This window comes from Chaetodon auriga, chromosome 16, assembly GCF_051107435.1.
Source record: "Chaetodon auriga isolate fChaAug3 chromosome 16, fChaAug3.hap1, whole genome shotgun sequence".
Lineage (NCBI taxonomy): Eukaryota > Metazoa > Chordata > Actinopteri > Chaetodontiformes > Chaetodontidae > Chaetodon > Chaetodon auriga.
In genome coordinates, this window is record NC_135089.1 from 6,015,581 (window position 1) to 6,259,373 (window position 243,793).

General features: G+C 43.5%; 13 protein-coding genes across 36 annotated transcripts; 7 read left to right on the plus strand and 6 right to left on the minus strand.

Annotated features, from left to right (window-relative positions):
- Positions 1–7,493: 7,493 nt before the first annotated feature.
- On the plus strand, positions 7,494–9,703 carry LOC143334588 (uncharacterized). Its single transcript, XM_076753441.1, has 3 exons — positions 7,494–7,558; positions 7,875–7,983; positions 9,002–9,703. The coding sequence occupies exons 2-3, from the start codon at positions 7,880–7,882 to the stop codon at positions 9,429–9,431; spliced, it is 534 nt and encodes a 177-aa protein (XP_076609556.1). The 5' UTR covers positions 7,494–7,558; positions 7,875–7,879; the 3' UTR covers positions 9,432–9,703.
- Positions 9,704–10,332: 629 nt separating this feature from the next.
- On the plus strand, positions 10,333–11,918 carry apnl (actinoporin-like protein). 2 transcript variants are annotated; one of them, XM_076753320.1, is made up of 3 exons: positions 10,333–10,412; positions 10,937–11,062; positions 11,157–11,918. In XM_076753320.1, exons 2-3 carry the CDS (start codon positions 10,959–10,961, stop codon positions 11,611–11,613), a joined length of 561 nt encoding a protein of 186 aa, XP_076609435.1. In that variant the 5' UTR covers positions 10,333–10,412; positions 10,937–10,958; the 3' UTR covers positions 11,614–11,918. The 2 variants fall into 2 exon arrangements, with proteins under 2 accessions (XP_076609435.1, XP_076609436.1); XM_076753321.1 differs by having other exon boundaries at positions 10,334–10,412; positions 10,940–11,062.
- Positions 11,919–19,048: 7,130 nt separating this feature from the next.
- Positions 19,049–23,949, minus strand: ramp2 (receptor (G protein-coupled) activity modifying protein 2). Its single transcript, XM_076753602.1, has 6 exons — positions 23,704–23,949; positions 23,044–23,106; positions 22,919–22,948; positions 21,024–21,056; positions 20,696–20,864; positions 19,049–20,578 (listed from the first exon to the last, which is right to left on the minus strand). The coding sequence occupies exons 1-6, from the start codon at positions 23,861–23,863 to the stop codon at positions 20,329–20,331; spliced, it is 705 nt and encodes a 234-aa protein (XP_076609717.1). The 5' UTR covers positions 23,864–23,949; the 3' UTR covers positions 19,049–20,328.
- Positions 23,950–27,281: 3,332 nt separating this feature from the next.
- ezh1 (enhancer of zeste 1 polycomb repressive complex 2 subunit) lies at positions 27,282–40,088 on the plus strand. 15 transcript variants are annotated; one of them, XM_076752483.1, is made up of 20 exons: positions 27,282–27,423; positions 29,076–29,254; positions 29,367–29,492; positions 29,985–30,107; positions 30,452–30,569; positions 30,709–30,942; positions 31,574–31,676; positions 31,957–32,120; positions 32,331–32,422; positions 32,530–32,746; positions 33,896–34,080; positions 35,866–35,957; positions 36,226–36,254; positions 36,349–36,474; positions 37,585–37,763; positions 37,880–37,975; positions 38,086–38,167; positions 38,250–38,333; positions 38,439–38,564; positions 38,660–40,088. In XM_076752483.1, exons 2-19 carry the CDS (start codon positions 29,078–29,080, stop codon positions 38,525–38,527), a joined length of 2,316 nt encoding a protein of 771 aa, XP_076608598.1. In that variant the 5' UTR covers positions 27,282–27,423; positions 29,076–29,077; the 3' UTR covers positions 38,528–38,564; positions 38,660–40,088. The 15 variants fall into 15 exon arrangements, with proteins under 15 accessions (XP_076608598.1, XP_076608594.1, XP_076608599.1 ...); XM_076752479.1 differs by having other exon boundaries at positions 38,439–38,523; XM_076752484.1 differs by having other exon boundaries at positions 38,253–38,333.
- Positions 40,089–40,148: 60 nt separating this feature from the next.
- On the minus strand, positions 40,149–59,533 carry cntnap1 (contactin associated protein 1). Its single transcript, XM_076752477.1, has 24 exons — positions 58,883–59,533; positions 54,537–54,638; positions 54,245–54,438; positions 53,803–53,956; positions 53,206–53,409; positions 52,831–53,015; positions 52,438–52,587; positions 52,030–52,291; positions 51,329–51,478; positions 51,060–51,234; positions 50,492–50,598; positions 50,250–50,372; positions 49,728–49,931; positions 49,484–49,640; positions 49,271–49,398; positions 49,004–49,177; positions 48,682–48,900; positions 48,318–48,557; positions 47,972–48,211; positions 47,671–47,798; positions 47,294–47,387; positions 46,952–47,182; positions 46,819–46,863; positions 40,149–43,617 (listed from the first exon to the last, which is right to left on the minus strand). The coding sequence occupies exons 1-24, from the start codon at positions 58,941–58,943 to the stop codon at positions 43,418–43,420; spliced, it is 3,927 nt and encodes a 1,308-aa protein (XP_076608592.1). The 5' UTR covers positions 58,944–59,533; the 3' UTR covers positions 40,149–43,417.
- A 12,307-nt stretch (positions 59,534–71,840) lies between these two features.
- On the plus strand, positions 71,841–103,709 carry plekhh3 (pleckstrin homology, MyTH4 and FERM domain containing H3). Of its 2 annotated transcripts, none has more exons than XM_076753574.1 (13): positions 71,841–72,492; positions 78,089–78,144; positions 86,802–86,896; positions 90,550–90,732; positions 92,051–92,208; positions 94,636–94,759; positions 95,346–95,643; positions 97,606–97,813; positions 98,004–98,131; positions 98,762–98,882; positions 99,321–99,809; positions 99,942–100,133; positions 101,352–103,709. In XM_076753574.1, the coding sequence occupies exons 1-13, from the start codon at positions 72,358–72,360 to the stop codon at positions 101,520–101,522; spliced, it is 2,358 nt and encodes a 785-aa protein (XP_076609689.1). In that variant the 5' UTR covers positions 71,841–72,357; the 3' UTR covers positions 101,523–103,709. The 2 variants fall into 2 exon arrangements, with proteins under 2 accessions (XP_076609689.1, XP_076609688.1); XM_076753573.1 differs by having other exon boundaries at positions 72,243–72,492; positions 98,004–98,140.
- A 423-nt stretch (positions 103,710–104,132) lies between these two features.
- Positions 104,133–111,468, minus strand: tubg1 (tubulin, gamma 1). The gene is made up of 11 exons (XM_076753449.1): positions 111,286–111,468; positions 110,761–110,873; positions 110,355–110,522; positions 110,180–110,248; positions 108,918–108,997; positions 108,705–108,831; positions 107,438–107,524; positions 106,431–106,580; positions 106,100–106,252; positions 105,851–106,012; positions 104,133–105,323 (listed from the first exon to the last, which is right to left on the minus strand). The coding sequence occupies exons 1-11, from the start codon at positions 111,332–111,334 to the stop codon at positions 105,126–105,128; spliced, it is 1,356 nt and encodes a 451-aa protein (XP_076609564.1). The 5' UTR covers positions 111,335–111,468; the 3' UTR covers positions 104,133–105,125.
- A 1,507-nt stretch (positions 111,469–112,975) lies between these two features.
- retreg3 (reticulophagy regulator family member 3) lies at positions 112,976–120,436 on the plus strand. Its single transcript, XM_076752804.1, has 10 exons — positions 112,976–113,103; positions 113,355–113,630; positions 115,382–115,488; positions 115,872–115,902; positions 115,995–116,121; positions 116,324–116,408; positions 116,907–117,044; positions 117,121–117,200; positions 117,977–118,109; positions 118,193–120,436. The coding sequence occupies exons 2-10, from the start codon at positions 113,383–113,385 to the stop codon at positions 118,738–118,740; spliced, it is 1,497 nt and encodes a 498-aa protein (XP_076608919.1). The 5' UTR covers positions 112,976–113,103; positions 113,355–113,382; the 3' UTR covers positions 118,741–120,436.
- A 655-nt stretch (positions 120,437–121,091) lies between these two features.
- Positions 121,092–123,777, plus strand: psmc3ip (PSMC3 interacting protein). The gene is made up of 8 exons (XM_076753452.1): positions 121,092–121,161; positions 121,702–121,802; positions 121,882–121,971; positions 122,064–122,175; positions 122,364–122,509; positions 122,632–122,685; positions 122,836–122,895; positions 122,994–123,777. Exons 1-8 carry the CDS (start codon positions 121,143–121,145, stop codon positions 123,048–123,050), a joined length of 639 nt encoding a protein of 212 aa, XP_076609567.1. The 5' UTR covers positions 121,092–121,142; the 3' UTR covers positions 123,051–123,777.
- mlx (MAX dimerization protein MLX) lies at positions 123,743–130,239 on the minus strand. The gene is made up of 8 exons (XM_076753451.1): positions 130,141–130,239; positions 128,884–128,920; positions 128,636–128,725; positions 127,674–127,783; positions 127,478–127,580; positions 127,280–127,379; positions 126,793–126,994; positions 123,743–126,683 (listed from the first exon to the last, which is right to left on the minus strand). Exons 1-8 carry the CDS (start codon positions 130,177–130,179, stop codon positions 126,627–126,629), a joined length of 738 nt encoding a protein of 245 aa, XP_076609566.1. The 5' UTR covers positions 130,180–130,239; the 3' UTR covers positions 123,743–126,626.
- Positions 130,240–131,108: 869 nt separating this feature from the next.
- fmnl1a (formin-like 1a) lies at positions 131,109–143,365 on the plus strand. Its single transcript, XM_076752333.1, has 25 exons — positions 131,109–131,707; positions 134,822–134,905; positions 135,278–135,364; positions 135,462–135,535; positions 136,214–136,297; positions 136,391–136,534; positions 137,305–137,413; positions 137,636–137,712; positions 137,791–137,884; positions 138,206–138,280; positions 138,375–138,485; positions 138,999–139,148; positions 139,257–139,358; positions 139,897–140,533; positions 140,638–140,762; positions 140,855–141,057; positions 141,164–141,398; positions 141,478–141,546; positions 141,630–141,710; positions 141,817–141,946; positions 142,039–142,202; positions 142,299–142,400; positions 142,486–142,581; positions 142,713–142,827; positions 142,938–143,365. Exons 1-25 carry the CDS (start codon positions 131,522–131,524, stop codon positions 143,000–143,002), a joined length of 3,399 nt encoding a protein of 1,132 aa, XP_076608448.1. The 5' UTR covers positions 131,109–131,521; the 3' UTR covers positions 143,003–143,365.
- A 4,385-nt stretch (positions 143,366–147,750) lies between these two features.
- On the minus strand, positions 147,751–243,576 carry LOC143333933 (SRC kinase signaling inhibitor 1-like). 8 transcript variants are annotated; one of them, XM_076752331.1, is made up of 22 exons: positions 208,340–208,501; positions 188,572–188,601; positions 187,341–187,687; positions 181,650–181,676; positions 173,230–173,425; positions 171,632–171,927; positions 169,259–170,076; positions 168,798–168,899; positions 168,248–168,375; positions 166,789–166,809; positions 165,940–166,100; positions 162,704–162,879; positions 161,703–161,833; positions 161,234–161,381; positions 160,052–160,358; positions 159,644–159,905; positions 159,068–159,207; positions 158,656–158,808; positions 158,094–158,228; positions 156,247–157,179; positions 154,305–154,442; positions 149,079–149,212 (listed from the first exon to the last, which is right to left on the minus strand). In XM_076752331.1, the coding sequence occupies exons 1-22, from the start codon at positions 208,362–208,364 to the stop codon at positions 149,207–149,209; spliced, it is 4,680 nt and encodes a 1,559-aa protein (XP_076608446.1). In that variant the 5' UTR covers positions 208,365–208,501; the 3' UTR covers positions 149,079–149,206. The 8 variants fall into 8 exon arrangements, with proteins under 8 accessions (XP_076608440.1, XP_076608443.1, XP_076608439.1 ...); XM_076752325.1 differs by lacking the exons at positions 156,247–157,179; positions 158,094–158,228; positions 208,340–208,501 and adding an exon at positions 243,066–243,228 and having other exon boundaries at positions 147,751–149,212; XM_076752328.1 differs by lacking the exons at positions 156,247–157,179; positions 158,094–158,228 and having other exon boundaries at positions 147,751–149,212; positions 168,248–168,288; positions 208,340–208,500.
- LOC143333935 (uncharacterized) lies at positions 148,330–149,090 on the minus strand. The gene is made up of 2 exons (XM_076752334.1): positions 148,987–149,090; positions 148,330–148,857 (listed from the first exon to the last, which is right to left on the minus strand). The coding sequence occupies exons 1-2, from the start codon at positions 149,026–149,028 to the stop codon at positions 148,330–148,332; spliced, it is 570 nt and encodes a 189-aa protein (XP_076608449.1). The 5' UTR covers positions 149,029–149,090.
- Positions 243,577–243,793: the final 217 nt, after the last annotated feature.

Consider the following 243,793-nt stretch of genomic DNA (forward strand, 5'->3'; position numbering starts at 1 on the left):
GATTGCTCTCCAACAGCGGCTTGTGTTTACATGCATCAGTTTGTGAGTTCACGTACATAAAGTATGCTCTCCAATAATTATAAATCAAGCTAAATAGTCCTTCTCCCATTTAAGTAGACTGCTGATACAAGGGTCGAATGTAAGGCATCGCGTGACAAAAAAATGAGATGGAAAGTGTTTTCTTGAACAATGAACGATGAATACGGTGAATATATTTGCATATTTTCACTGATCAAATGCTGCGGCTTCAAAAGTTAAAGATTATACAAGTGCTATTTTGGAAAAATGCATTTAATTCACACTGAGCTGTGAGATGGAGACAGATACAGAGAGACAAAGCAACAGAGTCCTTAATTACTGGCAGCTCTCCAGAATGAGCCTTCTAACCAGTTTAGTTATTGGCTGAGTTTTAGTCATTTTGATGTGTATTGTCTAAACCTGCTTCAGAGCTCTGTTTTCACTTCCTTGTCCCCATGAGGTGACACAAATGTATTCCTATCGCACGCGGCGCTATTGATTTTTCTTAGGTGGGAGAATTAATCCGCACTGAGCACAAATCATCTTTGAAGCAGGCGTTTATTCCCACTCTCACCTCCAGAGCAACACCCCGGATGCGTTTTATCGTGTGGTAATTTAAGCGGGTGGATGCACTGGCATGCTCTGTCAACTTAAAGCCCCCATCTTCAGTCCCTGCCCTCTTGAAAACACACAGCAACCTACATAAACATACACACTTGAGCGCATGCATGCAGGCAGCCGCGGACACTCAGGCGCACACAGATTAATGTCAAGGACTTTCCTATTTAGAATTCTAAAACATTATACATGCAGATTAAAACCACATTTCTTCATGCACCTACTCTGCTGTGGGATATTCTGCGGGCTTGTCCCTTTTATTTCCTCCCCTCTTCAAAGTGGCACCAAATGTAATCCTCCTTAATGGATGTGTAATATTTACACTTATACCATAATCGCTTAAACATTCATTTACGGAGCCATATTTGGTTGTTCGTGGCCCTGACAGCCTATTCATCAAAAAGTAAATGTGCAGAACCTCGCGCCCCCTGCTGCAATCAATCAATATGCTCCTCTCCCGGCTACCATCACTGGAGATACGTCTCAGGCCAAAATTAATCACTGTGAAGTTTGCATAATCCCCCACCGCTCCCCCCCACCCATTACCCCACGTTTGAGAACCTTTACCTTTGAAGACCATTTTGATGACTGAAGGGATTAATCAGAATCTCCCATTCTCAACACTGATGAAATTGTAAGACTTTATGCAGTGGTAATATGATGTATTAAAGGGAGGGGGTATTTATATTCAGTGATTGGATCTCTAGCTTAACTGATTGTCTGCAATTTTACATTTCTACTTCTGAGAAACTGTGCGTGGCTCTACATTATAAGATCCTGAGCAATGCTGCCTTGAACCATGACACCGAGAGAGTCTGTCTAAGCACACAGGGTTTCATTAGACAATCTGAAGTGGTTATCGTGTTTTTATAGGAAATAAATGAAGAATCCAACTCTGGTGACCGTGAATTTCTCTTCTTCTGATTATAACCTGCTCAAACTCAAAAGAACCTGCAGAAATGAAAGGGTGACATGGGAAAATGTGCAGCTGTTGTGCACAAATTATTTGGTCTTTTCATCTGCTTGTTTGCTTTACACACAGTTGATAGCATGAATATTACAAATGAGATAATTGCTGCCTGTGCATTGGTTAAAGTTTTTTAATTTCCAGTTGAAAACTATTCCACTGCCCTCCACCAAAAATATTTGGTTCCCTGATGAAACTTCATGTTTACATTAAAACCTTTACAATGATTTTCTCATGAATCTTCTGTAAATCAATGCAAGGCTCCAGTAAACTACATAAATATGATCTTATAACGTCTGATGGACAGAGACAGACAGAGGCGTATTTGCCTCGTTCACACCAGGCTGCTGAAACAAAGTATTCTTTCCAGATAAATAACACAAATAAAAGACTGGCTAATAAAATATAATGGTCTTATTGAAATGAAACACAGATCCTGTGAATTCTAACACATTTTAATTCCACAGCTTTAGTTTGTTTGACCAGAACAGATTTGTCCTCCCCAAACACAAATCCAGCCGATAGCAGCAAACAGAAATGATGTGATGACAACAACATCAACATTACTTCCAATGAATCAGATGTGAAGCTCTGTTTATTGTGCATAGATAAAACTATAAATGACATTTCTAGTCTTGAAGTGAACACACATTCACACATGAGGCATTGAGTATCAAAATAAGATTAAAAAAAAAATACTCTGTTGTAACTAAGTCCCACGTAATGGGCAAAATTACATCTGGCCTCTGGTTAAATTACATGAAATAAACAAATAAAACATATTGGAAACATCCAACCCTATTCAATATGGCCCCCAGTGATTAATGCTGAACAAATGACCCATTATCAGTTTTTACAGGCAACACTTTACTTCTCCCTATTTCACAATGGTTTACCTGGGTTTAACACACTGTAATGTCATTGGAAACATATACAAGGATTTATTAAAGGATTTGTCAACAACTGTAACTCCACCTATAGGCCCCCAGACGTGAAGGTTGATGTATTAACAGTGAATATGAATGAATATTCATATTCACTGTTATGTAATGAATTCACAGTAAAGTAAAACTCAGTTCTAATAATATGAAGTATGTCTTCAAATCCTTTATCCTTATGCCTACATACAAGATTATGTACATTATGTGTTCTATAAACCGTTAATTAAATGTTTCGATATGTTCTGATGTTAAACAGATGGACTAAACGTGAAGTCTTGCCATGTTATCTTCTTGCTATTACAGTTGTCAGCCAAGACAAGCTAATGGGTTAACCTCAATTTCATACTAATTAACCTTTACAAGGTAGTGCTATTATTAAAATAACATCACACAATATGACATATTCTAATAATGACTGAGTACATTATGTCAGACAGACCTTCGAAACACAGATGTAAAATAATAATAATACTAATAGGGCATTCTTGAAACAAAACAGTGATTTGCCCTTTTCATTTGCTTCCATCAGGTACATGGATTTGCATTTCCGTGCACTTGTAGCATTAGAATTTAGAGCAAGCCAAAAAGAAAGCACGCGTCCTGTCTCCAAAAATTACTCTTTATGCAAATTGTATGAAAATAATTCCAAATCAGTAAACATTATTCTGAACAAGAGCAGAATGGAAGTTTTGTGGGTCTTGTACGTACGTCAGGATGTGTTTTCCATGATTCTATATTGGGCACAACTTAAAATGTTACATAAACATTAAAAAATGTTACATCATGAATAAAAGATATAAGATGGCAGCTTGGGATGGGCAGTGTTTTATAAAATGATAAAAAGTGACAATTAAGAAGCACTGCATCAGCAAAGCTATTATCCTCAGGTATTATAACAGCAGAAATAAGGAGATTACAACAGTGTGCCCTCGAGAGAGAGAGAGAGAGAGAGAGAGAGAGAGAGAGAGAGAGAGAGAGAGAGATGTCACTAACGTTACACATCATTAGAGCTGCACAGTGTTTGACTTCATGTGTAGTGCTGAAAAAGGTTTGAATAGGATCAAATCATAAGACGTCAGTGTTTAACTACAGAAAAACTGGCTTTGTTTTCACTCTTTAATTGCAAGATATTAAAAATATTGACTCTAATGAACGGTCACTGTGTCTCCACACAATCAAAGAGCATCAGAAATGCAAGGACCGGTGCCTGCTGTATTTTTTTTTTTTTTGGCCGATGCATATTTAGGAGTACAAAGTCATATCTATCCAAAATTGGTTTGGCACATCTGCTTCAGTTCACACAGGAGCAGCAATTTACGATCATGGAGGTTTTCACACGTCCTAAGTGGCCAATTCGGCACCCCAGAGCTCCATAATGTCGATATCATATTTGGGAGTGAAAGAGTGATTCTGGGAAAAGGTCAAAACAAAATCAGACATCAAGCATTTGATGACAGGGCTTGACTGTGTGTCTGATAATGGCCACAAGAGCCGGGCGGCATCGGCATGAAAAACAAACATACATATCGGAGGTTACATACGTGGAAACCTGTCAGTTTTAATATGCTGTCATTATAATCCTTTCTGAATGCTCTGTTAGCAGCCACAGCATCACATTGTAAGCATGTAAAGTAAAAATTGAGGATGATAAAATAATAAAAATAATGATCTCCTACTATGAATCAGTGTGAGTGCAAATTATTGCCTTCGGCTACTAAAATACTGATGCTGCTTCTTCAGTGGCGTCGGTGCATCACAGTATCGACGTCTCTGATGTAAGCGAGCGCAGGAGTCTGCCGCCATGTTTTTCTTGAGGCTTCTTCTTTGTGCTGGAAATCAATCATCAAAATTTCTGACAGTTGCACCTGATCTTAGGACAAATATCTTTAACCGGATTAGAAAGCCTGTGACAGGCGCATGTTTCGACACGTATTATTACATCCTATCAGAATTATTCGTGAATGATTTACCGGTGTTGTCATGGCAACAGCTGCTCCATCTTCCCCATCCCTGCTTCACTTTATCACAATCTACAGAGTGATTCATTTTGGTATTTGCTATCCTCTCCTGGTGTTTAAGATATGATATTCCACACCTGCCCACCAGGTGTCCCCAGTCTGTCACCTGACACATGACCTGCCTGCACACCTGCTTCTCACTGCCTGTTTAATATGCATCAGTTTCCTCTTAAGAGCCGTCACACCAGGAATCACTGAAACTTTATTTTCAATTAAAGTTCAACTTTATTTGCACATGGTGCAGAAAATGCACATAAATTAAATGTTTTGTGAATCCCTGCCTCCTAAACTCTGTGGCAGGACCACAGAAGGTGTTTTAACTTAGCTAAGAAATGTCGTCATCCTTCAAATCAAAGTCTGCACAGTTCAACTTTGAGGAAACTTGAAACACAAATTCGCAAGCAAGCTGTCATGCCAGCGCTGACCTTTGGGGGCGACAGAGAGCAGGAGAGTCCAAAGTGGTGGAAGTTAACTCAGCTTATGAGTTCCTCCGTTAGCTCCTCTGTCAGAATGAAGCAGAGAAATGGTTTTCAGATAATTACACAACAAAAGTCCAAGGCACTGTACAAATAAACCTCCTGAATATAATGACAAATGCATTGTCCCAATAGCTTGAGATAAGCTAACGAGTTTGCTAACTAAATAATCTATTATGCTTTCTCTGTATTGTATTTTTGTTCTTATTTTTATTCTTTTATTTTACTGTTTTATTCTTCATCTTATTTTACACTGATTATGGCATTCTAGCCCTGGTTTTATGCACATTTATCTTAATTATCTCATTTTTCTATCCTGTTTTTATGTTCGCTGTATGTCTTTTTTATGTGAAGCACTTCTGCATGTGATGTCTCTGCTGTAAAACACTGAGATGTGTCTCTTGTATGAAAGGTTCTGTGCAAATAAAGTCTATCACTATTATTATTATGTTATTATAAACTCACTCCTTCTAGTTTTTCTCTTAAATGACTTTTTATTGGAGGAAAAGGTGTGCGGTCGTCAACAAAATTCCAGGGGGAAGTCGCCTAAACATAACAGTAGAATGAAAATAGAAGCTCCAGAAACAATTGTGACCGACTCCGGCGGTCGCTCAGCCTGGCCAGCTAGCGGGTTAACTGTTAGCTTGCCAGCTGCTTTTTGCAGAGGTGTACTGTTTTTATCACACATTGAGGCTATAAAGCAAACAAAAACAACCTGCAGTCCACGGCTCAGCTATTTTAAGTGCAGTAAGGCTTTCACTAGTGACAACGCGCTGACATGACATTTCACTTTACCATTTAATCAGGGCTGAATAGACAAGCAAACAAGCGATCTGGAAACCAAGTGTTTATTCATTGAAGATCATGTTTGCTCAGCTGTAACTCAGATTTGGAGTTAATGATGGCAGCTAAAATCTAAGATCTGATTCTGACAAAGAGTAATTTATCATTTTAGATTCAGCAGACCATTAGCCTGACACTCATTCTTCTAAAACAGGGATGTAGGCCTGAGGTAAAGTAAAGGTGTCTAACAGGCTGGAAAGGCAAAGCGAGTGACATGAGGTTGAGATACTGATACCGCAGCCACTATAATTAAATATGGCTTCATCTTTAGTGTACATTTATCTTTGTCATCATACCACTTTAAAAGCCTTAGCTACCTATGAATAGAGATTAGTGACATTCTGTCCTTTTGTCACCTTCTTAATTGCCTCTTACTGTTCTCAGAAACTGCGACGCTAACTCCACAGCGTGATTAAATTTAACAGACCTGCTGCTTAATAAAATAAGGAGGAAATTTGAATCTACCTCTGGCATTCGTAAATCAAGTGATGATGCTACTAAATGGCTGATTACGTGTTGCAGGACAGAGGTTGCCCGTTTCTTGTAGAATAGGAAAGTTATGGGCTGCAGCGTGCCCTTTTCACAGGACATAATGAAGGGAATGCTGAGTAGTCAGAGATATTCTGCCATGGTCACTGGCGAACCATCAGAAAGCAAACATTAACTCACAAAGTCTGTGTAGTGCAAATGTATTTTTACAAATGCATGTTTGGTGCCATCTGGTGACTTCAAGCACTGGAGTTAAAGGATTTAAATCAAGTTCCAGGCGCCTGATGTATGGACTAGAACAGCTGCCATAATATAACTTGAGTTGGTTGGTGGAATAATGAACACATCTCAAAATGCACCAAGTTTGCAAAATATACTTAATTGGGAAGGCCCTGTATGAATATAAAACAGTGTACCATGCTGTGTTACATAATGTACTGTTTCTGTGAGTCGTTCTTATGTGAAAAAGGGAGTGTCTCCTCTTCAGCTCCACACTCCAGAGGGAGCAGAGTCGGCAGGAGGAGAATTTGTGAAATAAGAGTGAGACGGTGTGTTGAAATTTGTGACTGATGTAGGGAGGTTCCCATAGGAATCTGTCACCAGCCATCACCTGTAACAACATACAATCAGTTAAGCAATGCCTGCGAGAGTATTCTCAGCGAGTCGGTACATGAAATGAAAGGTGTGATGAAATTAAATCAATTGAACTAATAATTGACTGCAGGAAAACAGAACAGGTTAAATAAAGTTTCAGCTACAGCACAGGCAGTGTGATTAGATGTCACAACAATGTGCTGCATGAACTTCATGAAGTCAATTAATTGTCTGAAAAGTCCTTAAAACTTCATGATGCAGAAGTGAGATCAATACCACCCACGTCTGATGTGAAGGCAAAAATGCTGACACAGACCTGTTGTCTAATTAATACATGAATTAGTTTAATGTTTTACCTAATTCAGAATGTTCACTATATATTGTGATCCTGGGATATTAGGTGGCCCGAGCGCTTGTTGTCCAGGTGTTGTAGGTTGTTCCACTAGGAATGGTGAACTCTCAGTAGACACGCCCGTGCTTGTGCTGGAACATGGACTGTGTAATCACACAAGAGAGACTGTCTCCACCTCAGAATCCGAGAAAAGGGAACTTGAGGCTGCTGTCTAGCACAACTCGGGTGTCTAACTCCAAAAGGTGAATATAAATACTCCTACTTATGGCAAGATTAGAACTTAGCTGTGATCTATGTGTTTTTTTTTTCCCTCAGCACTCTCAGATAAGAGCAGTTCTCATGTATTTAAGCTGTATTCACGTTTTATATGCACATACTGTAGAGCATGCACTCTCTTCAGGAGTTTTTAAGTCAGCTTGGTTTGACTAAAAGGGTAATTTCGTTAAGCAACAGTTAAAGTACTCACATCTTTTCTTTATGTCTATTATATGAAGGAAAATTATCTATTTACTGCACAACATGCACTGTTCTAAGCCTTCGGTCCTGTTCCTCTTGCAGCCAAGATGCCAGAAACAGCAGAAGCTGTGTCAGCCACTCTCACCACCAACAGAAACTGCACCATAGAAATAACCAACGTCAGCGGGAGCTTCTGCCTCATCAACCCCAAGTAAGTCTGTAAATGTGTTTACCAATTTAATACATATTAAAGTGATTGAATGAACATAAAACAATTGATCTCACACAGGAATGGAGAAAAAAACAAAAATGTTAACTGAAAGAAATACAAATTAATTAATGGCCTCATAGAGATAATGTGATGGAAATGGTTATTTATGGAAAAAATGTCATGAAAATGTAAACATATCTCTAAATTGGAGATCAGTGGAAGTCAGATAAGTCTACCTGTATCAACATCATTTGTGGCATGTGTGTGTGCTCAGGTTTGACGAAGGCTTAATGCACTGCTTTGAAGTGCTTTGAGACTGCTTTGCCTTTCTGCAGCATCTTGATACCATTAGCATGCAATCCCGTCAGAAAAATTAATTTTCCACAACTTGTTCATCGAGTTTTCCAGCATGAAAAGTCCGCGTTAATTCAATGTGATTACACCGTATTTAATTCTAAGTAATGCTCAATTATATTGCAAATGAAATGTGAGTGTACCACCTATTTAACGTGAATAAATGATTAGAGTTGGTTGTTCCTACTTCTCATCGAGAAATCTGTTTCTTCCGCTTTTGCTTAAAAAGGGAAAATGAATAAAGCAAAATGCTATAAATGAATAAAAATAACCCATGTCTATTGGAATTTCTTCCATGCTTCAACATTTATCTAGCTGTGGCAGGACAGACCGTATCTTGGATGGGTGGTTTTCATGTGTGACATCACTTTGCTGAGAACATCCACCTATCCATCATGCAGTGACACACACTGCCTCATTGCACATCGTATGCAGGTACACTCACTGTTGCTTAGAAGTCCACAGCAGTACTTGTACAGTCACACTCCATCCATCAGCATAAGGTATTTCAGGTACCTTGGAAAGCCCAACACTCAAAAAGTCCACTGACAATCTCGACCAAACTTACAAAACTATTTTTTCATCACAAGTCTGGGATGTCACGTAGAAGTTACCGACTGATTGGTAGTGATGGTAAGGATTTGTCTCCTTCTCTCCTGTGTAGGGTTTACATGAAAAGTGGCTTCTGTCTACACCCTCCCCAGCCTACGATTCGCACCACCAAGACCGAAGTGTGCTCCTTCATCAAGGACGACCACACTGCCACGGGCAGCGTCGGCCTGCTGACCTACGACCTGTTCCATATGCAGAGCAGGGTCTGCTCCGAGCGCATGGCTGTCATGTTTTCTGTGCCCTTTGATCACAACCTCTACAAGAACCGGCTGACCGTGGGTGTGGTTGAACATTCCCGGGCCTGCGACAAACATCTGTACAGCCAGATGTACGACGGGGAAGACCTCAGTAACTTCGTCCGCTCTGAGGAAAGCGGCTCTGGGCTGCTATATAAAGCTACATATATTGATTTGAGGGCTACAATGTCTAGTACAGGCAAAGCCATTGTTAAAGTGGAGCTTTATGATAAAATGGGTCGCTAGTGTTGAAAAGTGTTGCTCTGCCTCTTTGTACTTTGTTGCTTTGGTACTGAACTGAATAAATAAACCATTCAAAATCATTTGATTTGACTACTGATGCATGTTGTCATCCAGAAACATCCAGAGGAGAGGAAGACTGATTCTGCTGTCATCTGTATTTTGTGTCCGCTGAAAGATATCAATATCTGACAGCCAGCTCATTGATTCTCCATTAGCTTATTTCTTGGTCTTGTGTATATTCTACACTCCTTTTTTCTTTGATTAAGGCAATAAAATATTCAGACCCAATGCTTGTGGCTTTGTGTGGGATATGTTTTCACTCAGTATGCTTTCATTATTACTGATGAACAGTAATCATTTTTTAATCTCTTAGCTGGATCCATCCAATTCTAATGAGTAGCAACAGATGGAATATCTGCATAGATGTTTTTTTAATCTGCATGAAAACAATTGGTCTTCGCTGGCTGTGAGACACTCCATCTTGGTCTGAAGTGTTTGTTTTTCGGCTAGTTTTGTGAATGCAAGAGGTCAAGGTTCCCGCAGACATGTCTGTCTCAACTTGTTCAGGTTGCTTTTTTTCTCTGTGGCGCAAGACCACAGCAACAAGATTCCTAAACCGCATCAGTCAGACGTCTCACAGTCCTGTAGGAATGTGCAGAGTGAACCGAACAGGTTGCGATCCAACAGGAAAATGCTGGAAACCGTTCAAGTCTGCACTAGACAAGGGTGTGGCAGTTTCATACCACAGGGAAAAACACATAGTCGTAGTCAAAAGTCTGTTTCTTCCCATTGTTTTTTGTGGGGGGGGTAAGTGTGTGTTGAAAGAGGGTGTGTGTGTGGAACTGTCCAACTGGGGTTGTGTTGTAAGTGGGAGGGTTTCCTGGGTGATGGCACACGTCCTTGCTTTAAAAAAAAAACACTACCAGCACCTCCCTTTCAGGTAACTTTTTGGGACTTCGGAGCACCAACATAGTTTCTCAGCAGGTAAGTCGCTTGGAACATTTGGTGAAAAAGACTTTTAATAATGAAATAATTTAGTAAGAGGCAGTACATAGAATGGCTCATTACCTCATGGCTCCAAAAGAAAAAAGCAATTTGTAGAGGCATACAGAAGCCTGATGGGGCATTTGTTTGATTTGTATCTTGTATCTGTTGATAAGAGGGGTGATCATTTTCTCTAGTGCTACTTAGTGCTGTAATTGAAGAGGTACACTCTCTAATGAGGCAAAGAGAGTCTGCAGCTATTCTCTGATTGTTCGCAACTGGTTTGAAATCTCATTAGCCTCTGAAATGCATCATTCGAGCCAAGTTCCAGTCTTTGTGCAATTTTGAAGGTCAGTGTAGTGTCAATACGGCATGTCAGCAGAGCAGCAGTCAGGAGGATGTTTAGTGTTGTAATATATTTCATGATTCCCAGTGTGTTTTGCAGTGGAGGGAAGTGCTAGTCACAGCTGTTATGTTGTTCAGTTCAGCTGGTTAACATCTAAATTGCATTTGTCTTACAAAAGCAGATCTCACAGCCATTCCAACATGACAGAATCAGCTGAAGCTGTCGCAGCCGATGTGACCAGCCGGAGGAGTGCTACCATTGAAATCTCAAATATCACTAACAACTACTGCCTCATCAACCCCAAGTAAGCTCTGACTGTGTTGGGTATTTTCAGGCTTGTCTGAAACTTATTATAAAGATCCATGTGTAATATATGTTTCTATTTGTGTGCTGGTCAGGGTGTATCTTGACAATGGGGAGACGTACAATCCACCTCAACCCACAGTGCGCCCTCTAAAGACGGAGGTCTGCACTTTCACCAAGTCAAGCGGCAAAGCAACCGGCTGCATCGGCGTCCTGACATACGACCTTTTCGAGAGGGCACATAATGACTACGCTGAGACGCTGGCCATCATGTTTTCAGTTCCCTGGGACTACAACCTGTACAAGAACTGGTTTGCAGTGGGCATCTATAAAAAGGGCCGTAACTGCGATAAGGATCTGTTCAAAGAAATGTACTATGAGAAGAAACAGCAAGAGCATGGGTTTGTAAGGGAGGAAGCCACTGGGTCAGGAATCAATTACGTGGGCAACGCTCTAGATATCAGGGCCACCATGTGTCCAATGGGCAAATCCATCATGAAGGTGGAGGTGTGGGATAAGCTTTTCACACCCATAGACCAGCAGGCGTACTAAAAACTACACAGCAGAATTCATCCCTCAATCTCAAGCTTCTACCTGGCGCACTGTTTCTACAGTCAACACGCATGATTTAACAGATGTATTGTTGCTGACATGTGTCTGTATACCTAGGTATTACCCTTCAGTAAATCTTCTTAAGATCAGAGTTTAGTTTGTTTATAAATCCAGGCAGCAATAACCCCTCTTTATAGCCGAAGCCTCTGTCTGTTTGAAAAGCATCCGGTTTTAAAATGGCATCTTTAGAAATGAAAATCAAAGGATGACTCACCGGAGGACGAGGGCACATAGCTTAATAAAACACACCAAGAGCTTGTCTGTGTTTACCTTGACACTGTAGTCTGAGGAATAAAATAAACCTTTTGCTGAAGCTATTTGCGTATGTCTGTTGATTGAGTTCAGAAAGGCGCAAAAGTGCTCAAGAAGAAATGAGATTGAAATTTTTGAATAAAAAATTGGGTTTCTTATGCATGCATGCTATCCAAGGCATGTCTGCAGTGGATTCAGGAGGATCAATTTGAAGTGAAATTTAGGTTTGTACAGAATCAAAGGGTGTAGTTTTTTTTTTCCATAGGGGCTGTACATAGGGACACACCCTGTCTCAGGTAGCATCAAGGCATGAATCACTGAGAGTAGTTAAAGCACACCACACATCATGTGAACGTGTAAGACTCTAACCACCTTTTACATACGTTTGGTTAACATGCATCATATTTAAATTGTTTAAAGTTAATAAAATGCCTCTTTTCTGTGGTCTGTAAATGTGATGGATTTCTAAGATATTCCATTATTGTCTGCTAAATTACACAATATTGTGAAATATCAGAGCAACTAATTAGCATGGGAGAAACCGCCCAGAAACTGACCACAAATCAATTTTATGCTACAAAAATATTCAAAATAATGTCTCCATGAACACCCAACTGAAAATTAATAGTCAATTCTTGGCTAAATAAAAATCTGTTTTTAAGAGACTCAGTAGAACAGTATTTGTGGCATGATTTTTGCAATAAAGAAGGTTTTAAACGCCTGCTTTGCGAAGAGAACCAGAGGGAACACTAAAACATTTTCAGCTGTGCGGATATTGTTCAAAACACATTCACCGGTTCATTTTTATGGACCAGTAAACTCAAGGAAAAATGAACAGGTACATTTGCATTTTGCAATAATGATCTTGGCAGGGACTATGAGGTACAGTAGTGGTGAAAGAAACAGGAATAGATTAACATGAAAACCTTATTATTATGACTGCTGAGCGGCTCGTTACACTGACTAAAAGCTTCATAATTCTTTAATTGGGGAAATGACAATCTTGACGCGCTATCTCATCCTCAAACAACTTGTCTTGCAGTAACGCCACAGCCAATTTTGTGTAGCCACAGTCATTAACCTCAGGAGAATAGGAGGTTCTAAGGCACGAAACAGTGTATCAGCTCTTAATTTACATGGCAGGCGAAGTTATCAGGTTCCCCCAGTTCAATCTCAACACAGCGTTTCCCCACTAGATTCATGATGCTTTCGCTGCACTAACTGTTCCAGCCACAAAGAAGCCCAGATCAAAGGTTTTTGCTCACTGTCACCATTGCATTTGCATAAATGCAATTCATAATATAGAGGCATAAACTAGGCCTGTTTATGCTCAATCCCTGAAGCATTGTAAAGTACTGTATTAGAGAAATGACACAGTCCCTATAAACAGACGGGAACACTAAGCACAAACTTTTGTTTGTGATGGCTTTAAAATGGGGATAAGTTCCCACACATTCCTTTCATATTTTCCCCTTCAATCGCTGCTCTGTGTTTACTACACCTGCATATAAGGCTTCTTTTATGTTTTGTATTACATTGTCCACTGTGTCTGCTTTTGAGTGACTGCTTTTGTGTTTGTGTCTGCGTTTTTACGTACAGTAAATGTGCTGGCACGCTTTTGTGACGAGCATCTCACATGCACCTGCACATGCAGAGATGGATATTTCTTATCAAATGCATTCATTTGTGCATTATGTGATTTGTATTAAGCAAGTCTGAAAAAAAATCTCTCAAGAATTGAGCGGGATTAGACGACTTAAACAGGAAACAAAAAGATATGTGAAACATTTATTTTCCTGTGCAGATAAACTTAAGAAGCTCAACCGTTGTGGATTGAAACTGATGCTATTCACCACTAAACAGGAGTGAATCTGGCTGTTTGTCATGGTAAAAGCTTCTGTCAAAATAATTCCAGGATGCTAAGAGGAAAGGGAGGTGCATGATTGCAGGTGTGCCACCAAAGTTAACACATCGCTGTGGCTTTTCACATAATAAAAAGATGACTGGGAAAAAAAACTGAAAACCTGGAGCAATGATTTTACCATGCAAAGAAATTCTTACTGCCTGTTACAGACTTTTTAAATATGCAAGAACTTCCACTCAGTATTTCTGCATTTTGACAACACAAAGGAATATTTAATTCTTAGTTAATTTACTTAGTTGAACTAGTACTGTAGTTTTCATGCTATGAATTTTAAAAAAAGGCTGATAGTGAAGTAAACACAGCAGTGTGCATATGTTATCACCACCAGCTGTTATCAGACCGTACAGTGGCTGAGTCTCCTCAAGGCAAGAAAATTATTGACACATTTTAATTTTTCACACTCTCAATGAAGCCGAACAATCAACACAAGGCTCACAGAGCATTAGCTGGGAGAGTCAGATCATTAAATGTATTTTCATTAAAGCTTCAGCTTCCAACTTTGTTTGAGTATCAGTCATTCTATTTGCTTTGAAACTGAGCCCACAGGACGCGAGAAATGAACTGTATATTGACTCAAACAGAAGCATAAAATATTTTGATTTCAACGACCTGAGGTTTGAGTGTGAACCCATGACCGAAGATACACCCAGTAATATAATACATATTCATCTCTCTCAATGTGGACAGAAGTATACCTAAAAGCTGCAATTTTTCAACTACTAAATATGCTCTCAAAGACTGCCATCTAGAGGTCACTTCTGGTATCAAGCGTAGTCACAATTTACAGCTCAAATGCTCAAAGCAGTCCAGGCAAGACTTTAAAGAAGGAAATTTTCCCGTTCAAATATCTTCTAGGCTCTACGTGGATACTACATGAGCAGTAATGTATACATAATTACATAATTTCAAGCTGTCTTGGTGCCATAGAGACCTCATCACGATTAGCAGACTGTGGTATTAATGTGGCTCTCCCTGTCTTCTCCAACTATTTCTGGCTCCAAACAGGTCCTGACATCCAGCAGGGCCTGGCACTCTTGAACAGTTCAGCTGTGTGTCAGAGTGGCAGCAGGCGCCTGCAGCCCCGTCACCAGAGCTCAATTATTGGCCTCAGTCTCAGTCAGGTTCCCCTCCAGAGAGTCAGCAAGGGTAAAACAATAAAGTCAGATGCTTTTAAGCTAACTGGAGCTGCATTGTTCTGCAGTTTTGTTTTGTTTTGTTTCACATTTCTCTGGGTCATTTTTCGCAGACTGTTCATAATTCCTTTGGATGAGACATGAGGGTCAAAGGTCACGTTACCCCTTGCAGGCTTTGGAAATTGTCTCATCGTGTTATCTTGTTATTTTGTAACTTCTTATCATTTGAAATGACACAGATGTGTATCGTCTTATAATACAGATAACTTGAGGGAAGACTCTGAAAATGTTCTCTACAGTACTCACATTATTACAGGAAACTGATCTGCCATGTTGCTTCTTTCTTGAGATGGTGAATCTTGTGATAAATGAAGAATTTAGGCTCACACTATCTCACAGCATGTAAACTGTAGTGCATGAGTGGTGATCATCATTTGTTTTGCTTTGTTTTGTTTTTGTCTTGAAGACACACGATAATAATGCAACAGACCATGCAAACACCCACACAATCTCAATATCAATATTTTTATTCTAATAATGGATCACAATGTGCAGTGATGAACCCACAGAGATATATCACCTGACTCTGCTGTACCCCCAGCACCAAACAGCAGGCAAACAAAGTTAGCAACTAGAATTTAGAGGCCAAGGAGTCTGCAGATGACAAAAACAGAGCTAAAAGATAGTCAATATTGGATTTACATTCATTCACAGTTTGTTTTCACTGCTCCCAAGTGGCAACAAAGTTTGTTATTGCACATTTAAATTATCTACAATTGAAAACTTTCTAAAGGTTTACCATAGTGCATCGAGAGAGTCTGCACTGGTGATGTGTTGTGAACCTCTTTGAGCCCATACATCAGGACTGTACATCCTTATTTACTCATCATCTGTTGCATCCTCTTTGCCTAAGATGAACCTACAAACCCACATCTGCTCCTGTTTTGTCATTTGCAAACTATTTCAGAAATGCAGGTAAACTTCTAAAGTGTAATTTAATGTCTCACTTGCATTGCCAATTCTGCATATTCACAGTACATGTTTATTTTGCTGCTTATCTTGTCGATCTTGCCAATGGCAGCCAATGGTATCCACTTACATGTGACAATTCAGTTGGCAATGCATGTCAGTGCACTTAGACCAACTCTACCTTCAAGTTGTGCAGCTGCAGCTCCAAATCTTGTTTTTTTCCAAGCACAAATCTCTAAGGATCTTCATCAGATCAGTAATATTAACCTTCATGGGTTGGTGCAGGCCCTGCTCCTTCATTTCTGCCTCTTGTCTCTCAGATTTTCAGCTGGCAGTGGAACATGATTCTTCATTCTATGTATTTGTTGAGTTCATTCTGACTGATTGAGCAGCAGTTTTGATGTCAAACCTACTTGAATGTACAGTCAGTCTGCTGCCAGCTCGGTGTCATCCAGCTGAAGGGTCAGCTCTGACATAGCACAGTGCCAGCTGCCTGGATCTCGCACAACAAAGTAATTACTCATGTCACACTCAATGACTCGCATCAATGGGTGCAATATTTTAATTTTCATCAAGTCTGGCAAAACTCCAGTCTGCAGCAACCAATAAACTAGTCGGTGAGAAAAACATGTGATGCAAACTGATTTTTATGAATAAAGACATCTGTAAATGCAATGAGATATCAATAAGTCATCGATAACTTAGCATAGATTCCAAGAAGCTGACCTTATCTGGCCAGCTGTGGAGGTTGACCAGATGTCATTGATGCTGCTGAATGCTCCTTCATATGAAGCAGTGAAGCTGACACTGTCAGCTACCTCAATTATTTCCACAGCCAAAGTCCCCAAACACACTACTAAGTCTGCCAAAGGAACCAGCAGTCGATGTACAGATGCCCTTACCCACCGTCCTTCCAACAACTCTGCCAGATCTCTGGGACATAACAGTCATTGGCTCCCAAGGTGGAAGACCCAGAGGCCCGACAGAGGATCCAGAGCCAAAACCCACCACCCTGCAACTGGAGACGCAGCTGCGGCTCACAAGTGTGATCACTGCTGCAGAGAGGAAGGCCTGCAAATCTTCTGAAAATGCAGTCTCAGTTCTAGAAATATACAGTATACTCATGTGTCGCAAGGTGTTATATGTATCGTATTTTCTTGTGTCTGAGCTTAATTAAAGTAACTATGTTTAGGATTAGAAAATGTCTCATTTCCATGCTTCCAGTGGAGAAAAGACAATGAAGCAGTAAAACTATTTACAATGATTAGGATTTTTCAAGTTATCATAAAATAGTTGTAGGACTGGTGCTTTTGCAATGTACAAGAAACTTTTTACAACAGGACAAAACACATTTTCATTTTAATTAGCATCGCTTGTGTTGTTTTGTCAGTGTTTTAACACATACTTTATTTAGTTCAGTTTAAAATTTGTTTTATAATCATTACCTTCACCAATCACAGGTTCAGTATCTAATACTTCAATGAGTTTGATGTCAACAAAGTCAAAAGTTCAAAAGCATCCCTGATTCCTTTTTCCCTAATTTTCCTAATTTGTCTGTCAAAACTATCTCTGACAGATTTAGCATAACAGAATGTATCTGGAGGACTGGTCCATCACAGAGAGTGATTCCAGCCCCACAGCATCATGTCAACCCACGTCTGTGTCAGCACAGATCTTTTGAACTGAGGCACATATAAGTTGAGGCGTCTCAAAATGTTGTGTTATGTAATTGTGCTGTGGCATTGCTGAGGGCTTGAAAAACAACCTGTTGACTTGATAAATGCTTTGAAGGATTTCTGATGATACCATACTTTACAGCACTGTTGCAAATGCTCAAATCCCTTCAAGCACAACAGTTTTGCACTGTAAGCTTTTACAGTAACTGATATTATTGTGTTGTCACTTACATCAAAACTATATGGATTTTTTAACATTTTATAAATATTCTACTGCAAATAAACATCCACATATCTTCTTACAGATCGGGAAAAAAAAAATGCTCTGCAGCTGCAGAACTTGCCTGAGATTTATCACATTTTTAGGTTTCCTTCAGTATCAAAGTATTCCAGTAAAAGCTCTCTGTACATCCACAGATACACTGCAAACAGGAACTGCTAGTAGCAAATTCGGCATACTTTTAATGGTGCCTATAAACAATTATAGGCTAAAAAGAGGGGGGAGAAGTTGTAGCCCACAGCTAACTGGCTCTCTCCATGACAACATTACACTTCCTGAACCTAATGTTAAAAATAACTTCATGCACAACATACAGTTGCTAGGAAAATTAATTCTTAAGTCTCTTCACTTGTTTTCCATTCTGCCTTATCTGAAAACTTGCCACTGAATCATGAAGCAGGTTTTATCATATGAAACCACTAGAGGGCAAGGTTTCCTGACTGAAAACGAACTGTATATTGACCTTGACTATTTGACTTGTGCACTGAATGCATGCACATATTGTTTTGTGAAATAATTGATGTAATGTGAGGTATAAAAGATGATTAACACTGTTTTCACAATCACATCTTGCATAATGGCATCAGAAATGGTTTCTGGCTCACTCTTAGAATAAGAAGTAACACAGAGTTGGATGAGATCAGTAGGGAGTGGGGTGGAGGATGACCCGACATCTAGAGAGGAAGAAGGTCACCAAACACACTTTCCCACCCAGCCCTGCCAGACACACACACACACACATACACACACACACACACAAACACAGGCCCACCCTGCAGTGTTGTGTTTGCCAGATGAGGGTGTGATACATGACTGCTGTCACTGCTTCCTTCACTACATCAGCACTTGCACAGCATAGCAACTGCACCACAATATACTGTGCTGCTCACTGAAGATACAGTGAAATACTACCTGAGGCACAAAGCAGTGCCATCTGCGCTGCACTCGAGGGAAAGGGGTGTTTAATCAAATACTGACAAAGGTTAAAGGGTACTTCTGCCAGAATGATGCCGCAACTCTGTTAATGTATCCCTGTGAACATGAGCCGAACTGAACACAGTCTCATTATGGTCAGCTAAAAAAAACTGATGGTTTTCATTTACCTGACAGCCCAGATGAGTTAAAATGAACAACAGCCAGTAATACAACTGTAGATTTAATTGTATAAAATATAAAAAAGTATATAAAAATACATACAGTACATGGTGTGAGAGCAGGCAGTGTTCTCTCAGACTGTACAGTAAGTCCAGTAATTCCTGACAATGGCAGAAATATTACACAGTATATAAATACACATTTTGATCCAAATCTTAAAGCACTTGCAACGGCTTTGTCGTCAAGACTGAACAAGACATAATGACATTATTACGATTCAGGCAAAAGATAACTTTAATCTTCCTGTCGTCGCTCAGTGTTTATCGCTAAACTGCACAGACACTTCAAATGTCTTCTTGTCTGGACTGGGTGGAGATGAGATTCAATTAGCTCATCATATGATCATGAGGATTGTCGTTGTTGGACGGAGGAAAGTGCTGAAGGATTTGCGGTTCAAAAATAGACAATACCAGGAAAGAGAGCTCCTTTGCTGGGCGTACCCACTCATTGTGTCCCATCTGTAACCTCTGACCCCAAACCTTACAAACATCATGACTCACATAACCAGATCCATACATCAGATTATAGTCTTTTTCCTGTCCTCCCTTTACACATATAGAGGACCCTTTTCATAGATCATACATGGACACGTACCTGTATCCAATTCAGACTTAAAAGCAGTTTGGGTCACATATGTCCTCAGCATGCATACTGCGTATTGTCTAATTAGTGGATCAAAGCAGAGTTTAGTGTGAACGGCAGCAAAAGAACATTGCATAAGAATAATTCAGCAATAAAAATTACTTTGTCTGATCAACATAATGAGCATCAACACAAATATGTTTTGCGTTTATGTTTGCAAGCTCCAGAGCTTTTGTTATCCTAACCCTGAATTTTACTTGGCTTTCCAGTAAAAATCAAGCTCTGTTTCCTGAATAGAGTGCGCAAATTGGACGTGACCGATATATTCATATCTGGTTGAAAATAAAACTTTCGGCACAGCACATTGCAGGAATTTATAATAACATCGATTTTGTTGCAGTGAGTCTCCGTCGGGAAGGTTGTTATTGAGCAGCCGCAATAATTGTAATGCCACAGATCATGACATTCACTCTAAATCAGTGTCATTTTCTCAATAGATTTCCTCTGTGGCTGATATCCCAAAGATGAGTTGTGAAGCACAGGTACAGAAGTCCTGCGCAAAGTCACTGGCGAGAGGAAAGCACAGCAGCGGTGTATGTATAAACAAGCTATAGTCCTCAGGTTGGGGGAGCGTAGGTCAAAAATATGATACTCTTGATGACGGTGAGCAGACATTCAGGATTTTCAAGAGCTGCCATCCCCGTTTTTGGTCTTGAGAACCACTAGGCTAACCATGACAGGGATCAGGCAGATGGGAGTGATCACCAGGGCAAAGACAATGACTGGCGGTGGGTCGCTGAGCTCCTCTGTGGGGCAGTCTTTGAAAAACCTGGAGTGAATGTCCACAAAGGTCTGTTCCACCAGAGGGTTGGGCCATGGGATCAGAAGGCAGTCAGATATCATCTCTGTGCAAAGGCTTAGGTTGCTATAAAAACTGCAGTGTGGAAACAGGAAGTGTGTGGAGGATTATTCAGACACTGGCAAATATTTGACACTATTTTTAATGTTGAAAATAATGGACTGCAAATACATACAAACACGCACAACTTACCCGCTCACGTTGCCCCAAACGCACCAGTCAGAGCTGTTTACTGATGCCATTTCAATCTCATAATTGGAGAGACATAGATGGTCAAGCAGCTGGGAAAGGCAATCCATTATTGGTACACCAAAACATACAGAGCAGAGTTCCATACAATTGTGAGAATTATTCCCACAAGCTGCGTGAAATAAGGAAAGAGTCAAAAAGAAAGAGGGAGACATTGAGGCAGATTAGAAAATGTTGAAAAGATATATAGGACATCTTCAAATGGTCTCATATAAATTATATGCTCACAGAATGATACAAGTTTCTATGACTATAAAGTTGTGTCACCTACCAATTGGCATGATAGAGTCTCCATAAGTGGCATCTAAAACAAAGAAAAGCAAGATTTTTAGATTTAAAGCCTTCAAACAGTAAAGCAGACTATTGGCATTTAACACTAACCCTCTTCAAATCTGCCATGTCAAGCTCTTCTAAATCAGATCATGAAATAAGTTCAAATACATGCATCCTCGCAAAAATCAATGAAAAGAGCGTCTTCGTCTGCTGTAGCTCATGAGCTCCTTCACATGTCTAACACTGAGGCAGGCATTTGCAGCTGTAGAAGGGAGACCACACACTCACCGGAGAGAAAGGAGAGGAATACCCCAATGAAACCAAGCGCTCCCTTCATGTCAGAAAAAATGAATAAAGGTGCGTTTTCCCCAACTGATGACCATGTGTAATAAACCTAAACTTCTCAGACTGTGTACAGCGAGGCATAACAGGAAACCCGACAGGATGGAAGAGACGCAGTGTAACCTTCGGTTACCAGATGTCCAAACAGTGTTACCCGCGGTTAGCAGATGTTCTTCGAAGATCTGTCTGACGGCCCAGCGCCTTGGCAGCAGCTCTTCCCCTCTCCAACACACGTTTCTTTTAGATTTTCTTCCCTTTTCAAAGGGGTGGAGGCAACAAAGATTGTCCTCTCCATTCTCCCAAATAAAAGGGAGCACACCCAAGCTGGGCTGGACTCACATCTGAAAACCCTTTACTCTTTAACTCTTGTTCTGCTTTTTAGTCTCAGTTTCTCACAGTCGAAGGCCTGGCCAGCTCACAGCATGTGATTTATTTGCCTTTTGGGCTGCCTCTGCCAAATAGGAAACATAAGTAAACATTTAGGGCTTAGCGTTTTGGGGTAGATGTAATCGTGACTCTGCAGGGTGTGCTGTGCAGACAGTCATGATTTCATATTTAGGTTAATGTGGCCAAACCTGGAAGAAGTTATTAGTCAGAGCTGACCAGCTGTTTAAAAGGCAAAGTATCTCTACACACATGCACTTGTAAAGAACAATTTTCCACCACAAGCGTGGGAAACTTATGTTTTTCATGTCATGAGGAGCTCATATGTGTGCTATGTCTGTAAGGTAGTTTCTCACTGTCACCACTCACCACTTTAAAGAGCAGAGTGAGAGAGGTGGTTTCATTGATTGAGTGAAAAATGAAATGTATGGTTCATGTTTTCTCACGACCAACTTGTTAATTTATGTCACCGAATCCACATGTTGGGCCTCTCACAACATCTGTTTGCCGAGCAGCATTTTGATTTAGTAATGACATCAGGAAATGTGTCTTTTCAGCAAAGGAGGAGCTCAGAGTTGGGGGGAGTTGGCAGGGGAAGGAGGGGGACAGTCAGGGGAAAGAAAAAAAAAGGAAGGCACAGGATGAGGAACAGTGAAAGGGGCGCTGCTCCAAAGTTCCAGTTGTTTCACAACTCGGAGTTCATGCGTTGATCACAGACGTTGCATGGGGTGAATGACGAACAAATTCAGGAAGTTGAGCCAGGTGGGGGCTGCTCGTAATGAGGTTCAAGTTAACCTTTAACCCTAAACCATTATGGGCCGTGTGTCTACTGCTGTTGACCCCTCACTAGTAGAGACCTCCCCAGGAGTTTGTCTTGGATTCTCATGATAATACACACAAGGAGATCTTGGCAGAAACCAGGATCTCTGAGCTCTGCTTTCTGTGTTTGTCAGCTCCAGCCCGCCAAATGAGTTCAAGGAACTGATCCAGGACAATCCTCCAGTGGACACAAATGCATAATCACTATTTGTAACTGTAAAACGTATTCATGTATTTCTGCTAGATTATCAAAGTGAGACTGAATCAGAACATGAACATTCGTCTCTTAGGGAGACACAGACATGTAGGTGACAGTCTATGATAATGTGTCATAGAAAAATAACTTACTCGCAATCGTCATCTCTGTTGAGTGATACCCTGCAGACAGAGGAGGGCTGATTAGTCAAAGTATTTGTGATCATGCATGAAATGTACTCTTTTTTTTTTTTTTTTTTGCCTTATAACACACATACCGATTGTTGTGGCGGGTTGCACCGCTAACTTTTCATCAACCAGACAAACCACTGTTGTGAATCCTGTTATAAGAAAAAATAGAATAATGGGAGCGCTGAGTATTGGAATAAAAAGTAAAAACCCTCAAATTTTAAGCTAAATTATGATAGATAATCCTGTATGTACAGAGTTCAGATCTTGTGAAAGCAGAGGAGGCAAAGGAAAAAACAAGGAGCAAGCTGTGGGGAGTGGACAGGTCAATGCATCCTCCCTTTGTCTGCCACTGACTCAAGGAAATCTTATTCAACTGAAGGGCATTTAAACTTAAACACATTCCTCTCCCACAAGACTAAAAGATCTTATTTAATAAATCGAAGCAAATAATAACTACAGCATCAATCAAAATCAACTGTCAAACCTTGTAGTAATATTCTCAACAACACCTGTACCACAAAATTCTTCCTTAAAAACAAATTTGTTGTCTCACTTTGATCAAAATCACTCTCTGACCCTTAAACCAAACAGTTTGAGTATAAAACTCAATCATGAGACTTGCTAAGCTCCTTTCCAAAAGCCACTCAGTCACAGAAAGCCCCCAAGCATTCCTCTTGAGAGGTGAGACAGAGGGCAAGTAAAGAAGTTATATCATAAGAAATGGACAGTGTAAATCCTCTACTTACCCCAGATGAGAAGAGTCACAAAACACCCAGAAAACATAAATGAGCAACTAGCGGCTGTCATTTTGCCTGACAATGCTGTGTCCGTCTTCCCTGGTGGGTAGAGATTACATATCTCAACCTTTTCGCAGGAAGGCTCTATAAAACAACAGGAAGCACTCATTTCCTAGGATGGGCGTATTCACAAAGTGGGACAGAGAGCCTCTGATAAGGTTAGAACTACTGTGGTCCACCGGTGCACCACCATCACTCTCTCTCTTTATTGTCTCTCATCCCACCCTGTTTTGAGACAGACAGAGAGAAGCTGGGGAGAGCCCCACCCTCTCCTTTTCTCTCTCCCTCTCTCTGTCTCTACCTTTGCATGCGATTAATACTTTTATCACTACAAGCAATATTTAGATGTTAATAATGGCCGCACACAGCAAGTGGAGGACTAATTGCCTGTGGTCGCTCTTGGGCTTAAAAAATAATTCATGCTGCTATCAGAATATCTGACGACTGCTTTTTTTTATGTTTTGCATGATTCGCTTGAGTGGAAACTTGGAACAGTAACATTGTGCGAATACATTTTATCACCAGCAGCCATAAAGCCAACTCACAGCAGGTTGTTAATCACAATCCAAAGGCTTCTTACTATTAATTTGAGATATTTGTTTTTCATCCAAAAGTAACAGTTAATTAAAGCACAAAAAAATGTTGTACAACATCTTAAAATAGTGCTAGACTGAGTTAGCGTTGCACTCCTATGTTGTTGTTCCTTGTTATCTTCCTTGTTAAAACCTGGCGCCTACATTACCCACAATTCAACTCGCCTGCACTCAGTATGAGATTCCGGTGAGTTAAGCTAAACGTGGCCAACGTAGCTTTGAGCAGGAATGAGGAGCTACAGAAGTCTGGTTAGCGAACTTCTTTGTACCTCATCACCTCCAGATTTTTCAGCTTGTAGTCTTCAGCCCCAACCAGAGCTGACTCAAGTGACATCACTCGAGGCAGTTTATTAGATTACATGCAGCTCCCCTTGAAACCACAAAGGGCTTTACACAACTTTATTCGCATATGCAGTATTACTTAACAGACTTTAATGAGTAAAACTGGTGCAGTTCCACTTTAATTTGCGGTCACTGGAGACTACTTTTTCCAGATTTTGGGTGTCAAGAGCATGAGATTTACTTAACTCTACATCACTGATGCATGTTTTTGTATCTGCGCTGTGTTGATGACAAGCACTCCATTCCCATCAACTCTGGATCTGACGTCACTCTGAGCTTCTGTGGTAAGAGGAGGCGGCGGCAGGGATCTCCAGTCACTCAAGGATGAGTGCTCTTTCTCAGCTGCTGGACGTCAGAGACAGCCAGGTAGCTCAGGGCCAAAATTGCTTCCACATTTCAAATAAAGGGGCCACTCTTTTTTCTTTCTTTTTTTTTTTTTAACTTGGCACAGCTCTCTTCCATGAATAAATGCTTCCTTCATCAGTTACAGTTAATATTTTGAACGACTTTAAAAGTAACTACAAAAGCTGCTCATCTCCAAGCCTTTGTCACAGATCATTAAAGGTACAGTACACCATATTTGAAGATATGAGCCCTGCTATCACAGGCGCCAAGACCAACACACAGTTTACACTATAAAGAATCAAAAACTTCCTGCTGATAACAGCCCCGTCCCCCCAAGCTTTTCTTCCTCCGTGTGTTTGCTTTTGTTCGAGAGTTCAGTACCAATATGGCACGGGCTGCTTCAAATACCACTGTAGACACGCCAAACATGCTGTATCGTCTGAGATACTTTTGCTTACTGAATGCATAATTAAGCAGGAATGCACAGCATAAACAGCAGAACAAGAGAGCAGAAAGGATCAACAGCTGCACGGTGTTCTGAGAGAAACATGTTGGTACAGCTTATCAGACCAAACCATGCCAGGCCAGGTTTCTCTACCCAAACTGGATATACTCACATGTACTGCATGAGCACATGTTGTGTCATGAGGTGAAAATTGGCTGAACAGTGCCATCTTGTGTGCCAGAGAAGTAACTTTCCTGCAGCTTCCTCTCATGGATTCAAGGTTTATTTTGAAGAAATGTAAATAAACTGTTGTAAATATTAATAGAATAATAAGAATCCATAACTGTACAGCTTGTGAGATATGGGCCAGGGTTACATTTTACAGTATAGCTTTCATTTGTCATTTAACTGATATTTGACTCGTGTGTCCACAACATCGAAATAATCCTTAATAAAAGAAAGACATGGTTCCTCACTGAATATCTGAAAGGATATCTCTGTGTCCCCAGGGGCGTCATTTTGAATCAAGTTCCCTGTTTCTGAGCCTAAACCCATTAAAGACGAGGAGTTTGTGCGTACCTTTTGAAGCAGATATATGCATTCAGATAATTTTATTTTAGTCTAATAAGGTGAAAAATATTGTGGAGTGATATCTCAAACACCCTTAAAATATGTCGTTTTTCTGTTTGAGGTACAAATCTAAGTATCAGATGTTTTCCCTAATATCCTGAGTTTCAGTATCTGTGAACTTTGGGTTCGAATATCTGCTTTGAAGAGTGAAAACAGGCATGTCTGTCAGCCACACCACTTTAAAGTACTCATGGACATTTATTTTATGGACGTCGCTTTGGTTGAGTGCTTGTTGCACCTTACGTTTAAAACACTGGCACTTCCTGTTGTTTTTCACACTGTCACTTTAAATATGAAGCTGATCCAAAGACTGCAAATGAAACTGCTGATCTGTTCATTTCTTAAAGCCAAGGTGAGGTTTACAATAGCTTGGCTGAACTAACGAGTCAGGGTAAGAAAATGGACCTCATCTGAATGGGAGGCAGCATGCAGCAGGTGCCGTGTTTCCTCTCACCGCAGACATAATTACATCTGCTGTTAATTACACAGAGTAAAGGATTTTCTGCACAAACATCTTTGCATCACAGTCAGTTTAAGTAGCTGTGACACAAGCTGAGCCACGCAAAAAGTGGATAAATGAAATAACTCCTGCTTTAACTCATTAATAAGCACAAAATGCAAAAGTGGTGATTATGTGTAGGTATATTTAGACTTAATTAATAAGGAATGCACATAGCAGTTACCATTGTTTCTTGTTAATGATGTCCAATCAGGCTAGAAGATCAGATAAGTAAGTAGAAAAGAAGCAGCTGATCTGATAACTGTACCACCAGTTTACATGAGGTCTGTTAAAGGATGTGATGTTAACTTTGCTCATATTTTTCTCCAGCATCTATGAAAACATTTCAAGAAACCCTGTTTTATATACTTTGAGGGTTGCTCCATAAATTATGGTTTTAAACAAGGCAGCCCCTTCAACTCTACTTTTCTACTAATTTTATCAAGATCAGCCCTGAGAAATGCCCTGAGATAACCTTTGCCATGATTTGGCGCTGTGTGAATAAAACTGACTGCTAGTCAGTTTTCCATAAACCAAAGAGGTGACTCTGCTGCTTTTGTGGCGTTTTCAGCTTCAAGTGGTCCAAGTGAGGGCTGAACGTGGAGCACTTGACGGCATCAGTGACCCGAGGACCTTCATCCAACCCTGCTTCTCCCCCTTTAAACGGAGGATGAAATGCGTTGAGCTCTCCCTGGAGGAGGAGTGCAGAACAACAGCTGAACTGTTTTCCATCCGACAGAACTCCACTGCAGGAGTTTCCAACTATCGCTCATTTCCAGTTCTTAAACATTTCAGTTTATCTACACAATCTGCGCGTAAGTAGCCTGATTATGTGAATGTGTTTTTCCGGTTTTACGTGCCGTCCATTTGTTTTTGCTATTTCAAAAAATCACCATAACATTCTTGTGAGATTGCTTCATTTATTCACTGCACACACCAACACGCCGATTAAAACCCATATGAGTGTTGTGCCCTCACGCATTAAGACGGCGATCGAGCCCTCCGGACAGTTGCATCAGTTCCTGTGCGTGCGTGTAAATGGCTGAGCTGTGGCTGCTCCACGCTACTTTTTATTCCCAGGACGCAGAATAGTCATAAATCCTCCTCTGCTAGGAAAGGCTGTGATCATAATAAAGACGTCACCCTCCTGCTCGGGTTGGCTCAACCAAGCCAAGTGCGCAGCTATTTGTAAGCTACAACAACAACAACCTCCAGCACCATGCTCGTGGATAACGTAGGGATTTCTCCGAGATCCCCTCGCCGTGCGGAGACGATATCTGCGTCAGATCCATAGCAGAGACAGCCTTTAATTGCTCCGGATCTCTCTACTAGGCTATAAAAAACAGTCAGGGACTCGATCGCGTTGCGGGCTCCTGTCGCAACAAATAGGACGCAAGCCGTGGATTTGAAGGTATTTAATAACTGCGACACTGGCTGTAGAGGTAGACGTGCACACGCGTGCGCTTGCATAGCGTGCTGTCATTGTGGTGCTGGCTGCGCACGTCTTTAAAGTATTCCACATTTAAATGGATACTGTGTAGCGCCGTCTGAACTGGGGCTGCAGCTACAGGACGTAGCGCACTTCATAGCTGTGGCTGAAACGTGTGCACGACTCGTAGTCCAGAAAAAAAAAAAAATGCACTGTTGCAGTTTCCCGAGCTCAGATTTGGCTTTGTACCGATTTTTGATTCTGTTTGAGCGCAGACATGGAAGTTGATGTTCACTAATGTGATTATGAAACACGGAAAAACTGAACTACGCACTTTTCTGCTCCGCTTCATATTGCTTTTCTGAAGAGGCACGCCCACTCCTGAGCACCGTGGATGCCCCGTGTTTTTCACATGAACGGAGACTTTAAGGCACTTGTTTGTGTGCGCATCGTGGGTCTGTTTGTTCATTGTTTGCCCAGTCGCCGCCATCCACGACTGAACAAGAGCCAAGGGCAGTCTTACCCTAAGCAGTTTAAAGCACCCGTGTGGAAGGCATTTTTGACATTTAATGGCAGTTTTGTTTTGCCACCAGCAGGGGGCTCTCTTTCAAATAGACGTCCTGTGGTGGTGAATGGGGAAGTTTCATGTCTGTGAGAGGCAGAGGGAGAGTTTGAAGTACTTAGTGTTGATAGTAAGACTTATATAGTAATTTGGCAACACATTATAGATAAAGACTGTAAGCGATTCACAAAATACCTGTGAGTTATATTATTCAGAATTATTGTGCTTGAGTGGGTGGTGCAAATGGCAATAAATTCACTATACACTGACTAGTGAGTTGCACACTTGTAGTCTTGTAGGAATATTAGAGGAAATTACTAAGTTTTTGCCCCAAATTCAATCATTCTTCTCATGCACTGTTCACCTTTCTGGGATTTAAAGGCTTAAATTGACAGACTCTAGCCCATTTAGTGGCCACAATGCATCCCAGTGCTGTGGACTTTTTGGCCACATGCTGTCTCTGTCTTTTTAAATAGTCATGGAGGAAACAGCTGCTCCAGCTCCGGCCCCTGGCACAGGTGCTGCCCCACCAACCCCAAGACCTCAGCCTTCCTTTGCACCCTCCCGCAGCCTGCTGGAGTGGAGACGGAGGGTCAAGTCTGAGTATATGCGGCTTCGCCAATTAAAACGCCTTAAAAAAGCAGAGGAGGTCAAGGTGGGTCAATTAGTGACAGCTCTGCTTCTGAAAAAGGGTTTTTTGTGCTGCATGCATTGTCGTGCAGGACTTATAGTATGCGTGACCTGCTCTCTGTTCTGTTTGTTTCTAGACCCTGTTCATGTCCAACAGGCAAAAGATTGAGCAGCAGACAAACCTCCTGAATGCAGAGTGGTCCAGGCTCAGGATTCAGTCCATCCCTCTGTCAACGTCTAGTGGAGCTCTGGCCAGCAAGAAGGTGTGTGTGTGTGTGTGTGTGTGTGTGTGTGTGTGTGTGTGTACACACCATCCTGCCTATAATGTCCAGCTCTGTCATCATATTTCTGCTTAACTAGTAAAGTTAAACTAGTGAAGTATTATATTTGTGTGAGTGTGTTCTGAGAAAACTCATGTCCATCATGTTGAGTCCTCTTCACCAGCATCAGTGTTCTGCTCTGATTCCCACCTGGCTGTCAGGTATTATTAAAATATCTCAGGACAACTATGTGTGCTAGATATGGATCATATGGCAGCTTAAAGGTGGTCTCTGGCCCTGTGGGAGCTAGCATAACAGCAGCTTTCTCTTCCCACATGCTGTCAGGGTCCTCTTTATTGTGTTTCCTGGGTTTGTTTTCCCTGTTGGGGGTCGAGCAGCATGTGTATCCGATTATACGGATATAAAATTGTCCAATAATGCTGAGGACTGTTCTATTGTTTCGTCAAGCCTAATCCACCCCTGGTTCTCTTACAGATGTGTACAGTGGAGTTTGGCTTCCCAGCATTCAAAGCTCAAGCCATTGCCATGAGACCGCTGTCGACAGTGGCAGGAATCCCCTTCATGTACTCCTGGTCGCCGCTGCAGCACAACTTCATGGTATGAAATAAAGCACATTGTGTTGTGGGTGGTGCAGCTACAGTGTTATTACAGGTGCACAGAACTCTTTTTGAAAAAGATTTTCAGATGTTCAGTGGAAATGGAGCAGTCCAGCTGTGGAATTATGGAACATCAAGCTAAAAACTGTTCTTTTGGTTTACATTTCTTATATTGGTACATTTGTTGGACTGTGAAATGTCCAGAGGAAGGACCATGGGAACATTTGGTGAGCTGTTTGCTATTAAGTCAGCATAGTTTGTTCCTCAGAAGCATCACAGGTGGTGTTGTGACATGCAGTACGAGCTGGTTCCATACTGGTCTTAATGGGAGTTTTTGTTTGTTAGGTGGAAGATGAGACGTTCCTTCACAACATCCCATACATGGGTGATGAGGTCCTGGAGCAGGACGAGGCCTTCCTGGAGGAACTTATCGACAACTACGATGGTGTCCATGGTGACAGAGGTGTGTGTTGAGATGCAGAAATTCCATAATTATTATACGCCGATGATGCAGCTCTTTAGCATTTCTGGAAGCTTGCGGAAAACGGAATTATTTAAGGGACTGGCACTTGTTTGGCTCTGACATGTTAATTGTGTCCCAGACGGGGGGTTTATCAGCGACGAGATCTTTAAAGAGCTGGTGGAGGCTTTGAGCCAGTACTCTGACCACGAGGAGGAGGAAGAGGAGGAAGCCCCGGCGGCAGCGGCGGCGGCAGAGGTGTCGGGGAAGAAGGAGGACGAGAGAGTGATGAGGAGGAGCTCAGTGGAGGGTTCAGAAGAGACCAAATCTGGTACTGTTGCATTCATCAGGAGGAAGAGGAGGAGCACTACTGAGGGTGAGCAAGTCTTCAGCTGTGCGTTTGTGCGTTCAGACTTTGTTGTGTGAGAGAACAAGAGGGCTTCAGCACGAACAAGGCTGGTAGTGTTCCTCTGATTACACTGTACAGCTGCCACAAGGTCGCCCTGCCACAGCAGCTCTTGCACAGACATTGTTTACTTTGAAGCTGTCTCTGTGTCCCTGCATGGGCTCTGTGTGTGAGGGAACCTGTTTGTCCATGACACTGATATGGCCTGGCTCTAATTACAGAACTTAATGACCCCTTGTACTCGGCTTTATGGGAAACTAGGCTGTATGCACACTTTGTGATAGCGCAATGGAAACACACCTGGCTACGCAGTCATTCAGCTACTGGTACGCAAACACATCCACGGATGAGGGTTGCATGAAAAGAAAGATACTGAAAAAAGAAAACTTCACTGTGACTGCAATTATTTTCCCTGAGAATTGTTTTCAGAACATGTTATTGCTAACTGGCCTTGAGCGCTGGGAAAACTTCTGTATCATTGCAAAATGTTTAACAGAACATATTACATAAGCTTTATTTGTGAATCTCTATCAAAGCCCGATGTGTGGACTAAACTGGGTTATTTGTATAACCACCTCTGTTTCTCTGTTTTCTCCCAAAGCGAGGGACTTGTCCAGCAGCAAGAAGGTCCCCAACGATAAGATATTTACAGCCATCGCCTCAATGTTCCCTTACAAGGGCACCATGGAGGAGCTGAAGGAAAAGTAAGAAAAGTGCAGTGAAACGGGGGATCTACGTGCACAATGCCGAACAGGCCGTTGCTTAGTGTTCACCATGGAGACGCAAGCTGTCAGGGAGGGAAGTAATAATGGTGGCTCCCTCTCAGGCTCTCTGACTCAAAGGAGCAGTCGCATCAGCATCTGAAAGAGTTTTACTGAGACAGATACATCCACAATCACCCACTTCAAGGCAAAATAAAAACTACTGTGGCAAAAGAGACCGGGAGATATATTGGTACTAAAACTCGCCCCGTCGCCTCCACAGGTACAAGGACCTCCTGGAGCCTCCCAGCCCGGTGAAGCTGCCCCCCCTCTGCACCCCCAACCTGGACGGACCTTTTGCTAAGTCTGTGCAGCGGGAGCAGTCGTTACACTCCTTCCACACGCTCTTCTGCAGACGTTGCTTCAAATACGACTGCTTCCTCCACCGTAATGCCTCGTTTTATGTTTATTATTAGTCCTCCTGTGTCCATTTTTAGGTTTTTTTTGATTTCTAGTGCAGTTGTGATGAGTGCATTGTGATTATGACTCCCCAGTTTTCTTTGTGTGTCTTTGTGTTTTATTATTCGCATACATTTGCTAATTACTAATAACCTGATGTACAATAGAGTCGCAATATGTTTGTTTGTGTTCTTAAAGCTTTCCATGCTACACCCAATGTTTACAAGAGGAAGAGTAAGGAGATCCACATGGAGACTGAGCCATGTGGCGTAGACTGCTTCCTGTTACAGGTATGCCAGGCTCATTATCATCATTATTTTAACATATTCATGCATTTTGTAGTATGTGCTCTTGTTGTTTACTCTCTGTTTTGTTGTGTTGTTGTGCTCTTCTGAAGAAAGGGGCTAAAGAGTTTGTGGATCAGTATATGTTACGCTCACAGAGGTCTCGGAGGCGCCGAAGGCAGCAGCGTCCCACCACCTCCAGCTGCCCTGGGCCGTCTGGGTCTGCTGAGGAAGATAAACAGGGCGACAGCGACCATGAAACCACCTCCTCCTCAGGTGGGAGTCTGATTTCACAGGAACTGGATTTGGAGCTGCTTTTGAAACCACCAGGTGCTTTCTTCTACTCAAGACAGGATGACTAGGCGATATCTTGAAGTTTCCAATGTTGTAGTTTTTATTTTTTGTTGATATATACACCCCTCTTCTTTTGAGATTTCCATTTTCTCAGCTACTCTAACATAACCTGGTAATGACTGGCTGCTTTGAGGCTTCATAGTGTATACACATAGTTGTTTTAATGTGTTTCTGAGTCACTGTATGACTGAGTGGATGCATCATTTACCATAACCTCCCCCAAATCCCTCCCTTTCTGGAAGGCCCCTTAGAAAAGTGAAATTTGGCTGAAGATGATAGCTTTCAAGTCATATCCTGCTCTATTCTCTGTTTCCCTTCTTCCATCTCCTCTCAATATCAGCTCTCTCTTGCCAAGCAAAATAAACCAGCCATTAGTTTTGCATGCTTCAGCCCCAACATAAACACTTTGTTCCCTCTCCCCCTCCTCCTACTATGTTTTTTTTTCTTCTTGTTTTTTTCTTCCCTTTCTGTTGACATCTTCATGTGGAGAGCAGCGGAAGGGAAATAAGACCTATCTCCACCGGCTCTTTGTTGTCCTCTCCTCCCCTGGAGCTCTCAGGTTGTTGTTCGTCTCCATCAGTGCCTCGCTGGAAGTCTCTGTTAGTTTTGGAAACCGCCCATGCTCAGCCAGTGACTCAGCAGACTCTCTCGCACGTGTTGGGATAATGTGGAAAAAACAGATTGTTAAGCACATTAATAAAGATACTCAGTGCTGGAGCATGTGGCTACAGCAATGCTGCATTCAGCCTGTTGCCAAGCAACATTCGGCTCTCTGCCTCGAGCTGTGGGTGTACGAGCCTCGGTCTTGAATATCCAAAAAGCGAAATCAAAGCCCGTGGTCCCCTGTGTATGTGTGTGTTTGAGCGTGTGTGTACATGCAGATGCACAAAAATGGCACCCAGAAATAGCAAGACGTGTGTCGACGCAGGGTCGAATCAGAACGGCTTATCTGTGTGTGTGCAGCTAAAAGCTGTCAAAAACCTTTTTGCCAAGACCGAGTAATTAAAAAAATGTTTGTGTGTGCAGCTGCGTGTGTGCAGATTCAAAAAATATGAACAGAACTTTCTGCCAAGAGTAGTTAGTGCTTTTCATCCTAAAGTGTTCATCTGTGTGTGTGTGCAACAGAGGGGAATTCACGGTGCCAGACTCCCACCAAGCTACGTCCAGGGGATGATGACGGGGCGCAGCAGGCGTGCTGTGTGGTCCAGTGGAGCGGGGCAGAGGAGTCGCTGTTCAGGGTGCTGCACGGCACATACTTCAACAACTTCTGCTCCATCGCTCGCCTCATCGGTACAAAGAACTGCAAGGAGGTGAAGTGTTTGCACACGTTAACAGTTTTCCTATCTCAGCATGTTTCCTTTGGCACCATACGCAGAAATGCTGTGCAAACTTGGCTGTATTCATTTGCCATTCAAACTTTAATGTTCACTTAGTCGCTAATTCATCACAAACTATGGATTTGATCTAAACACGCTGCTACAAAACAGATGAAGAGTACTCCACTGAATTAGCATTGCACTCCTATAACATTGTCACAATCATAGATATTTTTTTTCCCACACATTCTCCCTCTTTGTCATGCCTACATTACCCACAATGCAAATGGGCCACCATCAGTTCAGTCTGAGTGGGTATGCTAGTAATTCTAGTGTAGGTACGAGCTGCTAGTTACTAGCTTAAGCAGGCTGCAGAGGTCTGATAACACTTCTTTCTGAATCATCACTCCCAGGTTTTATTTTTTTAATTTTCAAACTTGTAGTCTTCAGCTTCAAACGATGTTGCCTCTGGAGCCGTAAGAGGCTTCACAGAACCTTTTTCACGTATGCAGCAATAATCCCCAAGACCTGTAAACAGATTTTGATGTGTAAAATCAGTTGAGTTCCCCGTTAAAAGGCCAGATGGTGAGATGAGGAAAGAGATGGAAATGAAAAGATGTCATAATTCTGAATGCTTCAGCAGGCCAGAGAAGAGAAGGAACACACATAAAACAAGGGAATGGTGACAAATAGGAAATGGAAGCAAGACAGTTTATGAGAAATGAGGTCTTAATTTTAGAGAAACAGCACTCATAGTAAAACTACAGCGATGGTGAGTTGCCCCCTGTCTCATGTGTTGCTATATTAGCTATGAAATGTACTAAACAATTAACTCTGACTAATGCTTTCTTAAGCTGATTTATAGTTGTTTTGAAATAATGTAGGCGACATACTTGCGTTGCTGATTTCTGTTGCATTTGCATCAGTACAAGGGTAATAACACATGCATCCTGTGCCTGTGGTTTTATGGTGTGGGTAATTGGGCTGACTACAGAGAGAATGGCATGTGGCACCATAAACGGGGATGCTTACCAGATGTGACGTCGCTCACGCCCTCTCATGATGCAGTCGTTCAGCCTTCAGACATTCCCAGACTTATGTCAACCGAGTGTCATGTGGGCTTTACATAAGGAGGCTTGTTGGGAAAAAAATGACTTCGTCTAAATTAGATTTCACTGTTTTTTAATTTTGAATTCAAGAAAGAACAAGTCAAACAAATCTTGATACAATATTTAAGACACGTTGAAGCAGCCTTGCGTGGTCACATCCAGCCCGAATCCAGCCCTCGTATCGCCTCTTGTCTCACAGCCAGACTGGTCCAGTCTGCATTGGACTGTCTGTCACGGCTCTGCTGGCGTTCAGAGGGCCACGCCCACTGCTTAACTGAGTGGAAACGCTGAAACCAGCTGCATCATTATGTATGTCTGTGTCCTAGGGAAGAAGCCAAATCTGGGTTTTGGCAGCCAGAAGTGGTTGTGTGTGTGTGTGTGTCTGTGTGTGTCTGTGTGTGTGTGTGTGTGTGTGTGTGTGTGTGTGTGTGTGCGTGCGTGCATCCACACATGCATGTGTATGTTTGGCCTCAGCAGTGGAGTTTTGATAGGATGGAGGGGGCAGGATGTTCTGTTTCGTAATTGCGGCGATGTGCTTTTCAGCTTGAGTGGCACTACATTACACAACATAATTACGATGAAGAGAACAAAATTTCTTCACAGTAGTGTACATTTGTTCTAAATTAGCAGCTTGTGTTGCTGTTGCTCATGTCATTTTCATTTCCCGCAGGTGTACGAGTTTGCAGTGAAGGAGGTCCTGATCCATCGTGTCCCTTTGGTGGATGGAGGCATCTCGCCTCAAAAGAAGAAAAGGAAACACAGGCATGATACCGCCAGTTATTTTCCTTTGCTGAGTGGTGGAAACATGATCATAATATGAGCTCTTACAAACGGGATCTTGACACTCAGTGAAACCTGAGTACATAAAGGAGTCCTGCAGAAGATAACTGTGCTCTGCAGAGTTGCATTTATATTAAAGCTGCACATGTGCTTATACTTACAGGACATGAAAAGTGTATTAACTGAATTGGTGTGGAACAAGTGAGAGGCGTTAGAGAGTAAAACTTGTTGTGTTTGTTCAATGTGGCAGGTTATGGGCAAAGATTCAGCTAAAGAAAGGTACGTTCGTCTCAAAATTAAAAGGTCACAGCATGACTGAAATACAACGCAGCTCACTGTGCCAGTCTGAGTGCTTTGTCCTCTGTTGCTCCAGATAACTCGTCCAATCAGGTGTACAACTACCAGCCATGTGATCACCCCGACCATCCATGCGACAGCTCCTGCCCGTGTGTGATGACCCAGAATTTCTGTGAGAAGTTCTGCCAGTGCGAGCACGAGTGTGAGTGTCACCTTATTCACCTGTGCTCTTGCGTGCTGTACGCCTCGTTCTTACACAAACGCACGAGAAGGAGCAGGCTTTGCCTTGCGATGCTAAAATAAAACTGTTTTTCATTCCACTGAAAGCTCTCAGTAGCTTCAAAGCCGTTTTGCCAGGCCACAATAGAGCAGGGCAGCAGAATGTAAAATGATTCTGCAGTATTCTGGCAGCGGTCAGAGGAGAGACTGTCCTCTGGCGAGAATAGGTGGGTGTCTGTTTAATACAGAGCTGCGTTCACAGTGAAGCATTTGCTGCAGCAGCAATGACCCAGAACTGTGTTTTCTGAAATGGCCACATGGTGGAGGAATGCCTTTTGTATTTTTCCCTCTGGAGAGTTTACAACCGAAAAAGAGAATAAGACGAAGTAAACATTTTGTTATGGTTTGGACAAGATGGTTTTGCCTCATTTGTTCATCTGTTGTGGTTCAGTCACCTTCTCTCCCCTCCTCCTCCTCACCCGACTGTTACCTCGCCTTTTCCCGTAGCAGAGGAGAGCCAGGGCCAAACAGGAAGCAGCCCCCGGTTACACATGTGTGTGCTCTAAAGACTTGGAGAGGAATCAAAGGGATGTGACAGGCTCTGTGCCTGATATACAACATCATCTCCAACATCAGTATGACTCAGGCAGCTCCAGCTAAACAATGCTTGATGATACAGACGCATAAAACCCACACAGGCTGGGAATGGGAGGTTAAAATGGCACGACAGAGGAGACAAATGCTGCCTGGAGCTCTTGTTATGGACAGTTTTCCCCAAGCAGCGGCTGCTGGAAAGACATTTCGGTTATTCTTGCCTGATCCTTTCGTTCATCTGCCCGGAGGGTGTTATGTTACACCCTGCAAAATTGTATTTCAACATATCTGCCAGCAGAGGTCCCTGACAGATGAGCTCCACAGCGTTCACTGAGCCTCTGTGCCACAACTGCATTTTCAAATGGAATTATTTATCATAATCATATTGTGTTCTGCCAAGTCATATAATGTATTATCTTTCTTGGCTGCATGCAGTTAGCTCATAAGTGTTCTCAGCACGTCCCCTTTCAGAGCAGCTTTGTGTCTAAATGTTTTGCAGGCCAGAACCGCTTCCCAGGCTGCAGGTGTAAGACACAGTGCAACACTAAACAGTGTCCCTGCTACCTGGCCGTGAGGGAGTGCGACCCAGATCTGTGCATGACCTGCGGCGCTGCAGATCACTGGGACAGCAAAGGGGTCTCCTGCAAGAACTGCAGCATCCAGAGGGGCCTAAAGAAGGTACACAGGGACAGATGTTAAAATCTGATATCCTGTTATTCTGGAGACATTTTTCTGTGGCTTTAGATCACTCAGATGTCTTGTGGTGTCCTAACTTAGCATCTGATTTCTCTTAGCACCTACTTTTGGCTCCATCAGATGTTGCTGGATGGGGCACCTTCATCAAAGAACCAGTTCAGAAGAATGAGTTCATCTCTGAATACTGCGGAGAGGCAAGTCCTTGCAGTTTAGTCAGATTTTGAACATTTTTATTTATAAGCTCTCAGCTTGATTGAAGTTGTTGTACCAAGAGTGTTTATTATTCCTGTGTGTGCGTGAGCAGTTGATCTCCCAGGACGAGGCAGACCGACGTGGAAGGATCTATGACAAATACATGTCTAGCTTCCTTTTCAACTTGAACAATGGCAAGTATTCCCCACTCCTGGTCACAGCCATGCCACTGTTACAGCATGTTAAGTAATCTTTAATACACTCTATGTCTCTCAGTAGACTTTGTTGTGGATGCCACACGAAAGGGGAACAAAATCCGCTTCGCAAATCATTCAGTTAATCCCAACTGTTACGCAAAAGGTAAGACTGAGTCAGTTTGTTTTGCTGTGAAGTGGAATGTGAATTCAGGGCATTGTTGTGGGATGAAAGCGGTCTTTTGTTAGCTGATGTTGTGTGCCTTTTCAGTGGTAATGGTGAACGGAGACCACCGCATTGGAATCTTTGCCAAAAGAGCTATTCTGCAAGGAGAGGAGCTATTCTTTGACTACAGGTAGAGTCACAGGCCTTTTTGTGACTCTCCATCGCTTCAAAGTAAAATAAAAAACAATGCCACTGTACATTGTGATGGATTTACTGGTTTCTACAGATACTGTATACCAACTAAAACTCTTTGCTTCCTTCCACAGATACAGCCAAGCCGATGCCCTCAAATATGTGGGGATTGAGAGGGAGGTAGACATGAGTTAGCTCCACCTGCAGCCTACCTCCATAACCTGCCCCGAACTCCTCAGCCACCCACTAATGCTTCTGTCCCTCTCTGCAACGTCATATCTAGCTGGCGAATTTCTACGAACAGTTGCTGTCTCTATCCTCTCTGCTGCACTTCCAAAAATAGAAAGCCCCCCCCCCGCTGTTTGCAGGTGCTCCCGCTCTGCAGACAGCATACCACCTCCTTCAGTGACAGCCGTCAGCTCCCTCTCTCATCTGCCCAAACCCAACCACCTACCTGCAAGACTGTATCCGCCAAGCTTATGAAACTAAACTATTTAAAGTGGAAATACTATTAATCCCTATCGCTTACTGCACCAAGAGGATCACATGTTTTTTTTTTTCTTTTTGTTCCATCTTGTCAAAGCGAGGAGGCCAGGATTACCCATCATGCAGTGTGTTACTCTCTCAGCAGTTTTGTTACTGTACTTATAGACCGGCTTTTGTTTGACCCCTCAGTACATAATGCAATCTTTTTCCTCGTACCTAATGATGATCAGTGAAATGCATGTGCTGTCTCTTGGATAAACAAACCATTAAACATGTTAGCCACAGCATTAGCTTCAGTCAGACGCTGCTCTGTGCAGTCACTCAGTGTTGTAGTGTGATGTTACCCAATGTCTGTTCTTCAGAGGAGCTTTTGAAGAGCAGGCAGGTTTGACAGCTTGGTATGTTCTTTGATGAACCTTGACAGCCGCTAGCATCACCGCCACATCTTTATGGTGAAACAAGTTATTGTGCATTGATATCATTGTTCTGCAAAAATAGGCAACCAGACAAGAAACCGACTGACTGAATGTAACCTGTAGACGATGGTGAAGAGATCTCATCCCTCTTTTCATTTTACACATTCACCCATTCTTTTGGTACTCTGAGCAACGTACATGCACATCAAACGTTTCATCATGTTTACATGATCGTGAGGCCTTCACGCTTTGTGAGGGAAATGATAAATAATTCAACTAGTCACACAGTAAATGTCTTCCTTTCAAATACAAGTGCCAAAAGACTCCACACAGAAAAAGGCTGAAACAGTGTGGATGTGTTGCATAATTAACAGAGGTATGTTAAAGATAACCTTTGCAAGGTTGTGACCATGGGAAAAGCAAAATTATCAGTGTTTGACCAAATATTCAAGTCCCCCATATGTGAATGTAAAATATCATTTATCATCTTTTCTTAATTTTTTTATATGTCCAGATTTGTTATTCACTCTGTTTTTCATTTAGAAAACATTGAAGCCCACTTTGAAATGAGATCTTTCTCAATAGAGATGAACAAAATGGAGTTTACTGCTATGTACAGTGTATGCCTATAAAAATAAAAGTTTAACTTTATACATTAGAACACGCAGTTCTGGTCCTTGAGTGTGTTAACCGTCACCGTACAATGACACCAATACACAGCTTATGTTTTCTTCAAGCGTCTTTTATTGTGACAGTTTGGCTTTGATTTACACAGTCATGGTCATTTACAGTGAACGTATTACAAAAGAAAATCGCATGTACTGAAGAACAGAAAAATTTCAGTGTGATCACAAACACAACTGTGATGATCATTTCTGGTTCCTGTTGCAGAAGGATTCAGTTTGACGGTGCAGAGAAGTCTAACCTGTCTGCTTCTCACTGGTGCTTTATGATCTGGTTTCATGAATGATATCATCGTTGACAGGGTATCTCCAGTTTCATAGAAAGTATGAAAAAGTCTTTATAAGTATTAAAATCTCTTTAATAGCTGCTCATAGAACTCAGAGCAGCATCGCATGCACATGACTTAATAAACCTCAATTCAACTTTGTGCTCCTTTGAATATTTTTTTATTTGGATCTTCGGTTTAACTCCAGGAAGCATTACGCAGCACTTTCTCACATTTTGTGAAATCAGCAGATACCCTGTCTGAGCCAACAACATCCTGCTGACCTACTCCCTCTACTGGCCATTTTGTCTTAGTCCCTTTTATTCACACCCTTGCTTTCATCATTAGGATGCAGGATGGAGACTTGAGGAATAGTTCAGCACAGATTCACTGTGCTGGTATCGTACCTCACAGACACCTGATACTTGAACATGGAGGAGCCACCCTGAGCTACATCCAGGCCTTGTTTCTATCTCACTGTACTACTGTTGGTGCACTACACTAAGGGAGTTGGATAGTTGGCATCAGTGCACATGTTTGGTTTTTTAATAAGAGTCATTATTGAACATCTGTAGGTTGTATCTTGGTGGGCGAACTATGAACACACAAACATCTGAACAACAAGTCAGTCACACATACACACGCTCCAGGGACCACGCATGATTAACTAATGAGTGGCAATGAAGTGACACTGCTAGGCTGAATATTTATAGTCCATTTACCAATGAGTACAGTGAGGTGTATACATTTATATAATACATAAGTCGACTCTTTCCTAATAGGCATCAAAGCATATTCGACCCAAGTTTGTTGGCTTGCGCCTAATATGAACTTTGAGTGGTGATTGTCCATGTCACAAAAACACAAACTATTCTCTGCGTCGATCACAAACTAACAGCTTCACTCAGTTTGCTTGCTTTCATTATCACTCATGTCATGACAGTATTCTTAAAAATATAGCCTTTAAATGCCAGTTCTTCTTAGTATTTGCAGTTTTTACATCTACTGTACACCCTTTCACTGTACAATTTCGCACAGTTTTGCCCATCTGTAATGGAAGAAATCAACTATGTTGAGTTTTGGAGGCGTATTAGTGCTACAGAGAACAAGGACTGTACTTTCTTTATCCTGAGCAGTCTTAAAAGCTACCATGAGTAATTTTACTTTCAATGCTAAGCAGCCTACAATGAAAATATCAGTCTTCACTGCAGGGTCTGCTCATACATTACAGAGTCAGAGGATTTACATTCAAAGTACTCCATTGAACTGTTTTTAAGTTGCTTCATACAAACCATAGGAATAAAAAAGTCGCTTAACACATTATTCATATATTCACGTATACACTCATTACATCCTACTTGCTATTGTGCATCTGCAAATTAAACTGAGACATTAACATCATTGGTGGCTGATAGAAGCTCATATTATTGCATCTTACTGCAAAGTGCCATCATGCTCTACAAATGCATAGCTAATATGTTACAAATGTTTTCATTTTTCCCATTTTTTTCCACATACACGATAGTGCTTTAGTATCAAGGAGAGCTGCAGTGAGTGATGGTAGCCCTAAGCTTTGGTTGCACCACACATCAAACAAAATTTCATCTTACCAGAGGAGGAAATTTCATTGGACTATGAGTTTTCATATTTTCCACTGAAAGCGGCTAAACAAGCAGCAGCAGTGATGACAGCGTGTTTGGCTACTGTCCTACAGCATTATGCAAAAATATTCAAGCAGTATGAGTTAGAAGTAAAAGATTAGCATTTACACCCTTGTGGTCCTCTGTACATATGTTATTATGTGTGTGCATGTGTGTTTACACGTGCTCTTCTCCACATGGCCATTGGAAGCAGCTGTTTCCTGAAAGATGCTTATTATTGGGGGTGAAAGGATTGTGAGAAGACCGGTTCTTTTGTAATAACGTCGTTAGAGATGTCTGCCAGGTCAAACACCCTGTAGCACCGCGCTATTGGCAGCTTGACCATAATATAAGCAACCAGAAGTAAGACAGAAGGAATGAGAACTTGGATATTTAGGTCACTCTGTCCCTGGCGGGTTTCATCACCTCAACTTTTGTTTGGATTCTGCAGCACACCGACAGCCTGTTCGCTCTCACACTTAGAGGTACATACGTATCGTCACACTGTCATTTCCTCCATGGCTGAGGATGTGTTAGGAATCTGAGCATACTGTGATCGGCAAAGCTGCTATCTACTGACACTATGGCAAATCTCAACCACTTACATGTGCCATTCTGTATAGGTAATGCACTGTTATAGGCTGCAATACAACAAATATAAGCGTATATACCTTGAACAATCTTTATATGTATCATCTCAAAGCTTAAGATCTCACAGCTCCATGCTTGTCAGTACGTTCTCTCTTCGGTTGGTTGTTTCTATCAGTGAACACCAGTTCTGTTTCAGTGATGTGGATTTTGGTTATACTGGTTTAGTTCACCGGCTCTTGGATGCACTCACTGCTCAAACCCAAGACGGATTATAAGCCACGATGTCATGAGAGATTGTCACCAAAAGGTATATTTTAGATGTTGATAAATCTATACAGTAAGATATTAGTAGCTTTAATTGGTCTCAAAGATGGCTGGAAAGAAAAGCCTGAATACTCTAAACTGATGTTCCGACTATAATTAAACATCCCTTTAAAATCCTCTTCCCACAGTGTCTAATCTAAACCCTATCTGAATAAGCTGTTATGGTTAATTCAGATCAAGCTTGCTCAGATGAGGCACTTCAGTAATTCACCCTGCAATACAGTGTGAGACTTGTTGGCTACTCACGCAACATGGGGCTCGATGTGAACTTTATCCCTTACTAAAATACGAACTATGTAGAGCACCAGGCATCAGATCCCACTCGACTGGAGAAAGAAACGCGAACAAAAATATGAAAAAAAAGAGAACAAAAGAATTAGAAAACTTAATTCAGGTATCTGTGGTTGTTGTAAGTGCTATTTCCCGCTGCCCAACCCTCAGTCAAACCCTGACCCACTCCCACACTGTCCCAAAGGTCCTGTGATGCTAGTCGCTCCTGAACTCCTCTTCAATTTCTGGGAGGTTCTTTTTTTCCCTCCTCAGGGTCTCGGTCAGCGGCCTGGAGCTGCTGGGGGACTCCAGGTTTTTGGGTTCATTGGTGCGGTAGCTGCCCTTCTGCTGATACGCATAGACATAGATGCTGTACAGGCCTCCGAAGAGCAGCAGCAGTGCCAGGATGACAATGACTGAAGGATAAAAATAGCACAGCTAGAGTTAATCTGCACCAAAATGAGGAAAGAGGTGCTCTTACAGATACTGACAAGGAACAGACACTGCTTAAATTGAATTTTTATTCCATTATATCAGCCAAACCGGTGAATTTAGGTCTGATGTTATCTTTGACAATTAGATAAGTCAAATGTCAGACCAATGTTCCTCTAACACCCAAGTCTGTTCTCTTAAAGTCAGACAAAACTACACACAGGATAGCCACATTAGCAATGTCTATCATGACTGAATACTGCAATTTATATTTCTGTGACATCTTTGGTGCTACGTGCTTTATGTCATTGACACATGCTGGCCAGCACTATGCTCTATTTTTCTTTTGTTTTTCTGTTTATGAAGGCCAAATTCTGGTATTTTCATTTGTCTGATCCATCAAAGTACCACTGCTCCTTGGCTGAACACTTCCGTTTCTTTCTTATTATTTTTGGTCAAGTTTTTTTGCACAGCACATTTAATGCAAGTTTCAAAATGCTTTTTGGGTCAAACAAAGTGAGGTATACATCAATGGGACGGAAATAAAATTAGACAGATGAGCATATACGCAACAAAACACAGTTAGGTGTTCTTACAGAGACTGATGAGGAACAGGCCTTGTTTAAATTGAACTTTTGTTCCTTTATATCAGCCAAACTGGTAAATCTAATCTATATTATCTATGACAATTAGATAAGACAAATGCCAGACCCATGTTCCTCCAACATCCACGTCAGTCAAAGCTCCTTCTCTGTTCGTTCTTTTTGTTGGAGTTGATTTGTACAGCACCTTTTTATACAAATGCTGTTCAAAGTGCTTTTGGGGGGCAAATATCAGTGGAACAGAAAGAAAAGAAGAAGAAGAGCACAAGAAAATATGCACACAACATCATCATGAGTATGCTAAAATGCAGGAAAAGAATCCATGAGCGTGCTAAACTGAATAGAAATGTTCCGAGGTTGATTATAAATGAACTCAGCGTGAGTGCAAGTGCCAGAATGCCAGATTAGCTATTCCATAATTTTGGTTTATAAATACTGAATGCAGCCTGGCCAGACTTACAGTAGGTTCCCAGGACATGATGGAAATTGGTGCCTGGCAGCCTGAGAGGTCTGCTGGGTTTGTAAATTGAAAGCATAATCTGATATATACTGTGGGGCCAGGCTTTATACAACAGGAGCGAGATCTCAGGAAGGCAATGGATGTTCCTGAAGATGAGGGCGATGTGTTGTGATGTTTTTGTCCTGGTTAGTACGCATGTCGCTGCATTTTGAATTAGCTTCACTCTGCAAGAGGTTTCAGATAGGAGTTCTATGAAGAGGGAATTACAGTAATCCGGACTCATGAAGGGCATGAGCTTTTAGCATGAGGCTGGAAAATTTCTCGGCTGGTAAAAGGTAATGTGATTTTTAAAGGTTAAGTCAGATTTGTCACGTGGTCACAGGTTTTATAAGACTGTGACTGTAAGTATTCACAGACCAGCTGCCTGTAATCCTTGGCTGCTACAACCAGAATTACTGCTCAGTTGTTCAAGCTGTTGCTCCACAACTAAAAGTTCAGTGTAGCTTTAATGTTCCCCCTGCCTTTGCTTAGATTTCCTGTCACAGTCCAACGAATGCAGGTCAGGTAAACTGGAGACATTAAATTGCCTGTGGGTGTTTGTTTGTCAGTCATTGTGTGTAACAGACTGGTGAAATGTTGGTGTTTCCTTCTGCCAGTGCATGCTGGGAAGGGCCTCAGCCCCCTCAGGTTCACACTTTCAATAAATAGGCATAGAGAATGGGTCAGTGCCATTGATGCTGTTGCAAAGATATACTGCACCTAAGACAGAGCTTATAGCAGCAAGGAGGCAAAAAATGTTATTTAAAGTGAAGAAAACATATGTCTTCAATAACATTGGCCAGAATTTGCTCACCAGTAGAATTGACCATTATGTTTTATCAGCTACATTTGAAGTAAGTGCTGTAATTTCTCAGTCATAACCATTTTATCCTGAGCAGTACATCAGACAAGGATGATGTCTGATAACCTGGGGGCACGATTGTTGGAATGCCTGAATGGTGAACCAATCTTAAATGACACACTGATATCCTGCATTAGCATAATACATCTGAATCTGAATGATCTATTAAGCTGAAGCATCTATCAACGATGAACTGAAAGCTGGGCCCATGCATACTAAATATATCTGATCCGGTAAAGGTCTCAGACAGGGATAGAGCAGAGAGTCTCTGTGCTGCAGTTTAATCCAGAGACTCCAGCCTCTCCTGCTCATCAGGGAGACCTGCTCTAATTCATTCCGTCATCCGTAATACTGTGCTGCAAATCGGTGGTCTGGACTCAACACCCTGCACGTCCTCTTGTAATAAAGTGCGAGTTATCAGGGGGATTAAATAACTGAAGAAATATATTAAATATTGATGCTTTCCAGGAATTCATAGATGGACAGAGAAAAACGCATTTGTCAAATTTCAGCCTCGGCTTCATGCTTTTGCAACACATCATTTCTGTGTTGAGAGACATAACTACTCATTCATGTTAGTTTTGTTATGATCGTTCCATTGTTTTTATCTGTCCTGTGAACATAATCTCCTCCTTTTCTATTGCTTGTTGCTTTTACATGATTGTCTATTGTGATTGCAATATGATTTGGGGAACTGTCTTCATAGTGATGGCTTTAATGCACTACTGTAATTTCACTTACTTTCATTTTATTCATATACTCATGTTGACTAAAAGATAATCTGACCCCACTGCATGGAATCAAACACAGTCTTTAATATTATACTTATGTATTAGAAATATCTGGTTGTTTATTTTTCTATAAGTTGTTGCGTTTTCTTTTTCAGATTTGTCCCACATGTAATAAATTTGAGCCTGCAGTCAGACGCTTGAATAAACACTCAAAAGCCCATATTGGAATCTGACAACCCTGCTCTAATTTAGGATTAGAGGATTTTAGGAAAAAAGGAAAGAGAATTTCAAACGGATGATTTGTGTCATCTGGGACTGGAGCGAAAGACTGAGTAAAACAGAAATGAGGGAGAGAAGCAGCGCTGCAAAATGAACCAAATAAACTGCTAAATGTCACATTACTGGTCTTGTTTTTGAATGCAGCAATTCAGAAACAAGGCAGATATGCAGTATTTGTCTATTAAAGTATTAAAGAAGAGAAAAACCTTTACCTGTTATCCAAAACAAGCCCAGGTCATCATGGATATAAAAATACTCTGAAAAGGAGAGATACACACATAAGTGGATGTACACAAAATGGTCTTGACTTTTTGTACTGATGCATTATGGGACATGTAGACTCACCTATGCCAGTGAACCACGGGTCTGCCTCCCATGGTACGTAACCCAGGACAGGAGGGAAAGCACCACAGTTGGACTCAGAGACGTAGCCTTGTGTCGTTACCGGGGGGTCTGTTTCATTTGGACGGAAGAAGGCCTTTAAAGGGGCATAAACGTTGTATCTCACCCCAGATATGCAGCCTATGAAGCCTGGAGCGTTATGCCTCTGGATGTCATAGTCAATGTCACCAACCTCTGAAAGAGCAGACAGAAACAACATCAGAAAAGTGTATTAATAACAGTGGCGGTAAGATGAATATATTAGGCTACTCGTTCTCAGGAATGACTAGTAAATTAGATATTCACCCATCACTCTGCCCAGGAACATGGACTTTGGAGAATCAAACCTGGCATCCTCCACCAAAGTTATCTTTTCCACGATGGGCTCCATGTAATCCACCTGTGGGCAAGGCAAGATCAGTTATACACCTCATCTTTACAGGAAGGGAACTGATTCCCCTGTTTCCAGCCTTTGTACTAAGCTAAGCTAACTGGCTGCTGGCTACTGGCTCCAGCTACACATATGAGATCATATGACATCAAACTATTCCTTTATTCCTATGTGTTAAAATTCATGGATCACTGTTTTCTTGTAATTTCAGTCCTCCTATGTATACAGTCTATGCCACAGAATTAACAAATAGGATCAGAGTTTGCACAGTGACAGCAGTGGGAGCATGAACCTGGGTTTTGATGGTTCTGTTGTGTCTGGTTATGTTAACATAGTGGGGGTATCCGTCTGCCAGGTTTCGGTGAGTCAGCTGGTACTTGTGTGTTATGAGCCCCAGTTTATACCTCAGATCTACACTACCTGTTGGGAGAGAGGACAAAAACGACATCAGCAGCATATACTGTTTTGCTGAATAACTGCATCGCATCAACTACAACTTTCTCTAACTGTGAATAAAATGAATCTTCTGTTCTCTAAATATTATTCTGCATCAACAAATCCATCCTCCACATTCTCGGACAGGCTTCTTTTACCATCAGTCTTGAGGATGACAGCGATGTAGTCTTGGACAAAGGAGCTGATGTACAGCAACACAGCTGGCGTGTGAACGGTGCTGAAACTGAACTCTATGTCATCCGCCGTGTCATTGTAGCCGAGGCTGAAGTTGTCGTAGTGCGGGTCGATCCAGTTGGCCCAAGCTGCTTCGTCTGATATAGGCTTCTTTCGTATGTTGTATCTCAGCCACGAACCAATCTCAAAGTGAGCTCCGATGTCTTTGAAAAGATCATTGTGGAATTAGATATCTAGATATGTTGCAAAGCACTGCTGCAGACGATGTCAGTTACTATGTGAAGGAGAAGCCTCAAGTCAAAAACTCACCTTTGTGACAGTAAAAGCCATCAAAAGCTGTATTGTTACAGTCACAAGTATAGGAAGCATAACCCTCAATACACTGGCCGCTGTTTCGGCATGGTATGGTAGCATTGAGACACTCTCCAGTACAGTTCCTCCTTATGCCCTGTTCTTCATTTACTTTCCCTTCTAAATCAAGGGGAACACCGTTCATCCGTAACCCTCGAAGGCAGCCCAAGAAAGGTCTCAGGGTGCGGTTGGCTGCACCTAACACAAACAAGGCTTTTATCAGTGCTTATTCGTGTTCATTCAAACTTTAGGACATATTGGATGTACTGCATATCATCACAGTTTTAAATTCCAAATTTCCATGTTACCTCAAGCAACCTACCTACTAGGAGAGGATGTGAAAATTTCATGGTGACGAAGGTCTGACCTGGGAAGCGTTTAACTGCCCAGGGCTGATAATCAACCTTGATCCGGGCCAGTTTCACATTAATCTCAGCTTGAACAAAGTGCCACTCATTGTCATTGAGTGGCATAGGGGAGTGTAGTGTCACATTAATGATGCCATCACCAACCATAAATACAAATGCAAGGTCTTGGGTGGCTGGAAGAGGAAAGAAGAAGACATAGAAAGGAAAAATAAAAAAACTTCTAGTAATAGTTAGATAAATCACTCAGTGATATGAGAAGAGCTCAAGTTAACTCACTATTCAGCTCTATCCGTATGAAGTTTCGAAGATGGTCATCAGAGTTCTCGAGGAAGACGCAGTTGTCACGATAGGTTTTGAAGTGGAAGGAGATGTCGGCACTAGAGCCAGGTGTGAAGGTGGGGAAGGTTAGGTAGGTGGGCTTGACAAAGGCTATGGTGTTCCAGATGTTCCCTGTGGGCAGAATAAAATATATGCATGTATATTAACAACTATGAACCCCTCAACAACACTGAATCACTACGCACTCCATAATATTAAACTCACTGTCTCCATGGCAGCGCAGGGGACCGACGGTGAAGTGTGCCTCTGAGCCGGTCCTGTTAGTATCCCCTACTACCACCCTCCTCACAGGCAGATGGTCTCTAAAGTCCAAGTAGCCCTTATCTGAGAACCTGAAGAGCCACAGCGGGGATGTTAAGATTTTATGGTCAGTGTCACAGACACAAGCTGAACCTGCTCCACACATCCCACACTCACCATTGTCTATAGTCGGCATCACAGTTGCATTGGAACTTGGGATCGATGCAGGTTTGGTTGATGGAGCAGCCGCACTTTTGGACCTCTCTGAACGTTCCACCCCAGTAATAGTGACTCACATTGTTGCGGCCAACCCAGTAACCAAAAGGTCTTCCATCTGTTTCAAAAACAAAATGCTGCCATTTGAGTTTCCTATCTTTCCTGTTTTCCATGAGCACACTACCAGTTTAACAAACTGACTCACCGGGGGTGTTGAGGAGACGAGACTTGTAGCAGGAGTAGTCGATCCACTGCTCACAGTACATGGAAGTGTTGGCTAAAGCAGTGACTTCGTCCCAGGAAGCGTTCCAGTAGTTGACATCTCCTATATACGGCTGGTGTATTGAACTCCCGGACACCTTGGTGCCATCCACTCTGTCATGCAGAATCACTGTCCAAGCTTTGTACGCTGTGAAGAGGCATGACAGATGGTCATAGTGATTAAATATTAAAAGAGGGAGGGAGGGAGAAATAATGTAAGAAAAATGACACAGACTTCTGGTTAAGCAGATGCACACTTTCACACACAGAAACAGCTGGGCGTAGCTCTCTTGTTTCATAACACCTTTTATTTCCCATGAAATTTCAGTACACGTTTCTCATTACGGGAACATGACAACCTGACTTTTCATTTTCCAACTTTTCATTAACAACCCACAGAGGATCCAGCTAATACTGAGCATGTTGCTGATGAAGCCGTATTTTATGAGTGACAGTGATTACTTACTCTTCATTTTGCAGTACACTTCAAATGGTTTCAGCGGTCCACTGAGATCAGGATCGATGGTGTAGTTTCCAGACCAATATTTACCACTGAGTCTGTATGCCTCGCATGACTCTTTATAAACCGCTGTTTGACAAGAGAAATGATCAATTTGTTATTATAAAGAAGAAATACGACTTGGGCCAAGTGTAATTAACTGTAAAGAAACACTTATTATAGTGATAAGACCACGATCCAGGACTTACACATGTGACACACTTCTCCTTTATAGCCTGTGTTCTCACACAGACAGATAAAGTCATCCCAGGACTGGATGCATCGGCCTTCATGCTCACATGGATTTGGAGTGCATCTGTAAACAAAAAGATGAGCTTATACTGAGTATTTGATCTTCCAAAAGTGAAAAGTGTCATTTTTTTTTGTTTCATTTTGGCATTCCCTACTTTCTCTGTGCCATTTGCTTCTCCCTGAGGGCCTTTAGATAAGGTTTTATGAGGCAAAACTTACCACAAGGTGATAAATGCTCTACAGAAATGTCTCACTCTAAAGACTCACAATTCAGAGACAAACGCTTCACAAATATCTTGAATGAGATCGCGGCTCTTTTACAACACCATAAAAGAGCCAAGACGATATAGAAATAATGAATACTTAAACGAATGTGTGTATCTTTATAGGACTATGTAACTTTATGGACTCAAATGACTCAAATTAAAGATTTTTTTGCAGTGCCATATGTGTCTATTCCTTACACAATTTTCCTGTGTTTTATCAGATGTGTATGCTTTATGCACGCTGGGTTATATTTCTTACCTGTCAGTGATGCCACATGTGCCCAACAACAGTTCAGCATAGCGGCCCCACTGTCGCTGCAGAATAATGTCGATATCAAGCTGTTCATTGTCTATGAAGATGTGTTGCATGCAGCCATGGAAACGGTTCAGCTTGGTCTCACACTTCCTTACTGTGTTATTGGTTTTTGGACACCCTGGGAGCAGGAAAGCAAAAGTATGAATTGAACAGCGCAGATTTGTAAGTTGATGTCTGGCGTTGTGAACCACTGTTTAAAGTCATCACCTCACCTCCAAAGAAGTAGCGGTCTCCTGTCCGAATTGTGAAAGGATTGGTGATCTTTAGTGGAGAACCTTCCTCCTCATCAATTGTGAGTGTCAGCAGGTTGTCTCTGGCTGCCAGATCTACTGTATGCCAGTAGCCATCATTTAGCCTGTATCCTAGAGATTGGGAAAATGCCTGTCATGCAATGTTTCTACAAGCAGACTCAGTACAGAGATGCACAATCCACAGCATTTATCCAGAATAGACTATTAAATAAACCCCACCCACAATCAATGATTGTCCAATGATATATGATATCATATATGTAGCCATGAAGCACAAGTTTAAGACCCTGTATTGAATCGGTTGCACAGATTAAAAAGTCAGCAATAACATAGCAATAACATTAGCTTAGCAAGCTAGCTACACCTGATAAAATCAACCACAGTCGTCACTGCAGCCAACAAAATCCTCCACCTAGAAATGAGAAGTTAGCTTTTGTTGTCTGCCTCCGTCTGTAATCAAGGATCAATTGTTCAAAAACAGATTGCATATTTCGAGGAGTAAATCTCCCACCTTCATCTCTAACGTACCTGCATAGCTTTTGTTCAGAACAAAGAAGCTTGACAGGCCTTGCAACAACTACGTTGGCAAAGCTGAGCTTATTGTCAATTGCATTTCCAAAAACCTTTATCATCTGACAAGGTCGAAAATTGCATGAGCTCACCTGCACCAAACTGGAGTTTCTTCTTGCCAGGCTGGAATATAGTGACATTGATCTGTCCCTCGCTTAGGCCCAGCTCAAGGGCACCCAGGTCATCAGCAAATCGCGTGAACATTAGCAGCCCTGTGTAGTCCCATGAGCGGAACTTAAACTTGACAAACATACGAGGCCTCCTGAAGAAGCCTGGTACCTGCAGGTAATTGTTGGGCCCCGCAAAAGTCATTGGTTTGAGCAGAATATCTCTGCAGGCAAAGTGCATCGCTTTCTGAGGGAAGAAAGACAAATCAGACCTTATCAGTCACGGTGACTCCACTGCTTGTTATTGTATTGTAAGCATGGTTATGATGGTGATGATCAGAAACAGTGATATTATTACTGGGATGTTGTATACAGGTTTGCAAAAAGCCCTACCTTTTGTGGAATGCGGATGTCAGGATCTTGTCTCTTAGCTTTGTCAATGATGTTGATACCATTGATGAAGACATTCTCCAGGCAACCTCGGAAATTTGGTATGGTGGGCAAGTGAGGCAAATTTTTCTCTATGACGCCCCCTACATATAACTAGGAGAAAGGTATTAAAGCACTCAGTCAGTCATAAACCAGAAAATGAAGTCACATTGTAAATGAATTCAAAAACTAAGACTTGAGCATTCAGATTAGTTCATTAACTGGCTTGTTATGAATAAGGTTGCCTTAATTAAAAGTAATTAAAATCCATTTTTAGGAAATGTGTTCAGCATACAGCTCATTGATGATTTCCTTTACTTATCTGAGCCTTCAGTCCACATATTTTACTATAACTACCTGCGAATCCAGATCCAGGTGTGTAAACTCTCCATTACAGATGCCTGTCACTGTTTGACTGTCCACTGTCAAGTTCACCTGTCGACCATAGCGCTTGATGGTGACATAGTGCCAGTGTAGATTATCGAGAAGGCTGCCGGCGGTCAGTGTGATTCGACCATCGACTTTGTGTATTACACTGCTTCCTGGAAAACAGAGGGTAAGGACAGGAGGAAGTACCAATGAAAACACATTTGAATCATCTCATCAATCAATATTGTATTTACCCAAAATTCTGCAACAAGATCCCTTCCATAAATGTCAACTTTATGGCACATCTGTGGCCCTGTCTGTATGATAAATGTAAGCCCAAAATATTTTCAACTTAGCCTGTACCTAGGCTGATGTGCAGGTAAAGGCGGCCTCTCTTGAGCTCCACAGTGAAAAGGTCTCCTTGAATCCCCTCACTGTGTAACAGCAGACCATCCTGCTCCAGAGTCTTGAAGTTTATGGCAATATGGTCATGTAGTGTGCGGGACCTCTTTTCTGGGTACATGTAGACCACCGAGTCATCCCCGTTGTACTGCAGCACGTAGGAATCTGCCGACAGCATTTCAAAATGGATTTACAACTTCTGAAATTACTGTGGAGGATTAAGATTTAAGATATTGCTCAAATTTTATGTGATGTGCATATGATGTTATATGTAACCTAATATATGTTATGTAGTTAAGACTGTGTATACATAGTCTTATGTAGCTTTTATATAGGCTATAAGATTATACACATTTCAGATGAGTTGCCATTTAACTAGTGTATGAGCATCCTATGAATCAGGTGATACTGAGCTTGTTAACAAGGAACATATTGTAGCATAGCTGGCACTTATATTTGGTGACATATTATCAAATAGGATTGAGCACCGGGATCGTAGAAGGCCCCTGGATGTGAATCAGAGACAGTAAATCCCTGTGTAACGTCCTTCATTTTTACCGTAAGAGCAGCCGAACAGCTCCAGCCTCACACCGATCTTCCCTCCATTCTCTGTGTTCCACGCCAGAGGAAGCAGACGAATGTGTTTAGCAGTAAAGGCGTAATGGAAGACATTCCTCTTCACCTGATAATAATTCCAGTTCCCAGGCAAAGTCTGCAGATTACACCGGGAAAGACGGGGAGAGAGTTATTGAGTCACTGCAATGGTGTTAACGCCTTATTAAGAGACTGGAGATGAACTGATGATGAGATTAGCTTTGTCAGTGCTGAGAGAGATAATATGCTGTGCTGTCTTTGCTTCTGTGCCAGTGACAATGAATTTAATAGAACACCCACTGACTGGAGAATCGGCTGTAAAGATTACGTCTGACTAGTTAATCCTCGCCTCATCCCTGTTATGGCCCTTATCCCACCCCAACCATCCTGCATCAGTGACACCTACAGAGTTGCCTCCTTTCATGATGTACGGCGTCCAGGAGTCCGGCCGGTCTCCGTAGAGCAGGGTGTACTTGGAGACCCAGTCATATGAGTTAAAGGTCCCCTGGGTGGCTATGGCCACCAGACGATACTTCCTGCCCAGGTCTATCTGCAGCCATGGCTGTCTGTCCCTGGGAGATGGGGACCAACCACTGCTGCCTGAGGGGAAGAAAGAGGAGCGTTAGATTTTTAGGGTGATTCATACAGTTTGAGGGATGAAATCATGGATGAATTAAGCACTGCAATTAGTAACTTACCATACAGTTTGGCAAAATTGGCAGAATAAAGAAAGTTATATCTGGAGGAGGCCAGGAAGTTGGAGGCATAGAGCCCAGAGACCAGCGGATCAACACATTCTCCTGCAGTGATAATAAGGAAGACACCAAGGTCAGGAGTTATTAAGAGGGACTTCTCATAATGCAGCACTCACACATCGCTTCAGAATTCTACAGTTCTGGGCAACAAAGACTGGCACAGCTGCACAGCTTGATAAGAAAAGACCATTTGGAGTTTAATTAGAGGCTAGTGCATGCTCCATGAGACATAAAATGCCATTTGAACTGGATCAATCCAATTAAATTCAAAGCATAGCACAAACATGTTTAGTCTTTCTACTGCTGAAGGTATACAGATAATGAAGTCCCAGATTCATACAGCACTCCACAGTAAAGCACAATCCCCAAAAGAGCATTGATCTGCTGTTGTTCAGCGTCGCAGAGTGAATGATTCAGCATCACATGAATGTCTTTGTGGGTGAGTGAGTGTCCGTGTGTGTGAGACTGTCTGTTTATTTCTGTAATTTCTTGAAAAAATGTGTGCAGTTTCACGGGCAGCAAAGTTGTAATCAAGCTGAGACTCTTACTTTGTCTTGTTGAGTTGCTATTCTGCATGTGGTTATGCGACTGATAGGACCATCACCCATCTGCTCAGCCGCACTCCCCAGCCCACAGCTATTAACACTGACCATAATTCTACCTAATCTTGCTTGTGTCGTTGCTGAGGATAATGCCACGATGCTCTCACCTCGAGCTGCAAGAGCTGTCTCATTTTAAGTGCCAAGGTATGCTTTTCAATACTACAAATAGATTTAATATAGATAGGCTACAAAATAGAGATGAATTGGGTTTTATTTGAATATGAACAGGACCAACTAACATAGAAATAAGGTAAATGAAAGCAGCTCCAATGTGACCTTCCTCCTCCCTCTCCCATATCAGTATAATCATCTCCAAACATTTGGAGATGATTACTGGTACACAGGAGTTCTGGCATTGTAATTCCTGTTCTTACAGGACAGGGGTCATAGAGCACAGGAGAAAAGGCAGTAGGCAGTGGCTGGAAACAGGAGACTTTACCAGAATAAGTACGCAAGCTGCAGATGGAGCAAGATGCGGTATGGTACTGCAAATCTTCCAGTTTTACATAACTTTGTCGAAGAGCAGAGGGCTGAGTGATCAAAGCAAAAACTCCAGAAATTAGCAAGTAGAGAGCTTTCACTGCCTTACACTACTTTAAATGACATAAAACATGCACGAGCCATTATACAGCACGATCACACCATGTTCTGCCTAATCTGGTCACATGAGCATGAGTTCTGTCACCTTTCACACAAGGACACGCTGCACATTCAGGTGGAGGACACGTGCTGAGCAAGGGAAATGTGACCTTGACTTTGTGCCTCTGTCTGCCTCCCAAAGAGGCTCTCTCGTCATCTTTATTACACAGAAATCTTTGCTATGCTACGGATGATCAATAACAGATCTGTGGTGCATCGCTCCATTACTACACTGGAGAGCCACTGCAAGTGATCCACTGCTCAAATGGCCTTTAAAGAAAAAAAATATTTAGAAGCTTTGTGCTGCAGTTACACGGGCAAAGTTCATTTGCTGCTAATGGCTTAGTGTTTATTGATTTGTTTTAATTCCTCAATTAGTAGTAAAAGGAAAGGAATTTAACTTTAAATTTGGAGAGCAGCTCCATCTCAGACTACAGCAGGTTAACCCAGGCCACTCAGCTCCTCAGCTCCTCCATGTAGAGAGACTGTCACGCACTCTACCCCCCCACCTATTCAACGTCGCCCTTCCTTTCCCTCGCTCTCACTCTTCGTTCTTTGTCTGCATTCCAACTCCGAAAAGCTTTTGCTTGCTCTTACCGCGTCCCATTACCTCATACTCTCCCTAATCATCATCTTGCTATTTTTTCCTTCTCTGCCTCTCTCTCCCTCCCCAAGTGGGCGTTGTCATGTTGCAGCAGCTAAAGTGTACTGTACCTGAAAGCTGCGCAGAGCATCCAGTCACCAGGTTTTCACCCCTCTCCTTATGATCCTGCATTCCCGCCCCCACCTTCTCTTCTCTGCACCACACAGAGTTGTCTTTTTCTCCATTTATCATTAAGGGGCTGTGATAAACAGTGCGTCTCTGTAGGGCTCTCGCACCACACTTGCTGAATCATCAGTCTGCTATAAGTGTAGGCCGCTCTATCTGGGCTGACACATCATGACTGCTGCTTACATACAGTATGCAGAGAGGCACCTCCTCTGGCTGTCACTGGCCTGTGATGCGTGGCGGCTGAGGATTCAGACACCAGCCTTGTATGTGTGCAGCTGAATGCAGATGTCTGTCAATATTATATCAAAACACACTGCAACAGAACAGCACATAGAAAGAGAGAAATATAGCATGTTCTGTTCAAGGCGTTTCAATAAATCATTCATACCTTGGCAGGCATCACAGCGGGTGGTGTCTGACTAGTGCCAGGGATAAAAACACAAATACTGCGGCACATCAGAATCACATTATGACTTAAACTCAGATCTCAAACAGCTTCATTTTTCTGTCTTAGAGAACAAAACAGCTAAGCTCCACACAGAGCAGCACACCCCTCTTTCTAGATATCCATTCCCCTCACATGGACCAAGCAGTCGGTCTCCTGCTGCTTGGGCTGCTAACCATGACAGAATGCACAAAGCATAAACTTGCTCCTTATGCATATGCATCACGCTCTTCTGAAGCAAACAAACACACTTTTCAGAGCCTCAGCTCCTCTCGAGGCTGTGTCACTGTGCTCTGGGATCTGAGGTTCCATTTTAATCTGGCATAGTTCCACTGTGCACTTCCACACAGCAGATATACAGTTGGCCTGGCCTGCAATAAAGTACCAGCAGGATCTACCAGAAGCCAAACCCACAGGCCCCCACTTACTGGTTTGCATTCTGTGATCCAATGATGTTTACAAGCTTTGCTGCTCATTCACTTTTTAATTCCATTACCCTACAGCAAGATAGCTCCATTTGCTTACCAGCATAGATGTGGCAGAGCTTGTAGTTATCAAACAGCAGCATGGCATCATAAACTAATCCTTTTTCATCCAAAAACTTAATATATCTTCAATAAGTACGCAATGCCTGATAGAAATATTGTTTCCCTTCAATAACTGAACAGAAAGAGCTCAGAAAGGTGCGCAGTATCTATGTGGATCCGAAGAGATACTAATACTGTAAACATGGTTATGCATTTGTTTCACCAAAACTCAGAGAAAGTGTATACAATTGTAATCTTAAACAATCCCTTGTATGTTGTTTAGACAAATTATCCACAGTGGTGGCTGCCACTTCTATTCCCAAATTTCACATCTATCCAGCAGTCAGGTGACAAAACGTGCCTCTTCCATGATCGCCCACTGCCATCAAAACTAATGAGTCATGCAATGCAACTGTACGGGGTTAATAAATAGTCAAAACCCTCTGAGGTCATCCTGACACTGACATCACGCATAAAGCTTATTAGTATGCATACAAGCTCTGCCATAGATGGGGTGATGGCACCTTTTCCCTAAACCAAATTAGCCCCGAACACAGCCCCACCTCTGTCCAGCTAAACGCACCACATGATTCATTGTGATCTTGCAGTAATGATTTCCCTGCCAGGTGAATTCGCGGCCGTCGTGTACAGGGCTTCACGGACAGGTGATGGGAACACATTCTTCCCAAAAAAAAAAAAGTACTGCAGTGGGCTGGTCCCGGTCAGGACGCTGAGCCCTGCTCCCTCAACCGCCACTTTGAAAAGCGGATTTTCAGCGAGAACGACACACACCGTCAATGCGATTTGGAGACGATTCTATCAGAAACAACCGTAGACTCTCGAGCAGCATCGTGCTTTGCAAAGAAGTCGAGAGTTGAACCCACACGGTGCAGAAACTTGCGTGCTGAAAAGCACTGCAATGCAGACAGTTCAGTGCGAAGGGGATCGCCGCGCGCACCTTCCGCAGGACCGACGCGGTTTGCTTCTACACTTTTTTTGTGAGATGCCACAAAACAATGCTTTACTGAAATTATACCAGGCGAGACAAGCAGTGAGAATTAATGGTCCGTGTTTTAAGGCTGTCTGGTTTTATCGCAACGTGTGTTGCCCTTCAAAGATTCCAAAACCCCAGGCTACATTTGGCCCTCCAGTGGTATTTTCCTCTTATTACCGAATGTAACAACTTTTTCTTAAGCAAATCAGACGCTAAACAGTATGCAGATAAGGCATGTAAATACACTTTGAAAAATTATATAATGTAGCAGCCAATAATAGATGAACAATTGCTGTTTCACAAGACTTACGTGATGAGCAATGTTGAAAACCCAAAAATAAGAGGCATGTGCTCAGTATTTTGCAAGTCATCCTTCACTTAGGACACGTTTCTCCGCATAGGCTATGTTAATTTGATCGTAGATTGATCTGCAGCATCCTTCCACCCCCTTTTAGCCCAACTTTAACTCGCGCAGCTCCAACTCCTCTTCCCGGGATCTCGGGCAGCCTCTACCGGAGCGGGGACGCGCATCGGATGCTGGTGCTGATGCTGCGCTTCGCCGAGAGCGCGCAATTCTTCTTTTATACCCTTTAAAAATGTCTTATTCACATGACCGTCATGTAATGGTGTGGCTCCTGCATGAAATCGTTCAACATATTTGCGAATGTGTTTAACATAGCTGAGTGCTTGTCGGCCAGGTGGGAGAGGGATTCTGTTGGTCCCTTCCGCAGGAGTCTGGATGCAGAGGAGACTGGAAGGGAGGAGGGGGAAAACTTTTTCAGTCCGCTGCAGATTGATAATATTTTTCCATAACAGTTAAAAATCAAAACTCCAAATAAATCTTCCAGAACTGGTCAAAAACAATAACTTTCCATCTGGGCTGTGGATCATATCACCAATTCGCCAACGGCTTATTCCTCTTCTCTTCTGCCCTGGCATCCCATATCGTCCTTTGGCACACTTTTCATAGCTGCCAACTGGCCAAGAGTGCACTGCGCTAGTGAGTAGATGGTTAAGAAGTCTTTCTCTCCAGGAACGCAGACGTGCACTTGAATCCCAAAATAGGATGGAAGTCCTTTATATCCTGTACCAGCAGCACATCCACAGAGAATGGTGATGACAACACAGCACACCAGCAGGCTGCACTGTTCTGCCTGGTGTTTGTCTGACCTTGTCCAGGTACTCCATGCGAGTGCATTCACAAACACGCCCAGAGCAGAACAGGTTACAGGATGATGATGCCAGCTGTGCCTGAACTCAGATGCATCTCTGCGCGCACACACACACACACACACACACACACATAGGGGGCGATGGGGGAGGGACGAGACTGAGGCAGAGGGGGATTTGTGGCAATGGGTGGCACATTGACCACAAAATAAAAAGGCTTTAGGATTAAGAAGTGGGTTTATGGGACGGCCGTGTGTCAGTGATGATGTGAGACTGAATGCCTGGGCCAGCGTGGGATTTACCGTGTTTTCAATCAAATCAGATTGACAGTTTGTAAGCTCCCTGCCGCTGGTTTTTCCCCTGAAATACCATAAGAGTATAGAATTATATCTGCGGAGAAGACAATGGCAAATGACATGGGAGAGGAAAGTAGGACATCAAATCAGCAGGGGAAACTGGCCACAGATGCGGCCCAGGCACTGCAGAGGTATCTGTTTAACTGAGAAGAGACGGGTACAAAAATAATTTGGTGAGGTGATTTATCTCAATTAGAGAGGAAATCAATATACTCCTCAAGTGTTCTGGATACTTAAGAGAGGTTTCTCATTGATAGTGTGCAGTGATGCGTATTATTTCACAGATATACTCACTCAAACAAGATGCAGTGGCTTTTTTAATGTGTCATCATCCACCACGACTGCCATAACAGGCCTTCACACAACACAGCTTGTATAAAGTTTTTCATATATTATTTTAATCATATTGAAAGTAAGACAGCTCTGTTAGACTATGACACAGCATCAGTGAATTGAGTCAAAACTAAATGTTATCTTCTGATACCTGCTGTTCAGCTGTCTTCAGATACCACATGCACACCCTCTCTCCCACACATCTGCACCTATCTTAGATTGAGGGTTGTGGTTACGCTGGATTGCCATCTGTTTCCTCATTGACCTTTTACATTTGACCTTATGGTAAACATCGAGACCAGATCAGAGAAGACGTAATAGGGTCTGGTGGGGGTTAAACTACTCATCTGGAAAAACAACACAAAGGCTCAAGTGATGAAGTGATTAACTAGAGCAATCAGAGGCAGCGTGTCCAGCAAATATAATTCAGGATTTCCAACACTCAACCTCACTCACAGCATGTTTACTGCAAAATATGCACAAAATATGTACAAAGGGTAAGACAGAAGTTAAATATCTCAAAAGATCTTAAAATAAGGTAGAACACTGAATCCTCACTTTATCTTCAACTGTCACTTCAGGCTATAAAAATGACTTATTTCTGGAAAATGTATGAAGGATTTGTAACATACAAGTCAATACAGGTTTAAATAGCTTGTTTAAATTAACAAGCTTTAAAAGTAAAGAAACACTCAGTCAATGGGTAGTAATTAAGAGGAAATCATAATGAATCCTAAGACAAATAAACTTTTTTTGCACATTATGATACAACATTTTCATTCATGAGCATTTGAACTAAATTAGATTTTTGCACAGCAGCAGTTTTACGGTCAAACCACAACTGACCACTAGATGTCAGATAAAGCTCAGACTTAGTTTTCTCAGACGTCAGTTTGCAGCATTTGACTGATATGCTGTTGTCCAACTCTCTCCTACAATCTATTCATCACTTAACTTTATTCTGCAGGTCTTAAATGATCTTTCATGCTGCCAAAATGTATTACTGTATGTGAATTATAAACGAATGGGCAAATGATATTTGGGTTGATAAAATGAGTCTGACAGGACAATATGCCACCTCATTTGCGAGCAGTTACTCATAGAAAGGTAGAAAGCGAAAGTAATTGAAACACAAAATCACACCCACGGTAAAAGGTCACACTCTCTTTGTCTTCCTCTAACTTCTTTCAAACAACACACACGAACAAACAAACTCGCAGGTGGAGACCCATGATGGCCTTGTTTCTCACAGGGACTTTTTTTTAGGATCAGATTGTACTTCGGTCTGCCCCCATTAGCATTGAGTGTGTTTTCCATAGGGGTGCCACTGTACACTGCACGGGACATGTTGTGAGGGTATGAGCATGAAACCGCACATGGAAGCGCGGACATTCTCACACGTAGACATACACCATCAAACCCACAACCACGGGCACTCAAACTCGCTCCTACACACAAGCAGAGGTCATGTCATGACTCACGCCCAGTTTCCAAGAGACAGTGTTGCTGATCTGTTATCATGGCTGAGTGCCACTTGTCATGAAGATGGATGAAGGAATCTGTAAAGTTTTCAGTGATGAGTGCTTTATTTATGTGGACCTGATGTCAAACACAAAACACCAATGCTGACGATGGCTGGTTTGCAAAATGTGTGTCAGAAACAGGGAAATTCAGCATGATTGTATATGACTCCAGGACAGGTGTTTATTTTGACCACCACCTATATGAACCCAATGTCCCTGCATAGTGGTGGGTGAGCTGCTGTAAACAGGGCTATTCACACAGTCTGCTCTCAGGTGTTCATACAACTCAGTGACCTCCTGCTGGTGAGGGCCAATCACAGCTAAAAGTAAGCCCAGCAGGGGATGCACAGACTGGGATCCCACCTCTGAAGATCTCTCCTAAGTGTTAGCTCAACTGGTGTGTCCAAGACAGCTGCTGCAACTTGTTTGACCATTCACACTTAGGAGTGGACGCACCAATCAAGTCAGTGTCGGGTCAGACATTTCTTCTTACCTTGAGTTGGATGAGAAAATTGATCCCACCAGTCGGTTAGCTTAGCACAAAGACTGGAAATGGAGGGAAATGGTTAGCTTCATATAATTCTGTGCAAACAAAACAAAATCTGCCTACCGGCACCTCTAAAGATCACTAATTAACACAGTCTGGTTTGTTTGATCTAAAAATAAAACTAATTGTTTTACTGGGGATATGTGACTACCTGGGGTCTCCAGTTTCCTGGCAACTGGCCCCTGCAGTAGAAACACTTGAAAACTGTTGTTTTTGTATGGATTAAACAAACCATTTCTAACATGCTAATTAGTGCTGGTAAGTGGATTTCCTTGCTATTTCCTCAGTTTCTAGTGTTTGTGTTAAGCTAAGCTAACCAGCTGCTGGTGGTGGCTTCATATTTACAGGCACAGGAACATCAAAAAGTGTGCTGTTACAAATCAAAAATACTTGTTCATCTAATGAGAAGATGCGTTTTGTTCATGTATTTTATGCATTTAGTAGCCTCAGAATGGCTCTGACCTCAATCCTTTGCATTGAAAAGATGAGCTCTCCTAATTTCCCACACAGCAGATTTGAAGGGGCCAATCAGGATTTCTTGGAGGTGGGATGCTGTGAGTTCAGGAGTGCATGCTGGGTGATTTCTGTCAAAGATGTTCTATAACAACAACCATCCCTTGCAATCTGCACCAATGCTATGAAACAGTATACACTTCCTCTCATATGAGAGGGCGTGGTTGTCTCTCCCCCCATCCCCAGCGGGCATGTTGAACACTAATGCATTCTGATGGACCATTGCTTGGATCCATGCCCATACATTAAAACACTAGATACAGAACATATTAAATGTTTGAGCCTTATTTTGCTGCTTGTTTTTACCTGCTAGCTTAATAAACTTGTCCCATTGGAGTGAATAGACTCAGGATCTCCAACAAGTCTCCTTAAGGGGACAGGTCAGAGCCCAAAGTTATACACTAACATTGTATGTATGTAATTGTTCTTCTTCTGTGGTATTTCAGTGTCATTCAGTGGGCTTGCCTTAGCACGCCATATCTGATCATATTGTGATTCTATCTTAGCAGCTTCTATCTGAAAGCTACTTGTAGTTGACAAAGAGCACGTTGCTGGACCAGACAGGACACGTCATGTGATTCACTTGTGTTTCGCAAAAGACTGTGTTTACACTACTTGTTGTACAGTTTTTTTTAAACAGTTGATGTATTTGAAAACACAATGACATATTAAATAATGTACTTTAAGTATTTCAAATACATAAATACAGGCATATGTACTCAGGCATACAGTCCAGATGTCTCAACACTGGATCTTCTTGCCTGAGCATCTCAAGCCGAATCAGTTCCCTTTGCCAAGCATGTTGCAACTTTGTTTTCATTTCAAATGTAAACCCTTGTTAATGGCAAAAAAGTATAAAATATCTAGCAGTATATTTAGTGTGCTCCTTCCAGTTTGAAAGGTGATTCCTTTATGTCTGTCTGGTCAATAAAACAGAAGAGCACCTAAGTCATCTAAGCTCTCATCAGAATCCACTTTGCTCTGTTAAAACAACAGAGTGCTTGTCTGTTGAAGTACAAGTCATGACACTGCTTGTCACTGACCAATCTTTACACACATTCTGTATGTGTGCTCTTGCTAATGAACACACACATAGGCTTACATACATTCTCCAAGTTGATGTATTCACAGAAGAGACGCAGGAGGTATAGAAGATAACGACAGCTCCACAAACAGCAGCACTGACACCTGCATAAAGTTTAAATACCAACAACAGCTGCGGCCGAGTGGAGATGCATAGAGCTGAGACACTTTTGTTTCTCATGTTTGCTGCCAACATGAGCACACACAGATGCAGAGCCACAGCCAGTGACACACACACACCACTGGGCTGTGTATCCCTCACGCAGCAGACAAGCCACAGTTATTTAGTCTGCCTCCCAGTTTGTTTGCCCACTGTCTTCTCTCTTTTGTTGCTCTGCCTTGGGCTTTGTTTGAAGTGAACTGCTGACTATAGCAAATGACAGTTGCAGCTGGGAGGATGATGAGTGAGGATGAAAAGGGTTACGCCAAATGACAAATTATGAAGGTGGCCAGGTTGGATAGACAGAAATGTTTCTGTGTTCAAAAAGTGACAACAGAGTAGTTCTTTTCACACTCAGTCACAAGAGGACACTGGGAAGCAGTCCAAACTAACTTGGTTTTCTCACATTTGGAAGCAGGTCGAAAGCAATTTTAAGGTCAGTAGTTCTGCTGGCCCATTTTTGCTTTGCACTGTGCTATGCACGCACACACATACAGATATCTGGCCAGACATGCAAACTGTGTCCTTCCCCTCCCCAGCTCAGTTCCTTGGAGTTGAGCTCCAGTAAAGTACCTTTGGCAGCAGGGCTACAGAACGGCGTGTCCTCTCAATGCTGGGCCCCATTTCTTTCCCAGCCTGCAGGTGGGGTGGGGGTTGGGGCATCTGGAGGGCAGTCATCAGTGAAGCCAATGGAAAGGAGACTTATTTCCTCAAATATTTAAGACCAGTTTGCAGTGATGTCATTTTAAAACCTTTGTTAGTGGGTGAAAATGATGGATATATCCTATCTCTGAAAATCAGAAACTCCTCTGCTTCCTCTGGTCAAAAAGAGGGAGAGATCATTAGCTGTAATGGGAGTGGATGTTGTGCCTAATGATGAACCATTGGTGATCAAGCCTAGCCACAGGCCAAGCCCATGGGGAGTTTGTAGTATACAGTGTGTGTGAGGGTGTGTGTTTGGGGTTGGGGGAGGGTGCAGAAATAAAATACAGCCTTACTCCTTGCAGGGTTCACCCTCTGCATCCATGCATATTGCTGTTGGAGGTCACAGCACCTAGCAACTGCCTGGATCAAGTCCTGAAAGAAACATGAGACAACACACAGGCAGACAGCCACACACACACACACACACACACACACACACACACACACACACACACAGTTCATATAGTAACATATATTTTCCTAAACAACACCCACATTAAACTAACTTTGTCGGCATACTTTTCCTCGTGATATGATGTTGACATGGCGTGCAGAGTAGTGTAGAAACACAATTTCACTCCATGGAGTGCATGTGTCTGCATGACTGAAGCGGTTATCTGAGATCAAATCACTGACTTATCTACAGGGCAGACCACATTTTTCTGTCTTTTTGACAGTAATATTCCTCTGTACGGTATACATTTAGTGGACCGTATAGAGGAATGTTTATCACCTTAATGCAAAAAAACATTTTAACATTAACTTAAGGGGATCAAACTGGTGAATCAACTAATGCAAAAGAGTTAAGTGCACAATATTCACTTAACCTCCTGGTTAAAACCAGCCCAAAATCTTTGCTGCATGTTACCCTCCTCTCTCGTTATCTATACTGTCTGTCTCTGCTTTGCACTGTCTGATAAAGATGAAAATGCCTCAAGGATTCCAGCTCCTTTATAGTCTCTCAAGCCAACCTATCAACTATGAATAGCAGACTTCCATTGTGTGCAGTGTCGCATTATGTTTAATGATTTCCTGCTGATATAAACACCGGATCTTTGTTGAACTTTTGAACCAAACTAATTAACGTGTAAAAAAGGCATTCAACAACATAAGTCATTATCCACAAGATTAGCTTCCCATTCATTATCTCAGTCACTGGAGTCATGGTTTTCTTAATTCTTGCTTAGAGAGTTGTTCCTGTTTACAATAATATTATAAGTGTGGAAGATCACAGGAGTGCGCAGTTCTGTTTTAGGGTGGGTTTCCCTGCAAAGACACGCAGATACACACTCGCAAAATGGACCAAAAGGAACAGAAGTTTACTCAGTCGTGCTGTGAAGGGCTGCAGCCCAGACTGAGGTGAAGCAGTGGGCACTTTTTCCATATTCAGTAATTATACTGCTTGTACTGCTAAGAGCCACTCTCAAGGCTGATATCTAAACACAGGAAACAAGAGCGAGACCGAGCACAGACGCACAGGGTTAGACTCCCTCACAAACAGCAGACCATTTCCTACAAATCCTTTTGACATGTCCATCTTTCACTAGTTCTCCATAGTGACCACCAATAAACAAGCTCTGCCTATAATTTGCACACAAAGATGCACGCACCCACTTCTGTTTGCTTTGCACTGGATGCATATTGTATGTATACATGTGCGTCTCGGCAAAAGCACACTTATGCATATGCACATGTACAAATGCAAGTGCACTGTAACTAATGGTCAACAGGTTCAGATTTTGGCAATGTGTCATCAATTCTGTATTCAGCGTACTTTCACACAGTCAGCATCCTAAAAATAGCTGAAGGACTTTGGCCCTCTGCCCAGCCTCCCTAACTGTCAATAAGTTATCTCCTCCCTCGCAATAACACTCAACTTTAAAACCTACAGTACCACGACCATTAACTGCATTAACTGTGTCCCAAACACCACAAGTTAATTGTAAATTATTTGGATTTGGATGTCTTCAAGTATGTAATAACACACCAAGAGCTAACTTTATTGGTCCGTGCCTTTTAGAAATTGTTAACTAGAATAAGAGGATGTATTGAGTGTCTACGGGAATCTTTTTTTTTCCTCTTTGATGTGAAAATACCAGAGAATATGAGGAGGGCATATCTCTGCTGCGTGTGTGTGTTGTCAGTTGTTGTGTCTCCTCTCCAAGTTTTAGTCTCAGCTCTCCTGTCTTTTTATCTGCTCTGGGTGACTATCCATCTCTATCAAGCGCCCATCTTTCTCTCTGCCTCTCTGATTGCAGTACAACTCCTCCTCACTTGGCTTTTGATGACGGCTACAGATAACAAGGCTCCTGGTATCGTGAATCCTCTTATTTTCATTTTTCCTCAAGCTGAGTAATGTCTGCTTTTCAAATCCCAGTTAAAGGTGGAATGTGGTGCAAATGATTTCACTGCTTGTGTATTTTTCAGCCTGCTGTATAAAAATAACTAGCTGCTGTGATACAGGTTCAATAATAGATCCATAGTCTAATGGTACCCAAGACAGATGCTTCAGGTATAAAATATCACACAGCCTCTTAAAATCTGAGAAGCCTCATTGCAACACAATTATTCATCCATTGCACAAGTTTTGCACGCACTTTATGTGTTGACAGGCTGAGCCAGTGTGCAAGAGTCTGGAGCGCTAAGGGTTACTGTAATGAAGCCAGGCAAGGAGGGGAAAGAGAGAATGCGAGGGGTTAAATGGGGCGAGAGGGTCAGAAGTTGAAGCTGGGAATGTTTTTCCCAGCCTGGCCTTCCCTTGACACAAGCCTGTGTGCCATACAGTCCCCACGAACAGATGTACCCACAGCCAGGGTTAGAAGTACCTCCCTCCCTGTGGTGCCCCTGATACTGGTAAACACTGTTTGTGAAGCACGCTAGGAGAGGACAGGAAGACATAAGGTACTGGACATGGCATCAACGGGACCTCAGCTGCGTGCCTATAATCCCGCTTTTTCTTTTTTTGTGACGCCTGCAACAAGACTCTGTGGCAGTGTGTGCGTGTGTGTGTGTGTGTGTGTGTGTGTGTGTGCAGTTGAAAGCAGATCTTTCTAATTTCTTTATCATTCATTTAATTAGCTATCTTCCATCATTTCGTCCCATTTTCCGCACATAAATCCTATCTGTCACAAGCGATCCACATGCACAGCTGGATATTTCACAGTGGGAACTTTGGGTCAAGTGGTGCAGTAGTTAAAGGGCTCCACAGCAGCCCTATCCCATTACATGGGCCAACAGCCGTCAAACAGCGGCCCTCTGTTCACTAGTCCATAGACTAAATCTCTGCTGGACCTAAACACACTTGGCTGGTGGCAGAGGGGGTGGTGGCATGGCAGGATGAGGGTTAAGTTCAATGCCGGACACAGTAGGGAGGAAATCCTGTCTGAGTCATAGGTGAGGGGTCACTGGGGGTCAGTTCCTATCCTAAATCCTTAGTTTGGGGTTGTCAGATAAACTCTGACCTTAGACCGGTCTTTTGAAGAGAAACTCATGGAGATCACTGAAGACAGAGCAGCTGTGTTGAGCAGACGCAGAGCTTCTTATTGAATTATTTCTATATGCGCCTGCGAACCACATTGGAAGCTCAGTTTCAAATAAACCCTCAAATGCAGGAATCCCACAGTACTCCTCAAACATATCAAAAGATTTGATCAATCATCGCCCAGGGAACACTCAAAAGAAAACCATAACATGTAGCCACCCAACTGTGAACCATGGAAGGAGCTCCATGGCAGACAAGATTTCACATCCCATTCTGTTGACAGTCAATCTGGTTCACCAACATAAGAGTCTGGCTGTGATGCGGGCTACAGTGAAACAGGATCCTGCAGGCAGAAACTCAAAGGGGGAGAGGGAAGGACAGAATGAGAGAGAACGCAGGGAACAGGGCACTGCTCTGCTCTGTCTCCAATCAACTTGACATGTGTGACTTGTGTCTATGTCTCCGCTGGAAACCCCACGCGCCAACTTCAACAAACGGTGTTGTGGGGAGTGGTAGGCAGAGAGTGGGTGGTAGCATGCAGAAATAAAAAAAAAAAGATGAAGAGCAAAGTTTAATTAACAGCACAGTTAAGATCAAAAGCAACAGAGTGATGACAATTTATTTGATTTGCAGGAAACATAATCTTAACCCCACTGTTGTGGTTTCACGCAGAGTCACATTTTTCTTGTTGTTGGAGATATTTGAGCAAATTTCAGAGCTCCGCCACGTCCAGCATCAACATCCCAGCATGCTATAAGCCTTCAATAACTACTCTTTTACTCCAGATTCACACTTCCTTCTCCTCTTGCTTCAGGCAAGCCAGCCTGGCCTGTGTTCATACTGGGAGCCCAACCAAATCATCTGCCCTTCTCCTGATCTGGTGCCTCAACCTGACACACTGTATCGGGTTATCTTGTGCGTATCCCAATGTGTGTGTGTGTGTGTGTGTGTGTGTGTGTGTGTGTGTGTGTGTGTGTGTGTGTGTGTGTGTGTGTGCGCACGCCTGTGTGTTAATGGAGAATCATGTGTCATCTTCTGGGAAAGAGGGGAAGCGACTGACAGAGGAGAGGGCAGAGGAAGACAGTGAAAGAGACTGAAAGAGTCGGGGAGGGGGTTTATGAGAGAAACTCGGAGAATATCATTGTAGTTTTTCTGGTTGTTTCTTTTGTTGGCAGATAATAAAAGAGCAGTCGCAGACAATATTTAATGGCTTACTGATATTTGAACACTATGCTGACATACTTATGCCTTTTTGTACTGACTTCTGCTCTTTCAGAAAACCGTACATGGAGGGAGGGCTTTTCTCTTTTTTCACTTTACTGGCGTGGGCTGAGGGAGCGAGCTCTAAAAATAAAACACATGTTCCTCCAGGTCTGTGGGAGCAGGGGCCCCCAGCGTATTGTTTTGGGATATGGGGGAGGACAGGCCTGGAGAGAGATACTGCAGAGTGGATACAGACACAGGGAGAGCAGAGGGGGCAGGGCTGCTGTACTTTCAAGAAAAGAGTTGAGGAAATATTCTCTCTTGCATATGATACGTTCTTTTGTAATGTGCACTTGCATGTTAAAAGGAAAGGAAATTGAAATAAAGTCAATTCTGCTGTGTTGCGCAAATAGCCATCTCTCCTTTCCTGTAACCACTGAGGGTTGAAATGTGGGGCAGTTTGTTTGTGTGTGTTACTTGAAAGTGTCTGAGACGGGGTGAGGGGTGGTCAGGATTACTGTCTATAATGCTGAGCACACCCCAGCTGAAAAGGTGCATCCATGAGCCTCATTATTGATTTACAAAGCCCTCAGGGAACCAGTAGGCGCAAGGGTTAAAAGTATGTGAAGGGTCAGTGTGCTTATGCATGCACACTGCAAAAACTGCATCTAGTTTGTGTGTGCGTTGTGGGGGATAACTGAATCAAAGGAGTATATCCATCAAGCTAAAGAGGGTAGACCAGCAGCTAAGAGCTCTTCTTGGTGAGGAATGAGTTAAAGCCAGCTGACTGAGATGTGTGGGGGGAGTTTGCACAGAGCAGAGAAGGGGAAATGAAGGGATATTAAGGGAGAAATAGGCATGAGCGCCGAGGGGGCTGGATATATCACGTGTCTGGATTTAGCACCAGTCCTCCTACCTCCTACTGCTGTATCTTTGTAGACTGTTCAGCAAAGTGGAAGAGGGAAGAGTGGGGGAGGAGTGTGTGTGTGTGTGTGTGTGTGTGTGTGTGTGTGTGTGTGTGTGTGTGTGTGTGTGTGCATGTACAGTAAGAAAAAGAGAGTAAAGTAAGAGAAAGAATAAGATATACAGAAAGAGAGTGTGAATGTGCTGCAATCAAATACTGAGGGTGATTAGTGATCTCATGACACACTCAAATCTGATCTCCCCTTAAAATGGAGTATTTTTAAAATCAGCCAGTCATGCTCTAATGTTCACTCACTACTGATGAAGATCGCTTTCAGTTTGATAGGAAAAAGTAAGCATAGCACATTAAGCTGTGACACTTTAAAAGTTGACTAAGCAAATATAACAGCACAATCGCAGCAGTGAGGACCCATGAGGATATAAGTTCTACAAGATTTTACATATAAACATATGATCAATTCATAAGTATGATGTCTTCTTTAATATATAACATTAACCAAATTAAACTTTATTTAACTGTGTCACCAATAGTCACCCAAATAACATAGTGATAAAATAATACTGGCGGGGGACATTCTGCATAATGAGTACTTTTACTCTTGATACTTTGAGTACAGTCTGATAATACTTCTGTACTTTTGCTCAAATGTAAATTTGAATGCAGGACTTTTACTTGGGATGAGGCAAATCTTCCATCACTTGTGATTCCATCAGAGACAGTGATTTTAAAAACAAAGTGCAGTAAAGTAACTACAGACTCATTTTTGAGCAACTTTCTATGCTATCTGCTACTTATGCTTCTATGCTATAGCTGTCATGCTATTTTCTATGCTTCTTATTTTTGAGTTGTAACGTGTTTCTGTATGCATATCGGCTATTCAGATGTGCAGTTTGTCAAATCTGTCACTGTAGGTTAATGAGGTTACAGCATAGTAAGACGAGGCAGGAGATTTAAAGCATAATTTATGTCCATTCCCACTCACTGTGAGTGTAACTCCCTGTGTGAAGAGTACAGATACGACAGGGTGATTACAAAAATACCCTTACTGATGAGTACTACAAACAGTATTGCCCAAACATCATGGTGTTTTGGATTATTTGATGATTATCTACCAGAAGACCTGCGATGCTTTGTCAGTGTGGAGGGGCGTGCGCAGTGGGCGTGCCATTCCGGGGAGTGTCTGCCTTCAGCCAATCACACTTTGGACGTGAGCTCTGTGGGCGTGACCGCTCCTCCCACACTATCCTGTCCCAGCTGCAGCACGCTTTTGTTCAAACTCACAAGTCAGACAGTCGCGTCTTTACAGAGGTGCACTTTCATGTTACTCACCAAATGTGTTCAGAAAACGCTGACAGCCACAGTGTCGCGCCTGCCGAGCGCGTTCAGCTCGATGTCTTTTTAACCCTCAGTGGCAGCTTTGGAAACTAAATTTGTTTTTGTTGTCCTTTGATCGTGTGAAGTTGCTCAAACAGGGACAAGCAAGGTGGCGTGAGCAAGTCAACTGGAGTCCTGGAAGAGGGGAGGATTTTCCTTGAACCAGCTTTCTGCCGGTTTTGTTGGAGTATGACTGCTGTCATGAGCAGTTAGTAGACATTTTACATGTTCTTTGACAGAAAGGAGGGATTTCGCTTATGCTACCCTTCATCCTCCTCGCTGGATATCTATGGAGAAGGTGTCCTGTATACTCTCACGCAGCTGTTGGGAGTTACTTGCGGCCGAGGCAACACCGTGAGTGTTGAATTCACCGACCTGGATAGCAGAAGACGACACACTTAACCTCATTTGAATGCCTTTGCAAGGAGTTTGCTGGTTTCTGTGCTGCAGGCAGGGCTTCAGTTTGCTCGGACGGGACTATGGGGAGAAAGAGGAGGAAGAGTCTTTTGAATTGCGCAACAAGGAGGACTTGACTCCCAATGGACGGGTAAAACTCTCCACCTGCACCAGACACTAACTCATGTGCATGAATTTAGCCTACACACAGTTCACAGCAGAAGTTCATTTAGTACATACGTCTTTGACATTACACCTTGAACATTTCATGAAACGCAGGAGCATAATTTCAATTCAAACAGCTTTGGCTCTAGTTCCTGATATGAAAAGTATTATTTTTGAAAAGTAAATACGAATTGGACTTTCAGGGTATTAAAAGACGTGCAACCTGTGCTCATAAGATAACCCATACTTTGAAGTTGCAAGCTGCAGCGTTCACGTGTGAGCTGTTAACTCAGTGGGAACCATCAACTTGTTCTGTGCGAGCCTCTGTAACAGATGCTGGAGACAGAATGTGTTGCTGCTGGCCAGTTTGACGTTCAGGTTTGCACGATTTTGAAGGCTTGGGCAACATTGAGCAACCCCCCCACCACCCCCACCCTTACACACACACACACACACACACTCTCTGATGCACACACATACACACACTCTGATGCAAGCTGTAAAAGCCAGTGTGTTGAACTGATCCTGTGTGTTTGGCCTCCGTCCGCTCAATTGCAAATAAGACTGCGGCCTTGTCTTCTCTGTAATGTTAGTCATCTGATCAGGCACAGAGAGTTCAGCATTGTCCACCCACTTGTGAGGGGGCATTGTTGCCTTGAATTGAGGTAGGCTCTATCTGTATGACCCAATGTACAGCTCTTTATGTACAGTCTCTTAGAAAAATCCACCCTTTAATATTCATTGGGATTGTGCTCTTTTCCTCGCACACAGACTGGCTCTTTTTATGGAGAATGTTCTCATAAATTTTCAGCCTTTGGCTCCAGTGCAAGCTTAATTTTCATGATGTATTATTTAGAGCTGCTACCATTTGGTAATCGATTCATCATTCCACTCATTTTCAAGCAAGAATGCAGAACATTTGCTGTTTTTCTTTGTCATTTATGGTGAAGAGTCTTTGGGTTTTGGCCTGTGTGGTTGAATAAAAGAAGCACTTTGAAGACGTCACTTCGGGCTCTGGGAAATTTTTCACAATTTTATAGGCTGAACAATTAATCATGGAAATAATTGGTAGTTGCATCCCTTGTATTTTTGGTATCCTAGGCCTAGACAATCTGTACTGCAAAGACATGAACAGCATGGCTTTGGAGATGAAAGTAGTGCCACCTGGAGCCAGTATTGCATAGCATGCTAAGCTATTTATTGGCCCCTTTGTCTGGTTGCAACCAACCAGTGCGACACCACAGCGATTTGCATGAAAACGTTAGGAACAGATAAGTTTTACACAGTTATTGCCTCAACAGAAGTCTAACAGTACCAGCAGCCACCAGATAAGAGCAACATCTGCTGCTCAGGGGTATCCAGAGAGGTGTCGGTGTGTAGCACTCTTCTTCTTGGCAAACATCCCTTTCTTGGTCATAATGTACCATCTGTCTGGCCATTGGTGGTCAAAGGAGCCCTGCTCTGCTCCATATTCATGATCAATAAAAGATCATAGTAACATGTCCCAATGGAGACGCCTGATGGCCTTTTAAAACAAAACTTTCCTGGATCCCACATTGAAATGCAGCCTTTGCTCCCTCTGCAGAGTTGTGCTCCTGTGGATGGCTTTGGTTTCATGTTGATTTATTGACTTGTAGATATGTTGTTTGGAGAAGACCGTGACTCTATCAGATGATGACCTTGATCGAGGTATTGGGTTCTGGTCTATCTTTAGGAGGGTTGTGGTGATATAGATTTCACTGTATACCATAGTATGAAAATTTATGGTTAGCATACCATGTATATTTGCAGATCTATGGTATTGAATTCTAGCAGATTAGTGTCATTAAAAGAAAATGTTTCTTCTGTTTTCATTCCTTCAAGGGTCATAGTAACTGATAATAATAACAAAAATGACCTAATACCATGTTACCTTGAAACATGATATTTGCCGAGATGGTCATTGTACCATGAAAATCTCGTACCGTTGCAACCCTAATCCTTAGTCTCTCTCAGAGATAAGTCACATTGCACACTGCTGCATTTTATGCTCAGCTCAAGCATACTCATGTGATGTAATTTTTGCACAAGAATAGCAGCGTCCATTTATTTTTTTTATATAAGCTTATGTGTGGCAGTGCAATACTAACTAATGTGTGTCTCATCGTGCTTCTCTGTCTGTAGAGCTCCTCTCTCCTCTACTGTGGTGTTACATCACTGATTCGAGTCTTAGTAATGTTGATTTCTCACTCATAAATATTCATAAATGTGCATTGAATCGTCCTGAGCCATAAAAACAAGAGTATGCCGGTATTAATCTGAGTGATATATTTCCCTTTGAGGAACATTCTTTCTCAACCGTGTGGTTAGGCCTGTTCAGAGTAGTTCTTAATGAGACGAACCACTTTAATGACTGATGTAAATGAAGTGCTTTAACTAATAACCAAAGGCATTAAAACTGCACCTTTGGCCTAAAAAAGCATCTTGTGTTATAATAAATCCACGCAAGTGTTCTGAACTTATTGATTATTGATCCCAAATGCTTGCAAGTAATCAATCCACTTCCACAAATCCTGTTTCCTCTCGATCTGTGTCACTGGTTTACGTTAGCTATTGGAAGTCTGTGTCAATAGTTCACACTGAGCCAATAATTAAGACCACAGCTGAACCACTCTAAGCCAATATCATCAGCTGACCTACTCTTAGCCAGTGAAATTCGTTATGCTCCCCAGGGCCCCTCCCCTCAGTGTATACACATCTAACTGGTACTGTTTGGCTTTCCATGGTGTCAAAGGAGGGGGTGGGGTGGAGGGTTGAAGATGGCCCACAATGATTCCCAGGGAAAGCCCCTCAGGGCTACGTTCCATCATTTACCCAGAGAGCTCCATTTCGTCCAGGGCTTGACAAGCCACATTTTCAGACAGCAGGTCAGACCTCCCTGAGTGTATGTGTGTGTGTCTTTCGGGCTTCGTAACACTGAAATACTCCATTTAGTAGACCTCTGTCCATCTCCTGCCAGGGGTGACCACAGTAACCCACAGGTCTGGTGGAGTCTCCCTCGCTCAAGGCTTCCAAAACCTCCACCACGATCTCCTGCCTTGTTTTCCGACATGCTGCCAGAGGATGCCACGATGTGTAGCATCCACAGCACCAAAAGCCATAGGCGACACACTGTTCCTTGCCAGGACTCTTCTCACTGAGGTTGGAATCATGAGTCAGTGCTGACGCTTGTGTAGGTTTGGCCTTTAAGAGCACAGGACCATGTCAGAACCCTTTCCCTGCATGTTTACAGTCCTCATTCAAAGAAACTGCTCTCCAACAGCTGCCCAAACAGTCACACTGAGCTGAATGCCTCCAGTGTTGGGACAGCAAGGCACTAATTTTAGGACAGGACATCCGTCATTCTCTCTTCTTTCCATGATTCCACTGAAACTTTATTCAGTTTTTATGTAACGTTAAGTCACGTTTACCAGGAAACTGCTGCCACGGAGTGTTTGGGCCTGCACAGTTGTAAGTGTGGGCTGCAGTACCGCAGTGCATCCTGTTACTCGGAACAAATGGGCACAGTCCGGCTTTGCTGAGAGCGGGTCCCATCAACCGTCACTACTGCCCTCTGTCTTCAGAGGTGTCACGGTATGCTGGTTTATATTTGGTTTCCGTTGCGTCTCTGCCTCACCACCTCCAGGCCACACATCTGGTCTTCAGGCCGACACTGGCTGAGCCCAAGCATTTCCTCCTGGTTACTCAGCCTCCCAGGAGAGCTGAAGGGAGAGAGAGCGAGAGTAGACGAGGGGAAGGGGGGGGCGGTGAGCGAGAGCGGAAGTCAGCCACGGAACGAACACATCACGGCATCTTTCCCTCTTTCCCTCCATGCTCAGCTCTAGTCTGGAGTGATTCATCCCCTGCCCGTCCAAAGGGAGAGCTTTTGCCAGGGTTCTGCATCGCACGCTATCCTTGTTCCTCATCCCACAGCCCATTAACTCCATTGGAAAGCTATTTTTCTGTAAATTGTCACGTTTTGCGGGGAATTGCTCAGAATTTTCTAACTTGATCTACCTGACCCATTAGTTTATTGATCCTCTGATTAGTTTACATCATGGAATTATAGCTATGCAGTTGGTTGATGTGATTAGTATTGATTTGTCGTTTTCAGTCATGACTGTCTGTCTGAATTGGTTAAATCATTTATGGTTTGCAGACGGGTTGGAAATTACCGTGCACACACTCTTCCATTCACATGCTGTTTTCTGACACTGTTCAGTTATTCTTGCCAGTCTGGTTTGACTTTTACAGTACCTCTCCTGAGTTAAACATTAATCAGGCCTCATTATCCAAACCCTCATCTTTTCCTCATTTGCCTCAGAGTCCATCTGCCTTATAAATATAACACAGACTCCATACGAGCCTATAAATTTACAGTTCTTGTTTTCTTTGTTATTTTTGAGCCATCCAAAAAGAAGCAGTAGGCATTTTTGCATTGCAAAGGTTATACTTAGGCTAGTTTGCCCAGTAGTAGAGTGTGGTGTGTGAACTGTGAGGGGCCCAGAGCTGACCTGGATAGTGTTTCAGGTAGGCCAACACCCCAGAGCTGGGCTGGGGCAGCCACAGGAGCTGGCTCAAGGCTGTGGCTCACAGAGACAACAAGTCAGGCCACGGGGACACACAGTGCTGCCCTGCACACCAGGGAAGTGGTCCAAATTGCACACAGGCAAGCTCTGATGTCTGATGGGGTTTTCCAAGGTCAGGTCGGGAATCTAGAGGCCCGAGCACTGTGAAAGGAAACATCCTTTCCCATCTTCTACTTAACAGGGAAGTCCTGGAATGAAAAGTTCATTGTTCCACCCATGAAATTTGATTTTACGTGTCTGCCAGTGGCAGCCCCATTTGTAGTCAGCAGAAGCACAACCCTAGTTTCCATACAAAACTGATTTCCAAGAAAGAGGGACTACGATTGGATATGAATAACTGGCTTGCAGTCGAGATAACTAATTTATAGTAATTCTGTTAGTAATTTGTTTAAGGTTTGTAGCTGTGTTCATCAGATAATCAACATAAGCACGCCATCAGTTTACTACAGAATATGCTGTTTTTATGCAATCCCCCCAGGGGTTTCTTTGTCTTTCTCACTTATTTTCATCAAGCTAACAGCATTTTATCACCAACTTGTGACACTATAAACATGCGGGTAGAAAAGATGAAGGTAACTGTTCCTGTTATGAGTGCAATCTCAAAGACCAGGGTTATTTTTAGGTTAACAACCTTCTCAGTGAAATGACTGAGCGCATTTCGGGATTTGCTGGTTGGGGTGCATGCAGTTATTGCACAAAAGATTCCTCTGTTCCCCACTCCTATATTAAATGAGCCTGTTTTGCATGCCATATTTCTCTCCACCAGCTCACCCTTGCAAGTGAAAGCCAAGCATTACAGGAACAGAGCAGCTATGTGCTGCAACTGCCAGGAACGGCTGCATGCTCTACTGTAACATGGCCACTGAAGGCAAACTATTGAGGGATCACTCCAACCTGTGGACTAGTTCTAAGGACAGACTACTGTTTGTGTTATATTATCATTTATTTACCCTATTCTCTCTCTTCTGTTGACAGAGTCCAGCTGAGGTGACTGTTTCTCAACCAACTCGCACGGCCAATGGAACAAATGGGTAAGGAGAGAGAGAGAAAGAGATTTTTTTTAACCTACATTTTAGGAAGTAATAGTTCCTTATTTTACTGTTATGCTTCCTCTGAGTGCTGGGGTTTTTGGTGTTTCTTCCCATGCAGGCGCATGTGTAAGAAAAGGCCAGTCACTTGATTTTTCACCTCATCTGCAGTGTATGTTACCGCGTGGGGCTCTCCTCATGTGCCTAACCTCATATGCTCACATGTGTGCACATACGAGTGGTGCAGATTCACACGCAGATTGATCTGACATTTCCAAGCTGCAGCAGTGCTTTTGATTGCTTATGGATAATTCTGACTGTTAGAGTTTTGCCGTGCAGAGGTCGGCTGTTGCTCGGGGCTCCAATGGTCAATTGTATGTCAATCTTCCATCTAGATGGTTGTCACCAATCACAGTTGTAATGTCAGGTTAACTCTGACCAACAAATCCAATCACTCTGTGAGTTTGAAGGCTTTGCACTCAAGCTGACAGTTACAAGGAACCACTATGCGTCTCAAGAATAATGAAATTCAAATGGTCATGTGGTTGACAAGTGAATGCGAGTGCCAATGAAAAGAAGTGATTCATGGAGGGCTTGATCCAGACTATTAGTGCAGGGCTGTGATCTCAGACAGTGATGTAGCCAGGCTCTGTTCCTCTCTGTCTCTGGCATCATGCCCTTATCATCCCCCCGCCCCTCTTCCCCCATCCACAATCTCTACTGTACATCTGCCGACTCACAGGCAATGAGTCACAAAGCTCGACGTGCACGACTATCATGCACCACACATGAATAGACGAGGGTCTGCAACAACTCTCAACATGAAGAGAGCTGCCTCAGGAAGTGGGAGCTGAGACATTTTGCTGCAGTCATACAGGACATGCTGTCTCCTGAGGCTTGAGGGAATGAAGGAAGGGAAGATGTGAGGAGGGAGGCAGGCTAACTGGACTGGGTGACTCAGTCCTACCTCAGCAGCACTCCCAGAAGAGGTGTGGCTCGTGTGTGTGTGTGTGTGTGTGTGTGTGTGTGTGTGTGTGTGTGTGTGTGTGTGTGTGTGTGTGTGTGTGTGTCACTTTGACAATATCATGGAGGTGGCCTCGGGCCTCATGGCATAATTAACTACTGGTTTTGAAGGGAGTGCGTTAAAAGCCTGGCTGTAATCATCACACTTTGTGCAGAGATTAGAGAGCGTAGTGCTCGGTCATTACCTGGCCAATGACTGAACACGCCCAGGAGTTCAGCCGTATAGAGGGAAAGCCAAGCCAGGCTGTGATAAGTCAGGGCATTGTGATGTAGTAAATGGTGCCATATCCATTTATCTTCAGTCTCATGTTACAGGTAGGGCAGCTCTGGTTTACTTTGTACTTTCATTGAGCTATTGAATTGAAGTGTCCAGAAGGAGGCATCAGTCTCAACTATTAGTTGGAATAATGGTCCATATTTGATGGTGACAAATTGGTGGGGGATTTGTATTTGTCCTACCAGACTGAGGTCAATATGGTAATGCTCAGATGATTTGTCATGCTGCAGGCATAATGTGGTTAGGGAGGGAGGCTCACCTCTGTCAAAACAAGAGTGGCAGGTAGAGACACAAAACTGACTGTGGACCATTGCAGGGGTCTCCCAGCAGTAAATTGGCATATTACCAATGTATTTTGCACATCGTATGCGAAAATTACACGTGATTGTAAAAATCAATCAGTGCTGCAATAGATGTATGTCTGCCCTGACCTCTCTCTGTCACAGGCAGCTTAGGGTGTGGGTGATGGGCATACAGCATCTCTGCAGGCAGGCTTGTTTCTCAGTCAGCACAAAGTGGCAGGCAACGTGCTCCCTCCGGCCGTTCTCACACTCAAATCTATCTTACATCATCACTATTTTTTCATCCTCACTTTTTCACAAGTTCCTTCTGAAAGCTGGGGCAGAGCAGAGTACAAACTGTACCAGAAGCAAAGTGGACACTTAAGGACTTCTCCATCTCCCTGTCACGCCATTTGTCTGCTTTCTCATTAGTCCCCCCTCATCTTTGACGGCTTGTGACAGTCAAAAAAAAAAGTTCAATCTTTGGTGTGGTGCTGCCAGGCTGAAATGTCTGAAAGAAACCAATGTTTCAGAATGTATGTCATGTGTGTGAATTTATGTGTGTGTGTGTGTGCATGAAACATGTGGGTGTTTGCGTGCAAAGCTCAGAAGTGGGCCCCATGATAATTGCCTGTCTGAGTGTCTGTTGGCTTGTCTGTCAGCCATCCAACCATCACAAACAGCATCAGCAAATGTAGAAAGTTTTAATCCACATCGCTAAGTTTCACCATGAGAGTGACTTCATCTCAACTGAGAAGTCACTTACACTCTCTATCATAAAATTTCTTGCTGATCAACACTCTCCTCCAGTCACAAACTCAGACTTCCTGTCACACACACGCCCCCCTCCTCCTCCTTTCTCAAAACATGACTTTTTTTCCTCTCCCCCTCTGCCTAGTCCAGAGTTTCTTGGCAGTGGTCTTGAGTAAACAGCGTATTTTTAGCTGGGAGGTCATATAGGCCCAGTCTTAATCACCACATTCCCATTTTCCCACCAGCCCAGCTTCATCCACAGGCCCTCGCAGCCAGCCCTATGCACCGTGGGGGAGGGGATAGAGTCTTCAGAGAGAGATAAATGGATTTCTTCAAAGAGAAACTGATTATTCAGTGCTACAGTATGACCCGCTGTATTTTAGCGAAGGTCGTCTCAGATAGTTTTATTTGTCCTCAGTGCTTGTTCGAATGCCTAATAAAGTTGATATATGGTTGTCATTTGTATACAGTATATAAGCCTGGACATCAACAAGAAGCAGCTGCCTTGAGGTCATCTGTTTGAATTGCTTTTTGGACTCATCCAGGCATTTCATCCATCAGATTAATCTTTCTGCATTTCTGTGACGCGTCCACACAAGGGTCATTTTTGCAATTGTGCATGTTCTTGTGGTCACAAGGACCCGCTTTGTATGCTGGAACATGTCTCCACTGTTTCCACTGCGGTCGTGCAAGCCCAAGAGCAAGGACACTACTTTTCTAACTTTAATTAGCGTCTCGCCGTTTTGATTAGACCCTGGACTGAAATCAATTACTCATTGCTCCAGCAGCTACCACCAGACAGACACGAACTAATCAACCCATTGTGCTGCTCGTTCTTGGTGGATTTAAGTGTGTCACCGGCACTGTCATCATGAAAGCACTCCAGACAATATGCTCATCAGTTGTCATGACCTTATTTCAGTATGTGGAAGCCGCTGATATGCTGTTGATTGGAGTCAATCTGTGGTTTTATAATGTAATAAAAAATGATGCATTTTTGTGTTGGTAGATGTGGAAAAGCAGATTCAGACTGGGCTGTGTTTGCATATCGTTACCCCACTGTTAGCCTGAACTACTTTCGCAGTGTTGTGCATTCGTTAACAAGTTAAACTCCATGTAGCTCCTTTCGGTATTAACTGATCTAGATCTGCAACAATTAATTGGTTAATCAATGAACAGAAAATTAATGAGCTATAAAAATCAACATTTTTTAAGCTAAAATCAACATTTGCTCGTTATGTTTTTTGAATGTGAGGATTTGATGCTCTGAACCATGCATCTTTTGACTGTTTTTTGAATTTTCTATACAATTAATATGAATTTTCACTGTCAAATTCCCAATATCCCCGACTTATAATTACAAATGGGTGACCGATGTGACCAGTTTTGATAGTTTTACGCATAACTATGGATTAAACGATCTGGCGGCAGCTGCCACTGACTCCTGAACTATTTTTTTGTCATTGGAAATTGTACTGTCTCTAGTAACTGCAGCTATTACTCATCACATAATCACAGTGGAAGACAGAACAGGCTCAAGGCAGACATTATGGACAAGATTTACAAGTAGTGAAGTTGCACTGAGGCACAGTAGCTAAAATCCCAGCAGCCTTGACTGCAGTGGCATTAAAATTAATTGCTTTCATGCTGATAAAAAGCTTGCTACGTAACATCACAGCCACACAAGTCTTTTCACTAATGCGGCTGATTAGATCTCTTCTCAAGGCTGTGTGGGTGTGTGCACACTGTACTGGACTGACATCTCCTTGACTCTCCTGTTAGTTTTGTTTCACCTGTTAGGGCGGGACAACATACACCTTTATCACTCTTTTAAGCATGTACATGGAATTTGGTGACCTCATGTAATTCCCTGTAAACCTCCACCTGGTTAAACTTGAACAGGAGTGTGTTTTACAAGGTCATGTGTTCTTAAAATGCCTTTATTAAATGATGTGTCATTATCACGTCCTATGCAAATGTTGTGGGTTGTAAGTAATTTAAGCAAGTTCTTTTGTCATTAGATCTTTACTAATAGGTTGTAAGATACAGAAAAGGTGACAGAAAGGTGAGGGAGTACCTGAAGCTACCGTACACAACAACAGAAATGTGAGAACGTATGTATACATAAAAATTTTAGAAAGTATGTCACACACAACCTAGTACTGGTGACAGTTAGTGATGGATAGATGAGTACTGAACACCATCAATATCTGAGGGCCTCAGTGGCTTTACACCATACCGTATCTCACTCATGTGCAGAAGCCAGGGGTCACAAAGTGGTGAACCTCGCTCCATCCTCGCTTGTGAACGCCTGAGGCTTTCGAGGATGCCCCTTTTTATACCCAACCACGATACTATCACCTGTTACCAATGAGCCTGTTTACCTGTGGAATGGTTCCCAGTCTTTTGTTGCTCCTGTCCCAACATGTTGGAAACGTGTTGCTGCATCAAATTCAGAATAAGCAGATATTTACGGAAATCAATGAAGTTGATGAGGTAAAACATTAAATACTGTCTTTTGTTCCGTTTTCAAATGAGTATATGTCAAAATGGAAAAGCAAATGGTCACATTGTGTTTCATGTTTTACAAAGCGTCCTATCTTTTTTGGAATCGGGGTAGTACGTACCGCGTAGGGAAATATTTCCCTTCCTCTCTCAACTCGTGTTTCTTCTTTTCAGACTTTTGTTTTTGGCAAATTCCCCCTCTCTTACCTTGTGGTGCAGCTAGCAGTTTATTTTCTGGGCTGAGCCTGACCTTTGTGATCTGGGCTGCTGACTTTTTCCTTTCCACTTTGGTAAACAGGTAATTGTGAAGGTGTTGTGAACGGCAGTGTGTCGATCTCAAACAGGACTCAAAACACAGAGCAAAAGAAATGGCTCGATTTCCAACATATTCAAGCTTCAGAGTGGCGTGACCTTCGAATGATGCTCCTCCTCTGCAGTAGCTGATGTTTAGTCCTGGAGGGGAGCGCAAGAGACGGAGAGGGGTGCTGTCGGTAGATGTGCACTCCAGTTATTCTACGTGCTGTCTAATCCCCATGTCAAATTGTTTCCTGCGCTCCACAGGAAGTTGCCCACTGAAGGCCCCACCGTCACGGCCTCTGCTGGGATTTCTGGGAATGCGGGGGCGGTAGCATGGGGGGCTGGGGGGGTTGCGTGAAGGTGGGGGTTTTAGGGCTGCTGGACAGCTGTGGAGATCCCAAAGCCCCCACATCAACAGTGCTCAAACGTTTGCCCCCAGCTGTATCATGTTTAGTTTTCTGTATTCGTAAGCCGTCTTTTGTTTCGTGACACCATTGATTGGATTGCGACTGGAAAGAAAGTATAGACTGAATCATGTCATGCAGATGTTAATTAATGAAGTTAGACACAAGAAGACGAGAAAGAGTTTTTCCGGCCATGTATGGAATCGTGTCATTGTGCTTGTTCTGCTGCCGCGTTTGTGTTGTGCTTGTTCAGAAAATGATCCAGTCAAAGCCGTCCAGTGTTGTACACTGTAGTAGTAATAATACTATTGAAGAATGCCACCCGATTGAGTGTGTTTAGGTGCAGGAGGGGCACAGAATGTTTTGAACAGATGAAATCACACATCATTTTATAATCTATTGTCCATCAGATTTGCTTGAAACAGGCCAGTTCCTGTTAATGGATGACATTTTTGTTCAGTAACTAAGGAGAGCTTTGCACTGTGTACTGTGTACTGTGTACTGTGTGTGTGTGTGTGTGTGTGTGTGTGTGTGTGTGTGTGTGTGGTCAGTTGATGCTTACATATTTACATTTCTTCTGCTTTTGAGGTTTTTCTTTTTTCAGCTGTCATTTAACCATTGAGCATTGCATGTTTTTTAGAGCACAACAATTTTGTAAGTTTTAACAAAGAGAACAAAATGAGTGTGAAAGAATGAAAGAACAAACAAGTGTCATTATAACAAGAACAGTTTGTTGTCCTAATGAGACACTAAGCAGCATTTATGCAACTTTATACTGCTGTGGTCACCAGCCAGGGAGGTTTTGGACATTAGCCTTTTTGGACACAATGGTCGAGCCGACTCTAAGGCAGCATTTGAATTGAAGGTCAGCGCTACAAAAGGTCAAAACCTGAGTTTGGACCTGTGCTTCTGTCCCCTTTCAGTCCCTCCTCTGTCTCTACGTGGCCTAAAAGGAGCACTGAATCGGACTTTTAAAATATTTCAGGTGAAAGATGAAGGCAGAGCAGTTAGAGGCAGAAAAACAGATTCGTGTCTGTGCTAACAGGATGGCAAAATACCCGCATTTCTTAGAAATCTGCAGCCATGAAAGCCAAGCTCGATTTTGAACTCCAAGAATATTCCTGCAAGATGTTTGACATTTTGTACCACATAACCTCTTCAATTATGGGTTTAAATCCTGCTGCAGGATCTATGGATCCCCATTAGCTTCCACAAAGTGGTCAGTAGTCTCATTGGGATCCATATAAAAACAACAGTAAAAAAAGACAACAACCAGCAATCACAGCATCATTATGACAAGAAAATGCAACATAAGTCAAACACGAAAATCACAAAACAAGTCAAATGACTCACTCACTGCACATTAAACAATAGATAGCAGCTGTTTTGTTAGCGGTTCTTTGTAAATTGAGGAATTCAGAATTAGCTCAGCTATAGTATCAGTGTATGCTAAATTGAGATTTAGAAACTTAAGTGTAAGGACATTTTTTATTGCTATTGCTATTTTGGATGCAAGCCCATCACAGGCAACAGCACACAGTAAGCAGTAAAGGTATTGAACATAAACACCCCCCTGTGCAAAGCAGGCTATATTCTCCAGTCGCCGTAGTTTTTCTACAAATCCAATCCCTCGCTCATCTGGGCTACATATAGACTAACTCTGCCTGTCTGCGTGCATGTCTCCGTTACGTAGCAGGAGTTATTAACAACCTCAAATAAGAGACGTCGTCACATTTCTGTGTTTATTTTAATACCTATAAGTGGGGTCTGTGTATGCAGGGACTGTCAGAGGTCCCCGAAGGCTGCTGCTGTAGCAGGCGAGACGGCTTAGTTATACGGCCTCACTAGTATAATGTGACAGGATCCTGATCTCACTTCTGCTTTCTGATGATGCCGTGAACCAGTTCACACACACATACGGAAAAAACTGGCCCACAATATAAAGTTTCACTGCGTCTGAAAATGAGCCTAAATTAGAGTCTAATGCCGCTCGGTAAGGGTCTACAACTGCAAATGCATTTCATAAAGGAAACACATTGTATGCATGTAAGCATAATAGGCACTGTTTGAGAGTAATGTCACAGAGGTCAGGCTGATAAACAATGGCATAGACAGTATCAGGTCAGCGCACACAAAAAGAAAGGAAGTGGCTTTTGCAGTCATGAAAGCTGAGTCAAAGCAGAAAAGGCTATATTCAGACTCATTGATGATTGCTGCCTTCCGTGAGGAGGAACCCTCCAGAATTATCGGATCAATACGGACATAAATCCGCTGGCGAAGGAGAAGGTAACTAGAGGCCAAAGATCCCTGGGAGGGGGGGCTCGATTCATTTCCTGAGCTATAATCCCAGGAGGAGGAGGACAGGAAGGAAGGAGGGGTTTGTCACTTGTACCTCACATGCCAGTTAGACACAGGAAATAGAGAAAATAAACGAGTAATTAGATAAATAAATGAGGAGAGATAAAACCTCCGAGCAATCTAATAGACTGGAAATGGGCCTTGGCCTAAGATAACAAAGTCTAAATTTGACCACAACGTAGCCTGAGCAGATGTTGAAGCGTCGTGTATGTGGAGGTAGCTGCAAACACGATCGTGAGGCATTAAAGAGGGAAAGACAGAGCAGCGGTTCAGCAGATTTACAGATGTTTTTGATGTTTCTGGTTTTAACTATCCAAGGTTGTGACCTCTTGAACCTTCTGCCTTCCTCTGACCGGCATGAGCCGGCTGGCTGGGAGTCAGGCCGGCGTCGCTCTGTCACGTTTATTTTCAGTCGCTCGCTCGGCTCGGCAGCCAAAGTGATAAAAGAGAGACGAGCTGTCCACAGTGGCGTGGTATGCATCAGTGTGTGTTTGCGTGCTTGCGTGCTGCTAGGGAGGGAAAGTAGGAGAACGCGGGTGGACAGATATTCGTGGCACCTCTTCCAGTCCCCCCTGTGTGAACCCCACCGAAGAGTATCAGAGAGACTTGTAGTTGGCACAGTGTCACATGGGGGGGTTCACAGCCAACTGTGTGTCTCTTGGCCAATTAGCTATCCAATGGGAGGGAGCAGTCAGGGGAAGACTGGGGCTGAGAGGGAAGCTGAGTTATTTGGTTACATTCTCTCTCTGCTCCTCCTCACAGGCACACTGTCTCGGAGGTGTCTGAAGAGATGAAGAGCCTGATCATTGAGAAGAACAAGATGGGCCTGGAGGAAGAGCCTGAACTGCTGGTCAAAGGTGAGCCGGACTCACAGCACAACACCACCGTTTCTCTGGTCTACCTGTGACTGAATGCATCAACCTGCTTCGGCTGTGGTGAACATCAGCATTAATCAATTAGTCCATCGACAGAAAATTTTGATTTGCATTTGGTTGTTTAAGCAAAATGCTGATCCAGTCACTGACTCGCCCTCTTTGATGCATGAATTTGCTCCCTTTTTGTCTTACATCAATGCAAATCGAATACTTTTGCATTTTGGACTGTTGATTAGACAAAAGATGCAATTTAAGTACCGACATTTTACAGACTAAACATTTAATAGATTAATGAAAAAAACATCCGTAAAAATAATGTTTAGTTGCAGCCCTGCTTCGTCTTCGAGTTATTAACTGAGGTCCTTGCAGGCTTAGGTTGCTGCTGTTCACCTCATTAAGAACTGTATATATTTCATTACCCTAATTGTCTCCTAATAAGTACTGTCGCAGCTCCATGCTGTGCTATCGCCCCGTAGCCAACCCGTCTCTGACCACATGTGGCCCACAGCTGCTCCCACTCCCCCCCGCTCTGCGTGTTCATGTAAGGATAGCTGCTGGCATCAGGGGCGCCGTCTTTGGTGTGTGATGCTTTTGAGGAATGATCTCATAAGATATTTCTGTGATATTTTTTTCCTTTTTTTTCCCCTTCTTGGCCTGCTGCTGAAAGAGAGCAGTAAAATGCCAGCACTTGGATAAGTTACGTCCTGTTTGGAATGGCGGCAGTCAGATTGCCTAATTCTGACAGCAGTTACTATGCGCCCTTGGCTAGTGCCCCTCCCTTACTGCTGTCCCCTCTCTGTCCCTGTCTCACTGTCGGAGGAGAAGAGCTTCCCTCCAAAACAGAGGACAGCTACTTTCCTTGGGCCATTGATTAGGCTGTCACTTGGCATTTTAGCTTTTGCAGCAGGCCAGCGCCCTTCAACCGACCCCGCTATTACAGCTTCGACAGCAGTTGGACACCTCGGAGCATTTGATAATCCCTCTCATTTCTCTCTGTGTTACACAAGTATATGTTCTCAACAGTTCCTTCACGAGGGCCTTTCTCCTTGTTCTCTCTGTTTGTTTGTTTTTCAGCAGGACATCCTGGGGCTATCTGAGGTTAATGTTGCCCCAGTATCTAAAATAGGCCACCATCATCATGTAGACTGATGATGGAAGGATGAATCGTAATACCCATGGAGTGGTGACAGAAAGCGATGTTGATTGACGCGCGTTTGTTGATGTACAGTTAAAATGAGCTGCCACTCACATGATGCAGGGCTTCTCATACTCTGATCCAAAAGGGGAGAAAAAGTTTATTTGTGAGTTTTATTGTGCATAAATGCAAAGTTCAGGTCCAATTTAAAGTTAATATCTGCCAATCTCTCATCCTTTTAGTCCATTTACATTGTTCAAACATGGAAATTTTTTTCAAATTTGTGCATGAAACACATTTTTTTTTGTAATTTGCAATTATATTTTTTTGGAATTTGTGGAACAAACATTCAGTACTCGAAAAGTGACAGCAGGCTTGCAGGAAAGAGGTGGAAATGCACAGAGAGAAATTGTTTGCTCAATCTGTGTTTGAGGGGGCAGGGCCTTGGGGGGTCAAGGGTCACAAATGAAACAAATTAAGGGTGAGCCGTGGCCCCCAGGGGAGACATTAGCAGGCCACAGAGATGGGATCCAGATGGGGGACCATGGGAGGGATATACAGAGGGTCCCGGGACTCTTTTCCCAGAAGGAGCAGCATCTGTGGGGCATCCCGTGTCTGTGACAGAGGCGTCAAGGTAGCAGGCATGCCCTTCTCTCCATGTCCCAGTCAGCTTGTCTGCCTCCCCCGTCCTACATCCAGTCTGTCAGCAAGCTCAGCCTGACTTACCTCATGGTTTTTATTTATCCGTTTCACGTTGGGTTTTGATGCTGGCCCCTCTGATGTGGTGTTAAGTACCTCCAGGGTTTTTGCTTTGGGCTATATTGGGTGGGTTTATGGCGGGTTCAGACCTGCCACTTATATCATAAAGAAGCATTCTCAAACAGGAAACATAGCCTGAGAGGCTGAGCCCTCGCCCCCCTCCTCTCTCTTTATTTTTATTTTGGAGTGGAAGTGAGGCAGTGGAAGCTTTGTACTGCCTGAGAAAACCACTTTGAGGCAAGGACAAAAACAGGGAGAGAGGAGAAACCGGGGAGATGAAAGTACACTGGAAGAGAGTGAGAGCACAACGGAGAAAGATGCCGGCGAAATGAGCGCTGGTTAACAGGTGGCACGCAGCTTGCTAACCACAGAGGAAGTTGTGATGCTGGTGTGGCGTCATTGCCGTTTTCACAGGGTAGGAGGCTGAAGGTACATTGCCTAATTGTTCCTTTAAAACCAATCTCAAAAATGCATGCACAAGCCATATGAACACACATGCACAGCCTCCCCGCAAGTGGCATACTGCCAGTGTATAGCTGTGCAGATGGTCCCACCCCGCCAAGTATCAGTCCAGGTGGCCCGTTACAACCCTCTGCCAGCCTCTCCATCAGCGCTCTGGTTGACCTATGACCCCCTGCCAGGACTCATCGATCCTCCTGTTTCTCCCCGGGCAGCATCTGTACAGAGCTCTGCCAAACTGCTTTATTTATCTGTTTTAAGGTTAAATATTTATCAGGAACGATTTGCATACATAGCTGAGGGGAGTGAAGAAGTTCAGTGCAGTTTGGCAACAGTGGATCTGCGCTATTGCAGTCTTTCCAAACCCTCAGGACTTTGGGAACACAACCGTCTTGCATAGTAGAGCCAGGCCTGGCAAGACCAATGGCCATGCCTGTGAGCTGGCTGAAGGCATGTCTACTTTACTCTCTTTGTGTCTCTGTCACACTGTTCCAGTACATCTCTCTCTCTCTCTCTGTCTCTCTCTCCCCCCCTTTTCTCACTCTGTCAACCTCTAAAGTGGTAATTATGTTGGCTGCATGCAGGCTTTAATGCCTATGCCATTAGCTGGCTGTATTTTTATCCCCTAGTATTTACCCCAACGAGGCAGTCACATACAGACTGCAGCAAACTTTATGGACAATTACATGCCTTGGGGATTATTCTTAGTGAAGACATGGTGGGGCAGCACTGGTGTAGTAGCTCCATGACTAGCCCACCTACCGTCCAGACCTTCGCAGTGAGAAGCTTGTCTCAGTGTGTAGCACTGATAGCATAAAATTGGTAACTAAGTACAGATAACGTCAAATTAAAAGACATTTACATTTTTCATGAAAACTTACTTGATGGCATAAAAAGTATATTTCTCAAAATAAAGTATTTTTTGGTGTCAATACCAAAACTAGGGTCTTGGCATGAGTATCAAAACATTTCAGTGCCCAGCTGCAAAAATATATGAGTGTCAACCCAAGATGACATGTTCAGATATCTGGTTTTATCCAACCAACAGTCCAAAGTCTAAATATATTTGGTTTATCATAATTTAAGAAAAGAAAAAGCAGCAGACATAACATTTGAGAATTTGAAGCCATCAAATGTTGCCCATTTTTGCTTTAAAGATTACTTTAACTATAAAATCTATTATCAAAATAGTTGTAAGTTAACTTTTTGTTGTTTGACTAACTCAGTTATTTCATTTTGAAGTTGACTTGTCATGTAACGCGTGTGTGTATCCGATTTAAAGGGTGGCTGTTGCGGGAGGTGCGAGGCAACTGGATCAAGCAGCGTCGGTACTGGTTCGTGCTGAGCCAGGACTCCCTCGACTACTACAGCGGACCAGAGAAAGGAGCCCGCAGACTGGGCACGCTGGTCCTCACCAACCTCTGCTCTGTCATCTGGCCAGACAAGCAGACATATAAGGAGACGGGTGAGGGGCACACAGACAGCCTGATGCATAGCTGACTCATGCTTATGTACACTGACCCGTAATCTCTGCAGGGTCCAGTAAGACCTGTGTAAATTCCCTATGCGGTGTAGTGATGATAGACATTTTGTAAAATTCCTAGGAAGTTGTTCTGGGTTTTTTGATATGCAAGTGACGTCTTGTGGTCCCCTTTCCCTTCCCATGAGTGCCGTAATTCTGAGTAAGTTTGGGAAGCCCCGGCTGTGTTTGGTCCAGAACGGCTCAAGGTTGGTCTAGAAACCTCACATTTGAGTAGTCAGCAGGGGCATCTCCCTTCTCTTTGTGGGATGAAAGAAAACAAAAGCCTTAGAGAAACGGGAAGAGACACAGGGATGACTTGTCCTTTTCAAGTCTGTGTTTTACTCAGACATATTGCCCTCGGTCCACATCTGTCTGCCTGTCCACCAATGGAGGCGATTATGTCCTGGTGACTTCACCAAACCACTTACAATATCCAAACCATTGTATGAACCCAAACATAGTTCTCACTAACTCAGTATGTCAGGGGACTTTTCTGGACAGAAGTGCGTTTTCAACAGCAGCTTTGTCATAGGCTCTATTGGCTGTTTCACTACTGAGCTGACTTTGTGCTCCTCCCAAGCCACTCAGAAGTATGTCACATAAGAGTTGCATGAAATATTTACTTCCTCTGTGTTTTTTATGGTTGTTACCATGAAATTTTAGTTCCTTTTTAAGGGCTCAACCTTTGACATCATTGAATCTTTAGAGCAGAGTTAACATAACGGAACCAAACATTTTCAAAGTGGACAATGGCAGTGCCGCCATGTCATAATCTCAGTTGTAAAACCTCTTAATTTTTGGGTTTGTACTTCATCAAGAGCCTAAACAAAGAAGGATGTGGTGCCAAGTCACGTAGCAGGAAAGCCTGATAACAGCCACAGGGCTGCAGATCAGGCCAGGCTGCCTGGGGTACGTCTAATACTTCCTCTGCGCAAGGAGGAAACGCGCCTTTTTTCACTTTTATTGCAGGTCGTCCAAGAGGAGACTCACTGAGGGGTTTAGCACTTGTGTCCCAATTCATCTGCAGAATGAGTGTTCTTGTTTGGTTTTGGCGTGGTTCCTCTCAGGCTGACCTTTGATCCTCAGTGAAACTGAGAGAGGAAGTCACGGAGGCAGAGTCACGCCAGATATGCAGGGTGTCCCGTGCAGAGAGCATTTCACTCTTCTCTTCCCTATTTGCTTAAATTACACTGTCATATGAGGCACAGTTTGAATTTTAGGTGCCAGTCATTTAAAATGTTTTTCTGTGTGTTTCTCTCAGGCTACTGGAGCATCACAGTGTACGGGCGAAAGCACTGCTACAAGCTGTACACCAAGCACTTCAACGAGGCTGTGCACTGGGCATGTGCCATCCAGAAGATCATTGATACCAAAGCACCAGTGGAAACGCCAACACAGCTCCTGATTCGAGACATTGAGGTGGGTCACACAACACACGCACAAAATCATATACACACAGTTGCTGTTGCCCCCCCGAAGGAGGTAATTTCATGATAAAGATATTTCCAGTTACCGAGTGCTCTGAAAATTTGGATTGGATTTTGAAAGGATGCCTTTTGCTTCACCTTCTCATGTGGAAGGAGACCGAAGTGCATTTATAAGGGACAGCCATATTTTTAGACCAGGGGTTGCTAGAGAGCACAGCGTGCTGGAATCTCATTGAGCAGACAGATGACTCGTCTTGCATCAGTCTGCCCCTGGGGTGACGAGAGGGGCAGTTTTGGCAGAGGGGGTGGAGGAGGGCTTGGTGTGAAGCAGCAGAGACAGATAAGCAGTCCTTTCTCGGCCTCCTGTGTCTGTAATCTCCCAACGAGAGTCTCTAATCTCAAAGAAAGTGGTTAATCTGCTGGCCTCCGTCTGCCCCTGTCTGCTTCGCCAGGAGGGGCCAAGTTTATATTCTGGAGGAACAGAGGGGGCCTGCTTTTAAAGTAGTCCACATTCATTGTTTTGCTTTTTCCTCTTTAAGACTTGTCCTCAGTTTTTCTCTCTTGCACTCCTGTTCTATCTTTTTGCTTTCTCTTTTCCTCACCTTTGCACACAGACACACTTTCTCAAATAGGCGAGGTGTTTTCCCTCTTGAGTGTGAGATTAGGACTGCTGCTGCAAAAATCAAAGAGAGAATGAACAGAAGAGGCTTTGTGTGAACAGGCCAGCTCGCTTATCTTTAAAGCATAGATTCATGTTCCAGCCGCAGACACAAGGGAGAGCGGGGATTGCAGCTCTAGCCTTGGACCTACAACCAGAGGCCATGTGTGAAAGAGAGAAAAATGGAGGGAAGATCTGAAGAAGAGATTAGATGGGTGAACTGCTGTATCTCAAATCTGCCACACATTACAGATAATTCTGGTTTATTACCCCTTGGATCAGATTATCATTTCTGTCTGTAATAACACTGTGTTTACCAAGTGAGTGTAAGTAGTGAAATCTTGATGGAGCAAGAAGTACAAGCAATCACAGAATCTTACAAGTCAAACTTATTTGGAAGAGAAAATGAAAGCAAATTGTAAAATTATTACTTAAACTGTCCATTGTAAACATCCATCACAGTGAACACACACCTCCTCCTCCTCCTGACCTACTATACTTACAGTAGTTGCGCAAATGCATCTTTTTTGTGCTCTGTGGGATTATTAGTTATGTTTCGAGTGCACTCAGTTTTAGTTTTATGTCCAAACAAAGTGGTTCAGATAATCTAGCTAAAATCCTGAATGTTTTTTCTCATATAGCTGCTTGTGTTTGTTTAATCTGTAGACAAATGAAATGTAAAAATGACGACTCACCATTTTATGGAAGTTTATTTCTTGGCCAAGATCAGTTGCAAGGCAGCCAACAGAGACTTCAGGAAGTTAGCCAAGAAATAGTCTTGTACATAACCTCTGTTAAACAGCAAATTGTTGTTTTTCTGTTTTTTAATTAGTGAGCTTTGAATGTCTGGTAGGCAGATATTGTGACCTTTGGACAGAGCCAGGCGAGCTGTTTCCCTGTTTCCAGTCTTTGTGGTAGCATTAAGATAAGTTAGCCGGCTGTAGCTGCATATCCACTATGCTGACTCTAGAGTGGCGTTAGTCATCACAATCATCACTCATCTGGCTTTTGGCAAGAAAGAAAAGAGTATTCTCCAAAACGTTAAACTACTGCATGTGTTAGGGGAAGACCAAAGGGAGTAAGAGACAGTCTGCGGACCTAACCCTGTATGTGAAGCAAGTGAACGTTATGGATGCTGGATGTTGTGCTGTATCCCGCTGCACATGGTCCACAGAGCAGCATCTCATTGCCACATTTCAAACAGACAAGCCTGTCACCAGTGTGCACCAAACACTTCAGAAGAATGTGTCAACTTTGCCCCACTAAGGAGGGGTGAAAGCGGGCTTGTCTTGTAGCCAGAGGGGGAAGCTGGGTTGGGGGGGGTTGCAGAGGCAGGAGAGAGCCAGAGCAGTGGCAACGTTACTAATGAGCAACAGGTGCTGGAGGGCAGTAGCATGGAAGCCATCTGTACCGCTGGAAGGCATCTTTGCACATAGGCAGCGAAAGACACAAACACTCGCACACTAAACTCGTTGACACCAGTGGATAAAATATAACGTGTCAGTCATGCTTGTGTGGTTTGCTGGGTCATCACTTGACCTTCCCGCTGCTTTGAAAGTTGCCAGAACTGAATAATGACCCTGGTCAAATCGACCCCGGTCACCCCTGACAGGCAAACAGACACACTCAATCAACCTTTCAATGACTTGCTTCCAAGTTGGCTGCAGACATATTGAAGACACATGAAAGTTCGCTCTTTACTGTGTCTACTGATGTTATCGTCACAATTGTTTTGTTTTTTTTTCCACTTGTGCTCTTCAGGAGAATAAGTTCCACCCCGAGGTCGTGGAGCACATCTACCAGCACAATCCCATCCTGAAGTACACCCAGGGCCCCCTGTATGCTCCTCTGCTGCCCTTCCCCTACGGCAGCCTGGAGCACACATGTAAGTAGTTAACATGTACACGTCACAAGTTGCAGGTAAAAATAATAATAATGGTAAACATAATTTGTACAGGCTATAAAGTCCTTGAAATTCAGATCATCTGAAACTATCATATGTGCAGATCTCAGTGCTGATGGCTGAGTCTTTCCTCTTGAAGCTCGTATATAACATTCCTGATGATGTATGCTACGCTATCTAATGAAAGTGACCACCCAAGCCTGTGTGTATGTACAGTTCACGACCATTTTCCGTAACTACTGTTGCAGGGCTTTATTGCTAATTGGAAAGGAGAAGTGTAATCTCCGTGATTACTCTGCTGTTTGAATTGCTCAGAGGCAGCACTTAGCACAGTGCAACAGGTCACTAAAAGAAGGACCTTTCTTGGCTTGGCTGTTAAATTAAAGCAAGTGCAAACAGGGGAACAAAGAGCTAAAAAAACGACAGTAAGAACAATATATCGAATGCATTTTTGAATTACAGCTTAAATGTCAATAAGAAAGATAAGAAAATCTTAGCATCATACAGATGATCCTGAAAACAAAAAGAATGTAAAATTATAATGCAGTATTGCTCCTCCTCTGTTCAGACCACAGTGGGAAAGGCTACGGCTCGGTGCGTGAGGAGGCCGTGAAGCTCTTCAACTGCCTGCAGCAGCTGGAGTCGGCGCGGGAGCCGGTTCCCATCATCCAGGGCGTGCTGCAGACCTGCTTGGACCTACGGCCCCTCCGCGACGAGGTCTACTGCCAGCTCGTCAAGCAGACCAGCTACACACCTGCCCCGTACACCGCCGCACACCTCCGTTACTGGCAGCTTCTCACCTGCATGAGCTGCACCTTCCTGCCTGGGCCCACCGTGCTCAAGTACCTGCGCTTCCACCTCAAGCGGTGAGTTGCAAACGAAGGGTTGAAGAGGTGATACGGTTGAAATTAATGTTTTTAAGTGTAAAATTTGGTTAGATTATTCATATTGAATTTTGCAAAAATAAATCCTGCAGACTTAAGAAAGCTGTTTACATCATCTCCTACTTGTAATTACAAATGGAAAATGTTTTTTTTTTTTTTCAACTTGTTTCTGCTCACTCTGATTTATCCCAATGGGAAACATGACTCATGGAAGATGGCGGAAAACACAGCAAATCTATCTATGTTAACAGTTTAATACTGTAATAATGTAATACAAAACCATGATTGTTAGTTGGCAGTAATATTGCAGTGTCTATTTTATATTCATGAAGATGCCATCCCGGTCCCATAAGAATGGAGCATCAGACCAGGCGTCAGGTGTCGGTTATGAGGGAGTGTGTGAGGGAGAACAGGTTGAATGCTGGACGGTGAAGGTGAACCAGGAGTGTGTGCAGTAGCAGGGACAACATCAGGTCTAGACAGTGGACAGAAAGCAGGCGCCAGCACCGTTGACCACCAGTTTAGATATAGTAGCGTGATATGCCTTCACATTGTTAGCGTGTTCCCCCAGACAGATCCAGTGTTTTAAGGCTGGATTTGCAGGTCTGAATTAGCCCCTCTGTCAAGCATGCTAATCTAAGTTATTAGCAGTGCTAATCTCCTGCTCTAGATTTTCTCTCTAACGCCATGCCATCAAACCGCTACAGTTTTCTATCTATATGTCTGTGCTGGGAATCACCCCCTAGCTAATGGAACAGTTGCATGCAACGGCGATTCATAATAACGCTGTGGAACTCGCTGGCTGTGTGTTTTGATATGTCTTGCCGCCACTCTCACGCACTCTCTCACTCTGTGGATCAGTGCTGAGGCTGCAGCTGGGCAGAGCTAAGACTGGAGCTGGGCAGTGGGCCCAGAAACCCTCCTCCACTCCCCCAGTGCCCTGAGAAACCCCCGGGGAATGTCTGCTGTCAGAGAGAATAGGCCAGGAGAAAGAAAGCAGCAGCAGAGGAGGAGGAGGGGGCAACGAAGGAGGAAAGAGCAGAGAGGGGTGAAGAGAGGAGAGTATAGGATGGATCACACAGACTTAGTGGAACATTCCTAATTATGTTTCAGCAGGACAAATCCCACCCTGTGGCCATATAGTTATGAGAGAGTGAGACATCGGAGGGAATGAGAGGGCCTCTCTCCGTCTGGCAGAATGTTTGAGGCCCTCTTGTTCGCCTCTCTCTGTCCTCTGTTTTGTGTATTTTGGGACGAACATCTCAGTATAATTGTTTCCTTCCTATTTTTCCCTCTGTGTTTACACAGGGCTGAGCTCATAACTCCATCAGGTTGTATTTCACACCTTTCACACTCCGCCGTGTGGAGTGTGTGAGACTTGAAGCTCCAGTTGGAGTGTTGTCTGCTGCCTTTGTGCCCCCCCTTCTAGAACAACAGCTGACACACACACACACACACACACACACACTCACACTCACCTACCACTCCTGGACGCTCCGCTGGGAGGAAGTGGCAGGTCACTCCGATTCACAGGAGCGGAAACACCTTTTCCTGTTTCGTGCACTACCCAAAGTCAAACATGTTTTCTTTGCCGTTTTCCTTTTCTTTGAAGGATTGAGGGATGTTGAGCCTTTTAAGTCCCTAAGAGCTAAAGTGAGAACATTTGTCATTCCTCGCCTCATTGACTTTCGAGCATTGCCAGCCCAATGAAAATAAAGACCTTGGTTGAATCAAAAGGGTGACGCAAAGTCCATAATCATAACATAACACTTTTCAGACTTTGAGTCACTGTTAACATCAGGAGCATTAACAACTTCTCCCTTTTACGTATTGAACATTTTCATTTTGCTGGCAAACACATAGCGATTCTAATTGTGCTTGCACACGCAGGCACACTCGTCGCGTATCCACCCATCTCACTCTCACTCTCACTCTTTCTTGCAGGATCCAGAGCCAGAGCCCTGAGTCTGAGATGGATAACTATGCGTCATTCATCAGCGAAGCTCTGGAGAAGACCAAGTGTCGGGAGTGCGTGCCATCCTGGGAGGAGATCCAGATGCTGATGAGCCGACAGGAGATGCTGTGCACGGTGCACTATCCTGGCCCCGGATCCTGCCAGCTCTACATCAGCTCACACACTACAGCCAATGAGGTTTGGGCTCATTTGTGCTTCGTAGCACAACTTTTCTCAATCTTTCAGCTCGTCACATGTTCCTGTTCTAACCTAAATCTGGAGTCTACTGATATTACTAAGCCGTGATGATCGCAGGGATCTTAATTTTTCCTAAACTGTTTGTGCGTCCGTCTGCCTTTTCAACCCACGTCCCCTTTCCCCTCGCCAGGTGGTTCGAAGGATGCAGGAGAAGCTCAGCCTACAAGAGAGCAAAAACACGTTTGCACTGTACGAGCAGAATGCACTGTGGGAGCAGCCGGTAACGGGCAGCGCTCTGATCGCCGACATCTTGACCAGGTTTGAAAAGTAAATGTCAGTCTTCGCCCTGTAAAACAGAGCAGACAGACACCATGAGGAAGTCAGACACAATAAAAGCAAGCAGGCAGACGCACTATCAACACCTCGTCTAAGTCTGGCAGGAATCTGAGCTATTTGTCACTCGTTAGATGAATGTGAGCAGAGCGGCAGATCGTATATTTATCTTCACTAGTTCGACTCCCATGCTGAACGTTATCCAGTAACCTTGATAACTGGTGACCTTGTCTGGTCTTGTTGGTCAAACATGACACCCTGCTGGGAAACTGGACTTGTGTCACTATTTCTGTCAGCAACGCCGGCCAAGGTGAGGCTGATGTCATTTGGTTGTACAAGTCTCGAATGGAACGATAAGGCATCCGACTGGAATAAAAGAGATCTGTGTTTCTTTTAACAAGCGTGGGCGTCCATGCCCTCACAGTGCTGAGTGACAGGGTAAACATGAAACTCAGCAAACTGCCAAGTCACCAGACGACAATATGACACATTGAGGAGGCCATAGCTCGTAACATTTTAACATCTAGGCTTGAGATTCGTGCTGTACCATTCGTATATTAGTATCTTTGCTCTCCGTCCCAGCTTTCTAACCCTTTCTGTGCCTCTTCTGTGCAGCTTTTCCACCAGAGATTCAGAATCGAAATCCCAATGGAGGCTGTGTTTCAAGCTCTACTGCCTGTTGGATGCTGACAGCATATCAGTGGACAGCATTGAGTATCTTCTCCTCTTTGAGCAGGTAATGGGGCAGAACATAGCTTCTCAAAGGGCAGAGTCCTCCTTTGAGAGTGTCCTTGGTATGAGTGGCCGTTTCATTGCCGATAATAAGATATAATTCATTGTCCTGCGGTGATTCATTCCTCGTATTTCATTGGATTATTGTTTTTACTTAACAATCATTAATGTCTTACATGCAGTGATTGCAATAAAACACAGTGCATAAAAAGCATGACTAAGAGCACTGGCTGCAGTGCAGAGAGGGCAAAAGGCAGCCAGCACTGGCTTCATTAGAACATTTTTCCTGAGGACTCCCATAAAAGAGTTATGGGACAAAATAAAACAGGGTGGGGTAGAAGGGATTGATGGCAGGAATGAGGCTGTTACTGACAAATTGTACCTTCGTTTCCTCCTGTTCGGTCTCTCCCTGTTTGTCCTGGATTTGGCCTTTGCGCTGCAGTGCCATGAGATGGTGGTGCGTGGCCAGCTGCCAGCCTGTGAAGAGGACCTGCAGGCCTTAGCTGCACTGAGGCTTCAGTGTCTGATGGGTGACTTCAGCACGCATGCCCCCTGCCCGCCTCTGGATGAGCTTTTCCCAGGTCACATGCTAGAAGCCCGAGTCCTCATGTCCCTCTCTGCACCCCAAGCCCTCCCTCCCTGTCAGGTGGCGGCCCAGGGCTGCCCCGCGACGCAGCGCTTCCCCTCGGGCCTCCTGGCGGGGACGCTGTGGAGCCACACAGCTACAGCAGCGCACAAGCAAAAGGTGGAGCAGGACATGCGCCTGCGGAGCCGGTTGAAGGAGGAGGCAGCGGCCGTCATGGGATCCATCTTGGAGCGTTGGAAAGGTCTGGCCGGCTACAGCCGCAGGGACAGTATGGCTGCCTACCTCACAATTGCACGCCAGTGGTCGGGCTTTGGATGCACTCTTTATGAAGTGGACTTTTATATTGTGAGTATTGTGAACTCACCCTTTAGTTTTGTTGTTAGACTTAAAGGCTTGCACCCTCACTGCTTAAGTCATTTGGACTCAAGGGGTGCCTGTGAGCTGTTCTGACATCTGTTTGCCTCTTCCTCCCTCCAGAGTTCAACAGGAAGTTTTTCCCAGAAGTTGTGGTTGGGTGTAGCTGCCACATCAGTGTCTCTGTATCGGCAGGGAGAGGCAGAGGCCCTGGAGTCCTTCCCGTATGGCCAGATCTGCTCCTACGGCGTATCTGACAGCAACACCTTCAAGATCACAGCTGGGGATCGGGATCTGCTGTTTGAAACCACCAAGGTACAGTGGTTAGCGTGGTTAGCATGTACAGGCTGAGGGTTAAAGGAAGTAAACGCTCTCATTACTGGAGCTGTTTCTCCTCCCAGCTCAGACACAGTCTATCTTCACTGTAGTCAGGATTCAGTGGTGTACAGCGCAGGGCCAAGAGGCCTTATCACCAGGCAGTGTTCTGCAGAGTAAGTGAAAGAAGCACGCTGTCTGCTCATGATACCCCCCTCCCTCCAGCACTCTGACCCACTTTTAAAAACACTCATTAATTTGGTCTAAATAGAGAGCACACAACCTGCCCCTGCTCTCCAACCGATGCTAACCACCAAAAGCCTAACTTCCTGGCATTAAATGGCAACTGGGGGTGAGTTTTATTGCAGTGGTTAGATTAAAATATTAGGCAACGTTTCTCAGAAACATGGATGTTCTTCCAAACAGACATTTTTTTTGTCAGTAGAGAACAAATCTTGCCTTTCACTGGGTAGATTTGCTTGCATCTTCCCACACGGAACAAAAAATCCCTCTGTGATCTCTCACGGGGCACAAAAGTGGCTTTTATTTATTTATTGGACGCACAGGCGAATTGAAGTACAACCCAGAAAGGCTCCTTCTTTTATGAACTTAAGGCCTCATATTGCTCTGACATGAACATGCAGGGTTTTGAGCTACTGGGCAGGAAAATAAGGAGAGCGTTTTGCAGGGGGTGATTATGGGTTAGGCCTGGAGTTAAGGGTGAGGGCGAGATTAGCTGCTGATTCAAGGGTTACAGTTAAAGTTGAAGAGTAGGTGCAGGTTGGAGCTCTGTAGTCAGTGTTCTCAAACAACCTGTTTCGGCAAGCATTAGCAGCACTAGAGTAAGGGTAATGGTCACGGTGGCTCGCGGTGGTTTGGTGGTCATGTCCACCAAGGTCGGGGTAACAGAGAGACAGATGAACGAATGAACTCCTCCGCAGCGCCCTCCCTTTTTTCTGCAACAGCTGCTGAGCAAAATATGTCAAAGTGAGGAAATATCCACACACATGTAAGGCCTCTTTTTCTGATCGAGGCGTGTGTGTGTGTGTCTCCAGAATCTGCCAAACAGCATCATCCTCGGCTTCTGGAGGATCCAGTTTTTCTAGCAGCTGAATGACATCATCCCTCTCCACCCTCCTGTGACAGTGCCAGACAGACACTAAGACTGCCACCAATCTGACCTTTCTGTCTCTCTCTCCCTCTCTCTCTCTGTCACAGCTGACTGAGATCATGCAGCTGATGAATGCGTATTTCAGTGCCATCCGTCACCAGCGAGGGAAAGGGGAAGATGCAGACATCACCAAAGCGGAAAGCACAGAGGTGGGATTCCATCACCTGGCCTCCACACTGACGCCCACCCTCCTGGAGCTGCCCTCGCACCCAGTTTGAGTGGGACCCTCACCCAGACACCCCCAACCCCCACCGCCCTCCTCCACGTGGCCCCTGTGAGGCCCGGCCCCGGTCCTCAGGACACCACGCCTCCTCCACTGGGAACGGCACGGCAGCCAAAACAAAGAGAGCGCTGTTTTCACTCCCCATCCGTGAAAATAAACCCTTGCTGAGCTTTCCAGCTGAAGGAGCTGGCCGAAGGAGGAGGGAGGCGGGGTGGGGAAGGGAGGGGACGGGAAGGGAAGGGGTTCTGTTTTGCAAGTGAGGCCAGAAACCCACAGAAACCAATGCGGTTGCTGATGAGCTGTCACACACCCTCCACCCCATCCTGTCACGCAACCACCTCTGTTACCCTACATGGCAGCAGCCCCCACCTCAGCCCAACCCCCCCCCACCCCCCACCCCCTTGACAATGTGAGACATTGGCGTGAGCTGCATCAGGGAGAGATGGCATCAAAAGAGTTCGGACTTATGCTAACAATAAGCTGTGGTACTGTCCTCGTGAAGGTATGGCTCAGAGTGAAAACACTACTCTCTCTACGTGTGCCATATTTGTGCTGCTTTTCCTAGAAGGCAGCCGTCCCTCAAGCACTGCTGGAATAGTGTTGAGAACATTCAGTAACACACACACACACACACACACACCCCTGTCGTTGTCTCTCTCTCTTTCTCACACACACACACACTCATGCACGCACACTCGCTCTCTCATGTGCTCTTATGCTGACATGTTCACCAGAGATAGTCAGTTTTGATAAGGTCCCCGCCAGGCTTGCGTTACCTGGAACTGTTGACGCAGTGAGCCATGTGAACTTGGAACTGGAAACAGATGTTGAACTCTGTATCTAAGTCACTTCGGCTGCCATATAGACTCTTACTATGGGATTGTCTGTGTGTGTGTGGGTGGGTGGGTGTGTGCGTGCGTGCGTGCGTGTGCATGCGTGATCAAGAAAACCATTTCCTGGATGACATTCAGGATCTGAGTTAATTGTGTTTCACATAAACCAAAGGATTTTGGAGCTGTTTCTACAATGTTTCCACCAAATGCTCTCATGCGTCCTTTGTTGTGCTGCTTGTCTTGGCTGTAATCCTTGACACGAAACTTGGTTAACACTTGACTGATTAGATAATTTCGCTTATGTCAGTTATCACCCTAATGCAGCTCTACTCTGCTGAAAATAACAGGTGCTTCTCCGTTTGATTATTGTTATTTTCGTAATGTGTGCGTGTCTAAAGAAACTTAGAGTTCACACAAACCTCCCCAGTCTGTGTCATTTAAGAAGAGACACCGTATTGGCCAAGCAGATCCCAATCTGTCCCCTGCTGTTTAAACAGAAACCTTTTTAATCAGGCCATGGATGTTTTTGTAGTATTATTTATGCAAACTTTACTTTTTTTTTTTTTTACTGTTCTCTATGTCTTAAATGCAGACCCAGATGTGTTTTGATATAAGGCGAACCAGAAGCCATAAGTGCTTTTGGTTCTGCACCTTAAAGCAGTTCACATGTGTAAATCCTGTGTAGCTCCTCCATTGTGTCCACTGTTTGACTTTTCTTGTGAAGCCAAAGTTTTGCCAAGTCATGGGTTTGAGCATGGACCAAAGATGTGTTTTTTGTTTTTTTTTTTTAAATAAGCTTTTATAAGAAGAAATTATCCCAAAGCAGACAGATCCCCTGATTTATATTTGACTGTTGTCACATTTACCCATTTTTCTTAAAACTTGAATGTCAGACAAATATGAAGACATCCGGTTGTACACCTTATGTTAATGTAGTAGACCTTTAGGAATCCGAGACCATAGATAGGCTTTGTAAATATAAGTTTAGAGTACTGTCTGCTGCACAACCCCATGCAATAACCAGCCTCAAGACTTAAATCCTCTCACCATGAAAGGCCTTGACGAGTCATTGCACAGTCAGCCCCGTCTCCTGCTCAGAAGCAGGTCGTTGCTTTTTCTACTGCAGCTGCAGGCAGCTCCGAGCTACATGTATGAAAAGAAAAAAAAAAGAAAAATCAAACCGCGGATGTTGTTGCTTTGTATTAAGCTTGTTTGTATGCTGCATGGTACCTTTTTATGTAATGTGTGTATAGTTAATTGCACTATTGTTTGTTTTTAACTAACTTGAAAGTGCAATAAAGACTATAAATACTGTATGTAATTAATAAAAACAGCACCATTTTACCATATTTAGACTCTCGTACCGTTGTCCAGCCTCAGAGCTCATTTCCTTTGTTTCATTATCAGAAAATGGGCTTTCTTGTGCCTTGAGTAGTGAAGCCGTCTAAGACTATTGTTTTCAACCAGGCACATTTTATAAAAGTCTGAAGTTTGGCGCCAGCAGCAGAGCTGAGAGCCTGACCTCCCCCGAAGCTTTTCTGGTTAAAAACAATAGCTGGTTGAGCAAGCGTTGCTAAGTGCCTTTACGTTCCCCTGTGGTAATGAGCCTTAACCGAGTTAGATGAACGGCCACCAGGACACAGAAGCTGCAGGTGAGGAAAAAAAATGGGTGTTTTATCATTTTGGAGAAGGGTTTGACAAATGGGAAGTTAAACGGCCGTTATACAAAACCTACCAAGTGTACCTTCACATATCAAAAAGCAAATACAGAATAATAGAAAATGTGTTTATTCATCATTTGAAACAGGTCCAACAAGCAAAGCAACAAGAAACAGTATATTCCTTTGAGACAACACAGAGAACCAGCCATTCTCTAAAGGATATTTACAGGCATAGAGATGTTAGAACGAGGTGTCATCTGTGCAAACGGTTACTTTCTCTAGTGCAGGAGACAAATGCTGTTAAAATGTCAATGCGGTGTCTATGGCAGGTATTTTTACATCATTTTTGGCTCAAGCCCAACTTCAACTTCTAGCTGGCCATGTGAAGTGGAAACAAAGGAGCGACGTGTAGCAGACAGTAAAAAGCACCATGTCAGAAATGTCTGGGATCCAAGAGCCTGCATTAACCATCATGCAACACGCTGTCAATCCTCCTTCCATTATTCAAGGCCATCACGTCGGCGGCGGTGGACGATTTTACTGTAACTCAACTGCACAAGAACTAAAGTACTGTACTCAGTATAAAAATAGACCAAAACAAGGCAACAGGTTGTCTTCCACTGCTGAAAAAATAGGCTACAGAGGGGGACAGCTGAGTGTAGGAGAAAGGAAAAAAACAACAGACATTTATAGATCGTTTTGTACAAGACTTATTGATGTTTTCTGCGCAGCCTTGCAGGAAGTGCTGTTACTTTCACTTCACTGGACTATTAGGTAAGGATTGCTGTATTTAATCTCCAGGAAGTGACACAGACCAGGAAAACACTGTCATTTTACCTTTTGGTTAATATAACAGTGGGCGTTAACACTCATCCTTCAGTCTCTTTTCAGCTTTGAGGCACAAACACTGTACTATTACATGCTATAACAAGCCAATAAATATTTTTCTTAGAGAAGCAGCTATAGCCAAATAACTGTCAGTTTTGGAGCACCTGTATGTAGAAGAAAGTGTTTTGAAACAGGGGACATAAATTGGGTTAGATTAAACTAGCTAAGCATGTACGCTGACTGGTTTGAAGGTGAGATACAAGACAAAAAGTCCGGTCACTGTTCTTGTGTTCCCCAGGAAATATAGTCGGGCCGCGTGGCTGCGCTGTACTCGTCTACCAGCTGCTGGACCACTTCGCGAGAGTTGTCCAGCTCGTCAAAGTTGTCCTTGAATATGTCCTCTTTGCGGAACTGCTCCAGGAAGGCTTCGCGCTTACGCAGCTTGTCGTACTGCCGGCACGTCCGCTCGAACAGCTGTGGGGACGTCAAAACTAAATGTGACTCTCAGAAAAAGAACCTGAAAGTTGGAAACTTGCACGCTCTGTTTCAATTTCTCTGTTATGAGAAAGGAAACTGAAATCTATGACTTCACTTCCTCAGATGACTAATTTCCACTTAAATTTAACACCTGAATAACAAGAAAGAAAGCTCGACTTGGGTATTGAAATATGACTGTCTGCAAAGGCTTCCTCAGTTTTATCAGATTAATTAATTTCATGAGGATTTTCCCTCAACATCACAGCTCATGTTCTATTACCAGCAGAAGGGGGGAAAAAAAATCATCCACGGTTTCAAAGAATTGTCTCATTTGGGATGCTGATGACTCAAAACCTAATTTTTGTGTACTTTCCCTCAAACTGCTGCTGTGCTCCACTTTCGGATAATGCATATCCTCAAATATTGACTCGGAACAAACAGACACAGGTCTCTGCTGTATAAACACAGACTGGAGGAGAATGTGACTGAGCAGACTGAGGCGACTCTCAGAGAGCAGCACTTACAGAGGAGATACTGGTGTGGTTGGCCATCATCAGGCCGCTGACTCGGTGGGCCGAGGGCAGGTACGGGGACTTCCTGGACAAAGCCACCTGGATGCTGGCGGGACCCCAGGGGATGAAGCTGGCAAGTTTACGCTCCCGGATCCTTTGGAGGCTTTTGTGCACCTACAGCAGCGTCAGTCGAGACAAGTTTGAATACTCGCCAAACACGATAAGACAATTGGTAAGCAGAAAGACGCTCTGCGCTCGCACCTGTGTGGGGTCGACCTCTCCCTGGATGATGTTGAGGATGGCGATGTAGCAGTGGCTCGGCTGCCTCTCTCTTCCTGTGGACACCATCACGTTCTTGGGTTGCAGAAGCCTCCTCATCACATCCAGCACTGTGGTTTTCCTCACACTAGCAACCTGAGACACAGTGCGTTTACTGATTCAGAGTCAGCATTTTAGGGACACTGAACGTGAAGAAGACTTCAATCCACTGACGCTGGGTGAACATGAACACAAGCTGCACTGTTTCACCTGAGCAGACGACCTTCTCCCGACTGAAATTTTCACTTTATTTCACCCACTGGTCTGAACTCACCGACTGGTCCGTAGTAAGCGGTGTGTATCCAGTCATGAGGAAGTGGAGGCGGGGGGTGGGGATGAGGGACGCAATCAGGCCAATAAGGTCGTTGTTCATGTAGCCGGGGTAGCGCAGAGTGGTTGTGCTGGCAGACATGATGGTGGAAACCTGCATGCATGAAGGTTCAGTTAGACACAGAGCCTCATTTTAGATCTAGCCATCTTAAGTCAGGTGCACAAATAATGTAACTGTCCACGTCACAATTTACAGGACTGTGATGACCAATGACAGCTGTCACATGAGTCCTGACTCCAGGTGTCTCGCTGGCTCTGGCTATCTCATAGTGAATTTAACCGTCCCATCTTTGAGAGGGACGGTTAAAAAAAAGACTCTGCACACTGCGCTGAGCTCTCCATGCTGTTTGTTGACAAAGTATTATCTGGTTACGGGAGGTGTAGCAATGGTGCTCGGCTGAAAAGTGTGCAGATTCAACGCTGGCTCGCCAGCTGTCAGACTACCATGTCGTCATGAAACACAAACAGCAGGACATGAACTGGTGAGCAGAGTCTTCTGCTCTCTGTGCTGATTATTAAACTGGAAGCCTGTTCTCCACCTAGCTAACACTGACAGACTGTGGCTGTATGAGACAACCTGTATTTAGCATAATTACGACAGCCTTACAAGTGGCGCAGGTCTTCTATTAGTCTTGCTCAACTGTCTTGCGTATAAATTCCTAAATCAAAAATCTCTAAGTGTGGCTCCTGTCAAGCTAGATGACACATCGTGTCACCGGTGCGTGCAACCTTGCGTAACACTAAGAAAACTGAAATCCAGTTTGACGTGCAACTGACTCGCCAAACTCGTTTGTGAATCTTGTAATTTTTGTAGCGAGCGACGCGTGTCTCGCACCGTCTGTCTCGACATTTGGCCCTGCAGGAGTACAGTCAGCGAAAACCTGCTGACTGACGACCCGAGAAAACAACAGGAGGAGCTGAGGCTTTAGCTGAGTGATGCCTCTCACTCACCAGCTGATTGATCTGGGAGAACGAGGGATTCTGGATATGCAGCCTGTCTGTGGCGATGCGATTTAGAGCCGTGTTATCCAACACCACCTGATAAACAACACACACACAGACAGTTATTAGACAAATGAAGAGAAAACAGAAAAGAGGTTTCCTCCAGCATGACAACACAGTGAAAGTCAATACACAGGAAGAGTGCGAGGGCATCGGAGTCATGACGCACTCAAGGAACCTCTTAAGGAGCAGCACAGTGTGCTGTTGTTAGGAGGGCTGAACATAAAAGACACACTGTACAGCTGCAACAGGGGCACCAGTTCTTGGGCAGATTCTATTAGCCCTCTGGCTAATTTAATCAACATGAGGGCCTTGCGCAAGATCCTGGAGGAAGTAGGTATTATAGAGGAAACACCATTAGACTGTCAGAGCATCTCAGACTAATACAATCACCAATTTAAGACAGAGGTTTATTAAGTTCGATTTGCAATGCCTCGATGCTGGCACTGCAGTTTGCTCCTTTATTAGTCTGCTAAACAAGCACTGACGCGGCCTAAAAAGTGAGATTTTCAACAAAAGAGCCGACAGTATAAAGACGTTAAACTACGCGTTGCATAGTTTTACAAATTAGGCCAAAGTGTTGAGGATAAAGACGACTTTCAAAGCTTAACGCGAGACATCAGTTCATTTAAAACAAGTGACAACTGGGCAGTCCACACACACTTCGGGGGAGAAGTAACAATTTCTGTCTTCATATTTGTGATTATGAGTTTCCTTTAATCACTTAAAGACAACATTAAGCGCAGCCACAGCCGGGCCAGCGCAGTGTGGATTTCCGTTGACAAAACCCAGTCTGTCATGGCGCTGTGAGTGCAGGGTGTAACAGGCCTGTGAGACTTAATCAAATTTTATTCATGTACGAGTTCCACATCTCTTTGATGTCTGAACACAGTTTGACATGTGTTCTAGCATTGACTTGCTGCGTTTTGATCCCTGCCATTTACGTCAGAGCACATAAGGCCAAATTTATTTAACAGTCTGACATCACAGCACAATTTTATGGAACTTTGACTGATTGCTTTTTTAGTAAAAATGATTTTGTTTCCAGCTCGCTGATAGTGGAACAGTTTAGCTGCCATGTTGTATTTTGACTTGGGTTTGTACACGGGCCACAGTTACCAGCGGGGTCATTTTTATGCCATCTTGTGAGGTTGTTTAGAGCCACGGCTGCGTTGTGAGGATGAATCAACATGCGTTCACGAGTGCTGCTGCTCACCACGCAGTCTGCGTTCTGGGTGAGCCTCTTCAGCGTGAGCAGCGAGTTGTACGGCTGAACGACCACGTCACTCATCTCATCCTGGTTTGGGAAAACCGAGTAAGTCTGCACCAGCTTCTTTGGGTACCTGGAGATCAGAAAACACGACAACCGTTGAGTGAAAATGTTTGGCAAAGCAAAAGATCCCAACAAGCTGCATGTGTGTTTGTGGACCTGTCATTGAGCTTCTCCAGCAGATAGGATCCCAGTCCCGAGCCCGTCCCCCCAGCAATGGAATGACACAGGACAAATCCCTGCAAAGACAAAGGGTTACTTATTCCACGCAGCTCTAATTTAGAGCTGCAGCGTGTGCCACGTGTGTAAAAAGCTTACTGTAAACTCTACTGATGCAGAAAGCTGGATGTGTGTGGGTGAGCAAATGCCTCTCTTCCTAGGCAGTTATATAAATGGGATTGCAGCCCCACCTCACAAATAGGCTCCCTCACCCCCCAAGACAGCCCTGTAATACCTGCCTTCTACGCTCGCCCGGCTATTATCACCAGACATTCTACACGCCACACCCTGCCAACATACACATGCTCACGGCTCGGCCCACCTTCCTATCCAACGCACACATGAGTGCACACACTAAATAATAATGTGGGGTCATAATGTGAATGAGTTACAGAAATTGCAGACCTTAGAGGGGAAATGCGAGTGTTATTTCATGGGAGGCTGGTAGCTGAAAAAAGTTCACCGAAAGAAAGAGGCTAAAAATAATAGAGAAGCACGGCTGGGGCTTTGCTAGTCTTAAGATGACAGACACTGGCCCAATCAAGTCACTCATTTCTGGATGCTTTTTACCACAACAAAGATTCAAGAGCCTGACTGAAAGTCACACTGGAGGACAATCAAAGTATTCCCTGATAGTATTCAGACTGTGGATGGATTACTGATTGGGTCTAACAGCACAGGCTCAGAGGCCACCTGAGCTTCGCCTGCATTATGTCACTGAAAGAGGCACAAAAAAAAAAAAACACCAAAAGACCCAAAATGATCACAAAGAGACAAGAACAACCACAAAAAGACCACAAAGAGACCCAAAATGACTATGAGACACAAAGACATCAAAAAGATACACAAAACGACCACAAAAAGACAAAGTATGGTCGTTTTGTGTCTCTTTCAGTCTCAATCTGGTGAGGGGCTTTTATGTGTCTGTGTCCAGGGGCCTGCTGTCTCATAATTTAGATTTAATCTGACTTTAACTACAAACAGCTAATGTCTTTGACATTTTCTTGCATGTCTGAGGTTCAGGCTCCAGTTGCAAGCGGCTCTTGAGCAGCATGTGAGGGTAGGTTGATTACACTATGTAATATTTCTACGCACAGCAATATCACATTACTTTTAAATCTGTTTTTAAAATTCCACACAGCCACAGCCCCGATCACTCCCAGCCCCAGGGACAGTCGGTATGTGATAAATGGCACACTTGCCTCCAGACTGTCGCTGCCATCTGCCTCCCGGTCAATGATGTCAAAGATGTCTTCTTGGATTTTTTTGCCCTAGAGGAGGAAAAAAAGCGGGAGCAGAATTTTAGATGCATTACATTTTTTTTCTTTATCTGGTATTAAAGGCACGGGTTTAGAGAATGCAATTTTCTCTGATCACCTGCGAGTATCCACTGGCCCAGTTGTTCCCAGCGCCTCCACCGTGCTCGGAGAGGTAGATGTTCTCTGGGTTGTACAGGTTTGCGTAAGGAGAGTTGAGGATGGAGTGAATCACCCTGGGCTCCAGATCCAGGAGCACTGCCCGGGGGATGTAGTGCTCGTCATCAGCCTGTGGGGTTTTAAGAACAAGAGGGGGTTAGTTGGCTGCAGGTTGATGCAGGATCTGAGTTACTCCAGTTTACGCTACAACCACTCCACCTAGTGGCAGATAATGTTGTTGCACTTCAGCTACACACAAGCGTCACCCGATTAAGCCTGAACATGCATTGTAAATATCATGTGCTGAAAATATTGGCCTTTTGCAGCTCATGGAGTGAGAGAAGCAGTGAAGTGAAGCAGCCAGTTACCTGATAGAAGAACACATCCTTTCTGTCGGTCCCTTCAGTGGCAAACTCCTCTACGATCCCCTCTGGACTGATGCCGTGCTCCGCACACAGCTGCTTCCAAAACTCAAAACCGACTGCAAACAGAGAGGAGCGGGTGAGCAAAACGTTCACGTTAGGTCGGGTTAATCAGCCGTGTGTGACATTACAAGCTCAGCGTTATTAAACAAACAGTAAACACGTCAACTACGATACACAGCAGCGTTATCTGAATGACAGGACACGGGTAACGTTAGCTAACGTTAATTTCTATTAGGCTGCATATGCTATGTTGGGACCACAACAGTCACAAGTCAGCTAAGCTAACCTAACCTGTCGCTGTTTGCTGTATTTTAACTACATTTGATAGTAGCACTTAGCTAACGTCGTAGCACAGCAGTAAGCTTGACAGACCATCTTAGCTAGCTAACTTAATGTTGCCAATCGTTTTAAGGGTTCCGTATGAGCAGAGGGACAGCACTGTCAACAATAACTTCGTCTTTCACATACTTTGATTTCCACACTGTCCAAGCTGAAGCGTTATAATTTCCCGCGGCATGTTCACGCTTTTCAGTTGCTCCTTATTTAGCTAGCCCGCTAGCTGCTTGCTAGCTAAATAATAGAAGAAAAGTAGTCAGCTGCTCAAACCGCCTCTCCACCAGCCCGCTCCTTCCCGCTTGGTACTGATGTGACGCTCAAGCAGACTTTTTCTTCTTTTTATTGACGGATATGCAAACCGACATAACAGGTCTATACCGCCACCTAGTGTATCGGAGTGAGTCGAGTCATAAGGCAGACTAAACGACACATTCAAAGAAGAAAAATCCTGGCGACATGAATTCCTCTCTTCTGCAAGCGACAATCACACGGATACCCCAATGCAGACATCCCTTCTCTAGTTTAAGTTTGCTGTCAACCGTTATTTCAAAGTCTTTATTTTGAATATCGTCAACGCCGGAAGTCTTAGTATGCTATTAGTTTTGACTTGACATTCACTGGGCTGATGCTGTCCGATCATGAGCCACCCAGCGGTCACAATGAGTAACTACATGTATGTCAACAATTTGAAAGTTTTATTATTATTATTATTATTATTATTATTATTATTATTATTATTATTATTATTATTAGATATGAACGTTTTATTTTCAATGTGTACCTAGATATTTACCAGAGTGTCTGCCTCAATACAAAAAGAGGTTTGTTACTATGTTAATGACTGCAATTTGTAATACAAGTATGATCATTCAGAATGGAAAAATAAATAAAAGCAGTCAATCAATAGTAATGATCATATAAGACAGCATATTATTTAATAAAAGGGACCAGATTTGGAGGGAGCTGAATAGTTTTATGTTCTGCTGTTTTTCTGCTTTGATTGCGACATACATTGACAAATGCTGTTTCTACAGAAAGGTAATTTTTTTCTAAGGGTATATTGATTTTTATGTTGTTTAGAGTCTAAACAACAAAAAAATCATGAACATATCGCCCGTGCAGTATTTGTAGTTAAGAGTTTCTTGCCCTCTAGTGGTCACAATCAGGCATTACAATTGAAATCCCATTAGTCAAGTCAGACGGAATAGCATGTTCTTTTTGTTCCGGTTAAGTCTTTAAAAATAAAACGTTATAATACGATATGGTTATACACTGTGACCACCAGAGGGCACTGTAGATATATTCAAAAAAATACTCGTAACATCAACTCTCTCTTAACTTTAAGTCAGTTACCAAACCGAAAGGACGACGTACTCTGTCCGGTGAACATTCTCTATCTTATACGTGTGCAATCATTTCAAATAAGACACTAACGATCTTTCAATGAAAGTCCTTGTGTAGTCAGTGCTCTGTTGCATTTAATGACTGGTGTTTCTAATTTTCATTTGAACGTGTCAGATTTAGGATACATAAAAAGTAACGTATCACTCTCTTATTACACATAAACCAACGATACATCAAATTGGAAAAGGACGGAACTTTCAAACAAAAATATATGTATAGTTTTCAATTTTATTTGTTTCGTGCAAAACCATACAAAACCATGGAGGATAAACAACAAACAACAACAAAAAACTGCAAGAAAATTGAAACGTAAGTATTTAAATCTAAAAGAGGAAGTGAATGGGTCAAGGTCCCGTTGGCTTGCTGATTTGTTTGTCAATGTGGTTTTAAAGTAAATAAAATAAATGATTCCTATTCCAGTGAACGCAGCACGGCACAGGGGCTCGTGCGGATTGTGATTGGGCTGCTGAGGGCTCAGAAAAACAAGTTACGCCATATTGTCAGTTTCCGAAGACAGCGCTACATTCCCGCAAAAATGACAAAATAGTAAGTGTCATATTATTGTCAAATGAAATATTTTCGCGTCGTCATTGATAACATGGTTGCATCAGTTATGAGCAGATGTTTACTGTTAGACGCTAACACGATGATTCATCTGGCGTGGCTAGCTGATAGCTTAGTTCCGTTAGCATTGCGTTCGGTCAGTTGGCCGATGTTGTGAGCGGAGCTGCTCCGTGGCGCTGTGGTGCCCCTTATCGAGCGGTTTACCTGTTTCAACCCAAGTCTTTATTTTGCAGGCTTACTTTACCGACGCTTGACGCTAAGATGGCGCACACTGGGGCGATGGAAGACGCATCCGTGGGGGATTGCTCTGCCAAACAAGGCACGAGTGTCTGCCTTCGAAGTCGACCCTGCTCCAGCGAGAGAGACGGTCAGGTACGGGCTGTCAAAGCTGCCCTTCAGTCCAGGTTGGGGCCCTACGAGCCCGTCCTGACCTACCTGCAGTCCGTCCTCGTTTGGGAAAGACCCTTTCAGTGTGTGCTTCTCTACACTGTGGTCAACGTTGTGTTCTGGTGAGTCTCAGTTGATGTTAGGTAAACTCAGTCACCTAGACTCGGGTGGCAAACTTCTGTTTTGTCTGGTTGTTTCAGTGTTAAAGTAGCCTTCATGCAGACAATACAGAGACTGTTTGGTCATTTGGGGAAAGCCAGCGTGACTGCAAGCAGCTGGCGCTTTTACACAATGCAACCTGTCAATTGAAGACACCACAGATGGCTGGCTAGTGGTACTATTTATAGACAGACCCTGCAGACTCCTCTACCTTCACTCCCATGTTGCTCCTAACCAAACTGTGTGTTTGTGTGGTATTCTGGATCATCCATTTTCCCAGCTTCATTGTTGTTGTGACTTTGGGAGGCTGCACACTGACGTTGAATCTGCACTTTATATGTCATTGAGTTGTAAATGTGTCTATTTGTATCAGGGCTGCAGCAAACCATTATTTTCATGTTCAGTTAATCTGTTGGTTATTTTTTCAATGAGTTGATTAGTTGTTCGGACTACAAAATGTTAAAAATGGTGAAATATGTCCATCAGTGTTTCCCAAAGCCCAACATGACATCCTCAAATGACTCGTTATGTCGACAACCCAAAGATATTCAGGTTGTTGTCACTGAGGATTGAAGAAACCAGAAAATATGTTTCCAAAGCTGAAATCATTACAAATTCAATAGTGGACAACTAATCAATTATTCCTTGCAGCTCTAATGTATCCGTGGCTTTGGTACAGCAAATAAGGCATCAGATTCAAAGCACGAGTCAGTTTATTGTTATATGCCTCAGTTTTACGACTTTAACATGCGGTCAGCCCTAAATTTACAAAGTGGTTAAACAGGTAGCACTGAAAAGGAAGAACAGAAGAATTCAGTAGGAGAAAGTGTAGGATTGGGGCGAGTTTGGGGTAAATTAGGCGACCTTGATGTTGTTGTATGGGAAGAATCACTGACCTGGGACACAGGCAGGGGAAGCCGGCCTGGCCAACCTGCTTTTGGAGCTCAGGCACTCGGCCTTCATTCGATTAGACCAGTGGGTTTGCAAGACTGCTCGTCCTGTCTCCCTTTTACTTGTGCTTCAGCACACACTCAGTGATGCAGGATAGTTTCTGCCCCAAGAGATGCATTCACAACCTATACTAATGCATGAAGTGACAATGGCAAGTCACATGGAGGTGAGGAGACAATATGAGCCCCCCCCCCCCGACTGTGGGTCCCTGAGGTTGTCTTGATTTTCCTTCATAAAGCACCCAAAGGAAAACAGAACTGTTGTTGCTAATTGCACTGCTACCCCAAATACCAATATGCCTCGTTCTGCCAACAAAGTCTTTGTTAGGTTAATCTCTAACTGCTGATTGGCAGAATCCTGTAACATTGTCGTGGTCAACAAATTTTGAAGTCTCGTGATCTGAAACATTAGGGGATTGTTCAGGCCCTGGGAAGTGAGATCAGTTTGCGAACACACCTTCAGAGAGAGAAACCACCTGAAGCAACACCTGTGACAACACTTGCCTGATTTGTCATGTCTGCATTCTATTTATATTACAGAAATACCAGCCGAGGGTGTAGCACACACCAAAGGGTGGGAGAACTTTCTCTTTTCTGAGTTCTGACTAAAGGAAACTGTAGATCATGACTCAGGGGTTTTGTGGTGTCATGAATTCTGCACTAAATTGCTGTATTGTATTATTTGTCTATCATTTTCTCCTGGGGTAACAGGCATTAGACGTACTGTCTGGTCATGTGTCTGCTGTGTTTTTATTCTCCTCCAGGTTCTTCGCCCTGACCTCGCTGCGCCTGCTGTTCCTGCTGGCTTCTGGTCTGGCTGTGCTTGTCTGTGTTGATACCTGGAGGAATAAGATCTGGCCGGAGATTAGAGGTGCTACAAGTTGCTTTTTATGGGGGCTTTTCCTCTATTTTTCCCCAGGAATGACTTCTCCTTCTTTGTTGCATAAATTATACCTGAGGTCATTCCCCAGTTTATAGTGATTGCAGCTACTAATTTGTGAGAGTGGATCAGTCAGCGGCCATACACTCTTGACATTGCAAGTGATTTGTATTACACCTGAACGGTTAATCTCTCAAACCTGTTTGAGTGTGTGTGTGTGTTGCACACCAAGTATACAAGGTCAAGCAGTAGAGACAAGCTTAAGAAGAATGTGCAACACAATTTGGACTCCTTCTTTCTACATTATACATTCTGCATATGTAGCATTGTTGTGTAATGTTTCTCAAACAGATGGACTTTCTTTCTCTCCACAGTCAGAAAGTTGGATGAAGCAGAAAATGAGAGGTTTGTTACTGTAACCGCCAGCCAGCATTCAGCAGTAATAAAGGTACAAACAGAAAGCAGATGAAGGTGTTAATAATTTTCTGTTTGTCCAGCTGGGGTCTGGTGCAGCCTGGCATCCTCAGTGTGCCTGAGCTGTGCCACCACATGGCTGAGGCCTGGGTCAGTGCAGCAGTCCTCACATCCCGTGTGGTGCAGTACAAACGACGTAACCCTGGCAAGGTGAGGACCATGCACAGTATGAAATATACATGCATGTGATTTCCAGAAAGCTTCTTTCCATATCCCTGTTTTTAATGTCTGTGACATTTCAGTCTCACTACTCTCAAACTAGGCGCCATAATTCATCCCATATTCTAATTATGGTGATTATCATGATTAATTGTAGTGACTTGATTCCCTGTGTGCTGTTGCTCTGTGTCAGTTTTGCACCCTGACCTGTGGAGTGTTCACCTGTTTGGCTGTGGTTGGACGCTACATTCCTGGATTGGTGCTCTCCTACTCTGCTGGTGAGTCCCAGAGGTGTAACCAGTTCTAAGTACAGATCCAGGTTCCCTAGCAGGACCGTGTTGGCAGGGAAACTCATCCTGACTGGTCCTAATTAAAAATGCATGGGTGGTGAAACCAGATCTGCGAGGCCTCAGTGCCACGGCCCGGGCTGTGAGGTGATTAAAGCCGCGATGAGGCACAAGGAAGGAGTGAAGGGAGCCAAGCAGAAAGCTAAGGCGGTCATACTGAGAGCGAGCTAATCTCCTAACCTTCAGCCAGTGCAGCCTGGAGAGGCTGGTGGGTGGGGGGGGCGCTGACGTCTGAAACAATCCACAGCAGCTTGTACTGTACATGTTAACTCCCTGCTGCTCCCTCTGTCTCACTGTGTGTGTAGCTCTACTGGAGCTAATCTGCACAGAGCATAAACAAGCACAGCTTTTTTCTTATCATCGGTCCTAAGCAACCACACCAGAATCTCCATCTTTTACAATGACTAGCACTCTTTTCCTCTCCTCCAGTGTTGGCTACTCTCCTGGCCCCTCTGGCAGCCTATCACAGGTGGTTTCAGCATGTGTACGTGAAGCTGGAGCCAGCCCTGCAGTGGCTGGACTTCAGCGGCCATGGATACATGATGTCAAAGCCCATTGATAATCAGTGTAAGTAGTACAGCAAAAATTAGTTTTCCCTCATCTCCCAGTGAGTTTAGTAACCGATTGTCGTTCTGCTCTGCAGTCCTGCGGAGGCCCATTGGTGGTGCAGCCTCAGGTGAAGCCAGTGACAGTGAGGAGGAGTTGGCTGCTTTCTGCCCAACTGTAAGTCTGTTTAACTTCAGAAGTCTCCCAATATTTTAATGAATCTGTCGCTAATTTTGTTGGCATCGATGTCAGGTGACTATGGTCCAGTAGACATCAGGACCATAGTCACAAAATCCATGTGTAAACGGCTCTCTTCACATTGTGCTCTCACATAGTAGTGCTGCACTTACGGCCCCTAAATCCAAAGTTAACTTCACATCTGTTCAGTGTGCACAATTAACACAGATGATGATGATGTGTGTAGAGAGACATGTCTAAGCTTGTCTACTTAGAGTGCAACAGCTGTTAATGCCTCTGTTCTGTTTATGGTGTAACAATACTTTTGCCAAATCGTTGATTCTTTGAGGAAATTGACTGTTGAGTACTTGCTGCAACTTGAAGTAAAACTCTCAGTCTGGAAGATAGAAGTTAAAATATAGCTATGAAAGCTGCAGGTGTATTTATTGTAGTATTTCAGCACAGTGTTAGTTACGTTAGCACATCTGAGCCACATCCTGTTGGGGCTAAGAACTTCACATGATGTGCTGCTCCCATCATGTGCCTCTGTATTTTTGCCTGTGTGTGTGTGTGTGTGTGTGTGGTGAAGCCGCAGAAGGTTTGAGAGCAGAGAGAAAATATAACTACACAGAGAAAGTTTGCAGACACTTTCTAGCAGAGCGCAATAGTGAAAGTTTGTTGAAGTGAAAGTCAGATTTCCCCATGGAGATAATATCTTATCTATCTGAAAAGGTTTTGACACAACTTTGAACCTTTCAATCCGCCGTCTTTTGTAGTTTGATGATGCTGTTGTTGCGAAGGAACTCGCTCTGACTGACTCGGAGCACTCTGATGCTGAGGTGTCCTACACTGACAATGGAACATTTAACCTATCACGTGGCCAGACGCCGCTCACAGAGGGCTCTGAGGGTAAGCATGCACGTGTTGCAGATTTGTTTTCTTTTCTGGTGTGTTCTCGTCTCTCACAGTGTCTCTTTCCGTATTTGGCTCAGATCTTGACAGACACAGTGACGCTGAGGAATCCTTTGCTCAAGACCTCCCAGACTTCCCCTCCATAAACCCTGATGCCACTCTGATGGACGATGACGATGATACGAGCATAGGTCTGCCTAGTCTGGGCCCATCTGGCCTAGCGAGTCACAGGGCTTCAGTGCTGGATGTAGATGCTCATCTGGACTCAGACCAGGAGGATCTGGATGCAGACCTCTCTCTCAGCGGCCTGCCACGTGCCTCTGATTTGACCGGAGACTTGGCCGGAGTCATCGCCAGCAACATGATCCAGGCAGCGCTGATGGGGGCGATGCAACCTCGGCCTCCCGCTACCCAGCGCAGAGAAGGCCCTCCCAGAGCCGGGGCCCACCGGAGCTACCGCAAGCAGTCCAGCTCCGAGCTGGACACAGACTTGGACGGAGAGGACTTTGAAATGCTGGATCAGTCTGAACTGAACCAGCTGGATCCCCTCGGAGGAGGAGGGGGTACTAGACGGGGAGAGAGCCAGGGGTCTAACTTCTTGTCTAGCCTGCTGGGTAAACCGCAGTAAGGTTTAAGTAAGTGTGTGTATGCGTGCGAGTGTGTGAGCGTACGTCTGTGTGTGTGTGTGTGACAGAGATGATTTTAGGTTCCAGCAGTCCCGCTTCTGATTGGCATCAGTTTATCACTGTGAAGTATTTTATTTTCTCTATCTTTTCAGAGTCGTTTCTCCCGCACTTTGAAGCCCCGATCATCCCGAAAACTTTTACTTTGTAGGCTGAGCAATAGGAAACACAACAGTGAAAATAACACACATTCAAACATGAAATAAACCAGCATTATTGAGCCTTGTTGCAGTCTTGGGAGTTTTATGCACCCGTAAGTTACAAGGGTTGGTGACTGCACAAAGAACAGCAGTGCCCATACAATCTTTTCTACCTGGAGGTCGACACATACAGGGCTATTTAACATGGGACCAAATATGACATTCCTGTTGGTTGAGCTGAGCCATGTTGCTTTGATAACAACATCATAGAATAACATTACACGTTCAAGTTCCTTTAGTTTTATGAGTAATCGTTTTTTTCCATCACAAGTAGCGTGGCTGCGATCTGCCAGAGGATGATTTATTTAATGTTACACACGTTAATGAACGTTTTCCGAGCGCTTGTCCGCAGTCGTTGATTTGGACAGCGATTCTCTTCGATGATGAAGTTTCAGTTGTTTCTCTGTATGATTTTACTCCACTGCTGTTTAACATATGAAGACATTTTCATGCACATTTTGAAGCTTATTTTCTTTCAAGAATGTCACATTTCAGTCTTAAAATACCTGACCTGGAGGAACACTTGATGTTATGTTTGTTGGTCATTGTATTTATAAGCGTGTGCTCCAGGTTTGCCTCTTTTTCCTGTGTGAGTAAGTTTAGGACATTTTTCATTTTCCTGCCCTTTAATACAGCTCAATAACATATTGTGTCCATGTTTAATACCTTGAATGAGCCCTCAGCTTTGTGTGTTTTCTTTTTCAAAAGTTATATTTAAACACATTTCTTCTTTTACCATCTTTGTATTTCATGTAGTTGACAGTCATGCTGAACTTTTTAAGAGAGAAAAATATTCTTCCATTCATGGATCTTTTACTATTTTCATGGGGAAACATGTTTACATGAAAATGGGGGGTAGAAAGTTATCCTTCTGTCCTTTTTTTAAAAAAAAAGAAGTGTTAGTATATAATGATTTAAAGTGGCTTTTGCGTGCTGGTCGGCCTGATTTCCTTTCGATGGACAAACCATATCAGTATGCCACAACTTAACAGTGGAAATGGCACTTAAAACTTAAACGAGCAAAAGTTGAGATTTATTAAAATCCATATATCAAAAAGTGTAAAAATGCGGGGGTTTTAATAGAGGAAGACACATTGCTCTCTTTAATTGTGTTATTTTGAGAGGAAAATCATAGCTGCAAAAGATTTAGCACAATAGAAAAAAACTGCTGGATCCACGTTCATGGAGATGAAGAAGAAATGTGCACTGACAGGAAATCGCTGGGATTTTGAGGCTGTACGAAAGTTAGTCTCAACTGTTTGGCAACCTCAGTTTACCAGAATGTTGTTCATTGCTGCTCCATGAAGAGTCAGTTCCTCAGTATGAGTGATCTGTAGTCAGTTTGATAATGTAATGTGCATATTAGTGTATTTTCTTCTCTGTAACTGGTTTTGATATGTTTTGATGTGCAAATCGTATTGAATAAAATGTTTGCAATTAAGTCTGTCCAGGTATTATTTCATGTGAAAGGTGTACAGTCATCAGATGGTGCTCTAAAATGATTCGAAAGTTAATAAATCAATAAAAACTTAAAGTAGACCCATGTGTAATGTGTGACATTGCCTTTAATTAGAGCATTTATGTCTTAATTTATTCTCTTCATGGCAGATAGAACATGCATAGACCATATGCAGGATCTGTCTTTTGTATATTACTATATAGATTATATTTGTTTGTATTTTATTTTCAAATAATTCCAGTAAATTTTGTATTTATTTGATTGCCAACATGAACTCCATTTTCGTATCGCATCATAATGTTTTGGGCCAGGATCCCGAACTAACTGTTTCTGAGATCACTCAAAAATAAGGAGGTCTCACTCTTCTCTTTTTGTCAAATATTGCAAATAAGTTTTAAAAAGTAGGACTGGGCCAGAGGTATAAAAAAAAGGGGGGGGGGGGTCATCAATTATTGGTAAATAAATACAGATCTGTTGAACTTCTGTTACTGTGCAGAGATACACAGTTTTTGAAAGGTAATCAACGGAGAAAAGCTCATGTTCGAGGGTTGTCCACACCCACGTATCAGAGTAAAGCAGATATTTCTACTGCTGTGAAGCATCTTGACGCATAAATGATCTTTTCGATGACGTACATTTCGCGCGAAACTCGGTTTGGGAAGCTAACGAACGAGTGGAAAAGTTAGAAATGAGTAAAAAAGACAACGGTAAGCGTTTAACTGTATGTCAGGGCGGGGTTTTTTGAATGTGGCGAGCTAGCTGTCGTATCTCACAGCGGTATCGAGCGACGGGGCTCGTTTGATATCACAGATAAGTTAGAAAGTTTAGCTAAGAGGCTAACAACTAACGCTAACTACATGGCTAGCATGGTAAGCTAGTTGACCTCAAGGCTAGCAAACCTTTACGTTTACGTTACTCGAAATTTAACGACTCGACATTTACACGTTTCATTAGTTCTGAATCATAGTATTACATTAAGTTACACATAATATAACTGCATTGTTCACAAGTGATGAAAGTGTCTTAAGCTCACTGAGACCTAACATGTAAACAAAGACTATAACACTTAGCTATTGTACAATATTAGGGCACTATTAACCTTGTGGCACTGTAAAAGATTTGACAGTACACCTGGCTGTTGTTTCTTACTTAGTTTGTGGTATAACAAGTATAATGTTATCTTAAAGCACCGTTTAGAAATGTTTGTGTCAGCTCATGTGATCACATTCTCCTGCCGTCTCCCACAGGCGCAGCACTCATCCTGGCCTATCTGAATGAGAAGAACCGGCCCTACAGCGCTCAGGATGTCTTCTGTAATTTACAAAAGCAGCATGGACTGGGCAAAACAGTGAGACTAACACTTATCCTTAACATGCAGTTGTGTGTGTGTGTGTGTAACAACTGATTGCATATTTCTGATTCACTAGGCAGTTGTCAAAGCCATGGAGCTGCTGGCGCTGGAGGGGAAGATAAAAGAGAAAGTATATGGCAAGCAAAAGATTTATTTTGCTGATCAGGTTAGTCTGCTCATCTGAAATGTGTTACTGTGGAATGTAGGCGCTGAAAGCATGTTTCAGTTGAAACTGATGGCTGCTAATCTCTGCCACAGGCTCAGTTCAAAGACGTGAACGATGCAGACCTGAAGGCCATGGACTGTCAGATTTCAGAGCTCAGTGCAGAGGTGCAGTCCCTCACCCAGAGCTGCAGACAGCTGGATGCAGGTGAAGTGCACTACTGATCTCTGCAAGTTTACATTGCACCAAAATATTAGAAGTCTGCACTGCTGTAGGCCGCCGGATGTTGCTGTCTTGCATAAAGCTCCTGTAGACCGAAGGGGCCGTGCGTTTGTCGTACTGTATTTCTTTGAAAAGGCGTGTTGTGTACATTTGTGGGTAATCTCCGCTCACAGAGCTGAAGGAGCTCAGCAGCTCCCTGACAACAGAGGAAATGGTGTCAGAGATCCAAGAGCTGAAAGCAGAATGTTCTGGGTACAGAGCACGTCTGGAGAAGATAAAGTCAGCCACAAATCACGTCACACCAGAAGAGAAAGAGAAGGTTGGTGATGCATTTATGCAGCAGACCATCTTAGAGATGTAGTGAAAATACTACTGTTGTGTTTTGTTTTCCATTTGCTGTACAGTATGGTATCACATTGCTCATAATATTTAAATTTACAGGTTTACAAGGAGCAGAGTTTGTACGTGAAAGAGTGGAAAAAGAGGAAGAGACTGGTAATGTATACTATATATATAGCTGCAAGTCAGTAGTTGATTGATTGTATTACAAGCAGTAGATGGAAAGGGAGACAAGGAAGACGTGTTGAAAAGGCATCCATTGCTATCATATAAAGACACAAAAATCTTAAACTTTGTTTCTCTCAGGCTTCAGACATGATCAGTGCAATCCTGGAGGGGTATCCTAAGAGCAAAAAGGAGTTCCTGGTGAGTGAAAGGAGCTCATAAAATCTAATTTCATCTCCATCTATGCGTGTTTTGCACTGCAGTAGAAATGAATAATATCACTGGTGTCGCCCTCACAGGATGAAGCTGGAGTGGAGACTGATGAGGACTGTAAGGTGGTTGTTCCAAATACTTGAAGGAACATGCAAACGCTTGTTCATCCTCATCAACGTGAACCTCTGCAGTGCTGAATACAGATGATACATCAGGGCAGGCTGAGCCACAGCACGTTCTTTAGAAATAGCCCCTCTTTTGAACAGATAGTACATCATTACAATAAAAGTTAAATGGAAATGCAACTTCTGTAATTGGAAGTAAATTCATTCATTCAAAAAAAGCTGTCATTTGAAGAGCACTGAGGGATGCTCGTCACCTCAGAGGCAGTGTTGGTTCCCTTTTCCCCCCTTTTTAAAGCCATAAAACTAATCCTGAGCCCGTGATGAAAATGTGAATGGATTTCTCATTGTAGCTTTAAAGGCTGTGCATTCTTTGTTATTCTTATTACGTTCAAGTCCATCTTGCTTTTTCTTTTTTTTTTTAAACTGTACATAAAAGAACTGCAGCGTTTAAAGCATGGACTATTATTTATGACCTTCAGGTGTTGTGGGGGCGGTTGTCCTATTTTCCCCTCTCCTTTGTTCATCATCCTTTGTACTGTTTCTTCACGCCGTATTGGTGCCAAGTCATTAAATGTTCATGACAGTACTGTTTGATGCAGATGTGCTAACAGAATTTCTTCAACAAAAGTGGCAAACTCTGTTTCTCAGGTATCTTCAAACATTAGATTTTACAGGTTCATTAGCTGCACAGATGGGGACCACTGCCCGGCTATATTTGTCTTTTTCTGCTGTTGTCTCACACACTTTATTTCACTTAGGGGAAATTAAACGGGACACACACTCAACATATTTCTTTACAGAGATTGACGTCACTCTTTGGATGGTGATATACAGCCGACGGCTTTTATAAAAGAACTATCAAAAGGAAACACGTGAAGCAACAAGACAATATTTCCCTGTGATTAAAGCAACAACAGTAAAGCAACTCTGCCATCAGACAGATTAGCCATGTGTATGACAGGTACTGGAAACAAAACTGTCACAAGTCAGCATAAAAATTAGCATTTTATCATTTGGTTAAAAATCAAAGTATAAAAAAAACAAATTCAGTAAAGCGACTGTAAATCTCCCCGTGCATGGCTGTGGTTCTCAGCAGGAACCTGTACATGCTGGAGGTACAGTGACTCATTTCATTTAAAGACTAAACTGCAACCTGAAAGGTTCATCACAACACTTTGTATTTAACATCTCCAAATAAACACGACATGTATAACTGCAACTGAATAACTGCCTGTATTTAACATTTAACACAATGTGCAGTGTATCTTAATTATTGTCAAAGTCATAAATCTTACACCTTTATGCTGTTTGTATTGCACACCTGTCACCTGTGGGATTTCAGCAAACACCTACAGCTGCATTAATGGAAACGTTTTGTCCCACTACAGGTAGAAAAGTTTGTTTTAATCACAGATAAAATGCTGAAGCACCACAGAGCATTCTCCTGGGGGGGCACATGGGAACTGATGGTCACTCTGCAGTACTGTCCTTGTCTGCTGTGGTTCAGGAGTGGTATGGCTGACTCACAGTGTTTGTGCACTGAAGCTGAGCCGAGCCCTTTGGATCAGCATTAGGCTGTGAAGTTATGCCTGACGTCACAGAGGGGGAGGTGTGTGCTCAAGTGTTTTTCCATCACTGTGCTTTCTCTTCTCCGTGTCTATTAAGTTGCAGGAGTAATAAAAAACTCGATCTGTAAGAGGAGTCTTGGTTCTGATTTAACTCTACAGGGGCAACAGTTACTGCAAACAGACCACAAGTACACCGTCTTGTCTACCTGATGCAGTTAACTAATACATTCATTTGCAAACTCTTATTTTGACTTCTGAGCTTTTTTGTTTCCCCTGTATTTCTTAGCAAAACAATAGTAAGAAATCCATACAGCAGAGGCTCAGATATGTCAGAAAGTGATCCTTCTTAAACATCTGCTCATTAGGGCTGGGCGGTATACCGGTTCACACCGAATACCGGTGTATATTTTTGTTATGATGTGAATTTTTAACATACCGCCACACTGGTGTATGATTACACAACGTTTGGAACGCTGCGCCGTGCGACACTGTTTCAGACAGGACCGTTTGCAATGTTGCGCTTCTAAACATGCATGGTGTGAGGCGTGGTGAGAGTGAACTGTAGTGCTCTGGTGCTACGTTACGGTGAAGATGGATGGGATAGACATTGAAAGTTCCGAAATCGAAGCTGCAGAACTAGCAGAACATGATGACACATAAGAACTTGTGCCAAAAAAGAGGAGCTGGAGCTGTGTCTGTTGTTTTTTTGGTTTTAAAAATAAAAAAAATCGAGCCAAATGTCACTTTAAGACGCATTTGCTGGAGGGACTCCCTACAACAGAAACGGTGGATTGAGATTACAAACTCTATCACCATCCACCTAACCAAAGACATGGTCCCGCTTAACACTGTAGAAAAAGAAAGCTTCAGGCAGATGATCAGACAGTGGATCCCAGGTATGAAATACCGAGCAGAAAATACTTCAGCCAAGTTACAATCCCCGACTTCTACTTGTTCAATATGAGCGCTGCCTGGACAGGGGGCAGCGTGAGATGCACGCGGTTCAGATGATCAATGCTCACGCTAGGAAGCGCCAATCCTAACCTGTAGCATATCAGAATGACGGGGAGAAACTCAGCTAAAAGCCTCCACCAAGCATTGCCACCCAAACGAAACATAACTCACACAGCAAAAAAAAAATCATAATGTATGTCTTACGTTTGCTGTTTTGTGGTCAAAAGTTTTATTCCAGCTTGAAAAAATGCTGCTAACTTCTCCTCCTGTGACTCTGTTAGTTTGAGATCAATCACGAAGGTCCTGGTTGTTTGCATGAAGAGGAGGGGGTTTCTAGAGTGGTGGGAGCGCTCTTCATGTGATATACTATCTCTGGGGTTACTTCCTCCTTGATCGTCATTGGTGTTACTATTGTGAATTTGGGCATTGCCCCTTGAATCTCTTGACTCTGACTGGTTGAAAGAGGTGTCGATCATCAAAATTGACTAATGAGTTGCTGAGCTACTGACCGGTGTAACTGCGCAGTTAGTTTCACCGCTCCGTCGCATTTACACACGAATGGGCAGAGCACTCACAGAGGACCCTGCTAACCAGCCCGAGGTGTTACTTTACTGTTTTATTTGTATTTCGTCCTTTTATGAGAGATAAGAACAATAGCAAACACAAAAAAGGGCTGAAAAAGTGTTTTCAACAGAGGAGTTTCTCTGTATGCTTGGACGAGACAACGGTACTCTGCCCAGATGCGCCCAAATGAGCACCTGGACATACCTGTGTCAAAACATCTGTCTTCCAGATGAAAGAAAAAAAAACGTGAGACTGGTATAATTTTGAAAAATACCATGATGCACATTTTTGGTCATACCACGCAGCACTATGCTCAATCCAATACAACTTTTCACCTCTGCACACCGTGTGGGTTGAAGTAATCCAACTGCAGCCAAGATGTCGCTGATGAGCTGAAGTGTTTGTAAATACTGTAGAAGGCCTGAGGCTGACTGGAGTTTTTACTCCACCCTGAGAGGCCAGAGCAAGCCCAAAGTCAATTTCTGGGAGTTCAGTTTGGAGGTTTCAGTCAATAAAGCTGACCATTGAGCTGTCGGAGCACCCCAACAACAAACTCCCTCAGCGTCTGGGAAAGAACAGAAGAAGCACACAAACTCAAATTATTTCAACGTTAACAAAGCAACACTGACCATCTTTAATGCTGCTGTCCACAAAGTGTCACGAGTATCTCTTACCTGTGGCTTGCAGTGCTCCTCGATCCAGCTGAACACGCAGGCGGAGAGTTCTTGGAAGCTGCTGACTGAAACAGAATTGCTGAAGGACTGGAACAGCGAGTCCATGATGCTCTGAAAGATGTTGAACTTCACCTGGTCAGACACCTGATCCTCTCCCTGCTGTGGGTTGTTCTGGTGGGCCTGCACTATGTGCTCATAGTTCCTAATAGGAAAGACAATCATCGTTCACTGGCATTACAAAAAATACACTCAGTATTTAAAGCTTTTAATTGGGGGCATTTTGTTCCATTTTCTGATTTTAGAACCTTTACTATATGCTGAGTAAGGGCAGCAATCAAAGCATTTCTGATTCAAGAGTTTTCTTTCTCCAAGATCAGCATTTCTTTTAAAATCTACGTTGAAGTAGAGGTTTTTAGTTTGCCATTAAGTGGGACTGCAGAGCAAATAAAGGAGAAAAAAGATTGGCTAAGAAAGTTGGTTATCTCACGTTTTCATGATCTTCAGGGCCATTACTTCTTTCCTCAGCACAGAAACTTCCTCCTCTTGCTTCTTCTTTTCTTTATGAAGAAAATGGATGTAGTCAATTGCTGCAAAAACAAAAGCACAGAAATGCATCAGTCAGGGACTTCCTCACACAGATTTAAGTCTTCTTCAGTCTACATCTTCCAGTAAAATCGCATCTTACTTTTCTGGAGCACTGTAGCCTTGCTGATCTTCTGTGCTCCCACTGCAAATTCAGACTGCTGCTGGCAGGTTGGCACAATGGACTGGAGGTCATCATAGCCTTTCTAAAGTAAGAAAAAAACAAGTCATTAATGATTACTGAACAAATGAAAATCGAAGGTTGCGGGTGATGTATCTGCAGTAAATCACAGCCTTACCTTGATAGCATCTCTACGCTTCTGCTCAGCCTGTGTGTGCGCTTGTCTCCGTCGATCTTTATACGAGTCCTTATATGACGTCTCATGTCTGTAGTCGCTGTCTTCATCATCTATTCAAGAACGTATTAACACTTACATTAAGAAGCATGCGGGCTGGCAAGCTGACAAATGCAAAATGAATTATTTTGTTGTTAAGTAAAACTTGACAAACAAGACTGGATTTTTCTCAGACTGGATTTAGACTTTAGTTTGCCTACAGATTGTGAATTTATAGATTTATTCAAAATGTATAATCCTGGCATAAATCCTGAGTCTTTTTCTGTCTTAAGTTCTGTTTTTTTTTTTTTTCCTTTCGTAGAAGTTTAGCCAATGTTGGATCACTTTTGTTCTCAACAGGATTCAGAGAAGCTGATTCATGCTTCAATCAAATTCTATCGATCACTGTAATGCACTTTAAATTTGACTATGCAAGACATTATTCAACAGAGGCAACTCATAAAACCCTGCTGACAGTCTGAACAAAAGCCATGAAGCTGGAACACTGTTCTGCACACACTGCAGTTTATTAAATATATAATTAAACAGTATATACTCCTCTAACTGGATTTTAAAGCTCTCTAAAATTGCTGTCCTTTTATATCCCATTAAAACTATACGCCCTGTGATCTAAGTAGCAAGAAGGGTTTGCCCTTTCGTAAGAAGCAGGAAGTAAAATGAAGGAAAGCAGGCTCTGCCTCAGCTTAACGATGAGCTTTTACTTTGAATGAAAGGCCTTTTATTATTGGAAATACAATTTTACAATACTGACAAAATTTAGACTACAATCTGTATTTCAGGGAATGAGTCATTCAAAGTGAGACACAGTCAATGAAGCAAACATTCATGTCACAGTCCACATGTGGCACAAATTCTCTCTTCGAACTGTCAACAATGTCAGATCCGCTCCGTTACAAACCTAATACCTGTATTTGGTACTGAAGAGGCACTTGTCGAGCCGATGCTGTTGGCCCTGGACACAACTGAACCCTTTCTGGCAGTTTCAGCAAAGAAACCTACAGAGCAAGACAGCTGACATCAAAGATCTTTCACCGTGAGACCAGAATCAGACTGACATGCATATTTCAGAGACCAGAAACACAAGGTCACCATCACATTGCCTAAATATCAGATGATATGACAACAACAGGATATGAACTGACTGAATACTCACTGGGGTCAAAGCCACTGTCGCTGAAAGCACCGTCTGTCTGCCGAGCCATCACCAGACAACAGAAGATGGAAAAGGGAGAAAATAGAGGCTTAGAGGCTGGAATAGCAAGGGCAAAACGCTCCCAAAAATACATTGACAATAGACCAATAGCTAGCCTGCCTGAAAGACAGTCTCAACCCCCACTGAGCATTGCCCTGATTTGTCAAATTTAAGCATGCAGGAGGGTAAACAGCTGCACCAAATTACGACCTCAATCCCAGAACCATTGTTTGATCTAGGACACAACAACACAATGGTTTCCTTAATTTGTGGTTCCCTAAATCGGGTCCATTTTTTTTAATGATTCCTGAGGACAAATCACTGAAATACATGTTCATTTTCAACACTAAATCTTGAACGTTTACAGTGTTTGACAACGACTTTTCTAAGGTTTCGCGAGCTCTACCGGCAACAGAATCATACGAAAAGAGGATCCCTTACTAAAACCTAGTATCAGAGGCTGTCCTCTACAAGAGTTTAATATGTTTATAAGTTCGTCGACAACTGTGTTAAGGGGTCCCTGACAACATCTTGTTTTAAAGACATCACATTACGAACGTGTTAATTACCACGACTACAGCTAAGTGGGAAATAGCTGCTTCTCTACATTGGCACCTAGATTATCATCAGACACGACATGAATCCTTAGCTAAATTTGACTAATGATTATACGCCGTCCTGAACAAGCTTCGGTCAATACTTCTGACAAGAGAAAATGAACCAAGTAACTTCCTGGTTAAAATCGGACAATTTTCTGAGGTTAGACCAGTGTTTTCCGCAGGCAGAATATGTTTGTGGTGGGGCTGCAAATAACAATGAATTTGCAAGCTTACTAATGGTAGGTTTACCGCACCATTCAGGTGTTGAAATAAATTCAATTCTTCAGCAAGTCTGCACTTCACTTTCACACTGCATGACACTGTTATTTCAAGTGGGTGCAAATCTATTTTAAGCACATGTTAATTCTACAAAAGGAACATAAGTTGCCCCCTTGTTTACTTAACAAGCTAACCGCTAACGTTATAGCTTTATGGCGTTAGCAAACGTCACCTAGCTAACGTTAGCTGCCAAGCTAACAAAGACCTGCTTCCTCATAGAATTTGCAAAACTTCAACTTTTAGGCAAAACAGTGTTTGACGCGTATCACTGCTGACACATGGCAGACGTATGAATCACTTCAGCAAAAAAAGTTGAGATAAACTAACATCAGTTACTTACTTTCCAGTGGTCCTCTGGCGACGTTGTCGGGTCCGTCATTTTGGAATGCAAAATAACTACTAACGTTACCCCTGCTGCATTCGCGTGCTCCCCGTAAATCCCTCTTTCTTCTTAAAAAGAATTCGGAAAAGTCAACTTCTTCTTTCAAACATCCAAATACAAATTATTAAAGACTGCTCGCCGACGCAGGTGTATTAGGTATAAAAGCTATGATCATTCTTGTACCTTTGATTCGATAACTTGTGTCCGCTGCTAACTTCATAATCTTTCCCTATTTGAACGAATTCGTGCATCAAACACTCATAAAACACAATTTAAGCTAAAAGTTAGCATTAGTTACTATTAATCTCTCTCTCCTTTGTTTCAGGGTCCATTAATGTCCACTGTACTAACTGCAAACATCTTGAATGTCAAATGGAACGATATGTTCTAAAATTATAACAGCAATGTCCGAGGATACGGAAATGCAGCAACTGCACTTGCAGTAAATGACTCTAAACACGGAGGGGCGCTGTTGGACAATCCTCAATCATCGCTACCTTGTCACTCAGGACTTGGCCAACTCTTACCTGACTGCCACATCAGTATGGCCTCATGTTAAGAGAAATAACCAAAACAAATGTTACTCAAGGGCCATGTAACAGCATGAATGCCTTGAGTGTAGTGACAGTAAATTCATGGTAAGGTAAAGTTTCCTTTGCTTGTTGATTTATTTTACATCTGCACCTGCTTGGTTTGGGTGCTTCCTTAACCTTGGACTCTCTTTCTGCTTTCTTTCATTCCTGTGCTACTTTATCTTAGTAATCATTCACCTAATGCATGCAGGGTACGTCTAATGGTTATCATGTTTATCTTCCACTCTGTCCTCCGCCCCAGGTTCTGTTGCTGTCATGCACAGGAAGTAACTCTTCTGCTTTTGTGCTGCTGTGGTTTCAGTCTGTGTTACAGAGTGTGTCACACTCCCTTCTCCTTCCTCTCACACGCAGACCTCTGTACTTACCAGAGGTGTTATCGGTCGACTAGTACAGAGAATAGTGAGTGACACTTAGTTAGCTCTTTTCTTCAAGCCCAGCAGGCCCCTACAAGGCTTGTAACCTTATTCTCCAAGATACTTGTGGACAGAGAGGGATAAATTGATGAGAGGACAGACATGAGGATAAATTACCTTCTTTCATCGTCCACCCTGTCCTTAGGACCAAGACGGATGCAGTAGACCAGAGGCTTGATGTTCCTCTACATGAAGGCCCAAAGACTCGGTTTGATTTAGGCCTGCTTGTTCCTGTCATTTGGAGTGATCATATTTTGTCACTCTGTTTTGGAATACACTGATTTCTCAGGAGAAAGGGTTTGCGTAAAGCTGGATTACTTGTGGAGATTAGTTATGGGGAATGCGGCTGCAGGAGGCTTGGAGCAGGAGCCGAGTGAGGGCCGGGAGGCCAGGAACTCAGTTGGAGCAGCTTCTGGAATGAGTGATCCCACTCCAACCTTGCAGAAGAAGCAGCCGGCTCCCCCCAAACTGCCCATGCCTCCAGAGGAGGAGCTGGAGGAGCGCTTCAATGTGGTGCTGGTGAGTGGCAGCACAGGAGACAACAACGCACACACGCTTGCTACACATGAAAACAAAGAGTATGCATTTGGTGTATTACCAATGCCAGCTTTGGTTTTGTGGTTGGGGCTATATGTAAAGGCTGGGATGATACACACACACTCACACACACGTTATTCAGAGGCCACATTCAATTTATCAGCCGTGATTTAAAGTTGCTATACACTGAATGTCTTGTTTTGAACTCTGTGACTGATTTATGGCGCCAAAAACAATTTGAAGTAGCAGATTGCACATGATGCAAGCCTTTTCTCATTTGTAGTCTCATAATCTTTTAGAATATCTAAATCCTGAGGCCCGTTTGTCTGGTGGGTACAGAGAGCCAAACTTTACAAAATATCTGCTTTAAATGTCATCGTGCAGAGAGTCATTTGGGCTGTCATTTTGCACAATCAGATTTGCACAGAAGTCATCGACAACAGCTCCGTTCGAAGAAAGGATTTCACAGTAAAAAGAGCGTTATCGACGTACTCCTTTCCTTCACTGTTAGATTTGTAAATGTCAGACTCAGAATAGGGTGATTAGTGCATGCTGGGGCAGCTGGCCTCAAGGGGAAGTTGAGCAACACATTTACATGAGACCATAAGACCGGAAAGCAACTGTTTCACCATTCTTTCAACAGCCTTACAACAAGTTGGAAAACATAAAACCCTTTGATGAGTACTCTAAGCATTTGAGGCACCATAACGAATAACACATGAAAACATATTGTCCTGTATCAGGTATGCTGAAGCACTTTAAATCTTTCATTCTGTTTGCTACGTACTTGTGGATGGAAAGAAAAAAATAATTCCTCTCAAGTGCAATATCTGACTTGTATCTCTTTTGCTGGACTAACTCATGTTAATGAGCATTAAAACAGCTGTAAAATTGTACCAAAGACAAATAAGACTATTAACTGTGATGGCACAGTGCAGCCTGCAGCAGCTCCATTAGCATCAATAACGAGCCTGACTTTATCAACCTTTACATTTGTCTCAATTTTTACACCCAAATGGGCTTCATTTACTGCATGGTTATAGCTATGCTCTCTGCTCAGTGGTAAAAAAAAAAAAAAAATCCATCCTAGCTTTAAATTTCTGTGATGCTCCACTTAAGTGTGACATCGTGGGTGTTGGATGGAGCTAAATCCTTGTTTTTCCAGGTGAACAACAAGTGTCCAGGTTCTCTGCGGATGTATAAATAATGAGCAAACAGATGCTGGGATGTTAACATTAAACCAGTTTAATGTAGGCTTTGACGAGCTTAAATTCTTATCTGCTAATGCCTTAAAAATAATAAATCTGAAATGGCAACATCTAAATATTCCCATGAAATTTATCTGAAAATGTCTAAAACAGTAGAAAAAAAGCTCCGTGAAGGAGATTCATGATCACAGTGGAGCTGATATGTACACAGTAAACATAAACACTGCCTTTATGTTAAAATTCAAGTTTGACTGTTTCACGTAAGTTGCGTAAACTTCTTCCACAAATGGAAATGTTGATGTGTGAGAGGACATGAGAGTGTAGTATTGGCTTTAGGGTTATGTATTTCATAATATCTATGTGACATATTGTGCTGAACAAAGGCGCCATGTGCCATTTCATGCGCCCAACGCCCTCATGAAAAGTATGACCTCACTTCTTCTTTCGGCAAAATGTTTTCAGTTGTTTGCGTCGTGGACTCTAAAAGGAAATGAGAAAAGCACTTTTTCTTCCACATTTTCTCTAAATGTAGGGAATTTGCACTCGCAGTGCATCATGTAAATTCATGCAACTGTGCACAAGTGTTTATGTAAGTCTTTTTTTTTTTCGGTAAGTGTGGTACCATAAAACCCACAGCAGGACCCCTCCCTTTCCCCACCGAGGATGAGGCTTCGGCTCCCCAGAAGCAAAACAGCGGCCATTTCCGTTTTTGCTTCTCTTTTTTTCCCTAAGGTGTGACAAAGAAACTACAAACGGCTGCTTGAATGTAAGACCAACACCCAGTGTCAACCGAGATGATTAGTTTTGCCAGTAATTCATCACTTTTGGAGATCAGGTGCATCACCAGTGACATGGCTGAAGGAAAGCTGTGTAGATAAAGAAACTTAGAGTTGAAGAACGTAATACTCCACTGAGTCAGTGACCAAAGAGAGAGCTTAAACCCTGTGATTAAAGGCTTTTTATTTTATCTGAGTGATTGAGGGCCATTCTTCTGTCTCTCTATCTTTAATAACTTTTAGATTTTTGTCCCACACAAACTCCCCAATTAGGTCGTGAATCATTCATAAGACTTTAAATTAGTGTTCATTAAACCGTTCAGTTCTTAGGCTATCAGAATAGGAGAATAACCTTTAGAGCAGGAGTCATTTCACTGTCGGCCGTGGGCGGTCACTCAAAGGGAAACTGTACTTTTTGGCCACGGATATGTCAGCTCCTCAGAGAGTTTGAGTCAACCTGCAGCAGAGAGGTGTTTAGGTGGGGGGGTTCGATCTGTGTAGAATCCTCCATGCAGTTGAGAGGATTATAGACAGTGTGTGATGGAAAGGTGTGTGAGAACGTTTAAAGTCTCATCTTGATAGAAAGTCTACACAAACAGTAGTTATGGTCTGTGCTTAAACTTTGTGTAATTTAAATAAAAACAGACAGATGAATAAAACCAGCAGCGGAGAGGGTTTTCTTAATTTTCTACGTGCCTCGTTTCATCTTCATTAAAGGTTGCATTGTGGTGTAAAATTTGACAAAATATCATCACACACAAAGGCTTGAAGGTTCGCTACCAAAAATATTTCTCTTCTGACGTACGTGTTTCCTCCTGACAACCATCAATACATGCATGTAAACACTGAGTCATCTTTGCTTCCGGCAGGTAGTCAACACCTTTCTGCTTTACACGGACGGTAGAAATATGTGCTTTGGGAGATTTGAATATTGTTGCATAAGCAGGAAACATAAAGAAATGACGTTGGAGGCATTAAGATGAATTGTCGAACAGGAAGATCCTGGACTGACTAATATGAAACGGTGGTTTCTTTCTACCCATTCTCGCATGTAAAATGAATCCACATTTCTTTAGAGTGAAACGCCTTCTCTCCTTTGATCTCTCTTTCAGAGCTACATGAACTTACCTCCAGACAAACTGAAGCTGTTGAGTCAGTATGACAATGAAAAGAAGTGGGAATTAGTCTGTGATCAGGTAAGACTATTTATTTTTTGGGTAATGAGCTGGTTTCTGAATTAAACCTCATCTAGCATCATCAAACTGAGCAGGATTCTTGCACCAGTGCCCTCCCTTGAACCGAGTTGACACAAAGTACATAAACACCCAAAATGGATGTGTGGTAAAGAGCTGAGTGCAGTGCGAAGACGTTGCAGCACAGTTTCTGTGGTTGTAACCGATGAAGGCGTCAGCATGGAAACAGAGGGCGGTTTGTGTCTGTTGTGTTTACTAGCACAGCGCCACATGTTGTGTACTGGTAACCATGTCTCCAGTCCAGTCTTCTTTGAGAGCTATTGATAAAATTTAACTGAATCAGATGCAACTTTTGACTCAATCCTTCGTCCCCAGGAACGTTTTCAAGTGAAGAGCCCCCCGTCCGTTTACCTGACCAAGATCAAGAGCTTCTACCAGGATCAGGGAGGGGTGTCTCGCAGGGTCAGTGTTGAGCATCACTTTGCTTTCATATCTGACTCATCTTTAAGTTTCTGTCTGCGCAATCACGTCTTGATTCTCACCTCCTGTGCTTCTTTAGCTGAAGAAACGGATCCAAGAGGCCACCCAGGTCCTTAAAGATTTGGAGATATCCCTTCGCACCAATCACATTGGGTGAGCTTGTTGAGTTGGGCTGGGTCTCACTTTATTATCTATATATGAGCCGTTTAATAACTTTTTTTTATTTTTGTATTTTAGTCTTTTTTCATGTTTTTCTTTTGCATTTTGACTTTTCCTATATTTGGTTGTATTTTAACTCATCCTGTCTGTAAAAGCACTTTAAATATATGGAAATAAAAGCATTATTTTAAGGTTCCTAATTTGAGTTTTCTGCTCCATACTGCTACTAGTGGTCAAAACTCAACAGTACCTTTAAGACAGATGCCAAAGAAATGACATTTCCAATTATTATTGTCATTCTTATGACTCGTTTTCAGGTTGAGTTTACTTCTACTGAACATCAGGATCATTGTTAAAGTGAAAATGAAGTGTAACAGTTGAACATAAATTCAGCAACTGGTCAGACAGTCACACAGCAATAACTATCTAAAGTCTGCTAGCATTAGCCACCATAAGCTACTGCATCAGACTAAGTAAGGTTTACACAGACAAACCCTTGAGTGAACTGAATCGAGCAGGAGTGCAGTTCAACATTTCTTTCGTAAAAGCAAGACTGTGTTTTTTTTTCTTTCTAAAGTCACATAGTTTTGTTTAAGTGTTATCTGAGTGCAGGATATGTGATATATAATTAAAAAACATTTCTTTAAGCGTTTCATTCTTCATTTCTTGTAGATGGGCCCAAGACTTTCTCAATGAGCAGAACAAAGGTTTGGATATCCTGGTGGAATACCTGTCCCACGCACAAAGCGACGCCTCGTGAGTACCAGCAGGGTGTGAACACTCCCTTTTGATGCTCTTACAGTGAATTTGTTTATCACTGTGCATGTTTATTGTGTTTAAACTCTTTAGGTTTGAAGTGGAGAGTGTTGAAAATGGTGGCACCCTGTCGGAAAGAGGAAAACCAGCAGAGAGGTCAATGGAAGACTTGACCAAGAGCTCCAGCAGCTCCCACTCACATGGGATGACCAGAGCTGCTCGTGCTTTGACTGTAAGGTAAGAAGCTCCACACATGAAAGCTTATTGTGGTACAGCTTGCATGAGAAACACAGATGTTCTGAGACTTCTATCAGTATATATATATATATATATATATATATATGTATGTGGTGCGCTGCATGTTGTGAGTTCTCATTGAAGAGTAACAGTGCAGCCTGTACAGGAGCACATATAGTTAGAAAGTAGGGTCATGTGGGGGAGAAGTGGTGTGATGGTAGCGTACTGTCGTGCCACAGAGGCGACCAGATGCCACGAAATTTTGCTGAACTGTGTCAAACTGAACCTCATCCGTTTCTGTCTGCAAATCAATATTTTTTTTTACATTTTGCATATTTAGGTCCAGGTAACAAACAAACTGCGTAGGATTTTTTTTTTTTTATCTTCGTAAAATATGACACAAACAGTCTTTATAGCACTGTTTTTGTTTGCCCTCTGATTAAATTTCATGGCCATCTCATTGCTAGACAGCAGTTCCTCTTGAAACTGAGATGACAATAAACTCAATTTCTCACGCTCTCATTCTTTCATACCCTTTGCTCGTTGTTGACTATTTTATTCTCTATTTTTCGTTCCACCTGATGCCACATTTCAGCTGTCAGACAGACAGCCCACGTCCAAAACAGTGCTGGAAGCGGCTCTATTTGTTATGATCGGCTGACATCAAACTGTGCTCTGGGCGTCAACTTCAAACCATTTGCACACACCGTAGCTTCTCTTTTTTTAAAGCATTTATTTATGGGGCCATATGATTTCTCATCCCTCTACAGAATAAGCTCCACTCTGGGGAACAAGATGCACAAGAAGTCCCATTCCTCCAACCAGAGAGATGATGTGCATGTGTGCATCATGTGCCTGCGAGCCATCATGAACTACCAGGTAGAGCTTCAACATACTCTGCGTCCATTATGGTGCAAAAGCAGCCTGTCAGTAAAAATGTGTGCATTTTTTTTGCCTATGAGTTGACATAATTTGACTTTTTGCCACTTGATTGATGTTAAAGCCTTAAAAAAAACCTTAATGTTTTTTTGCACTATATTTTTCTCCAACCAAACACACTTTTCCTGCATCTTTTAACACATGGGCTGTTTATGTTTTCAGTCTGGTTTTAACCTGGTGATGACTCACCCGCGTTGTGTGAACGAAATCACGCTCAGCCTCAACAGCAGGAATCCCAGGTGAGTGCGTGTGTGAGAGCGATGTGTGTGTAACCTGTCCGTCTGTATCCGTATCTAACCCCTCCGATGCTGCCACAGGACCAAAGCCCTCGTGTTGGAGTTGCTGGCTGCCGTGTGTCTTGTCAGAGGAGGACATGACATCATTCTCTCTGCTTTTGACAACTTCAAAGAGGTGAAATGAGCTCTTTATTAGTAATTTCACCACATTACAATGCTCCCATTTGACTTTTGCCTTTTGCTCGTTCAGTCATACCATTGTTCCAGACTTCCCCTACTTGATTACTCATCTTGTGACAGACACAATCCACCCCTCACATGCATACATGAAGGCATAATTTTAGCACATGTAGAAGAGTCATGCATGTGTGTCTAAGATCAGCTAGTCCATGTAACTTTTCAGAAAAAGACTCTCTTTGCATTTATGCCCCTCTTACGCCCCCATTTGGACAACAACTAAAACGCATATTCAGATAAGTTTCTACTTTTTTCTCAGGTGAGCAGAGAAAAGAACCGCTTTGAGAAGTTGATGGAGTACTTCATCAATGATGACAGCAACATTGACTTCATGGTATGTCCACAGATGCATTACTTACATACAATGGATGACTGCTAAGCAAATGAAGGGATTTTTGACATTTAACTCTCATTGTGTCTGTCTCCAGGTGGCTTGCATGCAGTTCATAAACATTGTGGTCCATTCAGTGGAGAACATGAACTTCCGTGTTCATCTCCAGTACGAGTTCACTCACCTTTCTTTGGACAAGTATCTAGAGGTGAGTGTGCATAAAAATCTCAGTGGTCAGCGTAAACCAAGGTTTATCAGCAGGGTCTGCAGGTCGATCATCATTAAGACTGAAAAGTCAAAGCGGCTGTAGTTGACTGTGAATCATGAAGACTCACTGCAATTCTCATGAAATACATACATACACATACATTTTCTGCATGTCATCCGATGAGTTTAAAGTAACATGTGGCGTCAACTTGGTCAACCCTATCACCCATCCTCTTCCTCATTTAGTAGGATGTGGCTGCTGCATGTTCATCCAAATTCCCTTTCCTGTTTTGCTGATGACAACTTGTTTATAACACATAATAAATAAAAGAGCAATGCTCTCTCCATGTAACAAAAAAGTTCAGCATTACAATATGAAACAATTAGTTGCTTATTACTATGCCATGTGTACAATATTACATTAAAAATGCAACAATATATTATTCTATGTAATACTTATTAGAAGTTATGATTTCTCTCTATAATGTGGAATTATTGTATGTGTTTGTGTTAGCGTCTGAAGCTAACAGAGAGCGAGAAGCTGCAGGTGCAGATCCAGGCGTACCTGGACAATGTGTTAGATGTAGGAGCCCTGCTGGAGGATGCTGAGAACAGAGGAGGGATGATGGAGCATGTGGACGACCTGCAGGATCACAACGCACAGGTCAGCCAAAAAGACAAACAACCAAACAAAAAAAGGACAACAGGGGTCTCTGTGAACAGAAAGACGCTGTCGTGTTGTGATGCTAAAGCAATGCTGTCTGTGTTGTAGCTGAATGCCCGGCTTGAGGAAATTGAGAATCGTACTGGAGAGAGAATATCCGAACTTGAGACTCAGCTCATGCAGGCCACCAAGGAGACCGAGCTGCTCAAAGTAAGTGCCGCTCCATACAGTGTTTAATAAAATTAATCAGCCAGGCAAGGTGTGACATTCTCAAAGTGATTAGTTATAATGAGGTCAAAAGAGTGGCAGTTCATTTTATTTTAATAACCTTAATATGAACGTAAAATCTAATCACCTTCAATATGAAATAAAAAGATGAGAGTATTTGCACTTCTGTAATAATTTGTAAATGACCTTGCATTTTAGTCATGTTAGCGACATGGGCTGTAGAGGTGTCAATATCTCAACCGCTATTTGATAGATTGTCATGAAATTTTGTACGGACATTCATGTTCTCTTGAGGATGAATTGCAATAATTAAGTGCAATTGCAATGGTGATTCTCTAACTTTTCATCGAGGGCCAACACAAGGTCACAATGTTATTTTGTACTATACTTTGGGCTATAACCGTCACCTTTGGCTGTCCTTTTATTTTTTTTGAGAATATACGTCCTTTAAAACCTGAAGACTGAATTACACGTTCGTTGTGGAGATGTGTGTTTCTATATTTGTCTTTGTGTCCAATAGGAAAGCCTGCGAGACTCCTGTTCCCAGGTTAGTACATTGCAGCAGAGAGAACGGGAGCGAGAGCTGGACAGGGAGAGGGAGAAGGACAGGGAGCGTCTGAGCACCTCCGCCCCTCAGACGTCTTCAGAGCTGGAAGAGAAGATCCAGGAGCTGAAGGAGAAGGGGCTGATCCGACTGAGTCGCAGCGCCTCCGGAGGTCTGGACATCCAGGTTGTGCCCATCACCGTGGTTGAATACGTCCAAGCTCCAGCCTCAGCCGCCCAGCCCAGTTCTCTGGACTCCACCACTGATTCGGTTTCCACACCATCCAGCCCTCCTGCCTCTGCCCCTCTGCCGCCTCCCCCTCCCCCTCCACCTCCCGGTGGTCCAGCAGAGGTTGCTTCTCCTCCTCCACCACCCCCTCCACCGCCACCGCCTCCCCCAGGAGGCTGTGGTGCTGTGCCACCACCTCCTCCTCCACCACCTTCCCTTCCTCCTGGAGGAGGTCCATCACCTCCTCCTCCACCACCTCCCCCTCCTCTTGGAGGAGGTCCACCACCTCCTCCTCCCCCACCTGGTGCTGGACCCCCATGCCCACCTCCTCCGCCTGGTGGTGGTGGACCCCCTCCTCCTCCTGGAGCACCAAACACTCAATCTGGTAAGGAGGTTGACGAAGAAAAGTATTGAAAGCTGTCCTGAGTTTGGACCAACAGCAAATATCTTATGTGTTCTACTATTTCTCATCTTTTTCTGTTTCCTTAGGGCTTAAGAGCAAGAAGCCCATTCAGACCAAGTTCAGGATGCCGTTGTTAAACTGGCAGGCCTTGAAACCGAACCAGGTGACAGGCACTGTCTTCAACGAACTGGATGATGAGCAGGTCTTAGGGGTACGCATCCTCCAGTATTCACTTCCACTGTTTATCCTGTCAGAAAACTGCAGTTTGAAAATACTTTTTTATCGTGACTCTGTCTACATCAGGAGCTGAACATGGACACGTTTGAGGAACTGTTTAAGACCAGGGCCCAGGCTACTACAACAGACCTGTCCAATTTCAAGAAGAAGGCAGTCCAGAAGACCCCCAGCAAGACGTCCTTGATTGACCCCAACAAGGCCAAGAATCTGGCCATCACTTTACGCAAGGGGGGGATGAACCCATGTGCTATCTGCACCGCCATAGAGACGTATGCGTTTCATGGAAAATCTGTTGCATTGTTGACATTTTTGAGCTGTCCTCTGTTCTCTCTCTCATACGCTAACTGGTGTGACTCTCACGACTCTTTCCTACAGGTATGACCAGCAGTCTTTGTCCATAGACTTCCTGGAACTACTTGAGCACTTCATACCATCAGATTTTGAGAAGAAGCTGCTGGTTAACTATGAGAAGGATGGCCGCCCGCTGGAGGAGCTGACCAACGAGGACCAATTTATGTTACGCTTCGGGAAGATTCCTCGTCTGGGACAGCGAATCAGCACTCTCACTTTCATGGGCAACTTCCCAGACACTGTTAAGCGCCTGCAGCCGGTCAGTTTCTCAAATGCGTTGTAACTTGGACATAAATTCTGAACCAGGTGTACTGATTTTATTTTTACTGCATCCACAGCAACTGAACTCCATCATTGCTGCATCCATGTCCATCAAGTCTTCAACCAAACTGAAAAAGATCTTAGAAGTAAGTAAAGAGAATACGACTGATGCAGTGCTGACGTAGCTTCCAAATTTGTGATTTTGCATTGTCTCATGTGTTCCCTCCAGATTGTTCTCGCCTTTGGCAACTACATGAACAGCAGTAAGAGGGGCGCAGCCTACGGTTTTCGGCTGCAGAGTCTGGACCTTGTAAGTAGGCTTTGGTTGTACATTTAAAGGGTGATTATGTAACGTTTGAAAGAAGAAATGACATATTCTTCCAAATATCCACTTTGTCAATATCTTTACTCTTCAGCTGTTGGAGACCAAGTCAACTGATCGATCGCAGACGCTTCTTCACTTCATCACCAATATCATCCAGGATAAATACCCAGACTTGGTCAACTTCCACACTGAGCTACACTTTATAGACAAGGCAGCCCTCGGTACATCCACACAAACAGTCAGGCTGTCCAGTGATGTGGCTTGTGATTTAAATTTGGAGTGATATTGAAACTCAGTTCTGTTTCTTTGCCAGTATCACTGGACGGCATTCTTCAGGACATCCGCTCATTGGAACGAGGAATGGAAATGACCAAGAAGGAATTCCTGGTGCAGGATGACAGCCCGGTGTTGAAGGAATTCATCAAAGCCAACAGTGAGCAGCTGGAATCTTTGATCAAAGACAGCAAGACAGCACAGGTTAGCTCTCACGTAGTCGCAAGCTTACAGACAACTCTGACCAACACCTTATTTCATGCTTTCAGACACACATTTCATGTTGTTGTCTCCCTCCAGGAGGCATACGGCTCTGTGGTGGAGTACTTTGGAGAGAACCCCAAAACCACGCAACCTTCCATGTTTTTCCCACAGTTTGGACGTTTTATAAAAGCCTATAAGGTGAGGATGTGTGGTAGATTTCAGATATCTATCCATCACAAGCGTCGCATTGCATGTTAATCCTTTTGCTCTTGATGGCGCACAGACGGCACAGCAAGACATTGAGCAGAAAAAGAAAATGGAGAGTGAGAGCAGTGAGGTGAAAGAGCCATCATCTCCCAACAAGGCTGGGATACAAAAGGTGAGATATTAAAGGTTCAGTCTTCAGAAATTATGCATCAGATATTGTTGTTTTTCAATGGCTTAATTGGTTGGAAATTCTGATTTTACTTTGATATCAAATGCTTCTATTTTTTTTTTTTTTTTTGCTAGGGGCCTATGATGCCTAAGATGCCCCAGATGGACCTGATAGCTGAGCTGAAGAAGAGGCAGGTGAAGCCGCAGGTGCGCGAAGGGAAGGACGGCGCCCTGGAGGACATCATCACAGGTACAGTAACGTTTCCTGGAGGAGTCACATGGAGATATTTTAAGGATGGGTGCTGCATGTTTGATGTTTACGCGCTGCTGAAAGTTGCTCTTCTTGTTATTCTGCCTCAGATTTGAGGAACACGCCATACAGGCGGACAGATGGTCGACGGCCAGCGCAGCGCCAGGACACTTGAGCCACTTCTGGTCCAGGAGTTTTAACACGTTTAACTGGAATCACACTCAAGCATACAAACAAAAGAACAAGCTTTAAAATGTTCTGTATATACCGTATATCAAAATATATAACTAGCCATACGGCAGTCTGCATTGTTCTAATATTTTAGTGTGAATTTGCTGTGTAAATAGAATTTAAGTTGGAAGTATTTGATATTTTTTAATGCAACAGTCCATGAATTTGACACCAAACAATCGTATTATTTCTGTGGCGCCTCATGGCCGTGTATGCTCTACATTTGCAGTGTTGCTCATTATCAAGTAATGAAAAAAAAAAAAACAAAACATGACTATATTATAAAATAAACCCATTTTTTAGCCACCGTTTCTGCGTTTGCATTTTCTCCACAAAATGTTATAAGCAGGTCATTACAAAGCAAGATCAGACGTCGCCACTGTACAAGAGAGCTGCACTTTATTGGACACACAATCACAGCAAATTATGTACAAAAGAAGGCAGGTTCAACTGCCTGCTGTCTTCTCACAGGAAAAACACACACATTTCTCACAGAATATCATGGCATCCACACTGATAAATTAGTATCTCCAGTATCAGTAGGCTTTTAAATTTATATATCATTATATTATAGATCTATTTTCTGTATTATTTTTGTTCTTATATCACACTACTCTACAAATGGGAGAATCACTCTGTGGAAAGAGTACACCATCACCGGTGACTTCTCTGGTTGGGGTGCGTTCAAGCATTCTGAATCCTTCTAGACATTCAACACTCTCTGCCACGATCGTCATCTTCATCGTCACATAACATCACAGTAAGACTGAACATGCCTGTGTCACAGATACCAAAATAACATCTCATTCTCCATGTTAGTAAACCTGTAACATACTGTAGAACCGCTGTTCTCCTTCCCTCTTTCTCATTTTTTTGAGAAAACATGTAGACAACATTTTTTTCGACTGCACCGTGCGATTGCTTGAGACTATACATGCATTGTTTTGTATATACCTTTGTACCCATCGTCATAGTTTATTAATAAAACATCTTTTGGACATAACAATTTGTTGAACTCGCTAGGAATGACTCGGCCTATTTACAAGTCAATTTTGTTTTTCTACTTTTGATGCCAAGATTTTTGAACATCCACACATTCATGTAAAAATCTCATATACATACTACAGAATGTAGGTTCATTATAAAAAAAAGATATAATGGCAAAGGAAGAGATAAAACTTTAAATTCATACAATTCCACACAATTCCCTTGCTGCTCCATCTTGGTGGTTTTAACAACTTTTGTGGTTTAGCTTAAATGCTACTTAAAGCCACTCGCTGCAAGCGCTGGAACTGAATAAGCAACAAAATGTACTTCCACCAGTTGAACCTGTTGTCTCTGAACGCTTTTCCGCATTCACGTTTCTCCCGCTCTTGTTCACATGCAATCATGACACAAGGAAAATTTAAAGCCATTTAACTTACTTTTCTCAAAGCAGCGAGGCTCTATAAGAAGCCTGTGGGCCCATAAACCGACCTCTCACAGTAGTTACCACAATATCTGTGTTTCCCACCATCGTCAACTCACTAATACCAGCTGAATCACAAATACAGGATGGGGTGAAACCAAAAAAACAGACCACAGGTACAGAAAACAACCCCCAGAAACAAAAAGATAGTAGCAAAATAAGCCCCTAAGCACAGGCACTGGTCCAGCCTCTTACACCTTAATAGTGACCCTTCACATAAGGAGGCGAAGGTGCAGACAAGCCGGACAAGCGTTTTCAGGGACAAGCTTTTCACAAATCAAAATTACATAAAATCTAACTCCGTGTTCATAAAGAAAACCCTAGAATTTAAAAATGAACTTCAGTGTATATTACAGAGGCTAACTGTTATCTATACAGATATTTTTAAACAAATATAAAAATGTTCTGCGTATGAATAAATAATCTCAGTGTGAAATGTAATATCTCTTTCAATGAATTAAAAAAGAAAAATCTGTACAAAATGGTCACTAATATATAAAACTGAAGAGATGATGACATTTTACAGTATATAATTTAATCTAGGCCTATATATATATCACACTTTTCTTCACAATTATAATATCATACACAAACATCTCACTTAGATATATTTATATATGTATATTTCTTCTATGTTTGAGTTCAAGTTTGCATGAGTTTTTCTGATTGCCAGTGGCATCCTCTTTGAGTGTCTTCGACATGCCCTCGAAGCCTCCAGCCATGTTGAAATCACAGCCCACTAATACTTGTCTTGAAAAAATCATTCCAGAGAGCATTGTCACGCAATTCTGGGAGGTTTCATCTCAGACTTTACTTGGGGAAAGCGGCCAGGCGTGAATACTTCCTTCCCAACGCTCACCAGACGCAAATGCAGCAAATTTAACTCTGAGAGTTATGGATTGGAGAGTGGAACAGCATGAGTAAGTGAATTTCTTTCATTTGACTGCACTCAATATGAAACCCAGGGCTTGAACCTGCCTGGCAGAGCTGCAGAGCACCCGGGGTGAGGCTTAATTCGCTGTGCTGTGAGCTTGCAGTTTTGCACATTGTTGGAGCTCGGGGAGTGTTTAGTCAAATGCCACCGCTGCAACCTGGCACACTCTGCATTTCAAGTGCTGTGTTGTTTTTTTCTGCGAAAAATTGGAACAAGACAATTCTCGCAGCCTCGTCTTTGGGTAAAAGTGTTATTCTGTCATTGCTGCTGATCTCATACTGCAATGCAAGATCAACTGGGTATTTCTGGCATGAACAAAGTCTTAGAGGCACTGGGAAAAACATGGTAACAGGTCCTTGCAGACAAACAGGCCTTTCTCAAAGGCAAAGAGCACTGCCTTGGTGCTAATTACATACAGCACACACTGTTACTGGTCATGAATTGAGGCCCATCAAACTTTATCCTAAGATAAGCTCAACTGAGTGGTTTTCATTTCACAGACGCTCCACACCAAAGACAAAGCAAAGTGAAAGGGGCAGGGAGAGAACAGCCGCTTAATGGCTCTCTGACTGTCAAACCCTTCCTCTCATCTCTTTGGGTCTTTTATATCACAAGCACCCTCAATGGATACAAGGCAAGTCAAAGCCGGCCTTATTAAAGTAGCCTTCAAACACATGTCCCCAAACTAATCCCCTCTCCTCAGGCTGCCTACTGTTTGACATGAGCCCCTTTGCACATGTTTTAATCTCAATGCCACCAAAAAAAAAAAAAAAAAAATCGATTTCACAGTCATTGTAGTGAATGACTGAAAAAAAAATCACTTTGTCTGTGACTGTCCGTTCAACCTCGTCACCTCCCCAGTGGGCAGCCTTAAGGCAATAACACAGAACAGAGAGCTTCAAACTGGTTCCTTGTGCAGGTTTTACACTGAGGGAATCACTGACAGGCCTTTGGTGTGCTTTAAATAATGATAACTTCAACTACTGCCATTAAGGCACAGCAAAGGCCTAACATTCATAAATGGTTCGTATTTCAACATGCAGGTAATAAAACCAACAGCAGTATTGGTAACCGAACAGTATTTCAAATACGCAGGGAGGATTTTTTTCATTATTCCAGAAACATGTGTAGCTTTGTGCTTGTCAGAGTCAACCAGATTCACAAGGTCAAAATCAGAGGAAAGGGTCACGTGTGAGAGGAAGCTGTGCTTGCTTTTTATTTCTATATCCTCCTCTCAGGCTCACCCAGAGTCGAGCTACATCTGATCTTAATATGTGCTGATTAACATTCTTCATCTTTCAAACACTACTCAAGAGTTGAAACAGTGTCACAGACGCTGAAGTGCGATCAATTCACTGCAGTGAAAGATACATTTTGTTCTTCTTCAAAGAAGGTATTATGTCCTACACTGAGACCTGCAAATGGCTGAAAACTTTATGAGCGGCTTCCCGGCAGATTAAAGTTCAAAAGAAACAAGTGTCCGAAGAAAAAAAAAAAAAAAAAACACCATTTGATCTGTCACTCTGTAGCTCAGGTTCCTTTAAAGGGTGAAATCATGTTATAATCGATGTGGGAAATTCTGTTTGTGAGTGTGTGACTTAAAAGATGAATCATCGCACAAGATTTGATGAAACAAAAGAGTGTGTGCTTCTACAAACTGCTTGGCTGCACAAGTGCGTGTGTGACAGAACGTGTGTGTTATTCATCAATGTGTGTGCTTGAGTCTTTGGGAAGGTTTTCGATGTCAGGTGCTAAAATCCCACAGAGATGCTACAGTGGAAACATCCTGATTGTCATAATTAACTAGTCCATACACATATACAGAGATTCAACATACGTATACAATTCACCGTTTTTCCCTTCTGTTTGTGTAACTGTGACTCCTGGGTCAGAAATGTGCTGTTATAACACTCCCCTACAATGTGCTTTAGTCGAAATTGAATTGAATATTGAATTAATTGAAATTTTTTTATAATTGTTCCTAATTTTTTGATGCAAGAATTTCATTTTGCAGGGATGCATATAAACGTTCGGACTGCGCGACATGAAATCAAAGCAGGCTGTCAGATGGTGGAATGTGCACTTGCAACAAAGCACAGGTCAACGATTGGAGAGCGAGGGCAATCATGTAAACTCTTTACACAGTGTGTACAAACGGAGGGGAAAATATAGCACCAGTTCAGAGTTTAAAACACAGGTGATGCAAGTAAATCCACAAATGGCCTTTTAACACAAAACAGCTTGAAACCACAATCATCACCTTGATCTACTTTTGATTTTTTTTTTTTTTCTGAGCGAACTCACACTCTGCCAGGTGACGCAGGTTAGTGAGAGCAATATTATCCTGAACACACACGATTACTGGACTCACTTGGTGATTATTGCAGCTCTATTTTCTATGATAAAAGTCACAGTCTAGAAATGATGCCTACTCCACTAACAACCCACTGAGTGAGGGTATATATGAGACTGCTACTGTCAGTAAATCCATCCAGGCCACATCAGCTTAAAGCAGGCAGCTGGTTGGAGGGGAGCCCCATTTGTGCGCTCTCTATCTGGCAAACTGGCAGTATGAGTGCGTGGGAGGACTGCAGAGGAACTACGGAACAGAAGATAAGAGTAGGAAACTTATCCAAGAATCAGACTGTGACTCCATTTACAGTACGGTCGTTCTTGCCATGGAAATATGAAGACTCTGCATACTGGAGTGAGGCCAAAAGTAGAGAGGAAAAACAAGACGAAAAAGCCAAAAAGTCCTGAAAGAAAATGACCCTAAAAAATGCTGGAATTTTCCATTATGTAGTTATTTTCTCTTTATGGTTCGTGATGTGATGTTGCTTGAATGCCTCTCATGTCCTCCTCCTCTTCATCACCGAGAGTTGCCAGGGGTGAAGTCCCTATTCACAGGCTCGCTGCCACCTTCCTTGCAGCTGTTGAGGCTGAAGCTGTCGAGGCTTCCAGCGCTGGACTTGAGAACCGCAGAGGAGAGGGTGAGGGAGCTCAAAGGGGTGGGAGAGGAGGGAGACAGGGAGGGAGTCGGGGTGGTGGGTGAAGAGGAGGAGGAGGAGGAGGTAGCGGGGGGAGTAGGGGAGGAGGACTGGCTGCTGGGGAGGGACAAGGAGGAGGCTCGCTGCTCTCGTAGAAGGCGGTGATGACGGAGGGTGGAGGAGAGGAGCAGCGCCTCGGCGCTCAGGCCGGAGGCAGACAGGCTCGCCAGCAGGGCCTTCGCTTGGCTGGAGGAGGCTGTCAAGGAAGGCATCGCCCCCTCCTGGGGGTACTTCCTCAGGCCAGGGACAAACGCTGCTGCAGGAGAGGGCACTCGGCCTGAGAAAATGCCCGTTTTGATGCCAGAGAGGTATGGCTCAATACTGCCACTGGTGCTGTTGGTGCGCAAGGCCTTCAGGTAGAGCAGGGAAACAGAAGACAGGAAGGGGGAGGGGATGTTTTCAGGGATCAAAGGGGAAATCATGTAAAATTAAAGTCTTAAAATTGGCTGGGCGCTGTCCCCTGCAGCACCTTCCCTTACCATTACAGTCAAGCATGCCCGTGCATGCATGCTTGCACACATACTCGCTCACACGCATCCACAACTGCACACAGATTGGGGTTCAGTGTAGATTTTGGAGTAAACACTGGAGATGTGAGAGAAGCTGATAAAGTGAAGGGGGCAGATGGATGTGTGTATCTCTCTAGTCAGGTGAACAGGAGGAGGAGGAAGCTGAAGAGGCTGGACACGGACAGGTCGCTCACTGCTGCAGGGACACAGGTGCAGTCGGTGGGCAGGCCGTGGGGTGCAGGGCAGCACGGGTTCACACGGGGTGATGGGGTGGGTGAGGTTGACCGCAGGAACAAGTGTCAGAAGAAACGTGTCGTGGAGGGGAGTAAGGGGTGGGGGTGTGGGAAAGGAAACAGAACAAGAGACAAACACAGGAGATTGTTATTCAGGTTGATATCAGCATGTGTGATGCAAGCCAAGTGACAGACTGCCATCTACACATGATGACCAAACCACTGATAAACACACCTTCTGTCATAGGGTGCAACACTAAGTGACAATGTAAAATACACTGGTGTTGACCACCTTTATTTTGACACTTGTTTTAATGAAGGTTACTCATTAAAAAATGCAAAATATCCTGGTGGACAGACAGCGTCACACGTTGTCCCTTCATGTAATGCTGAAAAGAGTCAGTAGATGGCACTGTTCCAACAGTATGAAACGTAGGTAACACATTCCCAACAGGCATTTGTCTCTCTTTTGCAGGTGGAGCTAAGCTGAATGCATCTCAAAGAAACAGTTTATAAGTTTCCTGTGTAATGGACTAACTGAGCAAAGCACACCAAAGTGGTGACAGGCTGAGATAAGAGCCAGAATCTGCTTTAAAGAGCCAAACCTTATTATTGCAAACAATTTTACACTCGAGGGAAGTTTTATTTTTTATGAGAAGCAACAGAAGTGAAGTTTTTCCTGTGGCTCTGAAAGTTCTGAAACGTGTTTGTTTATGGATTATGGGGATTAGTTCTATATGAAAGGAGAGCAGGTGTGCTAGTCCAGACTCCACTGCTGGGAGGCTTTCACCTGCTCTGTTATAGTTCCAGAGCCTGTGCTGCCAACCGTCCCCAGAGAGCGGGGCTGTTCCTTCTGCGTGAGGAACTCCTCTCAAGCCTGGCCGACACATTTATTCTGCTCTGTTAGTGCGGCAGAGCAGCCGCCCTTCATCTCATGCACTCAGAGCTGCCTGCCAAACGACAGCCTCCCTGGATAGGTCTTCACAACCCCCACCTCATGCCCAGCACCTTTAACTAGCCTGTTTTACCGCCAGAAGTAATAAGAGGCCAAATGGGAAATGGAAATAGGGTTTTGCAGTGTGAAAGTGATTCACATTGTCATGCCCTCCTTGATCTGTGCCAAAGCAAACGGGGAGAAATTGTGGCTTTGAACTGTCTGTTCTTATCCAGCACATTGATTTGAGGGATCCTCATGCCTGGAATGCTCTAATACCTCTGAGTAAAGCTTTAGTGAGCATTCAGCCTGAGCACAGGAGCACGGAGCGCTATCAGAAAGGCTCTGTTAATTTGAACACTCGTAATTAACACACGCTGATACCATCAGAGCCAAAACTAACAAAAGAACCTGATGCTGTTCAAAAACTTGAACATCAGTGTTACTTTTTTGCTCCAATGATCAAGTCTATTTAGACAACATCATTTGCATGGGCAAGTCCAGGAGGGTTGCCAGGGGGAGCCTTGAAATCTAACCTTTTGAGCTTCAAAGCCTCTAAAATCTGATTGGCCACCCCAATCAGCAAAATTTGGGATTTTGTAACCCCAAAACCCAAAATGATGATTAGCTGGACGGCACAGTGTTCATTCGGCCAGCAAATTCCAATCTCAGTGAAAATAAAAAACTTGAAATTGGCCATGCTAAATGCAGGACAGACATGAAACCAAGAAGTGGTGCCAGTGCATCATGTTTTCGCTGATTGCAGATGGTACACAGTGATGCCTTAAAATGCTTGACTGTCCCGCTGGCTGGCTTTCACAACTTGTTGACGTGCAGCAGCTGCCTTTCATCTGAACTGGTGGGACATGTCATTGTGTGAATGATGCTAAAGGTATTTATATATTTAGATCTATTCACCTATTAGCGGGGGTTGGCAGGCTGAGAGACTCCAAAGTGCTGTGCTCACTCTGTGCCCTGTTCGAAATGCCCTAGAAATGTCAATTATCATTTGGCCAGAGGAAACAAAAGAGGAAACACCAGTGGGAACTGGAAAGAGGGTAAAGGTTTGGGGTCATGTTGAGGGAATTATATCCAGGAGAGGTTTAAAAGAAGAAAAACCTTTACCTTCATCTGTGGGCCAAGCAGAGAGGTCACCCAAGGAGGGCACGTCTGATAGTCAGAACAACAAGTCAGAAGTGTTATCAGCAGGCGTGAGTTTGAGGGTGAACTGTGCACGGCGGTGGTTCAAGTGGGGATCATTGTTTGGTTACAGCTCAACGCTGGATGATTGACTGCTTTGGCACATTCTGCACAAATATATACTGCAAAAATAACCTGCTTACTTTTTAATGGTCAAAAAGTTGCAGCTCATGTGTTTGTTTTTTAGTGGCCATCATTAGGATTTCTCCTCAGACAGATCACAAGCACAGATGTCAGTGACGGGTTAAAAAAAACACCCAGTGAACTGAACATAGAGTCGGCAAAAGTTCTTAATCAGCTCTTAAAGGCTGTATGCAAGTGAGCCGGCCGCCTTGATAATTTGATGAGATGAGCAGCAGATAATCAGCGTGTTTTTCCAGCGTACTCCGTGCTCAGCTGTTTCATCATACTGAATTTAAAATGATTTAGTGGACAGATTTTGTTCCATCCATCTGTAGGCTAAATAATCAGGCTCTGTGCTGTTTTTCTCGGTTTGACATTAAAGACATCAGGAATCTGACCAAGAAGGCGCGATTTCAAAGGTAACAACTTATGGAAAGCAATAAAACAGCAGTAGATTCTCAGCATCGCGCTTCGTTAAGGTTCGAACAGGGTGCTAAAATATTTGTGCTTATATTTTCCACCAAGTTCATGCTACAGCACATGGAAGTTTGTACTTCAAGTTTATGAAACCCAAAAGTCTTCAAGGCACATTAATTCATATGAATAAATAACACACGTTTTTCTAAAGGTATGTAGCAGTTCCCAAAAAAAGGCCCTTTATTATACTTATTTACATAAATATCTATATTCATAGTTAGGCCATGTATATTTACATTCAGGGTATCCATACTTACACTGAGGCTATAATTCTTTCTATTGAGGTCATTTACAATGTGCTTTATCTTACACAGCATCCCAGCTTTTTTGGAATCAGGGTTGAACTTCAAAATGCGACAAAATGCAGTTTTGGGCAGTTCTGAAGACTGCCGCAGCTGACAGTTTAGTGTCTTGGTTTAAGTCAGCTGGTTCTTTGTTTCTCTCTGTTAGCAGTCATGCAGTTGTGGTATGCCACCCGAAACGGCTTGGAAACAACCTCCCACGCTGACAATTACTGTCCACTGTCCCTCTGAGGATAGCGCTTTCACACATACAGCTTCTTTTCACAGTGACTGTTTTGAATAGTTTGCGGACAAAGAGAGCGTGCCATGTGTGTCACACTCAAATAATGGGATTAATTTTGCTTTCACTACACAAGTGTAGAAATCCACTCTGCTTCCAACTCACAGGGAACAAGAGGCTGACAGGGGAAGAGTGAAAAGCAAAAAGGGCCAGGGTGCGTAAATTGCAGAGTACAGAAAGCGGAAGAAGGAAAGAGACATAAAGAAGAGGAAATGTGAAAGACTTAATGGTGGGGAAAAGAGAACTGTCCTCTTCATATTGAATAATCAGTGATTGCCTGTGACTCAAGGGGCGATTATTACATTGCACTGCAGAGATTCCTTCCAATCTTCTCTCAGTCTAAGGCAGCCAAAGCTTCATTACTCTCCCCATCTCTCCAATCTCTCTCTCTCGGCCTAACACATTCATTTGTCTGCAGTCTTCAAGACTGAATTTGTGTCTGAATGCTCTGTCAAATTCTGTGGGGTACGGAGGTTTATGTTCACTTCACTGCTCCTGTTATTTTTCAAATTACATTGACATTAAGCTTTTTTCCCTGTGCACTGGGATGGTGCAAAAATCTTCTCTTGGCTTTACTGGCCGGACATGCTTCAACAGTTCAATTTCCTCGCCTCCAGAGGCCATCTAGCATCCTTACGTCCAGTACTTTACCTTATTTCATAACACTGAACTGATAGCAAATTTATAGGAAAAAAAAAAACCGTTGAGCCAGCCATCAGGCTATAACAACAAATGTATAGATAAAGGCTTCAGGAGGAAGTGTGCAAGTTTTATCAAACTTAAGTCATTTTAAGTTTTTAATGCTTGTTAGACTTAAATATAAAAGGCTACACACTCCAGCTATATACTGTATACTGATTTCTCATCTAATCAGTCTATTATGATGAGACATAATGTTAAGTAACAGTGTTTTTTTTGTTTTTTTTTTTTATAACATTTAATGATTTCTTAAGATTTTCAGACATAAAAACAGCACTACTCCTCCACCACTGCAACCTGTGTGACACACGTCTCCCTGTGAGACAAAACACCTGCAGGGCATCCTTTGATCTATTTATATCATCTATATCATTAGCTAAACTGGTTTTAAATTCAGTTAGTCGTGAAGCTGTCTTTTAAAAGATTTAGACCATACATCTTAAAATGACATCTTGTGTGAAATGTAATCCGAGGAATGAAGCGTGGTGGGACGTGCAGTTGTTCTGTGGGGCAAGGAGAGGACCGAGTGGAGGTGAAGAGTGATGGTAATTTATGCTTGATCTGGTGTGTAACATACAGAGGGGCTGCATGGCTTTTCTCGAGACTGTCAGCGTGCAGAGGTCAGGAATGCAAACACTCTTGTTGGAGCAGCATGAAGGTCATCCCCTTCATAACAAATTATGTTTCTACATGAAGAACAAGGTCAAATTTCCTTGTATACTGTATGTGAAAGAAAACTTAAAAACTCTTCCACAACCAAAGAATTTTCTGTCCCATTTTTCTTGATTTATAGCCAGCACAGATCATTGCCTCTGCCCCAGTTTCAGAGGGCATGGCAGAACACTTTTATGACTCTTACACCTCTAATCAGTGCAAGCTTTTTTTAAATATGTGAGAAACCGTAATGGCATTGGTTGCAACTACCAAAAAAGAAAACCAATACTGAGAGTGTCTGGAAAGTACCGCACAGTCCCGTCTGCACAGGCTCTGCAAGATCAAGCGTGCATTGGCCCTGACAGTGCTAAATATATATATATTACCTGCTGCTGATCCTGGAACTTCAGGAAGTCCTCTCTTTTGCCACTTTTAGTCTTGTCTGTGCTATTCTGCTGCAGGTGCTTCAGTTTGGAGGCAGCTGAAGAGTGGAGAACTTTGCCAACACTAGAAATATTTCCTCCCTGAGAGGAGAGAGGAGGAGAAGGGGAGGAGAAGTGTGAATCAGACCATGGACACACAGTGCATGGTCGTGTATTTCATTTTTCCTCTTCAGTGTCTTTGGTTTACGCTTCAGACACACATCAACTCCGTACAGTTTGATTCCAGCAAGCTAGTCTGCCTCCTGAGACCAATGAGGTTTTCGAGATCAGAGCTTGTAGCTGATATAACTGAACAATCCACTTTAGTGAGGTTCACCATCTATCAGTAGAAAATGACAAGGAGAAAAATAAAGAAATGCAGCATCAAAACTGACGTTGCATAGCCTCGTCTCACCGCAGAATCCATGAGACATGTGCTTAATGATCCTTCCCACTGAGTTACTCCGTCGACTGTCTCTAATACGTACAAAAATAAATACTTATTGAGTCAAATTCCCATCGAACTGTGCCTCTTGTGCATACAGAGATGTTAGCTGAAAAGAAAACTGATAAAAGATTAACTGCGGCAGCGTCAAACAGTCAATATTTCTCTGCTAGAGTAATCCAAAGAAGAGACACCTGGAAACTGCCAGTCTTTCTCTTAAGCCCTTTCTTCTCTTCATGTGAATTTTGGAATGGCAGACATGAAATACACGGTATATTTAACGCTTGAGGCTACATCCATATTATAATGTCTAATTAAAAGCTGAACTGTAATGGGGCTGGAAAGCAGATCGCGTGTCAGTCTGAATTTGGTGCGTACATGAGTAAACGTTGGACAAGAGTAGGAAGAGGGGTCATGTTGAAATGATGAACGTGGTTGGAGTTGGAGTGATGAAATAATGTGTGAAGACTCTGTAATCCTCAGCCAGGCCCACGGGAAGGCTCCCTGGTGCTACTTGAGAGGGCTGAAACTCACCATGACAGTGTGACTGTCAAATATTGCAGCCTTGCCCTGAGTGGGAGACTACATTCAGAGCAAGAGGGAATACTACGCAAGCTGTCAAGGCACCTCACTGAAGTGGCAGCTGACACAGAAACGCAATAAGGCTTTTGATTATCACTAATCTTTTGTTGTGTTGCGGTCATCTGGAGGTAAGTTGAAAGCAGGCTACTCGCAATGTCTGGTAATAGAGTTCAACACGTGGTCATCAGATATTAACAAGAAATGTATTAGAAGTGATATTTGGCTTTGTTATAAGAGACAGATTTCTGTCCTCATACAGGTTCTGAGTAGAAAATTGATACTGAAATTGCTTGCTGCTTTTATGTCTTCCTGTGTTCACCAAATCCCAATTCACCAGGTAACTTTCAGTGTGTGCAATTGTAATGTGACAGAGTACATAAAATATGCTTTTAGCTTTGTTACTATCATTTTGATTAAAAGCATTTCTGAAGGAACTAGTTGATTTCCAGACAGAACAAACAGGAAGACATTAACATGGCAGAGGTGACAAGAGGAGAAAAAAAGAAGAGGAACTTAGATATCCTTGTATTATCTATGCATATATTTTTATTGCATGTTTGGTGAAACAAAAGTTAAACTTGGCTAAATTAACAGACAGAAAATAGATGTTGGACAGATCGATAAATAAACAATTAACGACAAAGGGATAGCAGCTCCAGCACTAATCACTGACCAGACAAGTAGGAAGGAAGTCTGTTGTCTGTCCCCGACGACACATTTTCGATTTCAATCACAGTTAGATGCTGATTTAGTCAGGGAGCAGACATCAGAAGCTTGAAAGTGAAAGTCCAACAGTCACCCTGAGAGAAGCAGTGAGGAAAGAAAATAGAGCGTGTTGCTTCAGAGCAGGAATCTGCACAGCAGGTGTGAGAACTGAACCTGGATCGATGCTTGACTCAAAGAGGACGGCTTGGGTGGGACTGATGGCTTCTTCTTCTCCGAGGTCGGGCTGTCTGTCATCTGCACAGGAGTGCTTTTGGTGGTTGTCTCAGTGTAGAGCGGATCTGCGGCTGGATGGCCACTGATCTCTATCAAGGTGTTCTCCAGCTCACGAATCGTCTCCTCCAAGCTGTCCAGCCTCCTGTAGGTGCTGTGTCGGATATCTTCTCTCGTTTTCCTCTGGCTCTGGTTGGACAGACTGTCAAATGAACTAGCTGACCCACTAGACTTAATAGTAGTGTTCACTGAATTCTGCTGCACCTCAGAAATCGTCTTAATTTCAGTGCTGGGCTGAAGTGTCAGCACTCTATCCCCTGTCTCTATCCCTCTCCTTAGAGCCTCCACCAGGGAGCTCTGCTGGACTGAGCAAAGGGAGGATTTGATTCTGGGCTTAGGCATCGGCTTCGATGACTCCAAAAGCGAATGCAGCCGCCTGTAGGCCTCCCTGACTGTTTCTTCCTCCCTGAGGAGCACTAGGAGAGGTCGGTCACTCAGCTGGACCTCAGAGATTTCTTTGGTCTGTGGTGAGATGGACAGAGTGTGCAGAGCTTCACCTGCAGTCCAGCTGAACTCCTGGGCCTCGGCAGGGGACACCACCCTCACCTCCAGCTCTGTCAGCAGCAGGGCAACTCTCTGTTTTAACTCCGCATCCTCTTTATCATGACACTGCTCTCGCTGAGGAGGGCTTCCAAGTGAATCCCTTTCTTTTGAAATCTGAGTCTGGTAGACAGCGTAATGACCAGTCCAACCCTGTGATGGACTCTCATCTCCAGGGTCATTTGCGAAATCTCTGACAGGATCCTCTGAGGCAGCGGGTGAAGCGGGCAAACACTCTGTCAACACGATCTGGGGAACGGGAGACAAGCGTCTTCCCTATAAATGAGGAAAGCACTTGAGGTTTAAAATTAAACACACTGAAGTGGTCTTAGCTTTAGCACAATCCAACAACTGCTGCATGAGATCACTGCATAATCAGACCACCAGCCAGATGACTAAAGAGACAAAGAAAAGAGGGCTTTTATCAACTTGTGTGTAATGTATGTCTACATAATTTCCTCTTAACAGAGAAAAAGAACACAGCAATTGTAAACCCACGACAGAAAACACTCTATCTGTCCTGTGAAGGACTGATGCATTTATAGGCTACAAAGGAAATAAATGTGCATATTTGGTTTGTGTTTAACTGACTAAATTAACCATCAGCTAATGAAGACAGCTGAACACCTAGCAAACTTAGGCGCTAGGTTTGCTAGGTGAGTGAATATTCTTACATTTATCAGGCGGGCAGAAACATAACTCCAAATGAATGCTAATGTTGCTCCTTGTCTGTTGGATGTGTACGCAGGCAACTGTCTGCTAATGTTAGAACAAATTTATAAGGCAGCAATATGGTGGTGGATAAATATGTCAGCTAGTTTCAATGTTTTGCTGCCACCCAGAGGCTTAAAAAATGATTCAACTGATGACATTTTATTGCTCCAGACAGTTGAAGCCACATAATCCAATTACGAAAGTGCAAAGTTGATTACCAGCAAGCTTGTTGTCTGTATATTTGTGGTTGGGATTCTTTCAACACAGCATGTATACACATTAACAATTGGTGAGAAATACTATCTGGTGAAGGGAGATTGTGGTAGTTTGAGCTTGAAGAGGTGGGAGGAGGGCATGAGTGGGTGTGACTGGAGGCCCAGCAGTAGCTGGTGTTTTCTGTGTGGTAGAGGGGTTAAGAGGAGCAGAGACAGAGGCTTAGGAAGGCAGCAATCCACAGCACTCAGACAGAGTGTTACCTCAGTGCCTGGGGCCTCAGGTGGCCACAGGTCCAGTCTGCAGGGAGGTACACTTTTCCTGCAGCGAGCTAATGGGCTAACAGGTGGGGGATGGGAAGGGGGTAGGGAGAGCCTGAGAGGGACTCTCTCAAACAGCTGGGGAGGGAAAAGGGAGGTTCAGATGCTGTCATAAATTGTCGGTTAAACACACAACAGCGACGGAATAATAGAACTCAGTTCTTGTTGACTGCGTGTTCCATCAAATTTCAGGCAGGCCATCTCAAACGCAGTCCAAGCAGCCATCAGGGTCCATCTGTCTGGCTGTGATCTGTGAGCCCTGGGTGATGATGTGTGTGACTGAGCAGTATGTGATCTTTGGGCTCTCCCAGTGCCAGGGGCAGGGGGACATATGGCACCTGCTGCTTGAACATGTGGTAATGATGGTGAGCATGTCTGCTTGAGAGTGTGTGCGCATAAAAGCCAGTGGCAGACTGCGGACGGAACATAAAAGATAAGAAGAGCGCCGTTTTCCCGCCTGTTGAGGATAAAATCAACAAGCTACACAGCCCATGTTTTAGTTTACCTCCAATGCTGCAGCAATTTTCTCCTCCTCTCTTTCCTCTTTGTCCCCAGAGGCGAGTGTAGGGGGCGTAGACGCAGGACGAGGGTTTTCGGACACGGCCCTCCTCAGTTTCACGTGGGGCTTCTGGCCTTCAGTCTCTTCAGATTCAGACTTCTACAAATCACAAACGCAAAAAAGCCAGCGTCAGCAGCCTGAACATTTTATTGATAAGCACACAGTGTTTTGATTGCATAAGAATATTCCTTAGCTTTGCAGAACAATCGAGTGGCACAGATTACCCTCTCTCCTTACGGGATGTCTGATGTTGATACAGAATGTAATCTGAGGAAGATCCTCGTGCAACTAAAACACTGTCTATTTGTCAGTTAAGTCTTTTAAACACACTTGATGACTTGAATTTTCTCTCTCTCACCTTGATGCTTTTCCCAGGAATTAGCGGCTCTCCGCTGCGGGTGGTTAGGCCTGGAGAAGACGGGAAACTGCGTCTTGGCGGCGGAGGAGGAGGAGACTTGGAGGGTTTCTCTGTGCGATACCGTGGTACTGTCAGCTCATCTGGAGAAGGAATTAATTCAGGCAAAAAAGGAGTCACACTTGCATAATACATTCATAGTGATTTTAGAGCAGGCTATGAGGCATTTGCAGGCATTATGTGTAGTGTGTATAACCTGCTTTACTCAATATTGAATGCTATGTTGAATGGCTTGGATTTATAAAACTGACTAACTTTCTTAAAATTCATAGCGCATCTCCAGTTTTTCATATTTTATGTCAGTTTAGGGAACATTTTCTTGAGAAAATCTGCTGACCTGCAGGGCTTGCGAACCTCTTAAAACTAATTGGATTAATTTTAAAATGCATGGTGGTTGCCCTGAAAACAAAGCCGTTTTTCTTAAGTCTTGAAAAATTGACAATTTGAAGAGGTAAGGTTTTCCCTCGACAATGATGCACGATATTGATGCAGACTGAAGCACTGAACTCTCCATCTTACCAGAGCCACGCCTGGAACCTCCCTCTTTCCCGGAGAGCTTGTGCTGGGGCTTGCTGACGCGGTGCTCTGGGGTTCCTGCCCCGCTTTGGGGAACTTGTGAGGATGGTGTATTGGAGGAGGGCTTGATCTGTGTGGCAGCAAAGTCCAGGTCTGGAATAGCTTTCATTAACTCAGCCTGGGTCTCCTCCAGCAACCGGTTGATGTCCTGGGCGCTGTACTGTGTCAGACTGGCCCGCTTCTCCTCCCAGTCCCGCTCTGCTGCCTGTGAAGTGGGGAGAGGGAAACACGCAGCCAAGGCGGCGTTGCAGCACTGGTGGTAAATATGTAGTGATGTGATTTGTAATGCAGACTACGTGAGGTGTGAAAACAAAGAAGATGAAGGTGGAAAGCAGCAGAAATTATTCCTACCAGCCGGACCTCCACGGACAAAGCTTTATCAGCAGCAGCACGGCGTTCCAGCTCCTCCAGGGCCTTGCCCTTGTGGGGAACAGGAGGATGATTGTCCTTGTGTGGCCCAGATGGGTTTCCGTGGCCACGGCTGAGGCTGGTGTGGGGGCTCCAGTTGGACAGGCTGTTGCCTCCCCCAAGGTCATTGATGGTGAGTGGTGGGCTGGTGGGGATTTCAAAGTCTGCAAATTTTCGCAAGTCGTCATTGTGCTTTGACGAAGGACTGGAGAAGTCCTCCTGCTTCTTCCACACCCCCTCATTCGCTTGTCTGGTAACACATGGAAGACGAATTCATTAATCAACTCTCTGCAATGTTACACAAACTAAAACATGAATAATGCATGATTTGAAGTGAAAACAATTGTTGGGGGATGCCAAAAACATCACAAAAACTAAAAAACATGGTGAAGGGTGCAAACCTTCGCCAGTACTGAATAATTTTCCAACTCCCTTTTACCCACAAAGATGACAGAAAAAAACAAATTTGATGAGCTTTTTTGATCAGTGAGGTTAATTAAACCAGAAAGTGAGGTGCTTTTTGGAGGAAAGACTGATTGGATAGATAAATGACAGAATGCTGAAGGGCACATTTTAAAATAGTCCTTATTCATGTGAGTGAAAAGAGCCTTCATCACAATGTCACATTGATACCAGCTGCTTTGAATACATGCTTCAGGACACCTTTTTTTTCTACATAGCCTATGATTTTACATAATCTCTCGGTCTCTGCCAGTTTTAAGAGCTTTGGCATAAAACAATAAATGTTTAATGGCGGAAATCTCTGATCTGAATCATCAACATCGAATCAATTTTCCTTGGTCCAAGGCCTGTGTGTCCACCACGGTTTATGAAAATCCATAATGTTCTGCTGACATATAAACAAAGAGGGCTGCAAACATAATGTCATTGGCAGAGGTACAAATGGAAAAGCCTTGAATTGATTACAAATGGGCAAGTTTTCATGTCGGCTAATGCTGGACATATTTCACTCTGGCCCTACATACCTTCAGTATTTATAGGATTCAAGTCAATACAAGGACAGTTCATAAGAATTTTGTTCTGCTTCTTTAATTTAACACAAATTCTTTAACTGCCATGTAAAGTACAAAGGTGTTGATGTTCTGTTACTCTCGGGCGTCATACCTGCGCATGGTGGCGAGGGTGTCGGTTATAGTCTTGCAGCGTTTTAACAGGGCATCAAGCCTGTGCGGCTCTTCTTTCAGGAATTTGACAGCCTCCACCTCCACCCTGAGCACCACCCGCATCTTACTCTGCAGGCCTGGGAACTGATCTGCAGGAGAAAGCAGAGGAGTAACGCCGCCATGCTCCCCTAAACAAATTCATTCTGCTTGTCAAAGACGTTGAAAGCCATTTGTGGTAATCAAACAAAACATTTTTGAACTACTGTAAATGGTCAGGCAGTTCATTAAGACAATGAGCAATCTGAGCAATCTGAGACTGATTAAATGTTTGACAGACTGGCTGTGGGTGACTAAAAGATAATCAGTGCCTTGGTGAGTAATTAGTGCATTATAAACTGTCTGCCAGAGCAAAAGACTGTTTTCTGTTTTGTGCCTGTGCGCAGAATGTGAAATGTGCCAGCATGACTCACTTTTCAGTTCTGTGAGTGTTTCTCCCAGCTTTCTCAGAACAGTGGCCTTCTCCTCCAGCTCCTGCACTGTCACCAGCTTGTGGTTGACAGACGACTCCTTCTGGATCTCCTCCACTGACTTCTCCAGGTCGCTGAGATGGAACAGACAGCAGGCTGAACACCAGGGATTCCTCTGCTACACTTAAATTTGACTGAATATTTATCCCAGAATTATGCTATTTGAATTTCCGTAAAACGTCTGCCAATAAACTGTCTCTCAATCAACTGGCAGCTAGAGCAACAGTTCTGGACAGCTGAACTGGAGGAGTATGAACGGGTATTTAAAAGTTTCATGCAACAACTGAGGGAAAAAGTGGAACAGAGAATCTATACCAATGTGCGTTTGTTCAGCTAATATTGAGTGTGTGTCTGGTTTGGTCAGACTTATGTCACATAAATCTGCCTTAAGTTATGTAATAAATCAAAGTTCCGTGTATAATTAACCAAAATAAATTGGCCATTAGCCAGACTGAATAAGACGCATTGATTAGCAGAGATCATCTAACAGTTCAACTAATTAGTCTGCAATCAAAATGCCGCTCCGAGTGATTCAGGAACTCTTCTGCCGCTCACAGACAGATCCACGAATCATTATCACAGTGAACATTTCCACATATGAGACAGAGGCAACTTATCTGATTATTAAATCTCAAGGTAGCTCTCAGCTCTGGTTTTGTAGTCGCTTCAATTAGCTGCTGGACCGTCTCATACCTCAGATCTTAATAAGCATCTTGCTCGATGCCGGGCTTAATTACAGTTACAATTTCATCACATCACCACGTCACCCTGTAAGTCATCTAATTATAAAACAGATATGAAAATTTTCATGTTTAAAGCAATAATGAAATACATGATAAAGTTCATCTTAAACCAGATAACTACCACCTTATATATCCAATCCACTGACCAAAGCCACTTATATTGGTACAAATGCATATATTTTATACTACTCTGTCACTGACTGGAGCTGCTGGATGATGAGCTCCTCCTCGTTGAGGTACTTCAGTCTCTCTTCCTCCACCAGGAGGCGCTGTCTTTGCAGAGGATCTTCCTGCTTCCTCAGGGCATCAGCCACACGCACGTTCAGCTCCGCTTCTGTCCGCTTCAACAGAGTTCGCACCGAGTCCTGGTTCTCCAGCTGCACGCGCGCACACACACATTCAGACACAGTGTTAGAGATAACATTGCTCGAACTTCAGCGGGACTCGCTGTTCACTGAGAGAGTAGTTGGAAAAAAAACTGTATCAATGTTAACCCAATATCCTCATGAGAATAGCTTGTTGTAGTTATGAAATCACAACAACAGGACAACACGGAGAAGAACTGATGCCTAAGGCTTTTCAAGACAGTGTTTCAGTGTGTTTTGTCACATCCTCGAGAGGGCAGACTGTGGCCTCTCGTTTTACTTCACGACCTTCTCTGCCTAATTATGCCAGAAAAACATTTTGCTTATCCTTTACTGATTATATGCTTCTCAGTCATTGCTTTTAATCGTTTTCGCCTGGTAGATGCAGCCAGTAGTTCCATCTGTGGTGTGTGTGTGTGTGTGTGTATCAGCATGTGTATACAGTACAATATTCCCCCTAACACAGAAAGATGCCCCGAGGAGAACCAAGGATGTCCATGACAGAGGCACTGAGTGTGAACTCGGCTCCCTCTCAGTGTTATGAATGGAATATTCTACAGAACTTCTGCATGTAATACAACTCCCTGAGATGAAAGCACCTGGTAAGCAAGAAAAATTAATAATTGATCAGCCTTATGTTCCAGGAAGTGAAACAAGGCAACAATATCACCATTATTTAAAATTACCAAGCATTCTCCATTATATTGAAGCAGGTCAAACGCAGGGAATATGATAATATACTTAAAAATATTTCTATATCCAGTAAGATAATTTAGATATTTTTTTATCTGTCAGCACTGTGCTCCCTCTCTCCCAGTTGCCTGTCTCTGCTGCACGCTCTCTGTATAATTCATAAGCCACATGTAAAATTTAAGCTGCTGGCCATCGCCACAGGCAACAATATGGGTCCAGGTGCAGAGGTCACACTTGGGTACACACACAGGTAAACAGCAAACTGTTCTCTGTGCGTACAGCGCAGCCTCGGCTGTTTGGTTGTCTCAACTCTGCTTTGCCAGTTCAAGAAGCCCCTGTGACTGCTGTCAGGGAAGAAATAAAGCACTGCATGCCCATCATCTGTCACTCCTATTTCTCTTCCTTTCCCTTTTCCCCCTGCAAGAGACTTGAATCCTCTCCCCTGCCGCTGAAAGCATTTAACTCAGCATCTCTTCCTGACTCCTCCTACAGTAACCATGGCATCGCTTGCATCAGAGATAAATGGAATAAATGAGGGCCTCGTCTCCATGCTTCTGTGAAGCCTTCCTCTTCACTTGATTCTGCATATACAATGGCATTCTGTACCCCTATGAAATATCATGCAGCGTGAACTCAGCTTTTATCTTTCACACGTTCAATTTCATTATTAATCCTCAAAAGATACAATGCCCTCAATGTGTCATCGATACAGCTACGTGTGCAGGCGTTATTTACTGTAGGTACAGTATTGAAGTGAAGATCAAATAAACATCAAAGCCACTGCTCCTGCACACATGTGTGTTGAAATGCTCTTATACAGTATACACTCTGCATCACAAAAACATGAGATAACATGAAGAAATATTAACATTTTGGGGACTGCTTTTGCCATTTTCTGTAACTAACAATCTGTGGACCTCAAAGCAAAGCACATGTAGAGCGCATAATGTGGTCTCACACCATATTCTGTCTTCATTTGCATGCCAACAGTGAGATATAGGGGACCCTGCAAAGAACCGCTCTTACAATTATTCTACTTTTATTCACTTGACAGAAACAGAGTCCAAGTTACGCTGGACCATCCACTGAACATACAGTCAACAGTTTTCATAGGGAGCACTAGTGACTCACAGTTAATGCTCAGTCTGTGGATTATACAGAGCAATCATTGTTTCTGAAAGGACACACTGCTGAGGAGTGAAGGAAGAAACCATCTCTCAACAAAGGAGGAGGTCTACGGCATCAGTTATCCTCCACCTACAATGCTGTCCTTCCATCCTTTCCCAGGAGATTTAACAACTTTTCACAGCTGGCCTCATGTGACAACCTTAAACGGCCACACCCACCACGATAAAGACCCCGCTGGGGTTAAATCTGAGACTCCCCAACAGCAAGTTAGACCAGAAGAAGCCCCACAACAAAGTCCAGTAGCCCTTGATTCAGCCCTCCTTAGATATGCATGACTCAGATAACTGAGAATCCTTTAGAAATGCACTTTTCAATACTTTGAGCACCATAAACAAATTTACATTCGCCCCCACTTGATTAGTGTGGAGGAAGAAATCTATGGAAAGCCTATCATTAGTCCATAATTTTGTCTCGCTTTCCCTGCTGTTCGATGTGTTGTACCTCTTTTAATATAGCTCTATTATCACCATCTGGCGTTCATAAATGTTGCAAATGGCGGTCTGCATTTACAAACGCTGCTCGCAGTGACTGTCATATGGCGTCCTCCACTCTGAGAATAACAGTATGGAAACAATTTGCAGCACGACGGCACATTAGTCGAACTTTTCTTTTCATCAATTGTGATAAACACGGCTTTATTTTCTTATTTTAATTATCCTTTGTTGGATATTTACATTTACTATGTTCTGCTGCCCATATTGTGGCTTTTTCCTTGAACTGTGCACTGCCTTTTTGAGTGTACAAAGTTCAATCACTTAACTTCTATTCCTCTACTGACACGAAGAATCATGGGATACAGGAGGAGTAGAAGTGTCAATGTAAATGATATGCAACTGATATGTAAATCTACATTTCCTTACACTTCACCACAGTAAACAGACACACACAAACACTCACAACAATGAATAAACAGCAGTTGGCATCAAGTATCACAGAACACCTTCTGCCAGCACGTGTGCAGGTGCAAATGACTGCAGCGTTTATAAAAGCCAGCTGGTGATATAAAATTATATCAAAAGAGGTTTAAAATATGGAACAGCAGAGGAAAAAAAAGACAAACTGTGAAGTAGAATATCATAGGAATATTTCCAAACCTTGGCAAATAAAAACATCTATCAGCATGATTTTGAGAGGACAGACTCTTTGAGAAACATCAGATTAATGGATTTCATCGATGGATCCACCGTATACCTGTGTCTTGCGTAGCTGGGTGAGCTGTTTGCGCAGGTCTGTGGCGTTTTGCTGGAGGCCGTGCAGGTGGAGCTGCATCTGCAAGCGGCCGATGCTGTTCACCTGGGTTGTGTTAGAAGGTGGCGGCGGCATCAGAGCTAGAGGTGCTGATGGTGTATTAGCTGCCAATCACAAAGTAGGACATGGGGGGTCAGCAGGACGTCTTTCGGAAACAAAACGGTTAGTTTGTTGGGCTGTGCTCCGGTGAGATTTGCAGCCGGCCAGCATGACACAAGGTACAAAAAGTAACACACACACACAGCATAAACGGCCAAAGAAATTTACATGTACAGAAAATCTGGACACAAACACACACTGGAACAAATACAGTGTGTGAATGTGAAAAAGAAAAAAGTGCCATATTCACAAAACTCTAATAGCCCACTGGGAGAAATGTGAGCTCATGCTATTAGTAACCCATATAGAAGTGCAATTAGTCTATTCAGTAGTGACACACAGGGGAATAACCATGCTCTTATCTTACAGGGCTTTGTGAGTATGGCCATTGACTCCCCAACTGTTCTGCCACACATATATGCCTCCTGAACGAACACACACACACACAGGAGTGCCCAGTCTGTGACAAAACAGCCTTCTGAAATTCCCAAAGAAAAAAAACCAAGCAGAAATTCAAAAAGTAGAGACAGGACGAAGGGGGATCCGCACTCTAGGAAACCAACCAGGAGGAAAACGTGAGGAGACACCGCCAGCTACCCAGCAACAGCACACACCCATACAGAGAGCAGAGAGCCATGGGAGATGTCTGATAGGAGAAATAAAAAGGGTGATAGAGAAGGAGATGGCAACTACCTTTCTTCTTCAGCCGTCCAGCTGGAATATAGAAAGAGTGAGCCAGTTACAGAGAAATTAATGAGAAGGTGATAGAGAGACAACGAGGGAGAGGAAAGTCTTAACAGTTAATTTTTACAGAATGATGATCATTTTTATTGACTACAGCGGAGGAAACGACTCTGGTGATGGCTTGGTCTTTTGGCAGCGCATCAGTTTGTGAGGAAGTTTCAAACTATGTCCTTGCACTGGCCTTGCGAACGTCTGGCCACAGAAAGTGTTTTTTTGTGCCAAAATGCTGCTGCAAAATTATAGACAGGAGAAAAAAAAAGGACAGGAACAAGGATGAGAGGAATAAAAGGAAAGCAGGGAGGTAAATGGTTTATTCAGAAATGCCTCAGTATGTATAGGCTACACCTGTTGAAAGGTACTATGATGAACAACATTTTGTCAGAAGTGAAAGTCTGTGTACATCCAGTACAGAGACAGTCAAAAGTGAAAAAATAAACCCTCCAAATACTTCAAAGCTGGCTGTCTTATTACCTCGCTAAGAAGGTTATGTTAACAGTCTAGTATGTTTGTTTGTTTCTATAACACCTTTCAACAGCTCAAAGCTGCTAGATGCTATATTTTTTTCATTTTTGACAGAGCCCCCCCACCCCCCTGCTTCCTGTATTTCTGCCTAGCGAGGCTAAAACCGTCTCCTTACTGAACAAATCAATCAAATTAATGCTTTTCTCATCTGACTGAGCGGGACAATACTCAAGTGTTTCTGTTTTTCCAGGCATCCTTTAAAGTCATGTTTTTAGTTTGAGTCATTTGAAATGAAACTCCTCAACCTCAGTCGTTGGAGAAAGATAGCAAAAAGAAAGAAGGATGAAAAAGGCGTGCGATCACACCAAACCTGATTGGTTCAGTTAAAATGTGTTTTTGCCTGTTTAGTCGGGTTTGTTTGGGCTGGTGTGAATGATCGATTTGTTATCTAATAATGCTCATGATTAGTTATTTCTTCATTAGCTTTATGTGACAGCAGAGAACATAAATATACACTTCAGAGGAATTAAACATGCCATCAGTCACCAGAATTTGACTCAACACGATGCAGGATGACACTCGCCAAAGACTGTCCAATCAATGAGTTACCTGTCAGTCTGTATTACTGCATGTTTACAGCTTTTGGTTCGTTAGTTAAAAATCAATGAATTGGTCCAGAACTTAAAGGCAACAACATTTTTTTCCCTCTGGTTTGGACCAAATGACCAACTCTGATAAAGACCACAGCCTCCTGGACTGATGACATGTCGTCCTCCCTCCCATCGTGAGAGCATTGTCAGGTAAATCTGTCATAAAGCAGGAGCTCACATCACTGCCTTGTGTCCATTATCCTGTATAAATTCCAGTGCATAGATTAGCATGGCAGCAGTGTTAGTAACAAGAAGGCTTGTGAGAAACCGGATCACAGTTACGCCGCTGTACTCACTTCCAGTGGCGGAGCCGTCGCTGTTGGTTTCGGTCTTCTCGCTGGAAGAGAAAGGTAATGGCCGTGAGAACTCCGTCCCTTGGTCCGGAGGGCAGCCCGCCATCATGCAGAGACGCAGCAGGCCACATCTGAGGATCAACGGCCACAGGGCAAGGCAATTACAGTGCTAACGCTAACAGCACTACTCCTGGACACTATCAGACTGATTGCATTAACAAGTGATCTTCTTGTTAATGAGCCCCTATTGTGTTCATGAGGGTGACGTGGTAACAAAGCTCAATGCAAATGAGAAACTCTGCTGAAAAGCTATCTTACACATCTCTATGTATCAATACATAAATCAATAGCACCGTGCCCTGCAGCTAATGTTTATTGCTCTGTACTTGTGCTGTGCTCACACAAAGTAATGTAGCACTTCACTGCTATGGAGCTGATAATGGCTCTGATAATAGCCTGCTGCTGTTCCTGTCGATAATGCTGCCTACATGTCTGAGCTGAAGCTGTGTCTGTGAGTTTTAGAGGGTTAATGGGGTATAATGGAGAGTCTTACGTGCTGTCACTGTCTGGAGCTCTGGTCAGCACGCTCTGGACGAGACCAGTAAGGCTGGCTATCTGCTTCTCCATTGCCTCCATACGCTCCAGACGGTGATCCCTGCCAAAGCAAGTACCACAAATTTTCATCAGACAAATTTCACAAGTTGTCTGATGAGTCTGACGATCCTCCAAAATTATGATTGCGTGAGTGTGGTCAAATTTCATATAGCAAGCAATCAGATTTGTTCATGGAAACTGCACATGCTAATCAACTTTTCCCAACATAGCTCTGCCCACTTAAAACCAGCGAGAGCAAAACAGCCAAAACACAAAATAACCAGCATTTTAAGTAGATAATATTGTGTTTATTGAAGAGTCTATTGATCAGAGGCTAATTAAGGAAAAAAAAGTTTTCAGGATCGTCTTTAAACAGTACAACACACCTTAATGAAATTCACCACACAGACTTACACTGACCTGCTGCTGTCATCTTGTCCAGACATCGAAGAACCAAAGCCAGGCGTAGCCCGGCCGCCCTCCCCAGGCCCGGCTGTCAGACACAGAGGCTCTGAACTGGAGCTTGGCCTTGACTTTGGGCTCTCCACAAACACAGAGGAGGAGGCCGAGTCCTTGCGGAAGGTCTGCCTGACAGGTGAGGCTCTGCTGGGTGAGCTGGAATATGAGTCCCTGTCTCTCAGCTGCATGTCTGGGATTTTCTGCGGGGATGAGGGCGGCATGCGAAAACCCATGCCCAGTGTGGCTGAGTATGTGTCAGAGTAGAGCGAACCTCCAGGCTTGTAGAGGGAGTCCTCCAGGTCCCCCTGAAGAGCAGCAGCTGAGTAGGTGCTGAGTGAGCGCACAGAGCCACGCCGGTACAGGCCACTTGAAACAGGGAAGCTAAAGGGGTCTCCGATGGCAGCTAACGACTGGGTGGAGGCGATGCTGAGGCGGCCCTCGTGCATCAGGCTGTAGGGATCTGCGTACAGCCCCTCGTTCTTCATCAGGGCCATGTTTTTCGCCGAAACTTCCTCGTCAGGCTTGACATCACGGCGCTCCAGGATGGCGCTGGGCGAGGGCGACAGGCCAGCGTTGGCTACGTGGCCAGCTGCGGGATGGTGGGGATGTCGGGGCTGTTCATGCTGGGGATGGGACCCGGCGAAGGACGGGGGACGACCCCCGCTGTAGGAGAGGCGCGAGCGGGATGGCGATCCAGAAGATGCTGAGGCCGTGGAGGAGGGGAGGGTGTTGAGGCGGCGAGTTGGGGAGGAGTCACGAGAGGAGTACACCATCTCCCTCTGAAACGAACGAGCAGGGAGGAGGGTTACCATGGAGACCTACGGATGAGAGCACCGTGTTTCCAGTGTGTCAGCTTGACGACTGAAATCTGGCTGAAACTCGACAGCCTGGCACAGTCAGCGGATGCCAAAAGGAGATGAGGAATTTCTCATAAGACCAATTGTTTGTCCAATTGCAGAATTTTGTCTCTAAAAATCTTATTTGGTGCTGACTGTGCTATTATTTCGCGAGGTCACACATCCCTAATTCTAACATTGGTGTCCTGCACTCCTTTTCCTTCTCTTATTAAAAGTTACTGGCTCACTACATTACAACATCTGGGTATTCAGTACAATCTCAATCTCACGTACGACCCACCTCTGCCTCTGGTTTCCACCTACTGTGACTCTAACACTCTGTTTTCTTTTGTCACATAACTTTTGTTGCCTAACTCATCTCTGTTTTTCTTCTTTTCATCGGCTTCTCAGCATCCTGGCTATCCTTGTCATGCGGAACGATGTAATACACAGAAAAAGCTGGAGCGTGACAAAGGAATTTGTGCTGCTTGTGCCCAGAGACAAATTCACATACATATTGTATATTCACACAACTATATGAGGTGGTTTGGTTTGTATGAACTATATGGACACAATTCAAACAAGCAACAAGAAGGGATAACAATGTAGCTTAAACCCAAGCTGCTCCACAGGGCAGCTTTCAGACACACGACGAGCACAGGAGCAAAAGAAAGGCAAAATGCTTGTTAAAATACAGCCTTCTTTTAGTCTCCAGCAGTGATAAAGAAGACATGGGCTGTGCATCTCATACCTGATGGGTGACTTTGATGATTCTTGGTTTTGCCCAGTAAAAGTATTCCTCAACATCATGCCTTTAGGATTTCTAGGTAACAAACTCAGTTTGAGGGTGTATGTGCAGGTCAGCTGTGTTTTTACATCTTTTTCCTTTTATGTTTCTTGTATACACAGACACAAGCGAGCATGTAAGCATGCGCAAACACAGAAAACATACAGCTCAGCACATGCACACAGTGTACACAGGCATAACTGACATTTTTCACTACCTGTTTGCATGGTTAATAGCAGTTGTATTCTTGGTATTGTGTGAATAATGCAGATGGTAAGTAGGGTTTTGTCTAAAATAATTATAAAAAAGGTCTCCCTCAGGCTTCCTTGATCTTCAGTGAAGCAGAAATAGCTTCAGATGTTAAAATATGCTCATTTCACAGAGGAACATTGTTCTCTGGTGTCTGCACAGCAACAGATGGCCTACTTGAAGATAAGAAAATACATTTCCAGGAGGAATACCTGTTAAATTACTAACCCACATACACGGAAACTACCTGTCAAAGTTACCATGAAATATAAAAAAAAACGCTATTAACTTGTCAAAGAAGCACACTGCTCCTGTTCATGTGGAGGCACAGACTATAGTAGCTCTCACTGACAGCTCAGTTGTCAAACATCAAACTAGCAGAGGATCAGACAGCACTCTTTCTCAAAAACAACCCAGTTTGCCCTCTTCACCCCCCCACGCCCCCAGGTCTCTTTTCCTCACCCTCAGGTCCCCGTTAGCCAGGTGTGCAGCAGCAGGGTAGGAAGCGTAGATTGGCTCTTTGCGGTAAATCTTGATGATGCTGCGGTCCTGGATGTCCCGGACATCCTCCAGTTCGTAGAAGACGTTGCGCGCCTCGTCCTTGATCAAGATGGCCGTGTTGGGTGACTTCAACATACCTGCTGTCAACTTCTGAGGAAACATGTGCACGATGAGAGCGTGCAGCGTGTCCAGGCTGCTCAGCTCATGGGTGATGTGCACCCGACGCGTCTCATCTCCATACTGCAGGAACAGCACGCCTAAAAGAGAGGGATAGGGGAGAGATGGTTGAGTGAGAAGACGATAGCTTCAATCCTGTCAAATCTTGTAGCATTTTTTTTTCTTTTTTCTTTTTTTTTTGCCATTTTCAAAGATATAGTTTGACTTTTGTCATACGCAATCCAGAAGATGATTTTTATAATCAGAAATCAGCAGGAATGATCGCTGACAAGAGTAAACACCAGTTCTTTCTTTATGAATGTGAGAATAGGATTGTGGAAGCTGTGTGGGAATTCACAGCTAAGAAAAACAACCTTGTCAAGGTTCAATTTTTACCACTACTTTTTTAAAAAAATAGAATGTTTATCTCTATAAAATATCAATAATGGATATCAAATTCCCCAAAAATAGCCCCAGTTCATGGAAAACTTTGTCAGATGCTGTAACCCTTGATTTTATAGGTAAAGATGAGTCTGACGCCTGACTAACCTGAATATTCATCTTCATACACCGTGGGACAAACAAAAAGAACAAACAAAGCAAAGAAAGACCAGTCATTAAAAATACTGCACACGAGTTGGGGAGAGAAGAAAACAGAGATTGGTTAGTAAAGAGACATGGAGAGGAGAGACTGGCGATTAGCTGTTCTACTTATGTCTGAACTCATCAGTCACTTCAGCCACTGCCACTTTAGGTTTACAGCCACTTCTTTTTTAATCTCACTGTACCTGACGTAACACTACACCTTGGTCTTTATGAGTCTGGACCAGCCTCACACTAATCCTCTCTACACTCCCAAGGCCCTTCTGTAGTAAACCTGTCCTCGACTCTGTTTACTCTTGCAGTTGCACAAAAACAAACCCTGAGTCCTGTATTAATTAACACAGGGGTGTAAGCAGCAACACAGTAAAATAAAACCACCAAAATAATTCCTAAGCAAAATAGTCAGCTTTGGATATGATAAACTATGCTTTAAAGCTCACACTACACCTGCACAGACGTCATGAAACAAGGTTTGCTGACACATTCTGCATGAATTTATTAGGAACATACAGGATTGTGCCTGCACTGAAAGAGGATCAACTTGTCATAAGTTTTCTGGCTGTTAAAGGAAGTTGTGTTATCTGAGGAGTCACTACTCTCCAGTTCTCTGTAGCTGAGTAATTAGACTAAACTAAAACTGTTACAGTAAATGAGGTGAGAGTGTAGCACTCCCTCCCATTCTCTGCGAGCTCAGCGGTTCACATCAGCAGCTACATGAAGTAAACAGACAGCTGCAAATCTGCCTTGAGTCCGACCAGCATATTGTGACAGAGCCTGCCAGCAGTGCTTCAGATCTTAACCTGGAGATCGTAGCTTATTCTGGCTGGCGGAGCGGGACAGCGGCAGGCTCTGGCGAAATCGGTTCATCCGGTTGAACCCAAGGGGGATGTCGGCTTCTGACATGGTCTCCAAGGATTCGGCGGAGGCAAAGGAGAGCTTGGCGGCCTGGTCGGCAAGCCCAGACTGGGTAGACTGGGAATGCCGTGGACTGCGGCTCTGCGGGAAGAGAGGACACATGTAGGCACAATCATTTAGAGGCGACATCAAGGCGGAAAGAATGGATTGGACAGGGCCGATGAAGTAAAACCAACCGGAAAAGAAACAGTGAGCACACAATGAGACACCACACAATGAACCACATAACAAGATTAACAAGACCTTGACAATGCTTCAGCCACCAGCCATTCACTAAAATTTACTAGTGCCACAGTATCTGACATCAATTGAATACTGCAGCAGGAAAACACACGATGGCTCTCAAAAAGCACTCCAGGGCATCAGCCTTCATGAATCACCTATAGTGGGTAAGGAGCAAAATTCAGCCAGAAATTGTGCTGCAGCTTAGCATAAGTTATGCCGTGTTTGCTTGACTCTGCACACCTCCCACACGCCCTCATCCAAACTCTTGTCCCTGTGTTTCTGCAGAATTTAAACGAGTGCTTGTGGGATGGGAGGAGAAGCTCATGCAAATCCTGGGCTGTCACTGTGGGTTTATCCCGCCGGCCTATGCCCAGGCGTCTCTCGCTGAAAGACTGTTAGTGCAGCTGGGGCTGAGCTCACTGAACTGGCTCCCTGATCCCCCACCGCTGTAGCGTCTCTCCCAGCTCAGAGGCTGCTGTAATGAGCTCCCAGAGTGCTGTCTGCTGATTGTTTGGATGGCAGAGGCAGACACATCCTTAGCCACAGTACAGTAGCTTTGCCTGTCTCCTCCTCCTTGCACCACGAGCACTCCAGTTTTCCACCCTTTCCAAGCATATCCCTCTCTACCTGAGTCAAACTGCAGCATGGGTTGACTGTAGCTTTCATTAATGTAATACTTCATTAATGTGAGAGTCTGCCAGAAGCTACACAAGAGCCACCTCTGTGCTCAGTTGCTCTCAACAGAACCACACAGAACACAATCATACACTGATATATAATTCTGCTAATTGGACGATAGGACAGGAGGCCATACTGCAAAGTAAACTGAGGCTGCAAATACAGGTTACTTTCATATAAACTTTCTTTTTTGACAGAAATCAGAGCAGTAGCAAATAGTCACACTGAACAAACTGAATCTAGTTTCTTTCTTTACTGTGTCCCATATTTCGACTGTGCAATAGTACAAAACACTTGTTTATTATCCATTTTTTAATGTGCAATTCAAATATTCAAGGCAATATTATTTTTATACTCTCGTGTATAATGTACATTTATATAAGGTTAATTTCTATTTTGCATTCTGTTTTATTGTCTATTTGTTCTTTTTCAACACCACCTTTTTATTCTTGCTATTCTTCCTGTCTGTAACATCTTAATTTCCCCAATGTGGGATGAATAAAGTTATATCTTATCTTATTTTTAGCCCTGCAACCAGCATGACCCTATGGAAAGCGATGTCAGTCTGTTGGTCCACCATTTTGGTCCACACTCAAATATCTCAACTATTAAATGGATTGCAATGAAAATTTGCAGAGTTTCCTGGTTCAACTTGTTTGTGTAGCTTATACTTTCATTGGCCGACGTTAGCATTTAGCTCAGAGCACCGCTGAAGACGACTGAGACCTGACTGACACTCGGCAGCCTGTCACAGTCAGCGGGTGCCAAAAGAACATGAGGAATTTCTCAGAAGACCAATTATTTGTCAAATTGCAGAATATTGTCTCTACAAATCTTCTTTGGTGATGATTTTTTTTCTAATTAGGCCAATGACAGAAAGAAAATGGGCTGTGTCAGGCTTAAATGAAAAGATTTCTTGAGGTCACACATCCTTTATTCCAACAGTGGGGTCCTTCTCCTTCTCCTATCCACATGTGATTGGCTTATCATTACATTACTGCAGGTGGGTATTCAGGACAATCTCAAATCCAAACATATGCACTGATTCTATTAAGTACTAAGTACTGACAGGACGCAGGAGACAAAGCTTCCCATTTAAACAGTGAGAACAACTGAATATATCTACATCAACCACTTTTGTCTTTTATTGTCCTCTACCTGCTGAAGAGCATCATTGCTGTCGTTAAACACGCTCTGCGATTGAACTTCTGCCAATCAATCAATCAACTAATTCTTGCTGCACTACATTGAGCTAAACTAAATGTGCTGCAGCAGCATGGAACTACCGCTGTCATTGGTGATTTGTTCTTTAAATTGCCTGCTTTGCAATTGCATGTGTGTTTACAAGGCAAGTTACAAATCCCCATCAGTACTCAGAGGCGGAACAATCCTTTCTATAATGTACGCTCCTTCTGTCGCTATCTTGCATAATTCAGTCACACACACACACACACACACACACACACACACACTCACAGAATGATAGTGGTGGTGTCCAGTGATAGTGGTGGCAGACAGTGTCTGGGCACGCAGAGAGAGATGGTGATGCTGACAGATAACCCCCACCGTGTTTTCTAAGAGGGTCATTTATCAAGCTGTGACCACACTGAACAAAAACACAGGCAACAGCACCACAGAGGAGTGGCACACATTGCAGTGTGTCATATTCTGGCCAGCTACAGCGAAATATGAAAGGCATTAGAGGGGCATATACAGTACTATAAGGCTGGGGGTTTCAATCTAGTACTAAATCCTCTTAATGAACTTAATTCTCTTTGAATCCCATGTTTTCGTTCTCTTTAGGTTTCAAGATAAAGTTTTAAATGCAGTAACAATATAGTAACAGCAACAAGAGTGATACCACTTGCATGCCAGCATAGCAAATATGAAGCTACCACGAGCAGCTGGTTAGCTTAGCTTGGCAAAAAGACTGGAAGCACGGGGGTGACAGCTAGCTTGGCTCTGCACAAATTAAAAACCTGACCATTTCCTGACTGAGCAGTGGGCAGGCAACCAGTTGAGACTCCAGGAAGTTACTGGTCAGGATCAAGGAACAGTCAAACCCTTAAACCAGTACAAAAGAGCTAAGAGCTGGGTTTTACAAGGATTAAATAAACAAGATGTGGCATGTTAATTAGTGGGCTTTAGAGGTGCTGCTGTTGTTACCTTTAGATCCAACTAACTGTTTTCTTCCTGTTTCCAGGTCAAGATGCTAAGCTAAGCTACCTGGCTGCTCATGCAAGCTGCATATTTACTGTACAGTGAGTGGGACGGGTATCAATATTCTCATGTAACTTTCAGCAAAAAAAAAATAAAAATAAAAATAAAATAACTACGCAGACTTCCTGAAGTGTCAAAGTATTCCTGTAAAAACTAAAACTCAATTTTTCATTTATAGTCAGCAGACTACATATCACCTTCTCAATGCTAATAAAAAGGTAGCTGATAAAAGATTTCCCTGGATACCTTATTATTCAGAAGAAGCAAAACCCAGAAATAGATGTTGCATAGAAATGTGCAATAATAACTTTGAGCATGAATGGGAACAGCTGAAAAGACCACCAAGTCTAAAACATACCGCGAGTATCTGTTCATGTTTTTATGCACGGCTGAGAGAGAAACACAGAACAACTCTGCAAGTGCATGTGAGAATATCATTTCAAGGATAAACAACCTAGCTGGAGCTTTCTATGAAAAGGGGAATTGAGAATTTGGCCCTGCAAGACTGTGCTCGCTTCTCACAACGTCGGCAAACTCAAATCTTAAATTTCTGAGCCAGCGGAAAAAAATGTTGGGAAATTGAACGACGCTCTACTCCAATGAACTGCTATGAACGTGCTGCTGAACAAGACAATGAAACCACAATTTATGTACGTGTATAAGCTTACCGCAGCTGTCGTTATATATGCTCTTAGTCAGTGTGCCTTGTTACAACAGGCTCCAAGCATTGACTTCCATATTGGTGGTTTATGTGATATGAAAACTGAAAATATATCTGTGCAGTAATTTTACATTGTAAATATTATATGCGAACACACCATCTGGTCATGCATCTGGTCCTGCTAGCCATGCCAGTGTAATGCATGATGGTGTTCAGTCTGCTTTGAGGGAAACTGGTTCTGCCTCCTTCTTATTTTCCTCTACAATCCTCCCTCCACACCTCCCTCCCGCTCACCCTCCACCTCCACCTTTTCTTTTAGAGCGATCCAGACTTTTTCCAACAGCACTCAATTACTGTCGAGAACTCTACACTGTTATAAGGGCACGGCGGAAAAGAGGAACAAGTAAGGAACAGGATGATCTTACACGGCACAGAAGCGAATGGAGTGGAAAGCGGGACACGGCAGCCTGACAACAGACCTTAGGCTACAAACTGCATTAAAGTCAACCCAGGCTCCCGCCATGTTGTTTCTTGTTACACACAAACACACACATAGACACAAACACGGATGCTCTGTTTTAAGGTCAAGTGATGGTAGCCTTGGTATACGGCTTTTTATGTTTGGGAACATCTCATCAAAATCATTCTGACACTTGAACAAGGGGCAGCTGAGACTTTCTTAGCTTCTCTTCGGTATAAACTTAAAAATTGATTTGCAGTTCACCGACAGAATGTCTTGGGGAAAAATGCAAAGGAACACCAGGGGAACCAGTTTACAGTTTACATACTGTGCTGCCTCTCAGCCAGTTAAATGTAAATGTATCTGCAAACTTTAGAAAAGATGTTAGGTGGTGTTCTAAGAATGACGTATTTTACCTATAAAGCCAGACAGCATATCATGCCCAAACAATGACCAGGGGAGCAAACGCGTACTGTCATAAAAGTATACTAGCAAGTCTGTAACTCTCTAGACTGTGTTTTGGTAATTTGTGCAAAATATGACAGCTACATCCTGAAGTCCAAAGGTATGCTGATCACACAATCTCCGGGAGGCTATTCGTTCTGATTTTTCCCCTGAATGACATTTTGCTGGACTTGAGCAAAGAGAGAATATGTCAGCCAGAAATGTCGAAGACAGCAAGATGCATGTGAAATGACAATGAAGTGATTGGCTCACGGGTATTACTGGAGAGACAGGTGTTAAATAGTTAATATCACAGCCCTCACACCTTAACAGTATCTCTTCTCCTTCTAATGATATCTGTTGTCTGATGTCTGTCTTTGCCTCCAGTTGTCTGTCTTCTTCTCCTTACTGCAACGCATTTATCCCCTGTCACTCATTTGTCCTCTCCCACCCCTCCCAAAGCTCGCTTCTCTCTTGCTGAGCTGCTTTACGTCAACATCCCTGCCTCCACCCCGGTCTCTAGCGGCGGAGGCCAAAGCCGCATCCAGGTGCCACGCTTGTGCTATTGCTGTCTGCATTCGAGGATGTTGAATTTTCTCCCTCTCCCCATGAACTGGCTCTTTTTCAACATAAAAAAAAAAGCTCACAGCTCTCACTTTTAGAAAATGGAGAGCGAAAACAGCTCCCTCATATCGACCCATCTCTCACATCCGTTTGTCTCTTCCCCCACTATCATTATTTCTCTCCATCTTTCCCAACTCTCAGGGCAATCTTCCGCCTGGACACACAGTCCCCAAACCCCAACAACCCCCCCGAGTCCTGTCTTTTTAAAATACCAGGCGTCATCAATGCATGGAACAAATTGCTCTGCCAAATTGCTGTGAATTGTGCGCAGATGAAATCGGTTTGTTCGGAAGGAGAAGGAACAAAATAGCGTTCTCTTCCGGAGGGGAGATGATAGCTGAGATTACTGGGAGAGATTCTCTGTTCTGATAGAAAACAGAGAAACAGTGGCCTGAAAACAAGGTGAGGAACCGCATGTTCCAGACGTCTTTTAGATACACACCTAACTATGCATTGTTCCACGTCCAACACCTGTAACTGTCATCACTAAGGTTTAAGAAGCGTGTGTATGTAGTACTCCGTGATATACGTATTTTTCCAGTGTAGTGCAGTCCTGGTAGTAGTTTCATTTAGTGTCTATTTTCAGCAGGCAGGAGAACCCCGAGTCGAGCTTAGATTAGCGCTGGTGAGACGAGGGAGTGGGACGAGGCTTTCAGAGGCTTTAGTGTGAAATGAAGAAAATTGAGCAGGATGAGGTGTCAACATAAAAGGTGTCCACAACAGAGTGTGTTCTGAAAGCAAATACTTTCAGATCTTTCACCACGTGGACCAGTTTGGTTGTTTCATTCTACATTTTATTACCGCTGCAGCACCTCGTGGGGCCAATAAATAAATTCTAACTCTCTCTCTGCGGTGATTAAACAAAACCTGATGCATTTTTGGCTGCCGGAAAGAAACAACGAGTGATTAATAGAACAGCAACTTTGTGTACTTACAAGTGCAAGCTCACCAAAATAGGATACTGTTGTTTTCAGAGCTGCAGCAATTAGTCCATCAATTGATTAGTTGTTGTGGCAGAAAATTAATTAGCAATTATTTTGACAAACACTTATTTTTAGTCAATTCTAAAGCAAGAAAACTTCAGGTTCCAGCCTCTAAAGTGTGAATATTTGCTAGTTTTCACTGTGTTTTAATGATTCTAGACTGAACAGCTTTGAGCTTTGGACAGCTGGTTGGACTAAACATCAGAAAAAATAATCGTTAGCTGCAGCTCTGCTATTTTTAAACTTTTCATTTCACATTCTCAGTATAGAAACGTGTTTTTTCACGTCTGGTTCTCATAACAACAACAGCATCAGAAAGTAACTGACGTTTAGAGTTTCACTTCACCTACGTACAACGTTTTCCAGACCACCTGAACGTTGTGTCATAGATTTATGTGACGGGACTCTAAATTCTATTTCATATCACTCTGGTTTGAGGTTACAGTACTTGTGGGAGTGAGGGATGAATTGCTTAGCCTTCCCCATGGGTCAGGGCATATGGCTATTGATATTCAGTGACATTTCCACCCTGTCCAAATGATATTGTGAGCAGGGATTCAGGGAAGACTACACCACAGATAAGCCCTGGGCTCTTCCCTCTCGCTCTCTCTCACACACACACACATACATCAATACATTCTTCTTTCTGTTTGGATAGCATAGCTCCCTGCCCGCCACTGTGAGGTGTAACGCCACAACAAAGCGATAGTACAATGCATACCACCCAGAGTGCAGCTCAGGCCGTGCTTCTCTGTCTACACCCGACCTAACTCTGAGAGAGCGGTAATCGAGCCCGACCTGAACCCGACAGGCATTCTGTTTTTCATGTCCAAATCTGACCGGGGCCCAACGCAGCTGATGTAAGCTGAAGCGCCGAGTTTGTCACACAATTGTTGTTAGTCAGCCTGCATCCTGGAAACGCCCCGTCCACGTGTCGCTGCAAGGCTGAATTCCCAGTCTTCTTGGTTCTTGCTGTCATATCTCATCGGAGCCACACGTTTTACATTTTACATAACCGACTGCTTCGTTATCATCTGCACTGAGGACTAAATCAAAAGGCCTCCGTATTGTTGATTTCCCTGCATGGTCTCCACATTAATAGGCTATTTAATGCTTGAAATAGCCTGTGTATTGTGTTCATGTATTGTCACGTAAATATTGCAGCCAACACAGACTTTGAAAGAATCAAGTCAGGTAGGCTAGCCCAGCCAACGTGACCCAACCCGAACCCGAAAAACATTTCTAAATGAGCCCAACACGTTATGTTTCGACGTGTCCCATCAGGCTTGGGTCTGGGATCCTCACTCTAATACCAGCTAAGAAATAGGCTCAACTCTTTAAATGCAGCATAAGTGATATACACCTTCAAAATGTCTTTCTTCTGGCCTTCTCTAGTATATACAACCCATATTTCCTCTCTGCAACCTGTGGATAAACCATATTCAGCAGGCCAACCGTGACTCGAGCCTCTGTGCTAATGTCAAAGCATTATTTCAGTAATGCCTCAGCAGCACGTCTGAAATGTCTTCTTAATGTCTCAGTCAGTCTGAGTAATACTTCAGCAAGGTCACATGGCTTCTAGCCATTAATGCTAGCTGACTGAGGTATCATAAATCCCGAGAGAATCGTCTTCTGCAGATTAAATGGAGCTGGAGAAGTTTAAGCTGTCGCCACCCCTGACACCTCTGCCACCACAACCCTACGCACACACCACAAACACACATGCGTGCGCACACACCCACACACATACACAATGCCCTCAGAGCTGAGAGATGCCAAGTGAGCTGGGTGTTGGATGAGCCAGAGGACTGAGGAGATAGGCTGGTGATGCTCGAGGAGTCTGACGTGATCCCACAGCACAGCACACACGCAGACAAACACACACACACACACACACACACACACACACACACACACACACACACACACACACACACACAGACACACACACACACACAACAGACAGGAGAATAACAAACGCACAGGGACACTTAGACACGCAGCACTGACCTTAAAGCTCCAGTAGTTGGGCTGTTGCTGTGGAGTTCATGAAGGACAAAAGAGGGAAGGGAGGGAGACAGACAGAGAAAAGTTAGATACTTACTTCTCTAATAATGCCTGAAGTTCACCAACAGAAAGAAAACATTGGAAGTAGAACAAGCTGGACCGGCGAGCCTGAGTGCAGGTGCCTGACACAAAAATATAATGCATCCTCCAGAAAATAAAAAGCATTATCAGCTGCATTTCCTGAATCGTTTCTTTTCTGACAGGCCATTTATAAAACTCATTAATATTGCTGACAGCTTCATGACTATATAAACCACAATCATTAAGTTTGATTGGTGTTAATATAGTGGGTGGCTGTGTTTTGCAGGCGTCGGGTTACAGCGCACCTGAAACAAGATTGTGCTGTTGGCTGTAACTGGCGAAGGGGAGGAAATGAAAAGAGTGAAATCGAATCAAACAGCAGCCCACTCAGTTGCTGCGACGTTGGCCTCTCTCCCAGACTTCTACACCACAGGCAAAGCAACCGCTCTGTCTCCTCCTCGCTCGCTGCCGTCTCTTTCGCTCTCGATGCACCTGCCGTAATGTTTCTATCTGAACCCTGCCACCTCACCTGCTTATTTTCGCCAGCCCCTGCTGTATCTCTCATCTGACCGCTGCCCTTCCTGCGGCTCTGCCATGTATGAAAAGCTGCCCGCATGTTGGCCGAGGCCTCAGGAAGTGAGCTTTCCATTAAAACATAATTACCCCACAGTCAAAACCAGGCCAAGCCACTGATGGCCCAGAAATACCTCAAAATGACATGGAAAATTAAAAAAAGATTGCACAGAGTTCATGAATTTTAATTCTAATCCAAACTCTTATTCTAGTTCTTATTCTTATCTGCAGGCAATTTTCAGTCCATTCAGCCTCCGTTCTGCAGGACCCGCATTACTCTCCTGGCGCGTGGATGAAAAAAAAAAGTGACAGCCGAGTTTTGATTTATGATAGTTGGTGGTTTTTCATTATATCCCTTCCATTTTAATACTGTCTCAACAAAAGCTTAGATTATTTCAGTAAACACCAGCATCAGGCGGAGCGTTTTCGACTGATTATTACCTTATTGTAATCTAATCTTTCACTTTATGTTGCCTCATTTGGCCCTGATGCCGTTCTCTGACAGCGTCTTTCACTTAATGCTCTTCTCCCACTCTCGATTTCTTTCTCTCTTTTATTCATGTATTGTGGCGAAACGCCTTGCTTGGTTTTGATACAATATTCAGCGTTATAATTACACTAATCCAAAGGCTTTCCTTACCAAGAAGAAACAGAGCCATCATTACTGGTCTAACACAGTGTAACCATTTACAGACTGTATACAGGGTATACAGCTGTGCCCCACTTCCATATTACACAGTATACTGCATGTAGTACTTAATTGCTGGAAGTTAGTATGCAAAGAAATCAATGATTTTGCAGTTTTGCAGACTGGATTGACACTTTCTGTCTGAGCTGTGGGCGGCTCCTCTTTTTACACTAGCCATTACATCATGGAAGAACAGTGCACAGTACATCAGCAGGATGCTCACAAATCAAGACTTTTAAATATGCTTTCCACTTTTCTAGTGTGAACACACTACAACCTCCAAACCTGCCGTATTAGTAGAGTAATAGTAAGGGAAAGGAATGCAGTACAGTCGTAGTGTATAATAGTAGAGGTTGGACACAATAACAGGAACATAATGCGATCCATTACAACTCTAATGAGTTGAATTAACAGTTGTGTGAAATTGCGACCAGCATTTTAAAAGATAAGAGTTATTCCAAGCCATTTTATCACCTCCGCCAAGGAGGTTATGTTTTGTTTGTTCACTGGACAGTTTGCCAGCAGGATTACGAAAGAACTACCGGCCCAATTTTCATGAAACTCGGTGGAAGGGTGTAGCATGGGCCGACGAAGAATCCTTAAAGTTTTGGAGTGGATCTGAATTACGTTTGTTAACACTGTTAGATAAATCCAGCAGATGGTAGTAAAGTTCAACAGTGACAAAATATCACCAATTCTAGAAATATGATGAGTCCATATCACAATACACATTCATGGGTATCAGTAATCCTCTGTGGAGTCATTAAGGAGCACTCTGGGACAGCATTTTCATTGGATAAACGGTACAACTGTGACATCACCTCAACTGCAACACCGCTAAGGAATAGCGGTGGAAATGTAAATACACACATATCATGCGACTAACTGTACTCTGTACTGTTTGCTATGAACTCCAGCAGAGACGTTAAGGAAAAATGTTTGAACTTTACGCTCCATGAGATCGAATAATTGACCATGAAGTTTGCGTTTGCAGATTTGCATACCACAGAAGAGTGGACCACTGGCCTGTTATTCTGTCCGCCAAATAATGTTTGGCTGATGGAAATTCTAAATGTGAAAAAACCAGCGGGAGCGCCTCGCCTCGCTGGCACTGAGACAAGTGGGACACTCAAAATGAGCATAATCTCAACCCACACGTCCGTTTCCCCGTAGCATATGAATTTCTACCAATGTATGTCAAAGCAATTATGACTAAAGACAACTCTTTGATCCGACGTTGAGAATTTCTGTCTCCCAGCGAGCTGTTCTTTTTATTTTAATGCCATCCTGTGAAAAGCACGTATGTCTGAAGTCTAAAGGAATCAAATAATAAAATACGTACCTGTGATGATCTCAAAAACGCATCATCACATTGCTTAAAACAAGGCTGTTTGTCTGACTTCAAAGGACAGTGAGACCTGAAACTATAAAACTCTGCATGTCCTCTGTCAGAGAGCTCATTCCCAGCCACACTGAGGGGTCATGGGTAATCTGGGTTTCTTTCAGGGATAATACAGGTTTTTTCTGGTTGGACTCACATTGGCCTTGACCACCTGATCATATGTCAGTCATTTATTCTGTGTAGCCAGCCAGTAAAGCATCGCCCTTGACAATCTGTTGAACCGGCAGCGGCTCAGGGGCACTATTGGTGCGTCATAAATAATTGCTGTTCACTTGTTCAGACAACGTTAATGATTTTATTTTCCCACAAAGCTAAATGACTCTGAGGGCTGGCTTTAATGGTGCAGAAGTGATTTGTGGTCGTGTGTGTCTGTATCTGCCAGTGTTTCTCTGTTTGTTGCCTTAATGAGGCTTACTCACAGTTGCCAGGTAAAGTAAACACATTCATTTCAACGCCGCCTCGTGTTGTTTTAACTGTTCCTCCACTGACAGCCGCAGATAAACTGAGCCTGGACTTTGAGTTGCAAATACTGCACTGAGAGGGCGTGAGAGCAAACTAAAGGGGGGCTGTTTCAACATATGTTATTACCCTTTCACAATTCTCCATCCTGACAATCACCACTGTAATCAATGTGTTCATTCTAAGAAGAAATTATATTCAAGACACTGTTTTACCCTGTCAGTCGTTATCACCTGAACTCGTTCAGCCATAATCCCAGATGACAGACAAAACTCTTAACTGAGGCGCTACTACTTAGATCAAATGTACATCATTTCTAACCTCCTGTTGAATTAAATATGCTGTGAGCCTCAAGAAGACAGTTTTACTGATGTATGTTTGAAATGTCAGCTTAAACTTGGGGCTGAGGGGCTGAATTCACTCCTGACTGACAACTAAAGACACCCATGTATACACTCACACACAGGCGTGTATGTGCACTCACTGGAGTTGGCCACAGAGCTCCAACAGAAGGACGTAGCCTCGCAGAGTGGAGCGCTACATTACCTGACCTGCATGTAAAGCAGGCTGCACTCACACCACCCCTCCTCCACCTCTCTCTTTCTCATGTCGTCATCCTCTCTGCACCCCCGCCCCCCCATCTCAATCATTCTTACTCTTTCCCCCTCGATCCGCCTCCGGTCTTGTTTGGTGTCTTGATGTTACCGCAGCCTCTCTCACTTTCTCTCTCGGATTTAAAAACATCTGCACAGCAAATGAACGCTCACCCAAACACACGCACAAAAGGCTCTGTGTGCAGTTTCCAGTATCGTCCACTCAGCCTTCGTCTAGCCTGGGCTCCTGCCTGCTGAGCATATGCACACCGTCACCACAACAACCACAACAAACACAACAGGCGTGGAATCTAATCCCAGCTGGCACATCCTCATCCCACACACACACACCTCTCTACAACAGCCTCCGGCTTCCAGTTTCAAGCTTCCAGTCCCATCTCACCTGCAGTGCACCTGTGCCTGTCCACCACTCCAGTCATCCCAGGCTGTCCGTCAGGTGCAGCGAATCCTCATCGCATTTTTGCCCGTCTCTCCCTCCCTCTGCTTTTCTAACCCTCCCTCCTTTACTCAATCTCCCTCTCTCTCCCCCTCTCTCTCTCTGTCTCGCTCTCCAGTAGCACATGCGGCGGAAACTCTTTATTTAATTCATTACAACACCAGCCGATTAACTCTTTCGCAGATGGGTGGCTGGCTCCTGCTGGTGCTGGCTAATTGAGCAGTGGGCTGCTTGACTGGCTGCTGCGCTCCTCTTCAGCTCCTCCCCACCCCCCTCCCTCCTTGGTCGCTGTCCATGCGCTGCACATCCACGAGACGACAAGGATTCCTGGGCTCTGCTGCTTCCTCTCCCATGCGGTGAAAATGCCCTGTCACTTCAGGATCTGTCCACTCTCCTGGCTCCTGCTTCAAATCTTTTTTCTGCCTTCCACTCGTTGCTGTCTCCTCTCTGTCTTCATTATTGTACAATTCCTCCTTCTCTACACAACCTGACCTTTGCAATGCGATATCCCTTCTTGCCATTTATGGGAGAGGTTGCCAAGGCAACTATGGACTCCACCTGTCTTTCACCCGCCCACCCTCGCTCATTCGCTCTCTCTCTCTCTCTCCCTTTCATTTTCTCCCCTCTCCCCTTTTGTGAATCTGTCACGTCATTACACTGAATTTACCCCTTTTTTCACACACACACACACACACACACACACACACACACACACACACACACACACCTACAGCAGCGTTGCTCACAGTGTGTGTGTACAGTACAGTATATGCATGTGTGATCGAGGGAAAGCTACAGAGGCGGTGAAACTGGCCAAAGTATTAACATTTCCAGAGGGAGAAGATCTGATAAAATGAGCAAAACAAGAACATCATCCCCCTGGTGTTCAGAGATCTGCATTAGCATGTGTGCAGTCAATACGTATGTGTGTCTCTTCCTCCTCAACAGCGCCAGTCTTGCCCCTCTTTCTAAAGTTCTGCAGGTTCTAGCAGCGGAGAAACAAAGAAAAGCTTGGCCATGACAAACCTCTAATGACACAGATACAAAGAACACCTGACAGCCTCGCCTTCCAGTACTTATTTCTCTCCCTCAATTATTTCAATGAGCACAATGTGTAGCATTGTGCTGCTTTCACTCTGGATGTTAGCTGACAGGAGTTTTTTGTTGCCTGACGGTACATGTGACACCAGCCAGACTTTTAAGTGACACGTGATGGGCTTTTCTGTCATCATGTTAACATTACTGACCTTGATTACCAAAGGAATCATGTATGGAGCACAAAAGGAAGCGTCACACATGTATCCAAATGGCAGAAAAGTGATAAAACAAACAAATTAAATGTATTATTAGTAGTGCAAATCAGCATTGATTTGACAACGACACTGGGCTGATATATTATCAGACAATTCTACTTATAATCCTCATGAGGAGAACTACGTACCTGTTCTCGTGCAGACCGCTCTGATGTACCCCTCATGCTGGCGTGGGAGGGTGAGGGCGATGGCGGGTTGTGGTGCGGGCTGTGGTGCGGATGCTGCAGCTGCTGCTGCTGCTGATACTTGCTCTTCAGGTGATCCATGAAGGCGTCCCGCTTGCGTTCCATGTCAGCCTTATGCAGGTTGGTCAGGGCCTCCAGGCTCTGGGCGGCGCTGACGGTGTGGCGGTGCTCTGATGTATGCACCAGGCCCACATTGGAGAAGCGCCGAGCGCTGTTCCCCAGCGTCCGGTACTCCCGCGGATACTCCAAGTCATCTGTGGAGATCATGTGACTGCCACCACGCTCGGGATCTGAGGGACGAGGACAGAAGAAAGGAAGGGAGGATGAAGGAAAAGAAGAAGGAAGGGGTGGAAAGTGTGCAGGAAAGAGGTGAATCACCACCCACACAAACATGCAGAGAGTTCAGGGTGGAGACGTACATACACGCAGAGCAAGCGCACACAGGTGGAAACAAATGGAGCAGAGAGGAGGAGAGTGGAAAAAATAAGGCACAGAGGACGAGAGAGAGAGAGAGAGAGAGAGAGAGAGAGAGAGAGAAATGGGATGGGATGTTAGACTATTTGCCACCAGGACAGAGCGGTTCCCTGCAGAATTATTGATTTCAAGTTCTGAAGGGAAGAAAAATGAGAAAAGTAAAATGCTTCTACAATAGATCAAAGGCAGAGGCTCAAACTGAATTTGTTTTGCTGGATATTCCATTGTGATATGCTTGCTTGTCATCTTAAGTAGTCTGCATTGTTTTCTTCGGAAACACAGAACAACAAAATACTGAAAACTGAAGTGACTGAAAGTCAGATGGGAACACGGAGGAACATTTCTTTCATAACTGCCCTTGTTCTTGCTCTTTCTCACCAACTCCCGTCCATCTCTCTGAACTTTTCCTGCATCCCTTGACACCCACTGACACTTTCTCTACATATTCTCACTGTCTCTTGTCTGGAGGTTACTCGTTCTGGTGTCCGTTTCTAAGGAGGCGCGTCACTCTTGACAGCCCCTGGCCTTTTATCAGAGCTGTAACTGACAGACACCACAGCCCAAGGTGGAAGGCACACAGGAAGGGAAGGAAGACAGCCGGGGGGAGACGGTATGGTTACACAAAAAAAAATGAGAGTGGAAAAACAAATGAACTTAAAGCGTGATTAAAGAGCAGGGAGCCATTTGCCCGGTGAGTTACCTTGCTTAGGAAAACAGGCCCCGGCGTTGGCTAGAAGAGAAACATGCCAAGGGTTAATTTGTGTGTTTGTGCACAGGTGTGCAAGCAAACACACCAGAACACGTCAGATGACCGTCAGAAAAGAGCTATTGTGGAGAGGATAGCTCTTTCTCTGCATTACAATTACTTAATGCATTATATATGCATTATTATGTATTCATAAGGGTTAACACATGGGAAAATGGTTTTCTATGAATACTAATAGTGTCTTACAATAAACCGCAGAATGGTAAATGAATATTGTATATCATGCACACAGAAATAATTCATAGATAATGTTTGTTAAAATCACAAGACATTTACTCATTTTTGACCACATAGAAAATTAACTCTGAGAGAGAAATAATCAATTCAGATATGGATAATAATAATAAAAAAAAAAACTAAACTAACAGCATAGAAAGTGCTGAGGCTTAATAGGTCTGAATGAAGTGGACCATCTGTACATTAAAGGCTCATCAGCAGCATTAGGGCGAGCTGAGCGAGCAAGCAGCAGAGGGAGGCTCCTCGGGGCAGGAGCAACAAATGGACTGTTAATGAACGCGGAGGAAGACAAGAGGAAGTTGGCCAGATGGAGGCCCAGCAGAGCTGTAACGCTCTCCAGTGGACAAACCTTAACACAGAGGAAGCCTGTTAAGGGCAGAAGGTCCACGATCATTTAAACGCAGCGGCAATCAAACTGCGCGCTCATTGCAAACCCATTTCTCACTCTATTCATTTTCTGAGAGATATCACACTCAAGTGTGATCTGCTGTTTCAACACCATGCCCTTACATCCAACACATTATGAAGTGCTGATAAACTGAGCAGGGGTGAACTGAAATGGACTGACCTCCTGGCTAATAGCATTAGCATTGAGCTCTCTGTCGCGCACCAAGGCCACCGGCCATTTTCATCTGGCCCCCTCACAGCCTCCCAGATCTCTGCTTTACACTTCATTAGGCTGGAGCTTATTGTGCATCAGCTAACAAGGACCTGACTCAAGGGCCCCATTACAATGGCTGGCAAAGCCGAACATATGTACTATGGCTTATTATTGTGAGAGAGCATCCAGAACGACAGTGAAAAGCTGAGTTGGCTATGCGGCCTAAAGCTGCAAAGAGAATGAAAAAAACAATATCAGTAACATTTATAGGTGTCAGTGTAAGAAAGTTTAAGTCCCAACAGCAGTTAAAATACTAAACAAGTTAATGGCTTCCAAACACCTGCCAAAAAAATGAACTCCATGCTATTCTTTGTACCAATGGTTTGGAAAAAAGCCCAAAAACTTCCCAAACCGCAGTTTGTGGATCCAGATCCAGTGCAGGGTATACAAAGCTCTCATCTTGAACACAGCAGGAGTAAAAGTTGTGTGGGTTGGAGAGTAAGAATAGAAAATGGGAACAGGTTATTCATCTTCACCTTCGTCATTCACAGTCAATATATTTCCACATAAGCTGCCAGACAATAACCCTGACAGCCAAAACAATCTGTGCAAGCCCACGCAATGCCAGCATCATTTAAACCTACATAAAAGAGCCTTGATGGGTGGGTTTCTGGTAAACGCTTTATCACAAGAATGCAATGTGTCTGTCAGCAAGTCTGGGTCTGCTGCAGACCAAATTGCAACTGCAAAGACACCGAGCCTCCAGGAAAAGGTGCAGCATGTTGGTCAACGAAATAATAGAAGACCTGAATGACAAGGGGAGTCCGTAATCACGGCTGATAAAATCTGTGAGCCCAGCCAATGAGGCCTGGGCTGCACTGCTCAGATAGGGAGCACAGTCAAGAGCATTAACCTGCCTAAATAAAAAGAGCCCGCTGCAGTGGGCAATGAGAGATAAGACAAGGCAAACAGGCAAGGAGAAATCACCTGCGCAGAGAAAAAGATACTGCAAGGCAAAACAAAAAAGTGCTTTTAGCAGCCAATACAGCCTGATGAAGCAGTTCAACTCCATTTGTGGATTTATGCAAAAAAGATTAAGCCTCAAACATCCTTCCACAAGAGCAGGTTGGTCCACAGATTGAAGATGATTTTACTTTTTCATATATTGTAATTAACGCCATTTTCCCCTGACAGTTAATGGAGATCTGTCCTGCATTTCCCTGAGCCACATTCTCAACTTTTCACTTGTTGAGTCAACCGTCTCCACCGCCTTCACTAGGTTATTTATATATGTAGGGAAACTCAATCCGTGACATGGGGTATTTGCCAAACCACCCACAACAGCCATCAACACATACATAATATTAAATTTCACTTTTTTTTTTCCACTCTTCAGTCACCTGCTGAACCAGACTTTCAACTCAGGAAGGGAAGTTGCTGCTCATCATGTGCATGGACATATGGAACGGAGAATCAGCAGGTCAGAGGGAAAAGTGGATTGGGTGTGCTTTGATGGACTTGGAAGAGGCAGGCGCTGTAGCTTTATATTTTGGGCATGTTAAACAAGTGGGTCAGAGGGAGTGGAGGGGGTAAGAGAGGCATCACAGAAGGGAAAGAAAGCTGCAGACTGCACATATGCAAACAGAGCTGTGGATTCTTTAACAGCTAAATCAAAATTCACAGGAACTTCAAACACTTTGTCACACATACAGCTACAGCTTGAGGTTACATGAGTCACCCCAGTATTAATGCTATACTGGACGTGCATGTAAATGTTGTTTAGGAGGCAAATATGCATGTACTTTCTGCTGTGAAAAAAGTGGGAAATGCATTTAATGTGTATTATGGCTGCAATTAATCATCATTTACATTATCGACTAATCTTCAGATAATTAAGTCTTATTTATCAACATTATTTATTTGGTTTATTTGGTCCAAGATGTTGTCTTCTTCTTCTTCTTATTCAACCAATAGTCCAAAACAAAAAGTGACTCAATGTTTCAACTCTAACATCTATAAAAACTTAAAAAAGGTCTGTTAAAGCAGTTTCTCAGACACCAAACAGATTGTTATCGAGGGCTTTGTGGCTGCAAAATTAATTACTTATGTGTTTCATTTAAAATGTAGCTCTCTGAATAGTGACTGTCTCACCTCTGTGGCACATACAAGGTCTTCTCTAGCTGTGATTTGAATAGTCTCGACAGTATACTGTTCGACGTCGAGGAAAAGAAGCAGCGTGGCTGCATAAATAACTAAGAAGGTAATACATTGAAAAACATAACAGCAGCTTAAAGAAGTACCTCAAACAGAACTTTCTGTCTAGACCATCATGTCGAGACAGCTGTGAGGACAACTAATTATCAATCAATAATGTTTAGTAATGCCATTACTGTTTTTTTTTGTTTTTGTTTTTATGTAATTTACTGTGATCTGTGTCTCACAGCTCTTGTAGAGATGTTCTCATCACTCTTTAAATTAATGTAGCAACATCTGACATGAATAAAATACATGTATTTATTTATTCATATAGAGGGGAAATATGGTGCCTACTGCCTTTAACCCCTGTGTGGTTCTGTTGCTGATTTTGTACCCAATCATCTTATCTGAGCATATATTTTCATTACTTTTCTTTTGTCTGTTAGCTCATTTCTATCAGATCACCCCACAATGGCCTTTAATGTTTCACTGTTAAGCACAATTAAACCAAGCCTTCAATCATCTATCCTTCCAGTCATCTCTCTGTGCTGTCATATTTATAGTTTCTCCTCTGCAAAGGGATTATTCTTGTGATTACTCTTTTATTCTTCCATGTTGAGTCGTGTTATTAAATGGAGCCAGGTCTTTTTTTAAAGTTCCTCTGATAGTGCAGTGTCCTCCGTGGAAGGTCTGTCGTTATGCAGATGGTTTGGGAAGGCAAGGCGAGCTCTTCCCTCTGATACACAGCCTAATTTACTGCAAGCGTGGCAGGGCTCATTGTGGGATGCCGGCTGTGACAGCACAGGGCGGATAGACCGGCTGAATAATAACCAGCAAAGAAGGATGGAAGAGGTAAAATCGAGTCGAAGCAGGTGAAAACAGCAAATTCGGCACCAGGCTATTAAGGCTACAGGCAACAGGAAATAAGCCAATCAGCAATGCCTGCAGCTGTTGGCAATTGTAAGTCTGTACGCTCCAGTGGGAACAGTTAAGACAAATAACTAGAAGGAGAAAGGGGTGTGGCTGGATTAAATAACACCGAGTGGAAAAACAACCAATCAGGCCTCTAAAAAGCCTGCAGGTCACCACTCAAGAACCAACTGGGGGGCTGCAGTTCCGCATGTATTAAACTTTAAAATGATAGCTAAGGGCCATATTACCTGCAGCCATGAGGACAGTTAGAAAGCCTGTAAGGTTAACACACTGACAGCATCTCATGTGCAGGCTATCTATGATGTCCCTGCTATATAATTACCAATCCTGCAAAAGGAACAAGTCACTGGCAAGTGACTCTCTTCGTATTCACCGCAAGCCGTTGAACAACCCTTGAAATGTGCTACCTCAGATGTATTAAGGCAGACATTTGGATTTCAATGAATAGCCAGCAAAAAAGTGACTGAACTTGAAAAAGGAACTTTTGTTTCTATCTCTATTATCTCGCTCTTTCAGCGTTCTCACTGGTTATGCGTGCTCTTCACTTAAAACGATGAGACTCCGGGTATAAAGACACATAACCCAGCGGGCATGTGCACTTCCCTTTTTTCTCTCCATTAAGGCAATCTCTGAAAGCTCCGAGGCAGTGCTGTGTGAGGAGCGGAGACTTAAAAGGGGTGAAATTGACGGCTGGGCAGCGAGAGCAAGCCATCAGAAGAAGGTCAGCCTGAATGTCTGTACTGCTGGACGGAGGAACAGGCCGAGACAATCAGAAGGCTCCAGGCTGCCTTGTGTAAAACTGACACAGACAACTGCAATCTGTTGCCCTGCACACGGTGATGGGAACGCCCTTTTGATCATTAAAAATGTACAACAAGACGTGACGCGCCCATCTTTTCACCTATTGCTCTCCTCTGTCTATCCATCATCTGCCTCTCACCCACCAACCCTCCCACCTCCAAACCGAGCTTCCCTGAGCAGCGCTGGGGAATACTGTGAAGGCAGCCAAGTTAAAATTGCAGCAGTAATACGGATCCAGCAAAGCACCTGTTAATACACAATGGCACGCACTCAGACAATTAGAGCGTGCTACGGCTCCACTGCAACATCTCTGGGGCCCTCTGTAGCTGAAAACAACAAGTGTGTGTGCACTCAACTGGAGGATAAATGCAAGAGATGATATATAAATGTGACGAACAGGGAGAAAGAGAAGGGGAGGTACGGGTGGAGGTAGCAGGCATAATGCACCTCTGTCTCGCTTGTCATCCTAGTAAAAGCTGCCTGTCTTTTTCTGGAATAACAGCAGGCTAGCAGCAGGTGAAAGAGCCTCTTAATTACAGCCTGTTCTCGAACCAAGGTAGTCAGCACACGACCACCACCACCACTGGGTGTGAGGAAGAAGACGCTCCAGCCACACCTCATTAGATCAGTGCTGCTCAGTTTACCTCACTGGGGAGGCTGATGCTACCCTCAATAAGATGCTAGATGGAGACAGGCAGAAGTAATAGAGTTTAAGAGATGGTAGAGTGAAAATAAGATGTTTGGAGAGCGCGGAGACTCCATGCCTGCCTGTATACAGAGAACCTTCACCTCCTCTGAGAGTGGTGCCTGGACCTCTGACCTGCAGGGAGCAACACTGACTGGTAGTCACACGCGGAAGATGCCTCAGTCAAAGACCTAAACAGCACTGCATGGAGAGGGAAGCAGTGCAGCACGAATCAACCTTCAGCTGTTTTCCTCATTAAAACACAACACCAGTGTTTTTACATTATTGACAACAAAGCACACACACATACTACAGTCACTGTTGTTATTTCAAGTAATTTCATCATGTAATAAAAATCAATATGCAGTTATACAGTGTTGTATAGATTGATTTGAAGTCTGCACCCGAAAAAAATGACCAAACTTTGGCATTATGATGAATTGCTGATCTAAAGTAGGTTCTCAAAACAACACACACGACACAGAACTTGGTCCATAGTTGCTTATATTACAGCCCATAAACACAGGTGGGGGTGTCAGACACTGAGTATGAATGGTGGAGACAGCGGACTCCCGGCCTGAGTCACCATAACATCACGACAAGGCTGCTGCTGACAATACAACCACATACCGGACAATGTAATAAGCCTGGCGCGCTGCCATATATATGTAAATATCGACCATAAACAAACACACACAGAGAAAATTACGCACACACACAAAGCAGATTGAAGATAGTGTAGAAATGTGCAGACCTGTCAAATATTTCCTGAACTACTTGCATATGTACATGCTAAATGACCATCCATTATTATTACTGTTATGTGATACCTTATTGATCAGTGCTGGGAATGTTTCTTCCTGCCCTCGTGGAGATCAGAGTACAGTGCCAGCTACAGAACAGTCTCTAGAGATGTTAAGTTATTCAGCACTGACAGGGCTGGAACAAAGGCTCAAATGCAGGTCCTCAAATGTATGCTTCTGTCCTTTTGTGTGCAGTATTACTGTAACCACAGCGGACCTCCTGTATGCAGAGTGAAATGCAGCAAGGCCGAAGAACAGCAGCAGGAGGACAACAAGACTGCTTTGACAGATGGGATGCTGCATTTATTTATTTCATCCTCTGTTACTTTACAATCTACAAGCACCACTTTAAACCCAAAGTGGACTTGTTGCCTTTTCATACACCCCCCAAAACACTCACAGTGGAACACACGGAAACAACACGTGTCTATCTGTACATGTTAAATTCATCCTGCAGCTGTCAGAGATGGAGGTACTGCTTCCATATGAGAGCAGCGGCCGGAGCGCTTTCAAGTTAATCTCAATGGATTCAGCAGAGCAGCACGATGCAGCGCACTGCTGAGCCAGTGATGAAAGCAGCAACAAAACAAAGCATAAAAGACCGATTTTGCAGTTGGGATACGCCGTCACCTGTGGTACCATCCAATTGTTTTTTCTTGTCCTACAAGAAGTACACAGTGAACTCTGACAACCATGGACTGTGCTTTATAAATACAGACTTTATTTAGACATTTCTCACGATTTGAAATAATTGTTTTAATCATTAATGCTGTATTTCGAACTGTTGTCAGGAGTTTTTCCCCATTGCTACATTTGCTATTCAGAAGAGCTTAACAGTCCCTTTCTCAAGCATAAAAAAACACTAATTTAGCATGCCCAAACAAAACACAAAACAGCCAACAAGCAGCTGTTTATTATAATGAAATAATTACCGCAGGTGAGAAAACAAGTTAATGTGGCAACAGAAAAAGAGACTTCAGGAGAAAGAGAGGGGATGGAGGCAGAAGGAGGATGAAAAAGCCAGACTTTCCTGAGGGGCTGACTGTGACTGTTTATCATGCAAACAGGCCAGTTCTGGTTGAGGCAGGTGGATGAAAACACTTGTCCAATCAGAATCTGCCAGCTGTTCTCTTATCTCGCTCACACATCAGAACAGACATGAACCAAAGGCAAAGCACTGACACTTGAAAGGAAAGGTACACACACTAAAGACACTCGAACTACTGTTGTGCACCACCTCGCCTGACAGACAGGGGGAGCCACAGTCGATTAAAAAAAAAGTGGGCAGAAAGACACTCAGGCGGAGGTCACCAGTAATAGAGATACTCCTGTTATGACTGCAAAGGACGCCATACTGACTCGCTCAAGTCCAGTAGGTCATTATTAGTCCCACAGGGTCTATAATGTTAACAACAAAACACATGCTAACTTACACACACATGCACACACAGACACCCAGATGAACGTAGGAGCATAAAATTCTGCAAAGCAGCCGCTAACTGAAATACGACTGACGGGGTGAAATTTGGTCGAGCCGCTTAAGCAGAAAAGAGAAATCTTAGGACATAAATGGGAGATTTAAGAAGCCTTCTCTATCTGAGCTGATACACTGAGGGTCTGCATATTCATGAGATGAGCAGGGTTATTATGAAGGCGGGGGCAACGGCGGAGGAAGAAGGCAGTGAGGGAGCTATAAATCTTCTCACAATGGTGTTTCTGCCTTGTGTGTACAGTATGACTGTGTGCAGAATCTTGCTTGAAATGCATACTATATTGGTGGTGTAAAAATGACATCAAAAGTCATTAAAATTAATACTTACAGCGCCTGTAATCTATGTTTTTTAACGGCAATGAATCAAAAACTACATATAATGTGAAACGGGTAGCTTGCAGTGAGGAACCAATTGAGAATTATAACCCAGCGAATGCTAATTTTTCTCCCTGTCTCCGCAATGTGAAAAATCGGCAATTGTTCGATTACACATTAGGCATTTGTAGCAATTCTCCACACAAGAGATGTGGACTCGGACGCAAGACAAAGAGGCAGAGCAGTTGAGAGCAATCAATCATTGACTTGTTAAGAGTTCAAAGCAGAGTTTGGCAACAGGTAATCAGTCAGCAGGCAACAGCAGGAAGCGAGGTGGAGTGCTAAGACTGGGTAGAGCATGAGACAATCTGGCAAACACCTGGGAAAAGAGGACTGGTATATATGCAGGGGAGATAATGAGGAAATGAGACTGGCGTGCTGATGGGTGAGGGGATCAGGCGGCTGAGACCGGCGGAACCCAACTGGGCAGGTGGGAAATGGTAACAATCTGAAATGACTGGAGGAGAAAAAGAGCAAAAATGTGCAAAAAGACTAAGCAGAAACATTCAAACTCCATAAGGACATGCGAGGGTCGTGTGTCTGTCAGCATGTTCTTCTAGTAGCACTATGACGCCATGTTTTTCTAAGCAGGTCCCTGTTTTGCATACACGTCGAAGCCAGTGGTTTCACATTATTCTTCCGCTCTGCAGCACAGGTGGCAGTAAGGCACCGAGGTCAAGAAGAGAAGGCAGGGAGGAAAAGGACTGCTCGCAAATGAACATGGATGGGAACAATGCCAATGCAAAATGTTCAAGAAAATGTTTTATGAGGAAGGAAATAGACAGCTACGTGTTTGTTAGACCCTGAGGATACACACAATGTGGTCTGGTGAGTAAAACTAAATGTTGGCTACAGAAACAGTCCACGGGCACTTTTAGGTCAAAGCAAACACACCTTGGTAGTAATATCGCCCACCAGCTAAATCAAGACCAATCACAGTTATTGTTTACGAATGTAATAAACTGTAACTTCAAGAGCTCAATAATCGGCCTGCTTGTGACTGCTTTCACAGAGCCTGCACACCGCACACTGTCTGCTGTCTGTTTTATTAATGTATCTGCCGGTCCCTGTTACTTTCTGTCATTTCATTAATCTGTTAATGTTGCTGCTGCTCAGCAAACGTGGTCTGTATACACATAAAAAAATACAGTTTAAACACTGATAGAGTCAAAATATTACATTTCCTTTCAAAATGTAATGAAACAACAGAACAAAGAACAAAAAAATCATTATAAAAGGGAATGCCTGAGCAAAGCACAAAGTCTTAGAAATATATTTCTGTGCAGTGAGACAGTATTTCTTGTTACTGTACATCACCCACTGCAGGTTCGTTAAGGCGGCTCTGGACAGGTCAGAACCTCTTACTGTTTCCTGCCTCTAGAGGCCAACAAACTGACAGCATCCGGCTGATTATACAACAATATTTTGCGGGAATGTTGCAAAGACTGTCGGTGGGAAACCAAAGTGTCAAAACTTCCAGACTGCATGTGCACAAATGAGAGCTAGGATGGCTTTTTTTTAAAGGTACAGCAGGAACCAACTTTCAAGTTCAAAATCTCTTAAAATGCTCCTCTGGGCAAAACCAGCAAGTACACAATGAGAGGTGGGAAATAAAGAGACATAACGTGAAAACACGGGATTGAAGCGTTAAGTATTTTTCTTCTTGTGGGGGAAAATCAGCTTATTTTGCTGTGACGACCAGACAGTGTGGATAATAGATGAAGTGCATTTCTGGAGTATGAAGAGTTGTTAAAGACAAAACAGCTGTTTAGATCCACTTTTTATTTCATTACAGATAAAACATCCCATCCAATAACAACTGTGGGCGTGTCCGATCAGCGGGACCAGACAATGATCTTAATGTGAGGCTGACACTCGACCAACACTAAAGACCTGACACACTTTGGACTATTATTTACTTGTTTGTTTATTTACTATTGAATTAACCCCTATTAACTGGCAGGTTCCAGAGCCAAAGAGACAAACACAGCACTCCATTACAAATGCAAGGTAATTGCAAATGTCATCTTTTTCTTTTTTTGTTCTTGTATCTAATTAAACACTAAGCATCAAAACAAGATTATTATTATTCTAATATCATTTCAGCGGAGTGAAAGCCAAAACCTGATTTGTGCTGCTCAGATTGGGAGCCTAAGGTTTTCTAATGATCGTGTAATGATGTGTAATTTGCAGTAAATCTTGTCATTGCTGCTGGTTAAATAAGGGGATCTCAGCTGCTGGTGTAGCAGCGCAGTTAAGGTTACTTCTTTTACGGGGCAGGATTACTGAGCTGGCTCTGACATGTAGTTTGTTGCCTCCACTCCCGGCAGACCTGCTGCCAAGCCTCTTGTAGTATTAGCACGCTGCCATTCTCATTCCAGACAGAGCCAACGGGCTAACCTAACAAGCGCTCTCCCACAGGAACACATCTGCTGTCAGATTAGTTAGGCTCTGGCCACGGGTTATCAATCAAAGTGGCGAATTACATTACGTACCGAAATTCATTCATCACTTACATCAGCTGATTAAATGATTTACCTGAACAGATGCGGGCAGGAGCGGTGGAGAGGTGCAGAAAAAACAAGGGAAACGTTAAAGAGAGGACACCTTCAGCTCCACGAGCCAAACAGGAGCGACCGTGGGCAGCGAAACTGTGAAAAATGAGTTTGGAGTTCATCTGCCGCTGTGACAAAAGCATTGCTGGCACAGACTTCGGCTGCATTTCACTCAGCAGCATTATCATTTAATGGGATTATAACATTTGCAAGTGCCATTGTACTTGATATGATATTAAATCGAAGCACCAGTCTGTATATTTGACTTTTAAAACAGACAAATGTGCGCTAGCTGCTTATGACAGCTTTTGGAGCTGACTAATAGGCACAGAGCGTCTTTTGGTAGTGTGTTTGCTGGCGACAGGTGTGCGGAGGTATGCAGCTCGACGCCAGGTGATTAGACCTTAAAACTGTGCGGCAACAGCTCAGACCCTTCAAACAAGGCGAGTGAAACGGGGAGAGTGGTAAAGGTTAAACTGAAGAGCACAAATTGGGATGGTACTTGGTGAAGACACGGACAATGAATGACCTTAATAGCCTCAGAACACGCCTCAACTGCTAGAAGCGAAACACAGCCCCTCGAGCAGTTGTCCTTATCTGTGCAGGGTTTTCTGACCCTGGGAAAGAAGCTGGGATCATACAATTATCTCTCTGGGCTCATACCTGGCGCAGGAGGCAGGCGCAGTAACAGAAGCGCAGCTTTTCTTCAAATAATAAGAATAACAGGAGCAATTGTTCTCTTTGGTGGGAATTACCCCGACAGCGTAATTGGAATAGTACTGCCAGAAATCAAAAGAGCAAAAGGCAAAAAATTACCAAAAGGAAACTTAAAAAGAAATAAATGGGATCAATCAAAACAGCCAGTCATTAGCCGAGGCGAGCATGACAGCCGCCGTCACTGCAGATCGGTCGCCTTGACAACAGGTCAGCTGTTTTACAAAGCTGTCTGCAGTTAGCTCGCCCCCACCCACACACACACACACACACACACTCATATGTATCTGACAAGCATGCAGTGCAAGGTTGCGCAGGCATGTTGGTGAGAGACACAGCCAGTGACAGATGTGGCACAAGCAGGGCAGCAGAGATTACAAGTTGTCGAGTCAACATGGCACAGATCTGTGTTATGATGCTGATAGTCATGTGCCACAGTACAAACTGCTCTCTGTCAGCTGGCATCAGATCAGAGAAAAGACAAATGGAGAATCAGAGGATGGGAGGTAGGTGGTGGATTTTCCTAAGGCTGCCTTGAAGGAAATGGCTTTTCCTGCAGAGGGCTGTGAAGTTAACAGAATCCAAATTAAACTCCACTCGCTTTTCTCTGCCAATCATGTTTTAAAAGCCCCGATCAGAAAGTACACATGTTGAAATAGTGTCACAAATACAAAGATGCCACATATATTTGAAGTAAAGCGAAAACTGTGACACAGATCTGTGATGAAATCCCATATCTGGCATTCCAGCCTGTTTTGTCACGCCTCTTGTGATCTCAAAATGAGTAGGGAGACGAGCGGCACACAGCAGTCCCTAGTGGGGTGTTGAAGTAATTGCTTGTTTCACCAGTCCCAAGAGGATATCACAAAGTGGGCTACAGAAGAGCTCGTGTAAACTCTGCAAAACAACTGCTCCACCTCCCCGCCACCTGCCTGTTTGTCTCCGTCAGAGAGGAGAAGGCACGAAGATGCCACTACCTGACAGACGTTACCTTTTACATCTGACCCCGTGTAGAGTCAGAAAGTCAGCCTCTAAAAATAGAAATCAGATTACAGCCACTGCCAGAATGTTATTGAGAAATATGGTGCATGAAAAGATGATCGCATGTTTACTTTGCTGTTCTTTGATTATGACAAAGCTGCAGATTACAGGTGCAAACTTGGAAGTTCTTACCCGCCTTACATCAGTTTTAGCCATTAGTGTAGATTCTGCATGGACATCCCTGAGGTTAGTGATGATAACTGATTTATATTTCAAACAAACTGCAGCAGAATATTCATGATTCTCAATGCAAATTGTTCCCGATGTATAAGGAAAGACAGTCTGTTGACATTCGCTGCAAACTGAAATTGAAAACACGAGTTTCCCCTGATAAATATTTGTGTCTTCTTTTACTCAGTTCCAGCGTTGTGCTGCGATAATGGCACATTTTCCTCCATCATTCCCTGTCCTTGTGCTTTTGAAATGTCTTGCGTACTGTGCTGTCGTATAACCTTGACCTGACTTAACTCAGTTCCATTTGTACGTCCTGCTCATCCATTACTGCTCCGCCTCTCGTGTGTGTCATTGACTTGCTGTTCTTCTATACACATAAGTCCAGTAATATATGCCAGCATGCCATGTGTGCATCTATGTTTGGATGCTGGTTTTTCCATTCAGTCATCACAGTCCATTGATCTTTGCACAGACTATTCAAAGGTATCAGCTCATTCTTTGTCTGCTTAAAGCCGGCACTGCGGTCTCATCCTCCTCCTCCTCCCTGTCATGCCTCTTTCCCTCCCTATCTCTCATCTCCCAGGGTGCTGCATGTGTTTTGAGCCTCTGATTTGGGTTGATCTGCGCAGGGATGAAGGGGCGGGGCAGCCGTACAGATAGATGCGTGGGCTTCTATGTCGATGTAGTGTAGGTGAGCGGGGAAGAGCAACCAGTTGGCACGAAAGAGGAGGAGGAGATGACGAGTTAGACGTTAACAAGCTGTCACTGCCAACACAACACAGCGCCCACTGCAACAAACAAAAACAGCAAAGACAGCCCCCTGACGAGCCCGGTGTTATAAACAACCACCACACAGGCGTACACCGGTTCCTCCCACAGAGGAGAGGTACAAAGCGCAGGTCAGGCTTGAACAAGTTACATGAAACCGAATGCATTGAGACAAAAATGAAACCTATAAATGGATCAATACAGGTTTTTTGCTGGAAATTGCAGTTTTCCTTGGTGAAAGTCAGAAAAACAGCAGCAAAGTTTCCGTCCCCTTCAAACACACCTCGACGTCTCGGCTCACTCCCAAATGTCTTACCACAGCAGGACGAGGATTAGCGAATGTCGCCATCGCCGCTTCAAAACTTTCCTTCAGCGGTCAAGGTAAATCAGAGCAAAAAAAGGGGGAAGTTCAAAGGTATCCTGAGGCGACTTTGCTTTGTTTTTGATTACAGCGATACTGTCAGAAAATCAGAAAATCACTTAACACAAGTTTTCCCTTTCCCATGGTTGATTTATCTTTACAGGAGACCCATAAAAGCACTCAAACATCAAGAAAGGTTTGATCAAAATGCACTTTTTGATTCCTTGAGTCATGAATGATGCATCGCTTTTAATCTCTAAATGCTCCCACAATGTTCCTGCTTGTATATTTTTAGTTATTGTATGATGTGATCAACGGCTGTGGGGCTTTGATGCACGCATGCTAACATTTCCACTTCACAGATACTCAGAGCACCAAGTAACATTTACCCAAGTTAAAATGGCATCTATGATGAGTCCTATGGGAAATCTCATTGGATGTTCTCCTTCAAGCTTCAGGCCCCATGCTGTCAGTCAAATCTGCGGGAGGGCTGCCTCCCCGGACACACAGTCACAGACCAACTATCACGCCTTAGGAGCTAAAGCGGGACTGCTTCGGAGGGCTAAGACTCCTTAACAATGAGAACACGGTACCATTTAACATAAATGGAGACATCAAGAAACGTCTCTGTTTCAGTGATACTTCCTCCCCTTTCTTCTTGCCACCTACTGGCTGAATGAAACTGAAATCTGACAATTGTTAAGTGTTCTGCCCCACAGCCCCAGAACACTTGGCAGAGGAGCCCATGGCTAATCCAGTAAGCACTAGCACTGACTCACAACTAGCTGAGAGACAGAGAGAGATTGAGATTGACAGAAAGGGAGACTGAGAGACAAAGGCAGCTACTGAAGGGGAGAGGCTGAGAATAGACTTAGACGAAAATGGGAATACAGAAGCTGGCAGAAAGAGGTTGGTGAAGGGGAGACAAATTGATGGTTTAAGGGGAGTACTGAAAACAAGTCAAAACTGGAGGAAGAATGGGGAGAAGTGGGGCACGAGGACGTTTGGACACAGGGAATCAGGGTGAGAGGGAAAGATTTAAAGAAGAAGTTGGCATCGGGGCCAGGGGCTGGATGACTGATGGGGGAGGAGGGAGCAGAGGGAAGGAAGCTGGTGTGCAAGGTGTTCTCCAAAACCATTTGTCACCCTGAGACTCATTAGTGTTTGTGAGTGGGCGTCTGGTTATAAATAGGCTTTGGGGCGTGTGTTTGACAGGATGGAGTCTAGGATTTGATGGCAGGACATTAATCTCAGCGGAGAACTCCCGGAAGACGGACGGACTGACAAACAGATGGATCTCCCAAAAACAAGCTCTATTTTATCAGTCAGCCTCCCCATCTACTATCTCTCACTCCAGCCTCTTTGACTGGGTCCTGACTCTTCCTTATGCACACCCAACACCAAAATGACCTTGAGTTATCCTCTGAAAAACATGGCTGTTTTTTAAGTGCTGAAAAGCAAAACCTCCCTCCACTCTGTCTTCCCTTCCCTGCTCCTTTTTGGCCGCCTTCTCGCTTTCTCTCCGAGTTCTGACTTTAGAGCTGTTCATGCTTCGCTAGACGCTTTTGAGATATTTCCAGTTACTGCTTAAAAGCTTGTGAGTCACTCACGGCATGTTCTCCAACTTCTTTGTCCCTATTAGACTTGCTCTGCTCGTATTTGCATCCCTTCCTTACAGCCCTTAAAAATGCAACACTCACTGCCTTTAATGAGAAAAAACTCTCTCACCGCTCACATCTCCAGCTGACATCTGGTGATATTCTGTTTCTGACCTGCTGTTCCTCTCACCCCGTGGCCAGTTGGAGCAGATGTGCACAAATGCTCCATTTTCTCCGTCTGTAGATGGCGCCTCTAGCTACGGCTTGGCCCTCATGTCAACCCCCTACCACCACCTTCTGCCACACACAAACTATTTCAAGCCCCACAAACCCAGTCTACCCAAGCATGAGCACAGATCAGCCAAAACCTATGTCCCCCAGGTGCCCCTCCCGTGACCTCAGCAAGGCCCTTTGGCCCCGCTACACTGTGGATCACTGGGACATAAAGCTGTCGCTGAATGAATAAGGAGGCTCAGAGCCACAGCTCAATCAAGATCTGAAGCCATCGGCAAAGAGCTACCCCAAGCTGCTTTAAACGGACTGATCATTACCACTGACTGGTTTAATGATTCGGTCTGGTCCACCCAGTCCTCACTGCCACCTCCTCTACTGATAACTGATTACAGTAACATAACTCACATAGACATCAACCCTGACAAATTTAGACATATAAAAACACCAGTGACAGAAATAACAGTGGTATATACAACCATTATCATAACAAGAGGAACTTGTTCGGCTGCAGATCAAGGTGTTAAAGATCCTTGACACTTACAGCAGCAGCAATCTATATTTTTTAATGCATCACATAACAGCGTGAAATCAATGTGTCGATGTGAAAGGATTAGCTCGTAGCGTACAGCCAGTTATCACTTGAATCTATAGTGAGTTTTAGCTCATTTAATTGTTGGCTGCAACTTCGTTGTTTTGTTTCATTCTCACTGCTCTCGTAGTGTCAACGTCTGCCACTGCAGGCAGGTGTTTTCAGTGGAACACCTCTAAAAATCCACTGCACGTTGCCTCCTGCTCATTACCAGACAGATGTAGCTAGGCAGGTGTTTTTTCTTTTTTAAATTGCTATACTGACATGTATGGTAATTTCCAGTGAGAGACATGCTGTCTTCACTGAGCTTCATCACATGATACAACAACAATTACCTGCACGTCAATATCACATAAACCCGTGAACTTGTGGTGGACTTCGACCGTTTGGATATAAAATGTCATCACTTGATCATTTTCCCTTATCGGACATTTGTTTGCTGAGTCTTCAGAGGACAATGTTTTGTTGATTTGTGTGTTTTTCTGCAAATCTGAGGATGAAAGTCCTTCTTATTGAGGCTATCATACCAGATTATTTTCAGAGGCAAAGGTTTAAGCTAAACAAATAATCTAAATTCTCATAATTCCCTGCTTTGGTTTTGCTTCGACATGATTTAGACACTAGAGATCTTTTTTTTGCGGGCGGTTTAGCAGCTTATAGCAAACACACCCTTGCGTGTATTCATGGACAGACGAGAGACACAGCGAGATGAAAGCTTGTCCTCCAACTAGAGGACCTGGGTTCAAGCTCCACTGCTGGACAATATTCAGCTTCACAACCACAAGCTTCAGCCATGTTGCCCAGTGACTAAAGCTGACCTCTGATCTCCTTGTGGAGGACTTCCTAATACAGATCAATGAAGTATCATGTTAGTGTTGCTAAAAATACATAAACATGATGTTGTTATACTAAAAACGCAGGCATGAGGACATTTCCAAGCATTGGAGGTAAAACAACAACTGCCACTGCTGATAAATTCGAAATGTAGCGTGAACACTTGTGGTGAGAACACATCCCCACTGAGAGCGAACGCCAGAGGTCGACTGTTCGTGTCGTGTCAATGTGACTGCGCAGGAAAAGGAAAATATATCAAAAGGGAAACATCACTTTGAGGGTAAGATGGAACTCTCAGAAATACTGCCACAGCCCTTCATCTCCTCTCTCCCCTCTCCTCTCTCTTCACGGCCAATTTCACCCGCACATCTCGCTGCTCCTCTCCACGGTTGTGACAAACAGTGCAGATCCGGAGTTTCAAGTTCAACCCTCGCCTGGAGAGAAGCGAGCCTGAGCAAAGACGCATCGCTCATTACTTGGTACCACACAAATAATCATTTAGGCTGTTCACATTGTGCAATTAATGAAGGGAAAATCCAAACCATTCACTGTTTCAGGATTATTCATTGTCAGAAAATGCTGCTTTGCTCCATTTTACATCCTGGCAGACTCAATGTATTTGTTTTTCCACCTGTTGTCGGACAAAACAAGCAATATGAAGACATCACTTTGGGGTCTGGGGTCTGACAATTTATAGACTGAACAAGTAATTCACTGTACATTTACTTTTTGGCGACTTATGACATTGAAACTCCTTTTACTCTGTGCTTTAAATGTGTTCTGTTTTTATTGTAAAGCATGTGTAACTGTGTTTAGAAAGGTGCTATATAAGTAATTCACAGAGCAACTACTGATGAAAAGAATCAGCCACAGTGCTACAGTAAATGTTTACTATAAGTTAAAGTAGGTAGGAAGGTAGTCACAAAATAAGAAGCCCCACAAGCTTCTACCGTCACACACTCCTACACCAACACATCCACAGAGCGGGAATGAACAATTAACACACTAAAGAAATCCCAGCACAAACACAAGTGTCAGCTGCTCACTTTTGATCTCCCACTGCATTTTCTCTGACTGTCTCGAATCCTTTAAACTCATTTCATGAACAGAGAGCAGGTGTGTTTAGAAGAGGTGGATGAGGAAATCCATTTCTGAAGAGAGAGTTTGCCTTGTTTTAATCTCTCAAGCCGCTGCTTTGCTAAAAGAGTACTCCTCTGAGTGCGTGTCGGATGGTCTGACTCTGTGCACCCTGCACCCCTCCGGCATTGATCTTACATGCACACACATACACATACACATACACACACGCATTAACTCCCTATTCAGTGATGAGACTGAACTGAGGGCATGATGAATAAATAATAACTTAAACTCTAGAGGTTCACTCGACTAATTAACGAGGGAAAAGATTCTTCTGGAGACACAACAATACAAGAGAGCCAGAAAAGGCCAAGTAGTAAATCAAGGATCACTGCGCAGACTTCATACACACTGATATATGCACACTTGAAATATATATACACACTGCGAACACACACACACACTCGCACATCCTAATTTGCGAGTCAGTGCTGTGAAGAGAAAGACAAAAGAAGGGAGGAGAGGTGTTGGCCTCTATTGACTCAAAAACCCTGTGGGCTAATGAGAACCACAACACACAGGCACACACACAAAAACACCCTCAACACACACCCATTACTGTCATATCTCTGTGTCGGAGTGTGAAGGTGGTGTGTTCGCGTCTCACCACAATCGTCTTCATGCAAGTTTATCATGAAGGAATATCTAGCGAGAGACATCCCTGTTGCTCATCAGTGTCCCTGTAGCCCTGTGAGCATCGTGGTCACCCAACAACGCACTCACACACACACACACACACGCTGTCAGTCAGGTCATTAGAGTGGTATAATTATGAAGAATAACCAGTCTAGCTGGCCCAGCTGTCCTGCTAACCTCATCCAACTAGTTCCCCCAGATCATACACTGTCACTTAATATGAGCAGACAGCAGAGGGACAGGGGAATGAAAATGAGGCATAGTTGGAAAATGGAGTGACTGACTGAGGGCTTTTATTTTATCAAGCTGACATCTCCTTGGAAACAGACATGTTCGATATACGAGGGGTAGCTGGAGCCCTCACAGAGGAGCTAAACAGTAAATCCAAATATGCTTCAACAGCGACAAAAACATTTTCGCTCTCGCAATCGTGCAAATATGAATCAGCGTGGCAGCAGAAGCAGCAACAATAGAAATCAGATGAACTAAAACTGACTGGCTACAAATGACTTAAAAAGTCCCAAAGGGTGCACGGGAAGCCATGACACAGTTTGTGAAGAAGCCTGTCACGAACGAGGCAGCGGCGGCGGCGGCAGCAGCTTGAGTCCTGGAGGAGCCACCGAGCTCCACAGCCTTTGAACATACAGGAGGCAGGCAGAAGCAGACAGCAGAGCTACGTGACTCTCATGACAACAACCACAATCACACAAATACACAAACACACTGTCACACACATGCAGAGAGTCCCTCAATGCTGCAGGTTATCAAGATTAAATGCCACAAGCATCCAAGCAAATGCACCAACTCAAAGGATGCCTTGAACACAAAGTGAGAGGGGAGAAGGAGACAGAAAATGGAGTGAAAAGACAAAAGCGAACAGGATTGGGACACACAAAAGAGGGAAGAGGAGAGAGGGGACCACTCCAAGCGCCCACCTGAGGGTTTCCCAGCATTCTCCATCCGTGCTCCTCTATCCCTCTTTATTCGTCTAGCTCATTCCATCCCTACACCCATCTCCCTGCCGTCACCACCTCACTGGGACACTGGCTTAGGCAGAATATTGTGTGTAAAAAAAGAAAAGAAAAAAAAAAAAAATCAAAGAGAGGGAAGGCAGGGAGGGACAAAAGGATTGTGAAAGAGGTGGGAGAGAGGAGGAGTATGGGAAGAAACACAGCGAGGGAGAGAGATACAGAGAGCGGGAGGGCGAGAGAGAGAGAGAAGTAAGGCTGCCAGTTCTGAACATTGTCTCTTTTCTCTCTTTCTGATTGTGTGTCCCTGGCTGTCTGTCTCGCTGTCTCTCTCTCTCTCTCTCTCTCTCTCTCTCTCTCTCTCTCTCTCTCTCTCTCTCTCCATTTCCCTCATTATGTCCATCTGAGTGGCCGTGCCAAGCTAGCAGGGCAGCAGGAAAAAAAAACATGGCTCACTGTGGCCTTCAAACACCTTGCAGACTGGTCACCTCCTGCTGGCCACCTCCTGCAGACCTGTGTACACTGGTTGTATGCTGGGGGCCATTGAAGAAGTATGTGTGTGCGTGTGTGTGTGCATGTGTGCATTTTTTTTTTGACTGTCATGTCAGCCAGCCAGAGCAGCAGATTACTGACGCTCCACTGGCACGTCCCACTTCATCCTCCTCTCCTGTCACCCCAGCAACACCTCCGCTCCCTGCCCGCTTCCCCCCAGTCCTCCGCTCATCAACCTCCCCTCCTCCCCCTTTCTCCACCATCTGCCTCCGCTTCGCCCTCCCCACTTCCTTCCTTCCCTCTCTCGACGTAACCTGAGAAAGAGTCTTTAAATTTAATTTCATCCATCTCTAAAATCTATAACAGCAGAGCTAGCGCCACGCAGCCCACAGGAATGGTAAAGATCTCGTCAATCTCTGCATCTCGATCTGCTCTAATAAAAAGAGCCCCATCAAAGTGATGTACGCATATACACACACGGGCCCCGGGTGCTTCCTTGCTCAGATAAAGATAGCCAATCACAGGCTGGGGAGGCGAGAAGAGTGCTGTGGTAATTAACACCAGTGGGCCTGTGCTTACGTCTATGTCAACACTCAGCGGAGCTCAGAAGCTTCACTGACCAACAAGCATGGTTAAAATCAGGGGTGCATGAGGGGGAAGGCTTTGCTTTCTGCTCCGCAGAGATAGCTACGATGTTTAATTAACATGTTAGATTCAGTCCAGATCTGCACCTGAGAGGCCTTCATAAAAAGCAGGGAGAGGTCAGAGCAGCCCTCAAGGTGAAGACTCCCGACGGATCGCATCGCAGGAACTAATCTCTGCAGTGAGACAGAATCTGCTTTGAGTGAGTGAGCTTGTGTGTGTGTCTGTGAGGTTAGGGTCACGCTTAATGCTCAACTGTGACTTTTTGCTAATCTGTGAGGCTGGTTCTGTGATGAGAGTGAGAGAGTGTCACAACTTTGATCAGACAAACTCTTCACATGCAAAACATAAAATTCAGAGAATCATTGATTGAAAGATAAAACTGAAGCAATGGAATGAAACAATTGATGTCACTGCGTTTTACACTAACAAGGTGCCCTGTGGCGAAGTTATATTACATCCTGTAAACATTTTGTGTACCTGATAAACATGAATGAATTTCCTTCATCATAATCATTACAGAGCTGATATATAAAATATCCAATATCCTGCATTGTTTTCTTCATGTTGGTCCACTGCCTGCATGTGCACAATACAACCGAAACTCCAAAAGGTTCCTTTAAAGCTGAACGGATGGCCGCTGCAAGTTCATGACAAAAAACAGTAAAGAGGATCATACGAAATGTGTCACTGACGCTGAACTCACTGTCCGCCGAACACCACATTTTTTCACCGTCATCACAAAAATCTGTCATTAGCTGCGGTCTAACCGCAGCGTGAGAGTGTGTGATCGTGAGACAAAGGCCACTTTGACTGTACAGTAAACTGAAGAGCAGAGGATGACACCCACAGATATCTTACCCTATGCAGAGCTGCACATGCTGAGCGGTGCAAGGTTAACAATGGCCACATAGGGCTTGACAACTGCTGAACACGCAGTTTCACTCCCCACAGAGTTCACACACATGCACACACACACACACACACACACACACACACACACACACACACACACACACACACACACACACACTCCCCTATTAAGCATTTACTCCATATCAGCCTTTGCACATGCACGCGTCGTGAGGTGTGTTGGTGTGCACGCTGTCTAAGATTGTGCCTGTGTGGATAAGTGACACAAAGAAAGCGTGTTAAGCTAAAGTAGTGTGCTTATTCCTCACAAGGACAAGCAAACAACAAGCAAACAAAACAGCGTATCCTCTACCTTTGAAAAACAACCCTCTACCCACCAAGCAATTTAGCACCTACAAATACATACAGATGAGATATTAATGGCTTACTGTGTCCTCTTTGACCTTTTAATTATTCTGATTTGTGTACAGAGCAAGCGTGCCGTAATTGCATTAGCATCTCTGCAGGTTTACTTAATGTTCCAGTAGAGAGGGGATTGCGATTCAGCAAGCAGATAGGATAACACCCTTTCTTTTTGTGCTCACTAAATGATCCACTGTGAGCGCGTGTGGCTGCATGTGTGCGTGCCCGTGTGGTTGCAGTAAATCATCTGAGATTTATTAGTTCAGTTACCACTAGTCAAACCCTGTGACGTGCAATTATGCTCTATCAGCAAATAAATGATTTGGCCATTACGTGCCATAATTGGTTATGGAACAAAGGGTACAACATATTGTCCGTCTCTTTGCAGCCTTTTAGCACCCTGTCTGGTCTTCGTGGTTGTATTACCGGAGAACTCTACTTGCCCCCTGTTTGCCCCCTCTTCCTATTCCCCACTTCCTCTTCTCCTTCCTCGAGCATGTCCCTCGAGAGGACCACTGCTCCTTCTTTCCCGTAATCTTTCGAGCGAGGCATCTGGAAAACAGGCTCTGTCTCCGCTGCTCTCTATCATATTCAATCATCCCCATGTTTATTCAGCTCTCCGCCCTTTCCACCATCCCTCCACCTCCCTTTCTCCCTCCTTCTGTCCCACCCGCCTTCCTCTCCATGCTTACTATGTCTCAGCTCTGAACCACAGCATCGCTTATCACCGTCCTGCATCTTTCCATTTCTCTCTATCTCTCGCCAATTGTTTTCCTCCCCACCATCTTGCCCCTGCTTGACGCTTTTTCCTCTTACATTTCCTCTCTGCCAAGTGTTTTTGTACTGGAAGATGCTGTACCATTTGTACTGTATGAGGATGGAGGATGCAAAGGCAAATCTGTGCATCCTCCCTCATGCATCATATATGATGTAGGAAAGTTTGAAGGCATCTACACCCATTTCTAGAGGACTGTAGTGATTGTATTGTAGTGGTGACTCAGCAATAAAAAAGCTTACAAGTTTACATTGTCTAACGGTATAAACTGGAATAATACCCAACAGTAAATACAAGAACGCCAAATAAACATGCAAATTATTTTCTCCCTTTTGTTGTACATATTATTTTCTGACTGTGGACAAATTGTACCACAGTTCAACTGGAAACAGCTTTTTAAGGTCGTACAGTTTACTGGTCTGCTCCACAGTTTGTTAAATGTAATCATATTACTCAAATTTTCAACCCACTCCAAGATTCAGTCTTTACTGCCAGTGTGACAGGGTCTGAAATCCAGATATCGGGGTCAGAGTGAAGGCAGCATCAGTAGGCTGGTCCGTGGAGGCAAAGATGAGATAAAATGCCAATCAGACGTGGGTGAGGGTGATTGGTGCCTAGCTACAGGCTAAGTAGGAGGAGATGTGCCTGCCTATTGCTCCCACTCTGCAGCTAATTAACGCTGGCTTGTTCTGGTTCAACAATCTCTGTGCCACTGTCTTCCACCGGGGCATCCTGAGATGAGACAGAGAGGGAGTGTGAGGCAGAGAGAAACTGTAATGACAACCCAGCAAAAACAAGTGTGACCTTTGGGCCAGATCTTATTTTGACACTGCACATAAACAGTCTGTCCCACACAGAGATACAGCGTTGGTGGAGGAGGGATAAAGCTAGTATCTCGGTGTGAGAGGGTGGCTGAGCACCTGTGTCATTATATCCTGGCTTGGCCGCACAGGACAACTCTCTACCCCACCGGGCTGAGGTACGCCGCAGATAAGAGGAAGCTGAAGAAAACGTTGAGCCGATAAGAACTGGTCTTAGAAAACGCAGACACTGACAAAATGGAAAAAGAGCTTGACAGAAGTGAACGGGGAAGGAGAGCTAAAAGAGCAGAGAGAGAGGATGGATGGATCTGCTGTGTAAATGGCTGCAAGCTAATCATGATGCTAACAGTAATGGATAGGCATGGCTGTCCAGATTGCCTCATTTAAGGACACTTGAGTATCATTTAGGTAATCTCTCTGATACAATCACAATGGATGTGAGCCACGGAGACAGGGTGGTCTGCCCTGAGACAAATGATAAAGGCAAATAGCTTCTCCAACTTCTGCATTCAATGCAAGAAGTCGTAAGAAAAAAAAGAAATTCCACCTTTTTGTTTACTATCCTCTGCAATAGTAGTCAAAACACTTGACCTTAGGTCTGCACCTGGGTAGCTGACAATGTGAGCGGTGTAGAAATACTCGATCCATCTGTGGGTGAGCTGACATGGAGTGAAAGCAGCAAACAAAATCCAAGGAAACTCCAGAAGTGTGTTTCCAGAGTTTGGCCCTCCTTTGATCCGCAGCTGGAGGCAGACCACGGGAATAAACATCAGTGACACCGAACAACCTTCACTGACATTTTCACTCAACTATTCACACGCACAAAACACCATTACTATTTGGCCTTGGGCACGGCCGTGTGCACTATGCTATACTTTTAAGCGGAGGACTCCTCTCTGTCAGCAGTGACTTCCTGTGTTTCTGGTATCCCTTTCTCTCAATGACTTTGCCCCTCTTCTGTATTTTCCACTAATCTGTTTTTTATCCCCCCTCATCCTTGACGGCATCGAGCTTTTGTTTCTACCCTTCTTCCCTCAGTGCCTCTCAAAGGATCCCTCAGAGGTGTTGTTGATTGTACTGTGGCCCACACTGCAGTAATCCAATGTTATTGGGGGTGCTATAACTCAGTTTTATGTGATCAGGAGCCCCACAGCCCCGGCTGCTGCACCTCGTGACAAACGACACAAGTCAGACGTGGCATCAATGAGTCAGCCGCACTGAGAGGCTGTGATGAGACCAACTTTTTAAACCTTTTGTATTTCTGATTCTTGCAGGCTGGGTGTTGAATGTGCGTCAGTCAGTGTTCGCCACTGTGTGGGTGAGTTTCTCCATCAGTGAAGAGTTGCTGCTGCAGAGTAACATTAACATTACATGTGAGCAGTCCGCCAGGGATCCAGAACAGACAGCAGAGCCATGTTGGGACGGGAGCTTTTTACCGTACTACAATGTTAGACGGCAAGTGAATCACAGAGCTGTCTGTTTATTCTACTGTCACAGTGGGAAACTCCTGACAGCTTTTCCTCTCGCTTAACTAAGGGCTTCTACAACCGAAACACCAAAGCAAACGAAGGAAGCTATTCGAAAGCTGCGTGTCATTGCTCGCTCTTATACTAAGCCAAGGGTAAAAAGGTCTAGGTTTTTGTTTATTACTCTGTCCTAGCCTCATAAACCATTCTCTGAGAGTCAACAAACAGCAGCTGTTAGGAGATTTGGAAAAACGCAATGTGCTAATACGATTTATAAACAACTGGAGCACATTATTTGATCCTGGATGCATCATTAAGAGAATCAATCTGCATGAATCAATCTGTATGTGGATGGAGGGCCGCCTTAGATTACCCGTTTGCTTCAGTTTGTTACTTTAAAAGAAGCTGTGGGTCTGACAGTCTTCAGATGAGACACTGCAGACCTGTCATGATGTTCTGCAGCAGAGAGAATAATTAACTAATCCTACACTGACTCACAAAACAAAATCTGCATCTTACATACTGTGCTTTACATGATTAAGGCTTACTGATTTCAGTTTCTAGCAGCGTTCACCAAAAACTACCACGACTTTTTTTCCAATTAATACATTTTGAACAGATCCTTAAGCCCTTTTTATGTCTCCACACAACTACTTCCTATTCCAAGAAGACTCAGGACCACCGCAGTCTACAATAAAAGAGGTCCTCTTGCAACGTTGAGAAAATACTCCACTAATAGAAGGAGAAAAAGGGGGAGAAAATAGGCTACAAATGAGCTGCAGATTATGCACCACACTCGCTCTAAGTAAGTGAAAAACAAACTGTTAAACTAAGCAGTGTTTGCACTGCAAATGGTATTTTTAAAATGCTATTTCCAGAGCTTTGTATGAGTCATTTCATTATACATCCTTTGCCAGTTTTTTAACTGTAAAATAAACACTAATAAATTCCTGGATGTCATTCTTTCGGCAGAAATGAGCAATAAACATGCCGCATTAAGGAAAGGCAACCTTACTTTCACCATACAAAGGAACTCAATTCCACCATTGTTACATAGGCTTCCAAATATAGACAGGGCTTTACATTAATCATGTTGCTGTACTACGTCAGCAGTTCTGTGAAGCTGCCCTCTCAAGGTCTATCCATCAATCCTCCATCCCTGATGACCACCCAGTACTATGATGAGGAAGAGGGCAGTCTTCATCCTTCAAAAACAACAGAGAAAGGCTTGAATAGCGGGTGGTCGCCCGGATAGAGCCGTCACTGTGTTTTCTACAGCGTGGAAGAGGCAAAGCTTCTCTTTGCAGTTCACTGAGAAAGCTGAATTCTCCATATTTGTCACAAATCCTGAACAAAACCCCAAAGATGCATTAAATTGCATTTATTAATTATGTAGATTTTGTTGTACAAAGGACCAAAAACACTCATCCAAATTAGCATCAATGAGGTTAGGAGAGTGAAAAAAAACGGAGTGCAGCGTTCTGTGGTGCTCTAAACAGCTTTTTAGAGACTGTTAGACAATGTACACGAGCCCCTGGCACAGCGGACGAATTAGCATTCAGCACTGGACAACACGAAGACTCAGTCAGGTCTGAAGGAGATCCAAAGGGAGTAGGCCGGCTCTTTCAACGGGATGTTGGACAGGGCTGTGTGACATATCGATCGGCTATTGGCTACGCAGTACTGCACAGTGGGCTCCATCACCGTCACGGCTACACTCTGTCACTCCCTCTTTTCAGCTGTTAATTTGTGGTACTCTGGATCTCACATTCTGCCCTACGCTCTGGCAGCCATCACATCCAGGAGAGGACCACTACATCAAACCGCTGCAATGACGACAGGAATTTTAACTACCCGGGGGGGTGGGGGGTGGGGGTGGGGGTTCAAATCAACACTAATGCCTTTGCACATAAATGTGTGTGTACCTTCACTTGCACACTGTACGTCTGAAATCTGTCCTTCTACGTCACCTTCTTGCTCTGTTAATAATGTCATGCTTTAGCTTACACCCTGATATTGATGTGCTGCATTACAGTATTAATATTTCCAGAGTGGCAAATTATGAGCGCTTCCTATTTAAGAGGCTTTCCGGCTTCAGCAAGCAGCTTTTTAACTGTTCTACTCAACCTTATCAGTGCAAATCCAGACGTCCTTGTAAGAAGAGAAAAAGAAAAAAAAAAAAAAAACAAGGTTCTGCTGACAATAAGGTACCAGAAGAGAGTTTCACATTGTGAAAAGTTTCTGTTCAGTCTTTGTCCACGCAGATGTTGACTTGGATAATCTGTGTGTGCACAGAAAGACACTGTATCACTAATGAATCCACTAATTGGCTCTGTAATTGGCTGCAGTTAGAGACATCTGTATCAAACAGCAAGTTAAAATATCAGCAGTAATGAACTGCCATATCTGTAAAAATGTAGAATACCATATAAGAGAGCATGAAGGTTATCACAGGGGTAAGGAGATGGCGGGGATGAGATAATAAACGGGGAAATGCCTGATGGTGGTGAAACAGGCCAAAATACACAGGGGCATAAAACTGAACCACCACTTGTGTACTTTATATTGACGAATTTCTCACCGTATTGTGTCTATGAGGACAGAAATGTGTGTTTTATGGAGGTTATTGGAGGGTTTATGCTCTGCTCAACAGGGCAGCCTCAGGTCTTCTGGGGGCCCTTGATTAAATTTAATTTGTGTTCTTCATTGCTGGCTCTGTGTGAACCATCAACACACCCACAACAGTGTATCTACAAAGCATCAGTCAGTTTCATTAAAACACACAGTGGATATCAAGGAAAAAAATAACACTGGAATAAGCTGTGACAACAAAGCAGCTATTGTTCAAAAATGTCATGTTTTTAAAAGAATTTAATCTTGTACGCCCAATTTGTTATCTTAATCAACACAGCCTGCTCTATGATTAAATTAGCTCTAAAAAATTCAGCTTTTTTAATCATATTTCTTAGTCAATGGCTTAATAAAAACTGCAAGCACTGGCACTGGGTTGACCATATTGCATCATAATGTACCATAATAGATGTTAAACAGGGATATCTTAATGAATGTTCAGGTAGTCCAAACAGTCTTGCTTCTTTATCTTGTTCTAGAGGACATAACAAACTACGTATTTTGCCATTTAATTTGGTGGACTTGTGAGGCAGAGATCCTTCAAATATCAGAAGAGAGCAGATATTCAGAGAGTGAGGAAAAACAGAATCAATATCATTAATACTGTATCTCTGACTGATATATGGTGTGCATATGTGTGTATGAGCATGCATGTGTGTGTGTGTGTGTGTGTGTGTGTTGGTGTGGACAGGCAGGTCAGGTCTGCTGTTGCAGAAAGCCATGAGTGTGGGCGGAGAGTTTGTCTCTTGAGCTCGTGGCTGTCTGAAAGTAAAGCCATCTGGGAGAGAAATCTGCATAGTCTCACTGCAGCAGAGTGCAGCTTGCAATTAAGAAGTGACAAAAAGTTTCTCAGATTTCAGTGCTGCAGTTTTTTTCTGTTACAAAATGGACTAAAACCACATGAGGAAAATCTTACACTGGAAAAAGTGTGTATGCGTCTGTCACTGCAGCCTTTGCAGTGCCCTCTGATGGCTACAGAGAGTCAGAGAAAGACGATCTGCATGGGAGTCAACAGCGGTTCACCCCTCTGCTCTGCTATGGATTTGGCAGGACTGACAGGGTTAAAAGTGAAATATTATTACTACAACTGCTGTCAAGCTGCTTACTTGTTCCAGCTGTCCTGCCATAGAAGACTACTGTGAACTGATTCATAGCTTTAGGTTCCCTGTGGAGCATTGTTTTTATGTGTGGGTCCCCATACACACAGGACGCCAATGCTTTCACACTGACCAACAAGTGGCATTAACACATGAAGAAACACAGCAATGTGGCAACAGAAACAGTGAAGAAGAAGAAGAAGACTGCACGCTTATGTACATGGATGTACATTATATGCATGTTTCAAACTCTTGAGGAAGAAAATGCATCATTCCTATTCAGCTCTCTGACGAAGGAAATCTGAACCATTACCTCTCAGGGTAGCACTTAGTGTCCAGGAGGGAAGAAAACAGTTTCTTGACTTATTTAGTTCATGTTTGCAAATGCATGCACACACACGCACACACACACACGTGCACACACACACTCTTACATACACAGCCACATGCACTTTTGCACAAAACCATACATCACAGATATAACTAGGAAACCTAAGCTCTCAGATGTGTTGTGTCCCAGGTGGTTTCCAGAGCTGCCGTCTCAGCTACAAACAGAGTAACTTCATGTGCAATGATCATGATCATTTGATCTTTACGCATCATGAAAGTGAACCATATTATTTTATACAGATACACAACTGAAACCTGTTATCCCTCAACAGGAGAGCAAACCAAATCAAACTCCCCTGTTAACAGGTGGGTACAGAACAAGTAATACTGAGCCTCTGTCAAGGGAGGTGTGTGAATTTATTACTTTAAGCCTGACAGATCCAAGAAGAACTCACAGCCTTTACCTAAAAACCCTGCTTTCAGCCTTAGCCTAACCCTGGAATAAAGGTAATCATTTGCATTCCTTAAGCCTAAACGCCTATAGTGAGTCAGTGCAGTTCAAGAGAGCCACTGGTGTTTTCAACTCCATGTTAGTGGTCCAAACTGAAATAACAAAGAGGATTACCTGTCATTCATTTTGTTTAACAAACCAAAACAAAGCGCTCCGGAAAACAGTTGAAAATGAACTGTGCTGTGCCTCCACATCAGCCATCATTTAGAGCAGCTTCAAGGATGTTTTGTCTGTTTGAAGCAGACAACGAGAGCACAAAGAGTGACTCACACTGAATCCCTATAAAGGCTGCAGAAAGGTCATGTTTTTGTACCTTGCTGCTATCACGACATTTTAACATGAGCGCATCTCAAGGTTCATTGTCATTTAGCCATTGAGACATTCAGTGAGTATGATTTAATGGACTCCAATCAAATGCTACCATCTATCCTGATTAATCCTCCTCTCTGGTGAGATTCCTCATCTGTCTCCATACACCCCATTGGTCACCATAGGACTCTGCTGAACCCTGATAGGCTCACTCACCTTACTGAATATCAAACAGTAGATCTGATTCCCACATTGCTGCAGAGAAGATAGAGCCATGAGATGGGAGAGACTCGTGCATATGATTAGGGCACGTTCAAGAACATGGAAGCACACAACATTAGCCTGTGTATGTGAGAGTTCGTGTTTCCACCCGGAACACTGAAAGCAGGTATAATCAACTCCCAATTGTTCAGGTCACAGGAAAGGCTTGACATTTGCTTTGTTTGTCTCTTCTACCTGACTGCACATCAGTGTCAGTGGCAGAACAAATCAGGGCGCATGCAGAGTGAGCCGCGTGTGAATAATGACTGAGTGAGTGAAATGGAGGGAGGGGTAAAATGCGAGACATTTAAAAGAGATGAAGAAGGAATCTAAGGAAAAAAATGTACACGTGAAAGTGACAGATTTGAGAAATTAAAAAAAGGAGGAAGATGTGAATGCTGAGGGAAGGAACTGAGGGAAACAGGGTGGTGAGGCGAGGTCTGCGTCTGACCCCTGTCGTCTGTTGACAGTCTAGAAATAGAGGGGGGGCGCCCGCCCTTGTCATCCCAGCATCACGATGATGACAGCCCGTGTAGTGAACCACAGAATCGGTACAAGTCAAGGCTATTAGAGTGGGAATCGGACAAATGAGAGCCTGCACTTCCTAAACCTTACGAAGACCCGGTTCTAACAGGAACGAAAACGAAGACATCATACACTCATCGCCTGACTGACTCCCCTGGCTCAGTGCTGTGATCTTATTATGTGTGTGCATGTCTGCATTTACTCCTCTACTTTCAGGGTTGTGTCAAAAGGAGGCAGGACCAGAGACCCATGGGGCGAACGTCAAATCCTGTTGCCCTACCAAAGGGAGAACAGGAGGAAAGCACTCTGTCCTTTTCCTCTCAATGGACCCCTCCTCTCCACCCTCCCAGCACTTTCCAGCTCTTGGCCTTTCCCTTTTGTGTGTCTGAGTGGTGATAATGGCAGGCTGTCCATCACGCAAGGCCTGACCCAGATTCACTTGATGAGAGGGAGGATGACGGTGGGTGGGGTGATGGGGATATCGCAACGCTTCACCATGGGACCCATCCTCCCCAATCACAACCACTCGCCTCCCAGACGAGGTTCCAGACGAGGAGGGAGCAAAGCCAAGGGCACAGTCTAGCCTGCGTCTTCAGCCTGCACCACTGCAGGGAAAAATAAAGCCACTGAGACATAGCTAACTTGCTTACTGGTGTGTGCCAGGCAAAAAACATCTTGTAACAGACAGTCTTGAAGTACGCAGTCAAATGTGATTGTGGATCAAAAACGCCAACCTCTATGCCAATCAGCGGCAATCTCCTGTGGCCCTGCCCACACTGTGCTGCATAGATACGGTTACCAAGTAAGGCTAGAAGAAGCAGAGAGAAAGGCACTGAGCAGGGAAGGAGGATGGGTGGAGACACGAAGGAAGAATTGAGACAAAAAACAAGACTAAAATCAAAGACCAGTATAGGGGGCCCACAAGGCTGTAATGCTTATCAAACACCGGAAAAGAAAATGACTGAATGGAAAATGAGACGACACCTAGATCCACTAGCGGGGTGAATAAATCTAACATTAGAGCTGAGGATGGTGCCTGAGGAAAGGCTATGGTGTGATGTGAGTAAAGAGGTGTTATTGTCTGTACTGGGGCCATTTTGCGACATTCAAAACGTAGCTTGTCATGCTCAGCTCTGTATCATCAGGATCGACTTTCTGGAGTCAAAGCAGTGCTGAATCAGGCTCAAGTGCACTCAAACATGCAAGCGCTGAATCTTCAAGGGTGACCCTAACCTGCACAAGTAGGAAAAGATTAAAAATTGCAATTTTTTCTTAATATCGAATTGAAGTCAAGGCATATTTTACTTTGAGTTTGATGCTCAGCTCAACAGTTATCCAGTTTCCGATAAAGGCGGGGAGGGGGGGCTCATTAATCAGCTATTATTTTCTTCCTGGTCCAAACTACCGTGACAATACTGGTCTTTAAAAATCCACCTCAGGTCAATCGCTTTGGATCTTGGAGAGCACATGCAGGTGGTGGACAAACAAACATAAAACAGGCTTCAACACTGAAGTGTACGAGTTCAAGTACAGCTGCAAAGACAAGTGCTATCATGTCGAATACCAATTAGAAATATGGTTGAGCTGAAGTCAAGGTCTGAGGAAATCTAAACATCAAACTGATGTTTTAACAGATTCTCACATTTTTATCTCTCAAAGAACTGAAGGCTCTCCATCTGAAAGAAAGGTCCAACATCACTACACCTACAGCAAAGCACCTGTTTGAGGAGTCACTCTGTTCTCAAAGCAGACTAAGGTCATCTTTCTTACAAATTATTTTCATATTATGCTTCGTCCATACCCTCCAGTGTTGGCACGCAAAATTATTGGGCCCTCACCAACCACAGTATCCATCAGTATGTACAGTAGGATTTATTTAAAAGCTAGCGTGAAGTGCTTTCCTTCACTTCTTTAAAAAGAGAAAGGTATTACTTTTCAATTTGTCCTTTAAAATGAGCAATAACCGGCTTTTATGTGAGTTACAGTACTATCATTCATTGCAGGAAAGGTCTGTCTTTTCCCGTCGCTCGCTCAGTCTAAGCGCTCTCTGGCATGGAAGGTGCAGCCATCCGCTCTCTCTCCGTGTCCTTCATATGTCCTTGCGTGACAGTGCAACTGCGGAGTGCTTCAGCGTTTCTGTGGGAGGTATCTCTGGGATCCCAGTGTGTGGGAGAGGACTTCTGCCTGGCTCCCCATCTAACTGTCGCTTATCTCAATCATGCACACTCCTGCCATCCCTCCCACCGTCTCCCAATCTCTCTCTCTCTGCTGTCACACAGCAAAATATCACTCTTTCATTTAGCTCTGCCCTGACTCACTTTGTTTTTCGAAACAAAGGGACAGTCTGTCACCCGGATGATGACTGACGGGGAATTGAGGCATTTGTTGTCTTAATTCTTCTCAAATCTTTCTGAAAATGTATCCTGGCTGTGCCGAGGACAGGCCGCATCTGCATTTGACGCCTTAACGTCGCTTTGTCATGGAAATGAAGGTTTTTGTCATCGCTATGAAAGCGCTGTCATCTAAGTGGAGGGCAGGTTACTCAGGTTAACGTGTGAAACCCTGTTTCCTCCCTCAGGATGTCCTCTCACATCAACATTTCCAGCTACATTAATTACAATGAACTAATGAATTTCATTTTAAATACTGGAGGCTGTTAATATAAACTGCTAAAAGTGAAGGAAAAGAAACCTCCTCAAACCATCACAGCTGATAATCATGAATAATAATTGTCATAATCACAATCACACACACAAACATGTGCGCATGCATGTATACACACCGGGACTTTCTCCATCACAGCTCACAGTTGCAGAGAATTTCTCCTGATTGAGAGTGCTATAGTGCCAGAACTAATTAACAGCATTTGATTGTCTTGCCGCAGAGGTGGAAGTCATTACCATCATATTTCCAAGTGCAGGCAGAATGTAGTGGTGAAAAACTCGAGCAGATGTTTGCTTTGTGAAGGCACTGTGGGTGAATTTAACGCACATATATATTCTGCTCATATTGATCGCTGGAGCTGATCATGCATTCAGAGAGGAAGTGATATTTGTTGCTGACATTTTGTCTTTCCTTCCCACCTATTTATGACAGTTTTCACATTCACCATTATGATAGTGGAAGGAGATACAATCGCTTCTCATTTTTCTACCGGATATCTGACTCTTTATTCAAGCCACAGTTTTTTCATTCACTTCAAAGTCTTTTGAACATTTTGAATGGGATCCAGCATGCTAATTAGCTTCCCTGTACAGTCCTGGCCTTTGAAAGGGAGGGAGGCGGCCACTAACTTTAAAAGGGAAAGGAGGAAAACAGGAAGTTGTAGATCCCTTTCCCGTTCCTTCCCCGATGATCAATCACAGCTCAGATTTCTACAGCATCTTCTCCGTTCACCCCTGCTCGAGCCTCAGACTATTCTCGTGGACATCAAATGAGCTCCATAGCACACACGGCAAAAGCTGCCAGAACATAAAAGACCACAGCAAATTTACACACACACAAACACACAGTAATGAAAGAGAGAAGTATGAATGCAGAGAACCCAAAAGGAAAAACGGTTTCACACTGTCGTGTGCGATGTTCTCGCAGGCTCCGCTTGGCAGACAAAGCAGGCCTAAATGATTTATGAGAGGCAACAAAGCTTGCCAGTTGTTTGTTTTAGATAAATGCTACACAAAGCAAAAACTAACAAATGCAATGATGGCAAACAAAGAAAGATGAAAGTTTTTGGCCCAAAAAAAAAAAAAACAAAGCACCTAGTTTTCCTGAGTTCCACATTGACATTTCAGGAGCAGCCCAAAGTTCAGACCTGGAGGCTGTGAAAACTTTGGCGCATTTAGAGCTTTCTGTCTCTCTAAGAGGTTTTAAAAAGGTAGCTTTTCAAAAGCGGTGATTGCCGTTGAATCTTAAGTGGAAAGGATCCCTGCTTACCTCCTGCGGCAGGATCCCTGCATCCCAACACCAACACCTGGCCGACTGCCCGCCCATCAGATGTGAACACCTGGTAGTCCTCACCAAACATCCCCTCCCCCTACACTGCCAGCAAATACCCTCTATCTATCCAGTGAACCTGCACAGCTTTACTGAGCTCAGCACAGCAAAACCTCCACAGCCAACTCAGTGATGCATCGCAGCACTGTACTCTACTGTAATCTACTGTATTGAAACTGTACAACCGGATTCTCCCACAGCAACATCACGCTCCAGTGATTATGTTTATAAGACACTCTGAAGTTAGAGCACAGCAGAGGCCTAAAGAGGCTGGCTGGCATATTACACGGTGAACACACACACAATAAGAGAGCTCCACAAACTGCACCCCTTGCTCTTGTTTTCTTCTTCACACACATACACACACGCTACTATGCATTCTTTCAACATCTACACTCTTCATCAGCGGCATGCTTATTCACTGTCAGAATTGAAGGAGAGCGCTCGGGGCTGCAGAAGCACTTCCCTTCTCCTTTCCTCTGCACTCTCTCTCTCTCTCTCCCTTGATCTCCCTCTTTCCATCTTTCTCTTTCTCCGTCTGAAAGGTTTCTGTGAAAGGCCCGAGATGAAAGGCTGCCCTCAATGGGAGCGTGATTGCAGAGACAGCGCTGGCGGCCCAAGGTGCTACCAGAATTGCTCACTCAGAGCTGCTCCACCCGACAGAGATGCGCACGGCCATTGTCCACAGTTTGTGCATGTGCGACACCAGAAAGATGCTCAGTTCAACAGTCTCTTTCTTGCACAGATTTATATTCCGACGGCGTGCGGCGAGCACTTGTGCACAGGAAATCACACAAATATGAACGTCACATCACATGGAGATGATGTAAGGTGTAATGACACTCACTAAGGAAACACAACTAGATGCATACCAACAAGGTATGCTAAAATGTGGATACGCCTAGTGCACAATACCTGGTGTTTTCTGTGACAATGCAATTCATTTTAGCATACTTACACAAACAGCAATCAAGCACACACACACACACAGACTGACAGACACAAATGCACATACTTTTTGTTATGACAAACTGCTTTTCTGTCCTAATAGCAAAAGGACTGGCTGCTTATATAAAGTTGAGTCCTTGGAGAAAGCAGGACAAATCAGACGATGGACACTCAACTGACAAAACTGCCAAGAGGATGAGATTTATAATCTGAAAATGGCCAGAGCCCCAGACGGTAAAAATCTATATCTACCTCTCCCTGCTGTGAGTGGAAAAGTTCTTGAGAAATCAAGGATCACTTTAGCTTTTGTGGGTAAAAGCCACCAGAAAAGCAGAGTTTGAAATCAATGTGAAGGGCACGGTGATCTGTGACTATACAGCTGGCCTGCTGCTGTCAACAGATCAGACACTGCGCAATGTTTGCTGCTTTGGCACAGGACTGATAATGACAGACGCATCAGAGAAAACATGCAAATCAAGAAAGAAATTCATCAGGAACGCTCTTTTCACTTCCTGTTACTGTTACATCCGAGGCTGAGGATGTAACAGCTGTAACAAGCAGCTTTTTTCAGCCACGCTGAGTCTTAACAAATCAGAGACACAGCAATGTTAAATCACACTTCACAAGTGGTTCTCCTCAACTTGATGTGAGCAGTGTAGCTCTGGCTTTTCTCTGAGACTTGAGAGACTAAAGCTGAAGGGTAAATAGAAATATTGAGAAGCAAAGATTCAATTATATCCTTCAGCCATATAACAGAACTGCACAGATGCAAAAGGAGTCCACCTTCATATTTCTTGCTTGTAATTACAGCGCATCTGCGAGGCTGCAGATCGATAATGCAGAGCGATGCTGCTGTAATGTAACCACAAACCTACTTTCTTCAAGTGTCAGGGTGAATACAAAAAACTGAAATCCGCCAAAGACGCGACAGTAGAGGTGATCAAAATCAACCAGGTGTGACTGAAATGATTTACAGGAAGTCTGATTGTGTCAATGTGACACAAGTTGCAGTGAAATGTTACTGGCAGGTGTTAAGAGAGAGAAACATCCCCAGCTCGGCCAAGTCAAACTGCATATGCACAAAATGGCCACAGCAAAAGACTGCTGTCGAATGTGCAGAGAGACAGACAATTACTCTTAATCCAAAAGATAAAATGCAAACACAGACACACAGACATGACCACGAAACCTATTCATATATTTGAGAAAACAGAGGATTTTCAGACCAATTCTGCCAAATGCCTCCTTTATCTGCTATCAATTACAAAATCGCCTATTTTTTTTTTAGGTTCACTCCAATTAAAGTGATTATGTGTCAGAGAAGGAAACGTAATGTGATGATTATGATAATGACAGCAAAAACCGGATCTCTTTGTGAATGAGGCACAGGTGCAAAGCTCGACCCAGGCAGCTCCATCCCGAGCAGAGGATCTGACACACAGGAGCCAGGAATATGTTACTGTGCAGGACAAAGAGACGGGATATAAAAGCCACCCTTGAACTCCCAGAGACAGTAATACACACTCAGCACGGAAAGGAGATACAGGTGTCACAGCCCGATATCTCTTAATTGCTCTTAGGCTGATTTACAACAGAAGCTGTGGGAACTGGCGCCAGCAGCTTCCATTTAAGTGGTCTGCAGGGTTTGAACACTGCCTGGAATTCGTTATGATGGTTGACTGGTGTGATGAAAAATTCGAGCAAAGCCGGAAAAGTTAATGGTATGTTAAGTGAGCGGACTTTACCGGTGAAACCAGCATGCGACAGAATCAACTGCTGTTGTCGTGGCGTTGAAAATGATTATTTTAAACACGGCTTTATCCGTCCGTCTGTAAAATTTCATTATCAAGTCCCAGCACAATTTCTTAGACCCCAACGTGACATCCCGACACAGTCGACTGACAGCCCTGACAAATACGGATACTGCATATTTCAGGCTGATATAGATGTGAGTGTTTCATAGCTCTGCTGATTTTCATCTAAACACATAACATGCACAAACACTTCTGACAAGGACCTCTTTTGTAACTAAGACATACACAGATATCTGCTTTGACAATAAGCTTGTCAGTATCCTCTGGTGGACAAACTATGTCATATTGACAATGCTTGTAAATTACCTCAAACATATCTTTGGTATCTGCGCCGCAATGTGTTGTTACTTGTCAGGTGACATACAGGTAGATGTGATTTAGCAGCAATAAGTTCATATCAGACAGGGCTGATTTACAGGAAAATCGATGGTGCCGACTTATGCAGGTCCAGAGTCAGAAAATTAGAAACAAATGCACGATTCTTAACATGTACATATCAACATCAACATGCTGTCATTGTCAACATAAATCCTGCGTGCTGTATATCATGCATGTACATGTCTGTGCAAGTACACTGAGAGCCATGAAAAACCATAAGTGTGTGCCAATAAAGCCAAATCTCACTCCGATTAAACCCAACAAATAACAAATTTACAAAGCAAAAAAGGATGAAATCCTCATATTTTGGGATGGGCCAGCAAGTGCTGAGCATTTTAAATGACAACTGATTACCAAAGTTGTTGCTATTTAATATAATCGTTTTCTGTCGATTGACTGACAAATCAATTAATTCTGTAATCGTTGCAGAATAGTAAAATTCACAAATTACACTGTCAAAGTGCTGAGCAAAAAGCAAAAATACATTTGCTGGGAGCTTGAAATCAGTAATTTTGCTTCATTTGAAGCAGAAAATATAGATTTTTCTAGTATTAAAAGAACTAGAGCAATGAATGGCCGGGGCGATTTATCGGCCAGTATTAGCTTGTCGCACATATTTATACAGTGTCTGAATTACGGAGTTTGTTCCCTAACAAATTCACCAAATTCCTCACATGAAATACCCTTCTGTGTATAAACAGTGTCTGCCTGCATATGGTGCTCGCCACAGCTGCCAACAGTCTCCGTCTTACAGTGCTGGTGATTGCTTATCCTGGCTTAAAGCAGTGAATAGCGCATTATAGGCACTCTTAGCTCTAACCTCAATGCAAGTAACTATATCGACAGTGATTTTAAACTCCATTAGTCCACTGTGTAATTTCCACATTTTCAAACTGTTTAATATACATGGGTTTCCAAGGTGCTGTGGAATCAATCAGTGCGATGTTTTCTTCACCGTTTAAAGAATCTGCTGAGATTTCAGTGAATCCTGCTGCTCAGGTGGAAAGTCATGCGGCGCCTGTGGGCTCCAGACTGTGACCCCACCGAGACCGGCATTCAGAGGGCGTCATGTGGGCGGCACACAGAGACAGGGCATTTTGTGATGTATGAAGAGGCTGGACCAGGGTGAGGACGTGGAAAAGGAACAAAGGGCCACAATAAAGCCCCGCGTGTCCCTGAACTCCTGCGTCAAACACCCACCGACAGAGCAGAGGGAAGAGAAATCGATACCGACTCATGCTATGCCCAGGCAGCATCAGGTATATTCGACCGTGAAGACGAAACAAGAAAAGACGAGAGACAGAGAGAGCGCGGGAGATGAGGAGAGGACGGGAGCGATGAAGAACATTTGAAGGCTAACATTGCTCCCCGTTATTAGACAGCTCCCTAGACTCCCTCCGATGCACAATGCTGATGTTCTCTCTATCCGTGACCTTCTTCTGTTAGAGCTTGTTGTACTCTCTTCCCAAACAACTCATCTATTGCAGAGCGACTGCGGATATGATTAATCTGTTTCAATCTGGGCTTCGTATTGCTTTCAATCACGTACGCATTGTGCAAGTGTCAAAAATTACCATAACAACACACAAAGTTAGAAAGGTTAAATTAAGTCTGCAAATCGGAAATTAAGAATTTGCTGCATCAGTTGGCATTTCCCATGAAGCTTCTGTTAGTCGGGAGCCGTGAGAGCGAGATGTGCAGGTGACCAGCGCGCCCGAGGGTGGAGTGACACCTAAAGGGCACAGCTTGGCTTCTCCAAGACATCTGCAGCACGTCTCATTAGTATTCAGCTATGAATCATTCAAACACAGCCGGCTGTCATTATCAGCAGAAGAAGAAGGGGACACTCGCACTTGGGGGCACATGCAAAAAATGTACCAGAAAATACGGAGATAAAAATACGACGAAGGAGGAAAAGTATGGTGCTGAAATGAGTCGTCCATCAGCAGAAAAGTTGTCGTTTTGAGTCATTTATGGAGCAGAAATGCCGTGCGATCACTGGTTCCAGCTTATCAGGGAGGGGTGAGGATTTATGGGTATTTTTGGGCAGTTGGTTGGACATCTCACGGGTATTCTGCACGATTTACTGATATTTTAGAGACAAAACAATCCATAAAATAAAACGGTCGATAATGGAGGCTGCAGCCAGGGCTGCAACAGATGACTACTTTCCTTATCAGTTCATCTCTCAATTAATTTCACAATTAATTGTTTGATCTCTAAAAACACCAGAAAATATTGAAAATGTCCCATCGCGATTTAAAGCCAACAAATATCTTGTTTTTTGTGACTAACAATCCAAAGATATTTAATTTAATAAAATGTAAGATAAGGAAAAGCAATTATCACACATGAGTAGCTCAAACCATGAAATGTTTGGCATTTTTCTTAAAAATTACTTAATGAGTAACCAATAATCAAAATGGTGGGAATTTTCTATCAATCCACTAATTGCAGCCCCAGACTTCAGATGTGTTGTTCTGTTCGACCTACAGTCATTTCAGGAAAGCTCATTCTGCTGCGTGCTACTCCTTCCAAAACACATGTAGGCCTATACCTCATTGTCATTCCTATTTGGAGCCAATAAACACATTTTTAGAGAGTCGATAACATACCGGTGTGCAATGAAAACGCACATAAAAAGCTCTTTGTTTGCTTGCGCAAGGTGAGACCTCTCTCCTACAGAGCCCCATCTGCATGCTGCGCGACGTCTGTTTGTGGTTAACGTGCGTACACGCAGACTACTGATGCGGGAAGGATCAACTTCAAATAAAGATACTCCTCTCCATCTCTCTCTGTGAGTTTGTCTGTGCACATGCTCAGTGGAGATGAGAGCCACAAAGGCAGAGCAACTTTGTGTCCTCGACATTTCATCACCGTACTTGGCATCGATTGTCTATAGCATTGAGCTGTGACAAACAGCAGGACAGTCGATGATAACCCAGCGAGCTACAACATATTTGTCAATTTGTTCTGAACTCAGCTAGGAGTCAGCATTTATTAACCGCGTTAATCTACTGAGGGCTCTATTCACTTTAAAACACTGCAATAGCAGATGTGCTTATGTGCCAATATCTGCAATGTAAAGAGTGTTACTGTTGTTTTAGTGGAATAAACACACACACTTTATATGTTGATGTCAACATGAACGCACATAAGTGTCTTTTCTCCCAGCAACACTTCAAACTCTATCCATGGTTGATTTCCTCCACTCGAAATGTGGTTTCACTGTTCTCAAGTTGCACTCGACACATCGCAGGAGGTGGGAAAGAAACAACGTGAGCAGTTGTCCAATTTCAAAGACAACACGGGGGAAGACACAAAGCAATAAGGAGAAGTCTACGGTGGCTTCAGCAACCTTTTTCTGGCATGTTCCAAAGCCGAGAAACAGAACGTCTTAATGAAACCAGTAAAACACAAACTCCCCACAGAGCACACGATACATTAATAATTGAATATTTGAAGCTTTGTTTCAGGGTGAGAGAGAGCGGAAGAAATGAGTGACAGACGTTGGTAAACATCCATCACTCGTGGAGATGATGGTCAGAAATTGTCTGCAAAACCCAAACTAGGAGCAGATATGGGAAGGGAATCTCATAGGGAACAAACGGACAATAAATATCTTTTTCAATGATCTTCAGAAACCCTATGCCACCACCCACCCAGCAACAACCCCATTTAGAAATGATTTTCCTGCATGGGTGGATTACTGAATGGGCCTACCAGACACAGGCCAGGGCACCTGCAAATCACCACAAAGAGAGATGCAAAATGACCACGAAAATAGACACAAAATGACCACAAAGAGATGCAAAATGACTGAAAAAAGACCGAAAAAGAGGCACGAGACAACCATGAAGAAATGCAAAACAACAACCTGGCCGATACATCAGCTGATATTAGCTCATTGTAGATATATCTGTATCGGAATAAACAACAAGAAATTAAGCTGTGTAGAGACATTAATATATAATTATCAGATTTTTTAAGCTTTCAAATATCAATAAGTATCAGCCTCACAAATCCTGTATTGGTCAGGCTATAAAAAAACAACCACAACAAGATGCAAATCATCCACAAAGAGACACAAATGCCTGGAAAAGAGACAAGCACATATGACACAGCTTGCTCTCATGTTGGAGGGGTGGGGGGCCTTTTACATGCCCAGGGGCCCATTGTCCCATACTCAGTCCATGCATTCCTGGCAATATTTAACTCAATGAACAAATATCACCAAGGTCTGAATAATAGGCAGCAACCCATCTGTGTGCACTCCTCCATCTTCAAAGCATCTGTTTGGCGGTGGGAGGGAGTGGGCTGGGCTGGATAAGTCCTGCTGCCAAACCCTGGAGCCTCTAACTGCAGCTCCACAGCCATCAGTGCAACATTCCTGCTGCCATGTAGAAGGTGGAGCTGATATTTTACTCTGATGGCCTTTGGCAACCTGGTGTGCCAAGAGGACACAAAAGAAAGGAGAGAAAGCTGCAACGCCGGACAAATAGCCAAACCCCTGAGTTCCTGGCCAAGCAAGAATACATCTGCCAAACCAAAAGCAGCAGGCTGAAGGAGGCACAGTGCCACACCCACCGCTCTGCAGAGAGTGAAATAATAGAGCTGGAGTACAAGCATCTTGTACTAGAAGCACCTGTACTAGAACAAAATAAAGGGAGGCAAATGCACAAATACACATGCATTATACAGATAAACATGCACATCCTTGAGGGCGTGCACAAACAGACAAAGAGACAGAGACTGTAAGGTCAGGATTGCAGCACCATGTTTCTTAACACCTGCTGGAAGATCAGTTGCTTGATGTATGGCTGGCTGACACAGCATGAATGCACAATGAGGTTAATCCATTGTTTATCGGTGTGAAAGAACTGGTAAGTGGGGTCGTTAGGGATGTGGATACATTCATCACATGAGATAGCGTGAATCCACAATGTCAGACAATGTAAAGGTGTGTTTTGGGGGACAAACTTAAGCAAAAACAAGAAAACCCACTGGGTGACTGCACAGTTTGAGAGCTGGGGAAGTGAAAGACATCACACGTGAGCTTGTGTACCTGCGATGTCTATATCTATTTAGTGTCAGCGAGCGAAGCTTAAGTGTCAAACAAAGAGTGCAGCACGTGCACAGGTGTCAGTGTGCTGATGACAGTGATTTTTGAAACGTATACAGCGTCTGGCATGTATACAGCATTTAACCTCAGAGTCTCATCTCTCATAATCAAGTTACCCCCCTGCTGCCGGTCTCCTTCTTCACTGCACCTCCACCGCCTCAACAGCCGCCTCTGTGAGCCTCTTGTTTCCTAGTAACTGTGGGTGGAACGCAGGGCTTGGGGAAGAGAAGCGCTTTTCTATTCATGTCTGTCAGCTGTGTGCATTCATGCATTGATTTCCAAATGATTACATATGTATGTGTGTATACATATGATGTACACACACACACACACCCTCACGAACGTTATTCAGGATATGTTGACACTGTTTTATGGACAAAAGAGGGTTTTTTTCCTCCTTCGTTCTAAAAAAAAAAATCCCTTCCACAAAAGTGCTGCTTTAAAAAAAAAAAATCTCTATCCCTGTGAAAAAAATGAAAAAGACAACTGACGCACTGTCAAACCAACCTTCTGGCCAATCAGAAGCCTGACAAAAGTTATTACCAGTAGGCCACCTGCAACTAGAGGTCTGACCAGTGTCGTCCAAAACTGGCAATGCTGGCTGCTGGCCCTGTGTTGGGGAGTGTGGGATTATGCAGCGGTGACCTTCGCTGTGCATTCACACACGCCTCGGTTGCTCAGTATAGTGGAAGAGTAGCTGTACGTTTATGTGTAAACATGTAAAAAGCCCTATCAAGGTCAGCACCAGCTCTACTTTGGCCACGTCCATCATTACCCTAAAACTGTGTAGACAAAAGGCCAAAATACATAGAAAAAAGCTTAAAAAATGCCTGTGTACATGTGGACTGGGCATTCATTTTAGCAGCTGCTCTTGTAGTGCTGTTGAATTACACCATGTAATACTTTGAAGTGTTACTAATACTGTATTCTGAAGACTAAATATTAGAAACACCTCTCTGTATGATGCAAAACAGTCCCCCAGCACAACACCTCTACAACAGACACAGCGAAACTGCACATTACACGCTTCATGAGGGGACGATTTACTGCAAACCTGCTGTATTAGACTGTATTTGATTTTGCTAGTTATCCCCAAGAACCTGCCAAGTAGTTTAAGTCATTCGTCAAACAAATTAGCCACATGGTTCCAGCTTCCCAAATGTGAGGATTTGCTGTATTTCTCTGCTTCAGTGTGAACTCTGGGCTTTGGGCTGGACAAAACAAGCCAATTTTGCAATTAATCAAATAAAGGACAAAATAATGGTTACTTGCAGCTCTAAGAAATGTTTTAAAACACGCTGAACAGAGACTTAACCCAAACGAAGGAACACATCCACACCGTGACAACCTTCAAACACCCTTGTTATAACCTACAGGCTGAGCTCGGGCTTCAGCAGTGATTACCTCTGTGTGCAGTCGTCAACAGAGCTCTAGTTATTGAACAAGGTCAAACATTAGAAGGCGACTCCTTGCTGCTGAAATCATGACCACTGAGTGACTCACTTCCACCAGCAACAATAACCAGGATCGGCATAAACCAAACGCATCGTCATATTCAGCACAGCCATTTTCCTCCCTCTGTCTCTTTCTCACCCACTGCTCTCTAGTCACAAAGCCAATCCATCCCAACACTTTCTCTGCTCATAATCTAAGAAAACCTCAGCACAGCGCTCACATCTCTCGTGCCTGTTATGTATTTCAGTTTCAAAAATGCAGCGCTCTTTGTCGAAGCCCTCGCTTTCCCGCTAATGCCTCAGACTGAGGAGATGGATGCCACCCAGCTAACCGATTCACAGACACAAAACACAGGCAGCGTCGGGGGATGCAGGTCTGTCTCAGGTGAAAACAGAGCTGACCTTTTCCGACTCCCTGCTCTAATACTTTGTGACAGTGAGTTTGGGCTCATCCATTGATTTCACATGCAATGTTTATGACGCCGGTGGTCCGTGTTACAGAAAATCTGTCTATTAAGCTCGGCCGGACTGCCAGATAATACAAGTCCGTATCTGCTTCCCAGCCAGTTACAAGTCATTACATGTATATTAGTGGGCGATAACGTGGGAATTGGTTTCCTTGTCAGAAGGGTCGCTAGTGGGGAAAATGAGGAGGGAAATGAAAAGTGATCCACAGGGTTGCTGCAGAGCATAGTCTTTCCTACCGCAGAGACTTGCAATGGCATGAAGAGATGCAGCACAGCGTATGCACACAGGAATATGAGCACACTGATATGAATGAGTGATTTAAGACATTGAGACTGGTACACAACTGGCAGTAAACGCGATGGAGGTTTAAATGTTGACTGGGACAGCGCGAAGATGGAAATCTAAATTGCTACTGAGCCCCGAGGCAGCGCAGACATATTTGATGCTTCAATTCGCAAAGCGATACTAAGTCTCTCGTTAGAGTTTGATAAATCAACCTTTAGCCTGAACGTGGAGTGTCAAGCGGAGAGGAAGGGCGAAGAGGGAGATGGTGAAGGAGTCTATTGAGACTGAGACCAGAATGAGATGAGGGATATTTGGATCCAGTCAGGAGCAGAAGGAGGCTAATCTGCCCAAAATCATCAGAGCCTGCGCTGCCTGCTTTGTATTCATGCCTGAGCATCTTGGGAACGAAAATCAGAAGTGATGGGAGGAGAACGTAGGAGGAAACGGTCTGAGTGAGAAGAAAGAAGACTATTACTGCTTCTTCTAGCACCTCACTAACACCACCATCTTCATTTCCTCTAACTCTCCCCACTTCTTCCGTCCTCTCTTTCTACTGGGGAAGTTTTAGGGAACGACTGTTTCCATCTTTCAGGTTTCTCAGTCGCTTCACAGTTCAGCACCCTTTGTGAAGTAACAGATGCCATGCCTTTAGCCCAAAGGTATCCGAATTGTAAGCTAAATCAGGCTCTCCCTGATATGAAATGCACTCCAACCTACACTCCGACATGTTCGCAAGTGATTCAGCTCAACTCTCTCTGAACCCTTTTCGAGCATTCACCTGGCTTTAAATGTTTAATAATAACCACAAAGACATGTCCACAAAACAAAACACAAACTTGTGGGAAGGAGAACAGTGCAACATGATCTGCAGCTCCTATGTTTAGACTAATGCTGTCCCGTGCAGGGAGGAAGCACATGCGTTTGGATCTGACACGGTGTGCCCCATTTCTACTGAATATTAAAAGCAGAGTGTGTGCATGCTGCTATTTCAGGTGACACCAGGTGAGGCTCAAATGGATGTTAGATCTCTTTGTTCCAAAAGAAGAGGAGCCATTTGGTTCAGGAGGTGTGAATGTTGTACTAATATGTACGGCTGCATGCAGAAAGAAGCTTCCTGGTACACAAAGCTCGTCAGTGGACTCATTTTTCTACCTGGTCTCTTGTTTCTTTTTTGTGGTCTACAAAGGAAAACAATTTTAAAAAATCTTTAAAATAACTACACTTCTGTATATGCTTTGGCCACTTTTTACAGGTACACTTGTAAGACAATTCAATACACCAGCTCAGCCATAACTACAGAGACAACAATGTTCAGTTTTGATTGACACTGTCAGGTATTATAATTACTTCCATATTGATTATTGAGGTTGTGCAGTAGTTTGCAGTGGAATTGAACTGGACAATATTATACTGGGAGGAGCTGCTGATATTTTGCCCACCACAGATCTGTTGTATTGATTGCATTAATTTACACAGAATCCAATATGGTGGCCAGGGAGAGTGTTTAAAGAACTCATATGCTGTAAAATTGCCCTGGGATTGTTGTTCATTTTCCCAACTTTACTCGTGTGTTTGTGTGTGTGTATGAGTGAAGATAAAGCAAGAGAGAAGGTCATTGTTGTAACATGGTTGAGGTAGAAATCACTATTAGCAAAACTGTTGAAGCAAGAAATCAACACGATGAGAAATGCATTTACGAGACAACTCTTGCCGAGAGTTAGATGAGACGATTGATACCACTCTCATGTCGGTGCGGTAAATGTGTTTCTTGAGCCAGCAGCCAGTTAGCATAGCTTAGCATAAAAACGGGACCCCTGAAAAACTAGTTTTATACTTTACAGTTTTTGTATGGGTAATGTTTAGAGGTGGATGGAGGCAGATTTTGTTACCTTTGGACAGAGACAGGCTAGCTATTTCCTCTTGTCAACTGTTAAGATAAGCTAACATGCTGCTAACAGTAGCTTCATATTTACCTTAGAGCATGGGCGGGAAAACTGTATTGCCAAAGCTCTTCCTCAGTATGGAATCAAATAAGTGCATTTCCCAAAACATCACGCTATTCCTTTAACCTGGATGAAGCTAAACTATTGACGACTAAGATGTGACATACATAGATTACAACCAGAGTGTAATTAAAAGTCAGATGGTCATCCGGTGATCTCCAGTTAAATGGCAGCAATCTGACTCAGGATGCTGATCCAGTGTGATAATGTTTGAAAAAATCCTGAGTTTATTTAAAAGTTCTTAGACCACCACCAGCAGGTCTTATAAGTTGATGCAAAAGTACACTGTGTAAACATAAATGAGTAAGATGTCACCATCCTGGAAATACCGACAGTGGGATTACTGAGCACGCTGTCAATCATCGGTGTGCCGAGCGCCACGGGCTGGGTGGGCCGAGGAGGGAGAGGAGAAACGTACATATTCTATAATTAACCACAGTGAGAAAGTTGTCATTATCTACTCCGGCTCACACGCTGGTGAAGCCGACATTTCAACATAAAATGCAGCTGTTTGCTGTTTCACTAATGCAGCAAAACTGAAGAGAGTCCAAAGATGCAAAAAGGGCAAAAAGTGACTATTAATCAAAACAAAAATAAAAGTTCCAAACAACTGCCTTGTATCTACCAAATCTGAATATTTATCCCATTATCTCCTGGATTTTCACAAACTGATCTGCACTGTACCAACTGTGACTAAAGCAGAAACAGATGCTGCCTTCAAATGCTGCCTGAAATACTGCAATTACTGGTAGGTTACATTTTAACCGACTAATTAACTGTCAAATAATGAACAAATGGAAGAATTGGATTTCGCATCCTTAATATACCAAGATGTGTTATCATCGTTAGATGAGTAATGTTTACAAAGGTGGATCTTCTTCTCTTCTTTGTGCTGCTGCAGTACAAAGCAGCCCTGTACCACTCGGCCGCTCAAACAGTCAGCAGAAAGCTACTTTTGATTTAGGGTCCATTTTGTAACGTCTCACTGCAGAACACCTTAATACACGACAAGTTGTTTTTATGACTCACAGGCTGGAGCTTTTAAGGCGCACATTAGGCCAGCAAGACTTTTCCAACAGATCACTGTGGACCAACTAAAGCTTTGTGAGCCGGGACAAGCTCGAGGATAATGAAGTAAATATTGGCCTCCTGGACCCACAGTGCAATCGCCTCAGGATCGTGTTATACAAGCTGCTGTGGAGTCATTTCATTGTTATTTTCTGCCCTTTTTGGAAGTCTAACCAACAAGCTGAACACCTTAGCTGTTTTAAAAGAGGGCCGACTAGAAGCTGCACCACCTCACTTGTATGCGGACACACAAACTCGACCAGGTGACAGGAAGTGGTTTATCTGACTGCAATGGACAGCAGCAGGAGGAAAGCTCCATACTTTCTGTCACAATGAGTTATAAATGTTACAAATAGGTCATCTTAACCACAATCATGACGTTTCCTGAAGCCTAACAAAGTATGTGAGCCGAACCAAACCAAAAAAACAGCTGCACTTTTAGTGGTCATACATTGATGGTGCGCAAACACTCGAAGGGATTACGTTGCAGCCCATTTTGTGGCTGCAGCGATACTGAGAAATCTGTTTTCTCCATTCTGGGGGCCATAATCAGATAATCAGTGACGAGGATTTCTCCCGTTTGTCTGGGACATTGTAATCTTCCAGGACAGGTGGAACGACAGCAATAGGACAGCAAATAATTCAACATGATATAGGACATCATTTCATCTATTTAATTTGAAATGTGAAGGTATGGACTTTTTTAAAAGACACTTTTATGTTGAAATACTACAACAACAGTAAGGCCTTCGTTGTACTGGCTTGTCCTGTTATGGACATAATGCACAAAAAATAGATATTTGAATGGTTCAAACCTGCGTGTTAATAATTCTTTGGTCATCATAAACAAGTGTGATTTCAAAGCAAATACAACCATGTGCATGCTGGTTCCCAGTTCACAACAGTGGCTCCCAGTTCACAGCAGTGGCTCCCTGACTGTCTTCATAGGAACACACCAACTTTTTCCCTTCCAAAACAGATTCTCATTATCTGCACCAACCCGTTACCATCACCTTCTTTTTCGCGAGTGTAAAATCTGTAAAATCTCACAGCACGGAGCTCACAAGGAATGATTTTCATGTGAGATAACACAAGGATGAGGGCTGCCGTGACAGTAAAACCTCAGTCTGCTGCCCGCCGAGACTGAGTGGATGTAACTGATAGCAGAAACACAGAATTATATAACGACCTTGATAAAGAAATTGTATTTATAATGTGGAATGATCACATCACGGCCAATAACCGAGCATCCCCATCTTTTCAGTTCCATTTTTAAGTACACCCGCCCTGTTGGAGGTCAAATTGTTCACATATGAGCAGAAAAAAACTGGTCAACAAAGACACTGAAATGCTCAAATATGAAGTACCATCTGATTGAGATTTCTGAGAGGAATTTATCCAAGCATGACACGTTTGACTCGATATTATTTAAGATAGATAAGAGGGGAAAATGACTTTAACATTTAACAGAGTGACCAGTGTGCTTTTAGAGAACAGAAGGTCAGAGGACTTCCTGGTAGCAAGTCACTGCTCAATATCTCTCTTTTCTTTTCAATTTGCTCTGAAAAGGTCAAATTAATTGAAACCAGAGTAGGTTTTTCCCAATATCAGACTAAAAAACACCTATTGAAACAAGAATTAACAAGGTTGGTTCAAATTCTTCAGTCCATCATCATGCACACGTGTAAATACGGCCTTTAGTAAATGTATGTAATACTTAACCTCTTGAATCATTAATGACGTTGAGAGCTAGCTAGCGTGCTTAACAGCGCGGCTGTGAGAGGCTCATCATACTGGCCACAGGTCCCTGGTGTAAAAGCACAAACCATTCACAAAGAGTTTTGACTTGCAACCTCAGTTCACGCTAATGACTCCCACCCAAGTATGAAACCGGAAAAGTGCAAAGACTCCTTAATGAGATGTGAAGACAGCTCCAGCTCTGCCGTGATTTTTTTTTTTCCTCACAGAACTATTATGTTCAGCTGAAGCACACCTCGATCAATTTACTCCTTAAACGCCCGAATGCTGCATTATATCATCGCTCCTCTGTGCACGAGCACAAAGCACATGCTGTATTTGCTCACATGCATGTGGGGGCACATATGTGAGCTCAAGCCCTGGTGCATTGACAGCTCGCTGTGACAAAGACACTGCATGAGGCAAACCTAACATAAGGGCCAGCTTACTGCTTTGGCATTTTCCCATCACACAATCATGACGCACTCAACCCCTTTTATGGACGAGAGGTTGTGCCCCAAAATGCGTGGAGCCTGTATATCATGTTAATATTTTGTTTAGCAGATTTGCTCTAACATCAGTACAACTCCGGCAGCACTATTCCCAGCAGGGTCAATTACCTCGGAAATACCCTCCAAACATGCAGCTCCTCTGCCATGCTACATTGCATCATCGTCAGCCAATCACAAGGCGGCGTTCATGGGGCTTTGTGTGGCACAGACCTAGGGAATAAGCAGGTGCATAAGTACAAAACAATGACTACACAAACACACTGGGATCCACACATGGCTGCATGCTGCTGTCAATACCAGATGCTTAAGAGGTTTGATCAGCTGTGGGTTTGGTAATAGACAAAAAAACTCTCATTACTTGCGATCTGATCCACATTAAAATAGACTCCAACAAAGGAAAGGAGATAATGTGATTCAATTGAGGCTGTGTCCTTGCAGGTTAGATAAATATCTGACAGGTACACGATGACCCGGTTCAGTCCACCTGTCTATTGCTTCCAGTATTGTCCTCTGAAATGAAAAGAAGGTAAAGCAGCAGAGCTCAGCTGGTTTTAAAACACAATCTATCACACAATCAGAAAAGCGTTTATCTGCTTCTTTTCCTTAATGCTAGCTTTGTCTAGCTTACATCATCTTAAGTCCAGTGATGTAAATATGATTCAACAATGTCAGACCGAAATACGACTGAACTCGCTGAACAAAGTCGACAAATGTTTATCCTCCTTCATCCACACTCCGACAACACATCCATCCGCAGTATTGAGTGTGTCATCATGTTGCCAACATGTCTGCGCCAATATCAACACAAAATCCTAATTTCAGATTCGAACATATCAGAGAGAATACAGCAGGCTACTGTGGCCAAGACGCCATCACATTACTGCATACTTTCAGCCTTAGTACAAATAGTACTGGACAGAATTTATGTCCGGTAAATCACAGCATGTTACCATCCAAACACATCCTATTCTTCATCACAGATCATCGACACCCACGCCATGTTTTTGTCTTTGCCAGTATTCTCCCTTCATCCAGTATAACATCACTTCAACATGCAGTGTAACAGCATCTCAGGCACTGCGGCCACCCCTCGCCGCCTCCGACACAGTTCTGGCTGTGCCTCACTGGAGAGGATCAGCAGATAGACAGACATGTGTGTTGACATAAACCTCAGCTGAACATACTAGGTATAACATGGAGGCATAAAGCTACCGGGATCTGCCGTCTCTGCACAATGGCAACATTACGATAAGCATTAGCTCTCCAGCAAGCTAATACTGGGCTTAATGCTTGACTCTGCTTAATCTATTCTTTACGGTTCAGCCTAGCACTGTGAACTGGTATAACTCTAATGGGCTTATAAAGATGCTTCTATTTGCCGCGATAGGCAGTGGTTAAACTGTGACTACCGAACGAAAATGGTCTACTTCTTTACTGGTCGAAGCTAAGTGTGATGTGGTAAACTGCTGGCTGACTGGTGGCCTGAATGCACAGCTCAAACATTAACATGGCTTAAGGCAGTAGTTTTAGGATGCTTTAAGTTCAATTAGTACCTTGAATTGCCACCAACAGCAATGTCAATCTTGACTATTGTACATCCATACAGCTCGAAATCTTTTGTTCCAGCACATAATTAAAAACTGGTGCGCTTCTATAGAAAATAAACTCAATGCTTTAACATTCAGCCAAGTCAATTCTCCATTTTTAGAAAAAAAAAAAAAAAAAAAGACACCCGTGGCTCAGTATTCAGCCTAATCCATGTCAATCCCTCTAAAATAGACACTGACTACAGACAGAACTCCAAGGACAAGCTTTACAGTGATAACTGAAAAAAATCCAATAGACACACAGACCTCTGGCCAGCATAAAAGGGCTCATGACACTGCAGCTCGTGTCTGCCTTCACCTGAGCCTCAAACCGATTTCCTCTGCCTTTAAAGTGACTGATGAGAACGTCTGACAAGAGGATTCAAATATCAACTTGGAGAAATGAGAAATGAAACCTTTCAAAGGTCATCCGGCAACAAGGCGAAGCGCGGCAGCCAAAAACTGACCGGACAAGGTGAGGGCATCAATATTCTCCACCAGGCACATCTGAGAGGAAGCTCAACAAGCAAACAGATTTAAAGAGCTGTTTACTATTCCACTGTTGAGCCCAAGCAATCATCCAAGTAATGACCTCATTTAGACACTCAACACTGTTGGAGACAATTAGGTTGCCGTTAGCACCCACAAGACCTCGGCATCCGACTTACCTGTCCATCTACGCACCAACCCTTTTTTTGTCTTTTGTTCTTTCAAACTTCCCTTCATTCTTTCCCCGTCTTTCATATCCTCTGTCTCTTGTCTCGCTCCCCCCTTCTCCCCACTAGCTACCAGACTGTCCCTGGGTGAGAGGCATGCAAGGGATGAAGAGGAGGGGAGGAAGAAAGGAGGGAGAAAAAGGTGAGGGAGAATGAAGAGGGAAATGAAGGTGGATGAATTCCTTGAGCTGTGCCGTGCTGCCCTTTTCTCTGAAAACTGAACGTTTGCCCCTTTCCCCTCTTCTCCTCTTTATTTCTCTGCAGCTTGATGGGGGTCACTTTTCCTCTGTTGCCTGTCAGTGAAGCCTTTCAATACCAGGATGCTTTCAACATGCATTCAGTGTATTTTCCCCCATTCTTTCTCACTTTAGCCCCCACACCTTTTGCACACTTTCATACTGTTTTTCCTTCGATTTACAATCCCTCCACCTGAGACGCAGGTGTCACACACGGATGCAAATGCAAATACAGAGCATACTGCATGCAGAAATGTAGCTTACACACACACACGTATGTCTAGAGGCAGATATGCCTGCCTCTCACCAGGAATCAGAGATCATTTTCAAGCACAGCATTTTCAGGCTGCAAAGTGTGCAACTAGTATTTCACCAAAGGGACTGTAGAAGAGAGGGAAATGGAGAGATTAAAAGATAAAGATAAAGGAGATTAGAGGAAAAGAAGGAAAAGAGAGACAGAGTCCCAAAGGAAAAAGAGAGAGCATCACATGAAGGAGTTGACCCACCCGATCATCTATTTATACCATCCCCCATTCACTTACTGTAAGGCAAAGCTGCTTCGTCCCCTCATTAAGATATCAATACATCCACCAATTCTTTTATTAGTCAAATCAATATTTGTTTCTTCTGTATCTTATTGTCTTCCACACACACACACACACACACACCCCTTGGAGCGCTTTGCTTCCCAGAGGTCATCCATGTGGTTGACAGCAGCACTTGAAACCACATCAACACACACACGCACACGCACACACACGCACACACACACACAAGCACAATCACACTTTCACACTTTGTGCTCAACTACACACATGACAAAATCTCTCTCACGAGTCACCTCCCTCTCTCTTACACACACACACACGCACACACACCCACCAGCACCACCTGCTCCACTGATGGTACTTCTGCTCTACAACAGCCCCCTCCCATATCTTGCTGCTCCCACAAATGGTGCCTCCACCCAGTTTTTCCAGCACCTCATCCTCGTATTCAACAACCCTGCGAGCGTTTCCCCAGGCGCCTCACTCCTACCTTACTACCCATTAACTGATGCTACCTTACGGCATCACTCTCCTCAAGCGGTGCCGCGCTCCACGAGCCCTCAGCCCAACCCCCCATCCCCTGCTTTCACAGAGTGTGACAGGAGGACAGCCAGCTGGTTGGACAGCACAACACGCAGAATCAAAAAGATACCTGCTACACAAGTATGCATGGAGATAGGGTTGACATGCCTTGGGATGGTGCATTGCCCATGCTGCGACACGGACCGCTGCAGCTGAAAGTGATCGCGTTTCCTGTTCCCCCTCCTCTTTTTTCCTCTCTCCTCCTCCCTCCTCCTCCTGTCCCTCGCTTTCTGTTCTTCACAAAGCGCTGGGTCTCTCCTTCCTTGTGCCGGTCCCCGCGCTCCTATTCGCTCCTCTCCTTCTACCGTCCTCCTTCCCTTTGTCTCGCGCTCGCTCCGGCTTTCTCTTCCCTCCGCTGGAACCTCCTTCGCGAGATGGCTGTGGTCCAGCAGCGGCGCTCCTGACAGCACTGCGCGTGTGTGACTGCAAGCACGTGTGTGTGTGTGTATGTGTGTGTGTGTGTGTGTGTGAGAGGATGAGGCTGAGTGGGAGAGCCTGAGAGTGTGTGTGTGTGTGTGTGTGTGTGTGTGTGTGTGTAAGAGAGAGAGAGAGAGAGAGAGAGGGGCGTACTCTTCAGCAGTATGAGCCTTGGGAGACTGTGCATGCCGGTGCAGGGATGCTCAGCACACAGCTAAGAATGAAACACAAATTTTGCCCATGATAAATTCACACTCCCTCAACCAATCTCTCTCACTTGCTCACTCCATGCCTTATTTCCTCCCCATTACACATTATACTCTCTCTCTCTCTCTCTTAAAGACACAGGCGGCACGCTGCATTGCTACACGCCTACGGCAAATCCCATGATATGGTAATAAAGGGGAGTCCAGGGACAT

What these genes read in the sequence shown, in the direction of transcription:
- plekhh3 (XM_076753573.1), top strand. Translation starts at nt 72,358, where the DNA reads ATGCCTTTGCAAGGAGTTTGCTGGTTTCTGTGCTGCAGGCAGGGCTTC. An exon ending in CACACACTACAGCCAATGAG is followed by an intron (nt 97,814 to 98,003) that starts GTTTGGGCTCAT and finishes TCCCCTCGCCAG; the next exon opens with GTGGTTCGAAGGATGCAGGA. An exon ending in ATCTTGACCAGGTTTGAAAA is followed by an intron (nt 98,141 to 98,761) that starts GTAAATGTCAGT and finishes TCTTCTGTGCAG; the next exon opens with CTTTTCCACCAGAGATTCAG.
- ramp2 (XM_076753602.1), bottom strand. Translation starts at nt 23,863, where the DNA reads ATGAGTGCTTCCTGTTGTTTTATAGAGCCTTCCTGCGAAAAGGTTGAG. An exon ending in AACAGAGATGACGATTGCGA is followed by an intron (nt 21,057 to 22,918) that starts GTAAGTTATTTT and finishes TCTTTGTTTTAG; the next exon opens with ATGCCACTTATGGAGACTCT. An exon ending in AGACTCTATCATGCCAATTG is followed by an intron (nt 20,865 to 21,023) that starts GTAGGTGACACA and finishes TATTTCACGCAG; the next exon opens with CTTGTGGGAATAATTCTCAC.
- LOC143333933 (XM_076752331.1), bottom strand. Translation starts at nt 208,364, where the DNA reads ATGGAGAATGCTGGGAAACCCTCAG. An exon ending in TTCCTGGGAAAAGCATCAAG is followed by an intron (nt 158,809 to 159,067) that starts GTGAGAGAGAGA and finishes TGTGATTTGTAG; the next exon opens with AAGTCTGAATCTGAAGAGAC. An exon ending in TGAGTCAAGCATCGATCCAG is followed by an intron (nt 154,443 to 156,246) that starts GTTCAGTTCTCA and finishes CTCTCCTCTCAG; the next exon opens with GGAGGAAATATTTCTAGTGT.
- ezh1 (XM_076752479.1), top strand. Translation starts at nt 29,078, where the DNA reads ATGGAGGAAACAGCTGCTCCAGCTCCGGCCCCTGGCACAGGTGCTGCC. An exon ending in TGGTGTCCATGGTGACAGAG is followed by an intron (nt 30,570 to 30,708) that starts GTGTGTGTTGAG and finishes ATTGTGTCCCAG; the next exon opens with ACGGGGGGTTTATCAGCGAC. An exon ending in GTACAAAGAACTGCAAGGAG is followed by an intron (nt 34,081 to 35,865) that starts GTGAAGTGTTTG and finishes CATTTCCCGCAG; the next exon opens with GTGTACGAGTTTGCAGTGAA.
- retreg3 (XM_076752804.1), top strand. Translation starts at nt 113,383, where the DNA reads ATGGCGCACACTGGGGCGATGGAAGACGCATCCGTGGGGGATTGCTCT. An exon ending in GTGGTCAACGTTGTGTTCTG is followed by an intron (nt 113,631 to 115,381) that starts GTGAGTCTCAGT and finishes ATTCTCCTCCAG; the next exon opens with GTTCTTCGCCCTGACCTCGC. An exon ending in GATCTGGCCGGAGATTAGAG is followed by an intron (nt 115,489 to 115,871) that starts GTGCTACAAGTT and finishes TTCTCTCCACAG; the next exon opens with TCAGAAAGTTGGATGAAGCA.
- fmnl1a (XM_076752333.1), top strand. Translation starts at nt 131,522, where the DNA reads ATGGGGAATGCGGCTGCAGGAGGCTTGGAGCAGGAGCCGAGTGAGGGC. An exon ending in GCTCGTGCTTTGACTGTAAG is followed by an intron (nt 136,535 to 137,304) that starts GTAAGAAGCTCC and finishes ATCCCTCTACAG; the next exon opens with AATAAGCTCCACTCTGGGGA. An exon ending in AGGAGACCGAGCTGCTCAAA is followed by an intron (nt 139,359 to 139,896) that starts GTAAGTGCCGCT and finishes TGTGTCCAATAG; the next exon opens with GAAAGCCTGCGAGACTCCTG.
- cntnap1 (XM_076752477.1), bottom strand. Translation starts at nt 58,943, where the DNA reads ATGACTTGCAAAATACTGAGCACATGCCTCTTATTTTTGGGTTTTCAA. An exon ending in GCTGTTCGGCTGCTCTTACG is followed by an intron (nt 53,410 to 53,802) that starts GTAAAAATGAAG and finishes TGCTGTCGGCAG; the next exon opens with ATTCCTACGTGCTGCAGTAC. An exon ending in TTACCTGCACATCAGCCTAG is followed by an intron (nt 53,016 to 53,205) that starts GTACAGGCTAAG and finishes TCTGTTTTCCAG; the next exon opens with GAAGCAGTGTAATACACAAA.
- LOC143334588 (XM_076753441.1), top strand. Translation starts at nt 7,880, where the DNA reads ATGCCAGAAACAGCAGAAGCTGTGTCAGCCACTCTCACCACCAACAGA. An exon ending in TTCTGCCTCATCAACCCCAA is followed by an intron (nt 7,984 to 9,001) that starts GTAAGTCTGTAA and finishes TCTCCTGTGTAG; the next exon opens with GGTTTACATGAAAAGTGGCT.
- tubg1 (XM_076753449.1), bottom strand. Translation starts at nt 111,334, where the DNA reads ATGCCGCGGGAAATTATAACGCTTCAGCTTGGACAGTGTGGAAATCAA. An exon ending in CTGGAGAAGCTCAATGACAG is followed by an intron (nt 108,832 to 108,917) that starts GTCCACAAACAC and finishes TCTGATCTCCAG; the next exon opens with GTACCCAAAGAAGCTGGTGC. An exon ending in CCCAGAACGCAGACTGCGTG is followed by an intron (nt 107,525 to 108,704) that starts GTGAGCAGCAGC and finishes GTTGTTTATCAG; the next exon opens with GTGGTGTTGGATAACACGGC.
- mlx (XM_076753451.1), bottom strand. Translation starts at nt 130,179, where the DNA reads ATGACGGACCCGACAACGTCGCCAGAGGACCACTGGAAA. An exon ending in GGCTACAGTGCTCCAGAAAA is followed by an intron (nt 127,380 to 127,477) that starts GTAAGATGCGAT and finishes TTGTTTTTGCAG; the next exon opens with CAATTGACTACATCCATTTT. An exon ending in GCCCTGAAGATCATGAAAAC is followed by an intron (nt 126,995 to 127,279) that starts GTGAGATAACCA and finishes CTTTCCTATTAG; the next exon opens with GAACTATGAGCACATAGTGC.
- LOC143333935 (XM_076752334.1), bottom strand. Translation starts at nt 149,028, where the DNA reads ATGTGTGCAAGCATGCATGCACGGGCATGCTTGACTGTAATG. An exon ending in GGGCATGCTTGACTGTAATG is followed by an intron (nt 148,858 to 148,986) that starts GTAAGGGAAGGT and finishes CTCTACCTGAAG; the next exon opens with GCCTTGCGCACCAACAGCAC.
- apnl (XM_076753320.1), top strand. Translation starts at nt 10,959, where the DNA reads ATGACAGAATCAGCTGAAGCTGTCGCAGCCGATGTGACCAGCCGGAGG. An exon ending in TACTGCCTCATCAACCCCAA is followed by an intron (nt 11,063 to 11,156) that starts GTAAGCTCTGAC and finishes TGTGCTGGTCAG; the next exon opens with GGTGTATCTTGACAATGGGG.
- psmc3ip (XM_076753452.1), top strand. An exon ending in AGCATGGACTGGGCAAAACA is followed by an intron (nt 121,803 to 121,881) that starts GTGAGACTAACA and finishes CTGATTCACTAG; the next exon opens with GCAGTTGTCAAAGCCATGGA. An exon ending in CACCAGAAGAGAAAGAGAAG is followed by an intron (nt 122,510 to 122,631) that starts GTTGGTGATGCA and finishes TTAAATTTACAG; the next exon opens with GTTTACAAGGAGCAGAGTTT.